Here is a 280528-nt window from a genome sequence, read left to right on the forward strand (position 1 = left end):
CTTAAAAATTCGGCCTGCTGGCTGCAAGTCTGGGGGGAGAATTGAGAGGGGAGGTGAGTGTAGTTTGGGGGGCGTGGAGAAAGGGCCGGGAGAGTGAAAGTCCCCTCTCTCACGCTCCTGGGGGTCTGGAAGGGGTCGCCGGAGCCCTGGGCCCAAGCCCTTTCTCTGCCGGGAGCTCGCCATGACCCGGGGAGGTGACCCGAGGTCTTGGCCCTTCACCCTGAAGTCCAAGTGGAAGGAAGCCGCCTCCCCCTGTGCCTCCCCGCTCTGAACCTTGTGATTCTTGTAACCAGTTTAAATCCCGGACAGATTATGAGTGATACTGAAACTCGAATGAAAGGGGGCAAAAATATTTAAAAATTGCTTCTTAAAAGAGTATAGAGATAAGTCCAGACCAAAATCCATCGCAAAAACTTTAATTCGATGTCCATAAAGTTGGGGTGTCAAAATTGGCCACTCGTGGATTCAGACCGTCGCGGTGACTTATCTTACTGCCAGCCGCCCTACGGGCTCAGCAGAAGATGGCGTGCCTTCTCCAGCGGCCAGAAGAAGAATCTCCTCGGACCTGTGGTCGTCGCGGCCATAGCAGTAAGTTACCGTGCGTTCAAAAGGAGAACCTAAGTCGGCAGGAAACGAGGATATGAAATACAAAACCCGAAGGAGCCGGAGCGACAGAGGTGGGAGGTGACCTGGTGGACACAGGCCTGTTTGGTCACACCCTGAGACTGCAGACAGGCCACGTGACCGGGAGGGTGCGCTCCACGGGGCCTGCTCTGAGAAGCGTGCCGACTGCCATCTGCAGTGTGTGAACGTGTACCCCCTTGGGCGGCAGTGGGGGTCTCCCTGAACTCGGGTGAGCCTGACCCAGTGACCCGGGTGTCACAAGGCCTCCGCAGAATGTCACTGAGCCTCCAAACACGTGCCCGCGCTTCTCCCAGCCGCCGGTCTGAGTGGCCTCCGCCTGTGCCTTCCGCTCCCTGCCCTTTTCTCCCCACCCTGGGTGCCCACAGCCCCCCCCCCCCACCCGCTCGCACCCAGCTCTCCGTGGGTTTAGAAAAGAGCTTCGTTCAAGGTCCGGGACGCCACAGAGAGGGCAGGTGTCCACACGCAGGGCCGACCGCTCACTGTGTCCCTGCTGCCCCTCCCGCCCTCCCTTCCCTGCCTGCCTCTCTCTCGGCTCCCTCTTCCTGTGTCCTACGTACGGTCGCCCCCAGTCCCCAGGAGACTCCCCGCACGTTCCCCCTCGGTGGCGGCAAACCCCCAGTTTCCAAGAGGGGCAGCTCCTCCCGAGAGCCACATTAGTAAGTACAACCTTCTCCGTCTCATTCGTCTGCAAGGTTGGCGGTTGCACTCCGCTGAGAAAGGAGGCAGGGTCTGCACCCCGCTCCCCTGACGCAGGACACAGCGAGGCAGCCGGAAGGCAGCGCTGTGTGTGAGTCCCGGCACAGGCTGCCTGCAAGGTGGAGCTCAGGGTCCTGGGAACATTCCGGAGAGGATGCCGGGCGGTCCAGCTGGGACGCGTCCTTGCGCGGAGGTGGTGACAGCGTCATAAGGATGGAAGCAGACCGAGCATCCCACACTGGCAGTGTTTGGGCAAACAGGACAGACTGGGGCGGTGGAATGAGGTCTGCGCTACGGTTAAAAAATGTCAAGTATGCCTGGAACACATCATGGCCAAGGCACATCATCATGCCATTACCCAGGATTAAAATGGAGAGAATCCTAGAAGCAGCAAGAGATAAGGGGACAGTCACCTCCAAAGGAGTTCCCATCAGACTGTCAGTTGATTTCTCAAAAGAGACCTTTCAGGCAAGAAGGGGCTAGAAAGAAATATTCCAAGTCTTGAAAGACAAGGACCTACATCCCAGATTGCTCTATCCAGCAAAGCTCTCATTTAGAATGGAAGGGCAGATAAAGTGCTTCTCAGATAAGGTCAAGTTAAAGGAGTTCATCATCACCAAGCCCTTATTTTATGAAATGCTAAAGGGACTTATCTAAGGGAAAGAAGATAAAAAATATGAACAGTAAAAGACAGCAAACTCACAGTTATTAACAACCACATCTAAAACAGAAGCAAACTAAGCAAACAACTAGAACAGGAACAGAACCACAGAAACGGAGACCACATGGAGGGTTAGCAACAGGGGAGGGGGAGGAGGAGAGAGGGGGAAAAGGTACAAAGAATACGTAGCATAGATGGTAGGGAGACAATAGACAGGGGGAGGGTAAGAATAGTATGGGAAGCAAAAGAACTTATGACACAGGGACATGAACTAGAGGGGGAGATGTGGGTGGGAGGGGGTGTGCAGGGTGGAGGGGAATGAAGGGGGAAATGGGACAACTAATAGCATAATCAATAAAATATATTTTTAAAAATGTCAAGTGTGCATTTTACTTCCACACATGAACAAGTTTGTGAGTAGTGACGAATTAAAAAGCAGAGCCTGAGACAACATTATGGCTGTGTAAAAACAGCAAAGAGTGGAACCCAGAGGAAGGCAAATCATTGTGCTTCTTACTATTTTGTAAATTCCCAACTTTTAGAAATGACAGTAATTCTAATTGGTCATAATTATTCTATCTTCTATTGTTATATCTCTCTTGTGGTAAGACCAATTATTCAAGTCCATTTGAGCTGATTCTAATGTCAGTTGGAACCACCTGCAAAAGATTTTCTTCCTGCAAGAATTGCTGTATGTCAGATTTTTCCAATGCACTGGTTGAACCTAGGACCTAGGCACAAACTAGGTAGCCTTGAAGAGTTTAGTGGCGTGTGACATTCCAGGAAGCGTGCTGAGCACCGCTCCAAACTGCCGAGGTTCCCGAAACATCCAGTCCAGTCTGCGAGAGCGGCACGGCCACAGGAGCAAGGGGGACACGACGACCCAGAGTTCTGGGATGCTGGACACTGGGCGAAAACTAAGGAAATCTGAGTCAAGTACGGACTCCAGTTAATAATTATGTGTCGGTACTGGCTTGTTCATTATAATTTACCATCCTACCAGAAGACGTTCATGATCAGGGAAATGAGCTGCGGAGTATTCTCTGAGCCACTTTCACAACTTTCCTGCACAGAAAGTGAAACCGCTATCTTAAAAGCATGTCAGTGTACCCAGACAACCGAAACATCATCTCAGGGACTGAACGCACTCACTAAATAGACGAACCTCGTTCACCATGAGCACCCCGCTGATAGGTGAAAGCCTCCAGGTCATGTCTGCAACCGCGCAGTAGGTCACTAACGGAAGGTGGCGCTCCGCACCCAGAGGGGCCCGTGGTTAGGGACCCAGGACACACCCAGCACCTGCAAAGCGCGGCCCCGCCCAGGCGCGATCCACAGGACAGCGCCCGCAGGCGCCTGTCTTCAGCTGCTCGCTGCGGCGCACCGCCGCACACAGCAGTTAAGGGAGTCCGTCCGGACAGCGTGGGGGTTTCCTTCTCTGCTCTGTTTGCCCAGCGCTCCCGTGCGTTCATCCGGTGCTGTGGAGAAGACCCCTTGTCCGATGCCCGCGACGAGTGACACGCAGGTCGGGGACCTCCGAGTCTGTGGACAACACCGTGGCAGGTTGTGCCCGAGAAGGGGACCCGTTTCCCGGGTGCACCTCCGAGCAGGGTGGGAAAGGCCGCTTCCCGGTCGGTCTCCACTCTGGCCTCATGTCGACCTTCAGGAAACGAGGCGGATGTAATATATTTTCCGCCTCATCACACCCATTAAATATCCGCTTGTTTAGTTCCTTGTTAATGTGTTAAAATGTTTTAAGGCAGCATTTGTGTTTTCTGTTGAACAGCAATACAGACCTCTGTCGACGAAGCCACTTACTGTCTTAGAGGCAGCGATTGGTTTCCTGCCGTGTTTCTAAAACCGCCGCACGAGAAGCACTCGGGCCGCGCGTCAAAATGCAGATTCCCAGACACCCCCCCCCCCCCCCCCCCCCCCGCAGGCTCCCAGTTCGGGACACCCGAGGGCCCCGGAGGCGCTGTCTTCTCGCTGGCGCCCCCTTCTGGCCAGGCGCAGCCTTCCGCCGTGCAGGCTGTTCCCAACCCCGGCAGCTCAGCCTCATCAGCACTGCTGACCCGGGTTGCACACATTCACGGGGGCGGGGCCGACGCACCAGCGTTTTTAACTCCGCCTGGTTGGAACTGGTGCGTGATTATCGTCGGAACCACCAGCATTGGGCGTGGGACCAAAATTAGTCAGAAAAGCCCGCGCTTTACTTCTTGGGCTCTAGTCGGAAAACGCTGCCCGCGAACGCAGCTCGGGAACCGCGCGCGCGGGCAGCGCTGAGCAGGAGAAGCCGGGAAGCGCAGCGGGCGTCCCCAGGGCTCTGACCGCTGGGAGGCCCAGGGCGCTCGGGGCGCGGTGTGGGGCCGGACCTGTCCGGAATGAGACACAGCTGACGGCTGCCAAACGCGGAGAACGTGGTAAAAACCACCGAAGCAGACACTTGCACGCGGGGAGTTTCGTGTTGTGTGAAGTACATCCCCGTTCGGAGGGGCTCCCAAAGCAGAAAGAACACGCGGTGTGACCGTTTTGTGTGCACTTGAGAAACGGGCCTGCACGAACCTGTGTCGGAAGGCAGGCCGTGGGGGAGGGGCGCCGGTAACACCCACCAGGAGGGCGGGGGGGCGTGCCGCGGGGCTCCGGTTTCCGGCCCTGGGTGGTGGCCACCGGGGCCCGCTCCCCTAGCGGTCACTCGTTTTTGAGCTGGACGCGTCCGATTGGTGCTTCGGGAAAGCAGTTATCAAGAGGAGATTAAAGGATGCTCGGGCCCCTGCCCTGGAGAATACAGGAAAGAATCTGTCCCAACCTATAATGAAAGCCACTCCGACGAGTCATCCAGACGGCGGTCGGAGTCACACCACGGCGGGGTTGTTTACGGAAGATGCCCACAGAGACGCGGCCTCAGGGCTCTGGACACCCGCCTTGCCGTCGAATCAGTCCTGTTTGGAGATGCTGACTCGCACGTATCGGCCAGATAGTATTCTGAAACTTAATTCAGTTCTTTGAGACCACCTGTAACTTATTACTACTTTTTATTCTGGGGAGTGAAAAGTTAGGCAAAACAAAGGAAAAACTGAACCTGAAATTCCCGTCAGGACACTTGCCAAAGAGAATTAGCTAATTCGTACAGTTTTAGTTGTAGCGAGCCCCACTGTGACGTGTTTCCCCGGCCAGCAGACCGAGTGTGCCAAGTTCAGTCCAACTTTCCTCTACATTGTGGCCGGTCCCTTTTCTTAGTCCCTGCCGCTCTGTGGGCTGTCCTCGACTGGAAACCTTCCCGTGTGTATGGCCTCTCCAAGCTCCGTGGATTTAACCGTTTTCCACTCTCTTTCTTTACAGGCTCCAGGATTTCATCACTTTATTGCTCTTTGATTTCTGGAGAACTGTTCGTATTTTTAAGACATTTGGTTTCCAGAAATGACTCCAATACTGTAAGGTTCTGGAAAATGTCTACTTCCTTTTGCAATCGTGCTTGCGTGCTAAAGCAGCGCGGGTGAACCCTGACCCTGTGTTTCCACGGTCGGTTCTTTGGAACTGAGTCAGTGCAGCGTCACTGCCGGTTCCCGAAGCTCCGAGCGCGGCTGTGCTGCTCCCCGTGAGACCCGCCGGGCGTTGTGGGCTCTGCTGTGCATTCGTTCCCACGTCAGAGGTCGGTTCATGTCACAGAGAAGACAAACATCGTTTACATTTGCTTTGTTCATAAAAGCTAGAAAGAATGTTTTTAGATCCCCTGCTCCCGTCTCCGCATTTTATAGACGAGGAGACTGAGGCGGAGAGAAACCCATGGAGCCGGTTACTGATGAAGCCGTTTTCTTCCACAGTTCTTTGTTGTTTTACTGTAGCTAATTTGCATCTTTCTTCCCACGCAGTATCTCTCCCTCGTAGGCAGACCTGTACGTGGTAGCAGTGAGGGCTCCTCTCTAAGGCGTGTTATAAAGCAGGTGCGGAAGAGAGGCCGTCGATGCGACCGTTTGTGGAGAGCTGTTTGTTCGTGGTGATCTGGTTACGTACACACACCCGCAAGGACCCACGAGAGAGTGGCCGGCGTGATAGGTTCTAGCTGGGACTGGGGACCGGGTGGACAGGGGTATGGGGAGGTGGTCACTCTCTGCCTTGAGTTCCTTTGGGAGTTGATGTCATGTGCATTTAAATGTATTAACAATAGCATCATTAAGGAAAGAATAAATTCATCTGAAATAGCAAGGAGCAAAATCGACGCAGGTGCGAGCAATCTGCGACGTGGAGGGTAAGGCTGGGAAACACCCCGCAGAGCGGAGGGGGAGTGAGAGGCCAGGGAGGTCCAGCCCACAGCTCACACTGCCCAGGTGTGTTTGCCGCGCTTCCAGCTATGCAGGGAGGGGCTGCACCTGCAGGCACATCAGCTTAGGTCCGTCCGAGCCAACAACCATTTACACAGACAGTAACAGGATAACGACGAGCAAAGACAGCACCCACCACATCCCGGCTCTGTATTCCTAATCTATGGGCATTAACAGTCGGAGGCGGGCTGGCGGTAGGATTCTGAGGCGGCCCCGGGAGGTCAGCTTCCAGCCCCACGGCCACACAGCGGGTGGGTGACAGCCCTGAGATTTGACTTCGAAATCTACCTTCCCTACAAAAGTGTGCTCTGCTGGGACAGATCCGCACGCACAGAACGGCAGGCCCTGCTCACGGGAGCGGCCCGAGTAACCGGGCTCTGTCTCAGAGCTCGGCGGTGACCAGGGCGTCGTTCCCGCAGCTGCGCTCCTTGCGTCTTCCGACTTCCAGGGCCGAGGACACAGCCGCTTTCGCGGCGGCGGGATGTCATGTAGCAAGACCCTAGGTCTTAGGCGCAACTCTGAAGAGTACTAAGAGTAACCGATCATGAAATCCTAAGAGCATCTTTCCTCTCGAGATCTCTCAAGAGCCCGGATCCCCTCCACCTCTAAGACGACAGACAGCAGAGCTAAGGAACGCAGCCGCGTGGTCCCAGTCGGGGCTGCTTCGACCGCCCAGCGCGTCCCCTACGCGCGCGCGCGCAGCGAGCGCGACACAGGCTGGACGCGGCCTTGAGCAAGGGAGGGGCCGCGCCAGCCCTGTGCGCCTGCGCGGTTGGGGCCGCCCGCAGGTTCGCTGGCAGTGTCCACTCTCGGTTTTCCTCCCGTACTCTGTGTCAGGTCGACTTAACGCTCGGGCCCCCCCGGGGACCCGGAGGAGGTAGGGGAGAGTCCTGCTCCCCTGCCACGGGACTCCGGTTGCTTTCGGCTGCTGCTTTTGCTTCCTGGCTCGCTGTTCCCCCGATCCGCAAGAAGCGCCCCCGAGACTGGCCTCCCGGGAGTCCAGGCTCAGCCTGCTCCGGTCTGCCTGCCCTTCTGGGGGGAGGCGGGGGGGGGGGGGCGGGGTCACACTGTCAGGAATGAGGCGGAGGTTCAGAGGAGAGCGAAGCATGCAGTTTCCCACGAGCGTCTTGTGCGTGCGTGTGGAGGGTCAGAAGGTCTTGGTAACCCGTGGTGACCTGCTTGCTATTTTTGTTATGTAAGAGTTTTTCTCCTCTAGCGTTGACACTGCTAAAATTTGAATAAAAAGGAAAGATGCATACTATTTATATGTTTTAAACAAAAGATTTAATTTTGTGGACAATCACTTTTAATAATATTCCAGTTTTTCAAGAATATTAGTGCTTGCTTCTTATAATTTTCACTTCAAGGACCAGCATGTCCTGAACTGTGTTACAGCGGGGATATGGGAAGAGCGTTTGAAAAAGTGAGTGATGCGTGTGTTACATTAAACCCTGCACCTCCATCAGCGCTTGCAGCCTTAAACTCTTTGTAATCGGCTAAATAGGAAACACTTGGTTTGAAAGTTTTTATTGGCTTTGACTAAGAGCACAATTTGCCTTTTTTATGCGTGCATTGTTCAGAACCTTATGTAACAAGCCAAAAAGGCATGCTTTCGATTCTTTTTTAAAGCTGAAATTGAGCTATAAAATTGTAGCACCTAATGAAAATAAATCACATGGAAACTTGGGAGAAAACGAAATAGAACAGGAACTAAAATTAAAAAGCGTTCATCGGCTCCATCACAGCGCCGGGCAGAGCCCCGCAGGACGGAGCTGGCGTCTCGGAGGCATCTGTGGGGCGGATGTCCGTTCAGGTCCCCGACTCCGTCTCTCTCCCTCTTCGTCTCTCGGTCTCTCTCCACACACACGCACACACACACACTCAACTTCTCTGTGCCCGACCAACCAGAGAGCACTGCTCCTCCATTCCGTTGTCTTCCGCCGGTGTGCTCTGGACGCTCTCCGCGGTCAGCTTGTGGCCGCGGGGCTCAGCAGGCCCCGTAAGAGCTGCCCCCCCACCAGGAGCACACTGGGCTGGTGGAAGAGACGACTCACGCACACGGGCGGTGAGAGCACAGGACGGAGGTGAATCAGCACCGTGAAGGAGGCGTGTGACGGCAGAGGAGTTCCAGACACGTCCTTGTGCCCGGGGACGCCAGAGAAGTCTTGTGGAAAAAGCACGGCTTACCGTGGGCTTTGCAGGATGGAGAGGTGTTTACGGAATGACGTGGGAAGGCTGGGGGGACTGACGTGGAACCCGCAGCCCCGGTGAGCAGTGCCGCGGGCCGCGGGCCCCGCCCCCGTGCTCAGGGACAGCACAGGGCTGTCCCTCAGCTGTACAGCTGTCCCGTAAAAAGTGCCCAGCAGCCGGCCGGGCCAGGAAGGTGGGCAGAGGCCCAGAAGCACATGAAACTGCCCCTAGAAGGGACTCCTGTATGCCCAAGACAGTGCAGCTAACCTGGGGCTTTCTGCTGAAATCCAGCCTGGGCCGTGCGAGCCCTGCGTGGGAAGGGCATCACAGAGGCAGCGGGCCAGGCACTGTCCCCATGTCGGGCGTGGGTCCCCTGGCCGGGTGAGGCGGGTCTGAGCTGTCCCTGATGGGGGCAGTTGTCTGGAGAAGGTGGCTCTGGGAGCCGTGGTCAGCCAGCACGCATCCTCCCTCCGCCCTTCCCCTGCCCCAGGACAGTGTGCTGGGTACCTGGTCCCCTTCCACTGGGTCACTCAGGGTCTCCTTTACCTGCTCTTAACCACACGGCTGTCCCATCAACGGAGACATAGCTGAGAGCTCCTCTGATCCCTACGTGCACCAGGGTGCCTCCACGTCCCCGCCTCCTGCCCATCCATCCTCGCCCCCCCCCCCCCCCGCCATAGGGTCTGGGGGCACTGCCTGGCTCCGTCCCCTGCCCAGTGGACGAAACATAGGGCTGCACCAGGTTCCGGGTGCGTCTGCGAGGCTGACCCCCAGCCCGGAGCGGCATCCTAGGACCTGAGGCTCCCCGGCCTTGGCGCTCTGAAAACTTTCCCGTGGACTCCCTTCGGCCGGCCCCCCGGGGTTCCAACCCCAAAGGGCCCGCGGGCCAGCCCCTTCCCCTGAGGGGCTCCCGCCCTGGGCGGGCGGCTTCCCCGTCCCTGCCTGGCCCCCCCGCCCAGTCTGCCCACTTTACAAGGTCCCCTTCCCGTTAGACTTCACTGGGGGACTTCTTCTGTTGCTAATGAGAACTAACGTCTGGGAGCTAAAAAGAAAATCTTTTCTCTCTCAGAAGGCCCTGATGTTTTTTTCTCCCCTTACTATTTGTTTCAGCTGTGGGTTTGAAAGATCTATTTTTGAAACACAAAAGCTGCACAATAATTCTGTCTTTGTTTTTGTATTTCTGCTTTACTAATCCTCCCGGAGGCCATGAATGTCTCCAACTAAGTATCAGAGCCTCCAAAGCAGGGAAGTTTCCAGAAGACGGGGCACAACCCTGGCGCAGCCGCAGGACCAGAGCGGGCCGGGCTTGGAGACACTGGAAGGCCGGCGGCCCCTGGAAGGGAGGGCGGACGCCTGCCAGGGCGGCAAATGGGAAACAAATGTGGAAGGAAATCAAAAGGCGAGCATTGCGAGTCCCATTCCCAGCTCCAAGGGGGAGTCCCTAGATCACTCTGCCCGGCCGGCTGGGCGGCCCCGCGGGGGCATGTCCGGGCTTGCAGGGTCCGGACCCGGGAGAAGAGAAGAGCAGGGTGGAAAGGAATGGAAAGAGAAACCACGTTCGGCTCGTCCACGGTGTTGGAAACAGGCAGCAGGGCGCCCTGGCCCGGGGCCCCCAGCGCCGGCCTCGAGCGCAGACTCTGAAAGACACGAGGACCCGGTTCCAAGCGGGTCTGGCAGCCACGTGAGCCCAGTAATATGGAACCCATGGCGGGGGGGGGGGGGGGGGGGGGGAAGGAAAGCATTACTTTTCTTCGTTCTAGGAAACACAGCTGAAGAAGCAATATTATTCTGGCTCGAAAACCAGAAGTAGTGGCACCGCTGAAAACGAGCTCGGGGATTTAAGTAGAAGCACAGCCGTCTGGTGTGCTCCGGGGGCTCCCCCAGCAGACCCAGGCCGGGCCCCCGCGCTCCTCCTGGCTTCGGGTATTTGGGTCAAAGAAATATCTGCAAAAAAAAAAAAACTTCACAGAGAAGAAAGTCTAGAGAGTAAAGTTTTATTCACTCGTCCAGAAGGGAGAGGGGCGTGGGGTGGGGAGACCCACCAGCACCGAGGGGAGGGGGCTTTGGGCTTTCACTGGATTATAATTGGATTAAAAAAGGGTGGGGGTGCGCTGGCTGGTGTGGCTCAGTGGACTGAGCACTGGCCTGCAAACCAAAGGGTCACGGGTTCAGTTCCCAGTCAGGGCACATGCCTGGGTTGCAGGCCAGGTCCCCAGTAGGGGGCACAAGAGAGGCAACCACACGTTGCTGTTTCTCTCCCTTTCTTTCTCCCTCCCATCCCCTCTGTCTAAAACAAAATAAAAATAAAATCTTAAAAAAACGGAAGGGTGGCGGTGCTGTGGTGAGGCCCCTAGGCAGCTGGGGTGTTGTCACCCAAGGCTGCTGTGTGTGCCCATCTTATTTGCCGCCTGTGGCTGTGGGGGCAGGTAGTTCTGTTCTTGCTGCCAGTAACTCCCAGTCCTGGGGACGAGCTCAGAAGAGTAAAACGACAGTCGTGTTTCACAAGGTCACAGGCCTGCTGGCAAACGGGGCCACGACAGCAGATGGGGCTGGCCCTGCCCTCTCGGTGGTCACACGCACTTCACGTGCAATGACTCGTTCCATACCCCCAGGTGCCGTGTGAGGCGGACACCGCAGTGTTCCCACTTCGCAGCGGAGGAAGCGAGGAAACGTTAACTGAGCAAATACTATGCGCCAGGGACTAAGTGGTTTGTCAGTGGCACTTCCTTTGAGACTTTTGAAAAACTCTGAGAGTCTAGTGTCTCTCCCATTTTAGAGCTGGGCAAACTGAGATGCAGATAAGCGAGTTTGTTTGGAGGCGACACAGCTCGTGAGGGGTGGAGGGAGGATTGTAACCCAAGTCCATCTGTCAGCCCCAATCCCTGGCTCATGTAAGAGTGAAAAGCCAGAAAGAATGCATGCGCCCCATGATTAGTTAAGTTCGTGGTGCAGCTATACAATGGAACATTACACAGCTGTTAAAAAGGATGCTGAAAATGTGCCGTATTGATATACAAAACAAACTTTTCATCGGAAAAATAGGCAGGTAAAATATACACAATATGACTTCACTTTAAAATATATGAAATATGAGGAACACTTTTCAGAAAAGGACTGCACATGCCCCATGAGCGTGCAGGGGCTCTCGCGAAGGGCCTCAGGATAGGTCGCCCGGCGCACGCCTCCCGGCCCGAGGGCGATTTGCAGCTGATTCTTCTGAGCGACGACAGACACGCAGCAGAAGCCCCAAAACCAGGCAGGCGTTGCCTGAAAGGGAGCTTTCACTCCCGAGGGTCTGCCGCCCAGGTGCTCAGGTCCGGGGCGAGGCAGACGGCGAACCACGAGAGACTCCGTCGCCGGAGAAGGCACGGGCTGCGCGGCAGACCTTGCTGTGCTGGTGGCGCCATAGCCGGCCCCGCCCCCAGCGTCCCCCTCTCGTTTCCAGCTGAAGACGGTGTTGAAGGCGGTGCCGTGGACCCCCGAGGGGTTGCTCGTGGTTCCTCGGTATCTCCTGTGCACACGTGAGATACATACATTTTAATGGACGATGGTGTTTTTTAAAAATTTTTTAAAGATTTTATTTATTTATTTTTAGGGAGGGGAGGGAGAGAGAGAGAGAAACATCAATGTGCGGTTGCTGGGGGTCATGGCCTGCAACCCAGGCATATGCCCTGACTGGGAATCGAACCTGCGACACTTTGGTTCTCAGCTCACACTCAATCCACTGAGCTACGCCAGCTGCGGTGGGGGGAAGGGGGGAGGGAGTTCTTTTTAAAATGCCTTTTACCACAGGGGGCCTCAGACATGAGCTCCAAAGGGGAGAGGGGACATTTTTGCCCCCGCCCCCCACACTTGCTCAAAAACCGAGCATCTCAGGGTGGTGACGGCAGAGCACTGAGCCGGGCCCCGGGCCCTTGCGGCCACACGGCCCACACACCTGGCCTGCCGCCCCAGCTGTGGGAGCTGTAGGCCCCGCCTTACGCCGCCCAGGTGTGCCACGGAACACGCTCAGTGGGAGCTGAAGGCCCCTGGCACTCAGCTGACTCGGGGGCCTCGGGCCCTCCTGCTTCCTGCCCAAACGCAGGGCACACACCTCCCTTGTGTGAACGCAGGGCTCATGCCTCCCTCCTAAAGCTGGTGTACACCTCCGCCTGCGAACACATCCTCTCTGCAGGGGGAGACCTGGGACTGTGCTCGGCAGGACCGCCTGCGCCGAGGAAGCCCCCCTTCTGGGACGCCCCTGGCCACCTTCCCACAGTCCCCACCGGTGGGAGCCCACGCCCCCTCTGCCTTGTCCAGTCACCTCTCCGCGATGTCTTGCCCCCTGTGAGAAGGGCCCACGGTCCCTCAGGTCTCGCTGCCACTTCGGGGTGTCGCCTCTTTTCTGTGAAGCCCCTTTACACGCAAAACTACTAACATCAATAAAGACACGTTGTTTTTTTGCCCGTCAATCTTCCTTTTGTTGGCCTAACTCACAGGCCCCCCGATGCAGAGCCTGGGAGGGAGAGAAAGTTTCTTTCTCCCGTAGGTTCCTCAGTATTGCATCGCTCGCGTGTCTTGCTTTGGTAATGAGAAACACGAAGCAGTACAATAAGGCTCTGAAAACACCCTGTTCGCACGCCTTTCAGCAAAATCCTCTAACCACGTGGAAATCAAACCTCGTAGCAGGGAAGAGTTCAAGAAACACGAACGAGCCACGAATCTTACAATATTTATTTGCCACTGAGTCTGAATGGGTGATGGTGGCCAACGGGGGGTTGTGCTCCGTGAAGAATTTTGAAAGAGGAGAGGGATTCCGGGAGGGAAAACGTGGTCACGGTCCAGGATGGAAACCCTGTGACTGTCTCATCCCCACTCACGGTCTGGGCCGCGGGGAGGACGTGGGCAGTCCCACGTTCAAAGGTTTCGTTTCAGGGGGAGGAGGAGAGGAGCCTCGCACGGGCGATCCATCTGGGTGACGCGAGACTTCATCACGCTGCTCAGAATGGCAGGCGTACCATTTAAAGCTTAAAACAATTTCTGGAATTTTCCGCTTCATCTTGTGGACCATACTTTTAGATCGGGTGACCGGAACCGCCGACGTGACCCCGCAGACAGGGGGGCAGCCCTGAGGGGGGAGAGCACCGACCACCACCTCGTCGAGAGCCGTCGCGCTCCCGGCGAGGCCTCTGCGGTGCACACGCGGCCCCCAGAGCGGCCGCCCGTGGGTCTCGGCACGGTGGCGCTCGTGGCCATGGGGGAGGCCGTCCACGTGGCCTGAGGTAGTGGACAGTGACATGAATTGCACACGTGTCCCCTGGATGGAATTTCATGTTGGAACGTGAACTCTGTGAACAGTGTAGGGAGACGGGAACGGATCGCGTGAAGAGCGGAACATGAAGAGGTGCCTGGGCCGTGAGCGCTGTGGGTCAGGAGAGGACACGGCCAGCAAGCCGGCCTGAGAGGCAGCGCAGGGCAGGCGGCGACCGCCGGCCGTGTCTTAGGCTCGTGGAATGTGGGTGAAGTCCTTTTTGTTGTAATTGCTTTTGTTGTCATCCAGTTGCTCAAGCGCCAGATGGAAACAAAGGCTTACAACAGAGGAGCAAATGGGTGGCAGCGGCCGAGGCCAAACCGTTAGACAACGCCTGAGGAATTTCTGCCCCACTGGGAGGCGGGACGCGGCCGGGATCGGGACAGGGGCGTGGGGCCGGCCGAGGGAGCGGCTCTTCTGAAGATAGGAAGGAGCTGCATATTTTCATGCTGATGGCGGTGAACTGTTGGAGACGGGAGGATGTGGCTCTGCAGAAAGCCCTCCAGCCAAGGGGAGGAAATGTCCCGGGGGCGCGGCAGGAGCCAGCGGAGCCCCGGGGAGCCCATGCAGGTGGGCTGGCCACGCGATGGTGGGAGGCTGGGGGGATTCTGTTCTGATTGACTCCATTACATTCAGTGAGATAAGAAGCAAAGCAAGGAGTCAACGAGGAGCGGGGCTTTGTGGGAAGTTCGGGTGGAAACGGAGAGGTGCCAAATGGTCTCAGAAGCTCAAAGAGCTACCAGATCAAGACGACCTGGCTGCAAGACGACCTGGAGAGAACCCAGGGGCTACTTGAGGTCCGGCAGCCACCGGCCCCCCGACGAGCCCAGGGCAGGGTGCCTGTCCCAGATGCGCCAGGTCAGTGCCTTGCACGCATGGCCTTTCTTTTTCCTGTGACTCTTCAGTGAGTTCAGTTTCAGTGCCGCAAGTTGCTGCTGTTATCCTTCCCTGTCATCGCAAGTGCAGACAGCGGTGTGGAAAGCACCCCTGAACTTGAGATATCAGCGTGCTCTTCCTCTTGGAAGGTGTCTTCCTCCCCCGAGAACACCTTGTGCAGACCTCCCCGGGAGCCGGCCCTGTGCGGGGCTGCCGCCCAGCGGAAGCCGTGGCCTGGGACTTGTGGGTAGGAAGTAGATTGTGGGTTCTCATCAACTGCAAAATATAAAGAAATATGTATCCTTTTGCTCTGTATGAGCCGTGTGGTTTGGGTCTCTTTTAACGTGTCGGGTGAGCGAAGACAGGGCCACACAACCTGCACGACTGACTCTCCTCCGGGTTCGGTGCTGTTTGGAGCCTAACGCTGATGTCGCTGAGGGCATCTAAGCCCTGACCGGTGTGTCTCGGTTGGGCGTCGTCCCTCGGAGCTAAAGGTCGCCGGTTCGATTCCCGGTCAGGGCACATGCCTAGGTTGCAGGTTCCGTCCCCAGCCGAGGTGCATGCCAGAGGCAACTGATCAGTGTTTCTCTCCCTCTCTTTCTCTCTCCCCCCTTCTCTCTAGAAGTAAATAAATAAAATCTTTTTTAGAAAGAGTATTAATACCAGGGAGGCGGACAGGATTGCATGCTGGGGTTCAGTCTAAGTAGATCAGGAAACGGGGGAGAGACATGAAGAGGAATCCCTGAGGGAGAACAAACACGTTAGTAGGAAAAAGAAGGTTAGGCACTGAAAATCCCTGACCAAGAAAAACAGTGAGTCCATACTCTGTCTTTTGTTCCTTTAAAAGTACATGTTACACACGGAGAATGGCGAGTAGGAAAGAACAACGAAAGAGCGAGTGTGCCTGGCCGGGGTTTCCTCTCCACTCCCCCAAACACCCAGCTCGCAGGGACGGACGCCTGTGGCTCGCCGGTGTGTGGAGGCCAGACTCCTTCCCTGCCAGACTCTCGGTCGAAACCCTGGTGGTTTGTCCCCTGAAGTCACTGCCTGTGACTCGCACAGCAGAGGGCGTCGCTTTGGACACTGGTGCTTCCGGCACTTTCCGGACAACGCCGAAATGACAGTTCCTTCGCAGTCTCCACACCTGTGCCCAGCGAATCACAAAACGAGAAATAAGTCTGATAAACTCAGGAAAAACTGTTCACTCTCGATAATAACCTTAACAATCCAAACGAAACCCATAGCAAACTGCCCTTTTTTTGCACGTCCGCTTGTGCAAAGACTACATGTAGGACGATACACGAAGGCAGAGGGGAGGTGGGAGAGGCCTTCACCACACCTTTGGGAAAAAAACTGAACTGACACAGCTTTTTCAGGCCAGCTGGACAGAATGTTCCCCAAAGCCTTAACTCACTCTTTATTTAATTAGAGGTATTGATTGGGTGTCTTCCACCCGAAGGGCTGGAAACCATGTTCCATCAGTCCGTATTGCATAAGCGATTACAAGTGCGATGCGTCCTGGGAAAGGGAGACCAAAAGGAGATTAAAAACGGGGAGTTAATCCTCAGACGTAGTCAGAATTACGCAGTGAGACCATTCACACAGGGAGAACCGCCCAACCGCCCACAGACGGGGTGGGGGGCGGGGGTTGGACACCTCGTGGTGCATCCCTGCGGAGGGAAGAACACGACGCACTGAGCAGAGCTTCGCCGGAAAATGCTCAGCAAGGAAATGGCCGTGACACACCGGCACGCGGGACGCAACGCTGCGAACGCACTTTCGGTGGGGCCCGGTGCTGCCGAGCGGACGGAAATCGAGCCTGCCCGGCGCCTCTGCCCTTGGCCGCTCGCCTCTGCGGGATGGAGGCACGCGGGCCCCGCTTCCCCACGGTGCCGCTTTCTGCGCTTCCCGTCACCCGGGGTCCGCCGCCGCCCGAAAATATGAAGTGGGAAATCCCAGAAATAAGCAATTGGTAAATTTAAAATCGCGTCCCATTCCGAAGAGCGTGCTGAGATCTCCTACCGGCTCAGCCGGGGCAGGGACCAGGCCTGCGCCCAGCGCTGCCCACCCCCGCGCGTGGCCCTCCCGCTGCGTCCTCCCGGGGCGGGTGGGGGGGGGGCTGCCTGGGTTCCCGGGGTGTCGGCAGAGGGAGGGAGGGGCCGCACTCCCATCGCGCTTGCTGCAGCGCGTTGTGACACTTGTTCTGTTGTATCCTTAGCTATTGCTGTCCACCTCCCACTGCGCCTAATTTGTAGGTTAAATGTTACGGTGAGCGTGTACACGTGTACGAGTGTAGGAAAAAGCGTAGCATATGGAGGGGCCGGCACTACCCAAGGGCATGGGCATCCCTGGGGGGCCTTGGAAGGCCACTCCCCCCCACAGATACGGGCACCTAACATCCTAGCAAAATGTCAGCAATGATGATTGCTAGCTGGGGATGTTACAGTAATATTTCCTTCTTCACGCTTATCTTCACAGACCTGGAAAAACTCATAATAATTATGCTAATAATGCTAGCTTTTCAGACAGCGTATTGTTTTGGGGGGTTTAAATTAATGAAAAAGCATTTTCCTATCATAGAAGACATCGGAAAAAACCATTTGAAATTTTCAAGCCCAGTCAAGTCCTGTTCCAGCTTTAAAAAAATGAAAAAGAAATCATTACTCATTCTTTCTATTACTTCTGTGGGAAGACCTTCGCTTTAAGAACACGAAGTTGAGATGAAATTCCGTACCCTCCTAGTGACGAGTACCTGAGGCGTTCCGGTGACCTTTCCCACCCAGGGGACGGCCGCGGAGGGTCAGGCTTGAGGTCATGGGCTGGGGAGTTGCGCAGTCATCCTTCTGGCTGAGAGCACAATGAACTTGGGCTGCAGACGGAGCTGATGCTCGCTCGGTGACGAGAGAAAAAAACTATTCAGTCCTTCCTGTGAACACACGTACCGGCCATCATCAGGCTGTGTGGATGGGTCAGAGTTTACAACAGCTGTAAATCTGGCCCACGTTGCTTCTTTGACCATATATGGCCGGGGCAAAGTTACTGGTGTCTGGGAACACTTCTGGGAAACAGAAGTGTCTTGGAGGAGGGACAAAGAGTGTCGGGGCTGTGCAGACGGAGGAGCCCGTCGGGGTCCTCCTCCTGTCCCCAGAGAGGCCGCCAGCGGAAGAGCCGGCAGTAACGGGTGCTCCGGGGGGACACCGACAGGAAAGCACGGCCCTCTCTTCGGCAATGGTGCCCTCTTGGTCTCTGACCCAAAGGGCTGGTGGCGCGTGGGGGCTTGCGTGATGGTCACAGCACGCGATGACAGTGATCAGGTGGCCCTGTCTTGAAACATCCCCTTGCGATGTGAGCGTTCCAGGTGTGACCTGTGCAGAGGTCGGAGGAATCCTGGCCACCCAGCCTCTGGGCACAACCTTGACTCCGGGCACATGCCGGGCACGTGGGCTTGTCCCGACTCTGGTTTCCGCTGAGCCCGGGTCTGCCGCTGCTCGGTGCACCCTCCGACCCGACCTCCGGAGGGGACGCAGGCCCGGCAGGAGGCCACGGGATATTTAACCGCCGCGTGGTCCTCCTTCACGTCACCTTCTCCCGAGCCACATCCCGCCGTGCTGCCCTCGTCCCATTTGTCCTTGTTCTTTGACTTCGACGTAGAACTTCACTCGCATCCACATTGTTGCTACCTCCAAGGTGTTCCTTTCTATCCCGTAGAATGGCCTTTCAACTCTGATCGTATTGTCTCTGCCACTGACCAGCATCCTGGGCCCGGCGAGGCCACAGTTGCGTGGAGCGCGGTGCCCCGTGCAAGTGCTGGGCACTGGCGGGGGGGGGGCTGGGGGGACTGGGGTCCAGCGAGTCACTCTGGGGGTGGATCTGCCTGTGTCCCCAGGAGCTGAAAAGCAGGGACCCAACAAACCCGTGACTAGTTACAGCTGAGGAGAAAGACTTAAACACGGGCACACGGGGGGGCCGGTGCGCCGGGGGTTGTGGGGTGCAGCAAGGACCTATGTCCGTCCTGGCGCCACGGCCAGGCCGTGCATAAAGGCACGGGGGGTGGGGGGGCGCCACTCCGGAACCCCCTGCAGCAGTTACAGTGTGAACAAGGCGGCCGCACTTGACCGACACGGGACGTCTTCTGCGACGCACAGGGGGTGACCCAGCGAGTTGCTGGAGGGGAAGGAGGTCGCTCCACAGCGATGCGTGCAGACCGGCCCCACTCTCGCGGCCGCTGTTGTTCGCCACAGAACTGCATCCCGTGCTGATGGCGGGCCGTCAACGAAAACACTAAACTCGTGACAGCTGCAACTTGCTTCATAAGCCTCCACCGATGGCCGTTTTTATTGCTTCCCTTTGGGACGTTTGCAACCGCACCCTCGGTGGAAGTGCCTGCGTTCCCGGTCACTGTCCCCGCGTGTGAGTGGGCTGTGGGACAGACGCCCGGGGGGGCGGGGGGCGCTGCTGGACTGGACTGGACGGCGCGCAGATTTGGAATGTGACCCCGACAGTGGCGTGAGCCCCGCCGGCGGCGCGGGGGGCCTGCGTGCTCCGTCCAGCTCTCGTGCTGAACTTCCTGGCTGCGGTCACTGGGGGCGGGGGGGGGGGCCCTGTGCCTCCTTCTGGGCTTCATCTGCATTTTGTGCGCATTTTACAGTTCTTCCCTGTGTGCTAAAAGGTTACTGTATGCAAACAGCATGCATTTGCCTGTGTGTATTATCCGCATTTCCTTTTCTGCGAACCGCTTGTTCTTCCTCCTTGGCCCGTGGATCTCCCTCCGCTCACTGATATTTAAGGCCTCTTCTATATTTGGAAGGGTCACGTGGGCGTCACGGACGCGGCATATTTTCCCAGTGTGTCACTCGTCTCATGACTTGGTCGGGAGCAAGGGCAGCACTGGCGGTGGGGGCCCGCGGCCGGTGTGTGCGATCGCAGGGGTCGCTCGAGCAGCTGCCCCGGGACCAAGGAGCAGCCTGTCCCGAAGGTGCATCCGGGTTCCCCCTTCCGGAGGGGTTGCTTTAAGAAGGCAGGGTTGGTTTTTTGGGTTTTTTTTTTCCCCTAGTCTTTACACGCTAAAAGGACAAGTGCTCTGAACGGAGGGTCAAGATGCCCCTTTAAGCTAACGTGAAGGAAGAACAGCTGGACACCGGGATTAGACTCTCTGTAACGCGAGCAGGTCACGCAGAGGCTAAGGAATAACTGGGCCCCCGTAAGGGTCCGTCTCTGTAACAGATTTCTCATCGGTAATAATGTGTTTGGGTGGCACTGACGTGAGGAACGCGGGGCCCCTTGGACTCGCGCTCCTCCCACCCAGCTCGCACGCAGGGATGGGGACGACCGCGTCTAGCGCCCCCCGCTGGCGGAGGTGTAAGGACAAACCTCTGCTGGGCCGCCCAGTGGCGCTGGGGGGAGCCCCGGAGGGCACTGAGGAGTGGGACACACCCTGAAGTTTCGATTTTTCTGAGCATCGTGGCCGATCTCGGGAGGCAACACCAAGGTCCACTCGAGAAGCCCGGTCCCCTGGCCAGTGCAGTCACGCGGAAAGACGCCTGAGGGTGGTGAGTGACTGGAGTTCGGGCATTCGGTTGGGGTAACGGAACAATATTTAAAAATAAAATCGCTGCCCTGGCTGGCATAGCTCAGTGGATTGAGCATGGGCTTCGAACCAAAGTGTCGCAGGTTCGATTCCCAGTCAGGGCACATGCCTGGGTTGCAGGCCATGACCCCAGCAACCATACATTGATGTTTCTCTCTCGCTCTCTCCCCCTCTTTCCTTCCTCTCTAAAAATAAATAAATAAATAAATAAATAAATAAAATCTTTAAAAAAATAAAATGAAATTGCTGAAGGTAACACAATCAAGCCTTGGCTATTTCAGGAATTGTGTGTGTGTGTGTGTGTGTGTGTGTTGCGTATTTGTTGTTTAAAACCCAGGACACAAAGTCGACGTCACGCACAGAACGTTTTTCTGGAGAGACCGGAACCTGCTGCCCGGGGGCGGGAGGCCGACGCGAGGCCCCTCCTCCCACCGCGGGCGGGCACAGAGTCCAGTGCTGGCTATCTCCTCCCCGACGTGCACCGTGGTCGTCATGGGAACGGCGCGGGGGCTGATGGGGTTAGTGCGCCGTGCTGGCTTTGAGAAGACAGTCACCTGTGCACTTCAGCGGGGTTTCACGAGGAAATGGGCTGCATTAGAAGAACGATTCACACCTCGAGTCCCACAATCACTGACCGCAACGTAGACGAGGAGCCTGGTTTTCAAAGACTTTTTAAAACAGAATTAATGCATGCACGCATTGAAAAAAAAATTATCGACACCCTGCTCAGTGCCTCTGGGCCCGAGGATGCTGCAGTGTTTCGGACAAACAGGTTGATCCTGTATTCTGCCGGGGAGAGGGGACTGATAATAAGCAAGAAAACAAATAAATAGGTAAGATACAACTTTAGACATGTGATGTGATAGTGAGCAGCCAGAGGCTATTTTTATAAAACAAAAACAATCTCACCACCCAAAGGAATCAGGATTAGCACTTTAACAGATGTCCTTCCAGTAAGTGTTTGGGAGTGCGGAGAACACCACAGACACTGACACGGCTTTGCCAACTGCTTCTCTCGGCTGACAGTATGTTGCGAGTGGTCCTCCACGCTGCGCCTGCTCCCACAGAGCTGTGCGTGTGGCCACGGGGAGCACATCAGTCCGTGGGAGCAGAACGTGATTTGTTCAGATTAGTTCGTTCACCTTTTATTACTATTTAGTTTCTCTCTCCTTTTTCTCCATTAGGATCGATGTCGTGTTGGACGGCAAGCTTGTGAAATGTATTTGTTTGTTTTCTTTCTCCTTAGGGTAAATTTCTGGCATCAAAACATTGGGTCAAATGATATTTAATTTCACACCTTAAAGGACGTGATGCACACACTTTTAAACTGCCCGTCCGAATGCGGCGACAATGTATTTGCCATCTGGTGGCTCATGAGTCTCCAGGTCACCTTGTCCTTGGTCATCTCTCTCTTTCTTTTCCTCTCAACTTTATGAGAGGAACATTTTATTTTTATTTCAGCATACATTTCTTTATTTTTCTAAGTTATAATTTGTGCACCATAAAATTTACCATTTTAAAGCATGCCATTCAGTGTGTTTTCAATATACTCATCAATATCTAGTTCCGGAGGCTTTTCGTCCCTGAAACGAACAAACAAACGTGCAAACAACTCACACTCATCAGCTGTCACTCCCCCTTCCCTCCGCTCGCAGCCCCCGGAAACCACTGATCTGCTTCTGTCTGTCTGGACTTGCGCATCTCGGAGAGCTCGTGTGAATGGCATCACACACTACGTGGGCTTTCCTGTCTGGCCTCTTCGACTTAGCGTTACGCTTTGAGGTTCATGCGTGTTGTTGCCTGTAGGTGCACTTCATTCCTTTTTATTGCCCAAACACACCCATTCCCTACCTGTGCTGTGTACTGTTTGTTCACTCATCAGCCGGCCGACACTCGGGCTGCTTCCACGCAGGGCTGTTGTGAATACCGCCGCTCCGACCGCCCAAGCACACGCTTGGTGCGCCCATGTGTTCTCACGTCTTCTGTGCGCACACTAGAATGGACTCAGGACTCCACACAGCGACCCCGTGTTTAATTCTGTGAGCAATCGCCAGGCTGTCTATCGAATGAACTGGAAGAGAACCTAGACTCTCTGGCTAGAAAGAAATGATAAAGCGTTATTCCAGGGCCCTAGGGTTTGCAAACAGAAACACGACTAGGCGATACCCACAGCATTCCAAACAAGAAAGGAAAGCCAAGCGTTCCCGTCATAAATTAAGCGGTACGATCTCGAGAAGAATCCGTTCCGCGTGCTTAGCCTCAGGACTGGTCCCAGATGGCGATCCTCCCCACGGCCGGTGGCCGGGGTGATGGAGGTCAGGCGCTCTGGACGCAGGAACATTCCTTCCTCTTAGCCCTTCAGGGGGGCGGCAGGGGGGCGGCAGGAGGGTGTCTGGAGGTTGGACGACACGGGACTGGGAAATTCAGAAGGTGGAAGCAGGAACAGAATTGGCCCCTCAGGCCCAGACCTACTTGACTTCCGTGACTTAGCAGCCTGGCTATAGTGACTCCATTGTGCTCCTCTCCCTCCTCCCCCAGCGCTGCAGGCCAGCGCTCCGGGATGCCTGCGGAGACCTCGTGGGAGGGAGCTGTCTCCACAGACCTCCAGTGCAGGAAAAACCTGTCCGTTTTGGAGAGAGGCCTCGGAGAGCACGGACTAGCCGGGGCAGAGCACGCCTGCTCTCAAAGCTCGGAGCCACTCTCCCTCCTAACGACACCCCAGACCTGCATCTGGGGCTGAGCCCCTGGGAGACCTGCGAAACCTGCGAACAAATGCACTCGTGGGTGATGTTTTGAAACGACGCATGTTCCTCAATAGACGAATTTCTGTATGCTCAGCTCTTCCTGGAAGCTTTCCTTAACCCCACCTGCCCCCAACTGACTTAGCCCTCGTGGGGGAAACCTCACTTCATGTCACTCCCCCTGGCCTCGGCGCTCCCTGGCGGCACTGGCCTTGTCCATGCCCCTCGGCGTCTCCCGCCTCGCTGGGCATCTCCCACCACACCTACCGAAATGCTTTGCGCGGGTGGGCGCTCAGTGTATCGAGCTTCATGGAGGGATAGCTTGCTAATCCGCAGAGCTTCTTACATTCCCCCGAAAACTGCCGGAGTGCAACTAACTTCAGTCCCGCGCAGTTCGGGGTTTCCGCCCAAGTACCCTCTCCTGGAAATGCCCGGCCATTCAGCTACGGTCGGTGCCAGTTTAGGACTAAGACGCGAGCACGCGCGTCCGTCACGGGAGGGATCTGGGGCCCAACTTCGCCTTCGAGTTGCCCCATTCAGGTTGGTTTGGTTAAAAGGAAACCTCTCCTCTTGGCAGCCCAGCCCACTCCCCTCCTGCGGCCTCCTCCTCGCCTTTCCTTGGCAAATGATTGCAACGTGGGCCTTGGATCGCAGCGGTTCGTGTCCCGCGGGCGCCCTCTCTTTTCGGGGCAGACGCGTTCAAACCCTGCTCCGACACAGGACCCCGCCCCCCACTTCCGAGTCCCCCGCTCCTCCGAGGTGGACAGAGTTCCTCGGCCCCAAACGCTGGCCCGGAGAAACAACGGGGTAGCAAGTTGCCCCCAAACTTTTAAAGGTTGCGTCACTGCTGGCTGCGCGCTAGAACTCGGCGGTGCCGGGAAGGGCTAAACGTGGTTCTTTGGCGCAGGGCTGGGCTGGGGCGCCTTCGGGGGGAGGTTCCGGGTGGAACCCCCGCACGCCCCGCACCTCCCCACCCCGGCCCCGCTCAGGCCCCCACAGGGCCGCCCTCGCGCGCCTGCGTCCTGCGGCCGGAGCGCCCGGCCCCGAAACCCCGGAGCGGGCAGGGGGCGGCGCGCGCAGAGGGCGGGGAGCTGCGCGTGGGGTGGGGGTGTCGGGGGCGGAGATGTAGAAGTGGTGACGCCGAGGCCCGGCGGTGCCAGAGCGGCGGACGCGCTGCCTGCGGCCGCAACAGGATCCCGGGCCGTCCGGAGAGTGGTGGCCGCGGAGACTCCGAGCTCCACACCCGGGCTCCGGGGCCGGCGGGGAGGGCAGGGACGAGCAGCTCGAGGCTGGGGGCCCCCGGGCGCGGCCGAGCGCCGCGGGGCGGGAGGCTGGGGGGCCGAGGTCGGGGCCGCGGCCGGGGCCCGGGCCGCGCCTCAGAGCGAGTCGGGGGCCGGGGCCGAGGGGCAGCGGCTCCCCGCGCGGCGCCAGGGGCTCGGGGACCCCGGCAGGGCCCCGGTGGGGCCATGGCCGCCGGGAGCATCACCACACTGCCCGCCCTGCCGGACGACGGCGGCAGCGGCGCCTTCCCGCCCGGCCACTTCAAGGACCCCAAGCGGCTCTACTGCAAAAACGGGGGCTTCTTCCTGCGCATCCACCCCGACGGCCGAGTGGACGGGGTCCGGGAGAAGAGCGACCCACACAGTGAGTTCTGGCCGCCCCCACCGCCGTCTCCTGGGGCTCCACCTCCTCTCCGCTCCAGCCCCCATTTCCACCTTCTGGGGTGCGCCCTCCTGTCTGCTCCAGCCCCCCATTTCCATCTCCTCCTCCACTCCATTCCAGCCTCCGCGCCCGACTGCCCTTTACTCAGACCCGGTGGGACTGCGGTTTCTTTCCGCGAGGCCCTCGGTGGTTTCCGGCTCGCCGCCGGCCGCCTCCTCGCCCGGCTGCGGTGTCGGGTCAGGCGCCCCCCCGGGCTTTGCGGGTGCCAGTTTCCCCGTAAACCGTCCCCTGGGCTCGGAGCCGCAGGGCGCGCGGCCCGCTCCCGTCTGGGCGACAACCTGTCGCGTCCGGAGGCCTGCGGTGAGGAGAGGTGTGTCCCCGGCCCCAGGTCCCGACCTCTTCTCGGAGCACTCGGCAGCCCCGCGGGCGCGGGGGAGGACCGGGGGGGACGCGGCCGAGTTAGGTGCTCTTTGCTGGAAGCGCGGCTTCCCGAGTCGCGCCCTCAAACGCCCATCTGGCAGGACCCGAGCGCCTGGCACCCAGCGCTCCCCATCCGTTTCTCCCCCACCCTCCTGAATTGCCCAAAAGCTGAAACAGAGAAAAAAAAAGGGGGGGAGGATTCTGAACAAAATGAGACAGACCTTTGTTTCAACAGTGAGGAAAACTGCAGAAACTTCTCCCTCCCACCTGCAGTGACTTGCTCTGGGACCCTGAGGGTAGCGTGAAGGGGTAGTGTGTACCTCGCCACGGGGCCCAGGGGCGCTGGGGACTTTGGACACAGTGCGTGGCGGCCTCTGTCCGCAGCCTGCGTTCTGTGGAAACCATCCGTTGGTGGTCACGGAAACGCCACCGTGGAGTCCCTGGTCCTCGGACTGCAGGCCGCTCTGGGAGCACCCGAGGGTGCGCTGCAGCACACCTCGGAGCCCCGAGCCCCACTAGCTGGCTCCTTAGGGCTGGAGCGGGGCTGAGCGTTCACATTTGCCGCGAGTTCCCCGGGGGGTGCTGGCCGGGGCGCACTGTGAGAGCCCCCGTCCCCCGCCCCGTGACAGAGAGGAAGGAGCGTGCAGGGGCTGGGCCGGCGAACGTGGCTGCTGGGGTTTGAAGTGAGAGGACCAGGGCCGGGGGACAGTTTACCCGCAGACGCGGGTCAGACACCTGTGTTGACAGCTGTGCGTTCCAGGCCCTGGCCAGGCATGTGCGTTTGTTAGGCCACCGTCCGCATACACCGAGGTGTGGGCTCGATCTACCGGCAGGACACGTACGACAAACAACCCACGAACGCATGAATGCATACAGTGGAACGACAAATCGATGTTTAGAAAGGTCATGTGCCTGCGTCCCTTCCCTCCCGGGTTTCAGGTGGAGGAGGATTTGGTGGCCCATTTACCTGGGAAGATGGGGAGCTAAGGTGCTAACTCTCTCTGTGGGGAAGCTGGTGAATGCCACCCGCCGGGGAAGGAGGAAACCCGGAAAGCTCTGCCACCAAACCCGCACTCCCTGATAAAGGACAGGGAGTGCGCTTTTGGGGCAGCTGGGTCTTTACAGATCCCAAAGTACCGACAAGCAGAAAAGATGCAGGTCTTTAATGCTACTGTTTTTTCCAGGCCTGCCATAATTTAAACACTCTATCAGCCACTCGCATTACCCAGCCCAGCTGAACTGAACAGGAGCTCGCAGGCCGGGTGCTCGGGTAGCGCTGGTCCCCTGCTGTCCCCGCTGTGCTGTCTGCCTGCTGGGCAGTGCTGGCCCTGCAGGCGAGGACCAGCTGCAGGGCCGCCGCAGCTGCTGCATGCTCCTCCAGCGGAGCCCGCTCTCTGTTTGGAAGACCGCAGGCTCCCCCAGATGAAGTTCCTGGCGGGCTTCCCCCCACCTCTTTCCCCCCTCAGACACGTTCTAAGCCGCCGACTCAAGTTTTTTCCCTGCGGCCTTGGCTGCCAGGCTTCCGTCAGCAGAGCGCTGTAGGGGCTCCTGAGTGAGGGTCGTTCTGAACTTCAGGCCACGTTTCAACCCTCGTGAAATGACGGTTAGCTTTCCTTCCCAGCCGTGGCCACTCCTGTGATCTTGTTATAACTCAGTGGTTCTCAAACGGGGGTGATCTCGCCGCCCAGGGAGTGTTTGGCGATGCTCAGAGATGTCTGTGGTCATCGCACCCTGCAGGGTGCTGCTGCCGTCTCGCAGGCGAGGCCGGGGTGCTGGCGCACAGCCCACGGTGCACGGGGGATCGCGTTCTGACCCTCGTGTCAGCAGCGCCGGGGCCAAGTGACCCTGCCTGCTCGGTAACCGGCCACAGGGGGCGGCTCGGAGTGCTGGGGTCCTCGCCCAGGCTCGGGGGGTGTGCCGGTTTCCCTAAGTCACCTTTCATCAGGCAGTAGCCTGGGAGAATATGAACCTAAAAATGACGAGTTCAGGCCTCTCGTGTGCAGCCAGCTCGGGCTTCAGTGTGAGTCCGTGTACTTTGCCGGCACGTCAGAGGCGTGATGCCGGCGGTGCACCGGACCCGGGGGAGACCGGTGGAAAGACAAGTGAGGACGTGCCGTCGCCTTCTCTCGGCCGCATCTGCACCCCCAGGAGAAGCATACTGGCCAGTGTGCACACACGTGACTGCCGGTGGCCGGCAGCCTCCCACTGACCACAGCTCAGGCGTCTAGACCTGTTGGAAATGCCGAAACACCCAGGGCTGGCCGCCCCCCGGCCGTTCCATCCTGCCGGCCCGAGAGTCGGCCTCGGAGGTCGAATCCGTGGCTGCGAGCGCTGTCTGCCCGGGTGGCGTCTGAGCACGACGCCCTCTAGAGGCAGAGTGCAGCCTCTGTCGCACGTGAGCACGTCGTGTGACTTCGGTCGTGATGCAGCTCCTTCCCCAGAGCTGACCCCGAGGGCCGGCATTTTGGAGGGCTGCTTTGAAGACTGCTGCGGTGCAGGGTGCTGGGGAGGTGCGGGTAGGTGGCGCCGGCACCAAGGGGGAGACCGGGCAGGGGACAGAGGCGGCAGGAAGGGCGGCTGGGAGGGGCCTGAATGCAGCGTTTCCAGCTTCTGGGTGCCTGCGGCTCCGCGTCACCGCGCACTTGGGTGTTCGCTGGGGTCCTTTCGCTCTCGGGGGCCCGAGTGGCTGCTCTTCCTCCTGGTCCTGGGGGAGCCCCCCTTTGCTGCGAGGGTCTGGGTGCCAGTCTGCTCCCCTGGCAGGTGCCACACGCCGGCTGTCCTCTGGCGCCCTGGGTGCTCTGGCGGGGCTCTTCTGGACGTCCACAGACAGCCTCTGCCGTGTCCCTGGGCCAGTAGAGGAAGCCGTCTGTCTCCCCTTCGCTTCCTTCCCGTAAACGGACACGCTGGGTGGGTGGCACCGGACTCTGTCCCCTCACCTGCTCGGCTCCTGCCTGCCCGCGGACCCCATGGTCTGCCTGCGTGAACTTGGCCTTCACTGTGCCGCCGTTTGTCCCCAGTAAACAAGTGGAGTAAGCCCTCCGTAGCTCATGCGGCGAACATCCTGTAATCAGTGCGGCCCCAGAAGGACAGCACGTGAGTCACAGACGTTACCACACCTCAGGGGCCGGGGACGAGGAGGCCACGCCCAGTGACTTCAGCCCGGGAGCAGCGGCGCCCCTGGCGGGCCCCCGTGTGGGTCCGTCGTGTGGCCGCTGTGTGATGGGACGCCCACAGCGGTGTGTGGCCACGGGCTCCTGCATCTTCGAGTTTTGATTTATGGCGGCCAGGGTCTGCGGGCTTACTTTGAAAATAAAGCGTCGCAGACGTGATCATCAAAGCAAGAACCATCTTTCGCACGTTATGATAGTAAAACCGACCTTACCCATGTGCATGTGGATTCTCAGACGTGTCCATGGGCGGCGTCAGAAAAGGCGGGTTAAGGCCCCGCTCGCACCGTGAGGACCGTCCCTGACCAGCCACGGCAGGGCGGCGGCGGCCATATGGCCACCATTTCCCGGCGGCGCGGCATGTGCTGCGGCTCTGCCTGCCCTGCCGGGGGCGCCCCTCTGCCCCGAGCTCGGCCTCGGGAGACGCCGGCCCGGCATGGGGCAGACGCGGGCGGTCAGGCCCACCCATGTTCTGTGCACCCGGCTCTGTCCTGCTCTGTTCCGTGGTCAAGCTTGTCACCCCTGCGCTCCAGGGTCAAGGTGCTGGTCTCGCTCTTAGCTCAGGTGTCGGCAGGGCTCCTCACACGTAACTTGGGGGGTCTGGGAGATGGTGGGGGACAACAGCTCTCTGTGCGGGGTTTCGCTGGGAACGCGGGGCTGCGTGGCGTTGCCGGGAAGTGTGGCCGTGGCCTTGTGACTTGCCATCCCCCGCTGTGTCCACAAGGTCGGCTGCCGCGCTCTGTCCTGCCCCCCGACTCACCCCGCTCCGTGCCCCGTGATTCATGGCCGCAGGAACGTGGGAGAGGACCACACGGTGGCGGGTCCTGGGGACCCTCACCCCCATAGCCGTGGGCTGGGGTTCTAAGAAGCCGGACTGGTCTCTTCTAAGTGCCTCCGGGGTGTTTTCTGGTGCGAGGGAATCGGAGGGGCTGACGGACACAGACGGCCAACATTCGGTGTTTAATGTCTGTCTTGCCGTCCGCCAGTCTTCCCGCGCGGGACGGCCGTCGGGCTGACCGGTGTGTCCCCGGTGCTTGCTCGCTCACGCACAGAAGCCCAGGGGGTGTGTGTGCTCTCAAAGGGCCGCTGGCTGCCCCATGTTGACCTTCCCGCCAGACTGTATCACCCCGCAGGGTCCTGGAAGGAAAGGGTCACAGGTTTCCGAGGTTTCTGGACGTCAAAGCCCTGGTTTAGTGTGTAAGTAAGCTCTACCTTGATTTATCATTAAAATTTACAACTAAACAGTAGCTGACATCAGCCAGGAGAGACGCGGGTTTTTAAAGAGGGACTTCGTGCGGCGTGGGCGTGAGCTGGCTGGGTCCCGGGAGTGGTTCCTCTCCGCTCACAACGCTGGTGACCTCCGTAGGCACCGCGACTTCTCCGCGTCACAAGTAAGGCCCCGGCAGCCCTGGGCCTCCCACTCGGGGCGCGCTCACCCGTCCCACGGTGACGGCCGTGGGCCACCCGCCGCGCTCGGTGCGGCGACACAGCGAGACGCGTGGCCGGTCTCGGTGAGGGGCTTTGTGCGGCACGGCGTGTCTGTGAAATGCCTGGGCATCTGCCAGGCCGCCCACTGGCCTTCACCCTCGGGGGCCTTCACGCTTGATGCTTTAGAGAACGGGGGTCGTTTTCCGGGACAGTTTGAAACTCCCCCGAGGAACCGTTTCCTGCCCGGCGGAGCACGGGAGAGTTCGGTCGCCCCCCGAGTGACGGGGAGTCCCCCGGGGAGCTCGCACCGTCCGTCCGTTGGTTCTCGGTGGGCCATCTGCTGGGGCCCTGTGCTCTCCCCTTCGGGCGCGTCCGCTCGTCTCTCGTTCGCTCTGGACGTTGTGTCCATCACTCCGGGCCCCGCGTGGGTCGGTTCCGTCACGTGACCACATCCAGTTTGTCCCCCGCGTTCTGACATTGGGCGCAAGGACAATTTCACTGCACATCGCCTGCCGCTGTCGTCATCCAGAGACTTCCCTGGCCCTCTTGCACCCCGTCACCCCGGTGTCTCCTGCCCCGTCCAGCTGTCTTCTCCTGGTCTCTCTGTCTTTTGGCGTCCGGCTTTCCCGTCCCCACGGCTCCGGCCTCAGCCTCTCCCCTCCCTCCGTCTGCGGACCCTGCCCCTCTGGCAGGTCCGGCCTGGCCTCCGCCCCGGCCTCCCGCCTGGGTCCGCCCCGAGTCTCCCACCGCTGGGGACCGACACACCGTCGCCCCCTCAGCTCCACACGCATAAAACAGCACCGAGCATCACGTTCGCCAACGTGCACGCTTCCTGCAGATTTCTGTCGGCAGTGGGATGATTCTCCCAGCCCCCAGACCTCCCAGCACGGCTGGCGCCCGCCCTGCCTCGGTGACCCCCCTTCGTCCTGTCTGCGGAGTCCCTGCCCTTTCCTCGCCGAGCACAAGACCCTGCGTGGCTCACCTGCCCCATCCCATCCCCATCTGTGCACCGGCCCCTGCACCCCCCCACCCCTGCCACACTTCCCGCGCCTGCACTTCGGTCCCAGCATCTGACCTTCAGAACCAGCTTCAGAACCGTCGCTGTGACGATGCCTGGCCCTTCCTCGCGTGGCCCCGAGTTCTGGCAAAGCCCTGGTTCTGGTCAGGACTCCTCCCCCGCCTGTGTTTTCCCGGAGAAGTGTTTCGGAGCCGGCTCTGGAGTCTTCCCCCAGGCACCACCTGCCCAGGCTGCCCAGGCTCCCCGGGGAGAGCCCACTGTCCGCCCCGTCTCTCCCAGAGTCCTCGGCGCCTCCTAACGTGTCTGTGGTCCCGGCCCCGGGGACAGCGGACAAGGGCCGGGTCCAAATTTTTGTGTCTGTCCCCGGACTCAGTGGCCACTTGAAGGTGGTCTCAGTTCCCACGTGCACCCACGGAAGGAGCCAGTATCCCAGCCTCCTTCCCCACGTCACACCTCCTTGCCCCCCTCACCCTTCAGCCAGAGCGGTTCCTCTGGCCCCCACCAGCCCTGGAGCCGCCCCGGGCCCACTCCTGCCCCGCCGCCGGCCCGTCCTTCCCACGTGCCTTCTGCAGGGGGTCTCTGAGAGCGTGGCGGGGTGTCATTGCCTGGCCCCGTATTGGACTGAGATGATTGGTCAGTAAGGACCTTTTTAAAAAGAAACTCAAACACCATCACCTTGCCACCCGCTCCCTTTCTGCTCCGAGATGAAGCAACTTGTCCCGGGAGCCCCGGGGCTGCGTCTCGGGGTGAAGGGCCCGGTGGCGGCCGGAGAGGGGCTGTGACCTCCGGGTGTCCCGGGCGCCGCAGCCAGGGGCGATGTGCGTGAGCACCTCAGTGGGGGGCCTGCGGGGTGGACACGTGGACCGTGGCCTCACGGTAGCTCTTTCTGACAACCCCTTGAAGCAGCAAAGCTGAAACTTCATCATCTGTTAGGGTTACTTTTTATTGTGGAAGGTTTTCTTGTCGGCCACTGGATAACGCCCATGCTTCCAGCCGGCCCCGGGACGGGCGGCGGTGCTCTCACTCAGCCATGACGATGCGAGAATTAGCGCTCCAATCAGTAAACCTCTCTCTCCCGTCTGAACCAGTGAATCACTTGACAAATGGGGATGAGGAGCTGTCTGGGACCATTGCGAGTGTCCTCTTGGCGACGAGAAACGGCACCGAGCACTTCATCCCAGAGTTCACTCAGACCTTCGAGCCAGCCGGCATCCATCACAACAATCTGAAAACTCGTAAAAGGACAGGAGCCGTGCGGCGACAGAGTGAGTCACGGCCTTTGTGATGTGATGTCTGCGAGGGTGGGCGGCAGGGATCGCCCAGCGACTGCCCCCCCACCCCGGGGCTGAATCACTCTGCAAACAGAAAACAGTTCGTAGGTGTGTAGGTGGCCGCTGCCGACCGAGGAGCGGAAGAAAGGAGCAGAGGCAGATCGAGCCTTCGTTTAAAGATGTGTCCCTGGCCGAGCAGCCTGTGCTTCCCGTGAGAGACGACATTAATCTCTCCACTGCCCAATAGTACGTGTCTTTCACTCGAACGCCTGCCGTGCGGCTTCTGTATATGGGTGTATTTAAATTGTGTTAGTGCTTTCTTGCCTAAGACTTTTTTTTCTCCCATGTCATTTGACCTTTCTCCTCACAGCTAATTCTAGCCTTGGCTCGCTGGCAGACGGTGTGAGTGTGTGTGTGTGTGTGTGAGAGAGAGAGAGAGAGAGAGAGAGAAAGAGATGGGGAGTGGCATTTGCTTGCTGGCTGACGGCTGCTTGAATTGGATGGGCCACAGGAGAGAGGAAGGTCCCTTTCCTCCTGGAAACTCTGACTCTGGCTTCCTGTAACCTTGCACTTGGCAAAGCCAGTGCCCCCGTGTTACTCTTCACCGCGTCAGAGACACACACTTGGAGAGCCTTTCTCTGAATTTAATCTTTAAATATAGGATTTAATCTTTAAATATAGAATAAATCCTTAAATATAGGATTAACCTTCCTTCCTTATGCTCTACGGGGTAAGACATTGGTCAAAAAATCGTACGTGAAAAGAGGAATATTCTACCTTGAGTGTGTTTGCACGTTTCGGCAGCTCTTACGTGCTTGCAGGTCTGCATCTCTGTAGCCGGAGCGACTCCAGGACGGGGATGGGGTGCAGGGGAACCGGGCAGGCGGTCCTGCTGGCCGGGGTCCTGGAGGACACGGGCCTCTGCAGACGGCGCACCCAGTGTCTGCCCGCCCCTGACGGGCATGTCCCCACGCAGCCGTGGCCGACGCGGCCGTGAGCACGTGGGTGTGCGTGTGCGTGTCCTCCCGAGACGGTCGCTCCGTGTCCTCTGGACAGGCGCCCAGAAGCGTGGCCGCCATGTCACATGGCAGCTTTATCCTCGGTTTTCTGAGGAGCCTCCTCCAGGCGGTTCTTCATTAGCGTCTTCCTCCTGGTTCCGTTCCTTCCCCTCGCGTGCGCAGGTGGGTTTTGCTTCTTCAGGGTTTCTGGAAACGGGGCCCTTGGCTCCGCCTCCGGGAAAGAGCTCCCAAAGCCGACCGCGCCCCAAAGGAGCGAGAGAACACACAGTGGGCGCTTCCGTGGCCCGGGGGAAGGGCAGGCATTCAGCGATCGTGACTTCAGTCCCCTTTTTTTGGGCGGGAAGTGAAGACACTGGAGCCAGAAGCTATTTGCTTTACTGCTCGTGCTCTTTCTCGACATTTCTGTAGCAAGTGAAGCACGGCAGTGAACTCTGACCCCGCGTGCGACGGCGTCCGGTGGGAGGATGAGACCGCGCGCTGGACGGTGTTTTCACCCACCCCCTGCGCTCCCCCGCCCGCGGCACCCACGCGGCACTCGCTGCTCGGAGCCCGGCGCGGTGTCAGCGTTGGTTCGACCAGCGGTTCCCTGGAGGACGCCGCAGGAGGGCGTGACAGTGCGACACGCTTCACCCGCGTCTGTGCGGTTCGGCGCCCGGGCGGAGGGCAGGGTGCGGACGGCTGATGGGCGACCCCGGTGCCCGAGGTGACCGGGGCAGAGCAGTTTGCCATCCTGGGGCTGTGCTCCCCGGCCTTCACCCGAACGGCCTGGACCGGGTGGTTCCTAAGAGCCAAACCCTTGGGATACTTGAGCGCAGTTCTGCCGGAGGGCCCAGGAGGGAGCTTTGGGGACCGGCCGATACTGTCCCCGCAAGTAGGCGTGGCCCCGGGAAGGAGAGCCTGTGCCCAGAAGGGCAGGCGCCTGCACCGGGCCTCCCGGCCCCGGAGGTGGCCGCGGTGATCCCGAGGCCTAAGTGCGGCGGTCGGACCCCCTCAGCCGGAGGGGCCCCGGGGCGTGGCTCTCAGAGACGTGGCCGGCCCCCAGGTGAGGGGCCACAGGCTTCCCGGAGAGGGCTGCGGGTCGCGTCCATCCCTGGACCGCGGGGAACCGCCGCCCTGGGCATCGGAGGAGAAGCGCAGAACCGGAGTCCGGGGCCGCTCCCCGGTCCCCGCTCCGCCCTCCGCCGTGCTCTGCCCTGGCGCTCCTCCGGCGGGGCCGTGCTCACGGCTCCGTCGTCCACACGCGTGGGGGCGACGGCCGGCCTGGGGTGACGGCTCGCCTGTGCCTCTCCAGTGGTAGGATCTTGGAAGTGCCGGCTCCCCGGTCATGGCTGCCGTGTCCCCGGCGGCGTGAGCGTGCACACAGACCGCTGCAGGCAGGGCACCGGGCGCAGGGCCACCGGGCAGGCGGCAGGTCCTCGGCGGCCGTGAGCTGTGCCCGCCGTGTGTCTCGCCCGTCCTCCAGGGTGCTGTCATGTAACAAGCATGTCGCATGTGATGGCCGGACCTGGCCATGTGGTGGTCTCTCGTGATTGCACGGGTGGACGGGTCCCGCTGTCTGGTCCTTCTGCGGGGAGTCTGGGGCTACTCGTGCAGCTGCAGACAAGTGGCGGCTGCGACAGGAAGGTCCAGAGTGACGCTCCACGCCTGTCCGCCCCCCAGCAGGGGGCGCTGGGGCCAGAGAAGCTCCTTCCCCGCGTGGTCTCTGCGTGAGACCAGCGTGGGCCCCTTTCCCGAGGGACTGGGTCTCAGGAGCAGAGGCCCCGAGAGCGCAGGCTCCGGCATCGAAGCGCGTTCACTCCGTGTTTGCGAAACGCCCCGCGGACGGGCCTCGGGCGGCGCGCCGGGACTAGAGTCGGTGTGGGAGGGGCTCCACCAGGACGGCGGTCCCGGGGCGCGGCTCCGGGGCCGCCAGAGTCAGTCTCGGCCACAGCCAGGTTCCCGGCCCCTGCGGCCTGGAAAATAAATGCCTTCGCGTGGGCACCGCTCGAGGGGCTCGAGTGTGCACCCACCAGCTGCACTTGCGGCCAGATAAGCAGTTCTCGGCTCTCCTCGGGGAGCTGGTGCCGGGCGTCAAATCGGGTGGTCTCCTTTGACCAGCTCTCTCCCCAGATGATCCCCAGCAGTTTTCACGTTTCTACGTGGAAAATGTAAACACAGCTTGTCCCCGCTTTCTCCTCCTTCTTCTATTTAGCTGTGGGGTGTCGCCCGCCCTCCAGAGCCAGAGCAGGGGGAGGGGAGGCACCTGATGACCGAGTCCGAGTCCGTCTGCACTGCAGGTGTCTTAGACCATGCCCGGAGGGGGTGGGCCAGGAAGATGTAACGTGCGCAGGGGGCTCCAAGGGGGGTCAGAGATCAGGCCCCTTTAGCAGAATCCCTTCCTTTAAAAAATCTCGACCTGCCTCTTGCTCACTGCGCCGCCCCTGGCTGGGTTTTGGCGCCCGGCCACCCACCCAGTCTGGCTTCACCGTTATCGTTATCGGGGCGGCCGGGCTGGGCACGCTGGGGCGCCTCCCCAGTGTCTGCTGGCTGAAGAACAGAAGCAGAACTTGAGTTAAAGTTGAATGTTTTTTTAATAAACTAAAATGGACAACATGGACAGAGTCGGATAAAAGGATGAGCGTGCTGACGTATTAAAGGGGGAGAGGTGCAGGACGCAGCTCGGGCCGTAGCCTCAGGGTTAAAGACAGACGTCTGGGAAGCACTCGGCCGTGTGTGGGCAGAGCGAAGGCTTAGCTAACTAGTCCCGCTGCAGGCCGGGGGACCGCCACAGGACGCGTGGGGGACGCGTGGGGGACGTGGGGAGGAGAGCTGTCGTACTTCTTTGTAGGTGCACGTGCGTCTTTTGGGCCAGGTGCAATTTCACAACAGGGCACCGACAGACGCCCTTCCCGTCCCTCTGGGGACCGGGCACGTTACACCGACGGCCGCGGAGGCCTTGTCTCGGGAAGTCCGATGGCACATCCCACCCTTCCCGGGCATGCTGTCAGTGCCGCTCCTTTCCATCCCAAAGGACAGCCTTTCCGTGAGGCCAGCGAGGGCTATCACCCTCAGCCATCCATCGGGGCGCCCTGTAAGGAGAGGGCGGGCAGGCCTGAGGCGTCGCCGGCCCACCAGCCCCCAGCCCCAGGGCCGAGCACCCTCTTGCAAAGAGCTCAGCGCACCGTGGTCCTCGCAGCCTCATTAAGTTGGACTTCACGGCAGGCAGCTGCGTTCTGGGGCTGGCGCTGCGCCCTCGCCTCCCTGAGGCCCCGTGTTGTCCCTCTGGGCTCTCGGCACAGCCGGGCAGGGTGCCTGCTTCTCCCTGGTGACCGGGAGGTGGGGGGGGGGGGCCGGTTCCAGCCTTCCCAGCCCAGCCGGCCCTGGCGTGCAGGGTGCCAGGAGAGCTTTCCCTGGGAGGGCCTCCTCCAACATCTTGGAGAGGGGCCTGGCGTTCCTGGCTGTAGCCGGGGTTTTCCGGCGGAGCGGAGGCTGCAGCAGGGCTCATCACTGACTGATGGAGGGACGTGCAGCCCGGCTGTTTTCATCAGACCCAACAAAAACCACCCTGGCCTCAGGCCGGCTTGGAAAGGTGTTTTCCTGACGGTTTTCCCTCTTCCCAGTCAGGTCCAGTGAGCGTGGGAGAGGGCTGCTCCCCGGCTGTGCACTCCCAGCCACCCCCGCCCCTCCCCAGGCCTTGCCCTGCCCCCCAGCCCCCCCTTCCCCCCCGGCACACACTCGCTGCTCTGTTTTCGGTGCTGGAGCCGCCTGAACTGTGTGATTTTTGTCGATGAATGTGGACTTCTCAGCCCAGAGGGAGGTGCCGGGAACACAGACAGCCCGGCGTGATGTTGGCATCCACCCCCCGGGGCGCGGCGCACAGCCAACCATGCGGGTTGCGCTATCTCCTCGGGGCAGTGCACTTGAGCGAGAACGCAGGCTCTCGCAATCACCCAAGAAGCCTTTGGAAAGCACAGAGGGAATCGCTGCCAAGAAGAGGCCGGAGGGAGGACGTGCCCCGTGGCCCGGGCATGTCGGGTGCCTGCTGGGGGCGGCCGCGGTGGTGCCGGTTCATCTTGAGCGGCATCTGACTTTGGGGTGCTCTGGCCAGGTCCACAGGCAGAATCCGCCAGATTTTCCTCACTGTGTGTGTGTGCACATGCGTGAGTGAGTGTGTCTTGGGGTGTAAGCTCTGACCGGGCTGCCTCTGAGCGGCGGTGGCCCTGTGAGCTGGGACTCGGGGTCTGCTGTTGAGCACGGCCCCCCCGGCCCCCGCCCCTCTGAGGCCTGTCCCCAAGTGGCTCTGCGCTGCGTGTTCCGGGCACGGGACCCGCAGGCCTCGGAGCTGGTTACCCCCCTTTTACTACAGGGGTTTCCACGGTCGCTTCAGGGCTGAGGTCCATTTACCTGGGGGTGAGCCAAAGGGGTGGGTAAGGAAGCTTCGAGAACGGGTTTGTACACAGAACCAAGGTGCAGAAGGCTCCGCCGTTCTGTGGCAGAAGCGTTTCTCAGCTGCTGGCCGCGGCCAGCCCCGACGAAGTTCAGGCTCCAGCCGTGTGATCACCCTTGGGACACGACCCCCTCCCGGGCCTGCCTGCCGAGGGGCTCCCCTGGCGCTCCCGCCGCAAGTCCCCGGATGCGCAAGATGTCCTGTGCTCGGCACAGGCTCCTGCCCCAGGCCGAGGAGCCCGCTCCTTCAGCAAACACTGTAGGAAGCACAGGGAAGTGTGCGGAGGTCACGCGGTACCAGAACAGGTCTTGGGGTTGTTTGCTATGAAAACCACGACCCTCTGTGGACATGCAGCCACCCGAGACACAAGAAATCTGTTGTTTGTGCATAACTTCTTCCTGCCACCGGATTCTGTGGCATGGTGGCAAACAGGCAGCGAAAGTGATACCTGCAACTTCTGGCCCAGACGGAGGCGTAGGTAGGTACGCCTCACTTCCTCACACAGCCGGAAGAAGGATGACAACCAATTGAAAAGCGAGAAACAACCAGAACTGCCAGAAAATCAAAGTGTGTGGAAGTCTGACAACCAGGGAGTTAAAGAAGAAACGTCATACGGGCCGTTAGGAGGGGCAGAGGTGGGCAGCTGGGGTGGAGGGGAGGTCATGCGGCAAGGTGGCGGCTGGAGAACCTGTGTGGGCGAGGCAGGGGCTGGCAGACCGGGTGGTCCCACATTCCCCTGTGGGTGGGGAAAGAGGAACAGCTGGGGAGTGAGACAGACCGCACAACACAGGGTTCCAGCGACAGACAACTAAAGCCTCAAAACATCTGGCTGTACAGACCTATGGGGGGTGCGAGGGCCGGAGACACTCCCAGTCTCAGAGGAGAGTCCACTGGAGGGGCACAGGGGGTTCCAGAACGTACACAAGCCCACCCACCTGGGAAGGAGCACCGGGGCAGCACCTGGAAGGGCACCATTCACCTGTGGGAAGCGGGGGAAGTGACTGAAAGCGGATGAGGGCCGAGCCAGCAGCACTGGCCCTTCTCTGACCCCTCCCCCACACACAGCGCCACAGTGCGGTGAAGCGGGTTGCCCTGCCCTGGAGACTGCCTGAGGCTGTGTCCCTTACAACGTAACAGGTGCACTGAGACAAAAGAATGTGGCCCAAATGAATGAGCAGATCGAAACTCTAGGAAAAGAAGTAAGCAATGAGGAGACAGCCAATCTATCAGATGCAGAGTCCAAACCACTGGGTATCAGGATGCTCGGAGAAATGGTTGAGTATGGCCACAAAATAAAGGAAGAAGTGAAGGCTATACAAAATGAAATAAAGAAAAATATACAGGAAACCAACAGTGAAGCAAAGAAAACTGGGGCTCAAATCAACCATTTGGAACAAAGGGAAGAAATAAACATTCAACTGGAATAGAATGAAGAAACAAGAATTCAAAAAAGAAATGAGAAGAGGCTTAGGAACCTCTGGGATAACTTTAAAGATTCCAACATCCAAATCATAGGGGTGCCAGAAGGAGAAGAGGAGGAGCAAGAAATTGGAAACTTATTTGAAAAAATGATGGAAGAAAACTTCCCCAGTTTGGCGAAGGAAATAGACATACGAGTCCAGGAAGCTCAGAGAGTCCCAAAGAAGTTGGACCCAAAGAGGAACACACCAAGACACATAATTACATTACCCAAGATTAAAGATAAGGAGAGAATCTTAAAAGCAGCCAGAGCAAAGGAGACAGTTACCTACAAAGGAGTTCCCATCAGACTGTCAGTTGATTTCTCAAAAGAAACCTTGCAGGCAAGAAGGGGCTGGAAAGAAGTATTCCAAGTCATGAAAGGCAAGGACCTACATCCCAGATTGCTCTATCCAGCAAAGCTTTCATTCAGAATGGAAGGGCAGATAAAGTGTTTCTCAGATAAGATCAAGTTAAAGGAGTTCGTCATCACTAAGCCCTAACATTATGAAATGTTCAAAGGATTTATCTAAGAAAAAGAAGATCAAAACTATGAACAGTAAAATGACAACAAACTCACAACTATTAAAAACTGAAACATAAAAAAAAACAAAAGCAAACTAAGCAAACAACTAGAAGAGGAACAGAATCACAGAAATGGAGGGCACATGGAGGGTTATCAGCATCGAGGGGGGTATAATAGGGGAAAAGGTACGGAGAATAAGTAGCATAAATGGTAGGTAGAAAATAGACAGGGGGAGGTTGAGAACAGTACAGGAAATGTTGAGGCCAAAGAGTTTATATGCATGACCCCGGGACATGAACTGAGGGAGGGAATGATGGTGGGAGGAGCGTTGCAGGGCAGAGGGGAATAAAGGGGAGAAAAACAACTGTGATAGCATAATCAATAAAATATGTTAAAAACAAACAAAACAAACAAACAAGGTCCCAAACAATCTTCCCTTGTTTCTTGCAATCAGTCTGATTTAATTAGCCAATGCCAAAAGAGAAGTCAAAGCCATGGCCGTTCATAAACAAGAGCCGTGTTATCAGGAGGATCAGGAGTCATCTGCTGCCCCCAGGACTCGGGCCTGATGCACTTGACCGGCAGCCCAGCCTGCCCAAACATGCATTTTGAACTTGAAGCATGAAGTCCAGAAGAGGAGATAGTGGAGGGAGTTGATCTTTCTAGGTTTCTATGGATGGAGATTGCTTGCAAAATCTCCATCTTTGGCGTAGGTCAGCTGTAACTCTTCCATTTTTTTTTTTTTTATTGCAGAAATTAAATGGTGTGGCTTAGAAGTGTAATGATGATGGCATGTAATTTGGCATTTAGGACATATTATATTACATCTATTTATATTTAAACCATTTTAAACATTTTGTCATCATCGGCAGTCTTGGGTCCCGTAACAAAAACAATTTCTATTTTGAGTGTACCGGGACTGACGCACAGAAGAATGAATGGACTCAGAAGGCCGTGTCCTGTGTGAGTAGTAGTGAAGGAATTTGAGGATTTTTACGGTCCCTCCCCGCCTCCTTCTTTCTTCTTCCTATTATTCTTTCTTTCCTGTTAGGCCCAGTTTTAACCTTCTTTGCAAACTGAGGAATTGCAAGGATTTTAGTGAAATATCTGTGTGTCTAATGTTTTTATCCATAAACTTTAGCCAGTTTTGATGTGACGAGAATGGAATCCGGGTCTTGGGTTCTTGGATGAGAAGCAAAGGCAGTAATAAAAAGTGAAAGTTTGATGAGAAGGACTGGCAGATTGTTAGTCATATTTGTGTTTTGTTCACAAAAGGGAACAAAAGGGATGGATGAGCTTAGGGTTCCTGATGTGCGGTAATTATTTGACTGTTTCCTGCAGTAGTCCATATACAGAGATGGAGATTACAGGTTTTCATTTCGGCAAATGTGTTTCTTGTGTGACCGGGGCCCCTTAGCCAGCCTCTGCATTCGGCAGTTTTCCGAGCCTGGTCCAGCGTTAAAGTGGACGATCCCCACGAGACGGAAAGAATCCCACGGGTTATGGCTTGGAAGTTTGTTATCGGTTACTTGGGAATTTCATTTCCAAGGAGACTCCTAAACCCAACTCAGTTATTTATTTTTACTTAAAAACGTAGTTCCATTGGAAAGCGAACACACTCAGTTTTAAATGAAAAAGCTGTTTTGAATGAGGAAGTGAGAAATTAAAGTATGTACCGTGTTCTGAGAGGAGGGTGCCGGGAAATAGGAGTGCTTTCCATCAGCAGACCAACCGACCGATGGGGTGAACCGTGAAATGGAACATTGGACAACCGCCTTCCCATTACCTTCGGGCACAAACTTGAGGGGTTCGGTTTACTTTGGCTTGAGAAATAACATTACTGCTGGCCCAGGTAATGCACACCACACCGTTGTCATGGAGACGCTGTGGCTGTTGGGCACGCTTGTATTTCTAGCTCCTGAAATAGTCCTTGACACATAAGGGGCAACTGATACCATCTTGTTGAATGAATAAATGATAAACACAGGATAACAGGCTAAGAAATCTCACTCGGTCTGCATTTTCTTTGCATTAAGTATACCATGTAGTTTATTTCTCTTGAGAATAGAGAAACTCCATGTATTTGCTGTAGGTAGGGAATCATCAGCCTTGCTGTGTATAAGAGTTCTTGCAGCACAAATGACACATTTTTAAAGGAAGCCCCAGCCATGTTATGCAGGTCATACCTGCCGTTTTCTAGATATTCTCACGCCTTTGATCAAGTGCAAGGTCCCCTAACAGATAGCATGATTTCCTGACTCTCCAAGCAAAGCCATAGGAAAGAAGCACGTAGGGTGGAGGGCCGACATGTTTGATGGTCACTGTCTGCTAAAACTCTTGTAGATGGCGTGCGATTCGATCTCGAACTTTCTCCGTCGCCTCGGGTGACAGCGATTATTTCCCGTGGTGCGGGCGAGGGCGTGCACTCAGCGGGGAGGGGGCAGAGCCCGGCTTTGAGTCCAGATCTGCCCGATGCCGAAATCCTCGCAGCTGGCCCCATGCGGTTTCCTTCAGTCCGGCTTCCTCAAGGGGCTGTTTGCTCTGGCCGTTCCCAGATTCTCACTGCGGGTGAGCCCGGTGGACGCCTTCCAGCCGGCGCTGCCTGGCCTCCTGCATGCCTCCTGGCACCCCAGGGCTCTCTGAGGGTCCGCCTGAGAGTCTCTCATCACTTGGTTTTCCCTCTGTCCTGCTCTTCTGCCCCTGAAGAGCACTGCCCCCACTTTTGGGGGGTTTCATTAAATTTGTAGACTCTTTGGGGGAGGGCGGAAGTGACCTTGTGCCTATATTGAGTCTTCCTGTTTGTAAGCATGCAAAGCTCCCCTTTTACGTCTTATTAAACTACATTTTCATGACTTTCTCCATAGAAGCACCTTTAGTTATTATCCCCAGTGGTTTCTTTTTAAAATGTAATCACACGTCGTAACCATTGCTTGTGGGTTTCAGAAACTCCATTGACGTTAATACACAGGATGGGGCAAAAGTATGTTGACAGTTGTGAGTGCATGAAACAGAGTTTATTCTCACATTACTTATTAATTATGTTATTTTCCATGTGAACAATTAAACCTAATTTTACCGCACCCTGTATTCTTAAATCAAGCAACCTTGCTGAAATGGTTAGTAGTTCAGTTGTATTTTATTTTGACTTTTAAAAACGTTTAATTTAAGAAAAATTTTAGATATACAGAAGAATTGCAAAGGCTTACAGAGAGTCCCCCCGTCCCTCCACTCCACTTTCCCTAAGGTTCGCTTCTTACATAAGTGGCAGTTTGTTTTGGCAGTTTGGTCAAAACTAAAAAAAAAAAGGAAAAAAACGGATACTTGTATATTCCTGTTAACTACAGACTTTGTTTGGATTTCACCACTTTTTCCACTAGTGCCCCTTTTCTATCCCGGGATCCGGTCCAGGATGTCCTGTGTGGCATTTAGTCTCCTGATTTTCCTTGTAGAAAATTGTACCATCTGCAGAGAGGAACGGTTTTGTCTGTGAGTTTCCAAATCCATGTGTGCAAGTGTGCCCGCGTGGGAGTGGGCACAGCTCTCAGGTGTGCACCCACTCAGCTTCCCCCGCGGGTGTGGGCCAACCACCTCTCCCGGGCTCTGAGTTCCCGTAACTGTCCGTGCTCCCAGGAGTGCGCCCTGTGCCCCGGAATGTGCGTCTGCAGCCGGCTCTCCAAGGCTGTTCGCTTCCCCGCTGGGGCGGGGTGCCCCCCGGGCGCCCGAGGCAGCCTGTGTGCTGTGACCTCCGCGTCTTCCTTTCCAGCATAGACCCCTTTTCTGAGCTCCAGATTCATGTGTTCTGGAAACTTCTGTCTGGACTTTTCATAGACTTTCAGTGCGTCTTCCTGGATCCCATCTCGTCTTCTCTTGCCAACTCGTCCCTCCCCCTGGATCTCCGGTCTCAGTAATGTCCTGGTTGTGAGACAGAGAGAAACCTGGGCTCATTCTGCACCCCTCCCTCCCTTTGTTGCCTCAAGGCCACTCCTGTGCACCGTCTCCTTCACTGCACACGGGTCCTCGCCTTCTCTCCATCCCAGCTGTTCCCCTGCGTTCGCTCACCCTCCCACCCCTTCTCACGCATCGGATTCCTGAGCACACTCTCTCGGAGCCCCACGGCGCCCCTGCCACCCTCTTCCACACTTGCCACGCCTGAGGGCCTGCCGCCCCAGAGGGGCCCGCCTGCTCGCCCTTCCTCCTCCTGTAGTTACCCGTGTGAGGGTCCTCTGTTGTCGCGTTTACTCTCTTTTCCCAGCAAACTGCTGCGGATCGTTTGGGTCCCCAGCGGTTGTCAGTGCTTCCGGGGGACTCTGGATTCCCACGCTGGGCCAGGTGTGCCCCCTGAGGGCCTCGAGGCAGCTCATACCCAGCTCTCCCGTGGCTCAAGCACTCTCGAGTCTGCGTGTTTGTTAACCTGCGTGCCGTGCCTGTCTCCTCGACAACACCGGGTGTTCTTCAAGATCAAAGGGATGCTGTGTTTTCCTCGGTGCTTCCTGCTGCTCAGCGCGGTGCCCGGCGCACAGCTGTTACAGCTCATGTTTATCGAGTGAGTGAGTGAATGTGCTCACTGGCCTTGGAAGCCGCGACTTGACTGTTTCCGAAAAACTGTTTTATATACAGTATTATATATTTATATATGTGTGTATTTTATATGTTACATATTTATATATAGTGTGTGTGTGTGTGTATATATGTGTGTGTATATATTATTATTATTATTATTTTTTACTGGGGAGAACCTCAGTAGATGGCAGCTTCCGTGTTTATGACTGGGGGGGATGCCCTGGGCTCCGTCTGAAGTCCCCCTCAGCGCCTGCGGGCTGGTGTTTGTGAGTTTAAGGTTTATCATCCTTGAGCAGATTCCCAAGGAAACCATGCAGATTCTGGAGGAAATTCCAGAACAGGAGCTCTGAAGCGTTCTGGGCCACGGTGGCCACCGTGCGAGAAGAACTCAGCCTCTGCTCACGCTGGGCAAGGCCCGGGCGCTTCAACCCCACCCCACCCCCCACCCCCCGCTCCGGGCGGCCTCCCCGCGGTGGACGGACTCGGCTGGCCCGCTGCTGCTGCGTGCCCAGGGCTCGTGCGAGAGGCCGGGTAAATGAATGCGCCTTCGCCGGGGAGTTTCGGGTCAGAGTCAGACAGCCGCTCCCCACGGGCGCTGTAGGGGGACTTCGGTGTAACCGTGTGATGAGCGGCCGAGATCTTGCCTGATGATGAGGTTATTAAAATGCGTAGGTTTATAACTTTTGATTTTTGTGCTACAACAGAAGGAAAAATGTTGGACTGTAAGCTTGGACAGTACACTATTTATTTTTTGTAGTTTCGTGTCTCACTGGACTTCATACCAACATCGGAGAGCCAGGAGAAGTCTGTGTTTATCAGAACTGCTGACTGTCGTGCGTCCATAAACTGGACGCGGTGGCTGGTCGCCGGCTCGCCGAAAGGACCCGCGTCTGGGGTCCTGTGTAGGGAGGTCTCTCGGTGTGGTCCTTTTTGTCTTTTCTGATGTTAAAAACTTGAAATGTGTGAAGCGTACCGTAGCTATAGAACTCCACACAAAGCAAACGTGCCCTTCAGCGGGTCCTCGCTGGGTGAGCACGCTCCGGACCCTCTCTCAGGCCGGAGAGCAGGGCCTTGGCCAGGTGCCCCGGAGCGTCGGTGGGTCCCCGTCCCACTCACTGTCCTCGCCTCCCCAACTCAGTGCACAGATTTTTATGTGAATCACTTCTTAGCGTTTCTTAATCTTAGCATTTCTTAACAGTTTCATCATGCCAATAGGCATCCTTAAATATCCCACTTTCGTTTTGCCTTTGAAATGCGTGAGTGTTCAGCCTTTGGAGTCCCGGGCCCCTTCCCACCCTCCGGCGGAGAAGACCGGGTTCCTTGGGATGGCTCGACCTGGGGCGTGGCTCAGGCTGGGTTTTGCCGGTGGCTCAGGCTGCCCGGGACCTGGCTGTTTAGAACGAGTGCGGCTGTTTCCTGCCTCGGTCCTGGGGTTCTCCCTGGCATACCCTTCCCCTGTGTCGCCTCACCCTGGACCTCATGCACGGTGTCCCCTCCTCCCTGACCCTCAGAGCTCGGCCCAGCCCTCAGCCCTCCCAGAGAGACTTCCCGCAGCACCTGGCTCAAACCCCGGCAGGACACGGGGGACGCGGCTGCGCTTGTTTCTCTACCCGCTGTCCCCACGCCAACCTGCTCTCGGCCACCCCGGCTCCCCTGGGTCCTCCTGGGGGACATGTGGGCTTGTTTTGCTGGACAGGACTGTCCGGCCTCCTTGCGCACCGCTGAGGCTACGCGCTGTGCGGGCCCGCATGTCAACATTGAAAGCTATAACTCTCCTTGTGGGCATGTTGAGTTTTCATGATCAGATCATTAGAAATATGTTCTCCTGTTCTCTGTGATTTCTTTAATCTGTGTTTTGCTTAGAAATGTATTGCTTAATCTGCAAATATTTGGGGGATTTTCTAGATATCGTATTGTTCCTAATTTCTAACACACTCTGTATGATTTCAGTCCTTGTAACTGTTTGAGACCGGGTTTGTGGCCCGCAGTCGTCTTCTCTGGGGAGTAGCCCCAGGAGTAGCCCCTCCTGCAGACACTGGGTGTGATGGTCCTGTCGGCTGGACACACCCACCGCTGAGAGCGGAGCTGGGCCCCCACGTCACACGTGAAAACCAACTCAGTGGACCGAAGCTGCACGGGTGGGGTAGAACGGAAGGTGGATGGGAAAAAGCATGGGTGTGCCTCGGTCCTCGTGACCTCGGTCGGGCAGCGCTCCCTTAGGTACGGCCCCACAGGCGCAACCCGCGAAAGCACAAATTGGTAAAGTTGCGTTTCCTGAGAAGCAAAATGTTTATGCTTCAAAGGACAGCGACAAGAGAGTAAAACAACAGTCCACAGGATGGGAAAAAGCGTGTGCAAGTCAGATATCTAATTAGACATCTGTGTCTGCAGCACATCAAGAACGCTTAAAACTCAATGATAAAAAGATACGTAACCTAGTAAAAATGAGCCGATGGTCTGAATAGATACTTTTCTCAAGACGATATACAAATAGCCAATGAGCACATGAAAAGATACTCGGTGTCATTACCATCAGAAAAATGCAAATAAGAGCCATAGGATATCACTTCACACTGAATTAGGATGGCTGTAATTCACACACACACACACACACACACACACACACACAGAGGCTGGAGCAAGGCTGGCCTGGATGTGGATAAATCGGAACCCGGAAACATAAAATTGGGAAAGCAGGCTGATGAAACACGGAGTTACCCAATGGCCCAGCAATTCCACTTTTCGGTATGCTCATCGTAGACCCAGGAGAAATGAAAACACATGTCTGTACAGAACCTTTGCAAGAATGTTCTTGGCAGCGTTATTTGAAATAGCCCCAAGCTGCAAACAGCCCGAAGGTCCACGAACTGGCAGGTCAGTCGGATGTGGCATGTCTAGTCGACGGAATATTACTTGGCAGTGAAGAGGGAAGGAAGCTCTGGTACGTGCCACAACGTGGGTGCACCGTATGCTAAGCGGAAGCAGCCAGTCGCGGGAGGCCACAGACTGCACGACCCTATGATGTGAAGCGTCCACAGTCGGCAGGTCCATGGCGACAGGAAGTGGAGGAGCGGGGCCTGGGGCTGGGGCCGGCAGCATGGCGGACACGGGCGGTGACTGCTGTGGGCCACGGGATGATGAGAATATCCTAAAATTGATTGTGGTGAGGGTCACACAACTTGTGGGCATACTAAAAATCATCAAAATGAGTGTACACCTTAAAGGCATTGTATCGGACGTGAATTCTATCTCAAATCGTTAAAGAAAAAAAAAAGAACCAGGAGCACCAAGCGCTCAGGACCAGGGCCCTTGAGATTTCCTAACCCCACGGTGACTTTGGAAGGAGAAGGCCTCAGCTGAAGGTGGTTGGTTTGAGCGGTTGGAGCCCACTAGGGAAATGCGTATTGGATGGGCGTCAAGAGGAGAGTGAAAGGCTCAGGTGCAAGAAACCTACCTGATCTAAGATTTTAAAAAGGTCAAGTTGGTTGATGATGATATTCATATATTCCACGTTCTTATTGATTTATTTCTTCCATCGACTTTTGGCTCCAGATACTGTAGAAGTCTATTACTAGGTGCTACACACTGAAGGTTGTTATGTGTTCTCGGTGTAACTAACCCTCTCGTCCCAACACCACCCTGTTATCCTCGGTGACACCACTGGCCTTGAGGTCCACACCCTTGACGCTGATACAGCCATCCCAGCTGTCTCACACTTAGGGCGTGCAATTTATTTCTTGTCCCACATTTTTACAGTCAGTTTGCCTGGATGTTTGTATCTAAAGTGCTTTTTAAAAAACATTGTTTTTGCTGTTGTGTTTTTTTTTTTTTGGAGAGAGGGAAATATCGATTTGTTGTTCCACTTATTGATGCATTCATTGGTTGATTCTTGTGTGTGCCCTGACCGGGGATCCAACCCACAACCTTGGCATATGGGGATGATGCTCTGACCCCCCAGGCTGCCCAGCCAGGGCCAAAATGCGTTCCTTGCAACCAGCATGGCTGTGTAGTACATGTGTTGGCCCCAGAGCCGACTTTTTATGCGACCTCTGTTAGCCCAGTCCCCAGGTGGTGGTGGGGGGGAGGGGAGCTGTTCTAGGCAGGAGAAAGCAAATTTGGAATGTGCAGGAAGAGCAAGATAGAAAATTTTTAACTTCCTTTTCATCTGAGTTAATTAGATGATTTGTCTATGGGCATCATCGTTATACTCATGTAATATCTATTTTTTTGTTTTCCTACAATCTGCTTAAAATTCATAATACAGTGTAACAGACCAGCCTACTTAGAAAATCATTTTTTATAAAAGCTATACATCACATTCCCTCCATAAAGGAAGATAAATGCATTGGTGTTGGATTGATAGGGAAGCTACAAGTAAGATATATGGGAAATCAAGGAAATACAAACCAAAAGGTAATAGTGAACAATTTGATTAGATTCTATTTATGAAGAATTGGTTAAAAGTAACCTTTAGAGAGTTTACACTTAGGCCATGGCATGGAAACTCTCACAAGTGGTTTACATTTTATGGACTCTTAAGTTTATGCAACACTTAAAAAGGTAATTAGGCAGTAATCCAGCCAGGAGGAGGCAAGTTGCATATCAAAGGGAAAACATTCTCCACGCTGTCCCTCCTCTCCCCTCCCTTACCCTGGAATGACCCTGGAATGAGAACGGGGTCGGGGCACCCCCCTCCGTAAACCCCCCCTATCCCCCTCATCACATCGCCATGCGTCCCATCCCTCGCCACAACCCACCCCCCCCACCCCGTCTCCCGGAGCAGACCCCCAGGTTGCCCAGGCGTCCCTGGTCTTTGCATCGTACGAACGTGGCGACGGCCCTTCTTTCCACGATGCTACAAAGTCACTTTTCCCGTTGCTTCCAGTCAAGCTGCAGCTGCAGGCCGAGGAGAGAGGGGTCGTGTCCATCAAAGGAGTGTGCGCCAACCGCTACCTCGCCATGAAGGAGGACGGCCGCCTGCTGGCTTCCGTGAGTGACGCTGTCCGTCTGGGGGCGGGGGGGGGGGGGGGGGCGTGGGTCTCTCCCCCCTGAGCTTCCCCGCTGCCCGTGCTCCGGCGCTGGCTTTTATTAAATCTTAGCCGAGGGTCACCATGAGTACACGTGGCCAGTACCCGTGTTTGCCCCGTGACACGCAGAGTGCCGTGGTCTTCGCGTCCCAGACAGGAAAGCTGAGTTCTGACGCGGTGACAGAGCAGGCGGGGCAGCTCCGCCTCCGGGAGGCGGCGCCCGCCCAGGAGGGGCGCCAGGAGGCCTTGACCCTGAGGCTGACCACCGGCTCACTGCGGTTTGCTGTGTCCTCTGCGGAGCTGCTGAACCGCAGTTTTGTTTCGTTGCTTTAAATCCTTGTATCGTGCAGTGGTTCGCAGAAGAGCGGTTTCTTCCTGCAGATGCGCCGTGCAAACCCCTGCGCGGTGGACCGCTGCTGGGGCACGTGGGCTCCGATCCCAGTGCGAAGGCCGGGTCTGCTGCCCGTGAGCTGGGCGGTCTTGGGCACCTTATTCCGAGAGAGTTCCCTTACTTGTAAAACACAAAACACTAATGATCTTATTTCATAGTCTTCATGAAGACTAAATTAGATCACTTATACCGAGTGCCAAAATTGGGGTCTCATACACCACAGGCCCTGAACTGTTACTTCCCAGGGGATGGAGCTGAGGCCGCCGTGACTGGTGGAGACCCACGGGGTAAAGCCGGGGAGGGGAAGCCCGCCGACAGCGGGGCACAGACGCGAGGGAAGGGCGAGCGCCTGGGATGGGCCATGTATTTAGGAGTGGAGTGGGGGGTGGGGGGAGCCAGAGGTGGCTGCCGGGTTCCTGGTGTGCAGGAGAAGCAGATGAGAAAGGGGACAGAGGACCAGAGGAAAGGTGATCGAGGTGCCGTGGAGACCTGTCTGGGTTGGCTTGCCAGCGAGGAGCCCAGGGGAGGAGGCCCTGCCCGGCCAGCAGCCTGGGTCCGGAGCCCAGAGGGGAGGTCCGCACCGGCTCAGGGCTGCGGTGCCACCAGCATCCAGGTGACATCCAGGTGACGGTCACACCAGGGGCGCGGGTGACGTTCTAGGTGAGAAACAGCTCTCTGAGGTCGACTGCGGGAGACGTTCACTCCTTCCACTGTTCTCGCCTCTTCTTCCTCCCAGTCTGTTGTCAGCCCGAGGGGTGACGTAATTCGCTGGGGCTCCACCAAAGCAGGGCTTTAAATATTTCCAGGGCTGTGAATCAATGGGTGATTCTGGATGACCTTACCCCTGCAGGGAGAGGGAGAGGAGCTCGCCCCTGCCCTTCTCACCGCGGGATGTGACAAATCGCACGTGGTGTGAGTCACCCTGGCTCCCGCAGCGGTGTTGGCTCGGCTACTGTCCGACAGGGAAGGTGGGGGAGGGAGGGGCGGCGCACACACTGGCCGGTGGTAACTGGTGCGGATCCCCCGGCCAGACCAGACGGAGTTAAAGCCCCAGCGAGTCCTACGCCTCTGAATCCGGCTCAGTGCGCGACTTGAGAGTGCCGCCCTGTGGTTTTCCACTCGCTGGGACCAAGAACCAGTGACCCGGCGATGATGACGAGGATGGCCCCCGTAAGGCTGCCCCCGGAGGGGTTACTTCTGTGGAGAACACAGTCTGGGGCGCAGGTACCTCTGTAATGATCAAAGGCTCCCTAGTCGCCAAAAGTGAAGGGAAACGGAAGATACACTCCTTCCTTCCAGGTGCGTCTCTGGCGCTGCCGGGGCCCTTGAAAGAGGAGGTGCGCTTCAGGCAGTGGGCCTGGGAGCTCACAGAATTCCCTGCAGGTTAGGGTTCAGAGAACTGGGACGTCCTCTCGTGGTAGACAGGCACCAGGCTTCCCCAGCACGGATTCTGTGCCGTCAGAAGCATCTAGGGCTCCAAAATAAATCTTCTCTGTCCTTCCTTCGCTACGCAGCACCTTCCGCCAAGGTTAAGGTTGTGGCATCCAGTTTCAACCGAAATGCATCTGTCTCGTTGCACGTGTGCTAACTCTCCCCCACGCAGTTCTCCCTCCAGTCGGTGCAGTCAGAGTGGACTTGGCAATGCTCAGGGATGCGCCCCACGCCCCTCTGCAGGGGCAGAGCTGCAGCGGTCCCACACGAACGGGAGAGGCAGGCGGCGGTTCCAGCTCCCATGGCTGGGTCACCACCGTCGCCCTCTAACCCCACCGCCCCGCTGGGCGGCTCACTGCCGCCGCGCCTTCCCAGCAGCGATCCCGTCCCCGCCACGCCAGTCCGGGGGCTGCGGCAGTCTTCAGTGGGAAAGTAGTCTCGCGCCCCCAACCCAGCGGGGTGCCGTCGGTGGCTCGGGAAGGGGCACCTTTCTCTTGGCGTCAGACCTGGCTGCACCAAGCTGGCGCCGACAGACACCGTGGGTATCGGTCCAGTAGCCGCCAGCTGGGGTGCGGAGGCGCCTTATAACCTGGAGGCACGGCGGCTGTGAACTTGCACTTGCCAGAGGCGGGCTTCTCCCCGCTCTCCGTCCTCTGCCTGGCCCCCGGCCAGACTGCCGCCTCAGGCTCTGCAGTCCCCACCCCCCATGCCCCATGCCGGATCCCGCCGTGACCGGTCAGACCTTCTGGGTCGGCCCAGAAAGAGACGGTCAGCGTGCATAAGACATCCGGTTCCTCAGTGACGTCAGAGAGGCCGCTGCAGGGCGAGAGCTGGACCCGGAGACCGAGTTGTACCCTTTTCCCCTCCTGTAGCACCTTCCCGTACTAATGGGCCGCCTGTGCCTTCAGGCGGAGCATTCTCGCTGTTTGAGAACACTTCTCCAGGGTCGCCCCCCGCCCCCCTCGCCCCCTGCCCCTTCGGAGCTGGAAAACACAAAAGCCGTGTTTGGAGGAGGACTCGGAGTAGTTCTCTGACACACAGCAGACTCCTGACTCCATTCCACGGCCGTTGCTACGGGCAACAGAAGTCCAGAACAAATATTAGGATTTATGATTTAAGTGTTTACCAAATTTGTAGATTTTTTTTAAAAAATTGCCTATATGGAAGTCATTCTAGTTTTAGGTTTAAATCACCAAACCACCACAGTGTTCGCATTGAAATGAAAAATCTGCCTGGACTTTATCTGCTAGAAGGTTCCACATTGTTTTCTGTAAGATGCGACAGACAGTGACAGACAAGCAAAACATCTTAGGAAGGATCTGAGGGTGTGTGACCTGCTTTGATCCATAATAGTGAAATATGGAAAACTGTTTATAGTCTTTGAGGATACACATTCCATGACTGTAAAAGTAAAATACATTTTTTTAACCTATAGATTAACTTTCTTACTTAGGAGCCTTCACTATGAAACCTGCACACAAAGCAAAGCAGGGAAACTAGAGTTTTGAGGGCTCAGTTTTCCAGACTGACAATACATACTAAACACATTTGTCAGAAAAATGTAACAGTTAAAGAAGAATATATATCATTTTTAAGAGAGAGAGTAGGATTAAATTCAGAGATTATTGCCTAGTAATAATTATTGCTTCATTTAGAAGCCAATCTTATAAAATGTTACACGTGTATATATACTTTTTTTACCAGTTGACGATCAAGCTTCCTTTTAACTTTTCACAATCTGTGTGCTTGAGTTTGTCCTGAAGTGCCCAGCATCGACACTAACATCGCGTCTGTTTTTAATTCTCAGAAGTGGTGTAAGCAAGAGCGTTTTTGGATTTATGTTGAGCAAACTCCCTCATAAGCCAGAACTGCAAAATCAAAGTACTGTAAAAGAATAAACAATCCAAAAACCAGAGCACGGGGAATGGCCGCGAGGTTCAGACCTAATGTTTCGCAGCTGGTGAGGGTGGGACGCCAACGGCCCAGGGGGAGGAGACAGAGGCAGGAGCATTGTGGGTTCCCCGGGCCCCCACTGTGCGCGCGGGCTGCCTCCTGTGGAGGGAGGTCACCATGCACAGTGCGCATGTGAGGGATGCGGGTCGTGCTCCCTCTCTGGGGGGGGAGGGGTGTGATACACGTAAATTATCTGGGATTCTCTTATGGGAGACATCGGTCTGTGCTCCATTTAATTGTTCAGTGGTTTGTATCAGTATACCCTCATGGATAAAGGAATTTTGGTTCCTCCTACTGGAAAGTGGCGTTCGGAACCCGGGTCTGGACGCCGGGTGTGCTTGTTGCTGCTGAGGCGTGTCTCCTTCCGGGCCCTCCCCCGGCAGAGCCCGGGACACCCGGGGATGTGCACATGCCTATGCATGTATGAAGCTAAACGCGAGGCCCCGCGGGTGTGTGCAGCTCCAGGCCACCGGTCCCACTGGCACCACTTCAGCCGCCCCCTCTGGCTGGTGTGTCACCGCCAGCAGTGAGAAACCTGGTCCCCCCACGTCCTTGGGTGGGTTTTCAGTGCATATCAATTCCTCACATCACTTCATTTTCTTTCTGAAATGTCAAATTAAATATCTAATCAAAAGAGCAAGTCAAATGATTTAAAATGTCGATGATGCTTTCTCAGGTTCTCTTTGATTCTTCCGCACTCAGACAGATCCCCGTGCAAGGGGTCGGACGCGCAGCACCGCCTTTAAAATAAGCGCCGGTGTTCTCGCTGCCAGCCAGGGCCCTCCCTCCCACAGGACGCCGGGCCAGGCCGGACCCTGTGGGGCGCCCCCAGGGAAGGCTTGGGGGCGCCCCACCGCTGCTGCGTGGCAGGCCACAGTCTCAGACACCCACGTCCCCATTCCCCGTTTAGAGTCCACACCTCGTACTACGGAGGATCATTGTGCCTGCACACGCTTTCTCGCATCCCTTACTAACTGGCACTTGTCAGCGTGCAGGTCTGGGCTGCGAGGGACGGCAGGTCCCGCGGTGTGCCCGTGGCCAGGGCGCGCTCACCACCCGCTCCTTCCGTCTCAGACTCCACGTGCGCGCGCGGCCCTGAGCTCCTCCTCTTCCTCCATCGGTTCCCTCTCGCGACTCCCCGTCTCGTTGGGTGAGAAGTCATCATTCCAGGGCGCACAGCTCAGCGCCGTCCTCGATTCCTCCGTTTCTCCGCGCCTCCAATCTGCCATAAAACCCGCTCTCTCCCGGGCGCAGACAGCCTCTAGCCGTCTGAGTGCCCACCGCTCCGCCCGTCCTGCCGAGCCTGCAGCTCACTGGTCTCCCTGCGTCTGCCTTTGCCCCCGCCCCCCTCCCCCACCGTGTGACCCGGGAGAACATCAGGTTGTGTCCCATGGCTGCTCCAAGTCCACCGTGGTTTCCGTTCCTCAGATTATTTACGTTGGCTCTCGGATGTCCTACGTCATTTCCTCCCTGACCTCGTGTCTGACCCCCTCCCCCGCCGGCCTCCCGCTGCCAGCGCCCCGGCCTCCTTGCTGCCCCTCCCCTCTCGCGGAAGGCCGGATCCTGCTCTGGGGGCGCCGGCTGTCCCCTCTCCCCGCTCCGGGGCTCTGCCCTCCTGGGTGGATGGGTAACACCTTCACCTCTGAGCACGTGCTCAAACGTCACTTCCTTGGGGCGGCCTCCAGTGGGTGACTGCGCCATTGAGAATTGCAGCCCTGTCCCCAGCCCAACCCCCCCACCCTGTCACCGTTACCCTTCCCGCAGGGTTGCTTCTGTTTCCGCACGCACGTCGCTCAGCAACGCACGTGGCGCGGCCCCAGCTGCTGGAACTGGGGCGGCGCAGAGACACGCTCCGCTCTCAGTGTTGTCCATGGAGCAGCCCCGGTGCCTGGAAGCCGGAAACACACGCTCAGCGACTACGTGTACTATTTGAACTGTGTGCTTTCTGTGTCTTAAAATTATTTTTCAATTGAAATAAGCCAGACTAAAGAGAAACTTAACCCGATGGAAAGGCGTGAGATAGATACACAGGCAAACGACGCCTGCAATCGGAAAGAAGCAAGGGCATCGGGTTTCCGATTCCTCGCTTGTTGGCGGGTTTACACGGTAGCGATGCCACAGGATCCTGGTGGTATCGACAGAAACTGACGTGCCGGAGGGCCGTCAGCAACTAGGAATTAAGGGCTTTCCCAGCTCACGAGCTGCGTAAAATAAGCCTGGAGCAAGGTGCACTTTGTCACGGGCCCTTGGAAGTCACTTACCCACTTCCTCTGTGACGTCAGCCCCCCAAAGACCCCCTTTTCCCTGAAGTTTGCAACGGCGGGCAGTGAGACCCGGGGGAGAGGCAAACTCCGTAACCGTGTTTGTGCAGCGGGTGGACGGAACTTCCGTTGCATCAGTCTTTGGCAGAGACACTGAGGTCGCAGCCACGGAACAGCACCCCTAAACTGAGAAGGGAGAGCGTTGAACTTGGACTTACATGGCGCTGTCCAACGCCTGCTTTTCCTGACAGCTGAGTTGTGCCCTGCGACCCACTTGAGAAAGCACGGCGGTTCGTTGTCAAGTGCGTAGGGAGCGGCTGTTCGGTGAACTTACTTCGGCTCGGACGCGAGCTTCCCCCCGCCCCCCCCCCCCCTCACTGTTTTGGTCAGGGCACAATGACCTCTGTGGAAACGGCCTGTGGGTTCCATGACGTAGTGTGCACTGAACCCCCGGTACTGGGTCTTTTCTCTGAAATCGCAGGAACTGGCAGAGAGGCAGATGTTGCTGGCAGGGTGCGCACTCCCACAGGCCAGGCATTGTAAGGGGTGCCAGCTGGCAAGGTGGGGCGCCCGCACGGGGGGCCGAACACCGAAAATGAGCGATCCGGCGCCCTGGGGCCCGAGGGCGGAGGGCTGGGCGTGCCTCTGGCGAGCTAGCCCGTGTCGCTGGACGCCGCCTTTCGTGTTATCTTCGTGACTGCGGCGGCCCTGCCTCTCACCGTCCCTCCCTCCCACCGCCACTCCTGGCCTCTAAGCTGGGACGGGCGAAGAGGAAGATCTTTATCGGTGGTGCTGACGACGGTCGGAGGACCACAGGGTGCCTTCACTCAGCACAGGAGCGTGGCGCCTCTCTCCAAAGGCGCAGCGAACGTGGGGCGTGTCAACGTCACCCCAGCGTCCCTGGTGTCCACATCCGGGCCTTCGCCGGCGACACAGGAGGGCCCTGGGCCCCCGGAGCTGGTCCTCTGCAGGGCTGCCCGGGTTTTACTGCATCAGAAAGACCTGAGTCGCTTCATTATTTTGTTGCAAAAAAAAAAAAAAGGGCAAGTTATTTGAGTTTGTATTCCAGTTTTTAAAGGTTCAAAACTTGCAGCCGAGTAAACACCCAGTAAAGTTCTCGGCCCTGGAAGCCGACCACACGACCCGCGACCACGCCCTCACGCCAGCCGCCCGGGACTAGCGTTCGCTGGTCGGTCCCTTTCGGAACCTTCTCGTGTCGGTGTTACACCAGCTGTTTGCATTGTGTTGTTTATTGATTTATATGTCTTTTTGACAGTCGGTGCCCTTGCCTAGTTTATCTTGGAGCCAACGAGTCTGGGGAAAAGATTCAAGGCTTTGGAGTGCGGGTTCTCCGGGTCCCGAAGTGTCCCAGCCCTGAGTACGTAGACAGAGGCGGCAATCTGGTGCGCTCCTCATTAGCGCAAAACCTCGGGCGTGTGTTCGTGTCGTCTTTGTATGTGGAGACACAACTGTCTGTGCACTTAGACGGCTTTCTGTGTGAGTGTACCCATCTGCCTCTAATTGTAATATAAAAGGTGAACGATCTTTTCCTTTCTCCCCTTAAAAGTGGCTAAGTCCTTTGCTGACCCCCCCAACCCCACCCCAAGAGGTCAATGCCCATCATCAGTGCTATTCTGTGAGGTTGGTTTTTGAACATTTACCTGAAACAGTGCGGCTGCCTGTTAGGCTTGATTACTTGGACCAGTATTTCCCGATCTGTTTGCTGAGTCGGCTGTTCTCTGTCCTTACGAGCCGGGTTGCAATCAAAAGGCTGAGTGGTTTCCTCCCTCACCAGAAACTGCCAGAAATCAGCCTGTTCCTCATTATCTCTTCGTGTTTTGAGAGAGCTAATCATACATAATTTCCAGGACACTTTGGGGACATTACATATATTCGCTATTTTCTGAACAATAAACTATTCTTTCATGCCTTGGAAACAGTATTAGCCACTAGAAAAAATATTGTAACTTGAGGAACTACCTCTGTTTCTGTGAGTAAAGTATTAACGAAACCCCTCTTCTTGTCGTGGGAAAGGTTCCTGTCCGACACAGGAACCTTTGTTCCCGACACCCTGTTTCACGGGGACCCTGATAAAGTCGGCGTGACCCAATTGGTAACCTGCCCCTGGAGGGGGAGAGTGTAGCTTAAACACCCAGGAGAAGCTGCACCTCTGGGAGTCCCCAGGTGTGGCGTGGTTCTTGGTCCTGGGCATGCCCCTCTCCGTGGTGGGGGAGCCCTGGAAACTGTGTCCCTGGGGCCTTTCAAGCCGGAGCGAGCGAGTGTGGCTCCTACACCTTCTGTGTGTCTTGCCACACAACACCTGATCCGCCCCGGGGGCGCTGCGGGACTGGTCCTTGGCCACGCCCCTCCAACAGGTGAGCCGGGAGCTGTCCTGCCCCCTCCCCCGCAGCTGGACGGAGTCGGAGTCTGTCCGTCCTGCACATCCCGGTGGCCCTGCCCCTGGTGAGCAGGGTGGTCCGTGAGTGGTCACCGGTAGTTAACGTGGAAAGTATAACAACAACAACAGCGGCAATGACCACTCGACCTCTTCCCGTGTTTTTCAGAAATGTGTGACGGACGAGTGTTTCTTCTTCGAGCGGCTGGAGTCCAACAACTACAACACGTACCGCTCCAGGAAGTACTCCAGCTGGTACGTGGCGCTGAAGCGGACTGGGCAGTACAAACTCGGCCCCAAAACGGGCCCCGGGCAGAAAGCCATCCTTTTCCTCCCAATGTCCGCTAAGAGCTGATCCGCACGCCGCCGTCTGGCCCCCCTTTGCGCGCGAGAAGAGGAACGTGGCAGGGGTTGGTGGTGAGGAGGAGGAGGAGGACCTGTACAGCCGCCGGCTCAGTCTGGGTGACGGGCGGATACCCTTGTATCTAATAGCCGGATAGGTAACCGCTGCCTTAGTAAAGAAAACAACAAGAATTCCTGGAAAACATACGGACTTCCACCCTTTATATAGCATTTGCCTTTGTCCAGCAAAGCTTACCTAGAGCCACAATCTTTTCCATACATGCGGTTCATTTGAAAAGAGGCTTTTAAAATGTGCACACTTATAGCGTTTCTTCGTGGAAATCACCCCCACAAGAACACAAAGCCAGACGCCCAGTCAGCCCCCAGTGGCCACTCCCGGTAGGACCGCGTGCCGTGCACTTCCCGGGTGGACGTGGGCGCCCGGGACCTCACTCCGCTCCGGCAGGGACTTTGTACCTGCCCGGCAGCTCCCGGTGGTAGAGCTTGTAGAGCAGGCCCGTGTGCACGGCCGGGAGCGTGTCCGCGGTCAGGTCCACCTTGTCGAAGCCTTCCCGGTGCCCGTACAGCAGCAGCCGCGCGGCCCTGCGGGTGATGGGCGTGGCGCCGGCGTCGGCGGCCAGGGTGGCCAGGTCCAGCCACGCGCCCCGCAGGCACTCGTGCGGGCACAGCCGGATGGCGAAGGAGCGCGGCTGCAGGCGGCAGACGAGGTACATGTCCGACTTCCCGAAGGCCCCGGGGTGGCGGTGCTGCTGCCGCAGGCTCAGGAGGGACCTGAACTCCGACCGCACGCCTGTCTCTTCGAAAACCTCCCGCACTGCCGTGTCGCCTGCGTGACAGAGACGTGCGCGTCAGCTGCGAGCACACTTTGGAGGAAAGTGTGGACAAAAACCGTCCTCCTCGAGGATTCTCCGTTAGAGCGGCGGTATCCAAGGCCCCAAGCAAGACTTCCAGAGAGTGACGTTTTCGATAACACTCCACCTCTGGGCGCCCTGACCCACCGGAGTGCGTTCTCACCACCCGCCGCGCGCTGAGACGCTTCTGAAATAGCGGCTCCTTCTTTGGCGGCTACCTGGGGGCTCGCTCACCTGGATGGTCTTGGGGTCACGTATTTTTAACCTCTCCCTGCTCTGTTTCCCAGAAGGTGAAATCACAGGTTGCGCAGCCGCGGCGGGTACTGCTCCTACACGTGCTTTGTGACTCTCTGTCCCGGTCACCCACCAGCACCGCCCACGTCTGCACATGTCGGCGTCCAGAAACAGCGGTCCACCCTCGCAGAAGGCCGGGCTGCGGGGGTGGAGACCTGCAACGTGGCTGTGACCACTCCTGGAGGTCTGGGCAGGGGGCCCTCGGGCCTCTAAATCTCGGGAAGACGCCTTCTCGACCTTCCTGTTGTGCCCGGCTGGTGAGGCCGTCCGTGGGAGCCCCCTCGGGGGGCTGGGGCACGTTCCGCCTCCCGAGAGTCCGAAGGACTCAGGGTCGTGCCTCCAACACCCGAACGCTGCGGTCACTCCATCGGAGGGTTTCAAAGAACTCGCGGCATGCGGGATTTTCTAGCAGGACAGGGTTTTCTACAGGTCGCTCCGGACGCCGTTCTGGGCGGGGGCGGGGGGGGGGGGTGCGTGGACAGGAGCACCCTGTGCCCCCAGCGGCATGTTTTATGCTAACGGAACCGGTGCTCACGCTGCGGGTTCTGCTGCTGCTTTCCTGTCAGCCCTGAGGTCGCCCCTAGCTTGAGCCAGTTAGGAAGCTTAAAATCTTACTCTCAGCCCCAGAGCGAGGCAGCACACACGTGAGCTCCCCTCCCCCGCCCCGCCCCGCCCCAGGTTCAGGCCCCCTGCCGACGCGTGGGATACGCACCGAGGTCCTCCCCAGGCTCCGACAGGCCTCCCGGCAGCTTCCACAGGTTCTTGGACTGCGGTGCAAAGGCAGAGAGGGGAGCTGTTAGCCCGGCCTCCGCGCACACACACACACACACACACACACGTGTGCGCGTGTGCGGAGGTCCACAGCATCCACCCGTAATCGGCCAGGGTCTCTTTTTTCCCTAATTGCATGCAAATTTTTTTTCCAGTTTCCTTCCTCTTTCTTCCTTCCTTCTGTGGGAAACTGGTAACTTAGGAATTCTTGTCTGTTTTCTTTGGGAAATAGAAGTGGTTTTGTTTGGTTAATGTGATGAATTCCACAGCGGAGGGAGACACCTACTGAATTTGTGTAATTTTAAAAGTTTTGCTGCTAGTTAACTATTAACAAATAGAAGAGTGTTACAGATGCTGCTATAAATAAGTAGAAAAAGTACAGTATAAATTTAATCACTGAAGTATATATACTATTTTAATTTCACATTTATTTTCTGTATTGTGTGTCTAATCAGATATATTGTTAATCCCAAGGTCTCTCTTGCTCTGTGTTAATGATTTCACGGATACTATGAATAAAAATGACTAGTTTAAGTTTGCGAGGTTTTTGTTCTCCTTTTTTGCGGGGGATAGGGAATGGGCAGTGGGAGGATCTGAATTTGGGAGGGGGATAAACTTGGGGAAGACTGATTATATGGCTCAGTGGGTTGAGCACCGGACTGGGAACCAGAAGGTCACTGGTTCGATTCCCGGTCTGGGCACGTGCCTGGGTCGAGGGGCCTGATCCCCGGTTGAGGGGTACGAGAGAGGCAACTGATGGGCATTTCTCTCCTTCTCTTTCTCCCTCCCTTCCCATCTCTCTAAAAATAAATAAATATCACTGCTCACTCATCACACACCTTCACGGACTTTGGCCGGGGCGCTCTGAGCCCCCTCGTGTCCTGGACGGGAGCTTCTTAGAGAGTGTGTCACTCCCTGGCTGCGCCAGGCCGGAGGCCGGTGGCGCGGTTCCCGGCGTTGCCACAGACGTGTGGGCACTGCGCTCGGGCTTCCCGCCCCTCCACGCCCGGCTCAGACCCGAGGTTCCTCTGCACCGCACGCCACGACTCACGCCGTGAATGCGGGGACCTCCGAGCACAGCCTCGCTCAGGCGCCGTCTGTGGGGGCCCCCTCTCCGGTGCTCCCCGAGGCCGTGTCTCTGAGGAAACGGCGCAGTCCTGTGTCCGGCAGGACCGTGGACCTCACCCCGTAAATTCTAATCCTAACAAATGCTTCCCAGGACGATAGAAGTCAACTTTTAAAATCTTGTCCTAAACGCCATGGTGAATAATTGGAGATTCAGTGTTGACTAAATTTGGAGACGTGAGCTTACTAGCAGGGGGAACACGTGAGGTGTAAGGACTGAAAATAGTTCATGTGAGTTGGATTTTCACTATTTCACAGACCTCAGCCGTGGAAGAATTAAGTGTATGTTCATGCTGGTGAGTAGTCCGTGGTCTCTTCCGGCGCGATGCAGCTTTACAGAGCTTGCGCTGACAAAGCGGCCTCCTGCCCCCCCACCCCCCCAAGCCTCAGCCTGCAGCCGGTCCGCGGGACAGAGAGGCCCCCGCTGGGTGGTTTCAACACCCGGCTGGTGCAGGTCTGCTCAATGGAGACATGGGTGTACCTTCTTTTCTAATATTAAAGACTACTCCCCAGTAACTGGATTTACCAGCATCATAATAAATACTAGTTCGTGTATATTGAGTGTCCATTGGACTTGAGACATTGCTGCGTGTTTCTGTAAGAATTACACATACTGAGCCCTGGCTGGGTAGCTCAGCGGGTTAGAGCATCATCCCAGGATGCCGAGGTTGCGAGTTTGATCCCTGGTCAGGGCTAGACTGAAATCTCCCTCTCCACCACCGCACTCTCAAGTCAATAAAAAATAAAAAAAAAAAAAAAGAATTACACACATTTCAACTTGATTGTAGCCTGTTTTGGAACGAATGAAACAGGGCATAAAAACATTCGATAACTTGCTTGAGGTGACCCAGCTCGGGCGTAGTAAACTCCAGGCTGTCTGGTTCTGTCCATCTTCTAAGCAATTTTAGAAGCTGATTGGCTATTTTCCCATTAACCCTTAAGCACTATTTGCTGCCTTTTCCTAATCTTTTGCTCTCTCCCTCAGACCTCCCGGGAACATCCTACGTAGCCACACCGGAACTTGTGTTGGAGACTTCTGCCCTTCCAGGGCTCGTGAACTTGACCTGAACTCTGGTTCGGCGTCGAACGTGTTTTGTATCTGCCTTCTGCTTGTGAGTGCTCCTTCCAGAATCTTCTGATGGGCGTGAGATTTAATACTATGCTAGTGGTTTGCTACTGCCATTCCAGTACATTGTCTCACGGGGGAGAAACTACTGAGGAAGGGAAACGAATGGCTTTAGACTAATGCCCGTTTGAGTTTATTATCTGTGGTCACCTCCGTCCTCTGTTCCTGCATTTAAAAACGGACAGAACATCTCTGTGCTTCACATGTAAAATTCCATGGTCCTTCCCCACCCCCCACTCTCCCAGAAGGAACTTCCCACTCACTTGAAGAGAAGTGCCCTCTCCCAGCGCCCCCACTCGGGGGGCCCCCCGCGGCCTCCGCTCACGTGGCCCTTCCAGCTGTGAGCCACGGAGTCTAGCTCCTGAGGCACGGCTGACTCGCACCCACTGCGAAAGGCCAGGCGTCCTTCTCACTTACAAGAACGCGTGACTGTGTGTTGATGGTGAACGTGATGACACTTGCCCATGACAAGCCTGATGTTCTTGGAGGGGCGTGGAAGTACGTGTGCAGGGGGGCATGGGAAGGGGAAGACAGCGGACACCATAAGGGTGACCCCCCTCTCACGCGGGAACCCCGCCATCCGCCCTCAGCGGAGGGAGTCGCCAGCCCAAGAAAGAGGAGTTTTGGATCTCAACAGAGGGGATTGCTTCCAAGGCATTTTCCAGAGATACCGACAGAATGTGCGCTATTTTCTCCTTTAAAACAATGTTAATTTAATAGCACCGTTTCTTTTAAAGCTTGTCCTGAAGATCCACTCCAGTTCGTATGAGGCGAGTTTCTAGAATGGGCGGATAGCAATGATTTATCTTCCGACCCTTTTCATCACGATTTTTCCAAGCTCGCAGACATCTTCCGTTTCCCTAAGCAGACGGTCACCTCCAGGAACTTCCCTGGGCATGGCTGCTGCGATCCGAACCCGAACCCGAACCCGGGGTTTGTGTCAGCAGACGCCCCAGCGGCTGCTCATTTCTCTCGACGCGCTCTCTCTCTCCCTCTCTCCCTCTCTCTCTCTCTCCCTCTCTCCCTCCCTCTCTCTCTCTCTCCTCTCTCTCTCTCCCTCTCTCTCTCTCCCTCCCTCTCTCCCTCCCTCTCTCCCTCCCTCTCTCTCTCTCTCTCTCTCCCTCTCTCCCTCCCTCTCTCCCTCCCTCTCTCTCTCTCTCCCTCTCTCCCTCCCTCTCTCCCTCCCTCTCTCTCTCCCTCCCTCTCTCTCTCCCTCCCTCTCTCCCTCCCTCTCTCTCTCTCTCCCTCTCTCTCTCCCTCTCTCTCTCTCTCCCTCTCTCTCGGAACCAGGTGTGGCCCTGCCGGCCTCTCCCTTTGGGTTCTCGCCCATTACCTGACCTTCACGTTCTTCCTCTACTCCAGCTTGGTCAGATGACAGAAGCTGGACTCTCTTTTACTCCCAGTGTTCTGGTTTTCACGCGGCTCCTCTCCCTTTCCGGAATTCAGAGCCACTACATTTAGGTGATACATTAGCTACGACATTATTATTGTCCCCAGTGAGATAGGAGCTGCCATGGAGATCGTTTAACAAGTCCCTTCATTCAACCAAAACTGAGTGCCAGGTGCAGGGCGCACAGGCACCGATGCCGACGCGGCAACCCCGTTCTCCTCCCTCCTCCTTCTCCCTGCACCGCCGTGTTGTTCTTGATACTGCCACCGCCTGGTACAGTGCTTATCCCCTTGTTGGTTATGCTTATCCCAGTGCTTAGAACAAAGCTGACAACGGGGGAACTGCAGGAGCTCAGAAATCCCCGGAGAGGGAACGGACAGGTGCCTGCCCTGGACTTGGCCTTTTAGCGCCCGGCTGACAAGATCAAGTCCCCTTTAGGTCTTTAGTTCTCAAAATCCCGGGGCGGGGTGGAGGACGGGAGTGTACGGGCAGGAAAGGAGAAAGCACACGGCGTACAATTTGAGCTCTGGGTGTGAGTGTGTGCACACACTTGTGCTGAGGGTTCCGGTTCCCTCTGCAAGGCACGGGTGCCCGGGCGGAGGGAGGCACCCAGAGGAGGAGAACCGGCTCAGACGTCTGGGAACAATGCTCCTTAGGTGTTCGTGGTTAGCAGCTGTCAGTGTGCTCCAGTCCCACCAACATGATTGCAGAAGCTGAATATGCTTCAGTGTCACACTCTGTATTTTTCATTACAATGCTGACTTATACACAAATACTCAGTTTTTATATTTTGCTGCTCTCTGCTTATAACTTAAAAAAAAGAAGTGCAAAACCCTAAGTAGGAGTATCATTTCTAATTCCAGGGGTGTCCAGCCTTCTGGTGTCTCTAGGCCACGCTGGAAGAAGAAGAGTTGTCTGGGGCCACACGGTAAATATGCAAACACTAATGAGAACTGATGAGCAAAAAAAGGTTTTAAGTTACAATTTTTTAAAGATGTTATTTATTTATTTATTTTTAGAGAGGGAAGGGAAGGAGATAGAGATAGAGAGAGAGAAACATCAATGTGCGGTTGCTGGGGGTCATGGCCTGCAACCCAGGCATGTGCCCTGACTGGGAATTGAACCTGCGACACTTTGGTTCGCAGCCTGTGCTCAATCCACTGAACTACACCAGCCAGGCCAAGTTACAATTTTTTAAAAAGATTTCATTTATTATTTTTAGGCAGAGGGGAAGGGAAGGAGAAAGAGAGGAAGAGACACATCCATATGTGGTTGCCTACCGTGCCCCCCCTACTGGGGACCTGACCTGCGACCCAGGCCTGTGCCCTGACTGGGAATCAAACCAGCGACCCTTTGGTTCACAGGCTGCGCTCAATGCACTGAGCCACACCAGCCAGGGCACAGTTTTGTGTTGGGCCACATTCCTAGCCACCCTGGGCCGTGTTCAGGCCGCGGGCCGGACGCCCCTGAACCCACGGAGAAACCAAAGCCTTCCGTCTGCACGTGTCTCCCGCCTCTGCCAGGCCCGGCTGCCCAGGGGCGCAGCGGGAACACGGCAGGTTCTCAAGAGCAGCGCCTGCCGGTCCCTGAAGACCCGACCCGGCAGGCGCGCAGAGCAGCGGGGGAAGCACCCAGAGCCCGGTGTGCCAGCGCAGCGCTCCTCAGACCCGCCCGTGCCCCCGAGTCCCCCGCAAGGCCCGAGGCGGGACTGCTGAGCAGCACCCCCGTTTCTGACGCGGCAGGTCTGGGTGGCCCCTGGGGCCGCGCTTTCCACCCAGCTGATGCTGCAGCTGTCTCAGCTCCAAGCCCACCCCCGTGCTCTGCCCACCCCCGTGCTCTGCTCTCCCCTAGCGATGCGGGAGGAGGGACCCCACTGACCGATGTCTGCGTTGCCAGGAGACCCCCTTCAGGCTCCACCAACAGCCTCCAGGGCGGGAGGGGGAAGAAGGGGCTTAGTGAGGGCCAGGCACAGAGTACTGGACCTACTCAACGCCGTTCTGCCCATAAAGCTTGGTCTGAGCCCGAGACCCCGCCCTCACTGCCACTGCGACCTCCGGCCATCAGGGTGTACGTGTCGACAGCCCTTCTGAGAAATGTGCCAACTGCTTTCAGCTCTCACTGCCCACAGTCGTCTGAAACTTAAAAACGTCTGTGATGGGGTTAATGTTTCACTCTGTCCACCGATATTCACCGAAGTCTCAGAAAGTGCCAGAGTAATTATTCTCTTCCGCTTCTACATGCAGGAGCAAGGATGAAAACCTTCCATCTCTAATCAAGGTGCTTCTCTGACAGACCGGGGGCTCCTGGCCGCCCACACCCCTGTGCTGGGGTGCAGGCGCTCACGCCCTGCTCCCTTTCCAGCTCTCAGGCTGAGGGTTTCACCACCGGCTGCACTCCTGGCCACAGCCAGCTCTGGCCATTCCTTCCACACTGTGGGCAACGGGCTACTTCTGCCCAGTGAAAAGACAAACATCTATGAACTGGGAAGGGGGGCCTCACCAGACATCGGTTCTGCGGGCTGGCGCCTTGACCTTGGCCTCCCAACACCCATAACCGTGAGGAGTAATGTTTGCTGTCTAAGCCCCACGCCTGCGGAATGTCTACCGCGGCCGGGACAGACGAACACGCCGCGTCTGCTCCTTGCCCGTCCCTGTGCCCTTACACACGCACTCCAATTCCTCAGTCTGGTTTCCTACCCCCTTTTTTTTTTGTCCTGGCAAGCTCCTACTCATTCTTCAAGACTCAATTTAAAAGTCACCTCTTCTGAGAATTCTTGTGGATCTTCGTAAAGGCAAAGTAAACTGTCACCATGCGTCGTGTGACTGCTTCCCCAAGTGGCGGGGGAGGGTGCGGTGCAGGACCCGAGGGAGACTGTCCTGTTAACCTTTGCACTCTCGGCGCCTGGCTCCGGCCAGGAGCTCAGTGACCGCTGGGCGCATGGAAGAATACCTTGGCAGTCTGTCACAAACGGAGCTGACTTCCCCGCCAGACACGGCCATTTGTAATTTTCCTGTAGCCGTAACGTGACAGTGAGCGGCAGTGAGGGGACCCTGACATTTTCAAGGCCTACGCAGGCATTTTGGGGATTAAACAGCCAAATGATCCATAACTACTCAGAGATAACTTTTAAAACACCTTTGTGTAATTTCCTGAGCATGCAAGAATTTCTACATTTTCTTTTGCTCTAGAGAGAACTGAACATTTAGAAAGCAATTTATAAGTAGAAGCAACTTACTTTATTTCGATCTTGGACAACCAGTATTTTTCCAGTATTTTCATCAAACACAGCTCCTGTTGGAGGGAAAAATAACAGATCCTGAGAAATGTTCATTTCGTTCATCTCAGACTCCTCCCACACTCCTACCTGTGGTCACTAAAACCCCACCCATCCTGGAAGGCCCAGTTCAACGCCACCTCATCCACGAAGACATAAACTCTCTCCAGCAAGCAGCCGGTTGCTTGGTTACCCACGACCCGGGGGCGTCCAACCTTTTGGCGTCTCTGGGCCACACTGGAAGGAGAAGAGTTCTCTTGGGCCACACATTAACTACACAGACACTAACGAAAACTGATGAGCAAAAAGAAAAGTTTTTAGGTAAATTCATGATTTTGTGTTGGGCTGCACTCATAGCCTTCCTGGGCCCCACGCAGCCCGCGGGCCACAGGCTGGACGCCCCCGACGGGTTCTTTGAACCAACGATGGTTCCCGCATCTGCTGCCTCGTAGGACAGCCACCTGCAAAGCTTCTCTAGACTGTCAGTTCCTGAGGACGCACAGTTAAATAAACTCCTCTTCCCATCCTCAGGCAGCGTGTACTTCAGTGTCAGGACGGTTTCAAACGCTTAAAGATATTTACTGAATCAGTGAGTCGGCTTTCCCACTCGCATGCTTATTCCCCGATCACCGTGGAGGGGACACGGGCTGTGCCCCCGTGACCGGATCTCACACACGCCAGTGTTCGGCTCACGGCTCCCTGAAGCCACCCGAGCTGGCTCGCCGTTTTGTGCCCGGCTTTAGAGCCTGCCAGCATACGGCTCTGCAACACCTGTTTGTTTTATTTATGTTTTAAGTTCTGGTCCATTCCTTTTATTTCTCCATTCTTCATAGGCATTGCCCAGTATGCTGTATTCAGCTAGATGTTAGGACTCAAAAATATGTTTTTTCTATTTCTATTTGGGCAATCCTGAGTCTTTTATATTATTATAATGATTGGTAATATGTTCCTTTAAATGCTATAACTTAAAAGTATGTGTATCTACCCCTGGCTGGCGTAGCTCAGTGGATTGAGCGCGGGCTGCAAACCAAAGTGTCGCAGGTTCGATTCCCAGTCAGGGTACATGCCTGGGTTGCAGGCCACGGCCCCCAGCAACCACACATTGATGTCTCTCTCTCTCTCTCTCTTTCTCTCTCTCTCTCTCTTTCTCCCTCCCTTCCCTCTCTAAAAATAAATAAGTAAAATCTTTAAAAAATATTTGTGTTTACATAATGTAGAAAGAGCATTAAAAAGATATTTCTTCACATCCACTCATTCTTTCGATATTAACTGAGTTTATGTATGTAACACGTGTAGACTCTCTACACAGTACATGAATTGAACTCCTGTTTTGTCGGGCGCTCTTCTGGGTGACAGGGACACAGCGGTGAACAAAGCAAAACTCCCCGTGCTCACGGGGTGCTCAGCTGTGTCTGTGTGTGTGTCACGTGTGTGTGTCTGAGAGGCGACAGCAGACGAAACACGTATGCAGAACACGAGGAGGCAGGAAGTGCCGTCTGGAGACGCAGTATAGAGGGGTGGGTACGAGTCACACAGGGAACAGCAACTTTCTCTGAAATGAAAACACACTTCAGGGTTTCTGAGCAAGAAGGAAAACCACTAAGTGAGATATAATTAACACTAATGCTGGCTTCTATTAGAAAACATAAACTATAATTTAATTGGACTTTACAAAGGGTAGAATGCCAAAGAAATGCCACGGAAACCTACTCTTAAATTTTAATAATGTGTCATTACTCACATGGAGCCTCTCCCTAATGAGTTCACCGTAAACTGGGGCAAAATACCCCGCAGACAGACCCAGCGGCGCTGACGCACCACGTGAGCGACCCCTGCTGGCCGCAGCGTGAAAGTGAAGTCCACAGCGATCAGAGACGCTTCAACGGAGGGTCCTTGGTTCACTTCAGCCGGCCACTGCGCTAAGTGCTTTAGGTGCGTGACCCCAGCGACTGCGGCGTCCTTGTGACCGCCCACGCCCACACAGCTCTGAGACTCGCATCCCGCGGGCCTGGGTCCGGCAGGCCTCGTCACGGCGGCCGGGCCTGCCACCGCACCACCGCTGCGTTCTCCCCGGGTGGGCGTTCCCACCTGAGGACCCAGCCCACCGTTCCTTCCAGAAACACCTACGGAGCACTGGCTGCGTGCCTGGCGCCGGCTTTCACCTGAGCGCACAGCGGGGAACAGGAGACGAGGCGCCTGCCTTCACGGAGTGCATGCAATTGCGGGGAAGTGAAGTGTGTGAAATGATGTAATTTCAGATTGGGATATGTGCTGTAAAGGGAAACAGCTGGATAAAGGGACCACGGATGGTGGGGCTGACATGTGAGAAGACTCTGGTTTAGACAGGAAGGTCAGCAGCTTTTCCAAGGAGCTCTTGGAGGCAAAACCTGAGCTCTGAAGAGCGAGATAAACAAAGCCCGGGGGGTGGGAAGAAGAGGGAAGAGCAGCTGGCGGGTGTGAGGGCTCCGGGGCAGACCCCAGCGGGGGAGGAGAGATGTCTCCACTGCCCAGGGGGGTCTGGGTCTGGGGCCTGTGCACTGAACTGACAGAGGACAGATTAATGGAGGAAAAGATACACATTTTATTTGATGTGAATATTACCATCTGGCCTGGGGTGGTAGGGGTGGAGGGCTTCACAGACAAGAAGACCCTAGAAAAGCAGTCAGACCATTCTAACAAAGAGCAATAACCCGCAGAGACGTGAGAAGACACAGGGTTTGGAACGGGGGGGCGGTCAACGGTGGGGGAGTGGCCACGGGGTGTGTGGGGGAACTCAGGGGAAACCAGAGGAACCACGGGTGCTATCGGTAAGTCTACACCGACTCCTCCTGCCACCCCCGTCTCCGGTGGTAAGGACCCTCTTCTCCTCCTGGCCCTACGCTTGGGGAGAAGGCAGGACTCGGAGAGCCCTTCCCGTGTTGCTGTTTCTCCCCTGGCTTCACTCAAAACCATCAATGGGCCGAAGTGGCAGGTTCTGGGCCCTGAGCCCCTGCACGGGCCACACCCGCCTTCTGTTGCTTATAGCAACACATGTCAGCGGCTTTCCCTCCACCTACAAATCTCTCTACGTCTCCAGAACACACTCCTACATTATCTCGTGCCCACCCCGAAGCCACTTCACACCCTCCTCCTCCAAGACTCTTTGAGTTACAGAACTCGAGTTCCCTGGACCCCGACGGTCCGCCCCGAGTCTGTCTAGCAGAAGGCGCAGTACTGAGCCAGAAACCAGTCCTTCGCAGGACTCGCTATGCACGCTGAACCGATTCTGCGTGAATGACGGTGCACTCCAAGTCTCTGCCGGAGACTGAACAGTCACCCGTATGATCTCCTCACGGCGTGGGAGGCCATCACCAGATTTTTTCACGTAGTCTCATAAAGTGGGGCTGAGTGGGAAGTTCCCGGATGCCTTTGCTCGAGGCCACGGGCAGAGAAAACATTAGACATCCGGAACAGCTCCTGTAAATGACTTCAAAGGAGGAAACTACCTTTAAACCCCTTGCAAATTATATGAAGGCAAATAAAATCATTACTGATTAAATTAGTAGCTAATATGTATTACTGCTTGCATTTATTTTAGGCCGTAAGATTCTTTACTGTTTTGGTTTTTCTGGAAATCTAGGGATGTTCTTAATCCTGGTTCTCAAGGACAAGAGCAGCAGCAGAGAAATTACCAGAAATACAAACTCTCGGGCCCCACCCCAGGCCCCCTGAACGGAGCCCCTGGGGGCTGGGCCCAGCCTCTGGTGAGCAAGCCTGCTGGGTGAGTTTGAGGGATTTTGATGAACTCCACCATTTGAGAACCTGTCTTAACCTAAACCAAGTCTTTTCTCAAGACTACAGAGTCTCAGAAGCTCATCAGTAACTTTGAATTTTGATAATATATTTAAATTGCATTCTTTTAAACAACCGTTGGGCACAATGACTTAATGTCTTTAAGAAGTGACCTTCAGACCATTAAAAGGCTTGTTTGCTTTATCTTAAATTCCACCCAAGTTATCTTTTATCTTACAGATTCACAGAAGTAGTACTAATACGTTTCACCATAATGCACTTGTTCCCCGGGCCCCCCATTCAGTGTTGCTATCTGAGTAGTGCAGTTCAAACATCTGTGGGAGGAAGCCTGTTTAAACACATCCTTTGGAAAATGAAGCGCTGAACTTGCTTGTTCCCCAGCTGCCCCCTGCCGATTCACAAGGCCGACTCCCCGCATTCAGAGTGCCAGCAGTGGGCCCCAGGATAACCATTTCATCCCCTCACTCCGCGAGAAGAAACCATCGCTCAGCTGCGAGCAGAGACTGGGTGAACCTCCAGGAAGTCAATGCTGATTACCGTGAGTTCGAAACTGACCTGCAACTCCCACCTGGTGTGTCGCGTAGCCTGGGAGCCGGCTGGGCCCCTCTCCCAGCCACAGGGTCAGCGTGGCCGAGTCCGCCTCCGCGTGGTGGAAGCGGAAGCCCAGCGCGGCGGCGGGGGCGATGAGCGCGCTCTGCAGGATGGGCACGTGCAGCCAGGCCGCAACCCTGCCTGCCGACCGCCACTGCTGCACGGACGCTGCAACGCAGAAGACACACGGTTGAAGTGGTTGCCAGGGCGGGCAGTGGAATACGCTCCAACGCATCTACGGGGTCGCCTCCTCCAGCAAAAGCCATCTTGAGCATCCACTTCCCTTACTAGTTAGCTCTGGGGCCGGGGTTGGGGGATGGGGGGATCCCAAAATGGCCTCATCACACCAGCAGCGCGGGAACTACCATCTTTTATATCGGGACCATCTTGGGGATGGGCTTGTCCCACCAGTCTGAGTTCCCTGTGAGTAGTCAGGCTGGGATGACTTTCTGTTCATGTCACCAGACACAATACTTGCTTAGCACGTAACCGGTGATCAAGTTGTAGAATGAACAAATAAACTGACTTAAAATGTTCCTTGTAACACCTTCATTTTAATCTTTACACATGAGAATTGTGGGCTTCTAACATCTTTACTTTTTAAACAGTGCTGTCACTTTGAAAAGCCGGTGTGGCTAACACAATGACAGACACAGGGTGCATGGGATTCTCAGAGTATTTGGGTTTTTCTTTATAGGCAAGGCCGTCGGTCCTGTTGGGCTCAGTAACAACGGAACTGGCAGTGGCTCCTGGAGGCAGGTCAGAGCAGCGGGAATAGACTCCAGAGACCGGAGACTTAGAATCTCTCTGTGCCTCGGTACCGTCATTGTCAAAATGAAGACGATAATATGCACCCCCCGGGGCTGTTGTGAGGATTAAGTGGGTGAATATTTTATAAAGCTCTTAAAACAATGTCTAGCACTCAAAGTAAGTGAGAAAGAACTTATTGGGGAAAAAAGTATATGGTACTTTTGAGTTTACCAGTTAGTTTCATATAATTTATCTTTGATGACCACATCTACCCAGTCATTTGGGCTGGCATTCACATAGGCAACCTCAGAGGCAAGTATTTTCTGTGGCAAATGCCTAATGCCTGGCCAAGCATGTGGCGGAGCCTGGAACTTGAAACCCGGATGTGAGACTCCAGACTCAGGCCCCTCTCTTCTGCTCCGCCCTGCTCAGCTCTGATTCCCTGTCTGGTCACGGACAAGTGACAAAAGTGGGCAGTCCCTGCATCTGCCCACGCATACACGGACACCTTCCAGAGGACGAACACTGAGTTAAACCTTCTCCTGGTGATACTGCTGGAGCCAGCAATTATTCACAAGCAGGAGAGAAAAGGAGAAGTCAGTAGTTCAGAAATGAAGATGACTTAGAAATAGGAGCATTTGAGATCTTGCTCCTGGGGCATATGTTGTCAGTTTGGCTCAAATAAACTCATAGAAATTCTCAAAAAAAAAACAAAAACACCCAACCAAAAAACAACCCTCCAGCTCAATGATATTCACAAAGATGCTCACTTGCCATATTGCTCAATAATAGGACCGATTATCTGAAGCTCCTGTTAGTGTGAGGAAACTACCCTGGCAGCGTTTCCATGCTATGCTTTCCACCTGTTAAGCCGGGGGGTGGGGGCTGGGGGGGGCAGTTTGAGAAAAACAGGTTGCTCCACCAAATCTAGGCTTCTCTCAAAGGGAAGGCTCCTCCATCCAAACTTTCCTTCTTACCGCTGGACTTAAGGTTCAGAGCGGGTTCAGTTTCCTTACTGGAGACCAGCCGCCCACCCCCTTCCTGATTCATCACACACCCTGACCCGATTTGTGGGCGACTATGACCACCGGGGACCTCTGGGCCACTCACTGTCCACCGCGTGTGTGAGAGTGTTCGGGCAGAGAGCCTGGCAGAACCACTGCTCGGTAAGTGACAGTGACGAATACAGTGAAGGTACTGACAAAGTCTGCGGAGAGTTAAAGGGGGGCGACGCCGTGCTAAGCACTTCGCGCTCTTTATCCTGCTTAACTCTCGGCGACCCCTCGCGCTCCTAATTACCCAGTTTCACCGAAGGGGAAATGGTGGTTTACCGAACCTGCCCGAGGAGAAGGTCACACGCCAGAAGGCGGACCAGAAACTGGGATGGCCGATCCCAAAGTCCAGGATCGTCACCATTTCCAGCAACCTCCTCGGAGGCCTCCCAGCAAAGGGCGATCACCCGCGCCCCCGGGCTGGGTGCCAGACAGGCGCAGGCGCGGGGGTCGCCGTTACTTCGCAGGCGATCGGGGGGGGGGGGGGGGGGGGGGGGGAGCCAGGGACCCTCGGCCCAGGCACTTGCCCTGCAGGGCCCTCTGGAAGGCAGCCGCGTCCAGGCAGTCCAACGCGCCTAGCCGCACGGAGACGCCCCCGAATCTGTCCAGCTCGCCCCGCAGCAAGCCGGCTCCGGTGGGCGGATCCCGCGCGCAACCCGGGCCGCCCGAGGCCCCGCGGTGCGGGACCAAGAGCCTGGCGTCGCGGGCCCGGGCCCACACCGCGCGCAGACAGCCCCCGCTCAGCAGCGGCGACATCCCCGTGCGGCCCACGCCGTCCGCTCGCTCGGCCCCCTGATCGCCCCGGCTCGGCGCCCGGGAGAGGAGGTGCTAACGTAAACCTCAGAAGAGAGCCGCGCAGGCTGCCGGGACTTGAGCGGGGCTCATCCCTTTGCAGCGCTATTCCCAGGACACCGCCAAGACGTGTCCACCAGCTCCTCTGGGCCGTTCGCTCGGCTCCAGGACGACGCGGGGGAGACTTTCCCACCACTCTCCCCCCGCGCCCCCATAGTTTAATTCAGTGCATGTGTGTTCAGGGATGGGCAAGACGAACGGAGATGGGGCAAAAGCCCTGCCTTTCTGGAACGTGCCATCTTAACGACGGTTCGGTCCACCTAATCCGTCTTCCTTGGCGGAAGAACCGCTTCGAAGACGGCGGGCTCTGCGCACGCTCGGGTGCCCTCCCCCTCGTTCGCTTCACTCGGAGAATTACGGCGCGGGGGTGGGGCCTCGCTGACTCCTGCCCCGGAAGTTTTTCCCGCGGGGAAGCGCGCACGTTGAGCCGGCTTCGGCGCTCCAGCTTCCAGGCTGCCCCGCGACCATGTCTTCCAAGAAGAACCGAAAACGGCTCAGCCGGAGCTCGGACGGCGGGTCGCCCTCGCCCGCCGCGGCGGCTCACGCCCCGGCGGGGGCCTCGGCGGCTCGTGCCGAAGCCGGCTCCGCGGCGGCGACCGGGACTCTGGCGGTGATCAACTTCTTAGAAAAGGGTGAGAGGGGTGGGAGGGCGGCGGGCGCCGAGGGTCGCGGGGCCGAGGGGGGAGAGGCTCGGGGCCAGGCCCGCCGCGGCGCGGGCACGAGCGCTCCGCGCGGGACCGGCGCCGCGGTCCCTTTGGAAATTGTCTGGAGTCGCCAAGCGGCACTTGAGACAACTTCGCCTCCCGGAAGATGTCCGATCTGCTTCACGGCGAAAGAGCTGCTTTCTGGCGAGCAGAGGGAAGGAAAACGAAGCCCAGCTCGGTCCGGTGTGGGTGCACCCTTCCCGAGGGGCTTTTCCTCGCGCGACTGCGTGGGCTCTGGGGTCGGCCGGGGGGTCGCTCCTCCTTGTCCTCGAGCGTCGCCTTCCCAGTTAGTCTCCACGGACGCCCCGGGACACGGACACGCGGCTCATCGTGACCGTCTCGCAGGTTGCACAGCTGTTCCACGCCAGCGGCCACAGTTGAGTCCAGACGCGTGATCCCAAAGCCCTTCCCCTCGATCCCAGCTCCCGGGAGCTGGGAGGACGGATTTGCCGGGGAAGTCTCGGGAGTGAATCCTCTGTGTGCCACGGCTTTGAAAATGGGGCGGCGGACGGGCGTGGTGAGACTCGTGCCTGAGCCCGCGCGGAAGTAGCGGCGAAGCTGGAGGGTAGCTCTGGACCGGGAGCCCCCAGGCCTCCGTCCTCACCCCCCACGGTGGAGACGGCACGTGCGCCCGCCGGGCTCGCCTTAAAGGGTCCTCAGACTCACTCGCCCCCCCCCCCAACATGGGCAGGTGGTCGCTGCTCAGCCTGTACCCCGTGTTCCCCGGCTGCCCCTGCCCTCGTCACCTGCGAGGTCGCAGACTCACAGACCCACCGGACCGACTTCATCGCTGACCGCCCTTGACCTCTCTCTCGTAGCTGCCCCTTTCCTCCTCCGTGAAACACTTGATTTCTCCCCTTGGCGCATCTTGAGACTTTTCTAGATTCTCTTCTTCTGGTGGGTGCTTGGTCAGTTTCCTGCCCGCGCTAGGCTTGCACCGGCCACCGGGTGTTGCCGCCCTCTGTTCTTGGTCCTCACCCCCTTCTCTAGAATAGTCTCTCCGGCATGTTCCTGCGCCGCCCAGAGTTCTGCCCTCCCCGCCCCCGGCATTTTCAGGTGGATGTCTCTGGTTCCCACCGCCTCTCCGCTCCGTCCTGACTCACGGCCCTCGGGAGCAGCGATGTCCAGCTGCCCTGGTCTCCTGGCACACGCCACCCAGTCACTGAAATTCTGCGGCCCATCAGAATACATATTTTTTGCTGATCTGACAAAAGAAATAGGTGTAATTTTGCTTCATGCACACTGGACAGCTGTTGTGGAGTTGGCTGTTGTCTTTTTTTTTTTTTATTTGAAATCTGAGGGAGAGAGGTTGCTGCCCGGGACTGAACAGTCAGGTGTTGAGCATTTTAAATGTTCTCACAGCCTGCCGGGTGAAAATTGCTGGTCCAGACCAAAGCTTCTCCAACATGTAGGGAAGGTTTTAAAATTTGAGAGGTCATAGGTCAGAGCTGTTGCACAACACAATAAAAATAAGTTAAAAAGTAGACATTTGTATGAGATTCAGCAGACATGAGACTACTCTGTCAGATGGCGGTCACGGCTTGTAAACCTTCACTCTCCTTCTCCGTGCTGACCAGGGACCAGAGGCACGCACGTGGCCGACCGCACACCCTTTGGATCGCAGTGGGCTGCCACTCCGCCTTGGGGTTTGTTGTCAAAGGTCCTCCAGGACCGACCCCAAGACCTCACTTCCGGCCACACAGCAGACTCCGGGCCTGTTCAGTTTTCCCATTTCGAAGTCCAGAACCCGAGGGTCATGTCTGGCAGCTCTCTTACACCTCCCAGGTCCCACCTGTCACCTCACTCTTCTCCCCCTTTCCTGCTCTCCTTTGCTCCATTCCCCCCACTTCCTCAGGTGACCCCAGACACCAGCCTTGCCCCCCCGGGCTGCTGCCTGCGCCAGCCTGTCCAGGCCCTTCCTGCCCTGCAGCCGAGTGGACTTGCGAGCAAACGAAGGTCCTTTCGGGACCCGCTTTCCACCCCTCCCTGGCCCGCAGTGCTGCCAGGGCTGGCCTTGACCTTCCTCACGCGGCCCGCTTATCTCCCCCCTCTCTCTGCCTGTCCTCGCTCCCCGCCCCCTTCCCCAGAGATCTTCTTGCCCACAGTCTCTGCACGTGCTGTTCGCTTTGCTCAGGACTATCTTTTTTCCCGTCTCACTTGGTTATTAATTCCTCCTCTTCAGAATTGAGTTGATACGTTACTTCCTTGGAGAACCCTTCTCTTATTCCAGTTAGGCCAGACCCCACATTGAAGGCTTTCCCCTGGCACACTGAGCTTTTGATTGCATTAATGTCAGTTTATAATCATGCAGTTGTGCAGGGATTGTTTGGTGACTCTGTTAGTCTGCTAGCTTGTGAGCCCTGTGAAGCCAAGGACGGTGTCCACTCTGTCCCCAGTGTCTGGTGTAGTGCCCCCCGCACACTGGTCACCGAGTGAAGGTTTGCGGACTGACTGACCGAGGGATGCGGATGGCTGCCTGAAATGACCTTGGCTGTCTTGTGGGTTGATCTGGCTCATGAGTGCCCGATACGCCTGACGTTAGTTCCCGGGGGCAGTGGGCGTCGAGATGTGTCTTTAAGCCGGTCTCCGAGGAGGGCGGCCTGCGGGGTCCGTGTGCTGTCAGCGGAGGACACGACGGCGATGTCTTGAGAACCGGGCCAGTGGACGGGTGTGAACGTGATCTCCGTGGATGACAGGGGAGAAGCGGCGGTGTTCTGAGGAGCCTGTGGTTTGTCAGGTCCCGGTGCTCGGTGAGCGTGCAGGGCGGGGCGGGGCGGGAAGAACGCTCAGACTGTTGCTGACGACCGCCCCGCCGGGCAGTGAGGGTGCTGTCACGCGGGAGCGTTCATCGTGCGGCCGTGCCCTGGGACACCTGGCCGTCGTTGCTGACGGGCAACCTGCGTGAGAGAGACCCGATGCTCCCAGGAAAGTCGACTTTCTTTTCAGCCTCTCGTGATTATGAAATACGGTCTTTAAAAAAAAGATTTTACTTATTTATTTGTAGAGAGAAGGGAGGGAGAAAGGGAGAGAAACATCCATGTGTGGGTGCCTCTCATGCGCCCCAGCTGGGGACTGGCCCACAGCCCAGGCCTGTGCCCGGACTGGGAATCGAACCAAACCAGAAACCTTTCAGTTTGTAGGCTGGTGCTCAATCCGCTGAGCTGCTGCAGCCGGGGCAAGATGTGCTCGTTTTACTTTATACTCAGTCCTGTTAGTCTCAGCTCTGTGAAACGCTTCGTGTTTCTAGACAGGCCCGGCCCGTCTGACGGGAGGAGGAGGATGCATGTGCTGGGAAGTTAGTTTGCTGCAGTGGAGTTCTGGACATCAGATACGCTCTTGGTTTTCTTCCACTGACTTAGTGTTTCACTACAAAAGAGCTGTTTTTCTGATTATTAAGGAACATTAATATTAGAGCTCTGTGATTATGGCATATGTCTGCAATTCTATATAAAGTTCGTGGCAGGTTAAAGTTTCATTAAGTATTTTGTGGATTTTTGCTGAAAAGAAAAATACTGCACACTCATCTACCACATCCGGTCACTTCACAGGCGCTGTGCGGCTGCTGCATTTGGTGCCGCGCTAGGTGTTGGCCATACAGAGATAAATACGGCTCAATTCCCATCCCAAAGCAGTGCGTAGTTTGGGAGAAAACCAGACAGTAAAGCAAGCGAATGTTATGATGCTGAGTGCTGGTAACGGGCCACGTGCCGTGCTGGGAGAGCCAGAGGAAGGAGCGCTGCCCAAGTGTGAGGCCCGAGGGGCTGGGTGGAAGGGGTGGAGAAGCAACGCCAGCTGGGCGGAGTGCTGGGCCCCCGTCAGTGTGAGGGCGTTCTCCCGAGGGGCTCCTCCCCCCTCCACGTACTCTTGGGAACACAGGTGAAAAATACCCGATGGCTGTTACGTGGGTCGGAAGTGGAAATGGGACCCAATCGTCTAGAGCCCGACGGTGGGCCAGCTCCGGATTTCAGCTCAGAAAGAACCTGTGATGCGCAGAGGAAAGCTCAGACGTCCAGTTGCGAATACGCTCAGTTCCTCATGAGATTGAAAAGTCTTTTAAATAATGAGAACTATTAGCTATTCCCCGAAACGTCCCGTTTGTAAGTTAGCACTCACGCAGTCTGGATCCTCAAAGGTTGGGCTCGGAGCCTGTGAGAGCGGGAGGGTCGGCCCGGTGGTTCACTCGCGGCGTCGTGGCTGGAGGGCGTGCATTTCCTCCAAAGGGGAGCATGCCCCTAGCTTCCCTTACCAGGTACCGCAGCGGTAACTTTCTTTTCCTCTTGTCCTCTTGGCAGATGACAAGATTCCCAAGAAGTTCCAGAACTCCCTGGTTCAGCTCGGGCTGGGCACCATGAAGTCCACGAACATCTGCATAGGCCGGCCAGTGCTGCTGACCGGCCTGCACGGGAAGCAGGAGGTGCGAGCCCCGTCACCCCCTTGGTCTGGGAAGGCTGGCGGGCTTTTGGGTGGCATTTTCCACGTGAGGAAGGGACGGAAACCTGCGTCTTAAAGGCCCCCATGTCAGCCGTCCCCTCCTTTGCCGTCCGACCGTGGCGGGAGCGTGGTCCCTGCGTGTCACGGTGGCGGCAAGACGCACACTGTCGTCCTCAGGCTCCCACGCCGTCACTGGTCTCCACGGAAACACTATTTGGGGGGTGAAGGTCGTGTCCTTGTTACACAGTGCTCAGCTTCCCTCCTTGTTTGCGGCCTCGGGTCTCCTCGCTGCCGTCTTTCCGCGGCCTGGCTCGTTTCTCGTTCGCTGCGGCCCCTGCCTCCGCCCCGGGCTCATTTCCCAGGGCCCTCGCGTCTCCTGGGGCCCTCTGCACAGGCTGTGAAGTCTCCTGCTGATGTCGGGCCCCCCAGTCTGTCCGTTGTTTCGGGCTTGGACTTTTAAAGATGCTGCACCGTGTCTTGCGGAAGAGAAGACACTGAGTGCGTGAGCTCAGCCCACTGTCTGGAGCTGAGTATTCGCTGGACTAGGTCCAGGCACCCCCTGGGGCTCTAGTGCCAGCCCCTCCCCGCGTCCTAGATGGAGCCGGTGCTCCAGGCTGGCTGCCCGACAGACAGGCACCTTCCCGGGAGGGCCGTACCTCACTTTCTCCCCCCGTGACTCCTGTCTCTCCTCCTAGCGCCACCTCGCAGATCGTCCACCGTCTTCCCTGCGGGGTCCTTCCTGGTCCTCACAAAAAGATGTGATGTTTATACAAACTCGTTCATAACCAGTATCAGAGTGTAGCCCCTCTGGCAGACGCATGTACTTGGCTGGGCTTGATCAATCACCGATATTCTGTGAGTGTTAATCTTCCCGTGTTTTTTCTTCTGCGTCCTGGACAGGTGTACACGGCCTGGCCTGTGTCCGGGTTTCCTGGCGGCAAGGTGGGCCTGAGCGAGATCGCCCAGAAGAACGTGGGCGTCCGAGTCGGCGACGCCATCCACGTCCAGCCTCTGCTGGGCGCCGTGCTGCAGGCCGAGGAGATGGACGTGGCGCTCAGGTCTGGCTCTTCTCTTCCGTGGCGGCGTCAGCGCCGCCACCAGATATCGTAGCAATACCTGTGGAAGTGTTACAATGGGAGTCACAAGTGGGAACCACAAAAGTAACTTTGCATTTCCTAGCAGCCACGTTTAAAAAAACACGTGAAATTGGTTATAATTTTATATTTTATTTAATCAGTACGTGTTAAATCTTATTTTAACTTACACCTGAAAACTAATAATAAGATATTTTCATGCTGTGTTTTGCACTAAGTCTCCAAAATCCAGTGTGTGTCACGGTTACGGCGTGTCCCAGTCTGGCCTGGCCCCGTGTGCGGGTGGCCAGTGGCCTGCTGTGTTACACATGCTGCATGACCGCCGAGTGGCTTAGGGCCCAGGGGCCCCGGTGCCTGTGACTGGAGTGTGCCCCGAGACTTCAGGCGAGAGGGCGGGCTGCCGACAGCGTGCAACGGCGTGCGTGGAACCGTGCTCCTCGCCTCGGCCTGCAGTGTGCCGGGGCTGCTGGTCTCCCCGAGGCTGCGAGGGGGCGGGAAGCCGGTTTTAGTTGAGACTGCTCGGCAGAGTACCTGGCTGTGAATTTTAACTCACTGATTATCCAGTCTAGTGAAACAGTTATTTCCATCGAATTTTTAAATGGCCCCTCACCAACCACTAGTCGTTTGAGTCAGCCAGCAATATAGTCAAAGCGAGTCTCCCATCCTCTGGGAAATTCTGTCTCTAATAGGATTTTGACTAGTTTGCATGTAAAAATCTTACCAAGATTTGTTTTTAAAAAGAGCATCTTTTGATACTTTATTTAATTTTTAAATTTTATTTATTGATTTGAAAGTGACAGATGTTGATTTGTTGTTCACTTTTTTTAAAAGATTTTATTTTTCGCCAGAGGGGGAGGGAGGGAGAAAGAGAGGGGGAGAAACATCAAGGGTGGTTGCCTCTCACATACTCCCGGCTGGGGACCTGGCCCGCAACCCAGGCATGTGCCTGACGGGGATCCACTGGCGACCCTTTGGCTCTCAGGCCTGGCGCTCGGTCCACTGAGCCCCACCAGCCGGGCTTGTTGTTCAGCCGCCGATGCACTCATCGGTTGCTTCTTGTGTGCACGGTGACCGGAGGTGACTGGTGGGGCGAGAAGGTGCTCTGGCCAACTGAGCCACCTGGCAGGGCCTTTCGATACTCGAATGACACCTTACTAACAGTTTTAGGGTGTGCTTCTATTACAGGAATCACAAAGTGTTTTTCAAGCTTGATTTAAAAATGTTTTCTTCTCTTTTGCTACTTTTGTAGATGCCAAGCTTGAGCTCTGGCATATTTTTTCTTGAAAAGCAGGAAAATATTTTCAGAGCATGTACCAACCATTTAACAAATGATAAAATGAAAGGCAGAAAGGAAAAGGAACACAACATACATTGAGCACCAGCTGCATACTAGCACACACGTGTGCGTGCACACATTTTCCCTTTTTCCTTTCATGTAACCCCTGAACACCCTGTGCACAAGGTGCCCACGCTGGCCTCGTCCTCCCAGATGAGGACACGGGCTCAGTGAGGGGAAGGAGCCTGCGCGCTCTCGTGGGGGTGCTGGGGGTGGTCTAGTTCGTTAGGGTGACCACTCGGATTGCCCTGGACTCCTCTTCAGACTCTGCAGACCAGGCTGCAAGCACAGCCCTCAGGTGATGGGCTTTTTGATCTACCAACTGTGTGATGACCTCCAGAGGGCATACACTCTGGTCATGATGATGACCTACAGTGGAGGGACTGTATAGGTGTCCCGTGGAAGCTTGGTTTTAAACTTTATTAAAAAAAAAAGAACCTTAAGTCTTTTCTTAAAAAAGATTTTATGTATTTATTTTTAGAGAAAGGAGAAAGGAAGGAGAAAGAGAGGGAGAGAAACATAAATGCACGCAAGAGGCAACTATGCGTGCCCCCTACTGGGGACCTGGCTCACAACCCAGCTATGTGCCATGACTGGGAATTGAACCTGCGATCCTTTGGTTCACAGGCCTGAGCTCAATCCACTGAACTATACCAGCCAGAGGAAAAAAACAAAACCCCAAAAATGTTATGTCTTCAATATGACAATAAGCAGAGCTTAGATAAGAGACTTAATTTCCAATAGGAAAAATCAGTGATTTTAATCAGCTGCTTGATTAAGCCTTCAGGTGTACTCCATTGGAAACATTTCATTAGTAAGTTTAGAGCGCCTTCTAGTGGAAATTATTTTATCCGCACCCATTTTTTAAAAGCAAAGCTGCTTGAGTGTTTTTACTGTCCTTGTACATCAGGAGTGTCAGACTCATTCTCACCGGGGGCCACAGCAGCCTCGCGGTTGCCTTCAAAGGGCTGAAATAATGTTAGGACTGTGTAAGTGCAACTGCTCTTTAACTGTTAGGGAGCTGAAATTACAGTCGGCCCTTTGAAGGCAACTGTGAGGCTGAGGTGGCCCTCGGTGACAATGAGTTTGACACCCCTGTTGTACATGTTTGTAAATGTCTTCTATTCAGAGTTCAATAAATAAGAAACAGTGTAAGTATAACTGGGTCCAGGGCTCTATAAACAGTACATTTAAGCACTAAGGGAGCCACATGTAATTTCCTCTTTAGCTTATGCATACATTTGACTCATGAAATTTACTCCTTGTGTTTCTCTTCCTCTCTCTTTTCCATGAATACACAGTCAGTTCTTGTTATTTGAGGTGGTGTGTTCTGTAAAATTGCTTCTCACATTGAATTAACACTGAACCATTCCTCCTGGGGGGGTCTATGCTGTTATATGTAACATATATAAACATGTAAGTGTATCTTTTTTACATGCATTATAATCAATCCTTAGAACAACTTTCACGGTGTATTCTATTTTTTCTACTTGCTGTATTTTCCAATAGAGAAGAGGTAGTTCAGAAGGGAGGCCACCTCAGGGACAGCTGCTGCAGTTAGGGGTCAGACCCCCCCTCCACAGGCCCCGGAGCCGGGACTCGCCCTGCGTGCTGTGCCGTCCCCTGCGCCATCCCCTGCCGTCTGCAGTCGCCGTCCCCTGGGCGCCTGTGGTGAGCGGTGCAGCAAGAGGCTGGGACAGTGATGTGTGGCTCCGACCTTGTGCCTCCCTTGTGCACATCGAGACCGGGGGAGCTCTGCTGGCAGTGACCGGGGGCTGCCAGTGCCTTTAGCCAGTAGGGGGAGCTCTGCTGGCAGTGACCGGGGGCTGCCAGTGCCTTTAGCCAGTAGGGGACGCTCTGCTGGCAGTGACCCGGGGCTGCCAGTGCCTTTAGCCAGCAGTTGAAGTTGCACTGGGGACCGGCAGACAGAGAACACACTGACTGTCGGTTTTGTGTCTGAGAAAGTGGGGGGTGTGGCTTCGACCTGGCCCAGGTGGCCCCACACAGAGGCCTCTCACTGTGCCCAACCCTCCCTTTCTACTGACACTGTAGTGGGCTGCTTCCACAGGGTGGGGGGGGCGCAGTGCCCTGTTCTGAGCACCCCCAACTGAGGGCGTGCCTCTGTGCGGGCGGCCTGGTCTGCAGGCATGCCGGCGTCCTGCACTCAAACGAGCAGCCTCCCTGACCGCCCCGTTGGTCCGACGGGGGCTCCTAGTTCCCGGCGTGCTCTTCCTCCAGAATCAGCTTCCCCTGTGCCGTGCTCCTCGGGTCTGCCTCTTCAGACGAGGCGTTACATGGGATTTGTGTTTTCCGAAAGATCACTTACAAATTCTACAGAGGGAGTGAAGGAAGCTATTAATAAAAGCCTCTTGCCAACGAGGCACGTTTGGTACGGGACAGTGAGGGCCAGCGTCTTTCAGGTGTTCTCGACTGGCACCCAACAACAAGTAAACATTTTTCATTGCTATTTGTTGTGCATACACACCTGCAGTACATACAGAGTGCATGTATGCACACGTGTGTGCCTGTGTGCAACGAAACTGTTTTACAAAGTAGTGTTCACCCTTTCTGTGTGTAATACACTCCGACATGTTGTATGTCATTGAAAAAGTGCTGGGTAGGGTCGACAGGTGACGGCACGGCCCGCTACTGGGCAGCCCCTGTGACCCGAAGAGCACTCGTGCAGGCCACTGGGGCGTCAGACTGCACAGGAGGGTTCCGTGGCTACAAGAAGCATCTGAAAACTGTAAGTCGGTCCGAACTGTGTAAATCCTTTCCAGGTTGTGAACTAACTATGTTTTTGATTAGGTCTACGTTACAAGTGTGTGTGTTAGTTTATATTTAAGTTCTGGTGTATTTAATTTGTATTTCTGTTTTCCTCACCCTCACGCTTTACAGTGACAAGAATGTGGATATCAGTGAGGAACAACTGGTTGACTGTCTTCTGAGAAAACTCGGTGAGACATATTTTAAACAGTTTTTTAAGAAGCAAAGCATAGCAAATAAGGGGATATGTCTTTGAGGTCTTGTATACTTAATATTTGTTTCACAATAGTGTAGAAAATATTCTCAACGAATTCATGTCCTTTTAAGATAGGGGTGTTTCCCCGCTTCCCCCCACCCCCGCCCCCCAATTACTCGGTTGGCAGTTGAGCGGCAGAGGGAACACACAGCGTGTCTGTGGACACCGTCCCGGGGGAGCTGAGACTCGGAGCCCTGGAACTCGTGCTCTCCCCAGCGAGAAGTGTCATCGTGCTGTGTTGGTGTAACTGTGCCAGTTGAGTTTAGTTTGTCATCAAATGTAGATGCCTGTTTGTTCGTGCAGTGGGGAGAATCTTTGCCATTTCAGAGAACCAGCTTGCTGTTTTTGGGTCTCCAGGTGGTGCTCCCTGGTAGGGGAATAAATAGTAGGGCCTTTAGTTCTTGTGACAGTTGTTTTATGAATACCCGTATCTTTGGTTTAGTCTTCCCAGTCAGATAGTTTTTGTGATAAGTGACACAAATGGCTGTTTACACATTCGGTGGGTGAAAAATCGTGCTAACATACATATTCAATAAATTGTTGTATAGATGGCAAGATTGTTTTGCCGGGCAACTTCCTGTACATCACGTTCTACGGACGGCCGTGCAAGTTGCAGGTGCTGCAGGTGAAGGGGGCGGACGGCATGGTGCTGCGCCAGCTGCGGAGCGACCCTGACGCCGACGCCCAGGGAGCGGCCCCCGAACGGGCCGGCGCCGAAGCCGGTGCCCAAGCCGACGCCCTGGATCTGCCCTTACACCTAAGCCAGCTGGATCTGGGCGAGACCCACGTCCCACCGTCAGGCAGTGCTCCCTGCACACCAGCAGGTGACAGGAAGAAAGATAGAGCTGGTGACACGGTGTCGGGTGTCACCCAGAGTCCCGGTGGCAGCAGCAGCGGGCTCGAGCTCGAGGAAGTCACAGCCCCTGACTGCAGCTTTGCGTCTGCCGGGGAAGGGAGCGAGGACCTCACCGGAGGAGAGAGCGTGCCAGCGGCAGCCAGCCTGGGGGCCCAGCGCAACACTGACACGTTTTATTTCATTTCTGCGGCCACCAGGGTCAACTTTATAAAAAGTCACACAAATTCAAAGGAGCAAGAGAGCCAATTCAAAGTAACTTACGACATGATAGGAGGCTTAAACGGTCAGCTGAAAGCAATCAGAGAAATCGTTGAACTCCCCCTCAAGCAGCTGGAACTGTTCAAGAGTTACGGTACGGTGTTCTCAGAGTGTGGCGCCCGGGAGTGCTCGGTGCAGCCTGAGAAGCAGGTGGCTCGTTCCACTCCTCCAATGGTTGCTCCCCCTGCTACCTGTTTTCCTTTCCCGAGTGGGAGGTGTGGGAGGAGGTGCAAGTTGCTTTGGGAGATGCCAGTTAAGTGAGCTTTCTTCTCGGCTAGGTCTCCTTAGGCTGTAACGAGCTGGCTGTAGTCTTGTCTCTTTTAATTGCACACTGCACGGTGGTTTGTGCCGGGTCTGCAGTACCTGCCCTGTCGGGCTAGGTCAGCTGTGATGACTGGAGGAATGAGCCAAACGCTGATGAACTTCTCCGTTAGGAAGTGCCGGCGTCTACAGGGAAGCACGTGGTTGCGGGAGTGGCTTGGTCCCTGGGAATCTCAGGGCTGCTTCCCTGTGGTCACTGCCCGGTTCTCTGCGTGTATGTGGTGCATACCATCTCCGTCTCTGCTTTTTCCCTTTTCGTGAATCCTCACATATACATATAAAATGAACCCTTGGATCGACACTTTGGTAGGGATGCATGTGTGTTTCAAGACGGCTGGTTGGGTGAAAATTGGGATTGGGGGCTGCGTTACGCCTTCGTGGGTGTCTGGACTTCGTTTTGGTAATGTGGGGAGGGGCGTGGCAGCACTGTGGTGTCCGGCCAGCGTTTTATCAGTGCGCCCGGACGGGGAGGGATGGGAGAGAAACGGCCACTGCTGGAGGTCAGGGTCTGGCCCGGTCAGTACGTCTTTCCGGGCAGAATAAAGAAGGTCTGACTCTTCACTGTGGTTTTGCGACGCGAGGCACATTCGGATTGTCAGCTGTGTTTGAAGCCACGTGGCTGCACTCCAGGAGACCTAGCAGCGCTGACTTGGGTGTCCTCTCGCTTCCCCCCAGGAATCCCCCCGCCCAGAGGAGTGCTGCTCTACGGCCCGCCCGGGACTGGGAAGACCATGATCGCCAGGGCCATCGCCCACGAGGTCGGGGCCTACGTGTCCGTGATAAATGGCCCGGAAATCGTGAGCAAGTAGGTGCACGCTCCGGTGGGATAAACGGTGTTAGGGAATCTCCTTCCTAGGTGTGTTTTTAGGGCTCCGCCGGGAGGATGTGGTTTAGTTTTAGTTGCAGGTGGATTACTCAAGCAGCGAGCTCTTGAATGCCTACAAATGAGACAAAACTGCATTTTTACATGTCTCGAAAAACCACAGTAGAGTAGTGGAAGTTAAAAACTTACAGTATGGTGATGAACTCTGCCTATGCCTTTATTACTTGGTAATAATAAATAAAACAAAATTTCACAGACAGTGTTCACCACTGAGCCCGAGTTACGGTGACTTGGAGAATGGGATAAATGTCTAGAGGGAAACAGGTACAGGATCCTTACCGCAGAGGTTTAGATGATGTAAGGTAAACCCAAAACAGTCCGGAGACCTTATTTATTGAGCAGTTCTGGTTTTTAAACAACTAGAACAACATTTGGTCTTACGTTTTTCGCATCATTGTAGCATTGCTTTACAGAAACAAACGGATAACGGTTATAGTCCAATAAAAACATCATACCTCAGTATAGCACGCCTTTTTTATTTTTTTTAAGAAAAAGTACACTTTCTTTGGGTTATTCCCTCATTTAATCTTTGTTTTAGTAGGTGAGTGGAAGTATCTTTTCAATTAAAAAAGATCTGGGTTTCTGGGTCACACATAGCTGAAGTGGAAACCCGGAACCCACGAACTGTCTGTCACTCTAAACTCTGTCTGTACGTGCACTCGCAGAGGCTGTGATGCAGTTTGCCGTCGTCCGCACAGGCCCGTTCTGCAACATCGATACTCTGGTTCCCATTGTGTCTTTGTTACTCCCGCACTGAGTCATTGCCCAGTGGGGTGTGACTCCCAGGGTGCTGTATGCCTCATCTTTCCGCACGCGTGCTGTCCTGGGCCTCAGGGTTTTACTAAAACTAGAGGGGACGGAGAGGGTCTGGGGTATCGACCAGCAGGCAGTTCTCGGTCCAGACGTGGCCCGACGGCGTAGACTGGAGAGCAGCTCACACCTGAGCCACAGTGTCGCGCTGCCTTTCAAACCCTTTCTCACGAATGTTTGTCTTTGCGACGTGGCATGTCACGCAGTACTGGTGTGTTAAACTTGACGTGGCTGGCAGCACCTAACCTGTTAGCTTATCGGTTAGGGTGTTTTTATTTATCTGCCTTTTACCATTAAAAACGGTTGTATTCCTTAATGGGAATCTCAATTTTAGAGCTTTTATTTCTTAGTGAAGAGTGATTTGGTTGATGCAGTTCACTCGTCTCTTCAGGACACTGAGTAATTCATATTTTAAATACAGTGTTGAATTGACTCTTTCTTACTGTATGAGGCCACCATGTTACCTTCTACCTGGTTGTTATTTGTATTCATCATCCACTCTGTTATTTGCGCTAACAAAGCCGCCCTATTTTTTATTTTAGTAACTTCTGCCAGGGCCAGGTTCCACGTGTTTATTCTTCAGTGCCTACCCAGACAGAAATAACTATCTGTGTAAATATTGTATAAGGACATAATCATTGGAAGTAATAAAATGCTCAGCGGGACACCTCCCTACCACATAAAAAATTAAACTGCTTGTCTGGAGTGTTGATTGCAGACTTCACAATAACTTACAGTTACTTACCTTTCTTTACAAATACAGGTTCTATGCTAGGTAGAAAATAAACTTTGCCTTTGCAAATAGTATAACAAGACTGAACTCTCACAATAGTTGCAAGTATAGAATTTACCTTACAAATGTACAAATTTAACAACACAAGGTATCTTTACTATATATAACTAATGCCTAGTAAAAATAACTCCCATTCTTGTGGCACCTTCATGAGAGGAGTTAGTAAAAGAAGTGTATTGAGAAGCGCCCTGCAGAGAAAGAGGGAATCAGTGGGCGGAGCTCCGAGAGGAGGCAGCCGCTGTCTCGTCCTGTTAGCGCAGTTTAAAACGGGAGCCTGGCGCATTCGAGAAGTCTGCCTGGACTCCGTCCGCGGTGACCAGCACTGTGAATCCCACTGAGATGTCCTCTCCTCCCGTGACGGCGCCCCTCACTCTCGGTAGCTGCACGGAGGTCCTTTGCGTTCTCTTGGGTCGAGTGTGGATAATCAGCATCAGCCCCACGAAGTGCAAGGTCATCCGTCCTAACGCCATTACATTACAGGTCCTTGTTTGTGGAGGCTCAGGTGCTGAAGGCATCCTGACTGATGACGATTTATTACCTGCTGGGGGGTCACCTCCGCTCAGTACCAGAGATGCTGAGTACTGAGTAAATTCTATACTTGCAACTATTGTGAGAGTTTAGTCTTGTTATACTATTTAGTCTTGTTATACTATGTAAATGTGGTTTAAAAAAATGGTTGCGTAGTATTCTGTCTGGATGTTTCATATGGTGAAATGTTGTAAATTTTCTTTTTAATGTATCTACAAGTTTGGATAATAACTTTTGAAAGCAATTTTAAGTATTCTGGAAGTATTTGGAAAGTCAGATGAGCTTTTATAGAAAAGGCCTCAAAAACAATAAGTTGGTCCTTAAATGTGTTTTGTTTGTTACAGGTTCTATGGGGAGACCGAAGCAAGGCTGCGTCAGATATTTGCCGAGGCCACGCTGAGGTATACTCTGCATTCCCAGGTGTCTGCGGTCAGTGGTTACGGACGTGTTCACCAGAGTGGAGACAGCGGCACTCCGTACGAATCCAGAAAGAATAGTGCGGAACTGATAGTGGTAGTACCAGAACGGATCGTAAATCTAAAGACTTCCTGTCTAATCTAGTTCTGTCTAATGCTCTTTTGGAAGTTTGATAAATGAGTTACTAAATTACATAAGGTAGCAAAAGGTATAGACTCCAAGTTATTAAAGAAATAAGCCATGGGGTGTAATGCACAGGGTGGTAACTATAGTTAGCAAAACCGTATTGCATATTTGAAGGTTGTAAGATTAGTAGGTCATAAAAGACCTCGTCACAAGAAAAAAGTGTCGTAATTGCACACGGTGATCATTTCACAAAAATACAGATGTTAAACTGTCATGTCGTATACCTGGAACTAACATGTTGTATGGCAATCATATCTGAGTTTTGTAAGATCACATAAGGCGGAAGCACGGAGACGGTGTTACTTGACACCACGCGGCTCTGCCCGAGCGGAGGCGTCTGCGGCCTCGTTGCGGGCGCCGGGCCCGGTCGGCGTGCGCAGTCCCCTCTGCGGGCTGCGGCGCACTGCCCTTCGTGCCTGAACCCAGAACGGTGCTTTGCTTCAAGGGACAGATGTTTTGCTCTGTAACAATTCTCGTTGATTATTCCTCCAATAAGGCTGCCATGTCACATTGTAAGGAGCCTTAGAGCATGGTTCATAACTTGGTCTGATGTCATATTATTTGTAACACGGCTGGGTCTCTCCTGAGGTATTTAATAGATATTTAACCTACCATAATTACTGCAGTCTTATCAGAAGAGCTTCCGTTTTTAAAGCATTTTCCCAGTGACAGGACAGCTGAGATAAGGGCTCTGTAGTCCTAACACTGACGGGGTGAGCGCCAGGGTGTTCATTGTTGTTGAGTGCATTTTTGTTGTCGTTGCTATGTTCCTGGCCGTTGAGGTTCCCCTTGTGAGAGAATTCACATCTTTTATGGGAGCGTTGACCACCACCTTGGAGTCTCTTTATTTAATAGGTGAAAAAAAAAGAGCATTTCTGCTTTCTCCCCCTTGGACTTGAACCCTGCTCCTGGGAACAGCGTCTCCAGCCTCGGCTGCGGGAGCGACCCGGGCCTGACGGTTCAGCGGGCACCGGGGGCCGCTCGGCCTGGGCGCAGCTCTGCCTCACGGGCAGTAGCCTGTTCTCGGTGCCCCTCGCCGAGGGCCGGTCCCCTGGCACGGGACCTCGCTGAGGTAGTGGTTTAGGCCAGAAGTCATCTAAGGCTTATGAGTTCAACGTCCTTTTGCCTTTATCTGCAATAGTACTAAATCCTCAGTGTGACATGTTGTGTTTGGTTTATAAAATGAAAGCCACACAGCTGTAATTTTTTAATGGAAACGCCATGTATCAAATTTAAACATCATATGCGTATTAGAGAATTCATTTTGCTGCTTTGGTTTTAGGCACCCGTCCGTTATTTTCATCGATGAGCTGGACGCGCTCTGCCCTAAAAGAGAAGGGGCCCAGAACGAAGTGGAGAAGAGAGTCGTGGCTTCCCTCCTGACGCTGATGGACGGCATCGGCTCGGTGAGTGCAGCGCGGGCGCGGCGCGGCGCGTGCGGGAGGGGTCGACTCCGAGTCGCTTGTGCGTGCGTGCGTGCGTGCAGAACTGTCAGGCGCTCCCTGAGGTTTGGGGTGCTCGAGGGCGAGGGGAAAGTGTCGGCCATGAACACTGGAGGAAAGGACCATAGATAATTTTCTGGGGCAGGTTTCTTAGTAACTGTTAGGGCAGCATAACCTGGCATATTCTTCTACCATATAACATAATATACAACAGTGGGCCCTGGCTGGTGTGGCTCCGTGGATTGAGTGCCGGCCTGCGAACCAAGGGGTCACCGGTTCAATTCCCAGGCAGGGCACATCCATCATTTCACCCAAAAGGCGTGCAGATGAGGGGAGCTGTATTATAGTGCGGACTCCTGGCGAGGGGGAACTCACGTGCAAGGCTCTGTCTGTGCCGGGGCGCCCTCATCACTGAGCACCGGGTCTGTCTCTGCCCCTGGGCAGGCCTGCTGGGGACTGGGGCTGCCTTCAGGCCGTGGCACTGATGTTTTAGTGAAATTTCGTCCAGAGGTGTTCCAGGGCCTGTATTTGTCTTCTGACTTCATGGGATCCGTGCACGTTCTGTTGCCACATCCGGGGTGACCGGTGAGCTTTGGGTTTGCTCTGGAGCGCGTTTCAGCCACGCCCGTCTCCGGGGATGGCAGCTGCGTCTTCTGAGCAGACGGGGGATCCTTCTTACAGGTGGCTGGTCGTGGCCATGGCTCTTTGCACCTTGTTCCAAACTTCGTTCTCAGTGCAAGTCCGTGCGTGGTCGGCGTGGCTGACGCTCCGGTGTTGGTTACATTGCTGTCGGCGTTCTCGGGAATTTAAAAATATGTCATGATAAAAAAAAAAACCAAACAGCCCATATGTGAAGAAGATCTCTGACAACTATTCTAGTGCCTTCTATTTGAATAGCCTGTAGGCCATGATCTTTGCTTTCAAGTAAGGGAAATGACAACCTAAAACATTTAAATTAAAATAACTGTATGACCGGGTGTTATGTGTCAGTGTTCACAGGGATGGTGCAGGTGGGGTGCTGGGAGTGGGGGAGACATGCCCACAGGGAAGGGGGTCAGCGTTGGAGCACTTCCTGGCAGAGGGAGCCCCTGGGCTGGTTAGGGAAGTGTGGGGTGAGCAGTGACAGTGCGAGGGCCTGGCAGCCCGGGCACTCAGGGCGCACGTGCGTGTGTGCCTCGTGTGTATGTGTATGGATGGGTGTATGTGCACATGCCGTACCTGCAGAAGAGTGACTTGTCCGTGTTTTACCTGGGCAGGAAGGGAGCGAAGGCCAGGTGGTGGTCATCGGGGCCACGAACCGCCCGCATGCTCTGGACGCCGCCCTCCGCCGCCCCGGGCGGTTCGACAGAGAGATCGAGATCGGCGTCCCCAACGCCCGGGACCGGCTGGACATCCTGCGGAAGCTGCTCCGGAGGGTGCCCCACGCCCTCGCGGACGCCGAGCTGCTGCGCATGGCCGACAGCGCCCACGGCTACGTCGGCGCGGACCTGAAAGCCCTGTGCAACGAGGCAGGTGAGGGGTGTGCAGCGTGTGTGGTCACCTGCGTCCGTGGACCGCGTAGCCCTGGGTTACGTACAGGTGCTGACCCTGGCCGTCTCGTTTCCTGATGAAAACAGCCGATTTTCTCTGATCACAAAATACATATTTATTGAGAAGAAATCCTAGGTAATTCAGGAAACTGTAGAAAAGAAAAGCCACTCTTAATCCTCCCTCCTCGGGACCGCCGCTCGCACAGCACACACCCCGCAGGCTTCTCCCGAAGCCCATGCACACACACGCACACAGACGTGCGGCCGCCCGCACGCACGGGGCGTGGGCGCACGCCTCCTCCCCCAGAGTGACATTCGTGGGCCCTTCTCAGGGCGGGACAGGTGTGCGGGGCAGAGGTCCTCACCTGGAGAACGCAGTGATGCGATGGCCGCAGTGCCGCTCCCCGAGTCTCCTCCTGGGATGTCTGGGCCGGTGTCTGCGGGCGTCCAGCTGCTGCTGCTGCTGCTGCTCTGGGGGCCACACTCAGGAGCCCAGGACACAAGACGTGGGTTCTGAAATCTCATCACACGTCCTGTGCACTTGGAAGCTACGTGCGCCCCCGCCCCGCTCCCGCACCCAACAGAGTGAGGCAGGTATCCCCACTGGAGTCAGGATTTACGTGTCCCGGGTGACCGGGAGGCAGCCAGGCCTGCGCTGGCCTGACTCGGCCCCTGATTCTCCAGGTGAACCCTGTGTGAGACCCTCTTGTGGAGCTCGTTAAAAACACAGTTCCGGGCCCCATCGGCTGGCCCAGTAGGTCTGCGTGGGGCTCGGGGGTTGCGTGTCTGGCGAGCTACAGGCGGTGTCGCTGCTTCTGGGTCGAGGAGTGGACTCGGGGGGCGCTGCTCCAGGCCGGGTGGCGCCGTGAGCTCCGGAGGTTCTCCCTGCCTGGTGTGAATGACGGGGTTAGATTAGGGAGCGCAGTCATCCCAGGAGTTTCTGTGTGACATTGATGTACTGTCTCAGACTGGGTCATCGGACTCTCCCGCTCTGTGAGAAAGTGCGTGTCCACCTCTCTCCTGCAGGTATGTGCCACGGTTTTGAATAAAACTTAAACATGACATTCTGAAAGATAGAAAAGCCACAGTAAGGAAACAGGAATTAACACTTAAAGTAGCAATAAGCACATAGACACAGGTTTTCCCCGGCAGCGTTTGCTTGCCTGTGTCCGTGGACCTGTGTGTTCTGGGAGCGTCCACGTGCGGGCTGTGTGATGGTGTTCCTGCTTCCTGGACGGCCTTCTAGTCGGGGAAAGTGCTCTTTTTAACAAAACTCGGTGTACACACACGTCTGATCATCACCCACAGTGAAGTGATTCTGAGTCTCACGAAACCTGCATGAACTGCGTCGCTGGCTGTTGTTGGCAGGATAGGGTGCCGGAGGCCCAGATCCCCGGGGCCGATGGTCGCTGGCAGGCTCGCCCCCTCCCCGCAGCCTGGCAGGGGCCTCCTCTGCTCCCAGCGCGCTCACGCTCAGCTCTGCCGGCCTGTCCCGTGTCGCCGAGCAGTTTCCGTGGCTTTCATTCACCTTTGTCTCGGTCATGAGTGCGAGGGTCGGAAGTCCCGCAGTCCTGCTGCCTTCAACACCCGGATCTCCTGTTGTCCGAGCGGATACAATATTAACAGGCTGGGGTGTGGAGCTTATTTTGAGACGTTTTGTTTCCTTTCTCATGAACCCCTGCGCTGGAGCAGGACTTGATACGCCCGGAGTTCGAAGCTCCTCTTTCCAAAGCGGAGCGCGGCTGCAGCGTGCAGTGTTCTGTCTCAACCCGACAAGCTGTTCACAGGCTCAGCTCCAGCACATCCTGACACTTAATGCCTGTGTTCGTGTTTCTCCTGGGATTAGGCTGCCTTCGTAATTAATTAGCTGCGTAGCCTTTTATTAATTTCTTCAAAATTTATAATGTTTTAAATTAACAGCCTAGATAAGCACAGTGCACTTTTTTGGGAAACATGAAATGTTAATTATGTAGCAGAGACATGAATTGTATAAACTCAGCTGAATGTTAGAAGATGCTTAGCAACAGTGATTTCCAAACACAGGGATTTATTATAAACTTGTCCTTCTAAGGCTGCCTGCGCCGTTTCAGGAGAGTGAGCATAAATAGAGCTGATTTTTCCGAGAGGTGGACTCGGACGTTTTGTTTACAGGGGAAGGAAGTGTTTGCTTTGCTGCCCCAGGAGCTTGTCTGTGGCATTCTTGCTGGTGACACATCGTGTCACTGTGTTCACACCACATGCTTGGGCATCGATAAGACAGCGTCACCGAACAGGAAGAATGAAATTCATATATAAACAATGATCTTATCATTATTACACTCAAGTAAGTGTAGTAAGCATACTCAATCTAGTGACTGTAACGTAACTTTTTTTTGAGATGGAAAATTTTATCTATCTTATATCAGAGTTCTGAGATACTCATGGCTGTTAGCCCTCCGTCCCACCTGCTAGTAGCTTATTTTAATGGGAATTTATGGTGCATCTGCTTTGTACTCAGTACTTACCTCTTATGAGAGGTTCCCTTTCTCCCATTTTCCACCATGTCTGGAATTCTTCCAGGGATGTTTTCTAAGTTAGAATTAAAATACTGATTTTGTGAAAATTTGGCATTTTTACATAAAGCCCAGGGATGTGGCGGGGCCCGGTGGACAGCCCGTGGCGGAGGCTCGCATGGCGGTACCAGCCTGCGGCGGCTGGCGGAGAGTCTGGGCAGACCTCCTGTACCAGAGTCCTGCCTGCTCCGTGGGGGCGATGCACCTTGTTGACAGCCCTGAAGAGGTTTAAAAAGGCTGGCAGCGGTGGGCGTGGCTCGCTCAGGCCCTAGGTAGGTCGGGCCTTTCTTTTGAAAAAAGTTCCATATTTTTATATGCTTTTATGTGTTTGTAGAAGCTTATTTGAATTTTGGCATCATTCCTGATATTTTATGAAGTATCTGTGGTTATTTTAGTCCAAGAGACGTCAGGGAGCTTTGGAAGAATTCTCTGCCTGGCTAGAGGAGTGATTTTTTTTTTTTTTACTGAGTCCGGGTCGGTGAACGTCTCACCCGTCAGTAAGAACCCGTGGGCTGGAGACGGATGCGGCCTGCTGTGGGGCCTCCCTGACAAATCTTCCTTTGGAACCAGAGTCACGGCCTCTCCTGTCCCTGCCTCCCTCGTTGCACACTCCGGGAGTGGTGGGGGCCCCAGGCGGTGTGGCTCAGTGGGTTGGGTGTCCTCCCGCACAGGAAAGGTTGCAGCCGCATCCCCCGTTGGGGGCCTGGGAGAGGCAACCGGTTGATGTTTCTCTCCCTCTCTTTCTTCCTCCTTTCCCCTCTCTCTAAAAGCAGATAAGTAAAACCTTAAAAACAAAACAGATGCGGTGGCCGTTCAGAGCAGACCTGGCTCCTGTGACCGGCAGAGGCCCCGCTGGGGACTTTTAAATACAGTGAAGCCACGGCCCTGTCCGTGCCCCTCCGGGGCACCCTGCCGGCTCCTTGTCTGTGAAGGCGCGGGGGGCGGAGCACCCCAGAGACGCACTGCGTGGTGCTTGCACCGTGTCCGCACTTCAGACTGCGCTGAGGGGGGAGTAGAGACTCGAGATAAAACAGCACTTTTCGGATGTTCTGGTATTTTGAGGAAAGTACTCTTTACAAAGGGAGCCTTCGCCTTTCTTAAACGTGCTGGCAGACCCTGTTCTTCGGCGTATCATTAGGCAGTTTTACGCCCAACTCTTAAAATTCAAGTCTGAGATCCAGATGCTCAGGTTTCCGGTTACTTCTTCATGCAGCTGTCTGTAGGCTGGGTAGCAATTCTAGGACAGCGTCGTGATTCCTGGAATCAGTTGAAGTTCATTGTGAGTTTTTAACAAAGGAACTTAATTGCACTCCCAAAAAGAACATCATTATTGAGTGAGCGTGGAGTGTAAAATTGTGGGCTGCCGCGTGCCTGCGGCAGGATGGTGCGTGCTGACTGGGTCCGGAGCAGATGGCGTTGGAGAGCCTGGGTCTGGAGCCCCGCCCCGGGAGCACTTGAGTGGGAGCGGCTGCGGGCCGGAGGGCAGCTCCGCGCTGGGAGGGGTGCGGAGGGGCGTGGAGGGGGCCAGGCCTGCCTCCGGCGGTTCGCCTCCTTCTCTCACTGCAGCTTGTTTTCTGTTCTCAACTGTTTAGATTGTTGGAAAATAAGATAATGAGAACAAAATGACACATTGATTGTTTAATTAGCTACACCTGTTGTTTTGTTGCAAAGATTTTTAAGAACAGGGAAGCATTGCCTCTGCTTTTGTTTACGTTTGAAGAGCTGTGCACAGAACAGGGAAAGGACCGTCACAGAGAGCTTGCTCTGAGCTGTATTCCTGAGGACGTGCGTGTGTCCGTTTGCTTCTCTGGTTGGTTGTTTACTTCTGCTTTAAAAATAATGCGTGTTTTTAAAAATTTAGCTTCTTGGCACAGACTCGAGCACGTCCTCGTGAGGAGTGGCAGGTGTCCAGTAGTTTCAGCTTCGCATCACGGGGGTTTAGAGCTGAAAACATGATTTGGAGAAAATAGACTTTAATCTTTCCATTGACCAGATGAGATCACTGATGGCCGAAGGGGCGGTCTCAGGTGAAGCAGTGCCTGGGCCGGGGGCAGGCCGCGGCGCTGGGCCTGGCTGCACTGCAGGGTCTGGCTGCTCCGGGGGACAGCCCCAGGGAGCTCCGGTCTCTGCGAGCCCTGATACTCATGTAACATCTGGGGGCCTGTGACCGCCAGCTGTTGCAAATCTGCAACTTACTCATTGCTCGTTCTTCCTTCCTGACAGTCTGCCATGCTTTATCTTGTCACGTGTCTACAAATTACGGAAGCTGGACTAAGGTTATTTAAAACATGTTTTTCACATCTGTGAGAGTGAACTCTTCAGGCGCCGGGGTTCTGTCTTGTTCGAGGGCCTCATGGTCTCAGGTGGTACGTCCTCCTTGGCCTGGGCCTTCGCCTGCCGTTCCCTCTGCCTGGGACACTCTGCCGCCTCTGTGGCCTCGACTCCCATGGGACCTGCCGGCTCAGCGTCAGCTCATCTTCTCGAGTCTGACTGCGTGAGCTTGGGGACGCCTTTCGGCCTCTCCTCGTTTCTGACATGAAGGGACAAGCTAACGACGCCTGCGACCGTTGTTGGGAACCGCCACCGGCGCCCCCTCCGGTAGACGTCCCGCCGCGACCTGAGAGGCGCGACGTGAGCCTCCCCTCGGCCGCCCCCCCCTTCCTCCCCCGCACACGTGCCCTGTGCCTGTCACCGTCCGGTATGAAGCTCAGCTTCGGTGGCACCGCGGCCTTCCGGTTGTATCCCGCGTGTTCCACGCAGCGTGGCCGCCTCTCATTCGGGCAGTGAAGTTTGGTTGTGTTCGTCACAGCCTTCATCGTTGGACTTGACTGCTTGTCAGCTTTGAAAACTCAGGGCTCCTTGTTTTGCCTCTTCTGTCTCCCCGTGGGACGCCGCGGCCTCCCTGTCACCCCCGTAGACCTGGAGTGTTTGCCCCAGCTCTGCGTTCTGCAGCTCGCCTTTGAACGCGCAGAGGTTCCGTGCTCTTGGAAACGTGTAGTTGCATCGTGACACCGTGTATCCTTTTTAAAACCACGCCTTACTGCCTTCCCTTTCCAGCCCCCTCCTTCGGATGAAAACAGTTGGTCTTCTTTATTGTTGATCTTTATGCTTACGTGGCATAAATGTGGCTGGAAAATTATTAGACCCCTTCCCTTGTTTTAGTTTTTAGTGTCGCAGTTCTGGTAAGAGGGAGGTATCTGGTCTCAATTAGACACATGGACAAGTATTGCCACATAGCTACTTGGGATCTGAAGGACAGTAAGATTCTTCGGGCCTTTTGCATGCTTCCATTTATAGAAGGTTTTTTGTAGAACCTTCTTAAAGTCTTTCAGGCCGCCATGTTGCTGTTTAATGCAACACAATGTCTTATTACTGGAGTTGTACTTACTTAGGTTTCTGTGCTACTGCACCATTTAATATTTCACCCTTTTAAAAGGAATTCTCCAAACAGATTATGTTGATGAACCTTTATGGCCTTTTTCGTAGATGTTGTTTTGTAAGTTTGATTTCACACTTGTGAATGACGTACCTTTTCATGTTTCATATCAGTTTGTGGTCTTTTCCTGCCAAACTAAGCACGTGGGGTTTTGCCTCCATCCCCCACATTCATCCACCTTCCTCTCCACCCCCCCCCCCCCCACACACAAGCACAACACGTTTGAAATGCTCTGACATGTGTGAGATTTGGGCTTGTCATTAGTGGCGATGGTCCAGTCTGTCCTCAGCGGGTAGAAGGTAAACCTTGTGCTCCTTTTCCCCTTGCAGGTCTCTGTGCCTTGCGGAGAGTCCTGAAGAAGCAGCCTCACCTCCCTGACAGCAAGGTGGCGGGGCTGGTGAGGGTCACTCTGGGTGACTTCCTGCAGGCGATGAACGAAGTCAGGCCCAGCGCCATGAGGGAGGTCGCAGTCGACGTTCCGAACGTGAGTCGTGGGTGCCCCGTGCAGACCGCACTGGGTTAGGCTCTGGGAGAGGCGGGGCTCCAGGGAAACGACTCTGCTAGGCTGAATCTGGAAGAAGAGTTTCAGTTAAAACACTAATGACATGCCTTGCCTCTGGACTTCTTGTTAATATAGTCAGACTAGAGCTACAAGTTGGGGAGGCACTGGCCGAGCATCTCCCAGGACACACGCAGTGGGCAGTTCGGAAGGGCAGTTCTGGAGTTCCGGGGGGAGCTGGGCCTCGGCATTCTGTGCTCGTAAAGCTGGCCGGGTCCTGTGGGGCGGGGTGGGGGGGCTGGGGAGACACCTTCTCTGTGGACCACCTGTTAATGTCCCCCATGTCCCAAGCGGGCCTGTTTTCAGGGGGAAAATGGCCTTATAATTTCCTTTGACTATATTAACATTTCTAGAAAAGGAATGGTCTTTTAACACGCTACCGCGTATTATGAAGTGTCGGAAGAGTTACAGACCGTGGGGAGCAGAGACCTTGTCCACTTTGCAGGGTGGTAGATGGCAAAAGTCAACCGCAAATCCTTCCCGTCACCGTGTGTTTGCCCTCTGCACCTCACCTTTGCAGCTCCCACCATAGAAGAGAGGGCGTCAGGTGCTCGCCCCCTGGTGTCTGTGCTCGGCTGTGGGCCCTGAGAGCAGGCGTGAGAACGCTGGGGGCCTGCCTCGCCCCTGCTCTCAGCCCCTGTGCGGACCACTCGGGTCACTCAGTGCTGGTGCGTGGGGACGGGAGACCACCTGGGGCAGAGGTGAGCCCTCTCACCTGAGGCTCAGCTGGGCCAGGGTCAGACACGGGACAGCCCCGCTGGACCAGCCCGCCCCGGAAGAGCCAGCCGGGAAGCCCTCAGAGTTGTCTGAAGTAATAAATGTCTTTTGTTTTGGGCTACTAAACTTTGGGGTAGTTGAGCAAAAGCTAGGTGGTGCAGACACTCGTTACCTTCTTACACAACAGAACACAGTTGTTTTGTGCGTTGAGGCTGGGAGGTGGTGCCCTAGAGGTGGGAACATCCCCAAGGACCAGCTGCTCGTTTAGGCTAGTGAATGTGGTTTTGAAATGCTTTTGAAACATTTTCAAATTCACTGCTGAGCTTACAGCTTACCTTTGGGGTTTTTTAGAAGCTCTGTTGCAGAACATGCTAATTTAGTGAGAATAATTTGACAAACGGGGTTATGAAATAATGAATGATTGATGTTGGGTTAGTAGAAACTTCTCATTTCTTTGGAATTTATGGTCTGAAGTTTGGGCACGTTGGTATGAATACTTTTATTTGCAGCATTTATCTGTGTTTTATTGGCTACCTTTGCACAGCATAATGGGTCGGATAGGTGCCTGACCATAAAATGCCACATGCTTCAGACGAGAGGGTAATAAATCAGCTCTACCATCCAGAAGCACCTCGCTGTTTGAGACCGGAGGCCGGGGAGGGCACGCAGCGAGGGTTCACCCCGCAGCCGTGCCAGCGGGGAGTGTGTCTCCGCAGCGCTTGTCGGCTCCCAGGCCCGCCGGGCTGGTGGATTCATCACGGCAACCGGCCCTGCGACTGCGTTTTTAATTGCGCTAATGAAAGGTTTTTTCCTGTATTTTCTTTTGATATAGTACTTACAGTGCGTGGACTCGTGCCATTTTCCACTTGGCACTTTGCGGTCTGGCCTCGGGCCACGGTGCGCCGTGATGTGCACACGCCTGAGCCCGCGCGGCCGGCCCCGGCCAGGGGCTGCCTGGACCGCTTTCGCACTCGCCCGGGTTGTGAAAGGCTCCAGAGAAGCCCCCCTTTCTGTAATGGGACCCCTCAACCTCACCCTTCCGACTTCTGGCTACTGCATATACAGAAATATCTCCAGATCACTTCTGCAGAAAGTCGCATGCTTATTTTGCTATAGAAAACATGTTTCAAGGAGCTAGTTCATTGTGAGCATTTTAAAATAGTAAATTGAGCATTCAGTGTCTTTTGAGAAAAGATTTTAGTGTGTGAAATTAAAACCTTGAAATCACACTTGCCTAGCTATATTTAAGTTTGAAAGAAATGTCTTCAGATGGGAATGTTGCCAGTTATAATATAATACATTATTAATTTCAGGAGACTGTAAGTGTTAGCCACTTACTTAAATTAATGTTTCCTTTCTTTGGACGCTCTGAAATGGTGATTATACCACTTGGTGTATTAAAAGTCAAACGTATTTTACAATTAATGGTGATTAAAGTCAAACGTATTTCTTTACCACAGGAATTCTTAGAATCCTTGGAAAGTCTAATGTATGGTGAAAGTTCAGTTTGTCACCCGGAGATAGCAACTGCTAATACTTTGTTTCAGTAGATTTTTAGGATTTGTTTGTGTGCATATAGATATCTTAATATAGTTAATCTTAGGGTATAATTTTATATTCTGCTTTTTTCACTTAAAATTATATGGTAAACATTTTAGTTTAAAATTTATTAGCTGACATCTTTTTAATGACTGAATAACAGATTTATGTGTATGAGCTGTGATTGTTTACCCTTCCATTCTCAAATATTTAGGTGTTTTGTTTTCATAAATAGTTATAAGCATGTTTTTGTCCAATCTTTGCATTTATGATTCATAGAAATTGAATTAGTAGAATATCAAGTTTTTTTTTCAGAAAGGTCATTCCAATTTATAACCCTGTGATAAAAATTTTAAATTACAAAGAGCCTAAGCAAAACCTTATTTTATTTTCATTTTAGTTCTTTTCTTTTTAGCTTTCTGCTAGAGTTTATTTTCTTGATTGAAGACGTGCTCTTTTGTTGTGAGGAATAATACTGGATAGTATTTAGATGCATGGAGATTTTAAAAAGAAAATGAAACGTAACTATACTATGCCTTTTCTTTCCTATAAAAATGTTAAATTTTTGGAGAAAGGGTGTAGCTAGATGAGTTTTTAATGGGTTTTAAGTTTTACAAGAGCAGTTTCTTTTTATTTTTATTAGTACTTAGCATGTAACCAGTACATAAGAGATGTCCAATCCACATTTGTTGAATGAGTGAGTGATACAGTTTTTCGTGAAAAACCGTATTAGATGGTTCATTTCAGATACACCTGCCAAAGTATGTCATCTTCCTTCTACACCGAGGTACAGTATAGTTAGCCTATTATTTCCCATCTGTAACATTCTTCAGGTTTTTCATGTTTTATAAAGCAGCTGATTTCTAGAGCGCATATTGGCCCTTATTATTTGTGCAGTGAATATAACATTTCTGTAATTAAAATGCCTATAATAGTGCTAAGCTGTCTATTCTGGAGGGATATAAACTAGTCCTTTATATTTTCTGCAGAATCACGTTTTTTTAATGTATTAAAAATTCTTACTAAGGTAAAGAAAAAATATGCTTTTAATATTTGTATTGGTATATTATCTTTGCACTGGGTCATTGCATACACACCCTAGCCATTGTCACTGGTAAATAACGTTCTTAACCAAATGTGTACAAGTCAATCGCTATCAAGTTTAATTCATTTATGCATCTTAACCACCACTTCCCGCCCCAGGCTTTCCCTGTTTCATTTTATGTAGTTTTAGGTTGTCCCTTATTATTTAGAAATAATCCATCTGTATATTTGTGATACTGCTTTTGGATTACAGCGTTCAGAATGTGGACATTTGGTTCAGAATAAGCTGAAAGCCAATAAAAAGATAGGGCTCTACTTTCCTGTGAACCCGCTTCTGTAAAGTGAACTGAACTGCAGCCAGAACCTCAGGACCGACTGTGTGGCCCCCAACCCACTGGTGAACGTGGGTCCAGTCCGGCCTCCAGGTAGTGGGCGGTCTCCCTGAGCGGACGGAGCGTGGCCTTAGTTAACTAAACACTCCCTGTCCACTCCCTTTTTAGGCAGTAGCAGACCTCTTAATTGTGTGAGTAACCCAAACCCTGTCTGTTTCAGTAAGTACATATTCAAAATTTACTGATGTATTTCCACTTGGCACCTTTTCAGAGGAGAGCAGGTCGTCAGAATGTGACCAGCCAGGTGAATTTCATAGGATGAGCTCGTTAGCATTACTTTTCTGGTGCAGATTTGAATTAAATAGTTTAATTGACCATAATTACAGTTCATTCTTTGCATACCCCCAGGATAATTAGATGGAATTTATGTGAGTTTCTGTATTTTAAAAACAGCACTGTGTTCTCTGTTTTCCTTATTTTTTACAGTTTCAAAGGATCGAGGGTTTCTGTGATGCTTTCCTGAATAACAGGTTGCTTTTTTTGGAATAGATAGTATAACCTGTGGAAATGCTATTAACTCCGCATTGGCTCTTGGCAGGGCTTCTGAATTCGGTCTCTTTTGATTTGGGTTCTTGTTGTCTAGACAGAAGAGTGTCTTCTATCGCTCCCAAGATCCCAGTCTTCCGTGCCAGCTTCTCTCGTACGTTTTTATAGTTTTGAGTAATAACAATTGAACAGGAAAGCACATTTGGGAAAGTAGATTACTTTTAACCAGGAAATACCCTGTGCCAAAGTCAAGATTGTAGTTTTAGCTTTATTACACATTTTAGAAGTTTAACTCTTTCATTCCACTTTTCTTTCTATGCCTTTTCTCGGGCTTCTGTAGGGGCAGAAAGGAGGAGGTAACAGAAGTCAGTGGGAGAAGCACCAATTCCCATTCTCAGATGGGATCCTGGGTGCCTTGGGTGAAGTCAGACACGTGCTTTCTTTTAGGTTACAGATGGCAGACTCTTGGTTTGCGGTTTCTTGTGGGTGTCCTCTTGTGAGTTTAGGAAAAGTGCCGCGCTTGTGTGTGTAGGTGGTCGGTCCTCGGTAGGACTTGACGAGCATCGGCCACAGCACCGATTGCCCTTCGGGGCAGAGGGGATCCGTGGTGCGGTCTGTGTGGTCCTCCTGCGGCACTGTGCTGCTTCACACCCCTCTCTGGGCGCGGACCTAGCCTCGCCTTTTAGTCCTTCCACCCCAGGGCTTCTCGGAGCGGGGTTTCCGGAAGAAGTGCCCGCTCTGGTCAAGAGGCCGTCCCCAGTCAGCTGATCGCCTCCAGGGGTGGGGTGGAGGCTGAGCCCCTGGGAGGGCCTGCCTGCCCGGTGGGCGTGCCTGCCAGGCTCCTGCCTGCCCGGCTCCTGCCTGCCTGGCTCCCACTTTTGCACACCGTCCCCCTGCTCTCACCGCACAGCACGCTGGGCTCCTGCTGAGCCATCCGTATTCTGCACGCCTGGTTCTCCCCTCCACCTGACCTCCCACCCGCCACGGGTCTCCCTCCCCTGTGTTCATCGGCCTTGGCACTTGGGAGGTCGACCAGTCAGCCTGTGCAGAGTGCCCTTCAGTGAGAGTCGGGCTGTCTTTACTGTGGTCAGGCGGGGACTCCAGGGTTTGGGGAAGAGGGGCGCAGAGGTGGAACCCATTCTTGCACAGCTTCAGAAGGGCGTGGCATTAACCTGGAACCTCAGTTCCCTGACTTAGAAGTCCTGCAGGCCCTCCTGAGCGCTCAGGGTTTCAGCCGAGGTGCGGCCCACCTGCCCATGTGTTCCCGGGGCCCTTCTTACCCGGGTTTAAGTAACCCGCAGCCTTCCCCTTGACTGCGATGTCAAGACCTCTGATTGCACTTGAGATTCACCTGAAGGTCGTGGGGAAGGGCCGCCAGGGAGCGGAGCAGCAACCGGTCAGGGGGCAGGCGGGGAAACCGGAGCGGCCCCTCCCACCAGGTTGGAGTCTGAATGGAGCCAGCTCCCCCAGTCGGCTGCCCTCACTCTCGCTGCGTCTCTGCCTCCCCCGGGCGGGCTGAAGAGGGAGGTGGTGCGGCCCCTTCGTCCTCTTTAATCGCCTCGCCCCTGCTCAGCTTCCCCGCCACTGCTTAAATGTCAGGGGTCTAGAACACTGTGCTTGACCCTCTGGGACCCTCCAAGGCCTCTTATGTGCTCTTTCTTACAGTACCCTGTATTTTTTCTAGTTTTTAATTTGAGTAATTATTGGTGTATTCGCGTAATGTCTGCCTCTTCATGCAGACTGCAAGCTGCACGGTGTAGAGAGAGTCAGTCCCGTGCACCCTTCACCCCTCCCTCCGCCCGCTCTGCCCGTTTGCCCCGAGCCCGGCCGCGCACCCGGAGCAGAACGGCCGTTTGCAGTAAGGCGGACGTACCCGAGGGAGGGAGGGAGGGAGGGAGGGAATCAGCAAACGAGTAACCGAACGCGTATCTGATACTGAGACCTCTGCCAAGTACACCTCTGAGGTCTGATGCCTTGTTGACACCTGTCATACACGAAGCCCCGTGCTTATCAGAAATTATGAGAGGTGAAAGGTAGACAGCTTTTTTCCCGGGGGAGGTGATTTTTGCTCAACAACCTACCACATAGGCTCGCACAGTTCTCCGAGACCTGCCTCACCTTCCTCACTGTATTTGGTGTGAGCTTGTGACAAACCTCTCACTTCTCCGGATGGCGTCTTCCTCCAGAGTTGCCCTGCAGTGGCGGGTCCTCTTCAGGCCCGGCTCTCGGGCCAGCCCCGCCCCCAACGGTCACACCCTGCCTGCTGCATGGAGCACATTCAGCACCCAGGGACACGTTTAATTATGGGGAAAGATCTTTCATCATTTTCTCAATACTGACCCTTCTTGAGGCTGTGCCCCAAGGCTTGTTTTCTGACATCTCCTTTCCTCCTTGTCCTCACTCCCCTCCACGCGGGGTCCTGCTCCCCTGGCGCCCTGGCGCTCTGGCCCGCACCCGTGCCTGCCCCACGTGGGGGCTCCCCTCCTGGTCTGTGTCTCAGGGCGCGGAGGCAGAGCTGCCGGGGCGTCTGCTTGCACGTGTTGGCTCAGCTTTCTCACCTAGAGGGGGGCCTCTTCTCCTGCGTCCTGCTTAACGAAAACCCGGAGCGTCGCTCTGGCCAGTCTTGGCAGGAGAGGGGCTTTCTTCCCGCATCTGCAGGCACTTGTTGTCCACCAGGCATCGGAGGGGATTGGAGGACAGTGCTTGAATGTACAGCCCAGTTATTTGGGCGGGTCTGGGCTACAAAATGTCAAGCATGCCGTGTGTCCCCTTGCACACTTGCACATGTTGGTGACACTCTTCACTAGATGTAACCACCCTCACCGTTATAGTCCAAACTCTGTCTTCTCCATTTCTCCTGCCGCCTCCTCCCAGGCTATGCCCCTGCCGTTCCCACCCTTCTGCTGCTTTGTAGTTACGGCGGCACGGAGACGCGCACGTCTGCCTGTTGGTCCCTCCTTTCCCGGACCCCCAGCCGCTGGCGTGCTCGAGGCGCTGTGTTGGGGGTCCTGGGGGCAGACGCTGTTACAGCAGGGCCCTCTCACTGGTGGTCGTTCGGGCCTCTATCGTCAGCTCCCAAGGAAGGAGAATCAGAACTAAGTTCACTGAAACCTTTTACTGTTCACATCGTTTTTTTCTGGGCCTTTTATATGGGTCATTCCAGTTTAGAGGCATTTGGTCCTGTGTTACGTGTGGTTGATTTAAAATTCACGTGAGAAACATGTTGCTCAGCACTGGGGCATGGGGGCCGGTCGGTGGGAGTCCCTGTGTTCGGCTCTCTCCGTGCGTCCTTCCTCGTTTCCTCTGTCCACGTCCTTTGCCTTGTCCCAGGCCCCCGCTCTGTGCCGTGGTCAGAACGGCAGGAGTCACTGAGCAGCCTCCTTAAATAATCAAAGCATTTTCTGCTGATCACAGTTAAATTATTTGTGGTATTTGGTAAATTAGAAAACTACAAAATATTTTAATGAAATGTGAAGAATCTTTTTAGGTAAAAAAGTATCAAAAGTAGCTTTTTAAAAGCTACCCATTTTTAAGTTGGATCAAGGTATAAATGTTTGAGATCTAAGGCTGGCTCACTCAGGTAGTAACGTGTTAGGTGGAAAAGGTTTGACCTCACGCATCACCAGCTCGCAGAGGACAGCTCAGAGTAAACTTACTCAGGTGCGCTGGGGATGCAGAATGATTTGGGGGTGGAGTTCAGGGTCAGTGTGATAACCAAACTGACCATGGCATATTTGTCTTGAAGTTGACCGTGTTTTCCGTGTGTTTTGGGATATACGCATTTTTTTACTTGAATAATTCCAGTATCTTAATGTTCTCCCGTATGAGCCAGAACTTCCAGGAGCATCTGTCCCCCGTAGTTTTTACAGCGTTCCACTGAGGACCTGAGTGTGATTTCCCAAAGAACAGGGTCACCTCGGCCAGTGGCGGTTTGCAGTTAGCGGCAAATGTGGTGTGCGGTTTTACCTTCTTGTTCACCTGCCTTTCTGGCTCCTGTGCTCTCTCACCTGTGACATTGTTGGACGTGTTGAACCATGCACAGAGGAAGTGAAGCTGGCAGAGGGGACCGCTGAGGCCAGAGAGAAAAGACGGGGACAGACACCTGCCGCACTGCATGCAGGGCTCGCTGCCCCAGGGTTGCCCTGGCCCCACGACCCACCCCCTTCCCTCGACTTTTCAGAGTCCGCATGGCCTCGGGGTTTGTGTTGTGAATGAAAGTTTTATTTTTAGTCCGTGGGGGTTGGGGGGAGGAGTGGGACTGTAGGTGGTTTATGACCCCGTAGAACTGGAACTTGGCCTTGTTTTTTTAAAAAAAACCCATAGCACACATTTGTGAAGCAGAGGGGAGAATACTTGTCACTTCACAATACAAAGCTAAGGGCTCTCGCTCGTTTGCACCTAGATCTGAGAAGACATGTTGAACACCACTGCCTCCTAATTCGGCTTTTCCTCCATTAAAGCAGCATCTAGAAATCTATTGTGGGTTTTTTTTTTTGGATCTCGGAGGTTGAGTTTTCTCAACTGTCTCTCTGCAGTGTGTAGCATCTGTAGTGATTTGGCATGTTTATGATTTCCAAACAAAATAACTGCGCCAGTATATGGCCCAGCAGAGGATTTGGGGCGGGCGCCAGCCCACTGGCTGCTGCCTGGCTTCTGGTCCTCAGTGTTGGGACTCGTCAGCCTGGAAGAACAAAATGGACAGTATGCTTTGTTGCAGTGTTTTCTGTAAAAATAACACTTTCAGAGGAATTTTCGTCCCTGGCAGTGGGAAGCTTGGCACAGAGCAAGCAGGAGGACGCGCCGCTGTGTGGAGACACTGCGGGCCCCTGGGGCTGCCGGCTCCCTCCCTCCCGGTGCCCTCCCTCCCCGGGTGGCTGTCCAGCGCTGCGGTTCTCTGGTCCCCTTGGATCTGGTCCGTACGGGGGCTTTTCTTTCTTCTCCTTAGCGTGACCATCTGTGGGTGTGTGGTTGGGGTTTTTGGTGTGTATTGTTGGATTTGTGTTCAGAGAGTACTGGGAGAGGTTTAGCGGGGTGGGGGTGAGGGGCGGGCCCTCTCCCTGGGGAAGTCCCTCCCCCTGCTCTGTCTGTGCGCGTTGGCCAGCTGCTCCTTCCCGTCTCGCTGTGCTCCCGGTTCGGAGGGTTACAGAGCCATCTGGGAGCAGCTGTTCCCCGTTTTCACTGGGGCAGAGGAAGAAAGAAAGAGCCCCACTACCATCAGCAGTGATCCGGGTTCGAATGTAGGGACAATGTGGCAGTTATGATAGAGGGTCGTAACTTGAGTGGAAAAGGAGAGTTACAGAAATTTTAAAAAGTTTAGAAGAGCATGAGAGAGGATCTGCTGAAAGACGAGGAAAGGACTGAAGGTGGGACAGTGACCAGCTGGTTTTTGAATTCCTGTCCCAGGCCTGGGGTGTTGTGCCCTCACGCTGGCACGTGCGCTCCCCCAGACTGACTGCTCCCGTGGCGTCCTGGGCTCCGAGACCCTCCTCTTTAAGCCCATTTACGTTCATTGCGAGTCATGTCTTAGCTACAGCCCTCATTTATTGGCGCTCTGGTGCTGAATTAAAGTTTAAAACTTGTTTGCCTTTAGTTTAAGAAATGTAGTGATCAGACAAAATGAAAACGAACAGAAGAATGACGGTAATTATATATTGCTTGTGAACCCCAAGTGTGATGGTTTGATCTTTTGTCACCATTCCTTCAGAATATAACTTTATTACTGTGTTTCAGACCTTTCAATAAAATAATGCGCCCTGGCTGGCGTAGCTCAGTGGATTGAGCGCGGGCTGGGAACCAAAGTGTCCCAGGTTCGATTCCCAGCCAGGGTACATGCCTGGGTTGCAGGCCATAACCCCCAGCAACCGCACATTGATGTTTCTCTCTTTCTCCCTCCCTTCCCTCCCTCCCTCCCTTCCCTATCTAAAAATAAATAAATAAAATCTTAAAAAAATTATAAAATAATGCCTTGTGTTTATTAAATAGGTAGTGTGTGCCTGGCAAAGTATAGCTGATTTAATAGGTAGTGTACCGTTTAATTCTTACAATAATCCTGGGAATTCTATGTGTATAGAATTGAGAATACATTATGATGTCATTGAAAAAACACACAGAGACACATGCACGTGCATGTAATTTTGAAGGGCTAGAAAGTTCTACACCAAAATATTAACAATGCCGACTTTTAGGTGTGGGGGAAAGACAATTCTTATATTGTCCTTTATGATTTTTTATAGGCTTTCCTTACTATGTATCAGTTATCTTTATGATCGCACGAGGAGGGGATCGCTACTGTTTTCATGCTCGCGTCCTTGGCACGTCTCACATACATGCAACAGTTTCCAAGTCTCCGTCCTCACCGCCTCACACACTTGGGGACTGTGGAAGTGTTTTGTGTACTTTCAGTAGTTTTTGTAGTAATTCGTGTGAAGACGTATTTTACGTCTTTAGACGAAGGCTGTGCCTTTCAGGATACTGTTCTTATCCCCCTTTGGATCACAGAATGCTGGGAGTCAGGTCTCACCCACCCTTGTACCTTCGTGGTCCCCAAGACAAGTCCGGCACGCGGAAGATACTCGGAAGTGAATTAATACTTAAGTGAATTCCTTAATTTCCAAACATGTTTCTTTTTTTCTTTTGAGGCAACTCTCAGTTACTCAGTTACACAGGGATCCTTTCCCTTGTACTCTGGTTGTTTATGTGGGTGTGGCCTGTAGTTGCTAAGTTCTTTAAAGCCTGTGTTCCTATTTCTTAGTCATCTGCTAGGTAGCTCTTCAGGCATATTTATTAGGTAAATAGTATGTAAAGAGCTGTCTTGTTTTGGGAGTAGTTCACAGTTGAGAGAAAGAAAGAAAATTTTGAGGATATTTCATTAATATGCCAAAGACAGAAAACATCGTGTGTTCCATGAGGACCTACGGAAATAGATTCGCAGGGATTTGCTAAAAAAGAAATATAAGAAGTTACCTATGTAGATGAGACCCTGGGTCACTGATTCAAGCCGTTTCAGACAGGTGAAACCCAGCATTCGCAGCCGTCTAGGCGGGAAGACGGACCTGACAGTGTGTCCATCACGGAACAGCCGTCTGTGTAGTGAGACTGCAAGCAGAAGCGTTTTGTCTGCCTTTAGCGTTTCTGTAACATGCAGATGGCAGTTCGCGAGGTCCTGATTAGCCTCGATGTTGTTGGAGTTTCTTTTTAGGATCTTCCTGATTTTTAAGTGATTCTGTCCCCTTTCTTGCGTTTCTTTCTTTCTTTCCTTTCTTTCTTTCTTTCTTTCTTTCTTTCTTTCTTTCTTTTTCTTTTTTTTTAAATTTTTTAAGTTCTCTGTCCTGGCAAACTTACGTGTGGGAAACGTTCTGTTTTGCAGGTGTCCTGGTCAGATATCGGGGGGCTGGACACCATCAAACTGAAGCTGAAGCAGGCTGTGGAGTGGCCCCTGAAGCACCCGGAGGCTTTCACCCGGATGGGCGTCCAGCCCCCTAAGGGCGTTCTTCTGTACGGGCCCCCCGGGTGCTCGAAGACGATGATCGCCAAGGCTTTGGCCAACGAGAGCGGACTGAATTTCCTGGCCGTAAAGGTATGGTGCTAAGTTTTTAAATTGCTGCTCCCTTTTCCTGCCCCCCCACCCCCAGCATCCACCTGTGATTCCGTCCCTTCAGAAAACGTGAGAAGGTGACTTAGGAGTAGCTGCTTTTCATTTGAGGTTGATGGTGATGTAATAATATAGGGGGTGAGAGGTGAGTGAGTTAGTGTGAGACATGGGTGCATCAGGGTGGACGGTGGGTGAGAGGTGAGTGAGTTAGTGTGAGCCGTGGGTGGTGTGTTGGGTGGACAGTGGGTGAGAGGTGTGTGAGTTAGTGTGAGCTGTGGGTGCATCAGGGTGGACAGTGGGTGAGAGGTGAGTGAGTTAGCGTGAGCCGTGGGCGCATCACTGCCCGTGAGCGACGCATCCGCTCCCCCGGCCCGGCCTGTCTTCACAGTGCTTGCTTCCAGTTAGACTTGCAGGTGTCTTCTCTCCTTCTTCCTTGTCTTGTTTTTAGAGAAAAAGCTCCGCTCCTTCCGCACAGGCTTCCGGCAGCCCTCCCCCACGTAGGAGAGGGGAGAGCCCGCGCCGCCGGCGTCCGTTCGCCGCGTTTCCCCGTTTCCCCGGGACACCGAGTCTGCCTGCCTGCACACCAGGTGCTCGGCACGCCGTGGTCCTTCCGGCGTCACAGGCAGGCTGCCAGTCGGTCCCCCGAGGTTGTCGGTGTCGCGGCGGTCTGGTGCTCCCCAGCAGCGGTGCTCACGCTGCGCTCTGTTTGAGAACCGGTCTGTGGAGCCCAGCGTGGCTTCTCCAGGCGTTCTGACCGCGTGCCGTCAGCTACGCCAAGCAGGTAGGAAGCAGAACAGACACATTGAACGCATTGCCTACGCGGAGAAGTGTCTTCACCGGATTCCTGCTCCGGTCACGCCCTGGACTTGTGTGAAGAGCTGCTATAAAACAGTGACAGTAATGCAGAGTTGGGATGGCAACAGTTCTAACACAGGCAACACGGACACCAGTAATTTCCTTTCTGATTGTGATCAGGCCACACTTGCCTAATTAGTCACCCGCAACAGAATGAATTCTGCATAAACATTTCTTCCTCCTCCCTCCTCCCTCTCCCTGCTCCAGCCCCCTCCCCAGCACAAACCCACTCTCCCAGTTATCTAAAGCTTGTGTAGTGAGTGGACCCTGATTCTGGTTTTCTTGTTCAGTTTCTGACGTCTGTCCACAGCCCCCTCCGGGTAGAAGTGCCGTGTGTCCTATGTAAACGAACGGCACCGGCTTTGCTCCCGTGACTCTGTATTTCACGTCACGACGGGCCGACCTCGCTCTGCTCTGCGGTGCACACTGGGACCGTGACCGTGCGGGGCGAAACCGCGCAAAAATAATCTTAATAATCAGCAAGGAAAGGTTCCACTTTTCCGTGACCTTAAAAAATTTGGCAGAACATCTGGAACTCCGACTCTCGTTTGTGAATGTGTAAAGCGTTTAAATGTCACAAGGCGTTTGCCCGTGTAGCCGCTTTCTTGCTGGTTCTCCTGCTCCCGGACTGTTGACTCCTTAGTGCAGCCTTCCACGCACAGTGCGACGTGCGGTTCTCCGTTTTATGAGGACGCTCAGTGTATGAGTGAAGGACGTTGCTCACCTTTGTGTTAGTCGGCTTTTATCTTCAGGTTCCATTTGTGTTGGGGGCAGCGCTGCAGTGAGACATGCTTGTACGGGCCTCGTGCATTGACGTAGAAGCTCTTGCCGTTGGTCGGCGTAGACATTACCAGATGTTACGAAGTTGCTTTTTAAGGTCATTTATTTTTTCCTTAATGTTTTGATCAGTTTTGTTAATGTTTTGAAGTCCAGGTTTTTCACTCGGGAGTTGTGTCATTGGTACTTTTGATGACCTTTTACAGGCTAGCGCGGGGTCAGCCACCTGCTGGAAGCCCTCCCTCGGCACCAGCAGTGCTTCCGGAGCCCTAAAGGAAACGATGTGCGATGAAACTGATGTCACCGTAGGCTTACTGTTTTCTCTTTTCCAGTTTGTTTTTTATTGAATTTATTGGGGTGACGTTGGTTAATAAAACTGTACGGGTTTCAGGTGTACAACTTGAAAACACATCGTCTGCATGTTGTATTGTGTGTTCACCACCCAGGTCAGGGCTCCCCCCCCCCGCCCTCTGATCCCTCCTCCACCCTCTTCCACTTCTGCCTAACCCCCCGCCCCCCGTCTCTGGCGGTCGGCACACGGGCGTCTGGGTCTGCGACCTTCACCCTTCTCGCCCAGCCCCACCCCCCTTCGACGGCCCTGGGTCTGCTCTGCTCGGGCTGGTGGCCTCGTGCGCCGCTGACGCGTCGGTGCGCCCTGAAGCAAGCCCTCAGGGGCTCCTGCAGTTCGGGTGCGCGTGGTGCCCGTGTGGGCTGGCCGAGACCCTTCTGGCTCCCCCTGGGTCTGGCCGCGTCCCCCCCGTGGGAGGCGCAGAATAACCCGCGAGGACTCGCCCGCCCGCAGCGCGTTTCCCCGGGAGCGATCTGGGCGGGGCGCCGTTCCTTTTCCGTGTGTCGCGGCGCCCGGGCGCGCCTCCGTCCCCGTCCCCGCAGCACTGGTCTGCCGTGCGGTGGTCGTCTCCTGAAGCGGTCTCTTGACGGGAACTAGGCATCGCCTGTGCCGCTTTGTGGCGTTAGCTGACGTTCTGCCAGCGTTTGCCAGCACGCCTCGGGCAGGTGGGTTTGGGTGATGTAGGTCGTGTAGCCGGTGCTCGGGCCGGGCCTAGGTGCGTCCCCTCGGTGCCTGGAGCCAGGGTGTGCGTGGGGTGGAAGGTGGCCCTCGTTCAAAGTAAGGTGTTTGCAGAAGGAGAGACACACACACACACACACACACACACACAACGCCTGCTGGGCTTGCGGCTGGATGTGGGGACAGGGCGTCCCGAGGAGCCGGGGGCTGGGCAGAACCGTGAGTGCGGTGAGGGGACACTCCCATGGCCGAGGAGGACGTCTGGGCTGTCGGACGGCCGCTCCGCCGGGGTCTGCGGGACGTGGCTGTGGGCCTCAGGCAGAGGTGTTCTGTTTTGTTAATGTCCTGTGACTTCTTGTGATGGGATGACGGTGTAACACGAGGAAGTGGATAGGTGTGCAGTAAAAAAGAAAACCTACCGTGTTTCCATACCGTGTGTGATATGTTAGGTATTTAAGAAAGAAGACGATGTTGGACTTCAGAAGTGCTGAACGTCGGAAATGTGCACCCTCGACCCAGCGGTGGGCAGCGGGTCACTGGGAGACCCGGCACCTTTGCGGGACCCGCCTGCTGGGCTCCGGTCACTGACGATGAGGCAGAGTGTTGTTGCACAGAATCTGCACCGTGCACCCCTGGTGCCTGTAACGTGCCTGGACTCAGAGGGCAAGAGGGGTTGCCCGTCACCCAGGTGAAGTGCCGAGTGGCAGACAGCTAAGGAAGATGCAGACTTTTAAGGGTGACGAGGGTCATTGCCACAGAGTGACACTGCTGTGGCCCTGCGACCCTGTTGCACAGGAGCGGTCTCCTCTGGCCGGGGCACGGCTGAGAGGAGCACGCGGGCCCTGGAGAGGCGTGTGGTCAGCCTCCGGGTGGCCAGGTCGGGAGAGCAGACAGCACGAGGCTCAGGGGAGCCCCGCGGCACCCCGCCACGGACTCGGGTTCCACCCCGTTCCCAGGAGTTCCGTGCGGTCCTGAGGACGGAAGCCCTGAGGCCTGCTGGCCCAGTGGGCTTCGACCCCGGCAAAGGGACCCGCTCGGAGCGGGCAGCGGCTCGGCCTGGGAGCTCAGCGTTCCCTTCGCTGGCCTCCAGCGTGACCCCTCCATCCTCGGTGCCCAGCCGTGCCTGCCGGAGCGTGAAGATGGGGCGACGGGCGGACAGGTGAAGGAGACATTCGCAGCCCCAGCCTTTCCTCTGCATCGATGTCGTCTTTGGGACATGGAGTGGCTTTGACTCCTGAGGCACGGATACCGTCAGTGAAGATGAGCATGCTGGAGGGACTAATTTAATTAAAGCAGATTTTCGTTTATCCTTCCCCTCCCCCACTTTTTCCTACTTAATGGGTGTGTTTGCTCTTTCCTCGAACTGAACACTTGCTTTCTTCCCGTGCAGGGGCCCGAGCTCATGAACAAGTACGTCGGCGAGTCGGAGAGAGCCGTTAGAGAGGTAGGAAGACCCCGCCTCGCCGCGGGGCTCTGCCCGCCCGGGAGCCCTGCCCGCCCGGGAGAGCGCCCTCCGGTCCTCCAGTCCTCCGGGCGGTCCCCGCTTTCCTTTGGGTCACAGAGTTCCGGTTCCACATCCCCATTCTGGTGGTGTGTTTTTTCTTGAGGCAAATATTATTTTATTATTTAAAAATGCAGTTTTGATTAATACTTTGTTTTTAAGCCTCACAGTAAGCGTACCACCCTTTAGTTTTAGCAGAGACTTTTAAAACGAGTGCCAGCGTTCTGTCCACGGGCCCGGGTGGCTGCCCGCGGCTGTCTGCTGTCTGGTCCGCTGCGGTGTGCATGCATCGGTGTGCATGCATCGGGCTGGTTGTGCGTCGCAGTCCGAACCGTTCCAAACGGAAGCCGGTGGCGGCGGGGCTCCGTGGGGGTGGCCGGTCACCGGCTGACGTGGCACTCCTCCCCCAGGTCTTCCGCCGAGCGAGAGCCGTGGCTCCTTCCATCGTCTTCTTCGACGAGCTGGACGCCCTGGCGGTCGAGCGCGGCAGGTAAGCACCGCCGGGCGGGCTCGCTGTGGCGCGGCGGCCGCCGCAGTGCCGAGCCCGCGCGCTTCTGGCGCCGCTCTGTGTCTCTGTCCGTTGGGCCGGAAAGAGGACGTCTCGCCATTCGTGCAGTTTTTCCCGTTGCCCCCGTTCAGTTACTTCACGTGCACGGCTTCACGTGCAGTTAAACAACGCCGATACCCATTCGGGGCATTGGGTTCATTTTTATAGTTTATTATCTATGGAGGGATCCTTAGTGCCATTTATCAGAATTTGGGTTTTATAAATATATGATTAAAACAATAAACAAAGGTCGATTAAGTATAGAAATGATAGAATAGAGCCCAATTATAATATGAGGTGTTATTACACAGATTTTAGTATTCTCTGGATTAAATCACACTTCCTAAACTATAATTAGGTACAATAGAATAGAAATTAATATTAATAGTTTTGTTTCTGAATCTCAGGCAATAAAGAGAATTGTTTATGATAGTTTAAGTGTATGGTCTTACAATCATCAGTGTCTCACAGAACTGTTCGTGAGCACAGTAGTCTTTTCTCCACAAGTGCTTAGCGGGCCTTTCAGGAGCACGCACAGGTGTTCCTGTGGGAGAGTGATGGTTCGTACGCCGTGTGCACAGCTGCATTGACGCTAAAGGTACCCCCGTGACGGTGGCTGTGACGGTGGCCGTGACGGTGGAGGGCGCCTCGTGAGCCGCAGGAGGACGTGCGGCTGGAGGCGTGGCCGCTCTCCCCCTCCCCGGGATCCGCGCTGCTGTCCGTCCACCGTGGCAGCTCCTGTGAACACCACCGCTGGCCCTTGTACTTGATGAGTTGGCGAGCCCGGGCCCCGTCAGTGCTTGCGAGGGGAGACGGCACAGCTGCAGGTGGCGCGGGCTCACCTGGGCTGCAGGAGAAGAGACGGAAGCCAGAGCGGTCAGCTGGAGCCGTGCGACCTGCCACACTCGCGTGACGTTGGGGGCGTGTGTTTGTGGAGCCTGCGGAGGAGCAGGGTGGGCTACAGTGTTAAATGTGAGCCGGGTGGGAGGTGGAACATGGAGCAGATTCTCCCGAAGTGCTTTTGAAATAAAATGGAACGGGAAACCAGACAAGGCACTGGGTGGAAATCGCCTGCTTTTGCGGGCAGTTAGGCTCAGAGGGAATTGGCCAGCTGCTAATGATTTGCGTCCTTCGGGTCTCACTTCCTCTGACAGTGTCCGTCTCATTCTGTGCTGTGGGCGTCCCTCCTTCGGCGGCTCAGCCCGATCCAGCACAAGTGAATTCTGTGCGGTCGCCTCTGTAGAGGAGGTTTTGGTCAAAGTCATGTGACGTTTCAGAAAACCAGGATGGGGCTGGTGAGCAAGTGCAGCGCTAATGGTCCGAAGCAGAGCGTGTTGGTGGCACCTCAGTCGCAGTGCGTCTCTCAGAGTCGGCTTGTTCCGGCCACAAGAACCGCATGGAGTGATGCTGTTTTCAGGGCTCTTTCCTCCTCACTTCGGGATGAGCCAGCATTGCCTGGAAAGCGATTGTTTTCTCTAATGAGGGTGCTATTACCTGAAAACTAAAGCAAATAAACCCCCCACATGTATGTTGCATGTGTTTGTTCTTCAGCTGTTTAAATTAAACAGTTTCTAGGAACCGTAAAAACAGCTGGTGATGGTCCAAAAGTATAAAATTTTAAAGATACTGAACCAATTTTATGCACTGTTAAAGAAATGGAAAACATAGAAAAATAAAAAATTCCATAAACTAGGAGACATTTCTCCATAACATTGGGCTATAGAATAGTCATTACTTTCATTTGTTCAAACAATAACATTTAGATAAAATCCATATGGCTAGCCCAGACATGACAGTGTGTAAGAAGACTGTTTCTTTTTATAACGGTTGTAATTTCCAAACTTAAGATGCCTCATAAATTGAGCAGAGAATTATGATATATATATACTAGTCTTTATTATCCTGTGCATACTAAACCAGTTAATTTTGACCATTTCAAGTGACTCATTAGCCGTGAAAATGGAGGCTGTGAGCGGAGCGGAGACACGCCGTTTGCTTGTTAGCTTTAGACCTAGTTGTGCTTCCAGACCTATTTTTCCACATGCACAAAAGTGCCTAATGACAGCTGCTGTTTTCTCCTCCTCCCTGCACATTTAAATTTCTTTGGGACTTGAAAATAAATAAGGCTCACATTTCCTTCTTTTTCTCTGTGTGCCCATTGAAATCACGGTGCTCTGAATAAGATTTTTTGGTCTTATTTCATATTGGGATTTGGAGCAAATATAAGATTCCTTTTGCTGAGTGCGTCAGTGATCTCTGTGACATTCGGGGAAGCTGGAAATGCAGTTAAAGCAGCACAGCTCTTTGGGGAACAGGTAATACGGGAGGAAGTAAGATGCCAAGGTAGGGAAGGGGTTTGAGTTAAACAGGGCTGATAACATTCGATACCATTCATCTAGTGCTTACTAGGCCCTAGAAACTTTTAAGTGCTTCACAGGTGAAGAAAAAACTCACAAACAGAACCCTGCATGAATGCACAATAAGACATTATACAGTTGATGATTGTCTTTGGTATTTTGCCTGCACTGCCCGCGCCCTGCCCCTCCCCGCCAGCTGCCTTAACTTTCTGCCTTCCTGAAGGGTGGGGGCCAGCGTTCACTGCAGGCGTTCACGGCAGGCACAGCAGCGCTCTGAGAAGGGCCCTGAGGTGTGCAGTGAAGGCCAGGAAACGGGGCGGCCTTTTTGTGGTGTGTTTGGAGCGTGGGCTGAGTCGTGAACTCGTGGCACTAAGCACTGGAGAAGTTTCCGGAGGCATCACTTCTCCGAAGGACACTTTCGAGGAGGGCTCTAAATTGTTTTTACAGTGGTTTTTAAAATTTCATAAAATCATACAATTTTATAGCTGGAAAGATTCTTACAAGTTGTCCAGTGCAAGGTTTTATTCTTCAGGAGGAACAGAAGCCCCTAGAATTAAGCGGAGAGGCACGTGAGCTCCTTTGAGGTCTCAGCAAGACTGGAACTCGTGGTTCTGGTGTGGCGCCCTTCGAACGGCCTCCTACACTGTCAGGGTTTGGGTGCGTTTGTCTGGGTGAGAGTTATCTAATTACTTAAAGAATAATTCTACATATTACGGACTCGAACAGAAACCACTTTGTAGCCACTATCACTTTGTGTGCCTGTGTTTCGGGTTTCTGAGTACAGTGCCTGTTTCCCGGCAGGCACGGTTTTCACGTTGGAACACACCTAGTATTAAACAAATGCCGAAGAAAGCAGCGAAAGAAACGGGGAATGTCTGGCGGACTTTTCAGCCCAACAGCCTCAGGGCGTGCGCAGCTGAGCTCCGGGAGCGCCTTGCTCCGTGTTCTGCTGGAGCTGAGCCCTGCGGCTGTGCAGACGGAAGGTCCGGCTTTGCCTCGACGCAGGGCCCGCTGTGGCCTTTGACTGGGAACCGAGAATCTGCTCTTTGTTGACGTAGGGCAGGGAGTTTCTCTTCTTGTTTCTCTGTCCTGTCTTCAACATGAGAGGTTGCTTGCATTTTACGTGAGCACCAAGAGAATTGTGGTAGGTAAGGCTTGTGCTCCAGTGGACTTTCTTTGGCTGGCCTCCGTGCCGTCTGTTTCAGGCCTCTCCAGAGCCCGGCTGATGACCGCGGGGGTGTGGGAGATGGAGTGTAAGAAACACAGTCAGATGCCTACCATTTGGAGCTCTTGATGACATTTAATACGCACACTAGAAAAATGTGGAAAATTTTAAATTGGGTAAATGAGATGCTGGTCTATGATTTAGAAATCTGATGATAGGGCATTTTATTTTATTGGAGGAGTTGAATAGGAAATAAATCATCATTTTTGTGAAATACTGAGTATTGGAAAATAAAAAAAACTGGCGTACGAATCACCACCGTGGCAGCGAGACTTGTGCAGCGGGCCGGAGAGCACGGGTGTCTGACTCTGAGGGCCACGTCGCCCCCACCAGGACTGTCCGTCCCCAGCACTGTGACACAGAAGAGGCCCCACGAGCAGGTGACCAGATACAAACAGTCGGCTGGCTGCACTCAGTCTGCGGCTGCGGCTCACTGGCTTGTTTTGAGATACAGAGTCCCTTCGGGCTGCAGTGTCCTGTGACTTTTGAATACGAATGATTTGAAAAAGTGGCTTGACTCCCTAGGAGAAAAGAAGAAGTACTGTTTTGGGAAAGTGCAGCTTCAATATTTTCTGCAGCTGAACACCCCCCCCCCCCCCCCCATTGTCATGTGGACTGTCTCTAGCAGATAATAAAGTTTTATAAAATCATTTCATTATGTTAGTGATTACACATTTGTTTTCAAACTTTTTCTGGGAGTTGATTTCCTAGGATGTCAGTTTTACGGTTTTTGTTTCCTACTACAGCTTTGAAATGCTGCCAAGAATATTTCTCAGCCCATAAAGCATTCTCACTGCGCGGCTCTCCGGCCAGCGTTCAGTGGTCTGCGGAGAGGAGGGCGGGGCAGCATGGGGTGATGGGGACCCAGAGAGTCCCCTTCCCTCGTCCCCCACGTTGTTTACAGCTACATCCCCTCCCACAGCCGACAGCAAGTCGGACCAGCACGAGTCCACCTCTTTCGGTGTAGAAGTGCTTGATCGGGGCCATCAGTAGTAAGTTTCTGAATATGCATATGTATGCATATTTTTGTTAAAAATGAGGAGTTAAATTACTTAAGTGCTGCATAAAGTGCCATCACAAAGTCACAGAATTCTGCAGCTAGAAGGATGTGTGCGTGGGTGTGATCCGACTTAACTTCCTCACTCATACTCGCCAGTAACGATCCAGTCCCCCAAGGGGCAGTAATGCCTCCGGCCTGTATCTCAGCCTCCTAGCCCTGTGTCTGCCGGGCAAGCTCCAGACCTTTCCTTCTCAGATGAGGGATGAAGGCACAGAGAAGCTAGAGGCTGGGTTCTCTCAGCTGGTTCTCAGAGTCTGACTTCACCGTGTTTTAGTGTCATAAGTCAGCACTGGGACTAAACTGGGCAATGCTGTGACCTGCACTTGTGTGCATGAAACCTCGTCGTCTTCCTGTGAAGAAGCATTTGTAAGCTTTGGGATACGTTCGTCCGTCAAAGAGCTCCAGAAAGAATTAATGAAGTGTTCGGCAATGCTTTTGCAAAACACTTCGAGCCTTTGGGATGGAACCAGGTTTAGATGAGGGCAGGTGTGACAGGCTCCATGGCCTTGCAAGAAGAGACACGCCAGACGGCTTGGTTTCTGTTTCTCCGGCTGCCACGTGAGGACACAGTGGGAGGGCAGCTGCCTGTCAGCCCCGAAGAGAGCCCTGGCCACAGCCCAGCCACACGGGAACCCTCACCTTGACCTTTCAGCCCCCCAAACTGTGAGAAAGTGAATTTCTGTGGTTTCGGTTCCCGGTCTGTGGTGTTTTGTCCTGGCCGCCTGAGCACACCAGTACACCGCCCTTCCACAGTGCTGTGCTCGTGTTCCGTGCGCTATCATCCACTCAGTTCTCGCCACTCCCCGCCCACTCCCGGGCGGTCCGCCCCACTCCCATCACCCCGGGTGCCATCTCTGTGGCGAAGGGTCAGGAGACATGCTTCTGCTGCGGACCTCATTTACGCCCACGTCTCCGGGTGCCCCGCGGGCACTTCCCCTCCAGCGTGCCGGCAGTTCAGGTTCTTTCCCCCGTGACTCCATGGAGACTTCGGTTTACCAGCCCCACTGGCTGTGTCTCCTTCAGGTTTCTCGCATCTGCCCGCTTCTTTTTAAATAGCCGTACCTTTCTTCCCCGCTCTGTCGTGTGTGACATGCACATAGGGTGTCATCGCTGGGGAGAAAATGAACCTGGTTGATGACCAAGAAATGGTTTGAACATAGTTTTGGGATATGATAATTCAACGAGCGATGGATTCTGAAGCATGCCTTTCATATTTTGAAACAGACGTGATTTTCCTAGTTATAGAATGTACGGTATTTTCCAGAGAATGGCGTATCTGGGGACAGGTAAACGCACTCTTTAAACTGTGTCTTTGACCGGCAGCTCTTCGGGCGCGGGGAACGTGGCCGACCGCGTGCTGGCGCAGCTCCTCACGGAGATGGACGGCATCGAGCAGCTGAAGGACGTGACCGTCCTGGCCGCCACCAACCGCCCGGACCGGATAGACAAGGTAAGGAGGGGGGGGCCGCAGGGGGTTGGGAAGCCCAGGATGGGGTCACTTGGTTACATTTTTTTAAATGTCAGATTATTTTGTAATTAGTTTTCTATTTAGAGGAAGCTGAAAGGTTTTAAACTAAAGGAAATGAAGAGGAAAGAAAAAAGCTTTTATGGTGGGTTTTTTGTTTTGGGGGGGTTTTGAGGGGGGGTTTTTTTGCTTATGGTTTTGGCATTAATGAAACTCTTTTGCAACCCCTTGAATTTCCCCCCATCACAGTCACACCAAACTTAAACAGTATATTTCTCTAGAGTATTGAAGTTCTGTGATTTTTTTTTTGAAGATTTTATTTATTTAGTTTTAGAGAGGGGGGAAGGGAGGGAGAGAAACATCCATGTGTGGTTGCCTCTCACACGCCCCCTACTGGGGACCTGGCCCACAACCCAGGCAGGTGCCCTGACCAAACCAGCGACCCTTTGGTTCTGGGGGTGGCGCACAGTCCACTGAGCCACACTAGCCAGGGCTGATTGTGTGTGGGGGTTTTTTTTTTTATGGTTTCTTCTGACTTTTTTAATAGAAGTTTTCAACATTCCCATTCACATTAAGGTGAATTTCTGTACTAGACTCAGGTTATTATTAACAACTTCGCAGAAGGCCTGGCCCGGCAGTTGATTTCAGAGCAATTAGAATAAAAATGACAACGAATTTCCCTTCTCTAAGAATTTACTTCGGCTGCAGCGTTAAATAAGCCTTGTAGGTGCAAAAGCAACCCTTTTAAGTTTCTGCTGCCTCCCCCAGTCCCGGGCACAGCTTAATAAAAGAACCAACTAAATTTTAAGTGTCCAATTTATACTGAATGCATAGCTTTTTAAACAAAGATTTAAATTGGGAGCAATAATTTTCTCCCAGAGCTTGAGCCAGTTTCTCCTTTTTGTTAACATTACGCGACCTCACGAGCTCCCCGCACCCGGTGCGCATACACACAGCCTTCCAGCTTTCAGAGCGGGAGTTGGAGAATGATCCTTTTGAAAATATCAAAGGGACTTTTATGTGCAAAGCGAGCCTTGCTCTCGTGCACTTCGGTATTTCGCTCTGTGACAAAGAGCCTCAGTCGCTCTTTTTCCCGACGCAGCGTTCTCCGGGAAGCGAGGTGGGCCCTGAGCGTCCGTGGGGCCTGGGCCGGGGCCCGGGCTCCTGTGGAACAGGCAGGGCTGCGTCTGCCAAGGGTCACGGAAGGCGGGGAAGGAGCCCGCAAAGGTGACCTAGTCCCGCCTTTTGGTTTCGCAAGTAAAGGGGCTAAACCCCCAAAATCATCTTTTTCCTGCTAAGACTATGTTGATTTTTATGACATTTGTCGCCGGGTGACTCCGTGGCTAATGAGATCTAAAACTCCTCAGGTTTCCTGTGCTGCATGTGTTTCTCTCTCTTCCTCCCCTCTTCCCTTCCCTCTAAAATTTAAAAAAAAAAGAGGAGGTGGGGGGTGGTTTCAAGGTCATCAAAAGAGATGCTATGTTTTCAAGTACAACTTTGAATGCATTTCATGGAAGCATGGCCTAAATGTTCTATAATCTATCCTGTACTTGTTTAAAATCACTACTTTATTTTATTTTTTAAAAAGGCTTTATTTTCAGGGAAAGGGGAAGGGAGGAAGAAAGACAGGGAGAGAAACATCAATGTGAGAGAGATACATTGATCTGTTGGTGCCTCTTGCACGCCCCCAGCTGGCCACCTGGCCCACAACCCAGGCACGTGCCCTGACCAGGAGCCGAACAGGTGAACTTGATTGGTTCACAGGCCGACACTCATTCCACTGAGCCACGCCAGCCAGGGCCAAAATACCTAAATAACCAGAAGTTGTTTTTTAGAATATTTTAAATGTTTTCTCTTTCAGGTAGAATTTCATATTCACATGGAATATGCCTTTTTAAACTGTACTTTTTTTACTTAGTCAGATGATATATGGTGTATTGAAAGTCTGTTTCCTTTCTAGATTTTTTCCCCAGAACTGTTATAGAGTATTATTTGTGTATTGTGCAATAGTACTATAAAACAATTCAACACATGTGTGATTAGAACATGGTGTCCAAAATGTGCCCTGAATGTGCTGGTAGAAACAAAACAGTCTTCAGAGGCAAATTTTTAAAACCGAAAAACAATTTCCTGTTGTGAAATGAACAGACGTGGTTTTCACCACCTGTCTTGTCTGGAGGACACTGGAGTAGGAAGAGAACAGGCAACAGGAGAATTAGAGCGAGTTCCGTGGGCTGATGCTGAAAGGCGGAGGTTTTGCTTTTAGCCTAAAGCTGGAAAGGGGGAGGGGGAGGGACCAGTCTGCTGTCGGAGGGATTAAACGTGGAGTTTCACCTTGGCTGCGTCTCATTCTGGTGTCCAGCCTCGTGAATGAGCCAGCGGATGTCCCTGCCCTGTGGCCTGCTGCCTGTGACCTGTGTGTCACGGTGCCCTTGCGTCAGTGTGTCAGAACCGGGAGAACGGATTCTCGGACCGTCAGAGGGGGACGTCCGCGTCATCGTGCGCCCCCGTGTTGCACGTAGTTAGTGTCCCTCTCGGACAGCACTGCGGCTCCGTGCGGTGCAGGGAACGACAGCTGGTGTCAGCTCCAGCGCGTGAGGACCCTGGGGGGTCAGCACAGGCGGTGGGACGCGGCTCAGGAGTCCCGTCACTCTGCCTCCTGTGACACCGTCGTGTTTACGGTCAGCCCCGCCAGCTGCGCTGTGGCGCACTGGGCCGGGAAGAGTGGCTGTCGGGGTCTCCGGGGGCATCTTGGAGCCGCCACAGACCTCTTCCCTCACCCTGCTCCGGGGAGAGGTGAGTGGGGAGGAGTCACAGCCTCACTCGCACGTCTGTGTTGCTGAGGGCGGGGGAAGTGAAGGGCAGATGAAGAGCGATGATGCGGCTGCCGGTTGGCGGCGGGCGGGGCTTCCTCCGGCAGCATGGGGAGGGGGGCTTCAGAACAGCACATGCCTAAGTTCTCGCTGACGCTCCAGTAAGGGGTGAGCGCGCAAACTGGGGGGGTCGTCCGTCCTCCTCCGGCTGTGGCTTGTGTGGCCCTCGGGGAGACACTGTGCGGTCCCTGCCCTCTCGTGCGCGTGTGTCGAGCGTGAAGGGAACATGGTCCTGTCTCCTCTTCTAGATGTTAGACGGCCTCGGAGCAGTTTAATTTAACAGATATTTTTGAAGTTAGGCCCTTTGATTACTTTTAGTAACGATGGCTAGTACGTAATAGGCTCTCAATGATTATTATTGAGAGTATTATCCCTGATCTGTAAATACCTAGTTCCCACGTACTAGTACACTTGTAGATGTTTAATCATCGTTCTCGAAGCTGTCAGTGGGAGGGACTGAGGGAAGAGCCGAGGAGATTTCGGGAGATCCGTAGGGTCTCCAATAGCGCGGGCTGGGGGTTCGGTGCCAGCCCGGGGTGCTGGTGCCGTGGGAGCAGTGGCCTGGCGCCGACTCCCCCGTCCGTGTTTCTGGGAGAAGGAACGTGCCCGATGAGTTAACAATGACACGGTTTTTCATCTCTTAAATATTGCAAATTAGAAGTTGGTTTTATGGCTACCTTTGTTGCATGGGAAAATTTAATGAACATATTTAGAAATGTCAGCAAATGAGAAGCTAAATATACGTAGCTTCCAACTTTCAGACGAATTGTATTCCAGAAACACCTTCAGAAAGAAGGTTACAAATAGGTTTGTGGACAGCTTTTCTCTTGACCCGTCCTGTTGGAGGTGGCAGGTGCTGTTGTCAGCCAAGTCAGAGCCGGAGAGCAGGCTGCCTGGCCTAACTGACCGGTGCAACAAGTCCACGTAAATTACGGTTTATGTCCTGTGAGTGTCCAAGGGGAGGACACGGACTGGTCTTCCGCAGTGTTTATCGTCGTGGCTCGGGGGTCCTTGGGGACTGGAGGGTGAGCTGCAGCTGGGCAGGCCTGGGAGGCCGCCCCCAGGGTCACCTTCCAGTTTCAGCTTTCCTGTCATTTTACAGCAGCCTGGGAGGTCTCAGCTTTGGGGCTGGGGGTTGGAGCGAGGAGAGAAGCAGGCCAGAGGTCCTGCCTTCTTCCGATGTCCGCAAGGCGAGGACCGTTTGTCCCAGGGGGCCGGCCCCGGCCCGCCACCTGGTGTGTGTGTGTGTGCCCGTGATCTAGGAGCGGGTTTGCACACTGGGACGGTTGGGAACGTGGTTCAGAGAAGAGTGCTGTTTGTGACACGGGACACCGATGGGAAATTCACACCTCAGTGTCCACACCTGCAGCCCGCGGGAACCCGGCCACACTCGTCCCTGGGGCCTGGCAGCGGGCCTGGCCTCTGGAGCCTCAGGCCCCTGCCCTTGGGTGTCTGTGGAAAAGGCCCACCGACCGTGGATCCGTCTGCCGTTGAAAGCATTTCATCCAAGTTCAGTCAGGTCTCCAGTGCCTGTTGTTCATGCACGAGCTACACAGTTTTTCTAAATACTGTTTAAGTATATTTATTGCATGAGTTTTCTGAAGATAAATTCTATGAGTCAGCAGTGTAATGCTCAGCCAGAAATACACCCACACTAGTAGGAAGACTGCATTCGCTTGTTGTTCTTTCAAGTGTGTTTCATCTCTTCTTAAAAACTCTTTGAATATTTAATGTTTGAAAAGACTAAATAATTATCTTTCCAACTGAATGACTCACCAAGATCTATAAATCTAGAAATGCAGTTTTTATGACAGTATATGAACAATATGAATTCATGGCACCTGAATCTTAAAAAGTTCCATTGGTTTTTGTGGGGTTTTTTGTTGTTGTTTTTTTTGTAATTGTATGTTCAATGCCCTTTTCAGTATTTGTCATCGTTGGGATTTTCAGGCTTCGATATTTGAATTTTGAGAAGTTACAAATCTGAGGTTTAAGTGTACTTGTTTGGCAAATAGTGTTGGCGGTGCAGCGTGCAGGGGGTGGGCTTAGTCTGCCACTCGAGAAAGAACAGGGACGAAGCCTGAGACACTGCCCTTGACAGCCCAGACCCGAAGCTGCGTGTTCAAGGCTGGGGAGAGCTTGGAGGGCTAGACGGCCTGGTGACTTTCCCGATGCCCTGACCCCGTTGGTCAGCTCCTCCCCAGCATTTCTCCGCCCTTCGCTTGCTTGCTTGCCCGCACGGATGGGGAACCTGTCACCTCGAGGAACAGAGCGCTCTGTCGCTCTTGCAGACTCTCGGGCAGTTCTTTCTTCTGCTGAAGCCGCAGCCGTTCGTCTCCCTGAGGCTCCTACCCAGCAGCCCGACTTTACTCCAAGATGCTATAAAGACCAGTTTTTAGTCCCTTTTTTATAGGGTCCTTCCTTGTTTTTGAAAACTGGGCTACGTGTCTTGTCTTTACATCCCGTGTCACCAACCAGCATCCTCTTCTTCAGGCCTGATGTCTTGTTTGACTTCCTCTTATCCCATCTGCAGCATCCTCACTCTTCTTTGTCCCCCTAAGCTGGTGTCCGTTTCCCCGCGCTCTCTGAGGTGGTGAACGCACCGCGGTGGGTTGTGGCCTTGTCCAGCGCTTAGCGAGGCACTTCCTGCCTTCGGCCTGAAGGCTGCGCTGCTGCACGTGCACCCAGGGCTGGGGCCGTGCGTCCGCCTGCTGCTTCGCACCGCGGCCTGCTGTGGACTGCTCTGGAACTCAAGGTCGGCCTGCTGTGGACTGCTCTGGAACTCAAGGTCGTCAGGAACCAGCCTGAAAAATCAAGATCTTCCCTCAGGTTTCTGCCAAGTACTAGCTTCCCTGCCTGGGCCTTGTGCTGTTAATTTCATTTAGGTCTTGGAAGTTGAGTGACGTTGGATTGGATCCTGAGGTCTTCCTTCAAGTTCAGCACCTCCTCGCCTGTCCTACTTTTCATACGTTTCCCAGGGATCTCCTTTCCCTTAGTTCAGGTGGCTTCCCCAGAGCGTCCATGGCGGCAGCGGCAAGGGTTTCGGGCCCGGGAGCAGGAGAAGTCTCGTAGATTCACTGCACTAGGTTCGACAGAGCTTTCTGTCTAACTTGTCAGGCGAGGCGTCCTGGTCCTGCTTTTCCGTGTGTGTCTCTTCTGTGTGTTGACACCAGAGCCATCACATGTCTTAAAAACCAGAATTTGTGTAGCTTTCTGACTTTTGAAAAACAGTTTAATGTGTATAGCCAGGTCCCCCAGTTGATGTGAGCTTTATGATACATTTAATTAGAACAGAGATAGGAGAGGCGTTTGAGGAGTTACCATTAAGCTCGTTTATTGAGGGAGAACTGTTGAAAATGGAATTACAGAGTTTACCTTAAGGACACGTATTTGGTAAAGATGTCTTCTCTGATGGAAGTAGACATGACACTAAATTTAATGAAATTTGGGTAAGCTTCTTAACTCGAAGGCTTCATATACTGTTAAAATGAAGAGTTCAACATTAATCTGGTTTAAACCTTGTAGGTATTTAAAACATAATGCAGGACTGAAAGATGTAATTAATATCTTCCTCATTCACCTTCGAGTTTTTATTTATAGCTACAGCTTCCTGAACTTGTGATGTTAGAAGTATTGTGTTGTATGAAGAGTTGTGTGATTTTCACCCTCGAACTTTGTGTTTATTGTGTTTGGGGCAAAACCGTTCCCCGAACCTTCGTGTTCAGCTGAGGTTTGGGAGTGTGCGTCACATGGGAGAGGGGCTTTTGCATCATACAGGTGGCCTGCCTGGGAAGAGGAGTCTGCAGGACAGGGAGATTGGCACCCGGAACAGGTAACAAAGGGGGCAGGGACTGTAGCGCGACGGACAAAGTGTGACAGAAAGAAAGACCTGAAACGGACAGCGAGCGAGAGGCAGTGGAGAAGTGAGACAGACAGCTGCGTGTCTGGGTCCAGTTCTGGCCCTGGTCTTGCGCTGCGTTTTCTTTGAAATTACTCAGCCGTCTGGGCCTCTGTTTCTGTGCCTGCCAGAAACGCACTGACAGTGCCCGATGCATCACTCAGTCCTACAGCCCTCTTCTTTGTGACCCAGAGACGGAGACAGACTGGAAGTGCTGTATAAAAAAAAGGATGGTATTTACTAAACATTTCTGATGGTGTTGTTTTGTTCTTTAAACTTCTTCAGGTACCACCTTTTCAGACTTTGTTAACGAAAAGTTCCTTTCTTCAAGCAGGTTATAAATCAAGCAACTGTTATGCAGGTGTGCAAAAACTACTTTTCTTTTAAACCACTAGACTGTCAGGAAAGGGTTGGGGGGGGCTGTAAACCAGCCTCGGGCTGCTGTGGTACACCACAGCCCTCGGGTGCCAGCGGGAGAGCACTGGAGTTCCCACTGAGCGTTTATCGCTCTGGGAGGAAGGGACGCTGGTTGCGCTGCATGCTCTTCCTTTCACAGACGTGCCATCGCCTGGAATAGTTTGGTCTGTGTGCTGTTCTTGAAAACTTCACCGAATGTGAAAATAGTTTTGGGTTAGAACAAAAATGTGTAGCTATATGATTATTTTAAAGTTAAATTTGAAAAAGCTTCTTATCTTACATTGTTAAATCCCTGGGTGCCTCTGCTCGGGAACCAGTGTTTGGTGCAGCCGAGAACGAAACCAGGTCATGAAGCCACTCGTAGAAGGGCCAGTGTGATCGTCTCGGAAGTACAGAGAGAGAGTATTAACAGTGATGTGCCTGTTCTGTGCCTAGCGTTTTCTTCGGAGCGTGTGTGTGTGTGCATGCATGCATGTGGTGTGTGTGAGGGGTGTGTTTAAAGTATTACAGTCATAAAGCGTGAACCGCCCCCAGACCTCGTGGCAGCTCCTGCCCGCATCTGCCCCAGAGCAGGTCAGGCCTCCCGGGCCTCTGCCCTGTCGATCCTCTGCCCACTCTGCGCTCGGTGGTGCAGTTGCGCTCTGTCGACACAAGGTGGAGACGCGCGCCTGAAATGCTGCCCGAGTGCGGCGGCTGCTCCGGGAGGCCTCCCTCCTCCGAACCGAGGGAGCGGCTTCAGGGAGCCTGGGAGCGGGCTTTGCTTTTCCAAGTGATGGGGGTGTGCTGCGTCCTGCTGTAGAATGTATTTAACAGATAATGACTTAAACCTAAGTGTGGCTCTGTCCGCCTGGGTCGGCGGGAGGTGGAAGCATGGGAGAAGGGCAGGCGGAGCAGGGCGCAGAGAACCGGCAGGGGGTGGAGAGGCACGGACCGGACCGCCCCGCCGCTGGTCAGCTGTCAGGTGAGCGCGGTCTGCGCTTACACGGCGCTGGGAACTCCTCAGCTAACTAGAATGGGACAAGGAAGCATTAGCAAGTAGACGATAAATGCACGTTTATACTTCCAGGGAAGTGGAACAGAAGACTTAAGGCAGTTAGATACAGAGTGAACTCAGCAGAGATGGGGAAACCACGTTCTTTGCCTTTTTATGTAAATAAAGTTTTATTGGAACACAGTCACACCCGTTGCTGCCTAGACTGTTGGGCTGTTACGATGAAACTGTTCACTGTCTGACCCTTTAAGAAAAAGTTTGCGGTCCCCTGAGCTAAATTTGTGGCCCACTATTCAGATGAACTGTGTAGCGGCTTGGATTGAGTCACTCAGCAAATATCTATTGCATACCTGTTGTGTGCCAGGCAGCGTCGTAGGTGACAGGCAAACCAAACATTTCCAACAAAAATGTTTGGCACTCTTTATAACCAGTGTAACACAGGCTGCAAAAGCTAACGGGAGTTACAGGAGCTCGGACACACTCCTGGGACAGCTCGCGTCCGCGCAAGGCAGTGACGCTGCCGCTCTTCCTGGGCGGGCGGTGCCAGCCGGGGGCCTGCCGTGCTGGGGCTTGGCCCCCCTGCTGCTCGCTCACTCCCTGGTGCCCCACTCCCTGCGGGCGCTGCTCCGGGCGTTTCTGCAGTCCACTCGTTCACAGCGTCCGTCCGTCTGTCCCCCTGTGCTCCAGGGTGAGCCCCAGGAGGGCCGGGCTGTTGGTCCTGTCTCCTGATGCACCCGGGGGCTGGAGCACAGAGCTAGCGGCGAGCGGGAGAGGGACTTGCCGTCCGTGTTCTTCCGATGAGCTGTGTCGCTGCCTGTGGGGAGCCTCGGCTTTCTCACGTCAGCCGTGATGAGGGGATTCAAAATGAAGATGATCTGTGGAGCCAAATTGTGTGTCTTTCTGTTTTATGTGTTCTTCACTGAGCGTACTAGTATTTCCTGTGTGCTCACTTCCTCCCTTTATCACCAGTTATATACACTACCTTTCGCATAGATTTTTCTTGAGAGCGATAAATGTGTAGTAAAACCCAGTTAGGGTAGTTGAGTTGTATGTTTATTGAGCAGAAAGGTGCTCACGAAGACTAAAGCTTCTGTTAGCTATTCTGATGGCCTTGAAGTAGTGTGGTTGTGTGCTTCATCAGCATTAAAATCACTAAGAATAAGTCCTCACAAAACTCCCCTCCATTCGGTTGCATTCATGAGTGTGCTTCGGTGACAGCTGACTACCCTGCCTACGTAGTTGGCAAAGCTAGTGAGGAGGACAGTAACCTGCAGCCACGCTTCCGCGAGTTGAGATTCCACAGTCACGCTTGTGGCCTGAACCCGTGCTCCTTCAGACCGCGAGAAAGGCCACGTGTTCGCGTGAGCAGCAAGGGTTTTCTTCGTGGAAAACAAAGAAGAGAAAATAGGATCCTGACACAAGTATGAGTACATGGAACATCATAGGTAGCTCCACGTATGTAATTCTGCATACATGAGTGATGTGTGCTCGTGTGTATTTCACTGCAGGAATTTTTCTCAGGTGTGGTATTTGAGGTAAAAAATAATAAAGTTGAATACATGCAGGGAATCAGAGAAATCCAGAATACTACTCTAAGCTAAAAGAATCGTTGCCTCGCTTACAGCTGAGTGGGCACGATTACCTGTAACTGTAACAGCAGGGCCCTGCCAAGTAGTACTTCTGTTTCCAGCTCGGAGAGGAGGAACGTCGGTGCTCAGAGAGGGCGAAGAGCTTACCAGGGCCCAAGAGCTGCTGAGCACAAAGGCCGTCCTGCAAGGGAGAGCAGACACCTTCCCTCTCTAGCCGCCTTCCTCCTCCTCCTCCTCCCGCACTGTCAGCGTGTGTTACCAGGGAACACCCTCTGTACTTGGTTTCAGAATTGTGTGTTTGCTGACAGTCACACCGTAGAGCTTTAGAACTAAATTTCTTAGAGCAGCGTGCTTCCGAATAACCCCTGGAGGGTCGTGCCGCAGGAGGGTGTGCGGAGGGACGGCACCTCTGTGCCTGTCAGTCATTCGACGGCGAGGCTGCCGCCCTCCTCTCTGAAGCCACTGTGGACCCTTTCCTTGTGCTCGCTCATCCCCATGGTTCTCAGGCCCCGTGCCGCCACGCCGGCACCAACACGGTGTGTGAAGTTTGCCTGGAACACTTGGTGCTTCAGAGGTTTTCTAGTGAAAGTGTTGGGCAGGAAGGCATTGCCCCAAGGCCATCTTTATTGTGTGAAACGAGCCTGAAGGACTGCGTTGCTAGGGAACTTGCTATCGCTGTAGTTCATTTTCCTCTCATTCCTAACCGGGGTCGGCATGCCGTGCTACCCAGGAAACGGGGAGCGCTTCTTTCTGCAGCCCTTCACGGACATCTCACTTCTGGGTTTCCTAAATTCACAGGTTGGTTTGTCCGAGAACGAACCCTTTGCCCCATTGAATGAGTTTCCTTTTTCAGAGCAGTGAGAAATCATGCACTGTCTCTCCCGCGACTCGAGGGCACGTGACCGCTGCACCCCTGCGCCCTGGTTGGGGGAGAGTGTGATGCCACCTGGTGCACAGACACCGGGACTTCAGGGAGCCCGCGGATTCCACACCTGGTAGCTCCGTGGAAAGGGCTAAGTGAGCTTTTGGTTTGATGAAAGACGGAGAAACCACAGGGTAGTGACGGAGTCAGCATTCCTGAAAAAGTATATCAAGTCACGTAGTGGCACGTGAAAAGGCTAGACTTAAGAAGTCGGGAAATTAAACATTAGTGTTCGCTTTGATTCTGTAACTTCCAAATGGCTCCCTGTGGCTGCCTCCTGGTCCTGCCTGTCACTCACTGCAGGTTTAACTCTGCCCTTTTACAGCAGACCGGGAAGACAGGAGAGGTGACGCGGTGAAGGTGTTTCTACACACTAAGCCGTTATGTAAATGTCAGGCCTTGTTTGTCATTATAACTATTGTTGCTACAATAGGAGGCTCTTCCAAATACTGTTTATTAACACCAAAGAGTACCTTAATATCTGCCGAATGACTGCTGAATGACTTCAGAGCTCTGGACTCCAACATCGTTAGACCCTCCCGTCGAGTGGAAGGTCCTGCTCCTTGGTTTAAGAAACATTACATTAAAGAATAGGTTAACATTGGTATTTAGGTATTTTCTATAATTGTCAAAAAGAAATTAGGGAGTCCTAAAAAAGGGAAATGAACAAAAATCAGAACAGGTTGGTGAGCTACATGGTTCACTTTCCTTGGTTTTCTGTGTCCCTCAGACCATTGCGATGGAAGCGCAGGCAGGGGTGCAGTCCTCTCGGGGTGGGGGGGCGGGTGTCCCGTGGGTGCTCCCTCGTCGGACGGCGGGGATGCTGCCCAAGGTCATCCTGGTTCCAGGAGGCGACTTCTCTGGTCCGCATTTGTTTACGTATCGTCGAAATCCCGTGAAACCTAAGTGCTTCCATTATTCGGGTTGCAGCCTCTCTTCCCTGAGAGAGAACATGACGGGGATCCCTTTTCCTGAGCGGTCGGCCAAACGCACAAGGTGTAGAGGATGGAACCTTAAACACAGAATAGTAAATTTTAAAAAATACTTGTTTCTCTGGTTTCCAAGCATTAACATTTTTTCCCTGCTTCCAGTGTTTTAGAGCTTCTTCCAGAAGAATCCCCAGAGCACAGAAACGGTCCAGGTTTTCCCTGTGTGCTTCTCGGTGTGGTCACTTCGCAGTGTGGATTCGCTGTCTGCTGCTGGTGAAGCTGGTGTCTGTGTAGTGCCTTCAGCCCCCCAGGCCCCGGGGTGGGGGCACTCTGAGTGCTAGTTGTGAAGGCCCGTGCATAGGTGCCTTTGGAAGCCGAATCTGGTTTGTGAGGAATCTACTTCCACTCAGTTACTAGGGGCTGGTGGGACACGATTCACATATTTACATTCCCCGTTTTACACATTCACAGGTGTTTGCTCGTTGTCCTTGACCTTTTTCTCTGTCTTTTGGGCCTCAAGGAATTAGGTTTCTGTACAGATACTTAGCTCTCTGCACGTGCGTTATTTTCACTGGTTTCAAGTAACTTGCTGTGTATAGAAATAGACATTTAAAAAGATGGTCCTTCCCAGAAATTGCTGGGAGGGTCATTTTGATGGATGGAGGGGTTGCTTGCTTTCCTATTTACCGTTTTCCTAGACAAATCCGTATGGACAGGCTGCTGATAGGACAGGAGAAAAACAGCAAAAACAAATGCAGTGCTTTGGCCTGGAACTGAACTGTATTACCTCTGCCGTCGGCCGCAGTCTCTGCTCGCTTACGCAGACGGTCTCCCCAGGACTAAACCTCCCCCAGCACTAGCGATAGCTGTAGTGTGCTGCGGCCTCATGCTCGGTTCTAGAAATATCTGTCTGTAAACGGGTGTCAGTAGCTTGCAAAATCCTCACCAGTTCCGCCTCTGGGGAGGGTGATTATGCTGATGAATCCTGCAGGAGTGTCAACAATTAGGCCCCTCATCACCTGGACTTCGTTTTTAGTTTCCACGCATGTCTCCTCACAACCACAATCTTGGGCCTGATTTGGAAGGTTTGTATTTTTTCATCTCGGTCAAAGTTGAATAGAAAAAACATGGGCAATATTCAGCAGTGAGTTCAAATGGAGTGTTTTTTTAGGACATTCCTATTTTTTAAAAAATTATTAGAATTTTGACTCTGAATGAAAGTTTAGGATAGGATTATAGAAACAAACAGCAAGAAAATCCTCAAAAGACCGTGGAAACCAGACAGAAACCATCAGGACCAACTTCCACATCAGGCAGCGAGTGTCCGAGCTATGCAGGACGCTGATGATTCTTTCCCTAAAGATTTCTTGTATCTTATGGCGGGGGTGTTGTAACCTTCTGCAGCGGTGGTTCTCACCTCGATGGTCCCTCCACCGCGCAGCACACACGGTGATATCCGGAGACTTGCTGGCCGTGGTGATGCCGGCCTCCCCGCCGGTGCGTGGTGGCCCGGAAGACCCAGTCCCGAGGAAGGGTCATTGGTGCTGGCCTCCCCACCAGTGCGTGGTGTGTCCGGAAGACCCGGTCCCGAGGAGGGGTCATTGGTGCTGGCCTCCCCACCAGTGCGTGGTGTGTCCGGAAGACCTGGTCCTGAGGAGGGGTCATCAGTCCTGGCCTCCCCGCCGGTGCGTGGTGTGTCCGGAAGACCCGGTCCCGAGGAGGGGTCATCAGTCCTGGCCTCCCCGCTGGTGCGTGGTGTGTCCGGAAGACCCGGTCCCGAGGAGGGGCTCGGCCTTGGCACAGCCGCGTGCTCCCCAGGAAGCACGGGGCCCTCCCACGGAGCCTCTGAGCACCGATGCTCCTTTCATTGTTTCGTGAGTGTGGGTTTTGAGAGGAAACCTCATCGTTCAACATTCGTCTTTAAAAGCTGATAATACACTGATACAAGGTAATGAACTTGGGCCAGGAGCACTGCAGATGGTTTGCTCTACAAGCAGATGAATTCGTTGAAATCTAACTTCAGGTAGTACGGTTCTTTCAACAGAAATTCCTTTGCAAAGAAAATGTAGCGTAAAATTCAGAATTTATCATGGTTTTGTTGGGTGATTCCAAAACAAGCTACTGTTTCACGTGACTTTTCCGTGAGGTCCTCCGTGACCGCGTTTACCTGGGGCGTGCCAGCGTGGTCTGCCCTGGAGCCGCACGCGCAGTCCAGACGTCTCCGAGTAGAGCCTGCTTGGAAGGGCTGCACCTGTACGTGCAGGAGGCGGTGTCAGCAGTGACTCTGCCTTGAACTTCGTCAGGAATAGCACGCGGATTTTTCTAGACAGACAGAGGAAAGCGAGAGGCCCCGGCTGGATGAAGCGATCCTTGGGGACCAGGCATCGCCACTAGAACCTGGACTCCTGGGTAGAACGGTGATATCAGACATTTTCCAAGTTTTTTGTGAATACTATCTATCATTCTTTTTTAAGAAATGAGCTTAGGAACTGGTTTTTAGAGGTAACTGAGACCATTCGCTGTGAACTCCCTTGCGTATCCCCACCTTGAACTAAACACAGCCCTGCCTGGCTGTGCACATGCCCCCTCCTCCCCTCCTCTGGGACAGACACGGTCCCCCAAAGTGAGCCCACTCAGTTCCTGCGGCTCATCCCCATCCTAACACTCTTCAGCTCTCTAGTGACTCCGGACTGGACTGTTTCATCAAGCGCGGGAACTTGGGAAGGCCGCCAGTGACTATCAGACGAGCCCTAGTGGCTTCTTAGGGCTCTTGTTTGTCTGGTGGTCCCAGATCTGGCCCTGCTGACGACCCGTGTCTTCTCGAAACTCTGCACCCCTGTAGTTCCAGTGACGGCCCGGCTTCCCCGTCTGCTGACTCTCCGTGCACGCTCCCTTGTTTACGTCGGTTAAATTTAACTGTCAGTGCGGCGTGAGAACTGCACCAAATCTGAGTCTGGTGAGGCACCCCGCTTTGTTTTTAACCCAAAGCACGTCTTCCTGACTTTTCTTGCCCGTTTCCATTGCCTCCCTCATGGCTGCGTCCTTTCCCTGGGTTGCGACAGTTGTCCCCTTCACCGGCCTCTCTGCCTCCAGACTCTTCTTCCTCCGTCTGGCCCTGCCTCCCTCTCCCGGGGCTCTTTCCTAAGGAGTGTTTTCACCCAGGGGGCGCTCCGCTGGCAGGCCCCTCGTGCTCCCTGCCGTGGTACCTCTGGTCCTGCTGTCCCTTCTGGCTGTTGGCGTTTACAAACCTGGGCCCCGGCCTCTCCCCAGTGTTTTCTGTTTTCACTGGACATTTATCTATGTACCCCGGCAGTTGAGTCTTCCAGTGTCGCATGTGCCTGCCACACACACTGTGTCATTATCCCCTCCAGGCGAGTGCCCAGTCTGTGCTGCTCCTGTTTGTCCAGCACCGTCCCCGTTACCTTTCTCGGCTGCCTCGGTCTTCACGGCCTTTTGCATTCAGTTGGATGTTTTGAACTAAGTTGGCCCTAGTGATCTTTTTTTCTCTAGCTTCTCTCCAGTACCACTTAATTTAGTTCTCTTTTTTCAGTGTATTTTATTTATGATGCTATTACAGTTGTCCCAGGTTTTTGTCCCTTTCCGCCCCTCTGCCTGGTACCCTTCTCCCCTCCAGCAACCCCCCTCCCTTAGTTCATATCCGTGGTTTGTGTAAGTTCTCGGGCTTCTCCATTTCCTGTGCTATTCCTAACATCTCCCTGGCTGTTTTGTACCTACCAGTTATGCTTCTTAATCCCTGCACACGTCCCTCCATCCTCCCATTTACCCCTCCCAGCTGATAACCCTCCAAATGATCTCCGTATCTATGATTCTGTTCCTGTTCTGGTTGTTTGCTTAGTTGTTGTTGTTTTTAGATTCAGTTGTTGATAGTTGTGAATTTGTTGCCTTTTTAATGTTCATAGTTTTGATCTCCTTTTTTCCAGATTTTCTTGATTTTCTCTAACAGTTTCTTCTTTTCCAGATTTATCCTGATACCTTGTAAGTATTTTGAGGTCAGAGAGATGAAATATTTTTGATAAGCATCAGGTAATAGATATTCCACAAATATTTGCTCTTTGAATGGAAGTAAGACACAGCAATTATTTAAATCTTCTTAGTTTTCGCTAAGAAATTGAAACCAATTTCTGAGTAAAAAATGGTTTTTAAAAAATAACATCGTGTCCTGGTTGGTGTGGCACAGTTGGTTGGGCATCGTTCTACAAACAGAAAGGTTGCAGGTTCAGTTCCCAGTTGGGGCACAAGCCTGGGTTGTGGGTTCGGTCCCCGCTGGGGCGTGTGCAATTGGCAGCCTGTCAGTGTTTCCCTCTCACACAGGTGCTTCTCTCCCTCTCTTCCTCCCTCCCTCCCCCTCTCTCTGGAATCTATTAAAGAAAAAAATTTAAATAAATTTTTTTTAAATCACACTTTTATTAAGTCAACCTGTATAATTTTAGAGATTTCACATCAGCAGGGGGCAGTCAAACCCAAGTATATTCTGTCTTACGGGAAATTAAAATTGGTCTCTGTATGAATTATTCTTGGGATACCAACTATACTTTATAATATGTTTATAAACTTTAAAACTCCAATAGGTAGGTTTGTTGAATTGTTTTGATCTTTTAATTTAATAAGATATTTTTAAATGAAAAATGTGTTTTAGAATATGAAATGCTTTATTTGGTGTTTTTGATGGATGGTCACTTTACGTAGAAACTTGTTTTTCCTGCCAGGGAGTCTGCATTTCAATGAAATTAACTTCTCATTAGGCTGTTTTTTATTCAGTAAAGCATTAACTTGTATAAAATATTTTTATTTGCTCCTGTGAACTTGAAAAAGCGAGTTTTCCTCAGAGGCAGCGGTACAGCACTCCAGCGCCGTTCGGCCAGGCCTCCGAGGGTCCTGGGGCTGGTGGTTCTGAGCTCCTCCTCCGGCCGGCTCCCCCAGACAGCCCATGGGGGGTCTGTGTGTGTGTGTGTGTGTGTGCATCGACGCGCTCGTTTCACCTCCCCCTCATTAAGGGAGGAACACAGCTTACACTAAACAGTGTTTAGGGCGCACTGGTGGTATTACTGCATTTCCTGTTTTGTGTTCACAGCAAGAGGACTCTGAAACGGTGCCTTTGTGTAAACACTCCGCTGGCATTCCAGGCAAGTGCGGTCCTGTCCCTGGTAGGCAGGCAGGAAAGAGTGGCGCCCTGGAACGCTCTGAGAGGGGAAGTCTCCCCGTGTTCCCCGCGTGATAGCCCTGGACCTCTTCAGAATCTGGTTTTAGGATGACCGACCCTGTTTGCTTTTCCTTCCGAGTGTTAGCGTTGCGTGCGTCTAGTTCACAGATGCAGCTAGCCAGGAAAACACGTTGTGTCTGAGAGACGCATCCTCCTGGCAGCGTGCTGGGGATTGTTGGCGGAAGCAGCTGGGGTTCACATAGAAACGGAGTTAGTAAATAATTATCACTCTGTTCTCAGAGCTCAATACCTTTCTGATACTTGAGTCAGGCTTGGATTCCAGACGCAGGGTTTCCAACAGTTTTACTGTAAAGAAATACTTCGGAGATTGTTTTTAGAACACAGATTATAGTTTTTAAAAGTGAGATTGGGAGTTTTTATGTTACTATTTAATGTGAGTCAGTATATAAAATCCAGTCGTGTAACTTTGACCTTATACTTAAATATGATAGCTAAGAATTCAGTTAAAATTGTACTGAATTTTCTTTTCAATGACAGGAAGAAATAGTTATGATTAAACTCTTAAGTGATTGCCCAAACAGGTATCATAGACTAGACGTGTGTCTAATTTTTTGTCAGTGGTTCTTTTTCTTCTCATTATTCCCATCGTTATCATGGGAAACAACCCAGTTACTTACATTGAGTCTCTCCCTCAGCCCCTGCTCTAAAACCTGAGTCACCTGTAAGAATTTGCATGTATGAGGTTATAATGCCTGTTGGTCACTTTCAAACTGGAGAAAACTATCATGTACTTTCTATGATCAGATAGTTCTTATTGTATGTATGTTACACCATTTGTTTAAATATTTGCTTAAAAATATGTTGACATTCTTCTTCAAATTTGCTCTTATAAATCTGCTGTGATGAATTCTGAAATACTAAGGCTGTTGCCTCTTCAAGGAGAGTCTTTTAGAGGGAGCGATTTGAAGACAGTGGAGCCACCAGCTGCCCTGATGATTCCGTGGTGTCAGACACTCAGATACCTTCTAACTTGCTGCTGTGCCATCGCTTTGGCCACAAGATTTCAGAACCAAACCAAAGCAAACCAAAGAGCCCACCTTCCTGTCGTTCGGGTTCTCATCCGGGGGAACAGGGAGGGGGAGATGAGGAAGAGCTGGCTCCCTCACCTTCGTCCCTCACTCGAAGGACGGAGCCCTAAGCCGCGTGCACCACTCACACACCTGCGTGGAGTCTGTCTTAGCTGCGCGGCCGTATTTAGCAGCAGAGGAATCTGCAAGATAAGTACGTTTTCTGTTTTGACTGGCTGGGTTTGCCGCTGGCATCGAGGGGCTTGGTTCCTGAAGGGAAGGGAGGACGTGGGGGCCCGAGCCCTGCCGTGCTGGCCCCGTGCAGCAGCCGTGCTGGCCCCGTGCAGCGCCCGTGTCCACTCCTTCCTCCCAGAGTCCCTCTCGCTTCGCTGCCCCGCGTGACCCGGGCAGCTCCCGGCTCGCGTTCTGCTCCTGTCCCCTCTCGGTTCCCTCACGCGCTCCCTCTCCCCGCCGAGCCGCATGGTGCCGAGCCGCACGGTGCTGCAGGCCGTCGAGGCCGGATGCTGGGACCCCCTCCTCCTCCTCCACGGGCGGCCTCGTTCACGTCCTCGGCCTCAGGCGCCGCGTGGCTGCGCTGGGTTCCGCGCAGACCTCTGCCGTGCCGTCTTCGGTGAGCCTCCCGCTTAGACTCTCAGGGGTGTTTCACTCTCATCACACCCAGTGTTTTAATCATGAAATGCTCTTGACCTTTGAGGAAAGCACAGTTATCCTACTTGACCCCATAGATGAAAAACAGGCACAGACAGACAGGGTAGGAAACACGACTGATACAGTATTTGTGTTTTGTGACTGGCCTTTTCACTTAGCATAGTGTCCTCAGGGCTCATCCCTATTGTAACACGTGTCCTAGTTTCCTGTCCTCCTAAGGCAGAGTAGTGTTCTGTCGTGTGCACGTGCCACATTTTGCTTTTCTGTGTATCTGTCGATGGACACTTGGGTTGCTTTCACCTCTTGCTTATTATGAATAGTGCTTTTGTGAACATAAGTGTGCTTCCTTATTAATTAATTGGACTTTGATCTTTCTCAGATCCTGCTTTCAGTTATTTTCGTTTTAAAAAGATTTTATTTATCTTTAGACAGAAGGGAAGGGAGGGAGGAAGAGAGGGACAGAAACATCAGGGTGTAGTAGCCTCTCATGCACACCCTACTGGGGACCTGGCCTGCAACCCAGGCATATGCTCGATGGGGAATCAAACTGGTGACCCTTTGATTCACAGGCTGGCGCTCAATCCACTGAGCCGCACCAACAAGGGCTGCTTTCAGTTACTTTGGATTTATACCCAGAGGTGGAATTGCTGGGTCATATGGTAGTTCTGTGTTTAATTCTTTGAGGATCTACCAGGCTGTTTTCCGCAGCACCTGCCCCATTTTACATACTTTGTGTTTCTACCAGCAATCTCCAGGGGCTCCAGGTTCCCGCATCCCTTGCTAACTCGTGTTACTTTCTCTTTCTTGTTTTATAGCAGCCATCCTGACAGCTGTACGGTGATACCTCATTCGGTTTTGATTCACACGTCCCTGACGATTAGTGATGCCGAGCCTTTTTTGGAAGCTCATTGGTCCTCTGTCGTCTCTGGAGAAATACTCAAGCCCTTTGCCAGTTTTTTAATCTGATTTTTCATTGAATTGTAGGAGTTCTTTATGTATTCTAGATACTAGCCTCTCATCAGATATGATTTGCAAATAATTTCTCCCAGTCTGTAGGTTGCCTTTTTGTTGATTTTGTCCTTTTAATTTTTTACGTAGTTCAGTTCATCTGTTTCTACGTTGTTGGCTGTGTTGTGGTGTCCTTCCGAGAAGCCCTTGCCGAACCCGGTGATGTGCGAGGACTTGCCCTGTGCTGTCTTCCCGCCGCCTGCAGTTTGGGGCCTGGTGTTTAGGTGTTTAGGTCTCCGATCCACTCCGAGTTAATTTTTCTATGTGGCATAAAGTAAGTCTCCAACTTTATTCTTTTGATGCAATACCTAGTTTACCCAACACCATTTGTTGAAGAGACTCCTGTGTTGCTTTTGTAGAGGTTTTACAGTGTTACATTGAAGTGTGGAAATCATTTTTGGTGTGAGTTGCGTGTGTACTGTGAGTGACTGTGGAGGACCGTTTTCACCTATGGACACAGAGTTGTTCAGCACCGTTTGTCGGAAAGACTGTCCTTCTCCATCGGATTGCCTGGACGGCTCTGGCAAGCTCTGTCATGCTCCTGTGTGGGTCAGGTGGCCTCTCTCTGTCCCCTCCCCAGACCACGTTGTCTTGGTCGCAGCTCGTTAGTAGGACCTAGTGTCAGAGAATGTGCGTCTTCCAGCTTCGTTGCTGATTTTGTTTATCAAAACTTGTTTTAGCCGTTCTACTCCCTTGGCCTTTCCTGATGAAAAGTAGCCTCGAGTTGTTAGTATCTTTGAAAAGTTTTGTTACACTTTAGCTGGAATTATTTTTAATCTGTAAACCAGTTAGGGGAGAATTTATGCCTGCAGCAACATTGATCTCCACAGTCGGGAACCTTGTCTGTCCACCCACACAGATACTCTCCTATCCCGGTGCGTTGCACTCGGCCGCACGGAGAACTTGCACATGTACTGTTACGTTTGTGCTAAAGTCATCCTCCGAGGTATATATATGATAGTGTTTACTTTTGGCTTCCAGCTGGTTAGTGTTAGTATCTAGAAATATGATTGATTTTTTGTTCGTTGATTACCTCTGCTGCACTCACCGTTGGTCCCAGGCGGTACCTGTAAGCGTCCCGGGGGCTCCGTGCCCGGCCCCGCTGCTGGCTGTGAACGTGAGCGGTCTGGGTCCTTCCTGGCCACACGGCATGTCCTTTCTCTTTGTCGTGACTCGCTGCCCCGACTCAGGGTTCCAGTGCCACGCTGAGCAGGAGCGGTGAGAGTGGACATGCGTGTTTTCTTCCAGATCCCAATGGGCAGGCACGTAGTGTTCCACCAGGAAGTGTTACGGTGGCTCAGGCGTTGTTGTGGCTGCCTTTTAACCGACTGAGAAAGTTCCCTTCTGTTCCCGGTTCCATGAGGGGTTTTAAGCATGAATGGACTTCGGATTCTGTCAAACGCTTTCCCTACGTCTATCAATACAGTCATGGGAGCTTTCTTTTTTAGACTGTTACGGTTTTGGACTGCATGGGTGTGGAAATGGTAAGCCAGTGTGGCATTCCCAGGAATAGCACCACTGAGTCACGGTGTATTCTTCTTATGCGTACTGCAGCCAGTGTGCGGAGGCATTGTCGAGAAGTTTCCTGTCAGTGTGCATGGTGGGTGTTGGTGTATGATTGCCTTTTCTTGTCTGGTTTATAGCAGTAATACTTTCAAAAGTATTAAGTATTGTTTAGAATTAATATTGTCTCTTAAATATTTGGTAGAATTCTCCATTGATACCGTCTGAATCTGGAATTTTCTTTGTTGCAGTTTGTTTTCGTTTTGCTATGACTTCAATATTTTAATAGGTAATAGACTACTGTGGTTATTTATTTTCTCCTAATAAAGTTTCGTAAGCTAGTGTCGTTCAAGGAACTCGGTTCATTTCATCTGAGCTGTCAAGTGCATACCCATACGGTGGTTCCTTTTCTCCCGTCCCTCCGTGTCTCTGGGAGTCCGGGTGAAATCCCTTTTCTTACTGATGCTGGCAGTTTGTGTTTTCTCTCTTCTCCCACTTGTGAGTCTTGGGAGAGGTTTATCAGTTTTACTGTTATTTTCAAAGACCTGGGTCGTGGTTGCATTGATTTTTCTTCATAGCTTTATAAAAATACTTTAATTGACTCCTGTTCTTATGTTTCTCTTTCTTTCTGCGGCCGCTGAGCACAGTATTCTCCAGATGTCATTTGGGCCACTTTGGTCGGTCGTGTGGCGTGCGTCTGCTCGTACCCTTCCTGGGTTTCTGTTTGGTCTGTTAATTCCTGCGACAGAGGTATCGAAGGCCTCAGGCACAGATGTGGCTTGTCTGTTTCTCTCTCGGCTGTGTCGGGTTTTGTTTCCTGTATTTTGACGCTCCCTTCTTCGGTGCACGCATACTTACCGTTGTGTGTCGCCTCCTGCACTCCTGGGACTCTGCCCTGTTCTAAAGTCTCATGGTGTTCAGATAGTACAACGTAGTTACTCCACTTCTCTTCGGGTGGTGTTTGCATGGTGTTTTTTTCTTTCATTTAATTTTAATATGTCTATTGTTTATCCCATTTGAGTTTCATATAGGTAGCGTTTAGTTGGGTCTTATTTGTCATGTTATCTGAGAATCTCAGGTTTTTTGATTGGTGTTTTTATGGCATGTACATTTAGTGGTATAAATACAGTAAGTTTGGTTTTAATCCTGTGATTTAATAGCTTTTGTTTATCCCTCTGTTTTTCATTCTTCTGGGCTCTTTTTTCTTCCTTTTGAATTATTGACATATTTTTCAGTATTCCATCTCGGTTCATCTTCTGATGCCTTTATTATTGTATTTCTTTGAATGCTTTTGTAATTAAGTGCTCTGCTGATGACAGTGTTCACCTGTCATCAGTGCTCTGAACAAAAGTTCACCCAACTTTTGAAAGTCCACTTAGAGTCAGTACTTTATCTTCAAAGTGCAGTGTAGACCTTACAGCGATCTCAGCCAAGAGAACAGGGCGCGGGGGCACTCGGCGATAGCCGAGTGTGTGCCGTGGAAGGTGGCCGTGGTCCGTCACCCTGCAGCTGCCTGTTCACGCAGCCTTCCTCACTGTGAGGCCGCTGATACAGATGAGGAAACGCAGGCGCAAGGAGTTTGGTTGCCCAGGGTCACACGGCTGAGCTGGCAGACGGCAGAGCGGGCTTTTGGTTTAGGGTCAGCACGTGTGACCGCAGTGCTACTTACTGCCCGCATTTTACATCGGACAGTGGTGGCGCTTGCGACAGACTCCCTCCTCTTTGAAGTGTTTGATTTCCAGCTGTTCTTATTCTTACATCTGCGGGTATTCTGACTGACTTGTAAAAATGTAGGTTTTCTCCGTCTTCAGAAGGCATCTTCAGTACTTAAAATAGCTCATTAGAAATTTATTCCAGCAGATTTTAACTTCTTTGAGTTTGTGGAACTAGTTTTTGGCATCCAAACCATTTTTGGATTCCCACATAATTGCGGTTAAATTTCTTCAGTGTAACTGAAAAAATACTTTATGGAAAAAGTAAACTGAGAACTGTGTAACACTTTTAAATGATTTTCTATTGTAATCACAGCTCCATATACCTATATTTGAAAAATAATGGCGTGTATGCAAGTCATAGTATTCGTTCATTTTTAAATGGTGCTTGGTATTTCTGTGGGGGCTGCAACCACAGAAGTCTGCAGCTCGTCTACTGAAAGCCGTATTTCAGGCTGTTAGCGAAGAATGACAAAAGTAAGGTAGACATTTTTCCTAGGATAGTAGAGTAGACAAGGGAGAGATCAAAGACCTCTTAATTTTTATCAAACTTGGACCTATCATTGAAATGGAAATACTCTCTGTTAATCACCTAAAGTGTGCTTATGAACCGGGAGGTATTAATAGGTATAATTTTATAATTGTCTTATTTTTGAATCCTCACCTGGGGATATGTGTATTGATTTTACAGAGGTGGGGAGAGAGAGAGAGACAGACAGACAGACAGACATCGATACGAGAGGGAAACATCGATCGGTTTCCTCCTGCATGTGCCCCAACTGGGGGTCGAACCCACAGCCTTGTGGGGCACAGGCTGACGCACAGCTGACGCTCACAGCTCAGTAGCTGCCTTTCTCTGTCAGACTTGACTGTATTGATAGTCCTTCTCAAGTAGGGAAAGAGACAGATGTTCCAAGTATTAAGACAAAAACTTGATGTCTATGAAATACTATTTTCAGAGATATAGAGCTAAAAGATGTGAAATCCTTTGAGTTTGGCAACTCTGTTTTCCCTCCCTGTCTTCCCTGGTAGTCATTGTCCTGTTCCTGAAGAATTAGTGCTCAAGGTCACTAACAAGAGTCACTAACCCGGCAGCGAGTCAGTTGTGTGACCGGATTTCTTGTAACCGGTGTGTCGTGGTGGTGGCTGTGCAGCACGGGGCACAGTCACATGCTGCCTCCCTTCCTGGAACCAGACGAGTTTTAAAGATGCACAGCAAGCAGCACTGACACTGGAAGGTTAAAACCTGATGCGTTTGACAGAACTGTGGTTCAGAAAAGCTGGAAGTGAAAGTATGAATCCTGGTTTTACAAATACGGTAATGAAGAATATACTTTAGTGGTAACTTCGTCTTCATATTGATACTCAGTCTGCTTTAAAGTGTCAGACAATTAAAGTGACACCTGAATTAATGGACTCGATGCAAAGCCACTGTGAAGGAGTGAGCCATCCTTATGAGGCCAGCTTTTATCCTCCACGTAAGGCAGAACTTATGTTGTATTTTCTGTTCTGCAAAAATTGACGCGTTATTGCACTACTATTTATTACCAGTCTGAGAACAGTTTATTCTGTGAGTGATTTTCACTAATTTCCTGAATTATGTAGCTCATACGTTCAACTAGATTTGGTCAGCTAATTATTTAATAGGAACTCGCTCCTGTTTTCACATGAGATCTGTTGCTTTTCAGCCGTATCGGAGGGATAGGTTTCTAGGATAAAACAAGTCGTTTAAAAAACCATGCCCACAGAGAGAAAAATAGATACCCATTAGGGATGAGGCTGGAGTTGGAGGACCCACATTCTCTCTCTTCAAGACACACAAAGTGTAAGACAAGATAATGCGCCCTGTTCACTGCCATCAAGACATGTCCGATCTCTCTGTCAAAATGCCAGCCCTGCCGGGCCCGCCCGTGCGGAGCGCCCTGCGGAGCGCCGTGGCAGGGCCCAGGTGGGCCGGCTGTCCGGGGCTCAGAGAGCCCCAGGAGCAGGCGGCAGTCGGCGGACTGGCCACTGCTGGGTCAGGGAGTTCCCTTCTGGCACAGCAGAGCTTCTGAGGCCGGCGTGTTGGTGCCTCTTTCGGGAAGAGAACCTGCACCACCGCTCTTTCCTCCCGTCCCTCTGTCCCTGTTACACAGAGCTGCACACGGACTTGTTGACAGAGCACCCGGCACTTGGGTGAGTGAATGCTGCATGGGAAATTAAGCTGTTAATGCAGGGAGATGACTAAGGGAGGAAGTCCTCCTTTTGTCAACCCCTCTTATTATTTTAAAAATAGAATCTGCTTTCGGTTTCGGTGGTTGGGTGTGGGAGACATACACAGTGTAATGGACTTTTGTGCTTAAAATTCTGGTTTCCCCCTATAATCCAACATCATCATAGAAAATATTGCAAATAGTCTTTGTAAATGATTGATACAGGATGATGGTTTAAGTTTATTTATTGAGTCAGAGCTTCACACCTGTTCTGTCTCGTAACAGCTTCCTCAAAGGATGAGTTAAAAAAAATAAACTGTTCTTGCAATGCCAAAGGCATTGTCAATCTCTTACACTGAAAAATGCTGAACTAAATTTCATTCTTTCAAAAATCTATTTAAAAAGTAACTCTTTGGATACTTAATAGTTTCTAAAGTGGATTGATGCTTATCACATTGCTTTCTATATACTTCCTTTGTTATAAGCTTGGATAAGATATTAAACTTTATATTATGGCGATATGAAAAGTAACCCTGGCATTAGATAGAACAGTCCTTTGAAAAAATGCCTAAACTTTTACATTTAAGTTCAGCAGAGTGAACACGTGTGGGATAGAAGAGATTTTCCCTGAGCGATGGGACAGGGAAACCGGAGCTCACAGTGAGCACAGCGACCTTGGCACGCGCCTGCCGAGACAACGCCCGAGTCGTTGCAGACCGCGCCGATTACGGCAGCCGACCGCAGCCTGCGTTTCCGGCGCCCCGCCCGCTCAGCCACGCCTGCGGTTGAGTGTGCATGTGGGGACCTCACGGTTTGTGCGTCGTCCCAGGCGCAGCAGGTACAGACCAGAGCATGTTGTGCTCTGGAGAGCAGAGGAGTAAGTGTAGACTCGGCTCTCGTCTTCATGTGTTTAACCGTTCTTCTGTAGGAGACACAGATTTTAGAAGGCTCTGGGCAAATGGAATAGTTTCCCAGTGAGCTCGACTTAGCTGTTCACCGGGTGGACTCGGTGGCTCTGGCAGCGGGCCCGCCCTGCTGCTCCAGGCGTTTGGAGAAGGGCCGGTTGTGCCGACTACCTGCCGTACTGAGCAGCAAGTTAGAAAAGATCGTTTCTGCTCTGTTTTCCATTCTGAACCGAGGTAGCAAGCATAAAATGATTTCGTGGTTCAGCCACTTAGCACACATGTAACAATTTGCAAGTTTGGGATTTGAATTTTGAGAAGAATCATTGAAAACTCTCTTTGACCCTATGAATTGTCAGTGTTTTTGCTCTTTTATATTTTTCTTGTTTTCAAAAACAGTTCAGACTGTCAAAGAGAAAAACAGAACATAAAATTTGGGCTCAGGTCATATAAGTGCAGCCTGAAGTTAGGGGTAGGAGTCGCTGTGAGAGACACAGGTCCTGTGTGTGGCGTGGGGGCCCCCCTCACCCCGACTGTGACAAGCCGGACGTCCTGCACTCAAGGGCGCGCACGCCCGATAACCTGCTGCTTCACTTGCAGCGGACGTGGCCCCTCCTGAAGTGAGGGGAGATGTCGTGGGGATCATTTCCTGGCGGCATTGTGCTTTGAACTTCAGGCTGATGGTTGGAATGGATAGGCTCATCCAGTCATCTAAGACTTCTTTCTTGACAGTCTTCCCCTCTCTTTAATATTACAATATTTGGGAAAGCCGGCAGTGAATATAGGTCATACGTTTGTACAGAATTCTGCAAAAGAGGTTGGCTGTTTAGCATTAGATATCTCTATTACTCCAAAGTTTTAAGTTTCTTTTACATGCTGAGTAGCACTGAGTAGCACACACAGGAAGTCCCTGTTACTCAGTTCCTCGTGGTGGAGTGAGAGAGAACCACGTGTACTCGCACGCTGCCGCACATGCGTGCTTGCGTCCTTGGTCGTCATGCTGCAGGGCGGTGATCCCGCGTCTCCGAGGTCTCCCCTGCAGTGGTGCCCGGCCCTCTCGAAGGCCTGGTGAGCCTTTGTCATGTGAGCAAATGTATTCAGTTTAGATGCCACCAGCTGGACTTTAGCCTTTGGATACGGCAGATATGTTGTAATTTTAAAATGATAGGTTAGTAATTTTATTTCATCTGTACATTATTGTTTTTTAGGGAATCTGTGTATGTATATGTTGATTTCAGCCTGGAACAGTTTATTATGTAGGTGTATTGTTAACTGGTCAACTTCACTCCATTCTCGTGTCCATTCGTTTAGGCAAATGTAGTTCTTTCTGCCTGGAACACCGAAAGGGCATTAACCTCCGCGTGAGCCTCTCAGCAGCTGAGAGCCAGGAGCAGCTGCGAACAGTGCTCCTTACAGGCTGCCATAGCTGCCTTCCCCTTAAAATGATCTACAGCATGAATAGGCCGTAAACCACTTGCAGCTGGATTGAAATTCCGATTTGGCTGTGCTGTGTGACGCGAGACACCGTGCGGCCGCCTGTGCAACAGGAACTCTGCTGCCCTTCTGTGCAGGAACGCCGGAGGGCTGGTCAGGGGGCGCATCCCGGCCGTCGGGCTGAGGGCCTGTTCCGTGGGAGCCCTCCAAACACGGTAGCGATCATTACCGTTTTCGCCGGAAAAGAAAAAAATAGTATGGGGTTGGCCAAAAGCCCATATGGTGTTTTTTTTTTCTATAAAAGACACATTTGCATTTTCACCAGTAACTATTGATTTGGGTGTTTTGAGTGTGTCCGCTCTGTCCTGTGTGGTGTAACGTCGGTTGTTCTCAGCGTCTTGATGTGATCGCGCTCAACCTCAGCTGGTCCGCCCGGCCGTGGGGCATCGTCCAGTGAGAAACCTCCAGCACGGCACTTCGTCACAGCACCTTCCCCACACACTGCACGTATCTTTTTCTGCATTTCAGTTGTGTTTTTACCTTTCTTGAAATAATAGAACATAATATGCCAAAAATTTATGTATTTTCTTCCGTCTTCAGTATTAAAATGGCTACACAAAAATTCACCAGTTTTGATATAATTTTTTTTAAATGCACATGATATGGCAGCTGTCACGATACAACCTGACAAAACTTGTGAGGGAAGTTAAAGACCACGAAGCACTACTTGAGCCATCGTATGGGGAAAACACTGAACAAACTTTTTGGCCAACCCACTAAAATATCACAGATAAGTATTTGACTTTAGCACTTAAAAGTTGAAGTTGTTGTGCTCTCGGTGGTTTTATTTTTTCCTTTTAATGCTAGTGTGGAGGATTTTTCTCCTGTTGCACAGGATGCATCCACAGTTGTCATCAGTCATCGCTGTAGATGAGCTGTGCGTTAGTAACTCCGAGCAGTCCTTCGGGAAGCCTGCTGAGTTCTCCCCTCTCTCTCGCGGCATGGTGGTTAGCGCACCTTCCTCTGCACGGGGCGTGTGAGGAGGTCTCAAGGCGCCTGTCGTGGCTGTGGGCATATGGTTCTTGCCCACTGGCAGGTAGCTGTTAGAGTTTCTGATTCCTGAACCTGGAGCCTGACCTTTTTATGTTTTCTAACTGACCTGATCTGATTGGAGTCTGTTTGAAGAAGGGTGGGCCGGGGTGTGTTCGGCTGGAGAGGGGAAGACGGAAGGGTGAAGCTCCCTGCCCGTGTCACACACAGGCACGGGGTTTTCTCGGGGGGCCCCGGCCGGCCTGCCTCTGGCTCCACGCTGACCCAGCCACAGGTGGCCTTCCCTGCCGACCCCATGCATGATGGGCTTCCTGCCTGCACACGCATGTACACACTCTACCTCCTCCCCGTGAACACCAGCAGATGGCCCAGTTTGCACAGGCACATTGGTCTTCCGAGAGCACGTAGCTGACCCCATGGCACCCACGAGTGATGACAGTCTCTGATGGTTGTCATGGGATGCTGTGAGGACCTGCACATCTGTGCCGACAACCTTACCAATAGCACTGAAAAGTGCGTGGTAGCTCTACTCTATGGCAGGAAGTAATCCAAGGGTTATGGGTTTTGAGAATTACAGTTAATTCTACAGTTCTTTATATGTTGCACTGAAAATTAGAGATAGTAAGAGTTAAATCTAGCAATCATAAAAATGAAATTATGCAAATATTAAGGTTTTGAGAATTGTTTATTACTGAATCTTCTGGGTTTGGGGTTTGTTTTTTGTTTGTTTGTTTGTTTGTTTGCTGGCAGGGGGAGCATTGTATCTAAACCAATCCAGAACTAGTGGTTACTGTAGATTTTATTAATAACTATTTTCTATAAAAATTCTTATCACTCTTTGATATTAGTTAAATCTGTTCAGGGTAGGAAAGTAAGGAAAGTACATTGCATATATGTGTATCTCTTGGGAGTGTCCTGCCTGCACCCCCAGAAAGACTCGTTCATCCTCCTCCAGGGAGTCCAGCCCAGCTGCCTGACTTCGCCCCGACACACCACGGAGCCCTTCCCCCCAGCGCAGAGACTGGGGGACGGACAGAGAGTGACGGGCGGTTTGCCGCCAGGCAGGTAGTGCCCCGAGGAGGAGCCTGGGTGGGAGGGACAGTCCCTGGCTGCTCTGGCCCACTGACCTCATTGTGTCCTACCGCCCTTCCTGTGGCCGTGCGGGCGTGGCGGAGAGGGGGGGAAGCGTGCGTCCTCGTGAGTCCTCAGCTCTCTGCGTGTCCGTTGGTCCCACTTACTTTTAGGTGTTCTAGCAGTTACTTTTCTGTCTTTCCCAGCAAAGTTCAATTAATTTAAGGATAAGCTGTATATATACATTGTCTAATTTGGCTTATTTACATGCCCTGAGTAACATGGCGATGCTAATTATGCGTCCCCTGGCCTTTGTTCTGGCATCATCTGAGGCCAGATTACAGTTGCAGGCACCGTGTCCCGCGCTGGGTGCCGGGTGCCGGGTGCGAGGGGAGCCGTGAATGGCTGAGTATCTAGAGGGATTCCAGCTCCGGTTGAAAAAGGAAGATGCCTTGTAAGCGGGCCTGTTGTGAGCCACACGGTAATTACAAAGCTCTGTAATTATGCGGGGTATTTTCTCTCCTTTCTTTAACCTGTCTTAAAGAGTTAGGTATGATTAGAAGCAGAGTGTTTCAGTAAGGAGAAAAAAAAATACTTGTTTTTACAGTCAGTTTTTGAAACAAAAGAGAAACTTCACTGGGAAGAAGAAAAATTCATATAGAACCTGTCGTGTCGAATGTTTCAGACAGAGAGGGATTTGAACCCTGTTTCTTGGTCATTGATGAAATTGCTTTTACTGGTCTATGAATCGTTCTCAATGTTCTTGTTTCTCACCAGCCACATTAGAAGGTCTGACAGTTTGGGCCTCGCGTCAGCAGGTGGGCCCACGGAGAGCGAGACGAGCTCAGAAAGTGCATCGGGAGGAGGGATTTTCCCAGCCCTGGGTCATCCGTCTCCTCCTCCCCGCCTCTCGGAGGACGCGCCCTCCAACTGAGTGTCTGCTCACCGTCTGCTGCGGGCGGCTTTACCTCGCTGTTTGTCTCGTGCATGTGTCCCCAAATCGCAGGCTCTGAAAGGCAGGGATCCGCCCCCCCCCTTACTCGTGGTGCCCCCGGTGCTGCCTGAACCTGGGCTCCCCCCCTCCACTGCTGTCCTGTGAGTGTGAGCGTGCGGGGTGGGCACCAGACCCCTGTTGTGCTTCGGTGTCGCACCCCAGCCAGCGAGCGCGCGGGGTCTGAGGTGGGTGCTGCCGCTGCTAGGGGCGCGTGCGAGGGGTTGCTAGGGCGGCTTTCTCGTTGTCACGCCACGCCATGCCGTTCACAACCTGGAGCAAACCTCTCCTGAGCGCAGATCCACGGTTCTGGACCCGTCTCCAGCCCCAGCTGCCTTTCCTCCTCTTTAGCTGGAAGTGCCAAGATACAGAACATTTTATGGAAGACTTGACCTTGTTCTGTTGTTATATATCTGTATTACAGTTTCATTCTTCAGTTATCCTAACTAACACATCAGTGCTGTGTGAGCAGTCTTGGAGAAGGTGATCTCTGTGACCCAGGAGACTTCACATGCGGGGGCATGGTGTGCGCAGGATGGTAGTTCGAGGAGGTCCCTGTCCAGATGTTCCTGGTCTGAGACGGACCTGCCTGGGAACCCACCGGTGATGAGACTGGGGAGTCCCCTTCCCGCCACCCTCCCTGGAACCCCCGCAGCCTCAGACGGGGGGACAGAGGGGGACGCAGGTAGCAGGTCTGGGCCGGTGTTCCAGCGGGTCCGGAGCGCGTCCTGGTGGCCGGGTTCTGGCTCCGCGCCCACTCTCTCAGGAGCGGCAGGGAGGGGAGGCATTCCGTTGTCACCTGTCATCTCATGTATAACTCAGATTTCAAAGAATTTCAGGGGTGTTGTACCAGAATTTCTTCTGATCTCACCTACTTACGTGTGTGGAGAAGACCTGTCTGCCCTTCACTCTGTCGGAAAGTGAAGTAGAACCGAAGAAGAACCGGGTCCTGACCACTAGCCACAGCCCCCGCGTTAGCAAGACTACATCGTGGGGGACTGCATCGTGGGGAAGACTGGTCAGATAGTTTCATCTGCCCCCTTCAGAAATGGATTTCCAAACGTTAGCTTTTTATGCCTAGCGTTTCCCCCAAATCACTAATATATATATAGTTGTACATAAGTGTGATGCTAATTCAAACCAGAAGAAATTTAATCCTTAGAACCTTACTTTAGTATGATTTTTAAAAAGTGTAATGTGTAAGTGTATTTTTTATTTCTGAGAATTACTACAAAATGATTGGTGAAGGAAAGACGTTCTCTTGGGGTGGTGGAATAGAAATACAAATGTAAGCAGAAGATAAAGCAATGTACAGTTTCTCAAAGCCAGTTTTAGACAGATGGCAGTGTCAAATCATGGTCATTTTAAATCCCCTGAACACTTGGGGAAGAGTTGATGCAAGGGTCTTACTTTAAAGTCTCAGTATTCACAGTGCTCCGGGAGCGACACCCTTTACAGCCGTTTAAACAGGAGCACCCGCCCGCGAGAAGGCAGCGGCCTCGGCTCCGGTCCCGAGGACACACACAGCTCCTCCCCGGCGCTGCCGACAGCCGCGTGCACACGCACGCCGGCAGGACCAGGGCTCTGCGTGTTCGGAGAACGGGAGGGAGGTGAATGGGGGCGGGGAGAGATCATTTTCAAACGAAGCAGCCAGGCTTTCCCGGGGTGTTGAAGAGTGGGCGGTTATAAACGATTTTTGGAAGGAGGTCAGCGGGAAAGGGGGAAGGACCCGAGTGCAGGCAGGGCAGCGGACCCAGGAGTCGGACCCAGGAGTCGGTCCCCCGCTGCCAGCCTGCGGGAGCCGCCTCATTGCATGTCAGTGTGCGCCACAAGCTCTGTGTCTTGGGTCCTTCAGCTTTCTGCCAGCAGGAGTGAATCTCATTTCCGTGGTGACCAGGGCGAGTGGGCTGCCCCCCTGACATGACCACAGCCCGTTCTGAACCCCTGTGTGTTCGCCATCTACCTCGGCAGACGTGTGTGACCTGGTAGAATAGAGGTCCGAATGGAACACACACGCACACACACACGCACACACACACGCACACAGAAGCACTGTTTTCTCTGCTTTGCCCAAGTTACAACCGAGAGGTCACTTACGCCTAGTAATCAGAGGAGTTGTGTGCCTGGCGGCGGGAAACAGCGGACCGGGGGACCGAGCGAGCCACAGCCAGCCCGGACGGGCGGGTGTCTGCCGCAGGGCGGGCAGCCCCTGGGCTGAAGGGTCCGAGCCCTCTCGCTCAGAAACCGTCTGAGCTGAGGAGCAGGAAACGAGCGAAGGAGGGCGCTCCAAAAGAGACCGTGCAGGGGGTACAGGCCTGAGGGGCGGGGATAAACGGAGAAACTGGCGGTGATTCTCCGGCAGTGGCTGTAGCAGCTAACGCTTACTGGACACTTGGGGAGTGTCAGGCCCTATCTTAAGTATTATACACAGGTTTAGTTATTTAGTTGTCGCAGTGGTAACTAAACACGTCTTACCATCAAAGAGATGTGCCCAAGTTTCCTTCTATCATTCAAATATTTTTTAGCTCCTGCCTTGTCTAAGTGGGCAGTTGACCCCAGTCCTAGCTTCCTCTTTTATTTTATTTTTAAAATTTTATGTATTGATTTCAGAGGGGGGGAAACATGAATTTGTTGTTCCACTTACTTAAGCATTCACTAGTTGGTTCTTATATGTGCCCTGGCTGTAGATTGAACCCACAACTTGGGCGTTTTGGGACGAGGCTCTAGCCAGCCAGGCCCTCGCTTCCCCTTTTACATGCAGGCTCGAGGGGCCCAGAATGTCAGTGCGGGGAGCCCTCTGTCTGGCCCGCCTGGAGCCTTCTCCCAGAGCGCCCCGGGGCGCTTCCACCCCTTCCGCCGATAGAAAGAAAATCTTAAGAGCAAACATTAAAAAAATAAATGTATGTTAAATACAGGAACACAGGTAGGAGTTGTCAGAAACAGTGCAAGCCAGGAGACCATGGGATGATATCTTCAAAATGCAGGAAGAAGAAAAAAAACTGCCAATACAGAGAGAACAAAACCTATTCAGCCTAAATAATGAAATATGTTCTTGTTGAAAGAGAACTTTCCATTCGTAGACACAGAAACAGCTCCTGGAAAGGATGGGGGCTGATTTGCCTGTGGCCGTGGCAATGGGGCAGAGAGGGGGTCGGAGGGACTGCCCTGCAAACTCACGCCTCTCTCGAGTTCCCAGGTGCACCTGGAGGCCCTCCCCGCCACCCGCACCCTCCCCTCCCCAGCACTGCCAGGCTGTGCGCCCCTCTGGGCGCTGGGGCTGAGCAGGGTCATCTCGGGTGTGTGGAGGCAGAGGACGGGCTGAGACCATTGACGGGCCAAGCCCTTGCCTGGCCCACGTGATCGTTAGAGCTGGAGGAGATAAGCTGACTTGTCCAAATCTCTTCTGCCAGAAAAAACAATAACCTGGCATCTCGGATCGGTGGTTCGCTACTTCTTTTGGACGTTGGAGTTTGGGAATCTTCTTGGAATTGATCTGTGGCAATGTATTTGCAACGAAAGGCGAATTGGGAATTTCTGAGCAAAGGCTGTGTTTCTGAATGTGTGCAAGTTGCGGGGAGGGGAGAGGAGACAGTTTTTGTAGCAATATGTTTTCACATACACTTGCAGCGTGAGGACTGGGGTTTACTAAGCTGTTAGCTTACCGAGCCATAACAATAGTGGAGGTGAACAAAACATCTTTTCAGTGTTTCATCTTCCTCCCTGACAAGCGAGGTCCCGGGTGTGGTAGCGCCTGTTACGTGGTGGCTCCCCAGAGAAGTTCAAGTCCAGAAATACAGAGTACACGGGCAGCATGTAAACACGCTCGCTGTTGCTCATGCCAGGGAGGGAAATGCAGAAGGAGCCTCCGAGCACAATAAACCTCTCCTACAGAGAGCACTGCTTGCCGCGGCCTGTCTGCAGCGAGCAGAGGAAGGAAGTCAGCGAGAGAGGGGAGGGATGCCAGGTCCCGGTGCCAGGACGTCTCGGGGCTCGCAGCGGGGAGCAAGAGCAGGTTCCTGTAACTTCCAGGTTCAGCTGCTACAGCGACAGTAGTGCCCTGGATTTTAGGAATATGCATGTCTCCCTGCCAGTAAAGACGACGATCTTTGTCCGATATTGGTACCAAACACCAGAGAGGGTAAGTGTGTCGAAAGGGACTTGAATCACCGCTAGCCCTCATTCCCAGGTGTGGGAACACGGGTCGGAGAACGTGATTTGACCCCCAGGGCCCAGCGAGCTGCCCGTGACACTCTGCTCTGAAGAACGATTCTAACCATAACCACGTCACTCTCAGACCCGGCAAATCACAGCCCCGCCGAGGGGTGTGTCTGTGTTACTTGCTTATAACTAGTGAGTGCTTCTGAGAAACTAATTCTGAAGGATCTACAGATAATACACAGTATTATGTCGTTTTCTATTGTAAAAGTTTTAACAAGTTCTTTAATGTGATATTCAGACCCATTTGGAAACTATCACATGTTGCTTTTAAAAGTCTCGTTTCTCACTCATTGCAGTTTTGTTAAAATAGGGTTCTGTGGGGGCGGGCTTTGGATACACACAGTAATGCCGGGCACAGAGAAGGCAGCGGGAACAGAGGAGACCAAACAGGAGACGGACGGTCCCCGTAAAAGGAGCCGCGGGCTGAGACTCCGGGCGGAGCAGGGCCCTGAGGACAGGACAGGGTGGACATCACGTGTCCACGGGGTCACCAGGACTCGGAGCCGACTCTGCCGCATGTAGCACGCAGGAGCCGAGTCGGATGGAGGTCAAGCACAGAAGTGTGCAGTCCTGGGCCCCTGGTGGCGAGGCACGCCGCTGCCTTGCAGGCGACCAGGACGGAAAGTGCAGCCCGCTAGGCTGCCGTGTGCGCCGATGACAGGACACGCGCTGACTCCTGCGGTGTTAGTGGACGGAAAAGTGTCCTTAGAATCCTGGACGGATGGGAGGTGGTTGGTGAGGGGAAAGGGCCCCTCTGAAGGGGGGAGGACGGACGGAGGGAGGGAGGGAGCCGGCTTCAGCAGACTCCTGGGGGCCGTGGGGCACTGGCAGGCAGCAGCACCTGGGCTGTGGGCGAAGAGGGAGAACCGTGCACACAGCGGAGCGCCTGGGCTCGGAGCACCTGGGCCCGGGCCCGGACCCGGACCCAGCTGTGCGCAGGGGAATGAATGGGTCAGAAATCCAGGCTTAACGTTCACATGGGCGCAACTCCCAAGGACTTTGAGACTCTCTAGGGTTTGGAAGACAAGGGCTAGCATGCCAGCATACAGCATTTGGCCCTTATCTTCCCGTGAGTAGCGGGTCTCTGCAAAGGAGCAGCATGAAGTTCCGCAGTGCTAAGAAGGGTGTGAGTGACTCTGATCTGTGCTCTTTTTGGAGAAACAGTAGCAGTGTGGTGACTGGCCTCCCTCCTCCCCTCCTGTTTACCAAGCTGTGCTGCTTCTTGGAGAAAAATCCAAGTCCTGTACTTGGAAGTGAAGGAGCTGCCCACCCTCACCTGTACACAAAGCTAAAACACAACACTCAGATCCTTCGAAAAAGTGACTCACTCTGGGTGGAGTACAGACTGGCCCGTAGTCCCGGTTTTACTGCAGGCAGAATACAGACACACCTCTTCCTGAAAACACAGACACCAGGATCGCGTGGCCAGCTCTCGCATCATCACTTTTCCATCAGCTCATCCCTGACTGCCGCTCACCTCCTCCCGCTGGTGTTGACACTGCCTTCTCCACGCCTGGGCTGGGGCTGCTCTTGCTAGCACTCCGGGGTGACCTCTCCCCGTGTGCAGCCCCTACAGCGTGCTCCAAAGACCGCCACCTCGATCACGCGAACAAGGGCCGGCCTCTCTGTTAGTGTGCTTGCTGAATTCCTGCTCGTTCTCGAAGAATCCCGTCTCCCGACCGCCCCGGGAGAGACTGGGGCCGCTTCTCTGCATGGAGCAGGTTGTGGTTTGTTTTGTTTTTGACTTCGGTTCCCTCATTGTGCTGTCTGCTCCTTGAAGGGAGAACCTCCTCTTCGTATCCATGTCACAAAGACTCGGCGTGGTGCCTGAGACGAACCAGACGGTCACTGAAGAGTTGTCGAATTGACTGATTGAGTGACGCAGATTTGGTCACATGCTAGCAACAAAGTTCGTACCTGCCACGCACAGTATCGGCTTCGTAGGGCGTGCTCTCTGGCCTCAGCAGGAGAGCCTGAGAGGAGACGCAGGACGCAGAGCTCGGGGGAGACGGGGGAGGGACGTGCGCGCTCGCGCCTTCAGATGCGAGGAGGGAAAGTCTGCCGCGTAGAAACGGGACCTAGAGATGGGTTCGGTCACCTTCACATGTCAGAGCCACGAGTGAGGTACAGACGAGCAGCTTTGCTCTCTAGCGTGAGGAGCGGCTGTCGGTTGCAGCAGGCCGTCCGTCAGAAGCACTGAAAAACATGTGGGCACACGGGAAGTGGGTGCTCACAGCGGCAGGAGTTCGAGAAGAACAGGTCAGCGGTGCATCGGCTCGTTTCGTGAGCCCCTTCAGCCCCGGGGTGAAGGGGCCGGGCTCGCCGGGCTCGCCGAGGTCCTGGGGCTCGTGTCCGCGCTGTTTGCTGGTGTTGCCGAGCGAGGGTTTCAGCGTGTGCGAGGGTCTGCTCGTAGTTCTCAGATACACCGAACACGCAGAGACACGGGTCTGGGTGCCATGTGCGAGGAACAAAATCCCTTCTTCAGGTGCACCCCAGCGAGGCGGAGTGCTGCCGGGTGAGCGACAGCGGGCGACAGCGGGCACTCTCGAACCCGGGCCTGGCGCTCCTGCTTGCCAGCTCTTCGGCCCCGGCACGTCACTACCGCCCGGCCCCGCTGGGCCGTGGGTGGGCAGCCGTCTGTGAGCAGGACGTAGTCCGCCCTCTCCCAGGGTCGGTACACAGATGGTGGTTCGTTCAGGACATAGGGAAGAGCCTGGAACATACTTGATACGAAACGTCGCAGTTTTTAATGTCTGATCTGAAAGGCTTTGAATGCACGGACCGAACGGATGCGAAGTGGGTGCAGAAGGGACGCGGGCTCACAGGGCCTGCGGGGAGGGGGGGCCGGACTCCATCGGAATCCCGGCTCCGGCGCCTTCCAGCTAGTCCTCGGCAGCCCTGGCCAGCGCGAGCTCGGGCTCCTGATCCGCCAGCCCCTAGGGTTCGGGGTAGTCAGGGAGTCGGGGCGCACCGAGGCTCTCCGTGTGGGGCCCAGCCCAGCGTGCATGGAGACCTCAGTGTGGGCCCCCCACTCGAGACCGCTGGCTCTCCTGCCTTACAGATCTGGGTGGACGGGGGTCCTGGCTGGGCTGCCCCCTTAGGCAGCCACCGGTGGGAGGCGTCCAGGTGTGAACAGAGGGGGTCAGAGGGGGTGAGGACCAGACGGCTCGTGTCACCCAGAAGCAGAGACTCGGTGCCTCTTGTCATCCTCCTCGCCGGCCTCGTCTAGCACCTCCCCTGCTCTGCCCTTCCGATGAGAGGGGGCATTCGGTGTCGGCCACTCACACCCGGTTTTCACCCCCTCGTCTGCAGCCGCACATCACAGTCCGCGCACACCGCCTGTCGGTGCCGGTCAGGCTTGTTCCTTCTTATGGAGCTCATTCACTTGGCTCTTTTGGCAAATGCACTGTACTGTCCTTCCTGCTTGTAAAACCGGCCCTTTGGGGCCCCTAAAGGACTCTGAACCACACTTCGATCATCCCTCCGTGACCTCTAGGGACCCTTCACGCCCACCTCACCCTCCCTCAGCCCCAGTGCTGGCACTTACTCTCTGGGTTGAACTCTTCTCTGATTAGTCCGTGCGTCTAATTTGTTTTCCCCAAGCCTTGGAGGGTAGAAAACGATGGTATTTCTATCCTGTCCCCCATCGTGCCTAGCAAAATGTGTGTTGTGGTTACGTACAGTTGATATGTGGTTAAGATTTATTAAATTGTGCCCTGGCTGGTGTGATTGAGCTCTGGCCTGTGAACCGAAGGGTTGCCGGTTTGATTCCCAGTCAGGGCACATGCTTGGGTTGTGGGCCGGGTCCTCAGTAGGGGCAACCACACATTGGTGTTTCTCTCCCCTCCTCCCTCCTTTCCCCCCTCTCTAAAAATAAGTAAGTATAATTAAAAAAGAAAAGATTTAAAAAGGGGCTTTTCCTAAAAAAAAAGATTTATTAAATTGCCTTAAGATTTTGAATATTTGTTGGGCTCTATGCCAACACTTCTTTAATTCGTTCGATTAATTGGCCTTTGAGAACTTTCCGAGCATTTCTGATTTATTTTATAACTAGCAACACTTTAAGGTGTCATGACAAAAAATCACTTAATAAAAAAATTCGACTTTGTTGTGATTCCTCGTTCATTTTTCCTTCCTCTAGGTATGATACTGAAGCAAACAAAAAATGGTACTCTTACTTATTGAATGACTTTGGAATTCCAAATGTAGTTTTAATGGCAATAGGAATGTGGAGGATGAGGTTCTCGTACTGTCTCTCAAAAGTCTTACAGTTCTCCTTCTCGTTCAGTATGGCGATGGGCGCAGGCTCACTGGACCGCGCGCTTGCTCTGAGCTCCCGGTGGCCGAGGGACTCCTGTGGGTGCGTGGGGTCAGTGGTTAAATGGCTCCTGGTTTTGGGGGCGCATTCACAGCACGCCGACAGAGTTTCCCTGTCTAGTCAAGGAGCAGAGAGCGTTGGACTGCTTTCTTCGGTCCCTTGAACTTCACACTCTCGTCAGTCTGGGGACTGTGACTGTGGCTGAGGTGGCCGCCCTTCCTCGTCGACCTCGCCTGGCCCCCCCCCCCCCCCCCCCCCCCGGTCCCAGGGCCGCCCAGCAGGAGTTTCAGACCGTGAAGTGCAGGCGCTGTCTGTCCGCCTCTGGGCACTTGTTCCGGGAAGGAGTGTCCAGGGTGACAGGGCTCTGGGCCCGGGCTCTGGGTGGGGTCCAGCCCCGCCACTCGGTGTCCTTGGACCAGTGACCCTTCCCTCTGTGGAGGACAATGAAACTCCGTGTAAACTTGACAGGGTTCAATGAGTTAGTGATGGGAGGTACTTGGAACAGCACATTAAGTATAGTATAATAGGAACTTACTATTATTAACATAATAATATGTATTAGTAACTTTTTTTCTGTTCTTGGTCAGATTTTTCTCCTTATAGGTCTAACTCTGGAGCTGTGTTTCTTAAATTCAAGTGTGGCATGGCCTCGTGTTAAAGGTGACACTGCAAGCGTGCCCCTCGGCCTTCGTGCAGGGTTGGGCAGTGGGTAGGCGCAGATCGAAGCCGGTCACCCTGAACAGTTCCCCAGTGCGTAGGAGAGCGTGGGGCCACACGCCCGAGTCGCAGAGCTGGCAGCACCGATTGGTGGGGAAAGCAGATAGATGGATTCTCTCTGGCACTCCAGACAGCTGCGGTGTTTGGTGTTTTTAGTAGTCGTCAGCGCTGTCCTTCCCATCGCCTAATTAGCATGTGCGGGACCGATCGCCTGTGCGCCTTGACTGCCGCCCTGGCTGACTGCCGTCCTGGCGCTGGTAACCCTAAACAGAGCTGCAGGCGCTAATGACCTCCTTCCCCTAATCTGAATTCCCAGGCGCTTTTGAACTGGTGAGTCTTCCAGCGTTCTCTGAGGGCTTCCCCGTCACTGGGGAGACACCCACTTCCCCTGGGGTCAGAGAGCTGGACTGTGAATCAAAGCTTCTTGGGGGGGGGGTTGGTGTCGGTAATTTATAGCAGCACACAAAAACCCAGGGTGCCTTTATTTCTTTGTTCGTATACATATACATCCCCATCAGCGCTGCCTGCATGTGAGAGGAGGCAATTACAAAGGTTTACTCCAAGATACTCGAGAGACCTGTGTGCTTTTGATAGAAAACACGGAGGCGAAGAGGGATTGTGTTTTGATGGTCAGATTCCATCTGTAACTAATTAATAATGTATCTTTTTGATGTGCTGTTACCTGATTTTTTTTGTGGTAATGCTGAGAAGGTAAAGAGAATAAAAATTAACTTTGCCTTTATGTCAGCTGAGAGGAAGGTGATTGGCTGAATTACTGAGCAGCACAATTGGAAAAGGACATGGGAGTTTCTTTCTTTTTGTTTAAAGAACCAGGAGGCACTTGGGGCTGATGAGGCTGCGCTGAGGCAGATTTATCAGCCTGGAGCGTAGAACTAAATTGTTTTTCTCCGGAGTCCTGACCAGGATAATATCGTCTCACAGAACAATGACAGTGACTTAGTTTAGGATTTTTCTTCTGTTTTCAAAGTTCACTTTTCTTAACATTTTCTCCTATTATTAGAATTATTTGACTTAGGGAACTCACTGTGCTTCAGTTTTCTGGTCCTTAACACGGGGTTGTTCACCTGCCGGTCTAACAGGGCCATCTGAGGACCAATGAGATCGCGTCTGTGGAGGGATTAGAAGGACCGTGTGTGACAGTGTCTGATAATTATCCGAGGGACGCGAGCTCTTGTTTTCCGTTGGACCACTGCACTGCTTCACCCTCCTGAACAGTTGCCCTTTAACGTGCTCAGACCAACCTGGCGCATCGCTAAGCCTATTGTTGTAGCTGCTTCCAGCATTGTCACTGTTTTGTTTTGCTTTTTCAGGACTAATTTTTTAACAGAACAAAAAAGTAAATTGTGTTACTTCAGTGCTAAGCGGAGAAATAACAATAGGCGAGGTAAGGTCCCCAGGCATGAGGGAGGAGAAAGAGGGTAGACTGGTGGGAGGTGGGCGGGAGAGCAGGTGCCGCAGCAGCAGGCAGGGTAACACAGCACGGGCAAGGGAGGTGAGAGAGGACAGGTACGACAGCACAGTTCCAGAAAGTTCTTCCTTCTGAAATCCATGCCTTTGTTCACACACACACACACACACACACACACACAGTAAAACCCTAGACTAGTGGGGGCTCGTGCCTCCCACCGTGTCGCAGCATCTGTTACCCTGCACCGTGCTCGGTTCCTTGCCCCTCTTCCCCTTCGGGCTGCAAGCCCTGGGAAGCAGGAAACGTGTATCTTGCTCATTACTGGGATCACAGAAGACACTCAGTAAATATTTAAATTTCAAAAATAGGCCCTTGCATTACTAACTTGTATTTCCCGTGGGTTTTTTCCACCAGTGTTTTCCATAAATATGTCTTGGATGTGAAATACATGTGTGTGTGCATGTGCGTGTGTGTACACACATGTATATAATGCCTTGGCTGTGTGGAGCGTATTTGCCATTACTGCATGTAACATTTTCGTTTCTAAGTGTATATGTGTTTTTAATTTGGAAGTCTCCGTACGTATTTAAATTACACAGATGCTGTGTAACGCAACAGTGCGCCCCAGCTCCTCAGGAGAGCGCGGCCTGGTCCGCCACACTGCGCAGCACGCGCTCCCGACTCCTCCGCCCTCCTCCTCCTCCCGCAGAGGCTGCCGGTGGTCTCCCGCTCGCGCAGCCGCGTGCCGCCGTGCACTCTCTCTCGGTGCTCCTTGGAGCGCTTGGGGTAGGAAGTGGGGTAATTAGTGTATAAACATTGTGTGGCAGAACTGCTCTAATTAGTGCCGTTTGGCCTGGGCTCAGCGATAAACAAAGTGAGATGCACGTCAGCATTCGTCCTGGCGGTTTATAAAACGCTGCTACGGCCTGTGGGTTGTAGCACGTGGGAGGTACATTACACAGGGCAGCAGTGGGGACCAAGAGAATGGCCTCCGCTCGGTCAATTAGCTGCCTCACTTTGAAGGCTCTCATCAGCCTTAATTATTCAGAAATCCTAAACCTAGCCGTCAAAGTGTATCCCTGGCAACCGTCCACGTCTCTGGCGGGACGTTGCCTCCTTAGTCGGTGCTGCACCGGTTGCTCTGTGTCCTGGAACGCGCCAGCAGAAGAGGAGCGCTGATTCAGACCGTGCGGGTAAAACAGGCTGAAAACCAGGTTCAGAGGCAAACCTCTCCACCCACCTACGGGTGGGCCATCAGCACATTTTCTTGGTTCAGATTTTCTTTGTCTCTTAAGTCCCTTCCCTCTGGCAAGCACTACTTCCTGTTTCCCGAGTGTGATCGCTCAGAGGGCGTCCCCGTGCCTGGAATGCGGTCCTGTCAGCCCCGCTACTCATGCCGCTGCCCACGGCAGGACCGACCGTTGCTCCTAGAGGCTAAGAGCGGAGCTTCTGCAGGACAGACCGCTTTTTGTGGGTGCTCTGAGCTGCAAACTGGGCGTGAGCTCTAGGTACCAGTTCTTAAGAATCCTGTGAACTCAAGAGCGTTGATTGGCAAAAACCTTTTGTGATTGATTACCCTCTATGAAACCGCTGGGCTGAAAACGGAAAGTAAATGTGTAAAAAAAAGTAGAAAATGTAATAGAACATTAATTGTCCAAGAAACGGAAATGATAATCCAGTCTTTCCCTAAATTCCAACAAACCCCTGAATAAACAGGTGCGCCTCCCCGAGTGGATCTCCAGGAGGTATGGCTGCTCTCGCCTGCCTGCAGGTCCCGTCCTAAACCACTGCGTCCCCGTGCACAGCACAGAAACGAGGGCTGGGGGCGGCAGCGCTGCCTGGCTGGTTTCGCACGTGCTGTGCAACTGCGATTCCAAAAGGATAGTGTACGAAAAGAAACCTGCAGGCCCATGCCACTCCCAGTGACAGCTGCAGGGACTTTGAATGAAATACTAGCTTACTAAATCCAGCAGGAGGTCTTTAAAAAATACAGACCCATGGATCCAGAGAACAGACTGGCAGCTGAGTGAGAAGGATGAATGGATAAGCAAAGAAAAAAAAGACAAATGGAAACAGACCACAGAGGAAAGGGGGCGGGGCAGATAAAGGCCGAAAGGGGGCAAGTGGTGAGGGGGGACTTGACTTGGACTGGTGAGCACACGGTACCACGTACAAATGATGTGCTTTTGGATTGTGCACCTGAAACCTATATAGTTTTATTAACCAATGCCACCCCAATACACTCAGTGAAAATAAATTAAAATAAATTAAAAACATAGTATTTCTCTCTGGAAGTTAAGGATCATTTAACACCTTAAAAAGTCAATGAAATCTATATTAATGTTGGAAACATACATAATAAACACATAGAATGATACAATTATCTAAAAGAATGCTTACACGAAACTTAACTCCAATTTATGACCAAAAGTGTAGAGTAAACTACAGCTAGAAGGAAACCACAAACCGGATAAAGGTTATATACCAAACCCGCGGCAGACATCAAACTGAAACTGTAAACAAGCTTTAGACAAAGCAAGACAAACATACCTGTTAATACTGATGCTCTTACTGCAGGTCTGGCAAATCCAAAAGAAAAAAAAATGAAGTAAAATAAAGATGCACAGAGAGGGAAGAGGGGGGAAGAGAAAAATACAACAGGCCAAGAGGTCCTTATTGAGAGATTATATGATGTCCACACATGCAAACTGTTAGGATAGCAAAAGCGAGTTGTGTGCTTCGAAATATCAGTAGTTTTGCTTTCCCACATTGGCAGTAACTGCTGACCCAGACGTTACAAAACCAGAATGCATGTAGGCACCAGCCCCCAGATACGCAACTTTATGGAGCAGGCTGTGAAACGTTATTTACTGGAGGATGCCGACGGAGACCTGAGTCACCGAAGAGCTGGGCCGTGTTCGTTGGTCGGGGGTGGCGCAGGACAGCAACATGAAGATGTCAGTTCTCGCCACGTACAGGTCCAGCTAAAGTTATTATATTTTTTGAGAAACGCAAAAAAGATCCACCAGTAGCTAAGTCTGTTTTGAAATATACTCAGAAGAACGGTGGATTTCTGGACCAGATTTTAACCTGTGTCGTCAATGTAAGCAGTACGGAGCCGGCACCGGTGAAGCCGAGGCGCGCGCTGGCGGCAGACTCACCGCGGGGAGGGAGGCGCGTCGCTGGGTAGGTTCTCGGAAGGCTGGGTCTCTGGGTGAAAACAGCAGGGCCTGGCCCTGCCTCACGCCGTGTGCTATACCCGCACCAACGAGAACAGAGTCCCAGGATGCCGGGTGAAGCTGGGAGGGTAACAGAAGGTGACGTCAGAGAGCACCGTCGCAGCCTCGGCGTGGAGAAGAGCTTCAGCCCTACCCCAAAGCGCAAGCTACTCGCAATAGACGGATGGCCTGACTGCGGCAAAACTGAGGGTCCCTGCTGAGCGAGCTCCAGGATGAACAGAATCACCCGACGGTGACGGTGACGGAGGGGAGGAGATGCCTTCAGCCCCAGAGCTGCCAAGAGAGAGAGAGCCCTGTGGGCTGTGTGAAAACGCTGCAAGTTCAGGAATAAGACGGGAAAATAGTTTATGCAAAAGCAAAGGTTATTACTAGGCAGGTCGTGGAAGGAGAGTCCTAAATAAAGGGCCAGTTGTGCCAGGAGAGATGTTCAACGTTGTAAGTAGAGAAATGCTGATCAAAATAACAATAACACACCATTTCACACCGTCTATTTAGGAAGAAACTTCAGGAAAATCAGTTGATGCATCAAAATGTGGGTGAAGACGGGTTTGGGGACACTCAGGCGCTGCCGGCGGGAGCCCAGGCTGCCGTGGCTGGCTCGGAGGGCAGTCGCACAGCCGTGGCAAAGCGTGGGCGGGACTTGCCCCCCGGGAGCCCCGTCTCTGTGTGCACGTGCCCGTGTGACAGCCCGGTCTGGCGCAGGCTGTGTGTTCCAGGATGTTTGCCGCAGAATTGGTGCAGGTCGTGTCGAGCTGGGGACAGCTTGCGTGTCTGTCACCAGGGGAGTGGTTGCATAAATGTGGTAGGTGCATCCCTGGACACTTGTAGCCGCCAGAAGCAGTAAATGAAGGCACTGGCAGCGCCCTCCGGCCAGAGACACCCCCACACGCGGCAGTGGGACACAGCGGGGCCATTACCCGTTGCTGGCAGGGGGAGAGCTGGGGGCACCTCGGCGAGCAACGCCTGGGGGCTCAGGTCTGAGCTTGCGAGCTCTCAGGTGGCCCGCGAGCGCGCTCACGGTGGGGCTGGGGCTCTGCCCCGGCGCCGATGCTGGCAGGGAGCCGAGGTCACTCCGTGATACCCGGAAGGAGGGGCGGCTGGGGGTGTGGCTGCTGTGCGGCTTGGACAGTGTCCCCATCCTGTCAGTGTTCAAGCGTGGTGATCACGCGGTGGTCCTTCTCCGTCAGGACCCTCCGTCGTCTCACAGCGGCCTTGTCTGATGGGGTGTCGGTCAACGCGCTGTGTGCAGCGGGACGCGAGGGCACGTCCGGCGGTGGGAAGGCCTCGCAGGTTGTCGCCAGCAGCCCTGCCTGCTGCGCTCTTCCCCAGCCCCGCGGCCGCACGAAGAGAACTGAAAACCGGACCCAGGCTGTGGGAGAAGAGGCAGGGGCTGTGGCACGGGACTATGAGTGTAGTAAACCAAACACAGAAGTAAACAGCGGTGCGCACTACTGGTCACGGGTGAGCACAGACCGGGCCCCAGGGCAGATGCGGAGTTTTCATCGTCAGGGAGCGTGGAGGGACGCGGACGGTGGCGCAGACCGGGGCCAAAGGCACACTGCGGGGGCGCCTCGGGGGACCCCTGTGCTAGAGGCTCAAGGGCAGGACGGCTGGGTCCTCAGCTGAGGTCCAGAGCCGGCGTGCCCATCAGCCGGTGGCAGGGAAGGAGTGGGCGCTGGAGCCCCCGCCTGTGCGGGTGGGGGAGGAGGGCCAGCGGGGGAGGGGCGCCGCCCCCTGCCTGCAGCGTCCCCCGAGTCGCGCTCATTTCCCCCAGCAGGAGTGAGCCACCGCGATGACGGCGTGCCGCTGCCTGTTGAAACACAGCATGCCCACCAGTGTAAAGTGAGAGCGTTCGTGTGTCATGTGGGAACTTGATTTAACTTTGAACATACCCAAAAGCTTTGGAAATGTTTTAAAAATGCACCTCACATTGGCTTCAGAGAAAGTTTATTACATCTTAGGTAAAGGTTTCTTCGTTAACCTTCAAGTGAGTGTCTGTAATCCCGCAGTAGCGCCATCACTCACTCTTCACCTGTGCAAGGGAGCTCGTGTTCTTAAGGAGCAGGAGACTCCCGCCCCGCTCCTGGTCTCCTGCTGGTGCTTCCTGAAAGGCAGATGTCCCCGTGTCTGGAGAGAACTCACTCCCAGCTCTGTAGTAGGTGCTCACAGGTAGTGTTAAGGTCAGCATGATCTTCAGCTCTTAGGAAGGAGAGAAACTTGATTTTGACTCCGGCACTTCCACGCACGGCTCGGGTGTCTGTGCCCTGGGGTCCTCCTGCTGCTGCGTGGCCTCCCCGTCCCCCGTTCTCCCCACAGGGGTCCCCGTGGCCTCCCAGGCGCGCTGTCGGGTCAGCCAGGGCACCCGAGGGGCCACCCCGCCTCCCTGTCCTGTCCTACCGTCAGTTCTCGTCTTCCTCGGCTGTGTTCTGGTGCTGTTTTCGAAACACTCTTTCTCTTAATTTCTGTCATTTAGTTGTCAGCTGGGGGAGAATGTACGCGTATAACAGGGTAGCCCTCACGTCACCAGTCCTGTTTAATCGTCTCTGTAATCGCTTGGACATTCGTTAGTGTTACAGGAGGAAACGCAGAACTTTCTCTGGAAGCATTCAAAGCCCTGACGGGAGTTTGTGAGGATGCTTACTCTCTATTGCCCTACCTCCGTAATCCACGGCGGGCCCCCAGGCCTCCTCCACGTCTGCCAGTAAGTGCAGCGACCTTTTAGGGAACAGACACGCCTGTGTCCGCACTCCGGAACAAACCCCAGCGGGCGAACCGCTCCAGGACCCCCCGCAGACGCAGCGTGTGTCACCTCTGTGCTGAGCGAGGTCTCCGCTTTCTTGACAGAAGCCCCAGTGTCCCTGTAGAGCTTACGCATGCACGTGCCTGGGTCTCGCTTCCCAAACTTTCTGTGTGTTTCATCTCCAAAAACATCTAGCCGATTCCACGTTTGTTTTGTGCAGACAGGCTTAAGAAGGAACCGTGTTCTCAAGACGGGGCCGTGTATAAACGGTCCAGATGCACGCTCTCCTGAGAACAGGCGCTGCCTACAGCTTTGGACCCACCACAAGGTTGCCGCGTGCCGTTGGCAGCGAGCACAGGAGGAGGTTGGCGGGAGGGAGTGCCTCTCCAGCAGCTCATCCAAGTCCAAGCAGTGTCGCTGACCCCACCGGGACCGAGGCGGCCTCTCCTGCACAGGCCCGCAGCCTGGGAGTGGACGGGTCGCTTGCTTCCTCACCTAAATACTAACGTGGTTTTTCTCCGGCTCCTCACACCGTTCACTGACACACGCTGGAAGCAGGACTTTATTGGTGTCTCCGTATCAGGAGGGGAACTCAACCCAATTTTCCGTCCATGTGCCCACACATCATAAATGTCACCCTCTGGCAACGGCCGTGAGAATTAGTGCTTGCAGCACTGGGCAGCCTGTTAAAGTCGTTAGCTTGGAGTAGTGTTCTTTCCAGGGGAAATTTATCAGAAAGGATAGAAGGTGTTTGGAGCATGTGATACCGAAGGAAAGGGAAAGCGTGTAAAGAATTTGCTAGGATGGCCATTGATTCGGCTATTTTACAGGGGCATTTGGAACGACAGTGATTTTTAAAAATCTCTTCAGCCCCTGGTAGGAGACAGATTTCCTGTTGATAGAGGTTCCTGGGTGGGGCAGGCCTCTGGCTTTGAAAGTGACAGTGGCTGGCATCACAGTGGGAAGTCATCTGCTTGACATCTAAGACCAAATGAGTCTTGTGGGCGTGGCCCGGAATTTGACTTGGGTTTTGAGGGGCGGATTACCTAGGCAAGGTAAATGCGTGCTTTTTGCATTCGTAGGAGAATCGTCTATTCTGGTCCTTAGCTTTTACACGTTGTAGACAGGTACTAAATCCCAGGATTCTGTGGCCAGAGAAGTCACTGAGAATACAAGTGCTTTCAACCTGAAATCCATTTACTTTAAAACTTGTCAGCGTTTTGAAGGAGAAAAGAATACTGTGTCTAAATTCTCCCTTTATAAAGAAGTTTAACTACATTTTAGGATTGTGCCGTTACCTGATACACCAGGGCTGGGGGGTAGGGGGGCAGGGGGCGGTGGTGTTTTTTGTTCTCAGGTCTTGGTGTCTCCACAGGGTCAGCACACCTTTTCTGTAGGGGCCCAGAGTCTGAATTTGAGGCTCCACCAGCCTCTTCCCCCTTTTCCTCCTTCTCTCCCTCTGTTTTTCACAACTTTCCTAAAAGTAGTAGTAGCCGGTCTGAATTTGAGTGGCCTACAACACAGACTGGGCCCACCCGTGCTGTTGCGTGAGCCCTGGGTTCCAGGCCCAGCTCTGCCCACATGCACTTGGGGCTTGGCCCGCCTGGTGTCATTGGCCTTGGCCTCCGCGGCCTTTCTGTGGCGATAGCCTGAGAGTCTCCGACAGCCTGAGGGTCTGTGAAGCAGCGGTGCGGTTGCTTCTGCTTTGTCATCGTAGGTGCCGGTGTAGTGACTGCAGGACAGTGATTTGCTTGTGCTCCAGGCAGATCCTGTGCATGCCACGGTGAGTGCCCCCAGGGCCTGCCACCGGCCGCTGCGCTGTGCCGGAAGGCCTGAATGGGAGCCCTCGGTTTGCCGCCCGTTAGGCTCCGGGGTCCCAAGCAGGCCCCCAGCCACTCTGTGTCGATTTCCTCTTCGTCAGATTGAGGAAATGACACCACCTCTGCCTGCCTCTTAAAATTGTTTATTTTCTAATTGAAATGTAGACACTGCAAATCCTTTGTAAACTATAAAACAAAATCATTATGAATCATTCTTTTAAACTACATGCTTTTATAACTGTGAATTTTCCCTTATAAATTTTATTGTAGGAAAAGAGTCATTTTTATTTAAAACCGCTAGCTTAAATAACAACCAACAAGGCCAATAATGCTTCTTAGTGTAACATCTGGAAAACTGGTAGCTACTCAGTGGCCCCGTTAATTAGGGGAGCTCTTTCCAGCTGGAGCCTAGACCTAGATTTCGGCGACACTGTTCTCTCCTAGAGGTATCAGCGTCTCTCCAGAACGCAGGCAGTCCGGTTCTTAGCAGAGCGCCCTGCGCGTGGCAGCCTCTCGCACGTTTGCCGCCTTCTCTGGGACCTGAGTTCAACGTGCCGGGGTGCTGGGGCGCCTGTTCACCTTGTGGGACGTCAGAGCGTGTTTTCGTGCACATGGAGGTCTTACACTTGGGATGCTTTCATTTTCTCAGATAAAAACGTGTTCCTCTTTCATTGTTATCGAGCTATAAAACATCCTTTTGTGCCACAACAAGCCCTTGCTTTTAAAAACTTACATAGAAGGGAAGTGTCGTGTCAGCCTCGCGGCGAATTATCAGGACTCGCCTTCAGGCGGTGGCAAAGGGACTTCTGGCGGAGGAAGTCCGAACGTCAGTGTTCGGGGAACGTGTCGTCCTGTCACACAGGGTACTGGGTGTTCTGGGAAGGTCGATAAAATCACAAGAGTATATCATTCAGAATGCTAATAAGTATTCAGAGTCACAAATTCACAGGAGTGTAATACCGAAATCCCCAGAGGTGTTAACAATTAATGACATCACAGGCTAGGACTTCCACGGTGAGGGTTATTTTGGAGAAGGATAATCCATGCACTTCTGTTTTAGTTTAAAACTGATAACAGTCTCATTGGTACTGATAATATATTGATTCATCTTAGATGAATATTGTGACTACAGAATAGTTAAGGTAAAGGGTGATTTCAACACAAGCAATAGAAAAGTTGAGTGAAAATTATGCAGGATGAGAGGTTTATGTTTACTTGGGCCAGATCGTGGCTTTTCCGATAACGAGGCAGGCTGACCCTGCCGTTTCCTGCCTGGAAGGCAGCTCGTGGGGTTCATGGAGGGGCAGCTGGTGGGCACGCCAAAGCCCGGCGCCTCCTTCTCTCCAAAGACAGCACGTCCTTCTGCCTTGTGAGCTTCCGTTCTCTCAGACCTGGCAACCTTGTAAAAGATGCATCGTTTTACATTGGAACTCCAGTTGGCGTGTCTGAGGGAATAGAACAACTGTTCGAACATGTATGTTGCTGGGGGTGTGGGGTTGTTCCTAAGAGTCACCTTAAAAGGTAAGGAGAACGCCGAGTGCCATTCCTTGGCCTTTCAAAGGATGGGCCGCAGGTAGGGGTGACGGGCCGGGGCTGTGCACCTGCGCGGCTCTGGTGACGGCCCTTTGGCATGTGCTGCAGCTGCTGCGCTGTGGACACGAAGACCCGTGGGTCTGGACCCTCCCCTGCGCATGGCTGTTGGAGGAGGGAGAGGGGACGGGCAGTGTTGGATGAGGGGAGAGGCTGGGGAGGAGCCCCCGGAGAGAGGTTGCTCTCAGGGTCCTGGTGAGGGGGGAAAGGCCTTGCCATTCACCCGCTGGCTGTGAGCTGCTCAGATTGTTTGGCCTTGCTTAATCGTCCTGTTTCCCCCTGCCATCTGCCCAGGACTTTTCCTAGCCTCTTACTGCCCTGTCACATAATGAGTGTCAGTCAGTATTGTTTTGAAATTGTTTACAATCACATGAGTCACTTTTTGTTCAGAGAGAGCAGTACAGTTACTTCTATTTTAAAAATAAACTGAACGTGCATCACTTGGCTGTGTGTTAACAGTATGGCTTGTGACCTTCCTCGTACGTAAGAGGTGGTTTACCGTAAACTTCCAGCACAGCTGTGTCCTCACTCCCGCCCCCCCACCTTCCTGCCCACTCAGAGTCCTGCGCCCCTCCCCACCCTCGCACAGTAGCAGAAGGGCGAGCCTGCACAGGGCGACGTGCTCAGGGGGCGAGGGGCTGCAGACAGCTGAGCTGTGGGTGGAGCCCTCGGGGGGGGGGGGGGGCAGCAGGGAGGCGGGGGTGTGCCCACCGTGGCATCAGGGATCGGGTGGCCACACTGAGACTGTCAGGGTGTACTCCTTCTTTAGGACTCAGCCGTGTTTCGGACATTCTCCTGGTGAACTTCTGGAAAGGGAGACCATCCCTCTCCGTTGAATATTCGGACTCAACAGCTTATTTTTAGGCACACAGAGAGGGGGAGTGCTCTCAGCTGAAAAACATGGAAAGGAGGAACTGCAGCTTGGAGCCGGAGTGAGTGGCCCGCTGGGGGGAGGATGCTGTGAGTGACGGTGCGTCATGCTGTCCCGCCCACACCAGAGCCTGCACCGGGACACACGCACGCTTTTCCTGGCTATTTTTAGAAGCGGTTGTTTTTTTTGAAGAGCACTGCATAATCAGCTCTGCGGGGTTTAAAGTGAGTCAGACGGGGCATCCTGGGTCGCAGCGTGTGACCCTTCAGCACTCACGTTCCCCTCCCCGTGCACCCCGGCCCGTGCGTCCTGGGCAGCGAACGCAGCAGCCCTGCTCACCCAGCGGGCAGTGGGGCCTCAGCTCAGGTCCCAGGGGCCCCGCCCCACGGCCCTGCCCGGCAGAAGCAAGCACGAAGCCCCGTGTGCCAGGAGGACATGGGTGCACGGACTCGAGGAAGTCTGACTCGGGGTTTTCCTGTGAAGATGCGGGCAGGGCAGGAAGCGGAGAGCAGGGCCAGGACGGAGCAGCGTCCGGGGAACTCCGGTCCCAGGTTTCCTCCGGCCTCTGGTTTCCTCAGGCTTCCTGAGTCACCATTACCTGCACCGGCACCTGGTGTGCCAGACCAGTGAGAAACACGAGACATTCACATCATTCCTTTTTATGTTTCCCGTGGGTGATACCCATGCCCATAGCTGACGTGTGAGAGTGAGCACGGAGAAACAAACACGTCACCTGTTTCCGAAGGTGAGGTGTACTTGCGCTTGTATGTGGTGTGTGCGTGAAAACACACATGCACGTAACACACGCATCTCTAACAGCCGCACCTAACTGGAAGACCTCGAGAGCTGCCCTCGCGGTCTCGCGAGGGGACTGTCCCCGGGGACACGGCGGAGTGCCGTTGCCGTGGGGCCGGGGGGCCGTACTGAGCAAACACGGCCCCCAGATTTGAGGGGCACTCGCTTCTTACGGCCTTTTTGCTTGCTCTGCTCACAGACTGTTTGTTGTCGCTTTCCATGCGAAGGTGGAGGAGGAGCAGGGTTTATAGGAGAGGATGATCTTCCGTAAGTTTTCCCGGGTAGCTCTTCCAGCCCAGGGCCGTGGGTGGGGGCGTGACGGGCAGTGTGGATCGGTCCCTGAGCAGAGGGGACTCGAGCCGGTGACTGCTGGGCTCCAGGGTGAGGCCAGGGGAACTGCAGTGTCGCCTCTGGCTTCGAGGGGGTCGTTCTGACCACTCACCGAGACCCTGCTGCGCAGGCAGGGTGCTGAGGTGGGGGGTGATGACAGGCCGGACAGCGGGTGTGCCGAGCAGTGCCAGCCTCCGCTTGTTGGCACGTGCCGTGTGCTGGGGCTTGTGCCGACAGGTCTGATGTACACCATCACACCTGACCCTTAGGGCGGTCCTCGGAGGCAGCGGCATCACCCCGTCCTAGAGTAAGCAGTGAAGACGGCGCTCAGAGAAGCCTCAGGAGCTGGGAGTAAACGTCTCCCGCTCCCAAGTGGAAAACTAAGGATCTGAAACTAGGTGTGACTAGGAGAAAAGCCACTTTTCTCCTCTGTAAGCCACACAAAACAGAACATTTGTACAATGACCTTGACTTACTAGGTGAGTGGACTGGAGGCTGTGTGTGGTGGTCCGGACGTCTGAGCGCTGCGGCAGCTGGCCAGCAGGGTTCCCCGAGCACCTGGGGGTCCTGGCCGGGCATCGGGGCGGGCGAGCGAGTGATGCGGACACAGCCTCCTGCTCTCGCAGAGCTCAGCCTAGCGAGGAGGGGCAGTGTTGTCGTCCAGCTGCCTCTTGCAGTTGTCAAGGATCAAGTGAAGTAACACATACGTGACAAGATCCAGCACGATGGTATGGAGCGCTTCTACTAAATAACGTTAAGTGTTTAAGACTAATTAGAGGCGTTCAGTGCTGGGTGTAGACACCGAGGCTGGGAAAGCATGCGGGACCGGCGGTGCCTCCCGGGGTCCGGCAGGGCAGGGACGGCTCCCCAGCTGGAGTCGCTGGGCGCCCAGGTGACCGTGCAGAATGGATGGACCGCGTTAGCAGAAAGAGAGAGAGTGGAATACTGGAGAGTGTTCTACCCTGGGGGGCGCAGTGTTTGGAGAGCCAGGTGGGAGAGGAGAGCACACAGTGTGCTCTTTATTCTGAGGACAGTGGGGAACGGCGGAAGGCATCACGGGGTGGGTGGACAGTGGCCGCAGTCACCATTGGCATCAAACAATCATTTCACCATTCTGCGTTCTGCAGGAACAGTCTCGGGGCGGGGGTGACAAGTAGGGATGCGAGGGTAACCGTGAGGGGGTGGGTTGAGCAGTGGGAGTGGGACCGAGTGGGCGGGGTGTGGTATCTGGCTCCACAGAATCTGGCAGCTGTGAGAGTGGAACATGGGAGGGCAGACGCGCGGTTCCCGGGCTTCTGGGTCGGCGGAAAGCCACTCACTGAGCATGGGGGGTCCTGGGGTGTCACAGAGTTGGAGAAGAAAACCGTGGATGATGCTGGCCGTGCTGGTTCGGGTGTGCGCACGTGGTGTCCACATGGAGACGCCCAGTAGGGAGTTAGGGACTCGGGTCTGGAGCCTGTGGAGAGGTGTGGGCCCGCTGTGCGGTGTCGGGGAGGCCTGTGCTGGCGGGTGCCGGTGCCGGCCAGAGGGGTGGACGGGCGAGGGAAGACGGAGAAGAAGAAGTTAGACTTGAGCTCCGAAGGGCTCCAACCTTCAGAGTCAGGCAGGGTTGTGGGGGGAACAGCAAGCCGGGCGGCTGAGGAAGAGCATCCGGAGAAACAAGAGGCATCATGCAGAGGTTCAGAATGTTTTAAGAGCAAAACCAGCTTCTTAATCCTGCTGAAAGTTGAGGCAAGATACAGGCAGGAAAAAGTTTCACGCTCGTGCTCGCATGTGTGTGTGTTGTTAACTGAACAGTCCAGAGGTCAGTGATCTTGGGAACGAGTCATTCTGACAGAGGGACAGAGACAGACTGGAGTCCGCTGAGGGAGTGACGCCGCTGAGGGGAGTGACCAGACCTGGAGACGGGTGGAGTGCATACGGCTCTGGCTGTGCGAGGGGAAAGAGGCCGGGCAGGGGCTGGGGCGGGACGAGGTGGGGAGCGAGGCTGGCAGCAGGCGGAGGAAGCCGGGCTTGTGTGAATGGTGCTGGCAGAGCCCCAGAGCCCGGAGAATGGAGGGCACATCCCGGCGTGGGGGGCAGTGGGGTTCCTCGGGGACGCTCCTGGGCCGGGAGGGTGTTTGGTCCGACGCAGAGTCAGGGAAAAGGCGGAAGAACACGGTCGGGACCAGTGTCCGTTCCTCCTGTCGCCCTGAAGCCGGGAAAACCAGGCCAGCGCCCCGCTGTTCCTCCAGGAAATCTCCCTCGTTACAACAACAGAACAAGACAAAAAAGGCAAATGAAGACACTTAACTGACCTCAAGGAGCAGTATTGAGTAATGCAAAACAGAATTCTTCCATTTTTCTAAAAAATCATTAAGGCAGAATTGCGTGTTGGAGAACTTTTGTGTGAAGAGTACCGTTAATTGTAGTGCCCGGAGCCGCGTTGCTCCACGGCCCACGCGAGGGATTCGGTCAGATGCTCCGTTAGAGGAGGTGGCGGACTTGCACTTGAGGCTGGCGGGCTCTTCCTTAGAGACGCGTGACGTGCGGCTGGAGGGCCGGCCTTCCCTCTGCGCTCACACACACGGAGGGACCCCCGCCCGGCCCGCCGGCAGGGCGCCCTGGAGGGGCGGGATCCCGCCGCCTCCGTCACGGCTGCCCTGGGCACACTCGTTTGCTTCCCTTCCCCCCCTTCCCTCCTGTTCTCTCAAACCTTCAGCAAAAAAAAAAGTAGAGAGCAAAAAACAAACCATCTCTCCATATCGATATTTAAGGTGGAATGAGGATGGCTATAAAAGCGTCAGTCAACCCAGCACCAACTTGCCAAGCTAAGTATTTGGGTTGGAAGTCGTGTCTCCCCGGCTGCTTGAAGCAGCAGGGTCTCTGGGAACGGTGGGCGGCGCCTGTCGCTGGAGAGGACGGCCTCTCCGCGTTTCTTCCTACGTACTTGAGCAGTAAAGCGAGGTGTGCAGTTCATGCATGCGTGGGGGCCACACACACACACATACATGCGAAGTGGGCTTGCAGTGTGAATGCACACACACGTCAGTGGGTGTGAATACACGTTAAAGTGCCTTCGGAGCTTTTGAGCGCCCCCCAGCCAGCCCGGCACGGCCACCCAGCGAGGGCGCAGAGCCCTGGGAGCTGTCGGAGCTTTGCAGCACGTAGGGTGTGCTCAGCAGACGCGTGCAGGGCTGAACTGCTCTGTGAACCCGGGACAGGGAGCCCGGAGACCCCCTTGGCCCCAGGGGTGACCGGAGTGCACCCCCCCCCCGCCCCCCGGAAGTGGGTGTCACCACGGGAAGTGGGCAGAGAAGCCCTTCCAGCAGCCGCAGGGTGAGGCTGTGGCGCCGGGTGAGGCCCGGACTCTCACTGGCGGGCGTCATTTTCCTCCGCCGAATGCGGGTGCAGACCCGTCTGAGGGGAGCCCCGCCTCACCTGTGTCTTCCCTCGCACCTGGCAGCCCTGATGTTCAGTGGTTTTAGCGTGTTCACAGACGTGTGTGACCACCACCACCGTCGGTTTTACCTGCGTCTGCTCACACTGTCTCCCAGTACCAGGCACATGTCGGGTGTGTGGCGCCTATTCCGTATTCCTCAGCAGAGGCGTTTATCGGCTCTCAGATAACGTAAGCGCCAGCCTTCAGTAAAACACGAGGAAGCTTTATGTGACTGCCTTCAGTCCTGGAGTCCTTTGCAAGAGCTGTGCTTCTTGAGGGCGCTCTGCAGCAGCTTACCCTGTGTTTTAAGAGTTGCTGCAGGAAGTCGTTACCAAAAAAAAATCTCTCTTGATGCGATGAGTGCCAGTCGCGTTTGCATCCCCTGAGAGACAGGGGTCGCCTTTCACGGACCTGACGGGAGCCTCCCAGAAATCCTGCTTTTCTGTTTTCAAAAGCACCCTGAACGTTGTGTATTGATCTGAACCTTTAAAGTGGATCGCAGGGTCTCCCGTAAGTGTCTCATGTACTGTGTTCCCACAGGGGTCGCTCGTGAGATCCGGACACCCTTTTCCCTGGGCGCCGGGCCGGCAGGGTGTCGACTCTGGGCCCGCTGACCCGCGTCGCCCATCTCCTTTCCAGGCGCTGATGCGGCCTGGGAGAATCGACAGGATCATCTACGTGCCCTTGCCCGACGCAGCCACGCGGAGGGAGATCTTCAACCTGCAGTTTCACTCCATGCCCATCGGCCAGGACGTGGACCTGAATGAGCTCATCCTGCAGACGGACACGTACTCGGGGGCAGAGGTGAGAGGGCTCTGAAACGACCGGGGTGGGCCGGGGGGGAGGTGGAGGCTGGGGTGCTGGCTGCCCCAGGTCACAGTGTGCGGGACTGGGAGGGAGGCGGAGGCTGGGGTGCTGGCTGCCCCAGGTCACGGTGTGTGGGACTGGGAGGGAGGCGGAGGCTGGGGTGCTGGCTGCCCTGGGCTTAGGTCACGGTGTGCGGGACAGTCCGAGGACGGGAAAGGCGCTGTGCGGCGGGTGGTCACTGTGTGCAGCTGCATCTTGCCCGGCCCCCGTCCCATCGCGGCTCTTGGTGCCCGGCTCCTGCCGTCGTGCACAGAACACCGGCTCCAGAGAGGTGGCGAGATCTGGGGGGAGAACGCCGGGCTGGAGCAGGGGTCCTCTTTGCAGCGTCTTGACCCAGCAGCTTCCGACCACTCGCCCTTCCCTGGACTTCGGCCCCTTGACCCAGCAGGTGGGAACGTCAGACAGCTGCCTGGATTGCTTTCTCCCTGAGTCCGTGACGGTGAAGTGAGGGTGTAGTGAGAGCACTGGGAGTTCGGGAGATGTGCCACAGAGAGCGTGTTGTTATCCTTTATCTTTCTGGAACATGAGCTCAGTCTGATTGTGGACTAACCAAAAAAATTCTCTCACAAAACCTGCAAGGGGACAGCCTGCCCTCCATTGAGAATAGACTCGGTAATAGCAGCAGGAACTCTGAAAATCGGGAAGTTTTAAATAGGGCAGGTAAACATTTTCTTCTGTCCTTACCAGCTGTTTACTTGGGCTATTTTTATTTACAAAATACAATTCCATTAGAATAATTGTGCATCTTCCTACAAGTGTTTAAGAAAAGGACAAAGTCAACCCAAAAATATCTCTGAATACCACTGGTCTGGATTTGTACTGGGAAATGGATATTTTTTAAGCAAAACATCATGGAGTCTTTCCACCCTGAGTTACCTAGCAGACCGGACTGTGTGTTCTGTGCTGCTGGCTGCTGGCCTCACCTGTCCCCGTACACCCAGAGAGGAGCGCAGCGCCCACGGCGAGTGGCGCCCGGAGAGCTCCAGGGTCGGTTGACCCCGCGACCGAACTTGTCTGTCGCACCGTCGTGGCTAGTGGCAGCTGCCAGGTAGAGTCCAAGCACGCTCATTGTGCTGCCTCAGAACAATGTGGACAGAACAGATACACACAATACGACCCACTTAGCGTCTCCCGTTGCGGGGGGCGGAGGGAGAGCCACGCAGAGAGTGGCTTGAGAACCAGGTGACGTGCGCTTCAGGTCCCGCCACACGGCCGTTCTGGTGCGCGTCTCCTCGGGGGCCGTCCTTACGCTGACGTGGACGCGGACGCACCCTGCCACCGGCTGCTGCTGCCGCGTCTCGGGGTTCGCTCTCGGGTGTGAGACCGAGGCCCGGCGTCGTGGGCGTGATCTGCCAGGCTCCAGGACACGGTGGGGAGGAGACGCCGTGAATCTCCCACTCGACCTGAGTGGGAGGAAGAGCAGTTAGCAAGGTGGGAGCGTGCCCTCCTGCTCAGAGGAAGTTTGCGGCGGCGACAGGGAGGAGCAAGGCAGAAGCCGAAGCCTCCAGGGAGGTTCTGTCTGCCGAGAGGAGAGCGCGCGCAGGTGGTGCCAGGGGCGGTCGCGCCAGGGTGCTCGTGCTCCAGGTGCGTGCCTTGTTTAGTCCAAAATACGAGCACGCTCGTTTCTGGTTAATGTGTATATCCGATCTGCTAAAAATGGTCACGGGAAAAGGAGCGGAACATTCTGTCCATGCTCAGACCACGTTGTCTGTGCCCCATGATGCTTGGGCAGGGGAGGGGATGCCACCGTGGCTCTAGTTACAGTCAGCACCTTGTCACAGCTTCACAGAAACTTCACTCCGGAGCTGTGTCTTACTAGTGCTGGGGCTCCAGCTTGGCCAGGACAGGTGTGTGTCATGTTTTGAATGATCTTCTTTGTGGGGGGTGCCCGGTGGTTGCAGAACTATTCTCATTTTTTTAAAGTCTTAAACTTAATAAATAGGAAATGTAAGACAGATAAAATGCAGCTTCAGGTAAAATATAAGATCTCACCTTTCCACCCAAATGAAATGCTGCTGTGGCGCTGAGAGCTAAAGTCCGTTTTGCCTTTTGTTTTCACGGTGCAACAAAGTCGGAGCCAGGACCGGGCACCTGACGCCTGCGGACTCGTGGCTCTGCCGCCCGTGTAACTGGTTGGCCCCCCCCTTCCCCGGGCCAGGGCCGCATCCCTCAGCAGGGAGCCTGCCACACGGCACCCACTTACCAGACGCCTGCTGGACTGGAGGGAGGAGGAAAGATGTTCAGGACCGCCTTGGGGGGGAGCAGGCGTGTGTTCTCGTGCGTCGGGAGAGGACCCCCACCTCCGCGGCCGAGCGCCCCGCGGGGCTTAGCCTCCTTCCCGGAGTGGGAGTGGGGGGCGCCTCTCTGGCACCTTTTGTGCGGAAATGAAGTCCCAGGTCGATTAACTGTCCTCGCGGGAGAGTGGGTGAATCAAAGCTACATACAGGCAGTTTTATGTACCTGCGCCCCGTGAGCGGTAGGAGCAGGACCTTGGCCAGGTAAGCCAGGGATGGGGAGTTGCTGGCAGTCTGTTTGTTATGGACATAAAATGTTTATTCTGACTGTATGAGTGTTTTTCAGTTTTAGTTCTAATTTCAGTGTGGAGGGTGATAGGGCTGGGAAGGTACTTACACGGGGTTTCTGTCCCCCTTGTGCCTTGTCTGCCCGGTCGGCCCTGTTCTGGGAGAGCCTCCCCAGCACGCCGTCGGAAGCAGCTCCTCACACCCTTCCCAGTCACTGCTCCGGGGCCTCTCCCCAGACGCAGGGGGGAGCCGGTCTGGAGAACTGGAGAACTGGGGTGGTTCTGCAGTCCTCAGGGGAGTGTTTGCAGCGGCCCGGGAGGGATGCGGCCGCGGGGGAGCCCCCGGGGGGGGGGGGGGCTGGCAGGGGCGTCTTCCAGCCAGGCCTGTGCCGGCCGCCCCGCCGTGGCCAGGACCCCACTGTCTCTGGCATCTTGGCTGCCGCTCCCAGTTAGTGGAAAAACATGTTGCCGTTTAAAAGCAGATGGGAACTCAGCTCAGGAGGAAATAATAAGTCTTTTTCAGTTGTAGCTATTGTTTGCTTTTGCTTTGATTTTTGTTTAAGTTATTTGTAGCAGATTCCACTCCATTTTTTCATTTGTCTTTTATCACATGATCCCGGTTACTTTAGGAAAACTTTTATCTTACCCACCGACAGGAAACCGACAATCACAAAGGAGTGCACCTGAAAGCCCTTGCCGGATTCCTCACCTGCACGCCCTGTGCAGGGGAGGGGGGGCAGGGAGGGGCAGGGCTCCCTCGCCGGTAGGGTTTGCTGGCGTGGGGGCGGGGGAGCCGCAGGCTCGTCTGCACTGCAGGGGACCCTCCCTGAGTGCTCGTGGCATCACGTGAGACCGAGAACCTGTCCGCGCCGGGCACCGACCACACGTGGCGCAGGCGGCCACGGCAGTGCCTCCACGTGGCGTGATTTCAGGGGTCCCCTTCCGAGAGGGGCAGTGAGGTGGGGAAGAAAGCATTTTAATGTGGCAGTTAACTTCTGACAGAATCGTAGGTCCTTACAGGGTAGTTTCAGGCACGTTACTGACTTCTTTGAGACCTCGTTTTCCTCATTTGTAAACTGTCTGTGTGACTGAGACGTTTCGAGGCTGAAAGAAGGTAAATGTCGAAGCGCTGAGAACCAGCGCCCGGCACGGGAGTGCCTTGTGGTCACCTCTGTCCTCGCGTCGCCCGGGCCCGTCTCCGCGCAGTGTCCTGCGGGCTGCCCAGTGCAGGGCGTGTGGGTGACGCCGTTTGCACCGTCCTGGTAGCCAGATACTCCTCCTGAAGGTTAAGTGATGATGGGGTTGGCCTCTTACCCTTTTCTTCGGAATTAAAAAAAAATCCACTTGCGAATCTACCCCAGAAAGTCTCTTTACAAGCAGTTGGTTACTTGAATGCGTGTCACACTAAGTTCTACAAAGCTTTCCCCTCGTGTAAAGTCCGTCTGCGAGGATTCATCCCCACTCTGCTAACACGATGTGTCTCCCCGGAACTCCGTTTTGTGGTCTGTGCCTCCCTGGAGCGCAGGGCCGTCGTGCCGGACGGACGGTGACGGTCACTGCGCAGCCTGCCCCTGGCGCAGGAGGGGCGCGGCTCCCTGGGCGGGAGGGAGCCCTCAAGGCAGAGAAAAGGGAGCCTTGGCTTCCTGTCTTGCTGATGAACATTTCTCCCACCTGGGGAAGGCAGTGACAGCCACTCCGGCTGCCTGTGCGCTCCGGCACGAGTCTCGAGACGATGTGAATCTGGGTCCGTGTGTGAGGATCTGGCTGGTTTGGGTCCTTCCGTGACCCGTCAGACACCCGCTGGGAGTGAAGACCCTGGAGCAGTCCGGACACCTCGTGGCCTGCAGGTGGCGCTGTTGGGGGGCGGGCGGCTGGGCGGTGTTCTGTTTCCGGGTGAGCGGGAGCACTAGCATCCGTGCAAACGCTGCTGCGGCCAGCTGCCCCGCCGTTCTGATTCGAGACCTTGTGGCCTCACTCGTGTAGCTCTTAGCTGATTTTTTTGGTGGTTATTTTACTATGAGCAGCCACCTCATCTCCACCCAGAAACTGAGGTCTCCTGGGGAGGAACGGGGGTCCGTGCTGCAGGCGCCCCGCACAGCGACCGCTCCCCCACACTCCATCAGTGGGGCGCAAACGTGGGGCGAGTGGGGGACTCGTGAGCTGGTTCCAGGTCATTCCACCAACAGAAGTGTCTGTCGTATCCCGGCCGGCTGCTGCGGTGGGCTGAAGCATCATTCCCTACACCAAAAAAATGCCTGTGGCTCTGATTCCCCGTCAGGGCACACACCTGGGCTGTGAGCTCAGTCCCCAGTGGGGCACGCACGGGAGGCAGCCGACTGGTGTCTGTCTGTCCGTCTCCCCCCACCCCCCCGAATCAACAAGCACACTGTCAGGTGGGGATTTTTTACAATGTCAGTCCTAACATTCCCTTCAGGGGCATCTTCTAGTTTTAAACATTGTTTTGTGCAGTTTGTCTCTCTGAGCACCGCAGCGCCGTGGAAGGGGTCTGGAGCCCCACAAAACCGCTTTATCGCCCGGGGCCCCCGCAGCCCGTCCCTGGCAGCCTGGGGCGGAAGCCGGGCCCTCACCCCATGTGACCTCCCCAGGGCGGCCGCGTCGCTGAGTCTCGGGGCAGGCAAGTCTGCCTGCTCATTGGCACCCTGGCACCCGGACTCAGCGGGCGCGGTGCAGCCTCGCCGTTTCCACGGGCATTTGTCTCACATCTGCTCTTAGCGACCTGTTGTCACCCGCCCCCGACACAGTGCGAGCTGCCGGGAGGTAGGAACTATTGCCCCTCCTTCACGTGCTGGATTCCCCAGGCGTTGTGAATAACAGTGCAGGTTACAGGGACGGGTATGTAAATACCTTAGGTTCTGTGTCATGTGGCCGCGCAGCAGCGGCTCAGGAGGCACCCGGCACTGTGGGGGGTAGAGAAGGGGGCAGCTCGCACTAGCTGAGTTCCCCTGGGTAGACAGGGCTCCCCAGGGGGAGCGGGGCCCCTGGCAGATGGAAAAGCAGAGATGCACGAGAGAGCGCAGTGTGCTCTAGGCTCTGTTGAAGGTTGGAGTGTTAATGGAAAAAGGGTCCACGCATGGAAGTAACTGGTGATAAAGCAGGAAAAGTGGGTCAGACAAATACAAAGGACTGGGTGTTACCTGACCTGGATTCCGTCCTTTGAGCAATGGGGAAGCATTGAACATTTTAGTAAGAAATGTTGTCGTCAGATTTCCGTCCAAAGCCGCCACTAGCCGGCCTCCCGGGCATCTTCATGTGAAGGACGGAGAGGTGCTCTTCGAACCCCCTAGTGACGGCTCTCTGCCCGAACAGAGGCCCGTCCAGCAGGCGTGAGCAGCCGTGGAGGTCCCTGCTGCAGGAGGCCCTCACGCGCCCCTCAGCTGGGCGCCCCCCTGTCGGCGTGCGGCCTGCCCCTCCACAGGGCTGTCTCACTGGGGCCCTACCCACTTTCAAACATCCCTCCGTGCCCAGCACAGTCCTTCATAGGAGGTTGGCATACATTCTTTGAATAAACAAATTCAGATTTTAATCTTAAGTAGATAAAGAAGTTTCTTTGCCTTTAGGATTTGTTTCCTGAGCCCTCGGACAGAAGTGTTTTGTGAATGGCACAAATTGGGAGCATTGCAGGCGTTTTTGTGCAACACGGCACCTCCCACCGGCCGCGGGGGCGGCACATGCCATGCGTGGCCAGGCTGCGGGCGGTCGGCCGGCTCGTGTTCTCTGCACCGAGTTGGCACCGGAGACTTAGCATGTGGGCGCCTGCGGGCACGCCTTCCCTCCACCTCTGTCCGGGGCTGGAACTCGGCTGCCCTGTTGTGAGTGAGCGACGTACGGTCAAGTCCTGCAGAGCAGCAGTCAGGGGGCCCTGAAGCAGGTCCTGAGACTGCACCTTTCAGCCCGCCCTGGCCCGCTGCTCCCTCTTCCCCCCGCGGGCGCCCAGCCTGCTGCCTGAGGGAACCAGCTCGGGAGAGCCCGGACCAGCCCGCAGGCCCCCCCTGCCACCGCTCACGGCAGCGCTCGTTAGGCCAGCCCGTTACCGCCAGGCCCGCTCTCAGGTGTGGGGAGGAGGGGGCAGCGTCTCTGGTCGTTACTGGGGCTGCGCAGCCGTGTGGTTGTGCCTGTCCTGGCCTTGACGAGTTGTCCCTGGGGTGGGCCTCTGGACATGTAGTGTGGTCATGTTTTCCCTGTGATGCTCCTAAGGAACCTGGGGTCTTGGGATCTTGGCCAGTGTCCGTAATGCTTGTCACTGTGTCCCAGAGATCTGAATCATGGCGTCAGAGGACTGGGGACCTGGAAGGGCTCTGACAGTGCATGGAATTCAGGTTTTGGGGTTTTGTTTTGTTTTGTTTTGAAGATTTTATTTGTAGAGAGCGGGGAGGGAAGGGAGAGAGGAAGAGAAACATCAGTGTGTGGTTGCTCTCGCGCTCCCCCTACTGGGAACCTGGCCCGCAACCCAGGCATGCGCCCTGACTGGGAATCCAACCAGCAACCCTTTGGTTCACAGGCCAGCACTCAGTCCACTGAGCCACACCAGCCAGGGCAGAATTCAGATTTTAATCAAAGTTCTCCTTAGCAGGCTTTAACAATTGTCAACTCAACGAAAAAGAAAATTTTACCTTCTCAGAGATTCCCAAGCCCAGGGATTTTTTTTAAAATCTGAGACCTTTGAGTTTTTTTGCTTTTCAACAGAACAACTAGTCAAGTTCAATATTTCTGATTCCAGAGGCATTAGCATAAAAGTGTTACAAAGTGGAAATCTCCAATAGCTCAGTTTTCCCCTAAACTCTTTGTTAGGAAGGTAAGTGAAAGTTTCAAATTACAATGTTTAAGTTACAGCTTTTAAAACTTCTAGTTTATAGAGATGTAAACAGCCTCTCTCTTTCCAAACGTCAGCTCCTACTTAAATTGGCAGTACAAGAACCTTCCTTCGGCTCACCCGAGGGCGGTCTCGGCTGGGCTGTTTACGGCGGAGCGAGTCATGCTCCGGAACATCCTGTGCCGCCCTGTGTACCTGGGGCGCCGGCCCCCGGCCAGGTGCTCACACCCGTCGGGCCACAAGCAGCATTAGTCAGAGAGGAAGTGGATGTTGGATGAGAGGCCCGCTGGCTGGCAGCAGACCTCACCCCACACTCCCTGGCCAAATGCCGCAGCCTTGATCGGGGAGCAGTCTACGGGGCAGCGCGTTAGTCGAGACCCACCTGGTCATCTGGTGCCCGAGCCCGGTGCCCAGGCCGGGCCTGCGTCTGCAGAGGACCGCCCGGGCCGGGTGCCGCTGATCTGGGCGTGTTCATGGTCCGCCTGCGTTCTCCTCTCCAGACCCGCGGGCTGTCCGTCGGCTCACAGCTGGCGCTCCAGGGTGTTTGCACAAACATGTAGTCTTGGCTGCTGCATCTGCAAAGGAGCGACAGAAGTTTGGGGTTCTACCAACTTTGGAGGAGCTTATGATTGTAAAAATGATATGCAATGTACACCGTTAATCTTAATCTTATACAGATTCTGGCGGAGTTGTTTTGTCTGGGTATGTACCCGAAGAGACAGATGGCTAATTTCTTATGGTAGTAGCGTCTGTGTACAAAAAGCGTGCCACCGACACGCGTGAAGACCGTATGCTTTGAGAGCATTGTGTGCGAGGTGCGACTGCACCAGCTAGGCAGACGGGCTGTGGGAGGGGGCAGGGCCCAGCCCTGGTGCCGAGCAGGCTAGCCGGCGGCCGTGCCCCCCGGGGTACGGAAGGGCGCGGGCAGCCCTCCCCCGGGGCTGGCGTCCAGGTCTGGGGACGTAACTCGCAGCCAGGGCCCAGTGAACTGTTCCTGTGATATTTTACAGCCAACAAATCCAGTGTGATTGACCTCTAATATTACAGAATTCCCGATCATTCCCTATTTTGTTGCCTTCAGTTTTGTGGCTGCTGATAATGAGCGTTTGGTGTGTGTGGCACGTGTTCCGTTCGGTGGTGCGTCCTGTGAACCCGGACCGTGTTTCTGGGGTGCGCGCAGCACTCTTTCAGCCGGTTCGTATTCATAAACATCCGTGGGACCTGTTTTTATTTTTCCTTGTTAAAGAAGGTTTATACTGTTCTTTACTTTCAAGGGTATAGAGTTGTCTTTTTTTTTTTTTTTACAAATTGTCCACATAATATCCCTCTACCAGCATATTTGTTCACATGATCTCTAGTTCCTAGTGTACAACTTACTTCTTTTTTCCTTAACCTAAGTTTTGTTAATTAGAAAGAAAGAAGTAGTGAACCTGGCAGCTTCTTGAACGTTGAGGGCCGTGTTTCTCCCAGCACGATCGCTGGGAGGTGAGCGTTCCTAACGACCCAGCGAGCGCCTCCGTGCAGGGGGGGTCGCAGCCGAGGCTCAGGGGTCGGGCGCTGAGGACACGGCGCCGCGGGTGTCCTCGTCATGAGTGTCTGATGGTGACGCCCCTGAGGGCAGTGACTCCCCGCGCCGGGAGAAGGTCACCGGACTCTGTAAGATGCTGGGTCAGAATTGGGGTGTGGGCGTCCCTAAATGTAACCCCCACCGGGTTTTGAACGTTGAAAACAGGTTCCCACCTTGCCTCAGGCTGCAGGGAAAAGTGGAAAAGGAAGGTTTGCATGGCTCCCTGTTTGTGTCTAACCCCCAAACAGTGTTTCTTGTGTAACAACGGCCAGCTCTCTTTTTCCCGCTGAAATCTGGGGAAAGAGTTTGGTTTTTATGTTTGTAGGAGAGTTTTCCTGTTCACTTAGGAGCAAGAAACTGGTGTAACGCACATGCCACTTTTATCATTGTGGAAGTTCCAAATCATAAATTATTTTCTCTTTTCCTTCCAAACATTTTTCTTAATTGCTCAAACTGGTTTTGGCATTTGGACAAGGCATTCTTTCAGCAGTAGCAAAAGTAGCTCCTTGGCATATTTTTATTCACTTCAAAAGGAGTGGATTTATATTTAAAAGCAAGACTTGAGTTTAGTTTGCCCGGCATTAATTTCTTGCAAGAATCCTTGAAAGCGTAAAAGGTCAACACTCTCAGGTACCAAGAACAGTGGTCCTCAGCGCTTTCCCCACTGTGCTATAAGCCTGAGTGTCGGAACTGGAGATCAGGGGAGAGCTGAGTCCAGAAGCTGTTCTTTCGAAACGAACTTTCTCGTTGCAGAGCCGAGTCGGCCCTGCTGCGTGAGAGCTGTGTGCGCACACACACCAGCTGGTCACGGGAGCTGGCCCCGCGTGTCCTCTACAGCTTCTGGGGGTGTCGTAGAGACGGTGGGTGCAGCGACAGTCACCTCGGACGTGCTGCCGCGTCTCGTCTCGTCTGCTGCGACGCTGGTCTCTGCGGGGGGGGGGGGGGGGGGGGGCAGTCGCCAGGAACGTGTGCAGTGTCCTGAGAAGCGGCCCGTGTCCTCCGGCACGGTGGTGCCACGCTGCCCTCCTGTGGGCGGGGCGCCCCAGTGGCCTGCGGCGTGGGCTGCTTCGCCATCGCGTGTCTTCTCCGGTGCGCTGTCCATTCAGACGTTTTACCCCCTTTTTATGGGGCTCTTTTCTTCCTGCTGGGTTTCGGAGGTTCTCTGTGTGTTTTCGGTGCCACTCCTTTGTCAGGCTTGTGTCTCCCAGAGATTTCCTCCCGGCCCGAGGCTCAGCTTTCACTCTCTCAGTGAACTGCATCCTTCCTGGAGAAGGGATTGTTAACTGTAATGAATTACTCATTTTTTCTTTCAAAATATACTTGATAAGGCAGTAAATGTATTCTCTCTGTAAAAAGAAATCTATTTGCATCAATTGATGTTTTATAAATGTTTATAGATATAACTTAGCATATTTGCTTAATAGCTTATTTTTGTCCTTTTAAAATTGAGATGATTTATAACTGTTTTAAAAATCCTTAGGCAAGTGTATGTTTGTTGATGAGAGAGAGAGAGAGAGAGAGGAAGGGAAAGAGAGAGATACTGCTGTGAGAGAGAATATAACGTGTGGGGGGCAGCCAGTCAGGGGGAGTTGTGGGGGGGTGGGGTGCCCCAACGGGAAATGGAACCTGCAAGCTGGGCATGTGCCCTGCCCGGGGATCAAACCCACAGCCTTTTGGTATATGTGATGGCGCTCCAACCAACTGAGCCAGCTGGCTAGCCTGATTTACAACTTTTAATGGCAGGGAAGAATTATTCTCTCAGAGAGCTGTTAGCCTTGAAGAGAAACATCCTTTTTCTTTTGAACATTCTGCTGGTGTACTTGGATCAAGCTGCTTCTGCCTGTGTGACTGCACGGTCATGTTTGAAGACACAGGTAGCTGCACGCGGGGGTGACAGGTGAGGGGAGGGGCTCCTTGACCGAAGAAGGGCGTCACGGTACCTTCCGGTGACGGGCCTTGCTGCGTCACACACTGTCAGAGACACGCCGGGGTCTCCTCCTCTAAGCCCTCCTGAGCCCCTCTGTGACCTCTGGCAAGCCTTGCCCTGTTTGTATTTTAACTTCCTTTTACCGAATGGAATTACTTCTGAGAGCCCGTCCAGCTTTACAGTTCTGAGGTTTCATACCCACTCTGTGACTGGTGCACCGCTCCCTGTCGCTCTTAAACAGTATGGGAGCTAGGCTTGGGGGAAGTGGTCTACAGAGAACACAGACACACCCACATTGCAAAGTAGAAAGAAACTTAGAGAAAGTAATTTTTTATATATACTATAGTTTCCATTTTAAAATCTTACTCAAAAGATAATTGAGGATTTCTAAATAATAATTTGCTGACATGTCTCCCGGAAACATGTCCAACTGAATATCTCCTGGTAGATACAAAGCTGCCAAATGCAATCCTTCTCTGGCAGTCCTGCCCACATTAGAGGAGTCAAAGCAAAACATCGGGGGACCACGGTTCCTTCTTGCTGGCCCCTGTCACGGAAGCAGGGGCCCACAGCTGGCGCCACACCCACAGCAAGGAGCCGGAAGCTCTTCCTCTGAGGCCAGGGAGGAAGCAGTCCGGCACGGCGGTGGCAGTCCTTGCCACAGCAGCAGGCGGGGACGGGGGGCCAGAGGCACCCCGACTGGAAAGGAGAGTGTAAAGCTGTCACCGTTTGTGGATGACGTGATTTTTATATAGAGAAAGCCCGAAAGACTCCTCCCAAAACTGTTAGAACTAGTCTGCGAATTCTTTGCAGTTGCAGGGCATAAAATACACAAAAAACCCATGCACTTTATACACCAAAAAATAACCCATCAGAAAAAGAAGTGAAGAAAACTATCCCATTTATAATTGCATCAGAAAGATGAAATACCTAGAAATAAATTTAACCGAAGAAGTGAAAAACCTACAGACATGACTGAAAACTACAGGATGTTGATGAAAGACAGGGAAGAAGGCACAAACAAGTGGAGAGCCATCCCGTGCTCACGGGCTGGAAGGACTAACATGACTAAATGGTTCACACCGCCGAAGCGGTCCACACACTCAGCGCAGTCCTGCTCAGAACCCCGTGGCGTTCTTCCCAGAAATGAGACAGTCAGCCCTAAAAACTGTGTGGAACTACCAAAGACCCTGAGTAGCCGGAGCGCTCGGAGAAGGCGGCGGCAGCAGTGGCCGCTGGAGACACCCGCGCTGGGACTCCGGGTGCTGGTGCAGCAGCTGACAAGCCCTGCCCGTGCCCCCGGCGCTGCCGCTGGTGGGAATTCTGGAGCCTCTTCCCCGAGCGCGAACGGAAGACGAAGGGCCGCCAGCACTGGAAGGAAGACGGGCTCTAGCAGGAGACGACCGAAGCAACCAGGGAAGGTGGGGACGGCGCGGGAGCAGTCCCAGAGAGGAGGAGGAGGAGGAGTGTGGCCCTGAGACGGGCTCCAGAGGCTCACACGGAATACTCAGTTGCTCCTTCGCTGAGATTTTAAAGTGCAGTCGAGGACTTGCGGGAAGTTGAGTAGGTCTCCCAGAAAGTAAAACACACGAAGACGAGCGTTCGGGAAATGCAGCTGTGGCTAATAGTGTCGGAGAGAGCGGCCCGAGGAATCAGAGGGGAGAACGCTCTCCGGTTCCTTCCAGGCGTCGAAGGACGTCGGTCTCCAGGCCGAAGGGCCCGCCCGCAGGTCCGAGGGGTGGAGGGCGTGGGCTGCCCCCCAGGTGCCTGCCGCGGCCGTGGAAGAGGCCGGGGGGCAGCAGGGTGCGCCTCTCCACGCTCCTGTGTCTCTGGGGGAAATCATCTCCACCTGAGAGGTCTGCGTTGGGCCACAGCCTGGGACCCAATGCGAAGGTGAAATAAATACACTCCAGACGCACGAGATGTAAATAAAATGTTTCCCCGCACACCTCTTCTTAGGGAGCGCCAGGCGGATGGGTCCCCCCAAAACCCGGGGGAGGCGTGGGTCCAGGAGGGCAGCCCCCGGGACTGGGGGGAGGCCCGGGAAAAGCACCTGTGAGCGGCTCGGTACGAGCTGGCGAGGAGAAGCCCTTCCTCTCAGGGTGAGGCTGTTTGGCTGCTGACTTTGCTGGTCAGCCAAGAAGAATAAGGGAGACGGGCAGGTGAAGATTCCACCAGCTACACTTGGAAATTATAAAAGCAAAATACTGTCTCAAAAAATGGGCATATGTTCTTTCTGCCTCTGTTCCAGTCCAGAGCTGTCTTCCCAGGAAAGCTTTGTGTTAGAATCCAGTGCTAGATTTTTCTGTCACTTCTTTAAAGGCAAGGTGAGTCGTTTCTAAAGATTTCAGGAGCGGAAGGAAACACGAGCCTTCTTTCAAGGCCTCACAGTTAACAGCCTCGAGGTTTCACCCCGGTGTGCCTCCAGAGCCTTCACCCTCCCGTCCTGGTTTCCTTGGCTGTTCCCGTGGTTCCCTGGAATAGTCTGGAGTAGTCACAGGGGAAGGGGGCTTACTGGGGGAGAAGACAGCGGTACCCAGTGGTGGAAGACTTCCTTCAGACCTTGAGGAAAACGATTTTTAACCTGGCCTTCTGCACCCAACCAGATGTGGGCACGTGTGGCTTGAGGAGAGGTTCTGCTGATACTCCAGAAGGGACTCGGCCTGTGCTCTTGTTCACGGAGTGGGTGATTCCGGAACTGGGACGCCGTGGAAAGAGTGGTGGTGGCTGGGGTGCGGGCGGGGCCCCTGCCCCCTCGGAGCGGATCCGGAGCAGGGCGGCCCAGGGGCAAGGCAGGTGGGGGGCGAGGGGCTCTGGGGCCTGGGCCGGCCGGGGACGGGGCGTCAGCAGAGGGCAGGATGTGTGGCCGTTCCGCGCCAACTGCGCACTGCAGGCAGGCTGCGGCGCAGGCCTGATGGCGCCCCCAGGACAGAAGGAGGGGGGGGGGCAGCACATTGAGGAAAGTGACAGTGACATCCTCGTCTTGCACAGTAAGGATCAAGATGTGAACTGTGGTCACTAGAGAAAGAAACAGAGGACACAGCGCTGTTCAGTGTTACCAGGATCTGAAAAGGAAGGGGGAGGTGCGAATGTGCTGGATACACACGTATCATAGTAAGACTCGGTAAAGAACGCCTGAAGCTGATGGGTCACGATTTACGGGTGGGCAGCCCCCAAAACCATGAGCCACCGGAGCAGCCGGAGCTGGGGTCGAGGGAGTGGGGAGGGGCGGGCAGGTGGCAGCAGCTATTTGTGTGTGTGTGTGTGTGTGTGTAACTCATTCTGACCTGCTCGGTAACCACGTCCCCTGTCCACTGTCACAGAGAATTAGTCCACATAGTCTGTGAGTTGTGGCTCGATGCAGTCTTCGAGGGATTTCTCAGTTACTTAAATCCTGCCCCTCTGCACCATCCGAGAACCGTTTCCGTCCTCTGGAAGTAACAGCTGTGCGACGCGGCAGGAAGGCCCCGGAACCTCAGGCAGCTGAGCAGCGGGTGAGGACTGACGGTGCCCGGCCCGCGGCTGGCGAGCGTGTGCCCAGGGAAGGGCGGGCCGGGCGCCGCCCCCTTGGAGCGGCCGCGCTGCCCGGTCTGCAGCCGTGCCCGGGAGGGCGTGGCCATAGCCATGCACGTCCGCCGGGTCTCCGGACCCTCGCGTCCCCACCGCCGCAGCAGATGCCCGGAGTCCCGGGCACGCTTCGCAGACGCAGGCTCCGCCCGCTCCCTCTTCCCGTGGGCGCGTCCAGATGCTTGGTGATAACGGGCTTGGATCGGGGCGGGTTTGGGCACGGTTCCGGTGCGTTATATAAAGGAGCACCTAATTTTGTTTAGGCCCTATCACATCCTGTTACCCAATTCTCTGGCACAGCGCTCTGGGCACTGATTTAATCTGGAAAGGACTGTCGACTCCCTGCCGGAGCAGTCCCGTGTTTGGGGAGGCGTCTGGTGATGCCAGGACGCCGTTCTGACGCGGAGGAGCCGGACGGAGGCCAGGCCCTGGAATGGAGAACCGCCGCTCGTCTCTCCGGAGTGCCGGCAGCACCGCGGTCGGAGGAGACATTCCGGCCCACGTCTGGTCTACCGAGGGCCGGGACTGTCCGGAAGACAGAGGGTCTCGGCCGGCTGCTGGGAGGGCCGGCGGCAGCCCCTGTGCTGCGTGATTGGGCGTCCGCTGTAGGCTTCCTCGAGGTGTGCAGATGCGTTAGCCTGCGCCCAGGTGTCCCGGAGACACTTTGTGTTTTCATCAGAGTGTGTTTCCTCTTTTTTTTTTTTTTTTTTTAGTGCTTTTTCCTAGACCCTTTTATGGTAGTTGTTTTTGATTCCCTCCAGTTCCCACCATTCTCACCTCACTGGGTGGTCCCGTTTCCCGCCAGCAGCCACAGACAGACACGCCGGGCAGTGCCCCGCCATCCCCGTGAGGCGAGCCCCCGCGGGTGGTGCAGGTGAACCTGTGAGCAGTGTTCGCAGAAAGTTCCGGTCACCTCCTCTGTGCACCTGCGCACGTGCCTGCAGCCGCCTCTGCGTCGCGTCGGTGTCTGCGGGGCCGGGGGAGGGCGCCCAGGGTCCCTAGGGTCCTGTGGCCGTCCTGTCCCGTGTGTGTCCGAGCGGCCGCTCCGCTGGCCTGCGCCTGCACCTCTGTGTTTGCACCTGTTAGGTCGCAGAGCAGGTGGTTGGTGAGTGCACAGGCAGCCCTGGGGCTGCTTCCCGGGCAGGTGCGTTCCAGAACGCAGTGACGTCTCCACGTTGGGGTGGGTCGTCCACCGAAGTTCTGAGGAGAAACCTGAAGTCCTAACCCGTGTTTCTTAGCGCGCAATTGCACCTTGCGCCTCGTAGGCACGGGCAGACCCCGGATTTCGGGCCGTGGTAAAGAGTCTGACATTTATTCATTATCCCCTTATAGTGAGTTCACATTACCCCTGGTTTTTTTAAAAAATAGGTTCTTTAGAGCTTCGACGACGAGAACTGCATGCACAAGGCCCGGGCCCCGGGGAAGTCCGGCAGAGAGCAGAGCACAGCCTCTGGAATGGGACGCGCCCGGGTGTGGGCCCGTCTGTGCCGTGCACGGACCCTCCGGCCTGGGCGTCTGCTCCTGTGTCGCAGTCATGGGGGTAGCGTTTCCTGGGGTGGCTGTGAAGTGTGTACATCCTTACCCGAATGTTGTGGCTCTGACACTAGCAAACAGATGGCGGGGAAGCAGTTTCGAAGGTGTGTGGGTCACACACAGTCTTCTATAACGCTGGGTGCAGGGGAGGAGGCAGCATCTGGGGTGTGCAGTCCGGGCGAGGCGCCCTCACCCGGAGGCTGGCGGGCCCCTGGGCCTGCGGGCGGCCTGCGCAGGGAAGGGTTTCGGGCCACGGCAGTTACATCGCCGCTGTCAGGGGCTCCGTTCCTTCGGGGTTAGTCTGAGGTGGTTTGGGTTGCTGGCGAAGAGCCTGTTCTGACCTGCTCGGACTTCAAAGCAGAAGAAAGACAGTAAAATGAAAGGGGTGAGCATGAACGCCGTGGGCGCGACCAGGACGTCCTGCAGGAGGCGAGAGGACGGATGGACAGACGTGGTCCGTCCATTGGACCCGACCAAGAGATGCACGGACAGGCCAGCAAAGGACTGAGGAGCCTTAAGTGCGTGTCGCCGAGTGGCCAGTCTGAAAGGGCTGCGTGCCGTGGGGCTCCCGCCGGGGACGCCCCGCAAAGGGCAGAGGTGCGGGAACCGTGAGAAGGCCGGGGGGCTAGGGGAGGAGGCAGGGCGAACAGCAGGGCGCGGAGGGTCTGGGGCCGGGAGATGGCTCTGCGCAGCACTCGGACGGACGGTGGGTGAGTGTCGCCACACGTTTGTCCGAGCCCCGCAGACGGCCCAGCACCCGTGGAGGGCCCGGCACCCTCGGAGGGCCCTGGCGTGAGCTGGGGACGCAGGGTGACAGAGCCGCGCCAGCGCAGGCCCCTGGGCTGGCACGAGCGCCCCCCTCCGGTGGGGACACTGCCAGTGGGAGGCTGGGTGTCTAGAGGGGCAGGGGGCACCTCAGCTTGCCACCCCGTTCCGCTGTGAAGCTGACACTGTGCCGAAAGGTGCGTCTCCTAAGACGCGTGCACCCCAGGGTGGGAGAGCGGGAACAGAAGGCCGTCACAGGGCCCGCCCTCTCCGCCAGCACCTGTTGGTGTGTGGCCCTCCCATGCTGGCTCCCCCCTCCGACCTCAGTCACGTCCCTGTGGACGGCGGGGCAGCTTTCTCTCGACACCGAATTCCTGGAAATGGTGCCGTCGGACAAGCCGCCTTGAAACAGAACGCTGTTGGAGAAAACTCCATTTCCTTGTGCCAATGCCATGTCACAATCGAGGATCACGTCCGGACCAGAACCTGCCATCCAGTGAAAACGTGCCCCGAGTTCTTGAAGCCTGCGTAGACCCTGCACGTTGATCTGGGTCCCGTGCCCGTGAGACCACAGCTATGGAGGCAGCCATGTGTCCACACCCGCCTGTCCTCGCCCCGCTCGGCACTGTGCGGCCGCCCCTGGGGCCAGGGGGACGGACGAGGACGGGCTTCCTGGAGGGCCGGGGTGGAGGAGGCAGTCCCTGCCGCTGGGTCACCGGCTCAGCCAACTGAGGGGAGTGGGGAGGGGGGAGAGAGAGACCGAGGAGGGAGGGGACGGGCAGGTCAGTGTTGGCTCTGTGGCCAGACACCGGGCGTGTGGCACTGGGTGTGTGGAGGTGACCTTGCTTCACGGGAAGCATGTGCACAGCTGCCCATCCCGTCCTGGCCCCCTCGTCTCTGTGGGGTGGGGGCGGGTGCTCCACACGGAGCGTGTGTGCCCCACCCCAGGGTCTGCGCAGCACAGGGTCCCCCAGAAGCGCCTCCGGGGTCCCCAGCTCCGGTTTCCGTGGAGGCGACGGTGGGAACTTCTGTGTGACTCCAGACTCGCGTTACGATGCCAGGGATGTTTACAAAACACTGCGTTCTGATAGAGAGGGCACTGTTTCTCAGTCGTTCCTGCCCCTGAGTGACGCTGCCCGTGAGCCGTGTGCGGCACCGGACCGGAATCTCTCACGGCGTTGGCTCTCCTTCCGGGCCGGTGCGAGCACCTGCCGGAGGAGCGAGCAGAGACGCTCGTCTTTTTTTTTTTTTTTTTTTTTTAAACAGGGTTAGAGAATCTACCGTTGCTTCACAATAAGTGCTTTCTACCATGGGTACCATCTTTTTGTTCAGCTACTGAAAAAAACAGCACATTCTCGAACCCAGAGCCCCCAGTTCAAGGACGCGTGGTTTTGTAGGACCGTCCTGGGGGGGTGGGGGGAGTGACCTGTCTGAGTGAGCCCGCCACACGCCGCAGTCCGCGGTCTCACGCGTGTCACAGTCGGGCGGGGCAGGCCCAGGGGCTGGGAAGAGTTTCCCGTGGTTGAGGGGTGGAAGGAAAATGAAAAGGAAAGAGGGAGTGCTCGAAATCCTAATTTCAGTGCTCGCGAAGTCGTGCTGAACACAGATCACCTGTGGCCTCCGCCCTCGACCCGGGCGGGCGCCAGCAGAGCCCGGAGGGACGTCCCCACACAGGGGAGAGCTGGCCGCCCGGCCCCTGGCGTGCCCCTGGCGTGCCCCTGGCGTGCGTGGTGGGTCGCCGTCTGCCCCGCCACCGGCACACGTTCCTCCTGCCCGGTCCCTCTCCCTCTCCCGCCCTCCCCCTCCTCCTCTCTTCCCTCTCTCCTCCCCTCCCCCACTCCTGTTCACACCTGGGACCTTTCTGAACCCGGCAGCGAGGACTGCAGGGAAATCCGATCACAGGGAAAGCAGGTAGCGGGCCTGCCATTGGTGAGGGCCAGGAGACACCTGGCTGTCCCTTGGACCTGCAGCTCTGTCCTCCCCGGCCGCTCCCCCTTTCCTCCACTGCCCTGCCGGTCCCCAGCCTGTGTCGTTTTTAAGGTGCGGGTTTGATCGGGACACTTTATTTTACTTCCATAAAACGTTCCCTGTTCGTACGTGCTCCCATTTTTAACCTGTTAGCAGACGCCCCGATTGTCCCGAATCACTTTCACGTGGGGCCGCGGCGCAGCTGCAGGGCGGCCGGGCACGCTCGTCCCTGCGGCCCGGGAGCATGCGGCCCCCGGGTCTTCTCGGGACTTGGGTTTGCTCTAAAAGAAGGCAAATCCGAAGTGTTCGTTAGAAGACTAGTGTAAAAATTTAGTAAATCTGAGGTTAACCCAAAACTTAGCATAATCTTCTGTGGGAGCATTCGTGTGTGGGTGGGTGGGTTTTAAATTCCACAGATGTTACCGAAAGAGCAACCAGCAGGAAGATGCTTTAAAATATTTTGTTTCAGCATGTAAAATCTCGTTTTATTACCGAATTCTTTTGTTAAAGGCACAGCCACGCCGGGTCGCTGCCAGAGCAATGGGGTCTGGACGGCCCAGTGACTTGTGGAAAGATCCGTCAGGGGTGGGCTCGGCACCGCGCCGAGGCTCACGCCGTTCCCACAAGCCCATGCCGCATCTGTGAGTGAGTGTGTGAGTGTGTGTGTGTGCGAGTCCATGTATCAGTGTGTGGCGTCTGTCGTTTCCCAGTTGGGGGGGAGCAGGGTGCACCTGTGCAGTCACTCGGAACTCCTCCTGGCCCACACTCTTCAGCGCAGCTGTGCACTGTGCACAGCAGACACCTCGGACGCCCGTGTGCCGGGTGTGCGGTGTGTGTCCGTCAGACGCCAGTGCTGGCCTCCGCGGTGTGGCCGTCTGCAGCGGGGGGACCCGGCCTCCAAAGGAGACAGCACCGCCTGCCGCGGCACTCGGGCGGCTTCTCCTCCTCTCGGTGTCCCGGGGCGCGTCTGTGTGTGTTTGTGTGAGACCACGGTCGAGAGCACAAGGACAGGACTGCAAAGCAGTGTCCACTGTGGAATCCGAAAACAAACCGTTCTGTTAGAAATACCTCCTGGCCTCTCTCCTGTGGTGCTTTTTTTTTTTTTTAATGGTTAGAAATCTGACGACCTAGCTTAAAGTGATGGCGTGAAATGTGTGGGTGTAGTCCTGATATCTACTAAATACGTGCACTCAAATTCACTCAATTTTTTTTGTCTTCAGACCTTTAAAAACTAGACGGATAACCTGTGCTTTAAAAATCCACTGTTAGCTCTTCAAATACCCCAGCCACTGCGCTCCTGCTGCCAGACCGACCACACCCGTAAGACGGATTAGCGCTCTCTGGGGCCGGTGTCTTCGCTCTCTGCAGGCGCTCTCACCTGCCTGCCCCCTGGGCCCGCGGCCCCTTCCATGCCCGGGCTGCTCTCGGGGCCTTCCCCGCCGTCCTCAGTCCCGTCTTCCCTCCCTGGCGCTTCTAGTCCGTCCTCAGGGGCCTCTCTGGCTGTTTCCATTGCCGAGCTCGGTGCAAACCTGCCCCCTCACTGCAACTCTTGCAGAGGGCCTTGGGTGACAGCCAAGGGAGGTTTGCGTCCCATCGTCCCTGAGCAGCAAGGGACGTGGCAGCCGGAAGGAAGCGCAGAGCACTGGGGGTCTCGGTCGCAGCCCCGTAGACCAGGTGGCCGGCTCCCCACCTGAGCTGGCCCAGGAGCACCCACTGTAGGGAGGGCGGCTGGCCTGGCGGTGATTGGCTTCCACACGTGTCTGTAATTGCTTTTAAGTTGATCACCTTTTGTGTCGTTAAGAGGCAGGAGCTGCACCTCACAATTGGCTTTCAGATTAGGAAAACGAAGAGATTTCCCTTTTTTCTTCCCCTTTTCAGTGGGCGTGAGGGAAATAAAGCTCTGAGCGTGTCTCACCCCTTAGAAGACAGCAGGCCGGTGGTTGTGCCGATGAGGAAGAACATCCCCCCGCTTCCGAGTGCGCGGCACGTAATGTCATGTCCAAACACCCAAACCGACAGGCCCCCCCACACTCAAGGTTAAAAACGCACTTGCAGGGTTCACTGAAATCACTAATTTAGCTCCGAACCAAACTTGAGGAGCTTGGCCTTTGCGTTCTTCAGCCGCTGTGCTGAAATCTGCAGCCTTCGTGTCTCCTTGCCCTCGGCTGTGGGCGTGGACCCCCCCTCAGTGAGTGGAACAGGTCTGCCGGCTCCTCTCGCGGCAGGAAGGGCCTCAGGAGCATGTACGACAGGCAGGGGCAGCTGTTACGTTTCTCTGGGTTACGAGAGGAAGGCCTAAGGAGGCAAAACCCACCTGCCCCGGCCGCGACCCGCCCTGCTGTGCGACCCTGCCCTGTGTGAGTCCTAGCGCAGCCGCACCCCGGCCTGAGTCATCCGGAAAGGGGGGAGCAGAGATGATTATAGGGCATCACAGGGTTTAACGTTTGAGATGTAATTACTAGACTGCAGCGGTTCTTAACCCTTTGGGGGTTGTGGGTCCTGTTCAGGATATAATGAAAGCTTTGAACCCTCTCTAGAAAAATACACATACGGGCGTTTTCATAGGTTTCAGCATATTTTTAGGTCCACCTGGATACTCACAGACCCTGGGTTGACAGTCTTGGTTCTGTGGCTAATAAACACACAAAACCGGTGAAGTGCTACTTGAAGTAGCATAGTTCATGTAACAAATAAGACAGTGTTTCTTTATTTGGATTTAAAACAAAATAATATAACGTGAGTTTCTAAACCAAGGAGTTTCTAAACCAGTGGCTTGGAGGCACCAGGAGCACTGTCAGTCAGAAGAGACGGAGCCCCTCCGTGAACATGAACTTGGAAAATGAAGAAGAAACGTGAATGTAGCCTGGGTGCGTCGGGGCATCTTGTTCGATGGTGCCGCCCCTCGACATAAACCCAGTCTCACTTATGTACGTGCCGGGGGGGGAAGAGCTGCCTCTCCCTCGGGACGCACCGCTGCCCGTGGGCGCCTTTTCGTGAGCAGCCTTCGCCTTGGCCCCTGCTCTCTGCCACGTCGTTTTTAAAAGACGGGGCTGCCTGCTTGGAGAGGACACTGGTTTCCAGGCTCGCGGTGCTCCTGCGTCTGGGGTGCTCCGCTGGCGCCCCTGCTCCGGCCACCCTGGCCTCTGGGTGGGGCGGCGCCCACGGCAGGGGTCAGAGGGCTCGTTTTTTCCCACGGTGCAGAAAGACGCTGTTCCCGTTCTGCACGTTCAGAAGTCAGCGTGGTGGCCTCTGTTGCCCTTTTGCGTTTAAAAGGAGGAAATGAGATGCCCTGAGGGTCAGAGGTCAAGCGCCTTCTGCTCCTGGGAAGCCGCCCCCACCCCTCGCTGTCGGTCTCTAAAGCGTTTTCTTTCATGAACAGTCTTTTCCCGCCTCCCAGGAACTCACCTCAGTGTGTCTACGGCACATCTCACAGAGGCCCAGGTCTTCCACAGAAACAGCCCCCGTCCGTTCGTGGGACCTGCCGGGGACCCAGCGGTCCGCCGCTGCCGCCGCTCAGCACAGGAGAGCGAGTGGGCGTCAGAGTCCAGCTCTGGCCGCACGGCCTCGGCCACTGCCCGTCTGTTGCCTCCGCCGTCGCTTCCCCGAGCAGGTGGTGTTCTCACCTTTGCAGCGAGGCACGCACGCTTTTTAAAGTCTAGGTGTCACTGTTTGGGTCAAAACTGAAAAACAACACAAATAAAACTCAGCTTTACAGAGCCAGCCAGAGCCTCTGGGCGGAAGCAGGCTAACTGGGAGGCGGGCAGTGACCCCTCCAAGGGTCCGGTCAGCGGCCCGTGGGGACGAAGACATGTCGGTGGAGGGCCTGGGCACAGCCTCCAGAGCCCCGTTGGCCGGAGGAGTCGCGGTGCCCAGGTGCCGAGGGCTTTCTCTGGGCGGGGGGGCATCCCAGGCCGAGGTTCAGGCTCCCCCGTTCTCCTGCCTCTGCCCAGCACTGGTTAAGGGAGCCCAGAACTGACGGTCACACCGCCGTGGTCCGACAGAGCCCCCCAACCTGCGCATGTCTTCTGAGAGCCCCCTGAAGGCCACCGGGCGGCTTGGCAGCCACGGGAGCAGAGGACCCTCCCAGTGGGCAAGCAGACCGGGAGAGAGTGCTGGAGGGCGGGGCAGGCGTGCAGAGGTGGGGGCCTCACCGCCCAGCCGCTCCCGGCCCCCCTCTTCCTCCCGCCAGCTCCCTGCAGCACAGGCCTGGGTCGTCAGGGGGCGCTGCCGCCGGCCTGCCGCCGCTGTCTGGGGCCCGGGGAGCTCAAAACCACACTTCAGGCCGGCACACTTGAACCTGCCTCCCTTCCTGCCCCCCCCCCGGCCCCGCCCCCATCCTCTGCCGTGCCTTTGGCTCCCCGGCCGAGCAGACGGAGGCCCCTGCTCTGCTCCACCTGACGCGGCTCTCCAAAGTACGCGGCCACGCCGCGACCTGACACGCTCCCGAGGTCTAGGAACTCGGTCAGGAGACGCACACGCAGAAACGCTCTCGCGTGTCGCTGAGACATCGAAGGCCGGAAGGAGTGCGGCGGCTCTGCGCTGCGGCCAGGTGTGCGGACGAGCCGGCCCGCCCCGTGCACACGCGCACACTCGGCCTCGTGGCCCTGCGCACCCGCGCCGCCTTCGCAGCTGGGAGCCGGAGCCCGGGCCGGGGTGCCGTGTGGCTCCCGGTTCGGACGGGGTGCGGGGTGCGCTGTCTTGGAGTGAAGCAGAAAGGCTCGTGAGGGAGGGGCGGCGGTGCCCTTGGACTTGGAGCAGCTGCCCCGGGCGAGTATCCGAAACACGGCATTCCCCCACGCAGCGCTGACGGCCTTCCCTCCCCTCCCCCCCCCCCAGGTCATCGCCGTGTGCAGAGAGGCGGCCCTGCTGGCGCTGGAGGAGGACATGAAGGCCACGTGCATCCGGAGGAGGCACTTCGCCCAGGCCCTGAGCACGGTGACGCCCCGCATCCCCGAGTCCCTGCGGCGCTTCTACGAAGACTACCGCGAGCAGAGCGGGCTCCACGCCCTCTGACGGCCTGCCTGCCGGTTCGTGGGGCTGGAGGTGCTTCCTGGAGAAACTGGTTTGGCTTGAGGTTTCTTGTGGAGGGTGTTGAATCTTTGAGAAGCGCAGTGTCCAGGGTGTTGGTGAAGGGCCTGCAGCTCGTGGAGACATTCTGAGTTCTGTGGGCGCACTGAAGGTGTCCGTGAAAACCCCTGGGCCGGAGTTTCGTCCGTTCTACCTGGACACGTGCCCTCAGTTTTAAAACACAAACTTCCCAGCTTTTTTATTTTGGACCTGGCTCCTCCATCCCATGAAACACCTCCCTCCCTTGGAGTCCACCTCCCATGTCCCTGAGGGCCAGCCCCGCGGGCGCCAGCCTCTCCTGGGAACGTGGACGAGGCGTGTGGGTGAGTGGGTGGGGAGGGCGTTGGCACACCCTTGTTTCCGAAGGCCAGCGGCACGGCTGAACGCGCCGGCCCAGCCCACGTGGCTGGTTCCCGAGCGCGAGCCGGCTCCATCCCAGTCCGTCCCTGCGCCCAGGCTGCGGCCGTGCCCGCCTTTCCTCGTGGGGGAGGGAGAGAAGCACAGAGCCGTCCCCCACAGCGTGCTGTGCTTTGGAGATGTAAATGCTCTGAGTTTAACCCCTGCGAAGTGTCCATGTTTTAACTCGTACCCGTTTCCAGGTCGCCAATAAAGTTTCCCGTTGAAAGGTAAACCGGGGTGCACTCAGTGTTACGGCTCGTGCTGCGTTCTAAGTGGGCGTGTTTGTGCCCCCGGCCGTTTCATGCCGGGGATCTGCCGACACCTCGGCGCTCCATCAGCGCCCTTGAAGAGCTGTCGGGCGTGGAGCCGCAGGCTCCCGGCAGCGGGGAGACTGTGCCCTCGAACCTGGTCACCGGGAGCTGCGAGTCCCCAGAGGGTCGAGTGCGGCCAGCAGTGCCGGGGGACGGGGACAGACCGGTGGTGGCCGTGCGGCTCTGTCTGTGGCGGCAGGTGCCCTGCAGCAGTCGCGTCCGAGCTGCCTCACCTGCAGCTCCCCCGGGCCCCGCGGTCTGCTGCCACACACAGCCGCCGAGGGACCGGGAATGTTGCTGCCGTTTGGAACTGTGCTGTCAAAGTTAATAGGCACTAGTCACGTGTGGGTATTTAAGTTTAAATTTTAATTACCTGAAATTACATAATATTAAAAAGTCAGTTCAGCCTAACCGTGTGGCTCAGTAGGTTGGGTGTTGCCCCGCAAAGTGAAAGGTCACGGTTCAATTCCCGGTCAGGGCACGTGCCTGGGTTGCGGGCCAGGCCCCTAGCGATTAGGGGTGTGTGAGAGGCAACTGATGGATGCTTCTCTCCCTCTCTCTCCCTCACCGCCCCTCGCTCGAACAATAAATAAATGAGATCTTTTTTAAAAGTTTACCTCAGACACGTGTCAGCCACATTTCAAGCACTGCATACCCACACATGACAGGTGCCAGCCGTGCCGCACAGGGGGGTGGGGACCGTGTTGGTCACTCGGAAGCTCCTGGGGGCCCCGCTGATCCGGACAACAAGGCTTGCATGCCGAAATAGAACCTCACAGTTACTTTCGTGTTCCCCTGCCCCCTGCACTCAGAGTAGCCTGACTTCTTTCTCGGGAGTGCCGAGGGCACAAGAAAATGAGATTTTCCCAAAGGCCTAACCATGAAAATTAGAGAAGCCCCATTGTCAGTAAAATTAAAACCACAGCCGTAAGCTGGACCGGAGACTCCCGTGCTGCGGGCTGGGCGGTGGGGAGGAGGGTGACGGTCTCAGCAAGGTCACCCAGACCCTTCGGCCATCCGGCATGGGAAGTCCTTCCGCGGCTGGGGGGCCTCACCGACCCTCCCCTGACTCCGTCTGTGCCCGGGAAGGTGTGGACCAGAGCTCCAGACGTCCTTGGGGCGACCCGCAGCCGTGCCCACTGGAGGTCTGTGTCCTCAGCCCGGTCACCAGGGATTTCGACGGCTGAGACCTGCCCACAGAGCTCAGGGTCCCCGAGGAGCCGGGGTGGCGGAGCGCCCCCTCTGCTGCGGGGACATCATCGACGGCGCTGCGGGGCACGTGGGAGAGACGCCGTAACTCGGCAGCTCTGACTGACCCCGGTGCGGCGCGGCGCTCGGGGCAGCCGTGTTGGACGGGGAAACGGGGAAGGGCACCGCCGCACCGTTGCTCACACGGGTGCGGACCTGGAGACGACCCGAGTCCCCGCCGGCGAGCGCGGGTCTCTGTGGGACACGCGTGTGGCGCCGTCCCTAGTGCCGCGGAGAGTGGAACTGCCTGTGAAACGGCTGAGTCTCAAGGACAGAGCCGTCCCCGAAGAGCACTTCCAACATTTGTTTCACGTCGAGGGCCTGCAGACCCGTGTCTGCCGTTTACGGGGCGTGCAGAACACGGCCACACGGATGGAGAGGAAGAGCACGGGGTGCTGGGCAGGGATTCCCTCGGGGCGGGGGCGGGGAGGGGGGTGGCGTTTCCTAAGCTGGGCGACGGGGACGCAAGTGTTGACGGCAGTGCCGTCTACGCTCCGTGTGCGCCTGGGTGCGCCCCGACCCCCCTCACAGGTGAGCCTGCCTGGCGCGTGACCGTGCAAGGGTGAGCCGGTTCTGCGGCCACCACTGCGCTCTGAGCAGCCTGGCCCTCCGGCCACGGGGCCCCGCCCCGCGAGCCCCCACCGCAGCGCCCGGGGCGCGCAGCCCCCGGCGTCGGGAGACCCCCAGTGCCCGGTGTGGCGGACTGAGTAAAACAACAGAAGGCACATGGGAGGGCGGGCTTCTGGGACCCCGGAATCGAGTTGGGAGGGGTTCTTGGTCAATGCATGTGTAGCTGACACACGTCCTCCAGAGGGAGGGAGGGAGGGGGGAATTGGAAGTTGAGAATTAAAAAAACATATTTTTAGGGCACTGCAGCTCTAGTCTATTACAAACCAGTTATTTGGTAGACCGTTAGACAGCTGCGGATCACCACTGGAAAGGCAATGGTGGTCCTTTGCTCGAATTCTGTGGCCTGGGACAGTGTTACCAACAAAGATCTGAGTCACGGGAGGGGCAGGGCAGGTGTCACTGACACCAGTCCGCCCCAGAGTCCTCTCCGCAAGGGTTTCCCGGTTCCAGGGTCCCGTGCTCATGGATTTAAAACGGTGTGTGAGTCCATCTGGGGGTTTGTTTCAGGTTGAATACACAGTGTATGGTTCATGGAGAAGGTAACTTCAGCAAGGAAGGAAAACGCTTTTTTGGAATCTGGTCAAAAGCTTGCCCTTGACCAACTCTTCAGATTCTTTCCAGGGTTTGGGGGATGTTCACAGTGACAGTGTGTGAGTGTGTGTGAGTGAGTGTGTGTGTGTGTGTCTCCAGAGACTTCAGTTTGAGTAGGGAAATTAATGTTTCCTCCCAACAGCAAATCTTGGAAGAATGGGTTCTAACGTTTACTTCTCTGTGAGTGAGGAAGCACATTTATAAGCTTAATACCGGCCGCCCCCACTTAGCTTGAAAAGCGTTCAGCTCTGCGTCACTCCTGATGTGTAAAACAGGTTTCAGAAATACCGTGTCGGTTTTCCGTTTTGGAAACATACTTACTGGGTTTATGGGAAAACCAAACTTGAGACCGGGTTGCATTCATCTTCGTCAGGAGAAAGCTGCGGAAAGGCTGCCATGAAGGTGGAGTACAGGGAGTCCTCTTCCCTGGCCTGTGACTCAGATTCCTGAACGTGAGGTCCTTAGGGGTCCTGGTTCATTCGGTCGTGTTCCCCCGGGCCTGTCCGTGATAGAGACCCACGCGTGATCTCCACACCCGTGGAGATCTTAGACGGGTGGAATGGCAAGTGGTCTCCAAACAGCAGGGAACTCCGAAAGCTCAGGCTCACTTGCTTTCCTTCCCTCGGGTTTCAAGAGAGCCGTGCGCACGGGAGGGCTGTTTACCTGGCGTCTCTGTCGGACACACACCCCCAATCAGCCTGCACCTTTGGGGGCTCGCCTTGGGGAGCAGAATTCTCCCCGGCAAGTTCAAGCAGAGGGAGATGTGTCACAGGGTTTGGGGCGGCGCAGTCACGGGGACCTGAGGGACTCCTCCCTCATGCTTCTTGGTGAACACCCTGGAAAGGCGGCTGGAGTGTCCGCCCGCACGCAGCACACACCGCAGACCCAAGGACGTGGGAGGGAGAACAACGGAGCCCATGTACGCTGCACTAGGGACCAGGTGTTACGTGTTTCAGAGGCTACCTGTCAGGTACAACACCCCTGGACCAACTCAAGGAGAATCCGGGAGGTTCAGCACCGTCTGCTGGGAGCGCGTGCTGTATGACAGGAAATGCCTTATCGGTTCTGAGACGCCCTCAATGGTTAGGGCTGGTGATTTAAAAAAAAAAAAAAAAAACACCTTTTTTTGTGGGGGGGGTTAGAGATAAAGCACTGCGATTTGAATATTATTATTATTATTATTATTACATCCTGTTTTCAGAAACATTAAAATATAAAAAGCAGGCATTGTACAACTTGGGTTGTATGTTTTCTTCATTTTGTGCTAATGAAAAAGTTTTAAAATTGATGGTGGTGATGGGTACACAACTCTGACTGAACTAAAAGCCATTGAATTTTACCTTTAAATATGTGGGAATTTTATCTCTTCACCTGGCTGGCGTAGCTCAGTGGATTGAGCGCGGGCTGCGAACCAAAGCGTCGCAGGTTCGATTCCCAGTCAGGGCACATGCCTGGGTTGCAGGCCACGGCCCCCAGCAACCGCACAGTGATGTTTCTCTCTCTTCCCCTCCCTCCCTCTCTCCCCCCCCCCTTCCCTCTCCAAAAATAAATAAATAAAAAATCTTTAAAAAATACTAAAATATGTGGAAAATAATAATGAAAACATCAAAATCCACAAGATGCAATTAACACTGTGCAAGGGGACTAATTTATAGACCTAAACACTTCTATGAATTGCATAAGATTAACCCAATTAAGCATTGTTCTCAAAAAATTATTGTGGAGAACTCCCAAATTAACTTCAGGAAAATGTGAAAGAGTGAGCTGGAATTAACGGCGACAGTAATGATGACGACAAAAGGGGGATCCGATGGCTCTTTGGAGAACGAAGCCCGCAACAATTCAGTCTCGTCTGTGGTGGACAGAGTCACCACACACACACACTCTCTCTCACACACACGCACACACACACACACACACACACACACAGGTCCACGCCCTGGTCCCCAGAAACTGAATGTAACATTACCCCTCATGTGGCAAAAGGGACTTTGCTGATGTGACTAAGGATCTTGAGATGACTGTGCTGGGATTTTTTAAAAGATTTTATTTATTTATTTTTAAAGAGAGAGAAACATCCATGTGTGGTTGCCTCTCACTCACCCCCAACTGGGGACCTGGCCTGCAACCCAGGCCTGTGCCCAGACTGGGAACCGAACCAGTGACCCTTTGGTTGGCAGGCTGGTGCTCAGTCCCCTGAGCCACACCGGCCAGGGCTGGGTTTTCTGGATGGAATCTTAGGGAGCTGAAGCACGGGAGGTGGGGGCAGAGAACCGGGCAGAGGAGGAGAGGGGGGCACTCCTCCGCTGCTGGCCTGGGGGACAGAGGAAGGAGCCGCCAGCCCGGGGCAGGGGGTGGCGGCCCCCAGAAGCTGGAAGAGACCGGAAAGGGGTTCCCCCCAGTGTCTGCAGGACGCCTCATGACATTTACGCCCGTGTATTATAGGAAAACACTTTGTTTCCTGGATTTCCTGGACAATTTCAGTTGTTGAAACATTGGCTTCAAAACGTACACGGCCCAAATCCTTCCTGGAGGGCCTCACGACAATACAAAATAAACAGACTCCACAACGTTTAGATTTGGAGGTGTGGAGTATGACCCAGCTCCCCCATAATCATGCAACTCGTGGCGGGGGAGGGGGGCCGTGAGAGCTCCTCCCCGTTGGGAAGGCCTCTTGGCTGTGGAGGGCAGGTGCCCCCAGAGAGCCGAGCGTGGCCGAAGGGGTCGGGCCGGCCCCGGGGCCGGAGCAGGACTAAAAATAAGCAGGACTGTCTGCTGGGAGGCCAGGAAGGAAATGCCTCACGGGAAAAGGCCTCGCTGTCCTGGAACACAAGTGCTCAGGCCGCTGGTGACGGAACAGACGCCCAAGGCTCCCTTCCGAGCAAAGGACCGAGTTTTCTCGGAACCGACCGGGTGCCGGGCAACGGAACAACACAACCACTTCACCCAGGGGGAGGTTCTCGTCTGTGAAAACGAGATTAGGAGGGAGCCCAGCTCTTCCCAGCACCTGTCTGTCTGCCCTGGGTCGGGGGGGGGGGGGGGGGCTGTTAAAAATGGGAAGGGAGCCCTGGCTGGCGTAGCTCAGTGGATTGGGCTCGGGCTGCGAACCAAAGTGTTGCAGGTTCGATTCCCAGTCAGGGCACATGCCTGGGTTGCAGGCCATGATCCCCAGCAACCACACGTTAGTGTTCTCCCTCCCTTCCCTCCCTAAAAATAAATTAATTAAATCTTAAAAACTATTTTAAAAAGAATATGGGTTTAATTATAAAAAAAAAACTGGAAGGGAAGAGACCACTCTGAACGAAGACAGTGATCAGTGGTCGCTGGGATAAACCTGCTGGTGAAGATTTAATAAGTTTGTTAGAAACCGAGCTGCGTCTTCCACTGGCTTCTCCCTCAGACCGGTGCTCGCCGCCCCAGTCTGGGACCGGCAGCGGTGAACCAACCGCTGCGCCCGTGCGTCCTCGGCCGGCCTGGGCTCCGTGGGGGCCCCCCGCAGCAGAGCCGGGCGAACACCCATCTCCTCTCCCGAGCCTCCCCTTCCCGGCCCTTTCCCGATTTTGTGGCGAAGCCTCCGGGGTTGGAAGCAGACCGGCAGACGCCTGAACCCTGGCACGCCCTGGAACACTTCGCCGGCACAGGTGGGACGAGTTAGGGTCAGCCAGCCCAGCCATGGTGCTCTGTGTTGCGTGCCCTGGCCGCCCCGTGAGCCCCGGCCTCTGACCCCGGGTCATGGTGCAGAGTTCGTTTTGGGGCTGCGTTTGCACCGGCTGGACTTCCTCCAGCCCTCCACCCGGGCCCAGTCTCTCGGTTTTACGCCTTTGCCCACACCCTGTCTGCAACCAGCAGGAAGGCCCCAGAACCACCGCCCCTGGGCCCCCGAAAGGCCCCCTGCGGAGGCTCCAGGGCAGGCTCATCTGCAGGGCCCATCAGCTCTGGGGGTGGGGACGGGGGTCACGTCCAAAACGGGTGCTGTGGAGCCACCAATCCTTATTCCCCCCGAATCTCCCTGGAACAGGGAGGGAAACGGGGCCGGCTCCCCAGGCCCTGCTCAGCTCCAGGGGTCGGGTTCTGCACGAGTGCGGAGGGCGCCGGAGTTCAGTCTGTGGTCTCAGAGTCGGGAGGCACCTAAGCACCCCCGGGCTCGGTGACCTGCCTGGGGTCCCCTGTGAAGATCGACGATTTCCAGGCCCTGTGTCGTCTGTGCCCCGCCCCCCCAGGCCGTCCTGTTCCCAAGGGAAGGAACCCTGAAGGAAAGGGCTATTTTGGGCACTTACTCACGGCCCTGGGTACACTCTGACTCACCCTTTGAAATCCCAGCAGCGACGTGAGCCACGGGCCCTTCTGTCCTCCCGGCCGGTGACCAGACGGAAGTGCCGCGGGGTCAGCAGGCCGCCCGGCTGCTGGGGACACGTGTCTGCACGTCACAGTGACCAAAGAGATGACGGAAGATGAGGGCGGAAGGCCCCTGCAGGTGTGAGCCCCACAGGTCCCCCCGAGGCCCGCCAGCCCGGGAGGCCCTGCCCTCCTGCAACACAGGGACTCGGCCGGGCCCGTCGGCGGGACCAGCTGGACCGGGAGCCGCAGCTGGGGAGGCGGCGAGGGTGTCAGTGCACCTACGGGGCACAGGTGGGCCATGGGGACCTTTCATTTCAAAACAGCAAGAGCGTCACGGAGCGCGGCAACGGGATCGAGGGCAGGACAGCCAGTCCCCAAGGTCCCGCAGCACACAGCACCCTCGTGCACCTCAAAGCCACGGGGCTGGTTTCCTGTGGGCGCTGCAGGGGCACGGGGAGCGGCACCGAAAGAAGAGCAGGGGCACGAGGAGTCGTGGACTCGGGCTGTTGGCGGGGAGGACGGGGGCGACCTGGGGTGGGGGGAGTGACGGTCGGATGTGAGTCACTTCCCGGTCCTGCGTGTGTCCTGGAAGGCGGCTTCGCAGATGGGAGCTCCTCGTTAAAAACAAGTAAACAACGAAACTCAAGCTGGGTGTTCCCAGCCCAAGGATGACAGTGGGCCGTGAGTCGAGGGTCTTGATGAATCCAAATCACAAATAAAAATGACACTCCCATTCGCTGCCTGGGTGGCTCCACCGTGGGTGGGGACTCCTCGTCTCCCACTTGGGAGGTTGAGAGGCCCGAGTCATGGCGCCGTCAGGGCCGGGTGCTCCCGAGGGCCAAGGGACCCCTGGGTCCCTGGGCCTCTCCGGGCCCCAGGCACCCTCGTCTCCCTGCGTCTCCGCCCCTGCAGGTCCCCGCGCCCGGCTGCCTGTTTCACACGGCACTGGCCACGTTGTTAGAGGGAGGGCACGCTCATGCCCGAGTGTGAACTTACCCACCTCTGTGACGACCTCTCCTCCCAAGCGGGTCACGTCCCGAGGTCCTGGAGGCGAGGACACGGTTTGCCCCGTAGCAACGGGCCGCAGCACCTGCCCGCGCAGGTTCCCGGCGCTGGGACGGGAGGATGGTGGTGGTTTCCATCTTGCCCTCGAAGGCGGTTTTCAGCGTGTTCTCCGTGGCGTGGCCGCCCTGGCTTTACCCCGGTGGGCGGGGGAGAGTGCGGCAGATTGTGGGAACGTCTCAGGAGGGTTCCAACGACCCAGAGAGGGGTGGCGGGGGGGGGGAGAGAGAGGGCCTCATCCTCTGAGAGTCTTTAACTGATTACACATATCGATTGCGAATCTTCAAGCCGACCTTGATCCCTCCTCTTCCGTACAGCGACCACCGAGTCCTCAGAGTCCTCTCGGCCACGTGACCGATCTCAGCACTTCACGTGTCCGTTCTGTCTTCCCGGAATCCACCTTGTCAGGGGGCATTAGGACAACATTGTTTGGGAGGGGGGAGGGGAGGGGAGGGGAGCTGGAAGCACCCTCAGGTGTGTCTGTCGGGAAATAAACAGCAGGGTAGAGCAGTATGTCCACGCTGCGTGTGCCTTTAAACCTGCACCGCTGTGGCCGGTACTGACGCCCAGACGGCGGGGGCTGTGGCCCCGCCCTCGATGAGCTCGGTCGCTGGTCCACGAGCTCGGGGGCTGGTCCACGAGCAGCTGAGGACAGGGGGGCCCGTGGCCCCTGAGGGGGAGGCCCCCTGAGCACGAGACACAGCTAGTGACTGGGCAGAGCCGGGCTCCAAACCAAGGGGGCGTGTGAGTGGGAGGAAGTCTTGAAAACTACGGGTCCGAACGTGGACAGCAGTGACCGCTGCAGCGTGGTGGGGTTACCAGCGATGTTTCATTCCTTTTTGAAAAGAGAAGAAGGAGTGTGTGTCGCTCGGGGCGCACCGTTCCTTCCCCTCGGTTCCCCCGGCTCCCGGGGGGACCCAGGTCGCGGTAGCCCGAGCTCAGCCTGCCCGCCGGCCCCTGGTCTCTGGCTGTCCCGGATGCCCTGCACAGTCTGGGGGCTGGCACCGCCCCCCCCCCGGGCTGCCGCAGCCTCCCAGGGACGCCCGCCCCTTCAGGCTGGACCTCGCTGGCCACCTCCCAGTGACCCAGACTCTTCCTCCTCTGGGGCTCCACCTGACCACGTGTTGGCCACCTCCTGTCCCTGCGGAGTTCACTGGCTTGTCCTCCGGGCCCCTGAGCCCTGGGCGCTGCGCCGCCCGCCCCTCTCGGTGAAACTCCCCGGCTCTGCCCACCTGCAGCGCCCTCTCCTTCCCGTGACCTTCTGGGTCGTCTCCACCGTTCACGCTGGCTCTTCTTCCCCCAGTTCTCCCACTGGGACCACCTGTTCCAGCGACCCCCTGGGTGGGCGGGGGGGCAGCCCCCAAAGGCAGAGACTTCCTCCTTTTTGTTTTTTGAAACTGTACCTTTTTAAAAAAGGTTGCTGTGTTTACAATAGCATCTCTATGGTCACTGTCCATGCACAAAATACACGTTTACACGCAGTAAAATGTGAAGCACCACAAGAACTGCCCCTGAGCATACCTGACCTGATGCAGGCTCGTGCCGGAATGTGTGTGCTCCTGTGGCCCTCCACGCCCCGTGGCTCATCTCACCGGGGCCCCCACCTCTGAGTTCCCAGAAGGAGCCGCGGGTGGGCGAGCAGCTCTGATCAGCTTAGCACCTTGACCCTGGCTCTCTGCTCGGGACCGGGTCCCGTCCTCTTTACCGGGGGATGCAGTTCACGAAGTTGACACAATGGCATCGCTGATTAAACCATTGGCCACTAATGACTGAACTCAAACATTCAGCCTTTCTCCACTCCCTAAACCCTGTGACTCCCTGGAACGGGGGTTGTGGGGGGGGGGGGCCTAGGGAGGACTGGAAGTTCTAGACCTCAAAGGATGAGGTTGGTCCCCCCCGCCACACCAGCCACCCCCCCTGGAGCCCCCCAGCAATCACTTCATTAGCATAAACTCAGGTTTATGGGGTTGGGGTTGGGGGGTAGGGGGTTATGAGGGCTGTCCACTCAACCCTCCCCCCCACCCCCATCCTGGGAGTCACACCTGGGAGCCAGGGATGAGGAGCAGCTACACGGTCCTTATTCCCTCCCAGCACCTCCGCCTGAGTCAGGCACTCGGCACCCCCCTCCCCCGGCTGTGAAGAACGGAGGGAAGCCGTGTGTGTCAGTGCGACCCTCTTCCCTGAGTCTCCTTGCCCCCCCACCCACACACATGCCTCCCCCCCAGCCCCCGCCCGCCCCCTGCTGCCCTGGGCACACGTCCTGTGGACACGCGGACAGTTCAGACAAGTGTGGGTGGCGGCCGCCACCTGCTCTCCCTCGCAGGCACCGTTGACGCGCGCAACCCGACCCTGGTTTCTGTTTTTGTTTTCGGTTTCGGTGGGCCGGCTGGCCCGCTCCCTGAGGCCCCCACGTCCGTCCGGTGCTCTGCTCGGGGCCGACCGGGCCGCGCCCGCCCACTTCTGAGCCGTCGGCAGCCCGGCTCCCAGGCCCGGCCCCCCCCCCCCCCCCCCCCCCCCCGCCCAGCCTGATTGATGGGCTCTTTCCTCTGCCTCACCGGACGGCCGCGGCCCGGTTCCTCCGGGTTCCAGGAACTCGCACAATAGCCGTCCGTCCTTTCCGTCAGAGTGGCGGTGACGTCAGGACCGGACCCCTGTTCCCTCCGCCGGCAGGTGCAGGGGCGGCCCGGGCGGGTCTGTGCCAGGCCCCCGCTCCGCCCCGGGGGGGGGGGGGGGACACCGGACGGCACGTACCCGAGTCTCCGGAGTGGGGTCTCCCCCTGCACTCCGCGCACACACGTCACGAGGCTTCCTGCCCAGAAGTTGCTCTGGGGGGGTTGGGGGGGGGGGTGTCTTCCTGCGCTTGGCGTCTGCGAACCGGAGAAACACTGCGTCCCCCTGTGCACCTGGCCTGTGGCTGCCGCTTGGGTATTGATCACTAAGGACAAGAGGCGCCTCTGGAGTCTGCCCGAGGCCCCCGCCCCCGCCCCTCAGCACCCAGCAGTGTTCGGTGGCAGGGACCCAAGTGTGTCCAGAGGCAGCGCTGGAGCGCGCCCACCCCGCCCGTGGCACCCGTGGGCCTGCTGCCCCCAGGGTGTCGGGGGGACTTCACCGGACAGATCGGAGTGGCCTCACCCGGGGTGCTCGGGCCTGGCCCCGGGGACCTGGGCACGGGGAACCCCACCCCGAAAGCCGTGTTCTGCCCCGCTGGCTGGGTCAGCGCGGGGCCCACCGCCCCACGCCAACCCCAAGCTCCTGAAGGACTGCAGCTCTGTCCTGGCGTCCGCCACCCTGGGGTCCCCGCACGGACACGCCCTCTCCGGGGTCCCCGAGGGGTCCCCCCCCCAAGAAGCCGCACATCCGTCTGGGGCGGACACACACTCCGGGATCCTCCGTGGACCCCGAGGCCCATAAAACCAGGCGTCGGGAAGGCGAGTGGGGCGGAGCGTGCTCTGTCCCTTTCGGGAGAACAGTCAGGGCTCCGCCTCCCTGCGGGCGCGGGGACACGCGCCCTCGTCCCTCCAGCGGGCCTATCCCCCTCCCCCCAGGCTCGGCCACGTCCTTGCTCCCCTTTTCTGGCCGGAGCCAGGCCGCAGAAGCCCTCTTTGCTGTGGTTTTGGTTTCTTTGACCCGCACTCGGTTCTGCGCTCGCCCCGCTCGGGGAGGGGGCAGGGGGGCGGGGCTGGAAAAGGGGCCGCGGGGGCACGTGCGGGGCTTTGACGTCACCGGGACGCCGGGTTGTGTGGCTTCCTTCCCCTACCCCCCCCTTAAGAGCTGCGATTTGTAGACGGTGTTTTTATTCGGGTCAGTGGGAAAGGCCTGGCAGTCGGCGGCCTTGGCAGAGGCGCAGTGGTGCCTGAGAGCGGAACACAGACTGAACGCGTTGCACAATCGCGGGCCAGCCGCCTCCGGGCCGGGCTCCGAGCCCCGCGTGTCGGCCTCGGCCGCGCGTGTCCCGACACAGCCCGGGCGGCGGTGCTGTCTCCACGGCGGGGGAGCAGAGGCCTCCGCCACGGAGCAGGTTTCATGGTGAGGCTCACTGGTCAGGGGACCGCGGACAGGCCGGTGACCGGCGGAAGCCCACGGGTGATGCTTCCGCGGCCAGACCACCCTGCCCCGCGCGGCAAACGCATTTTTCTTCGGAAGCTGTTTGTGTCTACGGGCGAGTTGTCGTTTCTGGTTTCTGGTGTGCTGAACGCTTTATCTAAGCGTGGCATGCGTGCAGAAAAGCGCACAGATCTAAACATACACCTGGGTGAGTTGTCACTAAGTGAACAGAGCCCGTGACCGCCCCCAGGCAAGGCACGTGGGCCCAGAAGTGTCCTGGGTGAGCCCCCCCAACCCCTGCCCTGCGGCTTCCCCAGAGGGGGCCACAGACACCCCGTGAACAATGGACAAGGCTGCACTTTACTTTTCTGGTTCTAAGCCAGACTTCTGGCGTTCCCATCATGGCCTGCAACTCTAACAACCAGGTCTGTAAACCAGGGACTGGGGGTCGGGGGGCGGAGGGCGGGCCTGTCGGGGAGTCACAAGTCAGGTGTAATTCGTGCAGGGGTCAGAACCATCGCTAGGACGTGCTGGGGACAGAGCATCCTTGCTTGCAAGCCTCCCCGCCTATGCACACCCTTGGACAAACAATGTACTGCAGGGTGCACAGGCCACTCGAGGATGTGAGGCGTCACCAAGGTTACCGCGGTGGCCGGAGCAGAAGGGCTTCCGCGCGCACTTCCCGTGCAGCCCGGGCCCGGGGAGGCTCCGTGCGCTCCGCCCCGGCACCCGCGCTCCCGCGTCAGGTCCAGGAAACACTCTTCCCGGCCCTTCCCGTCAGACGCCACGGCCCGGGCCAGCCCCACGCCTCCCGCCGCAGGAAGGGGCGCGCCATGGGTGCCCCGGACCACGCAGCTCCTCCGGCCTCTCCCCGAGCCCTCTGACCCAGCCCCGGGGACTCGTATTTTTAAAATATTATGCACACTGCCAAGGGCTACCCAAATGTACGTTCGTGGTTGCTTTTTAACTGAGGGCGTGTGTTTTTGAATGTTGGCATGCACCGACTGTCCGAGTTCTTTCCATTCACGCTCTTTCAAGTCGTAACTTGGAGTTAGTGCTGAGGGCAGCATCTGAAACCTGTGTCCTGAGTGCGGGGAAAGGGGCCGCACCCCTTCGCTTGTCCCCCTTGACTCTTCCCGGTCACATGCTGCACATCGAGCCCCTGACTCTGCCCTGCCCACGCGCTCCCCTGCGAGCTGCGTTTGCCTTGAATTAGAGCAAACACCCTGGCCTCCCTATGTTCCTACCCCCAAATGCACTATCAAATCTGTCCGTCTTGATCATAAACACCCCCCCCACACAACCTGGACAGCCAAGAGGAAGGCCCCTGGTCACCCACCCATGTCCGCCGCCAGCCCGCGCCCTGTGGCCTGTTTTCCCCACTCAGTATTTTTCATTCGTGCCAGCCGTCTCTTGTTTCTGGCTCCTCACACCCGCCGCCTCCAGAGGAACGTCTGATAACGGAAAAACGTTATTTGCTTGTTCTGTGGTTCCCGCCTGCCCGGAGACCCCCGAGGGGGACAGATTATATTCTCCATTTGGCAAACCTGAGACCTGGGAGGGAGAAACGAGTTTGAATGACAAAGCCTGGCGCCTTCCGCTCAGCTCGGAGGGCAGCGATCGGCCACGCGAGGGGTCCCCAGGGCGCCGGGCAAGGCCAGGCACCGGGGACAGAGGCACAGAATCGGGTCGGCGGCCTCATCTGCGGCCTCATGTTCATGCCCGTGAGTTGCCATTCGCCACGTTCGACGCCTTCGTGTCCTGAGGTTGAGCTCGTTGTTGCGAAGTGATGAAAACCGAGGAAGTAATCCGGGTCCGTCTGTGGCTGAGCAGGCTCCAAAGTGTGTGTTGAGGATGAGCTGCAGACAAAAATCCATCACCTTTCTTTTTAGTCAAGATTTTTAAAAATGATTTTATTTATTTATTTTTAAAGCAAGAGAAGGGAAGGAGAAAGAGAGGGAGAGAACCATCAATGTGTGGTTGCCTCTTGCACACCCCCCACTGGGGACCTGGCCCGCAACCCAGGTATGTGCCCTGACTGGGAATCGAACCACTAACCCTTTGGTTCACAGGCCTGTGCCCAATCCACTGAGCCACACCAGCCAGGGCTGTATCCCTGAACTGATACCTTATATTAGCCCACAAAGGAAACCTCAGTGCATTCCTCAAAGTTAAAATAGTGTGGACAAAATTCTCTGATTACAAATGAAAGCAACCCAGACATTGATTACAATAAAAGCCCCCACTACCTAGGAATGGAAAGCAGAAAACAAACCCATAAAATCCACAACTCTTGGCTCAAAGGGGAGATACAAACGGAAATAGAGAAAATATACAGGAAATGCAAGGCATGGAAACGCACACGTCAGGGTACATAGGCTGCGGCCAAGGCGGTTTTGGAGGGAAACTTCATAGCCTCTCCTGCGTGCATCAATAAACAAAGAGGGGAAACACATTAAGCATCTTGAGAACAACATAATATGCTAAGAAGTTCAAAAGCAAGGAGTATAAAAATAAAAGCAGACATGAACAAATTGGAAAACAGAAAAAAACAGTAGCAAGTACAAATACATTCAAAGTAAGCCTTTGGCAAACACAATAAAATAGACACGTGGAGAGCTGAACTGCCAGTTCACAGGAAAGGAAACGCACCGGGTGTTTGAGGCTCTGCCCTCCCGCTGCTATCAGAGAAAAGGCCAATGCAACCACACCCAGGTACCATTTTTTTACTTATCTGATTGGTGACCCAGCAAACCCTTGATAACACACTGCGCCTAGAGGCCCGGGATGGGGGGTGGGGGAAGAAACTCTCTTCAACGGTTCCAGCGGGCGTGAGAAACTGTGCCATCGCTACGGAGGGGAATTTGGAAAGAGCTCACAGGGCAACAACTCCATAGACCTCGCCAATCCGCCTCCAAGGCCTGGTCCTGCAGGTGTGTTCCAGCAAGGATAAACAAGTTTGTTGCTTGAGGTGTTGCTTATCATAGAAAAGACTAGAAAAATCCTCAGCACCCACCGTGGCTTAGGAAGCCGTAACGCTCTGTGCAATAGGGTGCTATGCGGCCGCAAACCAGAGGGAGCCATGTATCCGCTGGGATGAGAAGATCTCCAAGACATAATGTTAAATGAAAAGGGCAAGGGAAAGAACGGTTTGTAGAATGGGTTATCGCTGATATTAAAAAGGGTGGACTAGATGGAAAAAGGTATGTATCTGTAATTCCTCGTGTGGGCAGTAAAAAGAACTTCTAACAGGGGGACTCCGGAATGTACTAGCTGTGGGTCCTGGTTCCGGGGGGTCAGGGACCCGGTAGGCGGAGCACGTGCACATTTTTACACCTGTATGTTTTGACCCGTGTGAAAATATCATCTAGTCAAAAAACGTTAAATAACTTCTAACCACATGCCGTTGTTCCTGTATAAAACGACAGCCAAGTTCTGTGTGTTGACCTCCTGTCCTGCCCCGTCGAAGGCATTGATTGTTTCCAGCACTTGATTGGCAGGTGGTCATGTCATCTCCAATAGGGACAGTCTGGGGTTTTTCCCTCTCCGATCTGTATGGCTCTTCTTTCTTCTCCTCGCCTTTCTGCGGTGGCTGGAAGTGCAGGCCGCGAGAGGGGATGAATCCGCCTTGCTCCCAGTCTAGGAGAAAAGGCATTCAGCTCTCAGCCCCGGCCGGGCGTGGTGTTAGCTGCAGGTTTTGGGGAGCTCCCGTTTACCCAGGTGGGGGAGTTGTTTTCCTTCTCCTTCCCAACGGGCTGAGAGTGTGCGGGGCTTTTAAATCATAAAATGGGGGCTGGGTTTTATCAAGTGCTTCTTCTACATCAACTGGTAGGATGACGTAACTTTTCATCATTCACCTGCAGCATATGGAGTTTCCAAAGTTAAACCGGCCTTGCAAGCCTAGAATAAGTCCCACTGGGTCAAGGTATAGAATTCTTTTTATGCATTGCTTGATTGAATTCACTGATCTTTTTAAAAGATTTCTGCATCCCCGCTTACAAGAGATATTGGTCTGTGTTGTCTTTCTTGTGCTAGTTTTGGTTTTGGTATGAGAGTAATACTAGCCTCATAAAATAAGTTAGAAATTGTTTTCTCTTCTATTTTCTGGAAGAGATAGTATAAAACTGGGGTTAATTCTTTTTAAAATGTTTTCTAGAATTCTTAGGTGGGGACATCGTGGACATTTCTTTTTCTTGAGCTTTTTCATGATAAAATTCAGTTTCTTTGAAGGTATAAAGTAGTTCAGATTAGCTATTCGTCTTAGTTGAATTTGATTTGAAAACTTGACCTTTCTTCTCAATTGTTTAATTTATACACATAAAGTTGTTCATAATAATCCCTTATTTTGCTTTTAATGACTGCAGGATCTATAGGGATATCTTTAATTTCTAATATTGGTGACTTATGTCTCTTCTTTTTATCTTCATTTTTTGAGTACCACTCGCAATTCAGAGTTTCTCATCTGTAAAACAAAATGATTATTTTACTTCCCAGTGGCTTGAAACACCACAAACCCCCTCAGCGCTCCGGAGTCCAGAGGTCCAAGAGGGAGTCACGCCCTAAAACCAAGGGGTCAGCAGGCCTGGGTTTTCCCTACAGACCAAAGGGATGGGGAGACCTGTGTTCTCACCTTCTCCAGCTTCTAGGGGCTTCCCACGTTCCGTGGGTCGTGGCCCTTCCCGTGGCCACAGCCAGCAGGGGCTGGTGAGCCTTTCCCACAGTGCACCCCTCTGACCTCCTGGGCTGCTTGTGGCTTCCAGGTGTAAGGACACCTGTGCTGGTGCCAGGTTCACCACGATGTCCAGAATATCCTCCCGGTGTTTCCTACACTCACCAGCTGATCGACACCCCTCGCTCCGTCTGCGACCCTGCCTGCCCTTGCCACGTACCCACGCGGTCCCGGGTCCCGGGGGGGGAGGACATGGACAGGCTGGGGGGCGTCAATCTTCCTCCCACAGGAACGTGCACGAGAGTGTATGGGAAACTTCAGCACCCTCGTTCGGTGATTACTGAGCGGCGGCTACACGCCAGGTGACGCTGCCCTCGGCCGAGCCCTCTCCGCCGCTGGCCGGCGCTTGGCTGTCACCGAACCAAAGTGTCGCAGGTTCGATTCCCAGCCAGGGCACATGCCTGGGTTGCAGGCCATGGCCCCCAGCAACCGCACATTGATGTTTCTCTCTCTCTCTCTCCCTCCCTTCCCTCTCTAAAAAAATTAATTAATTAATCAATTAAAAAAAACACTTAAAAAATGAGAGGTCGGTGTTTCAGGAAGCCCACACTGTTCGTGCAGAGGCGATTCTGGATAAAAGTCGATGTGCCTTGCTCTGGGACAAGAACAGCCGAGGGTTCCTATCTGAGAGATACACCTCATGGGGCTAAGGCTGCCGTGGACAGTCATCCTCTGAGGGATCTGGGCATCGTGCACTGAAAACCTCTGGGAAGGAGTCGCATTCCAAGGGGCATGGAGAACTCCCACCTTTCATGGGAAGAGGCCAAAATGTCAACACGAACAGGAGGACCCTGGAAGAAGCTGCCCCCAGCCCTCATGGAGGGCCTGGAGGGGTTCCAGACCCCAGCAGAGCCAGTACCTGCAGACGTGGTGGGAACCGGAGTTAGAGGCAGAGCCTGAAGTTGTGCCTGGACCCCGATGGTCTCGCCATCCAGCTCCAGCCGGTGAGGAGTTGCTTCCTACGGTCCAGCCGGGTGGGCGGGTATGGGGAGGGACTCTACTCCTGGCGGGACGCTCTGAAGCCTGTTGTTGAGTGACAGCAAACGTGTCACAGCGATGTGACAGAAACTTGGTTGGTAGAGCAGTGGCGGGCTGCACTCCGATTCTGGCAGAAGCTCTGTGGGTGAAAGGCCACCACATGGCACAGCACGCTGCGGAGAAATCACCCTGGAAAGGGAGAATCCACCAGAACGGCGAACTGCACTGCTGTCTTTTCATAAGGAAGGCCGGCAGCCGCCCCGGCCTCAGCAGCCTCCGGGCGAGGCCCTCTGCCGGCGGAAAGCTCGCCGCTCACCGGGGGCTCAGAGGACGGGTGGCGTTCCTCAGCGGCAGAGTGTTTTTAAAGAACGGGGTGCGCGCTGTGATGGCAGACCTACTGCTGTGGCACACTCCATGATCTGCAGCATAGTGGAAGTGTAATCTGTACACTCCGTGGGACTTGCCTTATTGTGGCCGCCCCCTTTTTGCAGGGGTCTGGACCAGATCCCGCAGTGTCTTCGAGGCCAGCCCGAAACACCGGACAAACCCGCGCCAGCTGCGTGGGCCCTCCGCGGCGCGGTTACAGGAGGGGCCGTTCCAGCCCATCCCCCCCCCCCCCCCCCCCCCCCCCCCCGTGACGAACCGACCACTGGGGGGCGTGTGCTCAGGCCGGTTCCCGTCTCGGGGAACCGAGTGGGGGCCAGCTAGCGGCGTTTGCACAGGGCCTGCAAAAACACACCCCTCAGAGGGCACACTGTCACCGCGGGCTGGGCCACGCATTAAGGAAACTCCTGCCCGGGATCAAGCTCCCCCGATACTGTAAAACCAATCTCATTAATCTCATTAATCCAGGACCCGCTTAGAGCCTGTAACAGTTCAGACCTGGTGGAGGTGGTCCTTACTCAGTGGAAAGGTCACGGGGCAAAACGGCAGGAGGAACTCAGAACGACTCCGTTCAAACATTAGGGGACACTGGCTGCTGTGAATTTAACTTCACTCCTTGGGGATCTTCGGTTGTTCAAAGGCAGTGCACAAGGTGTCAGCCTACATGTATTTGTTAATAGTTTATTTTTATTCTATGAGCATCTACAGCATTTCCAAACGCACGCAAGACCCCCCCCCCCCCCCCCCCCCCCCCCCCCCCCCCCCCGCCTTTCCTGCGGATTTGATTTCTGCACCCCGGCGCGGAGTGGCTCCCGGAATGACCACCCGGCACCATCTGCAATTCTGGATGCTCTTCCAGGAATCGACAAGACGTAAGAAACTGGGCCGCCTGAAGTTGCAAGGTCCACGGAAAGATGATAGAGTCGTGCCGCTCGCTGCCTTTTAACCAGCACAGGGGTGCTGCTGTATCCGAAAGCTGTTCCCCCCAGCCCCCCAAGGAGTCACCTGGAAAACGTGCGGGTGCGCCTCCACTTACCGGCGGCATTGTGTCTTGATAAACCCATCGAAAGCTGAAAATATCGTCAAGTCGAAAATGCATTTCCCGCACCTCACCTAGGGAACTCCGTAGCTCAGCCCACCTCCCGCGCGCGCAGCACACGCACGTCAGCCTACAGCGGGGCGGAACCCTCACCCACCGCCGCCGCGCACCCCACCCCCAAGGCCGAGGCTCCGGTGCCTTCCCCAGGCTTGGACTGAGGTTTGAAATGACTTACTTCCAACGATAGGTGGCGCTTCACAGGTTTTTGGTTGAGTTGAGGCGCGCTGGCTGGACTAACCTCTGCCACCAACTGCAGAAGCGAACCCAGAACCTTCAGATACACCGAGAGCTTCGGTAAGGGGCAGAAACTGTACCTGCTACCGCACCTGCCGTATTTAGCAGCACCGTTAGCGTCTGGGAGGCTGTCGGGGGGGAGCAGCAGGTACGTAGTTCCGGAAAATATTGTAGAAGGGTCATCCGCTTTTTTAACTTTTCTGCTTATTTTCCACTTGGAAATGGCTATTCAATTACTTGTTTAAAAACACAGATTTGCTTTTTTTTTTTACTTTTAATGGTGACAGAACTTACACATTTATAGATGTGAGTGTTGATACTTGCAATGACCATGATCTCAACTAGAAGTAAAATGTAAAAGATTAAACATTCCACCTGGCTGGCGTAGCTCAGTGGATTGAGCACAGGCTGCGAACCAAAGTGTCCCAGGTTCGATTCCCAGCCAGGGTACATTCCTGGGTTGCAGGCCATAACCCCCAGCAACCGCACATTGATGTTTCTCTCTCTCTCATTCTCTCTCTCTCCCCCCTCCCTTCTCTCCCTAAAAATAAATAAATAAAAATCTTTAAAAAATCATCTGTATTTAAAAAAAAAAGATTAAACATTCCAGATAAAATGAAGGTGAACAGGGCTCATTAAGTTCCATGGCCTGAAATTATTAGCAGAGAGCTGCTCCTTCACACACACACACACACATACACACAGCATTCAATCACATATTTAGACCTAAGAGCTCAGCCTGAGAAAAACAACAGCAAATCTGGATTAACTCGAAACAATGATAAGATCATTGAATTAATTGTTTGAGGGTGAAGCACCCGGAAAGGGGGGACCCAAAACATTTATGATCTGGTGTTTAAGGCAGTGATAACTGACAAGAGTTTGTACAGAGCTGAAGAGCTTAACAAGGACCACCTGTGTGCCGAGTCCAAGGGCAATGTGATCTGGGAACACGAAACGTGGTTACCACTCCAGCACATGGGTGAGAGAGCGGGCCAGGAGGCATTACGTAAGGGTCACCACACTAGAAAGTGACAGAGCTGGGACGAGAACGTCCTATCAACTGACTCTGTATGCAGTAAACTTCCCCCAAGGCCTCGTCGTTTTCGTACCTGTCATAGTGGCGTGGGGACATCATGAGACAATGTGGTGTATCAGGCAAAGTTGTAGATCATGACACAGAGGAAGGATGTAGTCAGAGGTCAGAGTTCAACCCATGAGTCCTATGGATTATTATAGACCACGTGACATGTTTTTATGGATCGAATGATTTAAAATGCTCCAAGAGAATCACAAATCAAAGAAAACACGATCAATTCTCTGTTTTAAAATTTAAAAAACCCTCTTGTAAATTTTGTGTCTTCTTTTTTCCAGCCACTTCATTAAATAAATATTCTATTTTTATTTCCCCATAGAAAGGAGAAACTATAGCCTTTGGTTATTTCAATAGGAATTAAAGATTAAAGTGGTCAACGCTTTTAAATTGTTTCTGTTTTAATGAAAACATGGTTTTGTTTTGTTACTGTTCTAACTTTGGGGGCGGTCACAGGTTTAAATGAAGTGAGGTTCTTACGAGTTTGTCTCTGACGATGAAGATGGCCGTAGATGGGAATCGAAGTGGTGAGGGATTGGTGTAATTTTTGCCGACCGGCATCGAAGATGATGGCGGGTGTGCGTGACAAGGGCCACTCTGCCCCTGGTTTCCGACACCAAGCCAGCAGAGGAGAGGCGGGAACCCTGTTTCCCTTTGAAAACCAGGAACAAGCGAGGGCTCCGCAGAGAGCTCTCCCTGCCACGGCAGAGGGGAGGGGACAGAGGGATTCCTCAGCGGCTGCGGGACAAACACAGACCGCCTCGCCCCAGGGCAGGGGCGGGTCCCTCCACAGTCTCACCGCGTGGATTTAATCAGTGAGATCCTTGCCACGGAGCAGGGACGCGGTCCGTCTGAACTTGTCACGTGGACTCTGGGTGAAGGCACATAACACTTAGGCACCAACGCAGAGCCCTGCCCTACGCATGGCTTTCTTCTCCTCCAACTTGTAGAAAAAGGGAGTCGCCGGTGAGGAAGGACACTGATGGCGAGGTGGGCAGTGAGGGAGCTGACGGGGGTCCGAGAGTCATTCGGGGAGGGTGGTTCGGGGTCTTGCTGGGGCTGCCCACTTCCAGAATATTCCGCTCCGACACGGAGCGTTAGTGTCTCAACCAGGGCAGGAGGAGAGGCTCGCTCGTGGACACGAAGAGAATGTTTATGGAAAATTTACAGAATATGTTGGTCTATTTCTGTCAACTACAGAGATTGTTTACAAAAGGAAACTGAAAATAAAACGGACTGCGCTTGCCAGCTTTTCTGGGAAGTAGAGTAATATGGTGACTATTGCCCTAAAAGGAGAAGCTTAGCTCCCATTCCTGGTTCTTCCCTGATTTATTAGATACTTATAGGCTAACTCACCCACTTCTGTGGGTTTTTTTTTCTTGTTTGCTTCTCAACAAGATACAAGGTTGTATTTATTCTCATGGCCCTACAGACATGTTGCGAGAATTAATAAGGTGTTATTTTTCAAGAGTTTCAAATACATGATGAGTTTGCTATTTTGGCAAATAAACTAAGTAAATGAGTATGTTAAGCCTCCATGTACTCCACCTTTTTTTTTTAATCACTAGCAGTTGTGTGGAGTTACTGGATTGTTTTTTCATTTTACTTTATTCTTTTTTTTTTTTCAAACATCAAATCAGCAGAAGAGGTGGCTGATCTTGTTTTCACACAAAAAGGAAGAACAAGCCAGGGCCCCCTCTCCGCCTTGCAGACCCGTCTCGATACAGTAAACTGGACATTGCTGTAAGGTTTTCCCAAGGATATTTGCTTACATCATTCTTCCTTTTCAGGAAAATTTCATACTCCAGCCACCCATGAGTAACCTGCACTCTGATGAAACTTACTAAACAGAGAGCAATGCTTATTTTAGGCTAAAACTTTAGAATCTCTACGAAGTCTTACACGTGTAGGAAATCCAAAGGAAAGACAGGTGTTATTAAAAGTCTTCTAGATCAGGGTGGCAGGGCTGTCCCTGTATTTATTTGCCATCCGGCCTTGAAAGCAAATCGTGCCGAGGTGTTTGTCGGGCTAAGTGGCAGAAAGGGTCGCTGGTCCACTCTGGGCAGCACAACATCTGATTTCTAAATAGGATGCGACCCATGTTGCTGACAGTGTTACAGAGAAAACGTTACGGGGGTCTATGTCATTATGGTTTGACAACGCTTAATCTCATGAGAGTTGTAACGTCAGACGCCTATGGTTGGTGGAAGTTTTCTCGGGACAGAAGCCTTCCTAATGTCCTTCCGCAGGACGTGGGCCAGCAGGGCGCTGGCTCGGTGCTCCCTCTCCTGGCCCCGGCGCACTGGCGAGCAGACCTTGCCTCCTGGAGCTGTGCCGGCAGCCGGGGAAGTGGTGAAGAACCCGGGAAGCTGCCCCGAGGTGGCTGGTGTTCCAGTTCTGATTTGACTGCTACAACAGATCCATTCCCAGTGGGCAGGAGCCCTGTCCGTCATTCATGTCGAGTTCACCATGTCCCTAAATATAACGAGACTGATGGAAACAAAACCCAGAAAACACATGCAGTCAGGTTGCCTCTACCCTTCTAAACAGCCCGTTCCACTACAATTTTTAATAGCAAGAGTGACTATGTCACTTCTTGGCTTCATTCTTGGTCTGTGTTGTTTTCTAGTGACGATTTCTGGTTGCCGATGCCCTTAGCGGTGCCCCGGGCTCCTGGGGGCGGGAGGGGGGATTTCAAGCACACCTTCAGCACGCGAACACCTGTAAGTGTAGCAGAGAAAGCCAACACTATTTCCACAGAATTCCTTACTATGTGAAGGCGTTTAAAATATTACTTTGAACTAGGAATCTCAATTCTCAAATGTATATAGGATTTAATTCTGGAGTTTCATTTCCTTGGCTTTGTTTCCCTAAAGACTTTAGGCTACTTCTTATATGTAGTACCCGGAAAAAAATATCACCTTAAATCTCACAGATAGGTATACTCACTGCAGCATTAACTACTCGATTTTTACAATAAACATCTAAGATCCAATAGTTTCAAAGGAAACAAAAAGTTTCCTACTTATTAAAATGATGTTTTTCAATGACATGTCATTTATCAGTAAGAATTGTAAAACTTCGTGGTACATTATTTCCATTTTAATTGGTTGCCATTTAGCTGGTTTAAAAAATGGGTTAGGCTTGTTTTTGCAAAAGTGTATGTATACACACACATATCACACAATTGAAGGAATTTGGAATTTTAAAAATCTGACTGATTTGGGGGAAATCATATCACAAGTCCAGGTGAAGCAAACACGGCGAAATCGACAGCAGGACCCCTCACCTGTGGGACACACGGTCACACACACCTGCAGGAAGAAGCCCACCTTCTGAACTCGGCAGACTTGACACATTCTGAACTTGGCTTTGAATAGGACCTGCAACCTTGTATTATCCTCTCTCTGCGTCAACATCCATTTTCTCTCTAGCCGATCGGAAGCGGTGGCTTCACACACCCCCTTTTAAACCTTCCTTTTACCCTTCAGAATTATTTTCTAACTCAGCTCTAAAGGTGGAGTCCATCCCCTTGCAGGGCAGTGACACGTGCGGGTCGAGGACCACGTCCGCAGGGTTCCTTCCACGACGCGCGGCGCTCGCAGCGCTTCCAGCGGCGGCGTCCGGTCAGAGGCTGCTGACGGCACGGGTCTGCACGGCTGCGTTTCCGAGCTGGTGCGCACGCAACGAAGGAGGAAACGACGGCCGGGGAAATCCTGTTCCAGGTTTTCGGGCAGCCCGTGTGATTGACACATGATATCACGGGGGGCGGGTCCTGGAGTGGAGGTGGAGGTGGAGGCCAGTTGCTGAAATTGTGCGGAGCTGGAGGGGGATCGCTCTGTAAGGCGAGCGGTGGTTTGCAGAGCGATCGCCGACAGAGCTCCCTGCCCCGGACGAGGAGCAGCCGCAGCCGCTGTAAACGCGCCTGGAAAGCAATTTCCAACCTTTGCATTAGGTAAGAGCCGTTTCCTTCCTTTCCTTCCGCAGACGTTTTAGGAAAGATTAGGTGAGAAATGTCGGCTTTTGCAAGGGACGGAGGAATGTGTCTTTGAACTCGTTTTAGATCTGGTTGCTGCAATTCCAATTACCAGTAGCCTTCCCACTGCTAGAACCAGTGCTCTTGAAGCAAAATGCTACCATTGGAGGTGGGGGGGGGGGGGGCACCCCCGCGAGGCCCTGTGATTACGCTCCCACCGTGCGAGCACTAACAAGTTTAAAGTCCGAAACGGCCGGCTGGGCGACCCACTGGGCGGTGTGTGCGGAAGAGGGGCTGGCGCTCGGCGTGCGGACCCGGGCGTGTTTGTTCAGGCATTGTTGGCGAAGCGATCGTTTAAAACCTGAATTTCCCGTCTCTGCGTATTGATTTCCAATGCGCAGAGGCGTTGCTTGAACGCTGTTTGAACTCCTAGGCATTCCAAAGGGGCCGCAGCACTTCGGCGAAAACGTGCGAGACTGCATGTTACTTTGGTTCGCTGCTGACACGCGGACTGCGCCCGCCTGTCAATCACAGCCAGCACCCACAGCCTGCACATGGCAGCGGGCGGCGGGCGGCCCGCCCCGCGTCCCCGCGCCTGGAAAGAGGGAAATTAATGTGTTTTTCTCTGCAACCCTCTGTGGCAGGCACCTCCGCCGAGGAACAGGAGGGTCGGAGGACTGGGAGCGAGCGCTGGCCCGGGAGGCTGCCCTGCCAGGACCCGAGCGCCCGGGACGCGGCGCCCCACTTTGGCAGAGTGAGGATCCGGACAGTGCCTGGACCTGCACGGGGCCGGACTACGCCCCGCCTCTTCCCCCGAGAGCCCCCCAACCTCGCTTCCTCGCCGCCCCCCTGAAAGAGCGGGTAGAAGGGGCCCACCCACACCCCCGGAGAGCAGCGGTCTCGGCCTAGCGGGCGTGCGCTCCTGGGCCCTGCGTAAGACGTCGGTTCGAGACCCGTCGCGGGCAGCGGAGGCTCGAGCGTCCGGGACGCGGCTCTTCGCCCGCCGCCACCACTGCCTTTCGCGGGAGAAGCGGTCGGCACCGAGAAGCCCTGCGGTCCTCTCACGGCGCGCACTGCCCTCCCTGCCGCTCCCCAGCCGGAGCCCCCGAAGGGACTGCGTTCCGTTTCTCGGACGGGCTTCGGGAGGAGAGCCCAGAAGTGGATGCCGCTGAGCCGCGAGGCCGAGGCGAGCTGTGAGCTGTCTGCGCCGGAGCCGTGAGCTCCGCGGCCGGAAGGGGGCCGCGGGGAGCGCTGCAGCCCAGCGGCGGCGCGGGCCATGCCCCCTCGCCCGCCCCGCCGCGCTTGATGCGGCGCCCGCCCGCCGCCCGCACCGGGTCCTGGGCCCCCCGCCACCGCCGTGGCCTAGGTGAGTGTGGAGCGGGCGGGTGGCAGGTGCGGGCGCTGGTGGAGGACAACGACGCAGGGTCTCGGTCCCCAGTTTCCTGGAGAGGCGAGGCCGTGGCCCGGGCGTCCTTTTGGGGGACACCTCCACTCAAAAGGTGGATTCGAGGAGGCCTTTGGGTCACTCCCTGAAGGGCCAGGAGCTTTTTGACTTGTGCCGGCGTCAGGCTTTCTGTGGCGGAGTCGGGGTGCGACTGGACACCGCTCAGGGCCGTGAGCGCGCGGGGCAGAGGGGGGTGCGCGTTCGTGCGCGCGCGCTTGTGCGCGTATGTGTGGGTGTGTGCGCGCCTGGGGAGGCATCCCCCAGAATCCGCATCAACCCTCGGGCAGGACCAGCCTGCGTCCCGGAGCCCCACGTCCTGCCCGTTTTGCCTGCGCGGAGCGGTGGGGAGGGCACGGCCCCTTTAAAGGGCAGCCCGCCCTCCGAGTCATGGACACCTCCGCCTCCGCCCCCAGCCCGCTGGAGCGGGGGAGAGGACTTGTTTTCATTCATAACTTTTTCCTTTTCCTTCCTCTCCGTCAACTATTTATTCAGCGCTCTGGGCTCGGAGCGCACAGGGCGCGCTCCCCCGCAGGCCCCGCGCTGTGGCGGCGCAGCCGTGCGGCCCGAGCCCCGCGCCTTCGGCCCGGGCCCTAGGAGGCCGCTGTGCGCCCAGGTGCAAACGGGCGCTGCGTACCGTCCGTGCCGCGGGCCGGCTCGGGACCTGTGGGCCACCTCGGTGGGGACACACACAGGTTTTGGAGAATCCACGGCGATCCTTAGGATATGAGGGGCTTGTACGAGGAGGTATCGACTTGGGTCGTGTTTTCTCGGGGCGGACCGTTTGTCTAGAACGTGCGAGCGTGTTGAGGGGTGGCTCGGGGACTGTCCCCGCTGCCCAAGGGGCTTTGCTTCAGACCAGAAGTGGGGCACTTTCTTTTCATCTGCTGATCGACCTTCCCAGGCGGTAGGGACTTGGTGACGGTCAGAGAAAACGCTGCTTACAGCCGCGGCTGGGGTTTTTCTCTCCACTCTTCGGCGCGTGTCCTGCCGAGAGGACTCTGCCTTAGTGCTTTCCCACACTCGGCCGTGGGAGCCGGGCCCTTCGGGGCTGCAGGGCCGAACCCAGCGGGCTGGGACCGAATTGGTTGCTGGCACAGCGGAGGAAGAATCAAACAGAACCTTGGGAGATCCGAGTGAGGGAGAAGGAGGGAGGGGACTCCCCGGAGTTAGACGCAAAGACAGCCTGGGGACCCCTTCACTCTCGGTATTAGCTGAGATGGGCTTTTCTCTGCTTTTATTCCTTAAGCTGGTGCTTCCGGCTCAAGGCGGGGGGTGGAGGGCAGAATGGGCATTTTTTCCTTTCGTGCTTGAAGGGCTCCACGCCTGTCGACTTTGGGAGGAATTTGTGTGAAAAATATCCTAGTTTATAAGTGACCGAAGACGGAAATGCTTTTATGTTTGGCAGTTTGTGTTTTGAGGAATGCATGATAAGTGAGCAATCGTTTACTCTTGGTCAGGAAACACAGTTGCTCGCTTTTACCAGGATTTTTTAAATCAGTGTGCTGATTTTATTGCAAGAAGCGCAGGGATTCAGAGTTGGCAGTGCTTTCAAAAACCAGGCCCCCTGGTATAAAACGCAGCTCTTTAAAGGAGAGGAAATGCGGATCATTGAAATGGCCAGGATTTCCCCCTGAGCCGCTTTGAAGGCCTGACACTCGCTTGTGCATGAGAAGTTCTCTTGTTGCGTGCGGGAGCCCTCGCGGAAACGTTTGAAAGTCCTCTCCTCATCCCAAACGCGAACACTCTTTCGCGTGAACAGGACCGTCCGTGGGGTTGTGTGTGCGTGCCCTTCTGTGGCTGTGAACCCCAGGAGCTCCTGCCTCCGTCTCTGTTCACTCTGCATCTTGCACAGTAGTAACGAGCGAGCGTGAAAACCCTGGTGGCTGCAGAAGGTGACGTCCTGTTTCGAGATTCCATTTTACTTTGCCATCTCTTTTCTAATGGACGGAGCATGCCCTGCCTGACTTCCCCGCCGTTAATCTGACGCTGGTAACAGCAGGCAAACGGCACAAACACAAGGGCACCCGAGCTGGTTTTCCGGGGACGTGTCCTTCTGTGGGGACACGGGTGGGGGGGGATGGCCCTGAGCTTTCTACTCCAGGGGGGGCAGGGGTCCCCTGCACGGGCAGACTCCACTGTCCCTGTTTGTTCGATTCCCCCACAGGAAGGGGTTACTCCTCCTCTATTCTGCTCTGTAAAAGTTGAGTAACCTGATTTTCCTGGCCTGGCGGGGGGAGCTCTTGCTCACATCTCACATTCTTCTCCCATGATGTGGTCCTCGGCTGGCCTCTCCGGGGCTGGAGCCCGGCCAGGCCCCCAGCAACCCTGTCTTCCGCCGGCCAAGGTGATCATTACCAGGTGCTTCGGGCCGTTTGTGACTTGATAGGGTGTGTCTGCCCCCTCCCCCCAAATACTTCCTGTCATTTATTTTTCTCCCTCTGTTTTTCTCTCTGTTGGCTTTCCGTGTAGGATTTCAGATGCATGCCAGGTCCCCGCTGACGGCCCGCGTCGCAGACCACCACCCATGGATCCCCCAAACCAGCATGGCAGTGGCGGTTCCTCGGTCGTGACCCAGCAGCCCGCCCTGGCCAGCCGGCCACGGCTGGACTACGACAGAGAGCTTCCGCCCGCCGCTATTTTGTCCTTGGACCAGATCAAGGCCGTGAGAGGCAGCAACGAATACACGGAGGGGCCCTCGGCTGTGAAAAGGCCCGCTCCGCGCGCGGCGCCCAGGCCAGACAAGCAGGAGCGGACTCATGAAATCCTACCGCTCAGCGTGCACAACAACTACGAGCAGAGGCCCGCGGGCCACCCGGGACACGCGGGGCTCGCCCATCACGCCCGAGGCCCCGTCCTGAGCCGATCCACCAGCACCGGGAGCGCCGCCAGCTCCGGGAGCAGCAGCAGCGGCAGCGCGTCTTCCGAGCAGGGGCTGCTGGGACGGTCGCCGCCGGCCAGGCCTGTGCCCGCCCACCGCTCGGAGAGGGCGGTGCGGACCCAGCCCAAGCAGCTGCCGGCGGCCGACGACCTGAAGGGCTCCTTGAAGGAGGGCCCGAGCCAGCACCAGTTCATCTGCGAGCAGTGCGGGAAGTGCAAGTGCGGCGAGTGCACGGCCCCCAGGGCCCTGCCCTCGTGCCTGGCCTGCGACCGCCAGTGCCTCTGCTCGGCCGAGAGCATGGTGGAGTACGGCACGTGCATGTGCCTGGTCAAGGGCGTCTTCTACCACTGCTCCAACGACGACGAGGGCGACTCCTGCGCGGACAGCCCCTGCTCCTGCTCCCGGTCCCACTGCTGCCCGCGCTACCTGTGCATGGGGGCCATGTCCCTGCTGCTGCCCTGCCTGCTCTGCTACCCTCCGGCCAAGGCCTGCCTGCGGCTGTGCCGGGGCTGCTACGACTGGACCCACCGCCCCGGCTGCCGGTGTAAGAACTCCAACACCGTCTACTGTAAGCTGGACAGCTGCCCCTCCCGGCCGCGGGGGAAGCCCTCCTGATGGGGGCGCTGGCTCGCACCTCCTGAACCCCTCGCTTTCAAGGTGCAGCGGTGGAAAAAGATGCTGTTAGGTTCCGGCTTGCCTTCCTTCGCGGCGGGCCCCTTTCCTGCCGTCTCCACCCCTGTTCCCAAGGCTGGCCTCGTGGGTGCTGCCGCCCTCCGTGGACAGTCCGTGGGAGTGGACTGGGAGGCCGCCCCCGGCTCCCGCTCAGGACCAGAGCCTCTGCCAGGCACTGGGGAGCCCGTGGGGAGTCACCGCTGGGTTTTGTGCCGCCTTCCGGTTCTGCAGGCAACGTCCCCCCCCCCCCCCCACGCCCAGGCCTCGGAGGTTTAGACCTCTTTTTCACGGGGTTGCTCTGGGCGCAGGCGAATTGGCTCTTCAAGAAGTCGCCGTTGAATTGCTGAAATAAGCTATGTATCTCTCCAAGTAGGTCTGTCTTCGTAATGTTGGACCCGTAAGTAGCCTGGAGCACATTTTTGTTGTAACTCACAAATTTCTCCTTTAACCACTGCCTTCTCGCCCCTCCGAGTTCTCGCCTCTCCGTGTTGGCATTGTCTTATTCGAGAGATGCCAGGTATTATAATTATTATTGTTATTTTTTTTGTATGTAACGCTAAATCCACTCGACAATGTAAATCTTCACATTGGAGATATATTATATCTTGCTGATCCTCATTCTAGCTTTTATATTTGTGAAGGACTCCGCTACCTTCCTTCCGCGTCCCACGCTTTTCACCAAATTTCTCCTGTCGTGGAGGGCCCTTGGGTGCCTGAGGTTCATATTTATAGCTGATCAGTCCCCAGAGAAGGGATCTCGGCTCCTTAGTGGTCCCTTCGGGCCCTTGGTTAGTGAGCAGCCGAGGGCGCCTAATCTTTTCCGTGTTTTCATGGCCTTAACCACAAATTGTGGTGCTTTTTGTATATTTTATGTACAAATCACAAAGTTGAATTCTGACTATTTTTAAGACAAAAGTCTGTTAAACTTTTTTATTGTAAAGAATATTTATTATGCGAATCTCTATTATTTTATGATATTTATTTCAAAAGACTGTTGAAATGTACTCATGTCTGAATATAACAAAATATCAATGCATAACGGAAAATAAGGTGATACGAAGAAAGTACCTATGTTAACTATAATGCAGAAATATATGAATTAATGAACCTGCCTCTTGATTTCGTCCTTTATTTGGCCGGTACTGTTTGGTGACTTGGGTTACTTGCTTTGGCTCTTCCTTCAGGCACAGCCGTTTCGTTTCTTTCCCTTACCAGCCCCAGTCTAGACACAGGTGAGCTCGGACTTTAAACTGGCTGTTTCCTGGAAACTGCAGTGGACAAATGAGTCACCCGAAGTGTTTCAGCGAATGCCTAAGCGCATCTCTATAAAGTGAAAATGTTTTGTGGTCTGTATAAACAGTCACTTCCACTCTGGCTAGTTTGTAAGCAAGAGGCTCTGTGTGTGTGTCGCTGTTTCTTGGAATGGGACAGATCTAGAAGTTCATAAAAATATTTATCTTAACTCGCTTGGGTTAATCAGAAATTAGTCTCCGTCAGCAAAGCTTGGAAGCACTGAGTCTGTAGCGTGCTAGGAGTCTCCGGCATTGCCGCTGCAGTAAGACATCCTAGAAGTTACAGTGCGCCGAGGGAAGAGTTCACATGATCAGGGAGTTTTGAAAAGCATTCCCATTTTAAAAAACCTCCTTGCCTACTTGTTTTGAAAGGACCCTGACCTTTTCACATCCTTTAGTGAGTCTTTTTTATGTATTTTTAAAAGATTTTATTTATTTATTTTTAGAGAGGGAAAGGGGGGGGGGAGAGAAAAAAACATCAATGTGCAGTTGCTGGGGGCCATGGCCTGCAACCCAGGCATGTGCTCTGACTGGGAATCAAACCTGCAATGCTTTGGTTCGCAGCCTGCGCTCACTTTAGTGAGTCTTTAATGTGGCCCACTCAAGTGGTTTTTCATCGTGTCCTGTGGGGTAAGGAATCTGCAGACCTGAAACTTTATGTTAGAAAAAGTAAATGTTTTTATTTTGTAGTCTGCTAAAACCAGTGTATAGCTGGTATCATTGGGCCCGATAACAGTCTGTTCAAGGGAATCCCCGGAATGGCTCTCGCCACCGACCCGGCCTACAGGACGTGCCAGACCGCCCGGTGATCCGCGTTTGAGAGCGCTGTGGTGACAGAACTGGAACCCGGGATTTGGTCTATCAGAACTCTTATCCAGCCGTTGTGTGTCGATTGGTGTCTCTTAGATGACTTGGTCCCTCGTTTTACAAGTATTGTTCTTCGTAAACAGGCCTGGGTTTTGTTTTCATCAGACAAGGTCTCAGTGGTAGAACCTTGCTTTAATGCTGCCCCTTCAAGCCCCTGAGCCTCTTAGCGTTGTGGCGTTTGACCAAATGGTTTCTCTAGTCCCTGGATGGATGTGCTGGTTCCAGGGGCTACTGCATCGTCCAGTCTTTCAAAGTGTGGACTGACTTCCTCTCGTACTTAAGTTATGTGATGTTATCACTGGTCCTTTAATACTAAGTAGTCCATTGAGATTTGTCTCCTTAGCGAATGCCACGTTCAAGGTACAGACCCCCTCGAAGTACTGTGTTATTGTTTTCTGTTGTTTTTGGACCCTTGGTGTGACTGGGAGCTGGGGTGAGGGCTGTGTGTAGTTTTAACAACCAGACGGAGAAGCTGCAGTTCTTGTTGAGAGAAACACGTCCCAGTTACGGGCATGCAGTCCATCGGGGAGCCGTCCCTTCAGGCGGTGGGTGCGGAACGCAGCCAGGTAACGGGATGACAGGGGTCTGCCTCGGCGTCTGGCCCACCCCTGGGAGCAGCGAGAGGTCTGAGGTGCAGACAGAGACAGGCGCGTCAGGTGGCAAAGCAAAAGCACTTGGATTCAAAACATCCTCCTCTGTGATGGCGTCCACCTCGAAGGAAAAAAATATTAGGGTGTGTCCTCTTAAGAGCGTTTGACTCGGAGGCTCTGGAAGGTACCCCCCAGGCTGAGATGTCCCACAGCACCACTCGCGGTGGGCGTGGTCCGCCCAGTGAAAAATCATGTACCGGAGACGCGGGCTGACCGCCCCTCTAGTCCACACTCGTTTCCTCCCTCGGCTACTGCAGCCTCCGCAGAAGGACCCTTTCTGTAGTTGCCTGCCTGTTTTCTGGCTGCCAGTGTGTTTTCGAGAGACTTGGGTTGTGAGTCACACCGACCCCGACCGCCGTCATGGACTAGTTGCCTGTCCATGGTGTGTGTGAGAGGCAGCCCAGCGGGACCACGGAGTGGGAACCGGCAGGGAACGCGCCCCGTTGGCGAAGGCTGGAGGTGAATCCCGAAACGGTAGCCCGCTGCAACGATTCTGTGGTTTTCAGAGCCCAACCCATAGACCGTTCCAGCTGCAGCGGAGAAAAATAAAAGTGAAAACACAGGGGTCTTCAAAGTGAAAGGAAGGAAGTCGGAAACGAACTGTTTTTACCCTGAAATTGCTGTTGGAACCGGCTCAGAGGACTCGTTCCTAGAAGACTGGTTTAAGTTTTGAGATGGTCTCCTTTTCTTAACTCTTTTTTTTTTTTTTTTTTTTTTACATAAAGCATTACATTTCATGGAAGGTTTTAGCTGTAGCTCTTCAGCAAAAAACCCCAAACAACCCCTTGGTGAAACATTGACACACACACACACTGTGCTCATCTAAAACTCTGCACTGTATAGACTTTGCTATTGCAAGAGAGTTTGGAGCCTTAGAATCTCTTGAAAAGAGATTCAAGACAGTTGGAGGGCTGTCTTGTCCATTATCCCACCGTTTAGATATAATCGAAATAGTGACGTCCTCCACTGACAGGTTGCTGATTCTTCCCCTAGTCTCTCAGGCTGCCGATCCGTGTGGCCACGCTGTTCTGCATGCGGACGAGTGGGCCAGCCGGGCCTGGGGCTCAGGGTCCGCCTCTCCTGACGCCCCCCCGCCCCGCGCCGCCAACGTGAGATGATGAGACGGTTCGGAGGTCTGCGTCACCGCCCGGAGGACAGACTCCCTGGAGGACCGACTCCCGGGAGGAGGAGCTTCTGGTCCCGCATTCCGTACTCCTTGGAGATTTTATGGGGCGGTTTCCAGCAGCTGTCTCAGCGCTGTGCCTCCATGTGCGGGGTGCGGAAACCGAGGCCTGGCTGGAGCAGGGACGTGCCGGCGGCGGGGGCACAGAGCGGGGCTGGCACAGGGGCGGGCCAGCATTTGCTCCGGGTCCGGGTGGCGGGGGCTGGGCTGCGTGCACCTTGGCCTTGGGCACGGCATCCTCTTTCCCGGGGGCTTTCCCTTCACAGCGCATGAGTGCACGTGCCCCTCGGCCAGGGAGCCGAGTGCTTTTCTGCGCGTGTTACAAGCCCTTAGCTCTCGGCATCAAGCAGCCAGTGACTGCGCTGCCACGAGTACTTCTCGTGTGTTCAAGTCCAGGTTCGCGGGCCCATGGAAAACGGCACGTGCGCCTCCTGTGGCCGGGCTTCTACCAGCACCGGGGAGGGATCGGGCTGCGGCAGGGACGGGAACCGGCATCCAGATTGAAGAACCCGAGGGGTGGTGCCTCTGGCGGTTACCCCGGGGGCAGTGTGGTCACCGAGGAGCAGGTCCGGACGTCCTCTTCCGTCCAGGTCTAAAGACCTCTGTTTTCTGCCGGACGGTGGAGTAGCCGGGCGTCGGTTCTGACTGCTGGGACTGCCAGGGAATCCAGACCTGGGTGGTTTGGGTGGAGATGCCAGAATTCTCCATCGTTCGCCCGTACTCCAAGAGTTTCTTTTAAAAAAAATATTTTATGTATTTATTTTTAGAGACGGGAAGAGAGGGGGAGAGAGAGAGAGAGAAGCATCCATGTGTGGTTGCCTCTCACGTGGCCCCCACTGGGAGTCATGGCCTGCAACCCAGCCATGTGCCCTGACTGGGAATCGAACCTGTGATGCTTCGGTTCGCAGCCCGCGCTCCATCCACTGAGCTAGGCCAGCCAGGGCCAAGAGCTTCTTTTGATCAAACAGTCACGGCACGCACTCTCAGCGCTGGAAGGAAGCCTAGCAGCCCTCTCCTTCGTCTTTAGCTGAGCAACGAGAGAGCCAGGGACAGAGAGGTCACTCGCCAGAGTCAGGGTCTCGGTGCCGGAAGTAAAATAAACTTTCCGGAAGCCCGTGGGCTGCCCACGGGCACGGGGTAAGCGGCTGGAAGGGAGGAGGCGCTGGGGTGGCTTGAACGAACGTCTCGGGCGAGTTCACGTTGTGAAATTGAACAGATCTGTGAAAGCGCCGCGGACTCGCGGCTGTCCGAGGCAGAGACCGCGTGCCGCGGAGGGATTCGGAGGAAACCGGCCGACGGGGCTCCACGCAGGGCAGGGAGCGAGTGCGCGTGGGGAGGCCTGAGTCCCGGTTCGGTTGGCACTGGTCCCCGGCTCCGGCTGCGTGGGAGGCCACCGGGAGTAAAACACGACCACACGCTGTGCCCCCCGGGCCAGCCAGAGCCCCCGGGCTGGGGCCTGGGTGTCGCTTTGTCCGACAGGCTCCCCGGGTGGAACCGATCAGAGGTGTGTGGACCCCTCCACATCGTGGGGGTTAAAGTGACAGATTGAGAGAAAGAAACCCGGAGGTATGAAGGACCGGAGCCACCCTGGAGGTTGGAGGGGCTGGGAGGAAGGGGCCAGGGTGGGAACTGTGACCGAGGGGCCCTTCTGCAGGGCTGGGCAGTTACCCACATGTGGGCTGGAGATGGAGGACAGGACTGCAAATGGACTGAGCGCGGGGACCTGGCTGAGCCTGGGGCCCAGAGTGTGTTTGCTGGAAGAGACGGTGGCGTCTGCTGAGGAGGGACACGGGACGGGAAAGCTGGGTTCTCTCGGATGGGCCGTTGAAGCGCCGTGAGTCTCCAGCTGGTCGCTGAGGAAGAAGTCTGGCGTCCAAAGGAGGTGGGCGGCGGCCTGTCATCCTCGTGGGGGCGACACGGGAAAGGACAGGACTAAAGCGGCCCAGGGCTGAACCTGGAGGACCACGCCTGCCTGCAGGGAACAGAGGCAGGAAGGGCACAGGGCCGGCAGGCGAGGGGGCTCTGAGGAGCACAGGCCCCGGGAGACCAGCGTGTCTGAGACCGGAGGGTAAGTCAGGATGGAAGCCAGTCACTAAATATCAAAAGCTGTGGAGACTCCCAGCTAAACCTGGTGGGTGGTGTTTAGGTGAAACCGTGGTCATAAAAGCCAGGTTGCATGGGATGGGGAAAGCGGTGGATGGTGAGTGCCTGAAGACAGCAGCTTGGACTCTGCCAGAGATTTGAGGTACGAAGGTAAGTAGAGGCAGATGAGGAGGGTTTTCAGAGTAACCGAAACCTGAGCCTTCTTGTAGGAAGAGAGTGAGGGCAACAGGGCAGGAGAGGCAGTGGCTGAAGGGGCACAGCTCCCCGAGGGGGAGGGGGAGGGGAGGACAGAGGAGGGAGGGGGGGGGCCTTCTCACCCGGGTGGGAGGGGCTCTCCTCCCGGATTGAAGGATGAGAGAGGAGGAGGAGGAGAAAGACAGTGGAGTCTGAAGACAAGGAGAGGGAATTGCCCCCAGATTCCGGTGAGCAGGGGATGCTCTCCGGTCGATAGTTAAGATGCGTTGGGGACTGAACTTGGGTCTTGAGAACGGGGGGCCTGGGGTGGCCTCTCAGGGTGCCGCTGATGTGTCATCCTCACCCACGAAGGGAATTTTTTGGGGGGCTACTGAATGGTCTTCAGGTTTTATCTAGACGTCCCTCGCCGCAGCTGGCGAGAGGGGCAGCCAAAGCCGGGAACAAGGGGCCTGTGAGACGCGGTGGCTTTGCAGGAGGCCAGGAGCTTGCGGGCGGTGTCGGCTGCGGGTTTGCCGCAGGGCCTGGCCGGAAGGACTGGATGAAGGTTCCAACCTGTGGGTGAAACGCAGGCTCCCAGAGACTCAGGAATGGGGACAGGTATATGGCAGCCGAGGACTCGAGGTTTTTCAGGTCAAGGTTGTAGACGGTGGCTGTGTTTCAGCACCAGGGAAATCTGGGCTTTCTCGGGGCTGACGGGGAGCTGCGGTGCAGGGATTTTGGGAGGGGAGGACCAAGGGGAGGAGAAACAGGCCCGGATGTTAGAAGAGGCGTTAATTTTGGTATCAAGATGCCCGAGGTGGAGGTGGAGAAGGAGACTTAGGGGCTGCTGTGTGTGTCTGGAGAGGATGTTCTTAGACCCTTTAACTTGTTTTTAAGCCAATGGATGATAAATCAAGTACACAAGATCTGATAAAAAGGCAAGATTTCTTAATAAGGAATGAACTTGGAGAGTGGAATTGATTTCCAGTGGGATGGGCTCTGTTTACAGCACACGTGGTCCATTCACAAAATCTGTTATTGAATCAAGAAAGATATCTTCATGAACATTGACTGACCAGCCAGTTCGGTCACAACAGTACATGGGGCCCGAAGGCCTGCCCGCCCTCCCTGCGGAAGCATTGGCCCCTCAGGAGGCCAGGGGGCTGGGTCCCAGGCTCGGGCCTGCCGGCCTCCGTGCAAGCTGGGGCTTCGGTGACTTCGAGTTTTGTCCTTCTAGGTCACCCAGAACACACGCGCCTTCTCCTCCGAGCGTGGCGAGGCCCGTCTTGGCCGAGAAAGCCGCTGGTGTCGGAGCTATTTATAGAGTGTGCGAAGGTCCACGTGGTTGGTTTCTCCGTGGTTCCTAAACCTGCTCTTGGAATTACCTCTCATTTCCTCTCTGTGTCTGCTCTGGGCCGTTTTTAGCTTTTCCCCTTTGGTACCAGAAACACAACTCCATTAGGGAAGATAAAATAAAGATGAAACTAAAACTCATCCATTTAATTCCTTGCCATCTAAGGCCTAGAACAGGGCTTGTTACCGTAGAGTAGGAACTCAGTAGGTGATGCGTTGCTGATTGCCTTGGGAGGTTCATTCCTGAAAGTTTCACTGTTAAGGAAGGGTGCTGAGATTAGTGAGCACGCTGAGTTTTGGTTTTTGCGGGGTTTTGGACACTGTTTCCAAGGTCAACAATATCGGCAGTTTCAAGGGACAGTTAGACCTGCTTGGCGCTGTCAGCGGTCTAATCATTCATTCGGCGATGTCTTCGGTGCGGAGGACCCCGGTCTGGGCCGAGTCACTCCCGAGAGTGAGCCCCGTGGCTGGGACTGTTCTCGCGGTGGGAACCGGGGCGCTGGGAGCGGCAGCCTCGTCTGCCTGTGCCCGCCAGGCAGGCTTTGTGGGGGACACCTGAGGGATGAGCGGTCACCCATCAGGTGGCCAAGTACAGAGCCGTGATCGTGGCGTGATGGGAAAATGGCCAGTGCGTGCGCCTGCCTGGGCCGGGTGCCCGCGGGAGGGGTGGAGCCGGTCCCGGAAACGGGGCTGGCGCTTCCGGAAGTTGAGCGCCATCCTGCGGGCTGCAGGGACCCCGGGCAGGACAGACTGTACACAGAAGAGACATGTGACCAGGTGAGAGGTTCAGAAAGACCCTTCCGGCAGCACTGTGCAGGGCGCACGGGGCAGGGGCCGGGGTGGGGGGTGGAGGAGGGAGGAGAGGGACCAGCCAGGGGATGGCCAAGGGGACAGACAGGAGCAGGGGAAGGAGCGACTGGGGTGTGACCGGGTGGGTTGAGGAAGGGGAGCGAGGAGGAACCTGGTGACTCCGTGCTGGATGGAGGCATGGGGCCGAGAGGATGTTTGTAAGAACCGAGTGCATACAGAGACCGGAGTTCCCCACACAGAACGTTCCAGTATGCGGCAGACTTGGGAATCTTCCTTCCCTTGGGCAGCACCTCTCCCCGGACAGTTAGTGAGCAGTGCCGCGGACAGAAGGACGGGAGCAGGAAGGCAGAGGAAGCCAGCGGCTCCGGCCATCAAACCAACCGAATCATTCCTTCTCCCGTCCACCCCCGCTCCGCAGGGACCATTGTATGTCATGCACAAAAGTCAGCTACGTGTCTGGACTCTGTTGTGGGAAATACTAACTTCCAGAAGTAGAGAGTTCAGCACACCAACCAACCACTTTCTCCTGATTGTGTAAAAACACCCCCCCCCAACATGGCACTCATTAGGCCGGCCCCCCAGCCCCAGGCATGCGGTTGCAATCAGGGACAGTCCTAACGCCGGGGTCCGAGACGTGGGTGTGTCCCGGTCGTCCTTCTCCCCCGTGTTTCTCTGTTGGTCACAGTTGGGATGGCAGCGACGCTGGACGGAGGGAGGAGGGCGACTGGGGACATAAGCACTCGATGACGGGGGTCAGGCCTCTGGAGGAGTTCGCAGCCACTCGAACCTGGGAGGCACCGTTAAGGTGACTTCATTCCTTCGGGGTAAAGACAGCTGAGTGCCTGCAGGGTGGGAGGGAGGTGGAGTGACCGGCCCCGGGACACAGCCACCAGAGTGACAAAAGGCCAGGAAGGCCCCTTGGGAAAGGCCTGTCCCCCTCCCACCGCGTGGGCCCTGTCTGTGCTCAGGCCTCGGAGCCGAAGGTCTAGGCCCCACGCAACGCGGCGCTGGGCTGGGCTGGCGCCTCGGGACGCACCTTCTTGCAGAAGCTGCAGGAGGGAAAGGCTCCACCACTCCGGCTTGGAACTCGCCGAGTTTTTCCTTGTGTTCTGAAACGCCTGCAAATGATCATATTGGAGCGTACAGTTTCTGCCTTCTGCAGGTGGTATGCGGCGCATGCCGAGACCTGCTCCGGCTTTTCCGAGAGGCGATCGTTACAAAGCAGAGCAACCTGAACTTGAGGGAAGCTGTCACCGCTCAGTTTCAGAAGTTTAGTTTAAAAAAAAAAAAGAGTCAAGTGTGGAAGTCCACATTGCCTTGTGTCCTATATAGATAAGGGGGTCCCCCCACCCCCGTCACTGAACCAGGTACCGTGCCCCTTGAATTCTTAAGTAAAAGTACTTGGGGGAGGGGTCCTCTTCATCCTCGGGGAAAATATGCTTCATACGGATGGTAAAATCTGGCAAATTTTGGAAAGAAGAAAAGCAGGCAGTACTCCTGAAGGAGAAAAAAAAAAAAAAAAGGTCTGCTTGAACTTGCCTTTCTTAAAAAAAAAAAAAAAAAAAAAAAAAACACCAAAACCCAACATTCTTTCATGAAGCATTTTTTTTTTCTAAAGTATTTGCCCTGGAGCACTTTTTCTCCTCCTTACCCATGCTTATCTTTCAAAACAAACATTGGTTCCTCTCTGCTGGAGAGTCTGAGGAAGTTCCTCTGAGGCTGTGCCCCACGAGCCAGCCGGGCGGGAACTGTCACCTCCTTCCTAGGGCCCGGCAGATGACTAAGTCGACCGCAGGGCCGCGCGGCCTCGCGCCGTGACTGCTCGGGGTTGGGGGGGGGGGGGGGGCGGCGGCGACCGTACCTGCGGGGCCGATTCTCCAGGGGAAAGAACACGGGGCTGTGTTTTCGCGCGCGCATGAAACGCCGGGTCCCTTTGACCCGATGGAAAAAGCGCGTCTGCCGGTGGCTGCCTCGCTGGAATATGGTGATGCACACCTGGAAACACTTGTGTCATGTATCACACGATGTTCCTGGCCTGCAGCGTGACTGCATGGCAAATAACCGTATTAAAAATTAATCTTTTCCAGTTCATCAGAGCGCACGTCTTCCTGGAGCCCCCAGGGTTCCCCGGCCCGCGGGCCCCGCCCCCACTTCCCGCGGTTGCCCTGGGCGCGGAGAAGTCCAGGGCGCACTGGCTCTCCCGGGGCCCCGCCGCTGTGCCGCGTGCCTCCCGCCGCGCTCTCACCCCGCTCTCCGCTCTCCGGCTTCTCCGCAGGATAAATCTCCTAGCCTGCGGCCCTGGTTCGCCGCCTGTCTCTGCAACCCACCTCTGCATCCTGACCTCAGGGACGGCCTTTGCCCTTTTCACTCTCCGCGTGTGGCTGGGTTTAAGTCCTCCTCCTTGGACAGAGTCGTGTCAAAATGCTCTCTCCCAGAAATTCCTCGGGAACAGCATGCTGTCCGCCGCTCATAGCTTCTAATGTTTACTTTTTAACGTGGAGGAGGCCAAACTGGACCACTGCCCTCCCACCGTCTCCAGCGGGGCCTGAGAATGAAGTCGGCCTCCAATGGAGCGGAGGGAGGAAAACGGGGAGGGAGGTAGGCGCACAGGGGGCCTTCGCAGGGAACCGAGGACCCGGAGCCGGAGGAGCAGCTGGGCCATGCTGTCTCCAGACCAGGCGGGGCCCAGGGAACCAGCTGCGCGGAAGGGGCTACACCGCGTGGGGAGTCACGGCCCCAGGGTCGCTGTGGGCAGGTAGCTCTCCCTCGGCCTGGGCTCCTGTCCCTGGTGACCACAGTGTCCGTCCTTCTTGGTGCACGGAGGGCGACTCTCACGGGAGAGTTTCATCTCAGGAGTACAGGCGGGCTCGGAGCACCCTTCTTGCGTCTACTGGTTTTTTTTGGCAGTTAGCTGAGAATAGTTTTTAAGCCCAAGTGGCATATTTTGTGGGCGGGTTTTTCTGCCATTCTTCAAAGTTGGCGCCCTGTCTCTCTTTTTCTGCTGTAACTCTTCGAGATGTGTTGTGGGTGCACCTGCGTTCCCCAGGCCTCTGCCCGTGGTAGGCACTCAGGAAATGTTCATTGATTTCCCCTGCAGTTTACACTTGAGTCGTAGAAACCCACATTTTGATGTTGTTCTTCTGGCCAGAGGAACATTGACTGTATCCATAAAATACGTATTCTGATATGATCCGTAACCTCCTTCAAGCTATTTTAGTCTTGCACGTACCAGTCAATAGTGTTCTGAAAAAATTATGGAATCGTTTGCTGGAGAGAATCTTGGTAATATAATTACGGGTGGTGTTCAAGTCTCCAGAAGAGACCAGTTTGAGGAGCTGGGGCAGTGATGACCTTTTGGCACCGGAGGAGGCAGACACGGGAGGCCATTGACCCCGCCTCCCTGCAGCCCAGCGCCCACAGGCAGCCTGTGCGTGCGGTCGCCAGCAGGCCCGCCCCGGACGTGCCTAGAATCACTGGCTCCTTCCTTTCCTGAATCTATTCTTCGTTATTCATACTGCAAACCACTTGGCCTTTTTTATTAAGAGTCAGAAGTATTCTCGAGAGTGACTCATCCTGAGTCGACTTGGGAGTCTTGGCGATGCCGGAGCCTTCTCGGCATCTTAGGTGCTAACGAACGCGCTTTCTCCCGACACCAGACGGTTGTTTACCCCGCTGGCGGCCCCGGGCAGAGGCCCGACTCTCCACAGAACGTCTGGGTTTATTTTGTTGTTGTTTTGTTTTTTCAGTGTACAATGGCTATTAATGCTTTCGAATGTTCTTTAGGAAACACGTGATTTGTTATCACTCCAATCTAAACACCGTTGTCAGTAAATGCAGTAATATCTCGAACTGTGGATTGCACGTAACGTTTTTGTGAGTGCCTAGGTTTACCAAACGTTGGTATGTCAACAGACTTGGGAGTTACAGGGGTGGAGGATTAGCCTAGTTTTATAAATAAGGATGTTTGATAGAGGGGAGAAGCACCATTGTCCCACTTACTGGTAACGTCAGGACTGGGCCCTGACTCCCGTCACCGGTCAGTTCACGCCGCTGTGGTTTCCCTGGTCGCTGGGTCGGCACACGTGAGGAAGCCACACCTGCCCACGACCCCAGGGTCCTGCCTGCGACTTTTGGGGCGGTGAAGCACCCAGTTGAAAGAAGCCCTGTTTCCATCCTTGAATGTCACAAGGAGCTTCATTTTAAATTGTGCTGTTTCATAGGAAAGGCAATCGGCCGATTTCTTAACTGCGTCCCACCCCTGTGGTGCAGAACAGTGATTTTCAGCCTTTTCCGTGTCCTGGTGCACTTACACTAGCTACCAAAATTCCACGAAACACCAAAAAACGCATCTTTTGCCAATTTGATAAAAAAAAGTAGGTATAATTTTGATTCGTTCACACCGGACAGCTATTGTTGTGTTGGCTGTTGTTATTTTTTTGACAGTCCGAGGGAGAGAGGTCAGTGCCCCCGATGAAATAGTCGGGGACTGCCTGTGACAGAAACCCTTGCGGCCTACTGGCTGCAGCCCCCGTGGGGGCTGCATGTACCGGGAAAGGTGTGGCCCCAACACACAGAAGCACCTGTCAGTTGCTTCGGAGTCTGATTATTTCAGTTCATCGTAACTCCACTGTCTGTCCCGAACACTCGGCCTCTTAGGATAGCGTCCCCGCCCACGCCACCCCTGCTCAAAGATACGAGGTGGGGAGCGTGCTGCGGATAAAGCCTCCTTTGGGGGCAAAGTGGAAGGATGCGGTGGAACTTCCCGCGATGCCGGCGCTCCCGGAGCAGGAAACGGGAGCCAGGCCCCACGCTCTCTAAGTAAAGCTGGTGCCCGCGCAGGTTCCTTCCGCGGTCCGAGGGCCGGCTGAACGGACCTGCCTCGGGTTTCTGCCGAGGGTTTTTCAGCAGGAATGCGGGCTTTGTTCCTCTGAATAGCTGAGTGCAGATTAGCGGGATGCCAATTTCCTGTGGCCTTTCGGGCTGCAACCTGAGCCCTGTTTGCTCCTGGCCCTCGCACAATGGGAAACAATGGGGGACTTCTTTCAGGTTTCTCTCCGGGGCGCTTAGAAACCGGGGACGTGGCTAAAGCCCTACTTTACAGGTAATTAACAATAGATAATGTTTGCTCTGCATTTTTTTTTAGAGCCGATAAAAGGTAGGGGAACATATTCAGCTCCCCATTGAGACACTGCGTGGTGGTTTTACGGGCCCAAGAGCCGTCTGAGCACCGACAAGGCGGCCTTAGGATCTGGGTCATGCACGGGGCGGGGCACAAGGAGGTTTACAGCTGGTGAGGTGGGGAATGCCGCCGTACTTAATAAACGGTACAAGAATAAACTCTTTTTCGTTCTCACAACCGTAGACTGACCTTTGCCTCCCCCTGTGTGTGACTGAGCACACAACTCAGAGAGTAGGAGAAAAAGGAAAAATTAGTAAAACCCGGACCACTGGCCAAGAGAGCTTCGAGGTGGCCGGAACTGCTGTCGCCTGCAGCCAGCCACGCCTTTTGGCTCCGAGTGCGCCATTAGACCTTTATCTTTTTCACGCGGTGAACGGTTTCCATACCCTGATACTCATTCAAGATCTTTTTTTTCCTGTTCTGTCAATCCAGCTCTAGAGCCCGCCTGCCTGTTGAAGTCATGCCGGCGTAAGAGGTTTTTATCTGTCTCGGCATTTCACGATGGGCCACAGATATTCTGCTGAGAGTGTCTGGTGTGTGGGAGAGCGTGCGCCTGGCCCTTGCGTCACGTGTGTGGTGTGACGGGGGGTCTGAACACTGCACGCTGAACACACGGTGTGTGCCGACGACCTTCTCCCGGAGACAGACGGCAGTGGGGCGGGGGGCGGGGGGGCTACAGTGGCGTGTGGCCCAGAGTCTGTTCCTGTATCGCTACTCATTAAGGATCGTGTCACCTCCCACACGGACGACGGCGAACCCACTCTCGCCCCACCCTGTGTTGTGTCCACTTCGAGACGAGCGGGCTGGTGGCCGTGTGGACGGCCTCGCTGAGTTATCCGGCCTTCAGCCGTTGTGCACTGGCTCTCCGCCCCGAGTGCCGGCTGCAGCCGTGACATGGAGAGGTGGCGGCAGTCCGTCCGTCCCCAGGAGGTGTAGGACAACCTCTTCCCCAGTCCTGTGACGGGACAGGTGGGGGCTTCTCTTTGGGAAACAGCCCTCTCAGTGTCAGCCCCCGCCCGTCGCACCTACCAGTGTAACGTGGCTGCAGAGCTCTTGACGGGAATCTAAGGGCTGGGTCCTATCTGAGATCCCCAGCAACGTATTTTTAGAGTGAACATGACTCTAAACCAAACGGTAGTTTTTTTGATTCAAGCCACTTCCAACTAGTGGCACGAAAATGTCACCTTACTCATTTGCCCTTAAGAGCGGTTGCTCCGGTGGAGAATGTATGTGTCATGTGAAACCAGAGCTGCTCTTTGGACGTGGGCTCAGACCCCGGCCTGGGGAGCCGGGCTTTAGGCACAGAGATGCTCAGGGGGGAGGCGGTCCTTTGGCAGCGAAGGCAGCACCCCGACTGGCCGCAGGGCCGCGTGCAAGCTCCTCACGCCACAGAGAGCCTGGCTGGCTGACCTGGCCCCGAAACTGGGGAGCCCTCGGCTCTGCTCTTCTGCTGACAGAGGCGGGGTGTGCTTGTCGTGACACTGTTTCTGAGGATGCAGGAGGAGCACAAGGAAGACAGTGCAAGTCCCACATGGCAGGGGGCCTTGAGCAATTGTTTGAATGCCCTCTTGACCCATCTCCTGCTTTCTGTACCTTCAAACATGCGTGTTTAGAAGTACAAGCACTCCTCACCGTTTCTCCTTGCGTTAGTATTTCCCATGATGCATTGAACCTTTTGGGGTAGAGACAGTGGTTCCGAAATGTGGCCGAGACCCAGAGCGACCTGTCAGAAAACAGCCACTTTGAAAAGACCTAGAATTTACACTTTATCTCATTTCCTTCCTTTTTTTTTCTATCTTCTTCTTCAGAAGAGTTGCTAAGGGGGGAAACACAGGTTGGTGCTTTCAGCTTTCTGAACTCACCCCATTAGGTACCCTTATGGGAAGGAGCCAAAGACACATGATGAGAAAAAGAGAACCGAGGGCATTGGCATCCTGCAGGAGTGGAAAGGCTCTGTGGCGAACATGTGCAGCTTTTACCTAAAAGAAACTGACATTATTTGACACAGCCAACACTTAGAGCAAAATACGAGAAGGCACGCGTGTGAAAATCTCTGCTGCTTCGTTGTGCAACCTGGTTTCCTGCCCCCCCCCCGCCCCTGCCCACACGCAACCACACTAATGGTGCTAATAATTTCCCTCCAGAAACTGTGTCTCTGAAGACGACTGCTCATCGTTTTCCCCGTGGTGACCGGCTTGGAATCATGCAGCCCACTTTATCATCACGGTCATTAAAATCAGGGCACGCTTCGTTCCGGCTGCAGAGGAAGTGACTGCCTGAAGCATCCACTGAAAACATGACTTGATGTTTAGGCAGTGAACGGGTACGTGACAAAGGCCCTTCCTCCGTGCGCCTCACGCCCACACGAGCGTGCTAACGCGCTCGACCTTTTCTGGTGGAAGCACTTGTTTGCTAAACCAACCTGAGGCCCTTAGGAAGAAGTGACGGCCAATTAAAATAAAAAAAAATGTATTGATGTCAGAGAGAGGAAGGGGAAAGAGGAAGAGAGAGATTGATTTGTCGTTCCACTTGTTTGTGCGTCTCTGGTTGCCTCTCGCAGGCGCCCGGACGGGGCAGCCGGGTCAATAATGCTCCAGCCCATGGAGCTCCCGGCCAGGGCACGAAGCGATGGCTGACTTCGATCTTCCTCCAGTAACCTCCTACAATGACTCCTAGATAGGCAAGTGCTCTGCCAAAAATTAAGGTGTTTGAGAGCAGCAATGAGCTCACTTAATTTCTCTGTTTGAAACAGAGTGCTTTTGATGGTTTACCAGACACGACCTCACAGTTTCCTGTTTCGCGTTTGAGTGCAGCAGGGCAGGAGAAAGCCATGCGCCCTGAGTCTTAAAACTCCGGGCCCAAAAGCCCCTGGTTCCAGAAGCTCCAGAAGCACGGTAGCCTTTTGAAGTCGTAAAAGAGAATTACGACCACAGCACCGACGAACCAAACACAGGCACACCCTCTCTCCCACCCCGCATCAAAAAAAAAAAAAAAAGTAAAAGCTAAAACAGGAGATTGAATGATGGAAATGATTCTTTAAGCCTTTCGCTCTTAAGGGCTCTCATATTTTAAAAATTTTTCCTTCTTCCTGATCCCAGCTAGCCCAGCACGCCGCGTTGACGAGAGTTTGGTGTTCTCAGCTGAGAGGGAGGTGGAGGGTGGAGTCAAGCTTTCGGGCTCAGGGACCAGCTGCGGTTACAGGTTCGAGCCCAGGGCCTGCCGCCACAGGACTGAGGCGGGAAAAAGCAGTGCATGTCTCCTGCACTCCTTGGGGAATAAAAAGCATATTTGGCCTATGTATTACTCCTGCACATACTGACTTATTATTTTATTAGTTTTTCAAAAAGCAACGAAACAGCCCCTGGCGCTACAGAAAACAAGACAAATGATAAAGTACGATCATTTTTAAGGGAGTATAATAATTTTAAATAATGGAGCAGTTTTGCAAAAAATGTTTTGTAAGCCCAACCTCTGCACATCCCTAAGAAGGAATGAGGAGGCACCGCAGTCACCTGAAGCAGGGAACTGAGATGCTGCGTCTTTGGGGAGACAGTTCCCTGAGTCGGGGTGCAGGCACAAACACGGGCCAGGAGAGAGTCAGATCCATCCTGAGGCCAGACGGGGAGCAGGGAGGTCAGTGCTCGATCCTTCTAGCCTGACAATGACCATGAGAGGGCTGATTCTGGTTCACATTTGCCCTGCACGTGATGGCATCGTCCTTATTTGGGTTACTCGCCCTCGCTTAACTCACCCCCCGCCCTGGCTCTGGGCGAGTATCTAAGACCCTGATGCTAAGGGGTGCCAGTCAGTGGCCGGTGATACCGAATGTCTTCCAGAGCCGCACACTCCACAGGGAACCGCGGGGAACGGACCGCGAGGTGGTGAGCTCCCCGTCGGAGGTCACGGTGGAGCCCTGACGTCAGAACCACGCCCGGCTTTCAGCGCTGCCGGCCCTCCGCCTGCACAATCCAGGGTCTGCACACGTTTGTTTCTGGTTTCTTTGACCTGTTCTTCTGCAAACTCCCTTTCTAGAAATGACCATCTGTTTCTCAAACCTAAAAGGCTCAGCTTTTCCTTAAGCAATACTCTCATCAGCAGGAGGCCTTAAAGTCACATCCTAGCACATGCGCAGACTCGGAAGGACATCTGTCCTTTCTCTCCATGGTGTCCTGCTGCTGTCCACCTCCCCATCCGCCTGTCTACCTGTCACCTGTTTCTCTCTCTTTCTCTATGTATCTACCTACCTGCCTACCTACCTATCATCTACCTACCTACCTCTCACCTATCTATCTACCCACCTACTTACCTACCTATCATCTACCTACCTCTCACCTATCATCTACCTACCTACCTACTTATCATCTACCCACCTACCTCTCACCTATCTACCTACCTACCTACTTATACCTACTTGTCACTTGTCTATCTACCCACCTATCACCTCCCTATCTCTCTATTTACCTACCTACTACCTATCACCTATTTGTCTACCTATCATTTATCGATCTATCTCTGTATCATCTATTTATGTTTTTATCTGCGAAATTCTCCTGGCTCACCCGAGAGGTTTGAGTGTACTTGTGCTGTAGTAAATCATCTCACGTCTCGCGTATCTGGAGTGGTGTGAACAACGTAACGAAAGTCCTTCGGACTCTGTATCAGAAGCCAGGTATCAGTAAGCCAGACAGGCGGAAGGAAGGGAAGGGGGACTTAGCTCAGCCCCCAAAATAAAGTGTCAGACCTCATGGATGGCTGAGATGTTCTGCAGTTGATAGCACAACATTTTTCGGGATGTCGCAAGTCACCTGGCTGTCTGGCATTGACTGGGCTTAGCCCGACCTAACAGGCTTGTGGGTGTCTCGTTAGGTGGGTTCGAGCAGGTGTGACGTGAACCGGAAGCAGCGAGGTGCTTGCCTGGCCTTCCAGGGCGAGACTAGCAGCCCCGGGCCAGGCTGAGGCCGGGCCTCTTCTCCTAGACGCATTGTAGTCGTGAAGTGGCGTGACGCCATGGCAATGAGCGTCTGGACGAGTGTCCCCTTTGTTGTTCTCCAGCGGCGTGTGTCCTGGTGTGTCCCCTTGCAAACTCCGCCGTTGACACAGCCGGAGAGAGCGGACTCCTTGGCAGAGGTGCGGGTTTCGTCTGCGGGTGCACCCCCTGGGGTGGCGGGCGCTGAGCGGTAGGAGCTGCGTTCTCTTCGCCTCGGGTTCATGGACGTTGTGTCGCTTACTCCTGCTTTCCATCACGTGAGCAGACGGACTCGCGCAGGCCCCCAGCTCTTGCTGAAGGAGAAAGGGGTGGCCGCTCTGAGCTCTCCTGTGCCCTGGTCTGCCCTCAAAGTTCCTCCTGGGTGACGTGAGGGAGCTGAGCGTTTGCTGCTGAAAACCCTCGGCCACGCACTGTTTGGTGGCAGAGATGGGGCGGTGATGTCACATGTTCTTCTGAAGGCTGAGGCCAGTGACAAGAATGCGCCCGGGCTCCAGGCTCCCCTGGGCCCTTCTCCCTTAGACTCACCATCGCCACCACGACTGCCAGGTTGCGGGTGACCGAGGACCCGAAGTGGCCTTGAAGGGGAGCCGTGGACCTCATGGGGCATCTCTCAGGGTCCCTGTCGTGACTGGGCGGGGTTCCTCTGTCTCAGCAGCTGCTTGCTCAGTCGCCTCAATGACCTGTTTCAGAGTCAAGAGTTTCTTAATCCGGTGATACATCTTCAGAAAATCTAGTTGAGAAATTCGATAGCCAATCTATCTGGGGCCAAACAGATCTCTTCGGCTGATACATATCCAAACCTCCCAGCTGAAAACCTGACGTGTTCTTTATGTAATTCATTTTTATAGAATGTGTTCCAGTAACTGGGTCGGACACTTCCAAGGCCTCCGCCGCCGTCTTGCGGTCCCGCACACGGTGTGCTGCCCCCGGACTCAGCGGTCCCACGTGCCCGGCCTCCAGGCAGGGGCTGGCTTCCGACTCTCCAAACTCTTGTGAACCCGAAGATAAGATCTGTGAGCAGTAATTCTTTGGGCCAAAACAAGACATTTTTTTTTCCCTTCAAAATACACACTGAAAGTTTTATTTTACTCACCCTCTCGAATTGTCTGAATTTTCAGCACTCAGCAGCTAGAAGCAGAGTGAAGGGTGACAGAAGGGGTTTTCTGAGGCAGGGAAATGATGGCGGTGACTGTCGGCCTGAGGGTGCCCTCGGGGTGAAGGGGTGAAGGGGTTCAGCGCCTCAAGCACGAAATGGTTCCTGAGGGTGTTGACATGTCACAACGCAGTATGATATTTTATTTCCATAATAAATGGTCTTGAATTTGCCAAAAATTTTTTTATATTGTGTCATGAGGTGACTATCACATATTTTAGATACAATTCAAAATAAAGTTATTAATGCTTGGGAGAGTAAATCTTAGTTATTTGGAAAATTATGTAGCATGTAGTAACTCATCTCAGGCGGTGTGAATAAATGACTAAATTAATCAATTAGTTCAGAACAACAACATGCATATGGCTTAGATAAAATGATCATTCCTCTGCTCAGGTTTCTCAAGTGGCTTCCATTTATCTTGAATATAAAATCTAGCTTGCCGCTTCCTGGGTCGGCTGTAATAGTCACCCAGTAAGAGGGCTATTTGGTTGACACTTCCTGTCCCCACAGCTCTCTCTCCATCCTCTCTCCCCAACTTGTGTTTTAATGGGGGCTTTCTCACCTTCCTGACCTAGTTAAGTGATTGGTTCGGGGCGTGGGCATGTGACCAAGGATAGTCCAATCAAAGTCTTCCCCTGGGATTTTTCCAAATAGGAGCAAAGGAAGAGCTCTTTTTGGTCCAGTTGTGAAAGTGTAAGAATGTGTGCCTGGAATCCCATTACTCACAGTCCCTGGCAGTCAGAGAAACTTCCGGACAGACGACAGGTCACACTAAAAGCACCAGATGGCATTGGGTGGCAGCACCTTTGTTCATTTGTTCCATGGGCCAGCCTCCAGACTTACTGCCTAGCGGTTTGCTGCAATGAGCCAGTGACCTCACCGAGCGACTTCATCTGTGGCTCTGAAGCATCCTAGTGAGTTCACATCTAAGTGTTAGGCACTTTCCCTTTTTCTCTTGTGTTTGTAAAACCGGATTGTGGGCCATTTCCCCCCTATTCCACAGTCAAGCATTTGGGTCTCAAAGAGAAAGTACCTTGTGCATGGTCTCATGGCTATGAAGTAGCAAAGCTGGTTCTTAAAGCCGGCCTCACTGACTTTGAAGCTCATCTTTTAAAATTTCTTTCAAATTTATTGATGATTAGAGAGAGAGGAAGGGAGAAAGAGAGAAAGAGAGAAACGTTGATATGCTGCTCCATTTATTGTTGCATCCATTGGTTGCTTCTTGTATGGGCCCGGACCAGGGATTGAACCTGCAACCTTGGCGTACCGGGATGACACCCTGAGCACCTGAGCTACCTGGCCAGGACTGAAGCTCATCTTTTTATTAAAAAACTTTATCTTGGCATATTTTTTATTGAGATAAACTGTACATAACATAACTTACCATTTTAACCATCTCTAAAGTCTATGATCCAGTGGCATTAAGTATATTCATGTTGCTGTGTAATCCTCACCACTCTCCATCGGCCGAACATTTTTGTCGCCGTAAACTGGAACTCTGCACCCGTTAAACAGTAACTTCTCGTTACACTCCTTCCCAGCCTCTAGTAACCGTTGTTCTACTGTCTGTCTCCATGAAGGTGATGGCGTGGGCATCTCACGTAAGTGAAGTCATACAGGATCTGTCTTCCTACTTCACTCAGCATGATGTTTTCAGAGCGCATCCATGTGGCGGTGAGCGTCCGAACTTCCTTCCTTCTGAGACTGAGTAATATCCCCTCATATGCACGTCCCAAGTACCTGCCAGTGCGTGTTTGGGGTGTGTCCTGCCTTTTGCCGATAGTGCATGCTGCTGCTGTGAGCAACACGCATGTACCATGTGCTGTTTGAGGCCCTGCTTTCACTTTCTTTGAGTTCGTACCCGGAGTAGAAGAGCTGGGTCATCTGGTAATTCTGTATTTAATTTTCTGAGGACCCAGCCAGCGGCTGCTCCATTTTGCTACATTCTCAACAGCAGTTCAAAGTGTTCCGATTTCTCATCCTCACCAGCACTTGTTATTCTGGGGATTTGTTTTTCTTATCATCATATCCATGTTAATGGGCGGTGGTGGTTTTCATTTGTGTTTGAAGCTGCCGCCTGTTAAACTACAGCCCTCCCGTCCGGCAGCCACACCCCCCGCCCCAGCTGCCCTGACTGTTGTCCCTTCAGGCGGAGAGTCTCATCCCACTGACCACACTCAGGCTTTGTCGTTCCGTGTTCAATCTTCCTCGGCTGGAAAGGGCCAGTGTCTTCTTTACTCTGCCAAAGCCCGTGTCCCTCTGTCTGTAAAATTCTGTTTGGAGACCCTGGCTGGCGTAGCTCAGTGGATTGAGCTCGGGCTGCGAACCAAAGTGTCGCAGGTTCGATTCCCAGTCAGGGCACATGCCTGGGTTGCAGGCCATGACCCTCAGCAACCGCACATTGATGTTTCTCTTTCTCCCTCCCTTCCCTCTCTAAAAATAAATAAATAAAATCTTTTAAAAAAATCTGTTTGGAATTCATCTCGCCATTGAAGCATCTCCCCCAGGATGCTGACCTCACCCCGAGCGCATTTCATTCCAGGATTCCTCAAGCATTAGGAACAATGAGTGTTGGGCTTGTCTGTATGTTTGTTTACATGTTTTCCAAGTGGGTTTATGCCACTCAAGTTCAGAAACCCTCGAAGAAGTGGATGCTGGGTACCTCTCTGTGGCGACACTCAACACCTGCTGTCCAGTGACCAATGCACCGTGGACGTCTAATAAAGCTGTTGGTCCCCATTATTATTGTCATAACGCAGTTGCATCTAATATGGCATTTCAATTTTCCTGCGGTGTTCTTCTTAAGAAGACATCTTAATAATGAATCTGTGGGACAATTTTTTTCTAATGTGACTTCATCATTTTTATTTGTAATAGTTTTCCACGCTTCTGAGGATGTGGGAAAGCAGGCACCACTGTCCTCCGTGTCTCTGTTCCCGACTGACGTGAGAGGTGCCTTGCAGGGGGACGAAGGTTGAGTCGTCCCCAGAGAAGGGGACCCTTGGGCGCTCTGCTCCCCTCCAGCAGTCTGGCTGGTGTGGTGGGCAGTCGTTTCTCCCAAATCCCAATTCCTGGGCACAACCATTTTTTAAAGATGCTCATATCTAGAAGCATGAATACCGTACGGTGGCCAGCCCGGAACTCTCTCGGATCAGCTGGTCTGCGAGCCACGTTGCACCCCTCCAAACAAAACCCACCTGACCACCATCAGGCCTCCTCATGTGCTATGAGTTTTGAACGACTGCTGTTAGGGTCTCCCGTTAGCCGTTGCACAGCCAGCAGTGGTCTGTCCACCTGGTCACTCCATATCCCAGCTGGTAGTTACTCAGTGGGAAGTAGGTCAATAAATAAACAGACGACAGATGAGGGACTGGGGTGCACAGTTGACTACTTGGTGTGGACACTTTGGGGGATGTAGGGTCCCCCACCTAATCCTAGCTCTCCCTGGACCCAGGTAGGCAGGCTGAATGTGAGCGGCCCCTCCCCTGCCCGCCCCCACTCCCACTCCGAGGTGCCTCAGTGGGGGCTGGAGGGGGCGGACTGTGGAGGGAGGAGACGGAGGTGGTGGTGAGGCAGACACTAGACAGGAAGGTGACACAACCGTGTCCTTACAGTGGGGCCTTACGGTCTTTAAGAAAGGAAGTGTGTCTGTATGCTTTAACTTAAGGTTAACTTCAAATGACAATTGCACACCGGTAGCTGGATCAGCTGCTTCGTCGTTATCCAGAGAGTTTGTTTACTGAAGGGATGGGCTGAAAAGCAGTACACCCTCGACTCTGCATTTGTTCAGGCTTCTGTTTGGAAAAATATTTCTCTTCTCTCCTTCCTCTCTCTCTCTCTTCCCCCCCACCCCCACTCGGATTTCTCTAGGCCTGGGAAAGCTGGGTTTATAGCATTACAAAGTTTGCCTCTCCCAGCCCAGAGCCCCTGGCTCCTGTGCAAGGGGCTTTCTCCCTCGCCCTCAGCACCGCCTGGAGCCAGGTGGTTCCCGTCTGCTGCCTGGAGGCCACGCCCCCTCCCCCCCCAGGAGCCCTTTTGCCCTCCTTTCTCCCCAGCCCCTCCCCCCTTCCTACCCCCCACCTCTGGGCCTCTCTGTTTTGTCGCTAGAAATAATCTTTTATTGCCCAGTTGTTCGGAAGTGACCTTTTGCCCTTGAGTAGATAGCACCAGGCTCTCCCCCACCCCCCCGGCCCCCCCAACCGTTGCTCTGAGGCCGCAGTTGCTGTTTTGTGTGGGCTGATCCGGTGTCAGGGAGAACAATGCCGGGCTTTGCAGCTCCAGCCTCCCGAGGAGGTTGGGGGTGGGGAGTGGGGGAGGGTGTGGGGGTGTGGGGGGGTTGGTTCTCCAATATGGAGCTGACCTGTGGATCCTGGTGGCTAATATCTTGTCTTCAGTAAACTGAAAAACAAATGGAAAATTTTGAGGTTCACTTGAGCATATTTAACTCACTTCTGTCCAACAGCAGTGCATTTCAGAGCAATAGGAGATGACTTCAGGATTTCACTATATGGTATTTAACTGCATAAATATAGTATTATTGACTCGAGTATATAGTCTTACATTAAAATATTAATCAAGCGTACTATTATATTTCTCAGAGACCAATTTTCCAGCAGGTTTCAATTATTCTAAATAACAAGTGTAATATACCATATAACTGAGATGTCCCTAATCACTAAAAGCTAACTCATTTTAAAATAAAAAATGAGTTAGCTTTTAGGGGGAAAATTAGGAGGGAAAATATCCATGACTATTGGCTTCCTGGATTAAATGAAGGAATGTTTGATTTTGTAGTTTTCCTAGGAGTTAATTGCTTTCGTTTTCAAATTCCCAGGAATATCCACCAGAAATTAGTAGAGTAGTTAGAAATTTTTGTTTTCAAACTCCTAGTTTCCACTCTAGAGGTTAGTATCCTGCTCTACAGGCATAGAAAAATGTTGTGATTCTTTTTGGACATTTATTAACATATGATTGACATAAAAGTGTTGACATTTTCTAGCCCTTGACCTGAGAGGGGACAAATGTCTTCTCTTCCCAACTCCTGCCTACCTTCCCACAACCCGTGCGTCCCCACACCTTTGTGCAGGTGACCCCTGCTGCCAGCGGCCGCCCGTTTCCTAGTCTCCCCGCCCTCCGCCGTGGTGGCCGACGATGCTGCCGCTTCCGCTGCGTGTCAGGCGGTCCGCTGTTTCTTGTCTCAGAGATCTGTGGTGCTGAGTGGACGACCCCCGAGGAGTCCCGGTGACTGTTAGTCACACAGAGGGACTCGGCGTGTTTGGGTGTTCGCTGCGCGGCGTGGAAACACATGCATCAGCCCTCACCACAAAGGAAGCCAGAGATGGAAAGTGCAGAGTGAGTAAGTCTTCCCCGTTCCATTTGGTAGATGAAGGAGCAGGAACTCAGAGTCATGCAAATGAACGTTCTAGAAGGACGCAGGCCCGCCGGCAGGCTCTTCCTCACCTGGTGTCCGTGCTGTAAGAATGAGTGTTGCTCACAAGTAGTGCGTGTGCACGCATGTCGCAAACACTTGGTGTGTGCTACCTTGTTCATTCTTTGTTTGCACGTTACCAGTCAGATATGTGGCTCTCAAAAAACCAGCAGGAAACACGCAAAGTTTACCGGGGAATGATTTGGAGAAGATGGTGATATGTGTGTGTTTATAAATCCCTGTGATTTTAAAAGAGCACCGGACACTGCCGACCAACTTTATTAGCAGACAGCACGGATGAACGGCGTGCCAGGCCCTCGCCGTTGGAGGGCTTCCTGGCTGAGCCTAGGAAACTGGGGCGTGGGCAAGGGAAGGTGGATGTCGAGGCATCATGGGGTGAGACGAAAACACGTCATCCCCGTGTTCGTGGGCTTCTCTGGCTTCAGGCCCCCTCGGACCGGCAGGGCGGCCCTCCCCATGTCCCCCAAAGGCTGACCGTGCGGTGGAGTGGCAGCGTCTGGTCTGCAGAAAGGTCCGGGAGACGGCACTGAGTTCCCCTTCCACGTTGTTCCCCCCAAAGAGGGGTGTCCTCGGGTCTGGCGCTATTCTGAGACTGGGCCAGACCCCGGAGACGGCAGGGGAGAACACTGGAAACTCTCTCGGGGGCGTTGGGTGGGCAGCCGAGGACACGCTGAATCTGCCTGTCGCCGTCGTGGCTCACAGCAGCGCCACGGACTGGGTCACGGTGGTGCTTGCCCGTTGAGGTCTGCTCTCGCCAGACCTCCGAGGTGAGGCTGCTTCCCTTCCTTGCTCCCAGGAGTGCTGCGGGCACTCACCGTTCCCCAAACTCCTCACGAGAGGAAGTTGGCTTCAATATAAACTTGGAAAGGGGTGCAGAGACTAGGATCCAGGAGATCAAGATTCTCCTGTTGATTGTCTTTCAAAAAGACAAAAAGCTTTCCCCCGACGGGCACCATTATCAAATTAGTGAGGGAGATGCAGGTGATGCTCCTGAGGCCGCCACCACCACGGTGACAGCGGACAGAAGCAGACAGAACTCGAAGCAGTCGCCGTGGTCCAGCCAACCAACCGTTCTCAGCATCTTGACATCAGCACCAAGCATCGATGCTATCGAAATTCAAATATACGGGAGAGCTGTAAACCACATTCTCTTATCACCATGCCCAGAAAGCCAATTTTCTGCACACGAGGTCTGTTTTCGACTTTTGTCGGGAATGACACGTCTGTGTAGAGAGACGTTATACTTTCACTGAACAAAGTAATGTGCTAGCAAGTTACCGAGGAGGTTAACCGTAAGGAGGGGCAGAGTCTTGGGAGTAAAGGCCACAGAGCAGATTTGCTGATTATTCTGTGTGCAGTCACAGAAAGTCGTAAGAGTAGGACAATAATCTTCCTTTGGATTAGGAAGACAATTACAACCCATTCCTTAAAATTGGTTGAAAGTAAAAGAATGAACTAAAAATGAAGTCACGGTAAAACACCACATAGAAATGGGCGCTCCAGGCATGTCACCGGGTCTTCGTTTTGCCATGAAACAAACAAGGCATTTGCTGAATTTTTGTGATTTCCAGTCTTTCTGGACATTCGGTTCCTCCCAGGCCATCGTGCAGCTGCTGGCCGAGTGGGGTGGGCCTCGGGAGTTCGGGAAGGCCTTTGGCCGGAGCGGTTCCAGACGTCTCTGTTTCCACCCCTGGCCACTGTCTCGGGCCACCGGGAGCTCTGCCTCAACCCCACAGGGGCCTTCCTTCCCTGCTGTCCTTTCTGTCCCTTGTTCGTGCCCACGACTTCCAGGTCCCCAGTCCCGTCCTCCTCCCTCTTCCTTTCGGGCCCTCCTCTGTGGCACTCAGACCTGGGGTCCGTCCCCGTCTCCATCCAAATGGCTCCGCACCTGCCTCTCCTGTCTCACCCTTCCAGGGGCTTCCCACCTCACGCCGCAGGGGGGCACCACTCAGATCGCCGGTGGTTGGAGCAAAACCCCCTTCAGCTTCCATCTCCCGCGAGAACCTGTTCTCACCACCGTAACCGTTCACTGGGTGACTTGGCAGATGGTGTTAAGTAGCTCGCTGGGCAGAGGTGGAAAAGGGGGACCCAGCACGAAGTTCTGAGTTCCCAGGGGAACGAGGCCCAAAGGATGACAGAGGACTTTGTAGGTAATAGATAAGCCCTAGGGATGACAGCAGCAAGGGAGCCGTGGCTCCTGTCGCCCAACGGGGAGAACACGGGATGGGAGTGGAGGGTGACCCATCTCCTTTGTTCAAGCCCGGCTACGCCGTCGGCCGTGAAAAACCCTCCGCTTCTCCTCTGTCAAAGGTTCTGTCCCTGGACTTTTGTGGGCGGCGTGAAATCAAACCCTGAAAGCGCCACGAAGTGCTCAGCACTATGAATAGAAGGCAATTACGCCGTAATGAGCATGTTGGGGTTTGTGGCCGCCGCAGTCGCAGCGAGAACACGCATGCCGTGGTTGCAGCTAAGCGTTTGCTGGCTTGTTCGCTTGTTGATTGTCTCCCTCCCCCACGACACGGCGTACTGTGTTGTCTCGGGGACCGCGTTGGCCTCGTTGCCCACTGCGACCCCCACTCTTGCGCCGGACGGTCTCTGGCTCCGGGAGGCCCTCGACAAACATTCATGGGATGCCTAGGTGGACGGTGATTCCTAGCACAGGGACGTCCAGGAGGACAGCCGCAAACCCAGGCACTAGAGCTCGTGAGCACAGAGGCGGGTTGGCCGGCCTGGCTATGCAGTGTCCCAAGTTCAAGGACATGAGGGGCTGGCACGAAGGAGTGTCTGGGGAGGAACGCAGAGCAGGGAGTGACCGTCCACAGCCTGCCGGGGAGCTGGGAGGCAGAGCGGCGCTGAAGGAACTCCCCAGGCGGGGCAGTCTGGGCCCGCTTACTGTAAACTAAACGGGGTGCTGGGCTCCTGAACACATCGTGACCCGAGGTCCCCACCCGGAGGCCTGGTGTTACGTGAGCGGCCAGCAGCCTGCCCGCCCCACTGCGCAACAATGGATGCTCACAGGGCACCACCCCTCGGCCAGCAAAGAAATTAAATTATGTTCATGTGCCTTAACCTGGAAAGGAAGCATGTGTGTAGGTCATTTTAGATTTAGGGAGGCTTCTCTCAAAAATGGCCGAAGTCAACACAATTGAAATGCCCACTTTTTGGTAATGTTGGATAAAGGAGGTGTTAGTTTATTCCTAAAACCAATGCTCTTTTCTACAGCCAGCACAGCCAGCTCCAGATCAATCGCCTTCTGGAAACCAGGGAGATGCCTCAAGCTGGTCCGGATGGTCAGCCACTTCATTGGTCCAAGCTACCCAGGCCCTAGTTTCGCCGCGCATGCTCTTTGCGCGGGAACGGACTTGCGCCTGAACGGTAAGTTAGGTGTTTAAGGTGGCACAGACGCTTCGGCGGTGCTGGGTAGCTAGAGTTGCGCGGTCGTGGGGAGAACGGAGCGTTATTTTTGCTTCTTTAGTTCAGTATTCTCAAGTGGCACATTTTAGGAGCTTGAAGCTGGTATTAGGTTTCGCGGATTTAAGGCGGTACTGCTGGACCGTCCCCCGCACGCCCGGCGTCTGCGCGGATGATGGCGAGGAGCACGCGCGCCTCTCGCAGGGCCCTTGCTCCCCGGGGGAGAAGAGCCGACTGTGTCTGTGACCTTGACGCTCTGGTGGTGTCAGGGGAAGAGAGTGACGGTCGTTCCCGTTACTAAGGGTGAGCAAAGGGTACGTTTAAAAGATTCGAAACCTTCAGCCTAAAGTATGTCGTCTTGCTTGTTAAACACATTTAGAGAAGTAATATTCATCTTTAAGAAAATAGTTCAGTTTTATATGTTGGTGGGTGTTTCCCGGTTGTGCTGGAGTTATAAAGACTTTTTATTTAAAACAAAGGAAGGAAACCCCCCGAGTTCATAATTAGTAAATTTTCCTGAATTTAAAAATAACTTAGGTGGAAAAAATTCAGATGAAAGTGATCGCAGAAATGACATTTTTCTCAAAACAATTTCTGCTACCCATGTACTCTGGAAACTTAATTTTCATTTTCCTTTCTTTTATATCTTTGTGGTGAATTCTAAGGGAAACTTCTGGAGATCTTTAAAAGGAAGCAATTTTAAGTATTTCCACGAGTTAGGGTTTCATTGTGCTGGGACACTTGAATCTATCTGACCAACCAAGATCAAAATAAAACCGTTCCGAAGGGAACCAACTGTGTCCGATGAAACGACAACTGGGTAAACTGAGGAAAGCCTGGCCTCACCAGGGAGCAGGCCATGCCCTCTGCTCCCAGACAGGCAGGCAGGAGCCTGCCGGTGGGCCCGTGGGTCCGCCCAGCGGGCTGTCCCCCACGGCAGCAGGAAACAGGCGCAGGGAAAAGACTTGCTTGTCGGGCGGTTCCTGTCCGTGATTCCCCATCCGGGGATCTAAACAAGGCGCCTGTCCCCCGGTGACCCCTGCCCGGCTCTGAGTCCTCTGACCCCTCACCTCTCCTCCTGCCTCCACCAGGTGGTGACTCACCAGGGACTTAGAACACACGCAGGTCTGTGTCACAGTGGTTTTCAGCCCCCGGGCAGGTGGCGTGGAAAAGGTGACCCAGCAGAGAGGGGAGGCCGAGGGAGGGGGGTGACCACAGCCTTCCCAGGGGCTCTGCGGGGCGGGGACCCGTTTCTGAGCGAAGGGAGAGGGGAGGCCGACAGAAGGGGAAATGGCTTTGTTAGCCATGGAAGCGACGTGAACTTGGCGACTTGAGAAATCAGCAGGAGAACAGGGTGACTCGTTCTTCAAAGGCGCCCGGTGGAAATGAGAGCGACGACCGCTCACTCACGGAGCGAGGGGAACAGCTGAATGGACCCGGGCTGGAGCAGGAGTCCGGGGGGTGCACTGCTCTGAGGAGGAGGAGGGGGAGGAGGAGGAGGGGGGGGAGGAGGAGGAAGGGGCTGATGAGCCACCCCGGTTGCATGCTCCGTGCAGTGGGATGCGCCGGGGCCTGGTGTCCGTCACCAGACACGAGGGCCGGTGCGTCGTCGTCCAGGCTCTGAAGGTCCACCAGAGCCGGTCAGCGCTGGGCCGGGCTCCCTTGCAAGAGGCGGGATGCACACCCACTGAGAGTCATGTTTTGCTGTGAAAAGCGGGCCTCGTGGGAAGTCACAGGGAGGCTCGCAGGGCTGCTTTCTGCAGTCACGTCTTCTCACGCGAGAGGTCGCGGGCACACAGAGTCCCCCCAGGGTCCGTGCTCCTGGGGCGACGTCGGCACGGGGTTCGATAAGCCTGACTCTGATCAGAGTAGATTTAGTAGCTCTGTTTTCTTTCTCCGCAAAATAACGTAGGCATTCTGAGAGGTCTTCTGTACTTTGACTTCTGTTTTTAAAACATTTTATTTATTTATTTTTAGAGAGGGAAAGGAGGGAGAAAGAGAGGGAGAGAAACACCAATGTGTAGTTGCCTCTCGCATACCCCCTACTGGGCACCTGGCCCACAACCCAGGCATGTGCCCTGGCTGGGAATTGAACCCGAGACCCTCTGGTTCCCAGGCTGGCGCTCAACCCACTGAGCCATACCAGCCAGAGCTGACTTCTTTTTTAACTTCAAGAAGCTCAAGGCCTTTCCAGAACCTCACAGCCCACCATGTGAAGCCACGGTGCCTCTATCATGAACCAAAGTTAAAGGTAAGGAATCCAGCTGGAAAGCACAGGCGTAGCATTAGACCCATGTAAGTTCAAGGCCAGTTTCGGCCACTCGCAGGGGACGATACCTACTCCCGGCACCGCCCCAAGACCTGGGCACCCGGGCCTCATCCTGGCACCCTGGCCCTTCCCTGCTCCAGGGCGCCTGCTCCCCCTCCCTTTGACCTCACCTTCTCCACGTGGCTGGGAGTCTGCGGGTCCGGGAGGGGGACAGGGTCACTCTCCCAGAGCCAGTGTCTGCCTGTAGTCTGGGCACCCTGGGCCCCGGAACTCTGGAGCCACGCAGCAGGGCCCGCTGCAGGGAAGCCGGGGAGTCTCCCTAGGGCGTGTCTGCACGAGGTAGACAATGGTGCCGTGTCGCTGCTGTCAAGGGGAGGGGTCGCAGAGGGGGGTGGGAGCAGATGGGGCCGGGATGAGGAGGCCGCAGTGTCCCCACACGTGCATGACATTCCTGGGACGTGAGGCGGGGCGGGGGCTGGAGAGAAAGGCCCTCCTTTGTACGCTGGCCCCCACCCAGAGAGGTTAGAAACCAGCCTTATCCACCCAGTAAAGTTACTGTGAGGTGTCAATGGGCTAATGTCTGTGAAACACTTAAAATAAACACTTCTATTTGTTTATGCTCGTACAACTATGCACGATAAAAGCTCCGAAGGAGTGGTTGCTTATGGAGGTTACTATTTCAAGTTTTGTGTTTTTCAAATTTTACATCATCAGCACATGTGTTGCTTTTGTAACTGGAAAAACAGTCAAACAGTATATGGCAAAGCTAAAAACATTGTCTTTCCTTGCCACGTGATCTCAGAGCTGGGAGTGACCTGGTCTCCTTTTCCTGGCCTCTCACCTGACCTCCGGAGACACATTTCACATTTCCTCCTGAAGTCCTGCAGCTCTTCAGTAAAGAGGAATAAATGACATTCTCATAATTATGAATTTTGGCTTTTTAAGTGACTTTATCAAATATGATCCTCCGCAGTTCCCAATCCTCATTTCAGTTTCCGACGGGTCCCCGAAGAAATAGCCACAGAAGCACTTTGGTGAGGTTATTTTGGCAAACATTCGAAGGTCAAATTAGGTATTGCCATTAGAATATTTTTACAGGCAACTCACACAGGTTCTCTCGGCCAGTAGATTCCAGCAACTGCAGCAATGCAGCTCTCCAAAACCCAGCTCCATCCACCGCCTGCTTGTCCCTGTCTTCAGGGTCTCTGTCATAGTTAGTGCCCGCAGATGCTGAGTTTCTATGAGCTTCAGACGCAGTCTCAACGGCGACCGTGACCTTACAGCTGACCGTTAATAGAAAATATTTTCTCTGGGACAGCTTCTTGGGTTTCACTAAGGATAAAGGCACAATTCAGATGGTTGCACTTGAGTTATGAGACGAGAATGCGGTAGGTCATGGTCCAGGCTGCATCCCGCCCGGCTTCGTGGCGCGGCGTCAGCTCGAGGAAGCTCCCGCGGGTGGAGACGAGGGTCCCTGGGTCCTCGGAGCTAACTCAGGTATTTATGGGCGTCCTTACAGTTTTTTTTAAAATATATAATTTCAGGTAACTTAATGGAATAATAATTTTCCCATGGGATGGTGGCTTTTAAATAAGTCCTTACCCAAGGTTATGTGTATTGATTTGGAAGAGAGGGAGAGAGAGAGGGGAACATTGTAGTAAGAGCGAAATATCGATCGGTTACCTCCCTCATGCACCCTGACCAGTGACGAACTTGCAACCTAGGCACGTGCCCTGACCAGGAATCCAACCTGCGACTTTTCAGTGGACTGGACAACACTCAGCCCACTGAGCCACCCGGCCAGGGCAAGGGGGCGAGTGGCTTCCCCCACCTCCGTTTTGCTTTCGGTTGAACTCAGTTTGTTCCCCCGGGGGATCTCGTGCCAGATGGACCCTGGCTGCTCCAGGTGAGGCTGACGAGCAGAAGCCTGCCGGTTTGAAACACCGTCAGACCTGAGGTCGCCGGGCGGCCGTGGGGTTGTGACATGCTGACACGCGGCGACCCCGCGTCCTGCCCTAGCCGATCGGGACACTTCTTCACTGAGGGGTTCTGTTTCTCTGTGGTGGAACGGACGTAAATGCTTTCCAGAGTCAGATGTTCGAGGGACTGAACAGGTGAGTTGTGTGGAGATGAACCTCCCTCTCCGTGTATCTAGTATGTTTCAACCCGAGTCTGTACAGCAGGCACGCCTGTCTGGGCCCCTTTGGTGTGCAGGCCTCTAGAGCGTGCTTATTCCTGTCAGAATTCTCAGGATTGAGAAAAAGGCCTGTGTAGCCCTGGCTGGGCAGCGCAGTTGGTTACAGCGTTGTCCCAATATGCGCAGGCTGTGGTTCGATGCCCGGCGAGGGCATGTGCATGCAAGAAGCAACCAACGAATGCATCAGTAAGTGGAACAAATCTTTCTCTCTCCCTCTCTCTTTCTCTCTCTCTCTTCCCCTGCCCCCCTAAAATCAGTTTTAAAACAGAGAGAGAGAGAGAGAGAATAAACCTTTGTTGGTCTCATAGACTTCGGGGACATTATTAACGAGTGTACGTATCTCAGCCGCAGCGGTCAAGATGGGCATTTTCGGAGCTGAGAGGGCCGTGAGCGTGTGTCAGGATCATGCAGCGAGGTCAGTGGGCAGCCCGCGTCTGTCCGGTGGACCACGGGAGATCTGCAGTGGGTGCTGGTGGGTTTGGAGCAGCCTGAGACAGAATTCCTCCGTCCGGTGCCTCCAAATTTTACTCCAGTATGAGATGCTTTGGTCAGTTATTTTTGAAAACAAAACAAAAATGAAACAGAAAATCTAGAAAAAAAGTTGTCATTCCTCTATCAGTTATGCGGGAGACAGAGGGATAATTTGCAGGGAGAGATGTGATTATGGACTAAATTTTAACAACCGAGTTTGAATATAACCTCATCGAAACGTCCAGATTCCCCCATCGACTCCATTCTTACTTTTCCCCTCACGAGAAAGTGAAGACTGACCCTTTCAAATAAGAAACAAGTCACAGAGAAGTTATTTCTCAAAGGAACCTGTTGACTCATGTTTGCTCTTATCCTGGGGCCCTATTTCCAATAACTGGTTTTTTTTTTTTTTGGAGTTAGGAGCCTATTCATGGCAGCTTTACTATTTTTCTGTAGAGCCCATCTGGAACTGTGCGTGCGTGTCTGTGTGTGTGTGAAAAATGGCTCTCGGATCAGCTCTATTTGCATCGGTATTTCCAGTGGAAATGTCAAGTGTGACCTCTGTCTTGTTCGGGTGTCTAATCCTATTTTAAAGCCCCGTCACGCCCCTGCTGAGGGTCAGTGCCCCCGAGAACAGAACCCCTGCACCTGCTCCCCCTTTCCCCCCCTCGCCCCCTCCGCCCGGAGCCGGGGGATGTGCCGGAGGGCGGACAAAACGACGCCGTGCTCCAGTGACCGCCGAGTCGGAAGACGCCTCCAGACTTGGGAATGTCCTCGAGTGAGTTCTGAACCCATGAGAAAATAAACACAAAAATAAGCAAACCTGAAAAGGGAAAAGAAAAAGAAAAAAGAGCACGGGAGAACACTGTCACTGCTACAAATATCAGGGCTCACACACCCTTGAGCTTTCCCATACAGGCTGTAAGAAGAGCCCAGCTCTTACCAAGGCAGGATGCAAAAATCAGCGCCGCTGACATTCCAGCGATAGGGGAAAAATTGTTCGTATGAAAGCACTGTGGGAAGCCTGAACAAGGAAGTCCCGATCACCATAGCGACTGCGTTTGCTTTGCCTGTTTCCCCAAAGCAGTGTTGAATAGTTACGCTTCGCGAGCTGACTGAGGCAGCAAATGACTGGAGATGACCTGAATAGTCAAAGGGTTGTATCATTTAAAGACGATGTTCTGTAAAATTCAGCTCCATCTGCCAGCGCTCGGGCTGGGTCATAATTTCCCATCCCAGGCATTGTCGGGGCCTTAACAAAGAATGTCTCTCTGGAGTCCAACCCACTGGAACTACGTAGTTCGTCGTTTTACTGTCTTTGCTTTAAAGCCAACCAGGAGGGGAAGAGCAGAACCCCCACTGAAATCCTGCTGAAACTGTCACGTTCACTGTGGACAGCGGTACCTGAGAACACCTTCACCAGAAAACGCCCAAGTGAACAACCTTTCTGGCCATTTTAACGTTCTGACTGTTTTTTCCAAAACCATCCTAATGTCCACATTTTCTTGTAAAAAGAAGCCTTGCTGGTATTCCCCGAGCCAGTAATAGAAACACAGTCTATCTTTCATTGTGCACCAGGCTCCAAAATCCAGTGCAGGACGCAGCCTTTCAGCACATGTCCCCCTCCCCGGGGCCTGAGGTCTGGCCCCTGCACCGGCTGGCTCACCGGGCTCCGGGCCGGCCAGCTCCCACCCCACCCCGTCCAGGCCGCTTTCCACTGCGAGGGGTGTCCTTCCAAAAGGCCCCGTGGCAGTCTTCCCCGAGGGCCTCCCTCCGAAGCCGAGAGTGAACCACACACATGGCAGCGGCCACAGGGAGTGACCAAACGCGTTGGAAGGCCAGTGGTGGAGGAGAGTGCCAGGGTTCAGGGCGCTTCGGAGACCTGGGGAGTGGGAGTGACCCTCGCCCTGGGAGCCAGCGGTGCTGGGTGCGGGGGGCCCCCCGAAGACACAGGCAGACTGACTTAGCAGAGAGCGGGCAAGGGCGGGGTCAAAGGCCCAGAAGTGCCGTGGAGCACGGCTGGCACGGCCCCTTGAGGGGGGATTGCGGGAGCGGACTCCGAAAAGTGGGTGAGGCTCCGCTTGGGCCGGCCCTGGTTATCAGCTTAGATGCGTTTGTCCTGTGGGTCTCGGGAAGCCCTGGCAGATGCTTGGGCAGGATGGGGATGTTGTGGTCTAGGAAGGAGCACTGGAAATACAGAGGGCAGATCGGGTGGGGTGGGGCGGCTGGGGCGGAGGAGCCGGTTCGGAGGCAGGCACTGAGACCAAAGGTGCATGTCCAGACCATGACTGCAGGGAGGCCGTGAGTAGAGCGGAGACAGAGGGGAGAGGCGCTGGGGAGGACCCCTGTGTAGGGCTTAGACGTTACGTGGGTGTGATGGAGTGGACTAAAAGCGATTCTGAGGTTTCAGCTCTGACAACCAGCAGAAGCAGGGCCGCCGGGAGAAGCAGCCGGAGTCTCGTGTGCATGCAGTAGACTCTCATGGACTCTCAGATGTGAAGTGATTGCAATTCATCCAATTGACAGTGGCGCGGAGGTGGCTTGGGATGCAGGATTAGGGCTCCAGAGAGGATCCTGGCTAGAAACGCAGATTTAGGAATCTTATTAATGGAGGGCAATTGAAAGCCTTGGCAATGAGTAAGATTATTCAACAAGGACTAGCTTTGGGAAGGGACTCGTATTTCTGAGACAAGAAAGGAGCAGCAAGCAGGAACAGACCCATGCAACCTGCAGAGACGACTGGGTTTTAAAAGACAAGGCACGTGATTTAGCAGACAGTGTGCTGTGTGAGAACGGAGACGTGGTAGTAAAAGCCCCCGAACTGCGGCCGTCAGTGGAAAGAATGGGGGCGGACAGGGCACCCAGCTCACGTGAAGGGCATGAGATGGAACAGGCATGCCGCTGTTGGAGGTCAGAGACTCAAAAGCCAGGAGGAGCAAAGGACTGGAGGTGTCAGAGAAAGTGGCACAGGGGTACGAAAGCAGGTAAGGGTGAGCACGATTCCCATTGTACAGATGAGGAAACCGAGGCCAAACCAAGCGCCCAAGGACACAGAGCAGATGAGCGGCAAATTTAGAATTGGAACTCGGTGGCCGGCTCCTCAGTCCACATTCCCCACTGCTCTGCCGTTCTCCAGAATCTGACGTCTTCTGGTGCATGGCGCCAGCGGCGCCTTTGCGAGCGATGGCAGATATGAGTAACCGTTCAGCAGTCTGAAGCATGTGCTTCCTGGGCGGTTGGGTAAACTCCCTCTTACCCAGCACCCGCTTTCTCAGCTGTGTGCAGGAGGAAATCCTTTCTCACTCACTTGTGTCTCGGTGGGACTCCGGCAGAAACATTCAAACCTGCAGAAAAGAAAACCTCCTGTGACAAAGGGTGTCTCCCCATGTCTCCCCACGCGGAACAGCAGGGCTGGGCCTCAGCTGTCCGCCTTCCCCTTTCTCGCAGCCCTGACCGGTCACCACCCTTTAGAGCTGGTATCTGGGGGATCTTTCAGAGAGGAGTTTAACCTGAGGACCATGGCGAAGTAAGTTTTATCTGTTTGTTTCTCTAGCTTTAAGGAGGGACGATGGAGATACAACATCGTGTGAGCTTAAGGGGTACAGCGAGAGGATTTGATACCCACGTGTATTGTGAAAGGGTTCCCAGGATGAGGTCAGCTGGCACATCCGTCTCCTCACAAAAGTGCAGCGTGTATATGTGCATGTGTGTGCGTGTGTTGAGAACATTGAAGATTTGCTCTCTCAGCAACTTTAAAGTGTATAACACAGTGTGGTTAACACAGACACCATGCTGACTATGAGGTCCCCAGGACTCACTCATCTCATAGTTGGACGTTGGGACCCTTCTGACCCAGAGCAGTCCGGTGTCAGAAGAACCGTGAAGGATGCCATGTTGGTCCAGGAGTTCCGACTCCTGGGGTTCCGGGGAGAGCACACACCTGGACCTGCCGTGGAGCCGTGTGCCCTGAGACGGAGCTTCTGGCTCATGCCCGTCTCCTTCCCACGAAGGTGGAGACCAGGGCATGCCTCTTTTGACTGCCCCCGGTCCCGAACGTGTTATTCAGAGGAGTTCAGGTCCCATTAATGAGAAGTTTGCGTTTCGTCTCTGTGGCCTGTCAATGTTTATCTTTATAGACGAGACTGTAGGAAGCATAACAGTGATAAAAAGTCTTGTTAAAAATAAGTCTCGCCCTGGCTGGCATAGCTCAGTGGATTGGGCGTGGGCTGCGAACCAAAGTGTCGCAGGTTCGAATCCCAGTCAGGGCGCATGCCTGGGTTGCAGGCCATGACCCCCAGCAGCCACACATTGATGTTTCTCTCTCTCTCTCTCTCTCTCTCTCTCTGTCCCTTCCCTCTCTAAAGATAAATAAATAAAATCTTAAAAAAAAATAAGTCTCTAGAACTTTTTGAAGCTGTAGTAAATTCTTATCAAATGCTCTTGAATAGCTCATCTAGTGTTTGAAATCTAGTTCATTCTGATTTACGAAAACTGTGACCGGGGTTGCTCACACACGTACAGAATGAGCAGTGCCTGTAACAAGCGTATTTCCAATTGGAAGTCGCTTTGCCGAGTTACCAAAGCGGAGAGCCGTCTGCCCAACACCAGTAAGTGTTTGGCCTGCTTGAGCCACTAGAGAATTTACAGTACACATAAGATTACATTCTCTTGTCCGGATCACGGCCCAACACAGAAGTATCCTTTATCTTCAAGACCTTTTAAAACGTCCGGTTTGTTTGTTTGGTGTTGCTAAGTGTGTACCCTTCTCCGAAGAACAGAATAAGACAGATGCTCTTTGCAGTAAACATGCCCACACCCAGGGTGCCCCCACGTGCCAGCGTGTGGCTGTGCTTCCGGTGGGCCCGTGAGTGTAATCCTCTCACGCCACATCATTCACATACGTGTACACCGTTTCCGTTTGCCCATGCACGGACAACCTTAAAGTACGGGCGACAAGGAGCATCTGCTCACTCCAGGTTTGTATGAACATTGCCAGGTTTAACATGTCCATAAATGTTTTCTCTAACAGTTCTAAAAGCACCAAATATTTGACCAACAGTGCCGAGGAAGAGATAAAATAGATAGCTAAAATGTGAGTGGCCCAGCAAGCAGGATTCCTCCATACCGAGTTTCTGAATTTTATACTAGAATGATTCTAAACACATGTGGCTATACGCTTATCAGATTTCCAAAAACGAACCTTCCATAAAAATCACACTGGGCCCCTCAGCTGTGCTTTCTTCCATTATTTATCAACAAATTGAAAACAAATGTTCTTTAAGAAAAAAGGACGGTGAACCGAAGGCAGCTGTCAGGATGCGCTGTTCTCTGGCGTCCCCTGTGATCATGCTGTGGCAACGGGTGTCCATTTGGACATGCGAGTGCGTGCATCTGTTGTAACACCAACTAGATGGTTTGTTTAATGTAACGAAGGTTCTGAGTAAATAAGCGAGGGACGTGGGGCACATGCAGCTATTTTCATTTTGGATGTGTTCGCTGTGAATATACGTTAAAAAGAAGGCATTTGGGGGAAACTCTTTGGAAGTGACTTAATAAATGTTACACCGATGGTTCTGGAAATTTTCCTTCCCCAGCACCTGGAGGTTACGGAGGAGCCTGTAGGCACGGAATGCTGGGTCAGGAAGCCAGGTGACAGACACAAGCTCAGAAAGTGCATGCGTACGATACTGGAGGGCTGACTCATTCCGACCAAAACATGTCCTTTATGTAATAAACACATTTTGTTTAATTTAGAAAAAAAGACATATTCAATTAATAGGCTTATTTTAAAAGTTGAACATTTCGTCTAACATGCTAGGAAAAAATTTTCATTTAACTTAACAAGTATCATCCTTTCTGGATGTGCTCCTTTGAGAAGGGCGTAACATCACGGAGAGAGAATCCCTGCCAGGAGTGCGTGCTCGAAGTTTAATCATCAGGAACATTCCACTGAAAAAAAAGAGAATGAATTCTTCAGCCACGTCGATGCCGTCGATGACAAAAGAAAAAGAGACTAAGGGAATTTTCAAAATTAAAGAACACTGAAGAGACGTGGAGACTAAATGCAATGCCTGGCCTTAGGCTGGGTTCAGTTCTGAAGGGGAAACGGTTATAGAAAAGCATCGTCGGGGCCGGTGGCCAATGAGGAGGACGGATGGTAACTAGATCGCAGTGTTGCGTGGATGTAAAATCTGCCGAGGCCGACGGCCGCGCCGTGGCTGGGTGACAGAGCACCCATGTTCTCAGCACGTGCGCGCGGAGGCCTCTGGGCGAGGGCCATGGGATGAGCCACAGCAACGAGGACACAGGGGCCAAAAGTCAACGACAGGAGAGTCCGGGTGAAGGGTCTGTGGGTGCTCTTTGGGTTGCTGCTGCTTCTCAGCGTGCATTTATTTCCAAATAAAAATGGACGATGAAAACACAAAAAGCCACTTCACCGGAAAAGGACGAATTTCTGGGGAGCAGGAACTCTGCCCGGGGTAGACGCTGTTGTGGAAATACCAGGCCCACGGCCACTAGGTGTTATCGCACGAGAGTTCAGGGGTCCAGGACCGAAGGAAAGAATCCAACTGGCATGCCGAATTAGATTTTGTTTTTTAATGCCATGGCGACCGACGTAAAAAAATAAGCAGGGTCCATCGATTCTGTCTTGGGGGGACCAGGGCTTATGGCGTCCCCTTTGGTTGTGACCCTTAAGTTCCAAAGGGTCTCCCTTGGCAGTCTCACTCAGCTGGTCCCCAAGTCCTGAAGGGGTCTCTCGGCCCCCCGATTTCTCTCTGGGAGATGTGTATAGATCCCTTCCATATGGTCACATGTTGTTTACAATTGTATTAGAAAGTGTTTGATGGAACACACTTCATGAGAGCAAATTTCAAGTATTTTTAACTGCATGGAATTTGCCACCTGAAAATCCCACAGTCCTTCACACAACTCTCTTTCCCTGGGAAGTGTGGTGGACAGTTGTCCCCATATAGAGGGACAGAGGATGCAAAGGGCCTCTCCACCAGCTTCTGTCTTTATCTTTGTTTGAGCAACAGCTCCCTGCTCCTCTCCTTGCCACCTTTTCCTTATTTTTTGTTTGTTTGTGGTAAAATCAGTCTAAAGATTGAAACACATTCAATAAATTGTCATGTACCCTATAGATCCAGTTTGTAATTCATGATGAAAGGGCTTTGACCATGCGATTCCATTTTTTTTTTACGTGAGTGGATGGGCAGACCATAACAACAAGGTCTGTTCTAAAACTGGGCACAGAAGGTGTGGCGGGCAGGTGGGCCGTGTCAGCATCGCCTGGGGCCTCGGAGCAGAGCGCTGGGAACGATGGAGAGGGTGTGGTGGGCGCCGTGCAAGTGTGACAAATAGCAACAACGGCAAGTTGCATTTTGCAAGTGATGACAACTTTACATGATATAAAAAGATAATTTTGACATCTTTTTGAGATAGCTGTTACTTTATTCCCATCTTACTGATAAGGAAACTGAAATTTAAGGAGGTTAAGTATAATCTTTCTAAGGACCCGGAGGAGCCAGAGTTCTGTCTGAGGACTGTTTGCTTCCATAGCCTGTGCTTTCATACATGGCAGCAGCCTCTGTCATAGCTTCACATGGAAAGCACACACGCACACATGCACACATAGGCACACAGACATGTGCACATGTATACACGCAGACACAGGCATAGCACACCCAATGCACATTTGCACACACAGAAACACACATGTACACATGCAGACACAGACACACACCCAGTACACAAATGCACACACAGAAACACATGCACATGTGCACACAGTGTCATACCCAGAGACACACAGTGCACACCCGTTCCCACACGCAGGACCAGACACACAGGCGGACACCCCCCCCCCCCCACCTCCAGGAAGCGCTGCCTGAGCGCGTCGGCCGCTGGTTCAAAAGCCCATTCATCAGGCCGCGCTGGATGTGGCTGGAGCACGAATGAATGACAGCAGTGTGTGAGCACAGCCCCGGAGAAGAAAGAGTACAAACCTCCTGAAAAACGGCTCCCAGAGAGGCACATCTGTGTCGATTTATAAGCACAGGGAAGCGTAGAGACACCACGGCCACGCAGCCCCTGCTCTGGGAGCAGAGGCACGGCATCCTGTGAGGCCAAGAGGCGGGGGTGGAAGTCCCCGCGAACAATGGCCGAAGATGCCAGCCGGGCGGGGGGCCCGTGGGGGGCGGGGACACATGGCGTGTCTCCCCCCGGCGGGGGGGACGAGCTCAGGAAGGAAGTGCAGGGCCGGCTCCAGCGCTGAGAGCGTCAGACGCCTCGCCCGCCCGCCCGCGCAGGTGCCCGGAGCAGAGCCTGGCACGCAGGGGGCCCGCCCCCGGTGGCTGGTTCCCAGCCTTGGCGCTCCAACCGATGGAGCCACGCTGCCCAGGGCTCTTTTTTTTTTTTTTTTCCTTTAGAAGAATTTATTGGTGTGACATTGGTTAATAAAATTATATAGATTTTTTCTTCTGTTTTGCTCTCACTCTTTCCATCTCTTCAGCCCGGCTGGAATTTCTTCCCTGGAAAGGTCCTGGAGGATCACAGACCTCGAGGCCGGAGAGCTCAGGCCGCCAAGGCCGTCTTCCCGCCCAGCTGGAGCTACTCCGGCGCTTCGGTCTCGCATAGCACGGGTTTCCTTGTGCCCCCGGGCCCTGGCGGCCTGGATGGACTGAGCGGGCTGCGGATGCGGCCTCGGTTCCCGGTCCCGACAGGTGTGGCCCCGGGCAGGACCGGGGACCAGGCCCTGGGAGGTCCAGTCCATTTCAGGCCTGACCTGCTGGCCGGAACTCAGGAGGCACGGGACAGTGAGGTCCCCCGACTACGTGGCTCCTTTTAAGGGGACGCTGCGAGGGCAGGTGTGCTGGGGCGGGGCGGGGGCTGGGCCTGGGAGCACCGAGAGCTCTCCCACCTGCTCTTTGCTCCAGGCCTCTGGACGACTCGTGAAAGGCATTCCTGGAAGAGAGGCGCATTTGTTCAACTTACGTAACTTCTCTCTGTCACCAGACTGGAGCAGTCTTTCCGGCTCGGGGCCTGTTGAACGGAGTCCAAGTGAAACCTCTCTCCCCGGCACGCTCAGAAACCTGACCGCGTGTGTCGGCTCCGCCCCGCGGCCCACGGCGCAGCAGCCGGCTGGCGGCCCGGCGGCCCCTCCGCCTCTGCGTGTCCCCGCAACGTTCGTTCCTCGTGCCCCGTGTGCGTCTGTCCCACCGTCCAAAAGAGTGGCACCAGCGTGTGGTGGAACCATTTCTATACGTGCTCTCAAGGCGGGGGGTGGGGGTGGGGGTGCGTGTGAGATCCACGTACGAAGCACAGGGGGCCTGTGTGATTTTGGAGCTGCACGGCCAGGTCCCGGAATGCGGGGGGTGTCGGGCCGCGTGTGTCGCTGGGGGCGCTGCTGCTGCTGCTCAGGGAGCGGGAGCCTGCGCATGCGCAGCCCTCAGAAAGGCGCAGGGCCTCAGCCCCGGGGCCCCCCAACCAGCGAGGGGCCTGCGGGCTCCTTCGCCTGCCAAGCTGTTGCTGCTCAATCAGGGCGGGCTTCACAGCCGCGGTTGCTCCCTGGCCCGGTCACCGTGCGCGGTGCTCCACGCACGGGAGCGCTCAACACTCCTCCAAGGGTTGGCACTAATTGCACGAGAAGAGGAATCCGAGACTCCTGCCACCCAGGCAGGCTTCTTCCTGGGAAGCGGGTCCTTGGATTGCACCTCCGAGGCTCTTTAAGTGACGTCACTCTCAGGAACGACCCCCCACCCCACCCCGTGCATTGTGGGTTTCCCTGCACGTGAGACCCCTTGCCCTTCCTGTGTTACCTGTGGGGGCGGGCCCTACTTCAGGGTAATGAGGGGGGAAGAGAGGGGCCTGGCTGTCACAGGGATGCTCAGGAGGGCTCCTCGCTGTATACAAGGGACACCAGGCCGGGCAAGCACCCGGTGGCCTGGGACAGAGAGAGGAAGACAAGGGCCGCCTGGGGCCAGGACAGGGGGTGGGGCTCCCAGAAGCAAGGGGCTGAAGTGAACCCGGGAAAGTCTGGCTGTTGGTGGGGGCGGGGTGCGGTGCATGGCTCTGCGTGCACAGCGCACTGGCGTTTCTGCAGGCGGCTACGGGGCCTGCCGGCTTCGAGGAGGGGGGGGCGCTCGGCTGTGTGCCGGGCGTCGTGTCGCTTGTCCCGCGACACCCTTGGCTTTATCTGCGAGCAAGCTTAGCGGTTTTGGCAGGCAGCGGGACCAGCTTGCCTTGGGAAGTGCCAGAAGTGGAAAATCTGAGTAAAAACCTTCAGGAAAATAACAATAAAATGTCCCTAAGAGTTAGAACTAATGACTTGAATATGTGTGGCTTATATTTTCAAGTTGAAAGTTAAGTTTCAAAGTGAGGCCTCTTATAACACTCAGGAAGCTGGCTATTTAAAAAAAAACTGCCATTATTTCTGAGACTTTCTATTTCAAATGATACTGTGTTTTTTTTTTTTAATGTTACTCCAAAGTGAGGAATGTGAGATGTCAGACAGGCTCTTACATGTTTTATTCCCTTTTCCACCTAGAAATGGGAATGAAAACATAAGCCGCTGAGAGGCCTGGATTCATGTGAAGTTATTGGTGATGCCCCATAAAACTATCAGCATGAAATTAAAATGCATTATGACTCAGGTGGGTAGGATGTTTGCTCTCTAAGCAGAACCAGAATCACTGACGGAAAATCAATGGCCTTTTGTGAAAATATCAAGTCTTTTCTCCGTGTGGACTGGTTCCCTTTTATGTGAAAGTTAATCTGAAATCACTGAGATGGAATGTTCCAGACATGGGCACCAGGAACAGAGAAGCCAGTCTTCGTGTTCTAGAGTTTAAAGAGTCTGAAGAGTTTAATTCAGAGTTAGGGACTTACATGACTTTTGGAAGAGCTTGGGGGTAAGGGAGGAGGGGGTGCACCAGGGCAGAGGTCATAACTCTGCCCCTGAAGGTCAGAGGGGCTGCCCCGAAGGTCAGCGGAGGTGGCAGGGACCCCCCAGTTCCAAACTCTTGGAGCACTTTGCACACCCTTGCCTGCAACCTGCTGTCCCCCTGGACCCTCTGAGACGCTCTCCCCACCTGCCTCCGTCTGCCAGGCCAAGGGCGAGGCCCTCCAAGCCTTGCCTGGGCCTGTGTGTGGAGACACCGCCACCTTCCACACCTGCCCCGAGTCCTCCTCTGATGCCCAGCGAGAGGCCCCGGGCCGCCCCAGGCTCAGAAGCAGGTCCGCACGAAGCCCACTTCTCTAAACTCCTGCAGGAAAATCAAATTCGACGGAATCACAGAACAAACGTGGATCCTGGCATGAATTCGTTTGTTTCTTCCTTCATTCAACACGATACACTTTGACTAGGCAGGCCCCGGGCCGTGTGCCGGGACAGATGTCGTGGAGAGGTAGATGAACGCTTGCTTCGTGTAGCTGGGGGACCCACACGGAACGGGGATGGGCCCTGAGGATGGCGGACCCAGGCGTACGGGGGCGGGGCTGCAGCGTGAACGCGCATCTCCAGCAGCGCGGTCACCCGTTGCTGGTATTCGACCTCTCTGGCCCTGCGTCTGCCCACCTCGGTGAGGTCCGATGCTCCAGGGGGACAGGGAAGGAGCCCGTGTATGATTTTATGCCTTACAAGTCTTGCACAGGAGAGGAGACACCAAGTAAATGTCAGATGGACGAAGGTGGGCCGCAGTTCAGCGTTCCGTACGGAGTCAGGAGGTTCCAGGTGAAGCAGATGGACGACATGTCTTCGTTTTGCCCGTGATTCTCGCTCAGACGTGGACAAGGCTCCATGGGAGCGACTGGCCGTATGTGCCTCAGTTCTTTTGCCCAGTACCTGGGATCTAAGCCTTGACCCTCTGGTTCTCAGAGTTCTGGTTACAGGGTGGATCCCCCACCCCACCCCCCATCTGAGTGCCTGAAGGGGGCAGGGTTAAAAGGTAACCGAAACTATCAAAAGATAAACATGCCAGTGAGCGTATCAGACTAGCATGCCATTACACCCGGCATCTGCCCCAGGGAGGTTCCCCCCGAGCAGGAGGCTGCTTTGCCATAAAGACGCAAGTGAAAAACGAAAGCTCTCACGAACTCAGGAGAATAATTGAGGTTAAACGCCTATATCGAATGCAGTATGGACACGTGGGCAGCGTGGCTGTTTACCTCCCAGGAGAATGACCCAATGGGTGAAGCTTACAGGTGGAATAAATGTAAGTCGGTGCATGGTTACCTATTGGGGAGCATGTTGAAAGCCCACAACTTCTCAGAAGCAGATCTCGTGGTGAATTATACCCATCCTTTCCTCTTCCTTGTTGCCCCCAAATGTAAATGAGAGTCCGTTTCCTGCTCTCCTTTTGTGTTCATTCTATCACAGCTGAGATCGTCAGAAGCAGCAATATCCCGAGAGTGCAGTGTTTTCGGCTCTCTCTCCATAGCAACACATGCCAGATCATGTCCTCTCTCCGTGTTTGATGCTCCCCATTCAGAAACAGCCTCGGTCCCTGGACGGGTTAGCAAGACCGGGCTGCAGATTGCACCGCTGTCTGTGAACACCTACCCGGTCAGGTGTGCCGAGTAAGAAGGCAGCCAACTCTGGCGAACTTCCCGTGGCTCACTTTCCCCTCCCGCTCCCCCGCCTGCCCCACACCACCGCCAGCACATTTTTTCCCCGCCTGGGCTGCGTCCCGTGAGGAGCAGATGGGTCCCAGCCACGGCCCGGAGATGGGAAATCTGTTTGGGGACAAGCTGTTTCTTATTCCTAGCCAGCTGCCTGCGCTTCTGTCTTCCCACGGTCTGCTGGGAAGTCAGGAGCCCTCGCTGTATCTGTGAAGGGGTGTCCTTCTTCCGCCCTTTCCGTCTCCGGGCTGTGCATTCTCTCTCTGGTGGTGGTTTGCGACGTGTCTTTGAGGAGGAGGGTCTGTCACAGCAACAGGAAGAGAGAGGTGCCCCCAGGGGCCCCCACCCCCCCCCAGGGCAGTGTCCGAGTGGTGGTGAGCCCTCCTTTTCTTTGATTTTTGACTGTGAAAGAAAAAAGGAACTCATTCCCCCTCCCACATCCTTCTCTCCACTTCAGACCGAAGTGCATTTCATGACTTCTCGGTGGTCAAGTTCAGATGTGCCGATAATTGTTCCAAAAAGGATCAGCTTGGACACAGGAGCAGGGGCCCCAGAGTGGGGCCGGTGTGTCGTGGGGCTGCGTGCCTCCCTCGACCATGCGGAACCGTTTAATCCGTTAATTGGCTTGACTTAATCTGTCTCTACTAGGCATGTGATGAGAAGAAGACAGTAAGGCGACATTTCTGGGGAATGTTAATATCCAAAAATTATGGATTGCTGTGTTGGCTTTATTTTATTTCCTGTGACAACCAATCAACCAAAATATTTACCGGGTGCCATTCCAGGCAAAGCACAGTGCCACGTACTGTTGGGAAGCCGACTGCACACCCCGAGGGGCGGAGCTCACGCGGTTGCCAGGGAGACCCTCTGTCTGTGACGCCTGAGAAGACCCGCCCTCCCCCTGCATCAGCGTCAGGGCAGTTTCTTGTCTAGCGTAGCGTGAGCAGTTTCGGGGGTTGGGGGGTGTTGTACGGGATGGAGAAGTAATCTTACTGCGCACAGGTTAACCCGAGAAGCTGGGTATCGGATTGGAACGGCCGTGAATGAACATGGAATGGGCACCAGGTCTCGAGTGGAAGGCTTTGACAGTGGCAGCGTGGAGGGGCTGCCACTGGAGAAGGCTGCGTGGTCGCCTATCGGGTGGCCCCCGGAGACGGCGCTTCCCTGATGAATCCGTGATGAGCTGAGCGTGTGGGATCTGACAGTGGGCTTCCTCGCTGTGCTGGAAAGGGTCCTTCCACAGGCGCCGACTCGTTGGTCAAGCTCGTCGAGACTGACGGACTACCACTATGTCGGTTTACTAATTCAGATGAAGAAGTAACAGATTAGGAGACTGGCTGCACGTAGATTCAGACTCCAGTGCTTTGGTTAGCGTATTTTCTTTTTTTTCCTTTTCTTTTTTTTTAAATAAAGGAAAACAGGTGTTCTTTTTTTTAAAAAAAAAAAAAAAGGTTTTATTTATTTATTTTTAGAGAGGGAAGGGAGGGAGAAAGAGAGAGAGAAACATCAATGAGCGGTTGCTGGGGGCTGTGGCCTGCAACCCAGGCATGTGCCCTGACTGGGAATCGAACCTGCGACACTATGGTTCACAGCTCAAGTTCAATCCACTGAGCTACGCCAGTCAGGGCTTAGCATATTTTCTTTTTATAGGTAAATACACTTTTGTTGTGTGGTACAAATAATAACCAAGGAGTTTAAGCCACTCGAAGTATTTTTTTTTGTTACTTTGTAACCAGATGATGTTTCTTGTTCTTTGACTCCAAAAATGTTTCTTGTGGATCTCTTCTCTTCCACATGAATTTTAAGATCAGCTTGACAAATTAAAGACATGTATATTGAAGAAAAAAGGGAAAGACAAGAAAACTATTGTGTTTTCTTATTTCAATGGTGTGGAATTTAGAAATTCATCTAGGGAAAATGAATATATTTCTGATGTTGGGTATTTCTACAAACTTTATATATACATAAAATTTTGTTTCCTTTATGTATAGGTATGAATATATTTTAAAAATCAGGCTCTACTTCATGTTCTTTGATGAAGTTTTAGCACTTTCTCGTGTAGGTCTTGCTCATCTTTTTGGACATTTATTACGAAGCCTTTTAAATCTAGTGATTTTAAAGAATTACGTCTTCACTACTTATTATGAATTCATAGGAATAAAATAGATTTTTGCACATTGTACAGAAGTAACTCTGCCAGCGTATCAGTTCTAACAGTGTATTCTGTATCAGGTGAACAGTGTGTGAGTTCTCACGAACATGCACTTTTTTAAAAAGATTTTATTTTATTTATTTTTAGAGAGGGAAGGGAGGGAGAAAGAGAGAGAGAGAAGCATCAATGTGCGGTTACTGGGGGTCA

General features: G+C 54.5%; 5 protein-coding genes across 8 annotated transcripts; 3 read left to right on the forward strand and 2 right to left on the reverse strand.

Moving 5' to 3' along the window:
* Window positions 1-24127: 24127 nt before the first annotated feature.
* Window positions 24128-57963, forward strand: FGF2 (fibroblast growth factor 2). Its single transcript, XM_028519551.2, has 3 exons — window positions 24128-24649; window positions 48846-48949; window positions 57588-57963. Exons 1-3 carry the CDS (start codon window positions 24472-24474, stop codon window positions 57771-57773), a joined length of 468 nt encoding a protein of 155 aa, XP_028375352.2. The 5' UTR covers window positions 24128-24471; the 3' UTR covers window positions 57774-57963.
* A 5-nt stretch (window positions 57964-57968) lies between these two features.
* NUDT6 (nudix hydrolase 6) lies at window positions 57969-73592 on the reverse strand. 3 transcript variants are annotated; one of them, XM_028519552.2, is made up of 5 exons: window positions 73325-73592; window positions 70960-71163; window positions 66574-66629; window positions 59639-59693; window positions 57969-58607 (listed from the first exon to the last, which is right to left on the reverse strand). In XM_028519552.2, exons 1-5 carry the CDS (start codon window positions 73551-73553, stop codon window positions 58210-58212), a joined length of 942 nt encoding a protein of 313 aa, XP_028375353.1. In that variant the 5' UTR covers window positions 73554-73592; the 3' UTR covers window positions 57969-58209. The 3 variants fall into 3 exon arrangements, with proteins under 3 accessions (XP_028375353.1, XP_035887677.1, XP_035887678.1); XM_036031784.1 differs by lacking the exon at window positions 73325-73592 and adding an exon at window positions 72780-73251; XM_036031785.1 differs by lacking the exon at window positions 73325-73592 and adding an exon at window positions 72516-73251.
* A 292-nt stretch (window positions 73593-73884) lies between these two features.
* SPATA5 (spermatogenesis associated 5) lies at window positions 73885-202130 on the forward strand. The gene is made up of 16 exons (XM_028521236.2): window positions 73885-74281; window positions 78646-78767; window positions 79685-79842; window positions 84113-84171; window positions 84785-85444; window positions 86347-86476; window positions 89030-89086; window positions 90571-90694; window positions 91987-92242; window positions 98577-98731; window positions 110351-110560; window positions 114625-114678; window positions 115146-115225; window positions 121248-121374; window positions 177917-178081; window positions 201660-202130. Exons 1-16 carry the CDS (start codon window positions 74116-74118, stop codon window positions 201834-201836), a joined length of 2700 nt encoding a protein of 899 aa, XP_028377037.1. The 5' UTR covers window positions 73885-74115; the 3' UTR covers window positions 201837-202130.
* Window positions 202131-225632: 23502 nt separating this feature from the next.
* LOC118502272 lies at window positions 225633-228310 on the reverse strand. The gene is made up of 3 exons (XM_036034301.1): window positions 227648-228310; window positions 226584-226985; window positions 225633-225751 (listed from the first exon to the last, which is right to left on the reverse strand). The coding sequence occupies exons 1-3, from the start codon at window positions 228282-228284 to the stop codon at window positions 225633-225635; spliced, it is 1158 nt and encodes a 385-aa protein (XP_035890194.1). The 5' UTR covers window positions 228285-228310.
* SPRY1 (sprouty RTK signaling antagonist 1) lies at window positions 228242-233111 on the forward strand. Of its 2 annotated transcripts, none has more exons than XM_036031786.1 (2): window positions 228242-228372; window positions 230920-233111. In XM_036031786.1, the coding sequence occupies exon 2, from the start codon at window positions 230975-230977 to the stop codon at window positions 231941-231943; it is 969 nt and encodes a 322-aa protein (XP_035887679.1). In that variant the 5' UTR covers window positions 228242-228372; window positions 230920-230974; the 3' UTR covers window positions 231944-233111. The 2 variants fall into 2 exon arrangements, with proteins under 2 accessions (XP_035887679.1, XP_035887680.1); XM_036031787.1 differs by lacking the exon at window positions 228242-228372 and adding an exon at window positions 229055-229194.
* Window positions 233112-280528: the final 47417 nt, after the last annotated feature.

The sequence above is a fragment of the Phyllostomus discolor genome, chromosome 8 (genome assembly GCF_004126475.2).
Source record: "Phyllostomus discolor isolate MPI-MPIP mPhyDis1 chromosome 8, mPhyDis1.pri.v3, whole genome shotgun sequence".
Taxonomy (NCBI): Eukaryota; Metazoa; Chordata; class Mammalia; order Chiroptera; family Phyllostomidae; genus Phyllostomus; species Phyllostomus discolor.

Bases quoted from the DNA above. Each gene is read 5' to 3' on its own strand.
- FGF2 (XM_028519551.2), top strand. From the start codon at position 24,472: ATGGCCGCCGGGAGCATCACCACACTGCCCGCCCTGCCGGACGACGGC. The intron at 24,650-48,845 runs GTGAGTTCTGGC...CGTTGCTTCCAG, and splicing joins GGAGAAGAGCGACCCACACA to TCAAGCTGCAGCTGCAGGCC. The intron at 48,950-57,587 runs GTGAGTGACGCT...CGTGTTTTTCAG, and splicing joins ACGGCCGCCTGCTGGCTTCC to AAATGTGTGACGGACGAGTG.
- NUDT6 (XM_028519552.2), bottom strand. From the start codon at position 73,553: ATGTCGCCGCTGCTGAGCGGGGGCTGTCTGCGCGCGGTGTGGGCCCGG. The intron at 71,164-73,324 runs GCAAGTGCCTGG...TCTGCGTTGCAG, and splicing joins CTTCCAGAGGGCCCTGCAGG to CGTCCGTGCAGCAGTGGCGG. The intron at 58,608-59,638 runs GTGCGTATCCCA...TCTGTCACGCAG, and splicing joins GGAGCCTGGGGAGGACCTCG to GCGACACGGCAGTGCGGGAG.
- SPATA5 (XM_028521236.2), top strand. From the start codon at position 74,116: ATGTCTTCCAAGAAGAACCGAAAACGGCTCAGCCGGAGCTCGGACGGC. The intron at 114,679-115,145 runs GTAGGAAGACCC...CTCCTCCCCCAG, and splicing joins CGGAGAGAGCCGTTAGAGAG to GTCTTCCGCCGAGCGAGAGC. The intron at 178,082-201,659 runs GTGAGAGGGCTC...CCCCCCCCCCAG, and splicing joins ACACGTACTCGGGGGCAGAG to GTCATCGCCGTGTGCAGAGA.
- LOC118502272 (XM_036034301.1), bottom strand. From the start codon at position 228,284: ATGGCCCGCGCCGCCGCTGGGCTGCAGCGCTCCCCGCGGCCCCCTTCC. The intron at 226,986-227,647 runs CCACAGAGGGTT...AACGGCTCTTAC, and splicing joins TTCCTCGGCGGAGGTGCCTG to CTAATGCAAAGGTTGGAAAT. The intron at 225,752-226,583 runs GCACGTGTCACT...CTACACTTACAG, and splicing joins GCGGACGTGGTCCTCGACCC to GTGTTCGCGTGCTGAAGGTG.
- SPRY1 (XM_036031786.1), top strand. From the start codon at position 230,975: ATGGATCCCCCAAACCAGCATGGCAGTGGCGGTTCCTCGGTCGTGACC.